The sequence below is a fragment of the Ciconia boyciana genome, chromosome 1, assembly GCF_034638445.1.
Source record: "Ciconia boyciana chromosome 1, ASM3463844v1, whole genome shotgun sequence".
NCBI lineage: Eukaryota > Metazoa > Chordata > Aves > Ciconiiformes > Ciconiidae > Ciconia > Ciconia boyciana.
This window is the reverse complement of record NC_132934.1, coordinates 145,599,590-145,887,947: the sequence shown is the minus strand read 5'-3', so window position 1 is coordinate 145,887,947 and position 288,358 is coordinate 145,599,590. Positions and strand designations below refer to the sequence as shown.

Sequence of the window (288,358 nt, the reverse complement as noted above, 5' to 3'; positions counted from 1 at the left end):
GCCATTTTTGCCCACAGATTCATGCTGCCCTTGAATTATTCCCACAGGGCTTCACATGCCACCACCTGCAAAGGCAAAAGATCTCAGAAGCTAGTTGGTTTCAGTCTGTCGTACAGCTCTCAGCGTACAGAGCAGGGAGAAAGGGTGGTGGGTAATTGCAGGCATTTCAGATACGAATGATCTCATTTAACTCTGTGGGCAACTGTATTACAGGCAGCTACAACTGAGCTATTCATCTAAGCTTCTGATATAGCCAGCAGAGAAAAACATTCTTATGCATGATCCAGACAACCTATTTTAGAATCTGCCTTCAGATGAGATTAATGTCATCCCAAAAATGTCTCTTTCTCTCTATCAGTTACAGTGGCAGTCTAAACAAGTAGCCCAGATGTAGGCATCTATGCTGTACATCCTAATAGTCAGGTGATTTGACTTTCATGTTTTCTTCTTCATCCAATGACAGGAGACACTTTACTTCACAGAACACGATGGAGAGTAACTACTTGAATCCAAACTGCTTCCCTGCTAAAAGATTTGGAAAGGCTGCAGCCTAGGAAATTTTGGTTTAAAAGAAGTCTAGACAGAGAAGCTGCTGAAAGAAGGTCATGGGACTGATAGGAAAATTCAGGTTGGAAGGCATCTTGGGACGTCAGCTAGTTTAAAATCCTGCCCAAAGCACAGTCAGCTATGAGATCAGACCAGGTTTCTCAGGGCTTTGCACAACTGGGTCTTGAAAAATTCCAAGGACGGACACCATTCAGCCTCTCTGGGCAACCTGCTCCGCTGCCTGACTGTTTATCCTCTCTTGTTTCAACTTGTGTCCGTTGTTGCCCACCTGCCATGCACCACTGCAAGGACCCTGGCTCCATCTCCTTGATGACCCCTCGTAGGTACTAGGGGAGCTGTTAGGTGTCCCCGAAAACATCCCTTCTCCAGGCTGAACAAGATCAGCTCCCTCAGCCTCTCCTCATGGGGCAAGCAGTCCAGTCCCATCACCTTTGGGGCCCTCCACTAAGCTTCCTCTAATTTGTCCGTGTCTTTCTTATTTTGGGGGCCCAAAACTGAACACAGTATCTAGATGTGGTGTTTGCATTTGTCCTTGTTGAATTTTATGAGGTTTCTGTCAGCACATTCCTCCAACCTGTCTAGGTCCCTCAGGATAGAAGCTCTACCCTTGAGCATATCAACTGTTCCCCCAACTTGGTGTCATCTGCAAACTTGACTAGAATGCACTCTGCCATCTCTGCCAAGCCATGATAAAGACGTTAAACAGGACATGTCCCAGGACAGACTTCTGCAGTACTCATCACAGGCATCCACGCAGGGCCTGACCCATTAACCACTGATAATCCAAACAGCTTTTTACCTGTGTAGTTACCCACCCATCCAGACCATTAAGTCCTAACCTGGATACAGATGACAATTGCTTCTTCATGTTCTCAGCTACAGGGGCATCATCTGACTGGGCAAGAAATAGCCTCATCTTAGAGTCCTGTTTGGATGTTAATTCTGTCATCAGAACATTTCCTCAGTGCTCTCCCCATGAGTGATGTGAAGGTTGCGTGGGACCAGTCTCTGGGTGAGTGGGCCAGGGACCATGTAATTGACTGCTCTGTATGGAAGGGGAGATTTAGCTGATCTACCTTCCATGGACCTACACAGTCTTGCTTCCAAAGCTGCTCTGCATACCAAAATGAGTTGCCAGGGGCTCCTCCTCAGGTTTGCAGAGAGGTTCAGCTCTCCCAGGATCAAGACTGCATGTGGTCTTTGGGAAGGTCTGGAAAAATCCTTTGCAGGCTTTCTGCCTCTACAAATTATCCTGGAAGGTGGAATACAAAGAGTCAATGCACATGTGGTATATGTATGTATGCAACCTGTCAATAAATGTTTCTGCTGTCTGCAGTTGGCTTCAGTGAAGATGAGGCTTTCTGGTTCCTGATCTCCTACGAGAAAGCAAAGGGGATCTTGCAAGATTGAGGAGTTAGAGGAGGTCAATACCTCATCGAAAACTGATGACTGTCTGTCTGCATCCTCACTTGTCAAGGAAGGATGGTAATATTTAACTTTAGCCTGACTGGAGAACTGTGAAGCAGGAGGTTGAGCACAAAAACTTTACAGTTATTTCACATGGTATCCCCCAGGATCCTGCTAGTTTGCAGGGAGGTATCAATTTCTTCTGTAGGTTTAAAATATAGGAGCAAAAGCTACTAACATGACAATTAAGATTCCCACAGAGGACTATGGCTTTGCTCAGGTGTACATCACAAATCATCCAGCACCTTCTGTGAATCAGCAAAGCAAGTAAAGCATCAGTTGTGCTGTTGAAGTAGTCACCTCCTCCAAGTAGATGACTAGTTTCTCCAGGGCTGATCCAAAGCCCATGGAATCACAGACAGAAGATTTAAATTAGTTTTATGACAGCTATTTTCAAGCTAGTTTGTGGCAGCCTCTTTCAGGAAATTCTGCAACATCCTTGTGCAGCAGAGAAAAATACAGAAAAAAAGAGCAATGCACAATAAACAGAATGAAAAAGAATGTACCAAAAACCACAATTTAGCAGAGCTGATGTTTAAATAAGTACTAAAAATAAATATTTTTCCTATTTTCCACTGATGTGAAAAACTACGACCACTTGAGATGCTCCTAATTATAAACAACTATTGGAAGCCATCCCAGGCTTCCCAAGACATTCAGCAAATTTCTCATGGAATAACAGAATGCTAGTATATACATCAGAAAAATAGGCTTCATATGCATGAACTGGAAACCCAAGCTCATCCAAACTAAAGGAAACATAGAGTTATGAACACGTTCACTAACCTGGGAAGCTTTTTTCCAGCTCCTGCTGGTATAAGGAAACAGACAAAATGTTGGTTCATACACAGTTCCTCAAACTCTTTATTCCCCAAGCTTTCTTGTAAAGGTTTTCTCTTTCAGAGTAAATCTATTGGTATAGCCACCATCTGACATGCAGAACACAGTATATAATGAGAAAGTTTTCATGAGAACACACATTCTCCAAAAAGGATGGAAGGATGGGATGTTTCCTTGTTTTGGGGGGATTGTAGGAACATTTATGTAGAAGATGCATGCATTTTGTTACATGGAGTGGTTACAAAAGAGGGAAGTTGTACATCACATAATAACTTTTCCCTAAATATAACCTTTTACAAGTGATTTTTTTTTCTGGGAAATGTTCTAATTTTCCCCCATTAAAAGTGAAAAAAATGTTTATATGTTTATATATTCATTAGAAAATGTTTGGATACTCACCAAAAAAATGCCAAAAACTCCACAGATTAAATGATGAGGGAAATCTTTAACTTCATGACTTGAATGACTTTGGTAGCATATCCGTAGTGTTTTTCTGTACGTAGAAAAGGTCAATCTCATATGCTTCTAGCTTTAGTGTAGGTTAAAGACATTGCTAGTATATATGAGAAATATCTTCTATTTAAAATTCTTCCTATGCATGAGTAGCATACATGAGTAGCATTACAGTATTTGGGACTTCTGTGCTATAAGTATTATTTCATCAGCATGTCACATGTTTATATCATATTTAGAGATGAAGGTTTCTTCAAGACCTATCTGCCTCTTTTCCTCTTCACTACTGTAATCAATAGATACAAATTTTGCCAATGCCTAATTTTACACTCCAGTTAAAACACTAATTGCTAGGAAAGAGCTAGACTCAAAACTCAAGCACCACATAATCCTTGGCACAGAAGGTAGGAAGTCACTCAAATTTTGGAGATTTTTAATATCCAAGCAAACTTCTAAAGAGTGAGTTCATTTCAAACTCTTTCTAACAGAGCTTCAGATGTCTATAACAAAATAAACTTTGCAGAGGTTTCTAACGTAGCACTGTCCTTTATTAAAACCAGAGGAGGCAGGGTTGCTTGTTTCACTTCAAATTTCCAAAAAAATAAAGAGTGGACTGGGGATTTTAAGATAATACTTAACAAAAAGTCATCTCTGTTAAAGTTTTTCTGCATTAAAAATGTTCTTACTGCACAGCATGTTGCTAAAATAGAATTACAAGCTGATGCACCTACTATATTTTAATATTAAACTCAATTAGAACAAAGCTTACTGTAAGTTAAATACAAAAGATTGTATTAATTTGATTCCATACAGATATTGCATCTCAGTGAATTACTCTATCGTCCGTTTATTGTCTGTGGAACTATTTCTGTGATTCACTTCACCTCATCCTAAACTAAGCACTTCCATTTGCCAAAATGACTTTTGCTCTAAAAGCACCCAGTGCCTGTCAAGAAGTCTACAGGGTGCTAGCTCAGGTGTCTACACTGGCAACATCTAAGATTCAGTGAAAGGAATCTCTATGAGATCAGCTGAGAAATATATATATCCTGTACATTAGGGTTCATTTGGATGTCCCAGAAACTCAGACTGGCTTGGTAAAGTCAGCCTACTACCAGCTTGTCTGTGTCTGATATCTATACTGCACCACAAAGAGTGCAAAACCTTTTTTTTTCCCCTAGATCTCAGAAAATAAAGTCTCAGGAAACAGAAATCCTTTTACATTTCCAGGTGTCCCATGGACACTGAGGTAAGGTGGCCTCTCGTTTGAGATGGGCTGTGGAACAGTTCATCATCCACACAAGCATAGCCTGTTGCACCTCTCTCTGAGATAAGGAAGCCTGAGGACTAACTAAGGAGGAAAAAGATAGGCACACATCATGGTGTCCTTCTGTACATGGGTTCTGGGTAAGGAGAGGTGGTAATTTGTTTTTTGGCAGTTCCTTGAGCTCAGTCCCCAGCTGGAGTGAAGTAAAACGCACTTCAATACTTTGGAGTGATGTAGAGCTGATTCACCCAGAGTGACTCACCCTGTTAAGGATGTTCCTTAGCTGTAGGCTGACCAGAAGTACCAGAGAATCTGCAAAGTTTGTGAGCAATGCAAATAACTGAAAAACAAACTGTTCAGAACTTACAAAGTTGTAACTTTGTCAAGAGATACCAGTCCTCAATTCTTCTGGCACAGCTGCTCTTGGGGTGCCCCACCACAGGCAAAATGATCCAGGATAGTTCAGGCACCTGAACGGTGCCCTAAGAGGGGCAGGGGGGAGAAGAGCAGATGCAGAGCACTTTGACAGGACAGTATTAGGGGGAACTGCCTGTATAACAAATATGTGGGAAATCTCAATTTTGTACATTCTGTCTAGTGGGAGGGGTGAAGAGGAATGCGGGATGCTGAGGGTGACAACCTTTTAATCTGGCTGGTTATCAGCAAGAAGACAGGCACCTGCGTACAGCTTTGCCAAAGCAAGCACACAGAGTACTCACCTTGCTGAGTGATTCATTCACAGAACAAGCATAACCTAGCACTAAAGGATGGCTTTATCATGCAATTATCTAATTTCCTTCAAGGTTAGATGTTTTGAGGTTTTTTTCCTCTTTCTTGTCATAGTTTTTACAACTTTTAAATTTCTCAATTAACTTTAATTAAACTCTCTTTAGACCTAACAGCTCAGAGAGCCCTTGAATTTGCTAATTCTGCAACTTGTATTTTTTTCTTGGAATTATCACTTCATTTTCAAAGTCTACAGTACAGAGATTGAGTGGATTTTTTTTACTATTCAAGTCATACTTTTTGTAGCTAAAACACTGTTCCACCTCTTCCCAGATCACAGACAGTTTTCTTTGGTAGGAGAGGATTTTTCCTTAAAATAACAAATCTTTTCCCTGCTCTGTAACACAAGCAGAACATTTAAGGTAGCAATACGCTGAAAGTTACTTCAATAATCCAGAAAATGAGGAGTGAACACCATAGTAATTTGGCTACAGATTTGATTTATAAAGTCAAAAATTGACCTTTTCACAAAAACAGTCCAGACCTAATGTTGGAAGTTCACCTTTTTTAAGTGTATAAAGAAAAAAAAAAGGAGGGAAAAGTCAAAAGAGAAAAAAAAATTAACAGCTGGCATAATCCAGTAATTTATTTATGTGTAAAAGGCTGGATGTGATTTTTGCTTTATAAGAACCACATTTGTTTTCTACTGGTAGCATATGTATTGTACAGTTTGCAGCGCCAATGACATTAACAAAATCTTGAAAGTCATAAAACTTCTGTTCTGCCTGCTGTTACTCGCCTATTGTTCTGTCAGAGAGAAGAATGTATTACCCGTTTCCCTGTGAAGGAACAGCAGTTGTTTGCACATGGAAGATTAGCGTTGCATGGGATGCTTCCCTGCTGGAGTGTAGAAGGTGTTAATAATCTAAGACTATGAACAGCTGTTATCTTTACAGTAATTAGCATAGTATTTCCTGATTGACTACACTATGCATTCTCTTTTTTTTTTTTTTTTTTAATTGAAACTGCTATCAGAGTAATCCATTTATTCATTTTCTGGGATTATTTCCAATTTATAGACTGAGAAAGTTCATAAAATGAATATAAAATCAGAAAATAGATGTAATGACTCACGAGTTCTGTTTTCTAAGGTTCTGTATGTGTCATCTTAGTTCAAACAGTGTGGACGATAGCATTAAAATACAAAGGACTACATCCACAGACCTCATGAAGGCATGAGAGCTGAAAAAAATCAATTTTTTGAGTTTCCCACTTACTTGTGGAAACCTAAATACCAAGTTTGAGAGCCCAGGTTCTCTAGACAGTACAAGAAGAGCATTGAGCAGCTTCCCAGATGCTCACATTACCTGGTAGAAAATACTGAAGAGACAAGTGGATTCAACATTAGACATCCCTGAGGTAGCTAGATGTCAAGTTTCAAGCCCAAGGGGCCCACTTTTGCAGCTCTTATTCTTACAATAAGTCCAGTTTATTAAAGTTCTCCATTGCCTCAAATAATGAATTTTAAAATAAGGGAGTAGGAAAAAAACTTACACTAAAAAGCCTTCTTTCCATTTTTTCTCATAAAAAGTGTTCATAAAAGTGTTCAAGTTGTCCAGGTTGGTTTTCCAGACCTTAATTAAGTGTTAGGTAGCTAAGGCTCATCTACACTAACATTTATTTTGGGCTGAGGGAGTGCTTTTGAAGAAAATCTGATTGCCTTGTGATTCAGCCAGAACCGTGTAACTGAGAAGGGGGGAAAGAAGATTACCACGGGTCTCATAGGGAAGAGCAAAATTATTATGGGTTATTTAAAGGCATGGTGGGAATACACAAAACTCCAGAAGGGCCAAAGGCAGGGAAAGGGGGGCATAAAGGCGGATCAGGGAGAAACAAGCATAAGAAAATGGAGAGGAGGGGGCATGAAAGGGGCCAGCTGCATGCAAGCAAGCTGCTGGTCAGCACAGTCACCTGGCAAACTCTGCCTCTGATCACTGCAGTCTGTCATGGCATCTTACAATATCCTGCTCCCAACTATTTGCTGCGTTACCCTGCTCTCCCTTCTGTGTGCATGTATTTGTGTGGTGCATGTGTAATTCCCTAGTGACCTTCAAGCTGGATAAGCTGTGAGTAAAAAATATTTTATTTGGATCAATGTCTATTTCCTTCTCCACCAAAAAGGAGTGTCTGGATTTGTTCCCTTAAAGTATTATTGAAGCATTATTATATTATTAAGACACTTACTCAGACATATGTATTTATAAACATATTTAAACATATCACAGTAAAGCAAATCCAGCCACTCCATTCTGGGGGATACAGAGATATAACCTGAAGTGAACGCAATGACCCAGACCACCCATAGGAAGGGTCTGGAGAAGACACTTAACTTCATAGCATTCCCAGAAACAATATCCATCATACCAGTCGTGATGGTAATACAATAACTGTGAGCTCTATCTTATCACTGCGGCCCACCGTAGTCATAATGGCATTTCGTCTGTCTGAACGTGTGTAGGCATGTTCGGCATTAATGTCTGTATCTGGGCAAGTCAGCTTAATTGTCCTTTATAGTTAGAATTTGAATAATTTCATCTGTGTTAAAACATCTGTAATGGACCACGTGAATGTTTTGGGTCAAATGAAACCCACAGCTGCTCTTTCTTCTCTGTTGATGAAAGAGGGAGCCTAGAGCAACCAGCTCAGGCTCCGATGCATCTGTATAGGAGGTATCTAACATGAGTGATAGTTTAATCTTCCCCTTTACCAATTAACTACCATGGTCAGGTATCCCCTGTGCAGTGCCTACAGGAACGGGCTTCCCAGCAACTTGAATCATGGCAAGCAGACCATTAGGTGCATGGAGACCGTCTGTGCAATGGATGGTCTGCTCCATTCAGGCTTCATCAGCCTGTAGGAGGGAAGCTGCAGTTGCAGAAGCTCTGCAAGGCGTGTTTGTCATAAAGCTGATCCTGTATTAATTGCTTCTTTAGGTGACTTTAACCTCTGCTTGTTTTCTTTAAGAGCTAGAAGGAAAAGATGAAATGGAGAATAACCAGAGATGCTGCGGTGAGTTCTTGCATTCTTCTCAGCTGGGGACAATGCCTAGTAAGTGGTGCCCATGGTGTCCTAGGACAGAAGGAAAACTAAGGGGACATTTTGTTCAGTAGCTATACATCATGAAAAGTGTCATCATCTTTCATATTTAAATAAATCTAACAAGATTCACCAAATTATCAAATATTATGTTTCTTGATTTACTTTTTTATATAAAAATGTTATCTTAATGTGCTTGACGCAAACATGCCCATAAATACAAACATGGCCTTATGAACAGATTACATGGAAAAAGAAGGAACAGTTCTATCCCCAAGAAAAAAAAAAAGAACCCAGAACTTACTCCCCAGATGGACAAATTAGGAAACCTGCTTGGATTATACCAGAGTTTCTGTGCAGCCTGCAGGCTCCGGTTTCCTTCTGTTAAGACTGAGACACATCAACTGGGGAGGACGTGTGGGAAAAGCTGGCTGATATTCATTGTACTGCAATACACTGATTACATTAGACATTTACTTTGTTATATGGCTGCAAGGTATCCAGAGTGTCCATCTGGATATCAGCCTAGCTAATATTGCCTTAATGCACCTTTGCACAAAGTATTTCCATCAAAATAGATACATTGGTTAAAACCTACTGATCTGTGTGTGTTTTGAGGGACACTTAAGAGGAAGGAATGGAGCCCACATTTTACAGTATGTGCTATAGAGTAGTTGACAATGTAATGCAGAAATAGTATGCATGCAGAAATTCTAGTGAATAAGTTATATTCCCCACTCCACATATCTTTTCTCAATGAATTAAAATTCAGTGCTGAATTACTATTGCATTGTTGCAATAGTTTGGAGGGTTGTAATCATTGCTTCTCCCCCAGTGATTCATGTTACTGTTCCTTATTCTAAATAACTAGATTTTAGATGGTAATTTGCAATGTTCTGTTTTTCTTCTAAGCAATCTTTGAGTCTTATTGTCCTGAAAATGTTTCCTTTTTAGTATCTTATTCAAGAAAGCACTAAACATCAGGTTAGGTTTGCAAACCTGAGAATAAATCCATTTAATCCAGCTGGAACTGATTGAACATACAGTGCGTATTTTCAGTGCAGTACTGCAAATGGCAAGGAGTAGTTTCTCTATTTAAAGATGAGCACATACTAACCATTTTTCTTATTTTTTCCCTTACTCATCAGCCATAATCTATCCCCACTCTGGTTGTTATTTTTATTCCAATTCATCTCTTTAATTTCACAAAAAATGAACTTGTTACTTAGCCTGCCCTCAGTTCACTCTATCTCCTCCCTCCATTTCTTGGTAGATGTGCCTTGAATTACACTAAGAAGCACGATAAATCTTGTCCTATCCATTGCATCCCCATCTGGCATCTTGCCCATAGCATCAATTTCACTTGAGAGGCTGAGCTTAGAGGAGCTAGTACAATTGCTTTGGTGATATTTTGGATTGCACAGCATGGAAGATGACAGCAGAACTCAGCACTTACGAATTAGCCAGCTCTAAAGTAACGAGAGAGGAAGATTTATTCTATTTCAGATACTCACAGGTATTACAAAGTCCAGTCTGCTCTCACTGAAGCCAACAGGAGCCTTTCCTTTGATTTCAATAGGAGCTGGATCAGTAGAGAGAATGAAAGGAGAGCTATAATTTCTCACAGTAATAACCTTCTTTCCCTTGCAAGGATAAACTATTCAGCTTTCAGACTCTCTCTGCACCCTTGTAGGTGTCAGCATTTTCACTAGCCTGGATGGCATCTATTTTCATTAAGTGTTGTATACAACGAAGGGCCATTTGGTTTTTCGTTACCACAGTGGTATCAATAATATAATTGCTCATATGAAAATATAACCAGACGGCACAGAATTCAGGCTGGTGGCAGGCAGGCGTACTAATGTAAAAAATTTATTGAATTAAAGAATCATTTATGTAGGGACAATCTGGAGACAAAATATATTAAAGTCTTAGCTTTAAGCTAATAAAAGGACATTTTCCAAATCATATATCTTATAATTGACATTAAAATACTTAATCTAATCTTGGAATTAACTTTACATTGGTATTTGCTTAGCTTCTTGCTGATTTATTTAGATTATCACATGTTTAACCTAGCTAAGAGTCATGTTTCCACTACAGCTTTGGAATAGATTTAAGCAAAGCCATCAATAATAGGAGTCACAGGATGTCTTCTTTACAGGCTAACTATGCAGTGCTGCAATACTTAAAAATCAGGAGAGACCGGAATAGAAAGTGTCAGAGGACAAATTGCCATGGTCCTTTCACTGACCCTTATGAAATGATGTATAATTTCAGATATAAAAAAGCATTTACCATACTTCACCATACTTCAGAGAAAAAATTATATTGCAGAAAACCAGGAAAAAAAAATAGGCTAATTTGCCCTGTACATAAAATTATTTTTTTTACAATTCTTGTTATTATTGATCTTAATATCTCAGCTGCACCGTAGCACATCACAGGAAAGAAATGAGGTAACTGGTTCTTGCAGGTTCTGTGTCTTCCCTTTGACCTCTTAATTCATAGGCTGTTTCCTCTACAGCCATCTATGACTTTGAAATGGACTAAATAATTTGTTTCAAACATCTCAGTCACTTACTGATAGACAAATATTAACCTGTATGGTTTTTAGACATATGGGAATACCCAGAAAATTTTGAAGGCCACGGTGATTCGAACATAATTAACAAAGACAACAGGCCATCAGAGCTCTCTTGCTGAGGTGTTGCTTTAATATGAGTATGACAATGGTGCAATTATTTTCTTAAATAACTGTTGGTTAATGTGGAAAGACTTTTAAAAATATATATATAAAAGGGAAGTGAAAAGCTACCCACAACAATTTATGTCAAGTCATAGTCTTTACAGCAAATTAAGCAAATATTTAAATCACCCCCTACACAAAAGTCCATACTCACCTCAGAAAAAGATTATAATTAAATGACCTTTCCACTTTAAGCGAGCTGTGTGTATTGATGTTGTACAACATTTGCCGTGATTCGGTGTCAGTCCATTCAGTAAGTACAGGACATGTATAGGACAGCTACAAATTCAGAGGACAGCAAATACTGACAGATTTTAGTTCCACAGAAGTCTCAGTTCAGTAAAGTGTTTAAAGATGAGATTAACTGTCAACATGCAAATAGACTGCCTCCAGATTTACAATCCCACATCCAAATGAAGGCATTTGCATCTGAAATAATGTAAATTATGCCACTGAAAATTTGATAGACTAAATTAAGAAATGTAATAAAAGAGCAGGGAATCCCAGGACTCTCCTGCTGCGATTTCGTTAGCCACATCACAGCATTTGATGGTCTTGAAGGCCTAGCTAAAAAATAATGATAGTATGGCTTACTGTAAGGGTGCTTCTATACAAGTCCTCATGACCATATGAACTCCAATCAGTAAAACATTAAGGTAACGCAGGCTCTTCTGCCTACGAGACGGATATGTTTATGTACACAGAGCCAACAGAAGCTCTGTATATGGATTCTGTCTCATCAAAGCCCTGTTTTGAAGAGCTGAGGGACTTCAAAAGTGCTAAGTCCTTGGCTGAATTAGGACAAATTTAACCCAGAATAAGAGTATACTGACAAATGGGATTATTCAAGAGTTCTGTAGATCTCTAAGGATTTAGCCCCAAGCCCATTGCCAAAATCAGATGTATGGATTATATTTACTTATTTTTTTCCTCAGGATAATTGTATCAGCCCAAATATATTAGTGATTGCATTTAGGTATTGGTAAGAGTTGTTCACATAGATGTAAATAAGAAGAAGCTTATTGGCTGAGGAAGAAAAACATTTAAAGTTATGCCTATGGTAATAAGTGAATCATACATATCTTCAGTTACCTTAATTTTGGCAGAAAGATCATAAGGCTAAAAATGAAAGAAATCGTTAAGTTCACTTTGTTAGTGTGTCCAGTGAAAGTCAAAAGATTCATTTTTCCATAGCAAAGGAAAAAGTAGAAAGGGTAGATATAGAAGTAGTGTTGAATATGTTAAAGGCTTTCAGCTGATTTTTTATTTCTTCAATAATTGAAAGCAATAGTCAATACATCAAATAAAAAATATAATCAAATCATAATCATCCACCATTTCATCATTTTTTGTAAATTAAAGAAATTATTCAAAGTGCATGGCCTATTTCATGTGGCCACACACAGTCCTAGCATGTACTTGCATTTCTCACAGATTCATAACATGTCGACACATATTAAATATAGCTGGGTTCTGTTTCCACTTTCTAGTTTCATCTCATTTGGTTAGCAAAACTTGTTGAGGTTTCATTTTTACATCATGACCTTGCCAAGATGAGTCTTGCATTTGTAGTCTGGAGAAATATTGGCCCAGTCCTGCGGCATTCTGTCGTTCCGTTATAACAAAATCCTTAAACCCATGCTTAGCCTTCATGTAATTCAGACAGTCTGGATCAAGGCTAAGTTCTTTTAAGATTTTTCTTGAGTTGGGATTTAGATGTATGGCTGAATTAAAGAACAAGCCCTTCATTATAATTATTGTTTTCCACTCAAGAACGGGGAATTGCAAAGGTTTTATATTTTATGTGTATTTCTGTTTTATCTCTAGTGAATACCCACAAGCCTTGAAACACTGGCAGCATTTAAATTCAGGTGTCTCATTTCAAGCTTCTCTCTCAACTTGCAGTAACAAACTGCCCACTGTGGGTTATTTACTGATCTGAGTACAAGCAACAGTATAAAAACAAAGTAAATTCACAGTCAACCATAACAATGTGTCTAAAAAAAAACCAGGCTGCCCAAGTCTTGTAGGACCGACCAGTTGCAGGCAAATTTGATTGTCCAAACCAATTTGTCCAAAGCAATCCAGCCATGGCATCAAGAAGTCACGCACATACAGGGTAAACCTGGCTGCTGCCGTGGCTGAAATCACTTTGAGTGCCCACATTAACTCATTGAAAGCAAGTCTGGCAATCTGTCCCAAGAAGCCATCCTCCTGCGTAGCTTTGGAGCGAAGCCTGAATTTCATGTCGCTCAGGAGCACGAAGGAGAGGCAAATAACCCCCTTCTTTTTGTGTCCTTTTTACCCCACCCTAATTCAAGACACCCTGTGAGTAAGTCCTAGTAAACTCAGTGTGACCTAAGGCTGTGCTCATCGATGAATAAAGATAGTGTGTTCAATCATATTTATGTGTACCCATGCAAGGGCTGACAGGCATAGGATAAACAAGTGATGTGGAAAAAACACACTGGAGTAAAATTGTGAACAAATGATATAGCAAAGCATATATTAATTCTCTGATGAGAAAATAAAGGAGGTGAGGGCTTTTTTTAGCCTTTCTCCCATAAGAAAACAAACTAAGGTCTCTCTATTCTTTACTTGAGTTCCTGTTTTCATAACTGCAGGAAACTCTTCCCATCTGTCAGCTTGAATGGATTTGATCCATAGTTCAAGAGTTGTCCAGATCGTACACAGACAGACACACACCATAATCTTGTAAGCCACATTTCCTTACAAAATGAGGCTAAAAATTTAAAAGGGAATTACAGAAGAGTTAGACATTATATTATCTAAACCAAGCAGAATTTCTGTTTTGAACAGCACCGCAGATCTCATTTTAGACCCATTCCTACTCTGAATGAAGTGAGTGCCAACATTTTCAGTATTTCAAATTTGTGTTGTAATTTCATTGATGCCACAAAAATACATCAATTTATGTGGTTTAGGAACTGGCTTCATTCCTGACTCTAAAGAACAGAATGTCTGTCTGAAACAACTGAAACCATGTTTTTTGTGATGAAGGCATGATGAGGTTATAGGCACCTCAGTGCAGTGGGACACAGTGACTGTGTCAACCCAGAATTTTTTTAGTTTTGACACTTCTCCTGACTTCCTATGGACTTAGCTGTTTCTCCCCCACTTAAATAGGGATATTAGTTCTGATTTACTTACATTATTAGGGTACTGCAATCAGTTTATATATATCAGTTGTACTGCTCAGACAACAAAGCAGTACAAAGAATTGTTATTAATTTTTCCTTATGAAGCCCTGAAGCCATTTCCCAGTTGTGTATGAAAGGGTTAAAGGTAAAACTCTATACTCAAACTGTTTTTCTTTCTGTTCTCCTATTTGTCCATAAAGATAGCTTTAATTAGTACTTGCCTGGAAACAATTTTTGTATGTATTAACTAAAAAGTGTAATCAGTATGAAGAGAAGCTGATGAATAGTTATAAAAATAGCATCCAAACATCAAAGTCCCTTTCATAAGAAAAATATTTTTAATCTTTTGTATGAGATAGTACAGAAGTGTTGCCATGTCGCTAGGAAGTGTTCTATCTGCATGTCACATTAACATGGCAACAGGAGCAGTGGTCACTTCATATTCAAGACACATTTTCAAGATGCACACAGGGCAATCAGAGCTAAACCTTATGTCTGAGTATGAAATTTCTCTCCATCTTAAATTTGTGAACTATTTCAATTATACTCACTCCCTAAGCAAAGAAAAAAAAATTAACAAGTAGTTACATTTGCTCAATACTTTAGCTACTTTGCCAGATTTCAAAACCTTATCATAATTTTTATGATAGTGGGCATTGTCTTGAAGTCCAGCTCCTACAACTAAGTGATCAAATGAGAATCTACTATTTTTTTTATTAGCACATTTCTTGCCTTTGGTTGGGAACATATTTGAATATGTGAAGTTCTATTTCAGAAAAAAAAAAAAAGGTAAAAAAAAAGAGTGTGTGTGTGTATGTAAAGAAAATCTGAAATGTATATAGGAATTTTGTGTGTGTGTGTTTAGCAATCTTATCTCCTGACTTTAAGCAGAATGGGGTGCTAATTGGGGGACTGGGAAAACGCATATGTCAACAAACACTAGTCTCGCAGTATTAAAACATCACCTAAGGCAACATCTAAGCCTACAGCCATTTCGTCTTCCCCACAAAAACCCTTTTTTAGTAAGTGGGAAGGTGTAGCAGACAACAGGGAGCGACAGGGAACAGGGAAGTGAACTATGACCATGGGAGGTGAGCAGAGAGGCTGAGCAGGAGGGAAATGGAAAGAAGTGAGAGCACAGAAAGAAACAGGAATGTGATGGGCTGGAAGGAGACAAGGAAAACTGTGTGTCCAGTTGGCGAAAGAAAGGAGAAAGGCAAAGTGGGAGCAACAAACAGGGAGCATTAAAAGACTCTGATAAGCACAGTGCTTGAAAGGGTCTGTGGCAAAATGTTTGGGCTACAAAACTGAGACTTGACGCAGGTAATCATAAGCAGCTGACAAGTGCCAGAGTGCCAAAGCAAGTCCCCTGACCCTCTCCACAAGATAAAGAGCTAAAATTCAAAGAGCTAATACCTTTTATCTCAGCTCATAAAATATTAAATACACAATACCCACTGAAAATAGTATATGAATTATTAGTACCTTCTTTGGGAGATGTGGAGAGGAAGTTACAGGAAAATGAAGTGGGTCCTAGAAGATCAAGATACCCTTGAATTACATCCTGCCTTTCTTCTGCTCAATGGGAATTCAGTACAAACTTGCATGGCCATGAAGATTAGGTGAAGAAAGGCACTCATAAAGAGCTATAAAACAACGATTTTAAGTTTCTTACTAGAATTCTGGCACTGATGAAGGGAAGCAGCATATGTAAGTCCTGTGGGGTAGAGACATTTGCCTCTTTCCACAGACGGTCTGGGTTCATTAATGGTACAAACTGTGCCCTAAGAAGATGGGAGGGACCAAAATGAGCTACCTCCAACTACCTACTGCTTTTCACAAAGGTAAGTCTTTAAAGGAGATGGAGTGAGGTGTGGTACTGGTTCTGGTCCAATAGCACATCACTGTGTTAATGTAGTGCTGCACTTGAACTAGTAGCCTGCAGAGAGGGTATATGGTTAAATCTTAACTCAGGTCCAAAGTTCAGCAGTGGATTTATATTCACAAGATGCTAAAACCAAGCTAGCAAGTAAGAGCTGATTCTGTGTAGAGCCAACTTGGGTGCTTATGCATCATGCTCCCCCAGTGCCTACTGGAGTACCTGTATTATCCAACAGTTGCAAACTGTAAGGAGAATTACATTCTTATCTTAAAATAGATGCCTAAAATGATATCCTGAAGAATGTCCATTCCTATACCCAGCTGCAGAGGATATCTGTGATAACAAGGTCAGATGCAAATTTGAGATGAAGCCCACTTTTCTCTACACTTAAAAATAAACAAACTGCTAACCTGCTTTGAAGGAAATACAGTCTCAACAAAGCCCCCATATGTTATTTGTTACTTGTAATCCTTCAGACTTTGCTAAAATTCAGTGTAAATATGATGAAAAATCATAGTCTCCCCAGCATTTGCCTGACCCATCTCTGTCATGTAGCTCTTGCATTAACAGATCTTAGACGTGTTATTCTGAACTCCCATATGAGAAGTCCCATATGAGAGTGGACTTTTTCTGATCAGCCTGTTCTTTAAGTTAATCACACTGAAATATTTCGTGTTCCTAAGGATAATGAGTAAACTTTTTTTCCTGGAGATCAGACACAGCTCAGGCCCAGGCACCAGTCATTCTCTCGTTTACTCTTAACTGTTTCACCCTTTTTAAGTTGTTGCTGATTACTAAGGAAGCCCAAGGACAGAAAGACTGTTGTAACATCCATACCAAAAACAGTTTTTATCTCCTTATAGATCACCTTATGCTGGCAATCTTTGACCCCCTGTGACTGACACTGTCTATGGGTAGACAATGTTTAGCATAGATGGTATGATCTCTCTGAGTTCAAACAAATGCTGTCTAACATATCTTTTACTGTATCTGCAAAACTTTCATCAGTTCCATTTTATCTGAGGAACTCAGTTCCCCATACAAATAAGTGTTTTTAAAGTGTTTCCTCTTGATGACCAGTAGACGCATCTGGCAGGGAGAAACCATGCTCAACCATGTTAGACTTATAACCTACTGACATGCACAATTTGTGCTATAACCAGACTGTGAAATTATTTTTAGTTATTTGGTTTGGTTTCTTTTTAGTTCAACTCTCAACATTAACCCTTTCAGTCGTCTCAAAATGCCTTTCTGCTCTTGCAGAACTGAACAGCTATCCAGCCTTTCACCTTGAACATACAAGATTCACATTGTTTAATATGTCATGCTTTTAATTTTTGGGGGTGAATTTCTTTCTACCAAGTGCATTATGGACTTTGAAGTCCTAGGGTACTTTAGGAAGCCTGCAGTGGTTGCTTCTTTTTCTTCTTCCTCAGCCTTGGCCATTCCCTGACAAGGTCTGTGACTATGGCTTCATTAGCAAGCAATGCAGGACCTGTAGAGATACAGTTGATACCGAGTACTTGACAACCCCACTATAACCATTTCAGAAGGGGCTCCTTCAGACTAGCTTAAACTGTTCCTCTGAGCTGAAGGCACATTAATAATTAGCAATTGGGCATCCTTTACTTTAGTTTTACTTGAAAGGAATCCAGTTTGAACACCTGCATTGTTCCAGGATATGAACTAAATCAAGGTAAATAGGAACAATCTAGAGATTTTCTTGAAAAGGACATTCTGATCCAAACAAAGTAATTAATATAAAACCTTCTTTCAACTTTTGCCCACTACAGAGATACCACAGGCAAACCCTACTGAGTCGTGCCCTTCTGAGCAAGTTAGGAGTAAAGACAGCATCATCCTATTTTTATACCTAGTTCTTTCTCTTTCCAGGTGTTCACTGTGTAGCTATAACAACACTACTGAAATTTTAAACTGAACATCTAGGTCTTTGTAGAGCATATTTTAATAGCTTTCCCCCCACAAGCTCATAACACATTAAAATAATAAAGTCATAATACATATCCTTCTCATCTCATATTGTCTCCTTTGGAGAAATCATTTTGTTTTGAATATGAATACTGGAGAGAAGCAGAATCATGGACAAAATTTCCTCTGGACACAGTATTGTATACTCAAACACAGGAAAAGTATAGTTTGCTTTTGAAACAGCTGATAAAAGGCACTGCAATGCAGAGTATATTAAGCATGATGAACCAATTGGATTACGCAACATAATCATGATTTGCATGCCAGCTGCTCTTCGGGAATAGCAATTTTGAATTTATCTTATACTTTTATTTTAACATAGCCATTGAGAACTAGTAAAAATTGAAAATAATTATAAGAAAGTATGTGAATGTGGTGATTTTCCTAAGTCCCAAACTAATCAAATTATACAGTCTCTTAAGCTGCTCCACAGATTCTCACCAGTGTAATTGGAACTCATTTTACAGCCATGTTTTAGGGGTGACAGACAAAGATTAAAATGAAACTGTTGCTTGTTTCAAAATTTTAAACAAGCTGGAACCTTAATCCAAAATGCAGAGCACCTCGGGGGTGGGAGTAACTTGGTTTTCCCTGCACAGGTCCATCTCTACTTAGTCCTTGAGATCAGACAAGCACTGGCTTCACACAGACGTATAAAACCATTTTAAGTTTTCTTAGCAAATGAACAGCGAGCAGCTAAAAACACTTCCTAATTACAGTTCATTTGATTTGGTGGGGAAGCTAGAAATAAGAATCAATGCATGCTACAGACTGTAATTTGTGATGTCCTAAGCAGACTTTGTCAAAACCAGCACATTGCTTGCATCAATAGCTTTTAACACTGTCAGCGCTGAACAGATCCTATGGCTTTTGGGAATATTTCCTACCCTTGCCTTGATGCTAACTATTCACAAACTGTTTGTACTCTCACCGCAGCTGAAGAATACATTGTGCTTCATTAAGGTGCTCATTATGTGTTTAATAAACATGAGTACAGTCTTTCCTAGTTTCTGAGCTGAGGAACTGCTTCAACCACCTTGCACAGGGCCATCTTGCACAGCTTCTTCATTGACAGTCAAATAAAACTGAGGCTGAACTTTGAATTCTTATTAATCTTTTGCAGTTTTCTCCCTTCTGCTTTTTTGTTTGTGAGCACTGGAGCACATATGCAGATCCATTTTAGAGGGGTGAGATTTCCAGTAGTTTTGTAGAACATCTTCTACTACGTCCTCTGATTCGCCATTGTCCTGAGGTTCAGTGACACTTCACTGGGATCCCAAGAGATACATTGCAGTAATCAGCTCCTAGTAGGCAGCTGCAGCATTTCCAGCCAGGCTACTTAGCTTTTCCCCCAAACACTGTCATATTTTCCAGTCTTTCTAAGATCTGTATCACTGGTTCCCAGTTCTTTCCCCACAAACCAAACCTTTAGATACACCAAAGGCTCTTGTTGTTTTGAAGCCTCAAATACTTATTCTTGTTAGCCAAGATTCTGCTTTGGTTTGCTGCACACTCTGCTGCCCTGAGGAGTTATCTGTACACAAGGTAATCTTTTTGGAAGGGTACCGGGGGGACACCCAGATTTCGTTGCCTTTTTTAATTTAAGGGGAACTTCCTCTGCAGTTTTTCCTCTTCTTTGGCAGTAAAAAAGCAGTTAGAACCTACTTTGCTGGCAGCTTCTTCATCCCAGCTCTGTAAGATGCAGCTCGTCATATAAGAAACCATTCAAATTGGATGCAATTTAATTACCCAGGCTTTTCAACTCTTGAGCATAATCATTACATTCATTCCAGAGGCAAAAGAAAGCTGTTTGCTTTTCTAAAGAGAAATGCTGCAAAATGCTACAAAACATACATGTAAATTGGTCTGCTTAGACTTGATTTATTCCAGACAGTTCTGCTTACTCTCCATGAACTGATGGATTTTGCTAATATGGAAAACTTATAGAGTTCTGTGTTCCTGTTTTCCCTTTTCATTAATGGATATCGCAAGGGAACCCCAAAGCTTGCAATAGGATGGAAACAGGCCACTCCACTTAAGAGGCAGAATGGAAAGTAGCTGATTAGTCAAATAAAAAACACCCTGCATCAGCTAACTTTGATGATCAATGAAAGTCAAAAGCACTCTTAAGGGGGCCAGTTTATAGATCAGAGTGAGGAGTCTAAAATACAGATTTTGTATTCTTTCTCTGAATTTACTATTTGGACTCAGTATACTCATGGCAGGTACCTGGAAAAGGTTGTTGTTTCCCAAAATTTTCTTTGCACCATAGCAGTGGGGTGCGGGACTTTTTCAAAGACAGAACATTTGATATAATTAACATGACAGAACAATTTTTATTTTTTTTAAAACTTCCTTTCTGGATTTAGCTAGAGCCATCTTAGTAAAATTTATCCCCATTTCCATCAACACATATTCTTATGAAGTACCATTTTTTCTAGATATAGGGGGAAAATCCCAACCTTTATTTTAGCTGTGAAGCCTTTGAGGTCAATGGCATTGAACTTGCTTGTTCCAAGATTCAGTCCAACCTGGGAAGTTGAATGGTATGGTGAATTTTTGTGCAGCTAACAGAGTATCATTAATAGAACAGCAAAAGCAGGGTCTGTGTTTTCTTCCTCTTGCTTCTTTGTTCTTCATTATCTATCTCTGATACATTCTCAAAAAGAGTGTTAGATTGAACAGAAACAGAGCTGTCAACAGGAAACTATGCTGAAAGAACATGAGTAGGTCTTCTAAAATAGGCACTCAGGTGTTAGGAAATGCCTGTCACTATCTCCAGCAGTCTTTTCAAATCCTCCTCTGTTTTGTTTTTCAAGCATAAGAGGGTATGATCTGTTGGGAACCCAAGAATTCTGAGTTATAATCCTGTTCCTCCCAGCCAATGTCCTCTGTTGCTGTCCTGGGTCACTGAATCTCTCTGCTCCGTTTCTCTCTGTGTGAATTATGCTAATAGTTACCTTTTGTGCTTTAAAAGGATGTCAGAGTCTTGATTAGAATAATATTTTTACAGCAGCATGAAGGGGAATGGTATCTGAGATCATCCCTGTTTTTATTGTCACTTTAGTTATGCATTATTTCCCTAAGTTTATTTGCTTTCTTTCCAACATTAGTTCTGTGTCTTATGATTTTTACTACTCCCTTGTGCCGAATGACAGGTTCCTGCATGTTCCTTCATGCTTGCTGCTCTCCAGTGTTTAATTCACATTTATTTCTTCACCACCTGGCAGACATTCCTGAACGTTAAACTGCAAAAGCTATGTTGTATCTCACATCTCTCTTCCAGCAAGTTCACATTGACAGCAACACTGTAGTATATCCATCAGAAGGAAGCTATGGAAATTCCTTTTCCCTCATCACTCCAACAGTTCCTCTTGCCTCTCTACGTATTCAACAGCAACCGTCCTGTAAAAGGTCTGTGATTTGCAGTATTGTCTATTAAAAATATCACAACATAGTGTTTATCTTGATCAGCAGCTTTGGCTTTTCAGTCTGTAGTGTTTTACTCTAGGAAGTTAGAATTACCTTTGCAGCCCAAGGAATGGCATTAATGCACCAGAGAAGCCAGGTATTTTTCTTACAGCCTGCAGAAGTGATTGTCCTGCTTACAGCTACTCCTGAGCAGCCCAGGCTGGAGAAGACAAAACTTGCTCTGATGCTGCCAAAGAGATACAAGAAAAAATAAGGAAAAGCAGATTTAGGAACAGAAGAAAACTGCTATTTTCTTTTTAATGAAAATAAACAAAAACTTAACTGCGAAAAAGATCCCTGTATTTAAAATTGAGATTTATGAAAGCCAAGTGAAAAAACCTACAGTACTTGGAAGAAGTAATTGGAGAAGACAGGTGAACTTTAAATGTATGTTTCAGTAAGATTAATCAACAGGAATTATGGTGAAGAAGGAGACTGTCTAGCTAGGTACACTGCATTTCCTGACAGTCAGCAGAACAGTGTATCTGCTGTTCATAGGTTATAACTGTTCATAAGCTGTAACTGGAAAGGAGCAGTTGCTTTTCATACTTCTAATGTTCAGTCAAGCCAATGACAATACACAGGGTCTCCAAAGATGTTTATTAAACTGGCATTTGCAAATGTCATATATTTTATTATCTCTACTGGGCACCCAAGTGTTTCATTAAAGCCATGAAGACAAGATAGGACAATGAGAAAAAACAGGAACATATAAATAAAATATAAAAGGGAGCTGTCCTCCCCAGGATGTTTCTAAACAAGATGCAGTGGCATTAATTAGGACTCAGGGTCCCATCCCAACTCAAAGAATGTGGTGCATATTATAAATCAGACTGAGAAGATATTTCAAATAAGTTGTAAGAGAATCAATCATATGCATCAGTCTTCTTTTCATGGCACAAAAAACAATTTCAAGAGATTTTTCTGTTCTTATTGGATGGAAGCTTTCTTAGAAATATTAATTTCACTGTCTCCTACATTAGCTGCATTTTAATGGTACCTCTCAACTTTTGGCACACAAACACTCCTTTGCCACCATTTTTCCCTTTTAGGACCCTGTTCCTGATTGGGATGTATCTGGAGTTTCCCTCACAGTTTGCTGTATGGGAAACAAAATGTGGTAATGATCTTCAGCTTATAATCAGAGAAGGTCATGAAAGTCCCCCATATACTTTAACAATTTCTGGCAGGGTAAAAATGTTCTGCTTAGTTTCACACATGAAAAGGGGTTAACCTCAGATTACTTTCTATAGGGCTCTGAAGAAGACTGACAGAACTGAAAAATGATTGTGGAAAGTCGCCTCCGCTCATACAGTTATGGCTGTGTTGTCCATATCTAAGGAAAAATTAGGGTGGTCAGTCACTGGAAGAGGCTCCCCAGGGAAGTGGTCATGGCACCAAGCCTGTCAGAGTTCAAGGAGCATCTGGACGATGCTCTTAGTCCTACGGTTTATTTTTAGGTAGTCCCGTGAGGAGCAGGGAGTTGGACTCGACGATCCTTGTGCATCCCTTCCAACTTGAGATATTCTATGATTCTATGACATTCAGGCAATACAATCCTTTCACACCTGGAAATCCTGCCATCTACTGTGTAAAAACACACTGCTTTACAGTTATTCACACCTCATGCCTCACTAATGATGCTTGCTTAAACATCATCACAGAAACAAACTTTAGATGAATGAGATGAGAAATAATTTTCACCTTTACCAACAGTGTAAGCAACACAGTGGATCAGAGAGCATGACATAACATCAGCATAAGAAATGTCACTCTATCTTAGGCTATCAAGCTTTATTAGCTCACTACTTTGGAGGTTATTGACCTCTCCAGTGCATATTTGGCACAACAGTAATATTTATATAGTCATGAAAACCATAGGTGACTCTTATGTTATCACCTCTTCAGACATCTTTATTCCACTTTACTAAAGCAAATAGATCTAGAGCTGCATACAAAAACATACTGTGCAGGTTCTTAGTCTGTGCTTTTCATGAACCAAACCCACTTACAAAACCTTCATGTGCAAGTATATCTAGTTTGAACAAGCTACAGGTGCTGATAATTGTTAAAAGAATACACTCTGTATGTTTATTTGTCTTAAGCGGTATTTCCTCAGAAAACAGAATGCAGATGCAACCTCACTTTCTAGTGGCAACCTTGCTTCACAGTTAAGATGAAACTAAGTGGGAAACTCCAGCCACGTTCATCTTGCCTTGCTTTTGACAATTAAAATATGCATGTCTACTTTTGAGCTATGCAGAACAGACATTTATATTGGGATAAGATATATCACACTTCTAGAGGGCCTATTTCCCTCTATAGACTATAAAAGAAGCATAGGGTGGCTAGCCTAAATATAGACACCTAGGATGTGATTCAGTTACCTAAACACAGGTGCCTTTTACCATTTTAAATGTACGGAGTTATCACACCTTGTTTCCAGACCTGTTCTTCTGTAGGTCCTGTATCAAACCTAACTGGCCTGTGCAGAAATCTCAGATAATACTGGGTGTCTGAAATGGCCCTAGACAGCTATGGTTGGCAACTGAAACCTGCTCCTACTCTTTGAGCCTCTGAAATTTGGTGAGACGAATCCCACCATTTGCTTTACAATTGCATTGGTTGGACGCTCAGAGAAAGGGTACCGGGGTATATGTGGAGCAAAGTACCAGGTGCCATGGAGACTTCTGGCTAAACAAAAATATCCAGCACCATTTTAAAAATCATGCAGTGTCCAAGATGTGTGGGTGAGGCTGACAGAAATGGCAGGGAAGTGAGTGTAGGGCTGTACCCTCCAGGAATGGCACCTAGCAGCCAGATGGACATCTCCAAAGAGCTGGAACAGGAGTAGGTACCGATGTTCAGACAACTGAAATATCACCTGTGGGGAGCATCAGGCCTAAGATTCAGGCATCATCAGGTGTCTATGACATAGATATCAGCCTGTACACTACAGTCTAAGTTCTCGTTATCGTCAGTGGTGATCTAGATCTTCACTTGATCACCTATAATTAGGCCACTGAACTGATCAGTAAAGACAGAGAAGCCTAAAGACGTATGTTCAGGTGATGAAACATTAGTGTCTGAGCCACCCCTGGAGGATGAGATGGATAACTCACTAGTGTACATCTCCTTTACTGGCTCCATCCCAGGAGCTTAGGCATCTGTCTCACATATGGACACCTACTGTACCTGGAATTCAGTGTCTCAATCCAGAGCTGATCCAACTGCCTGTTTTGGGGGTTTTCTGGGATCTCTTTCTAGTTTCATGCCTCTAGAAATGGGTAAGAGATCAACTTTCTACATCTAAACATTAGTGTCAGCTCTCCCAAATCTCTTCCAAATTTCTTGTGCAACCCGTGTTCTTCTAAAGCCAAGAAAATGTCTCTCTTCAAGATCTAGTAGAGTAAATGCATCATGTAGCCTTTTCTGGGAAATCTGCAAACCAGTATCTCTCACCCACAGAATGGCAGTATGGAAAGGCAGCAGAAGAATATAGTGTAGTCTTCCTTTCTGGGAATCCCTAAGAGATCTTTCTGTTGCACCTCTCAGCTCCATGTTTGAGCTTTCACCATGCAGAGCTCTACATTTTACTTCCCCAAGCAGCAGTGGGAAAGTCTTCGCCTTACACCCCTATTTTCCAGGGTATTAGGTGACTTCTCCCTAGTTTATGAATTCACATCCCTCATCCAGGGACTTCATTAGTTGATTTCTCTGGGTAAAACTGTGGAGGAGCAGGTCCTCTGGACTGCAGCTGGTGTCTTATGATGCTGATAAGAGGTCATCAGCTGTTCTTGTCTTTGCTTTGCTAACCACCTGTTGTCACTACTTTAAATCCTTTTCCAGCATGAGATACACGATAGAAAGATAACTGTGCTAGCACAGAACAATTTGGTGATTGCAAAATAACAGAATTTGTAATTTGGTGTTGATAAATCTATACAGAAACACTGGTGTGCTACATCTGATATACACACCTGCTCACACATTACAGTGATGGCCACAATAAATGGATCTTTGCGCTACAGAACAGGAATGCTCATACATTATTCAGTTACACAGAGAACAAGTCACCATGCAAAGTTCCAGCTCCTTTTTTCACTTGAACGGCTTGTCCCCTCCATTTCAACCCCATTGCTCTGCAAAATGAAAGAGAAGTCATTTTAATTTTAAGAATGCAAGGTAAGTGTTGCTTGGCAACACCATGGGTAATAGCTGGTCCCTGTCAGGCCTGGAGCATGCCTCTTCAGAAACACTTTATGTAGAGATATCCCTTTATTACCAAGGACAGTTACTGAGATATTTTGTCCCTGGCCATTTAATTGCGTAAGTGTTCTTTCAAAAGCCACACAATTAGAGGAATCCTTTTGCTTAATTCTAGGAAGTAAAGTGTTCGTACTTCACGTAGAACCAGTCAGGGGAAAAAATCGTAATCACTCCCCAATGCACAGTTATTAGCACAACCACTGCAGCATACAAAACTTCCCCAGTTAGGAACCTTTGCACTGTTACGTGCTCTGACTTCTAAAACTAATACGTATTTTTTCATGCATTACCACTAATTATTAATGCTATAGTTTCTGTACAAAGCAGAGGACCCACTGTGTCTTTTGACTCCACTGATAACAGGACCATTCTTCCATTGATCAACAATTTGTTAAAAAAAGAAAGTGGCCTAGGTGATATCTGTGAAAAAGTTGGCACATTTATTTCAGTTTTTAATGAAATGCTATTAAGTGTATGTGAATTCCAGACATATATTTTGTGAGATCATTTTTAAAATTATTAACCTTGCAGAATAGCTCAAGCTGAAAAAGATAATAGAGAATAGCTGGTCTAGAGCTCTAGAGAAAAGCTCTTGAGAAAATTGTTAACAAGAAGGTGCTTTCTTCCATGAATACCAAAGACATTTTAGATTTAATCTTGGGTAGGGAAGGTGAGTCCTCAGAGAGTGGATATTCACTTTACCTAATGTGGCATGTGTGCATATGCTAAGAAGCTGGTCTGGGATTTTGAGCCTCCCCTATTAATGTAGGAGTAGGTCTGCAGACCTACAGGAAATACCTTGAGAGGGAGAGATTGATATGTCTAAAAACTACTATCACTAAACTCACAAACAGTTACAATCACTCCGCCTAAACTACTGTGTTCAAGAAACAGGTACTTTGCAGCCTAAGTCCTTAACTTGTGAAGTATCTTCTCAACGTTAACCAGAGAACAACTTTTCCTTACTGAGTCTCTCCTTAGTCTATGAAGAAGCACTCTCAGAAAGTCCTATCTGAGTGAGGAAGTTACCAGAGCAGAGCACTTGGGCAAAGGTTGGAGGTACATTACCATAGGGTTTATAGTCTGAAGCCTCTTTCTTCTTCTTGAGTATCATCTCTCTAATTCCATATTTCAGTTCATCTCTTCTACTACAGGATCAGGTCTGAGTCTCCATCCTTTTTGCAGAAGATAAACTGGGCCTAGAAAAACTTTGTGGCATGCACTTTATTCTCATTAAAGTTTTACTAGACTTCTCAATTCACAGAAACAAAAAGAAACAGATCCACTCCTAGTGCAAAGTTCTATGTGCGTATTGATTCACCATTCAACAGAGATTACTTTTACTGGACTACAGTAATTTTTAAAAGTCCATTATGGAATACCTTTTGCTGAATGTAGTGGCAATAATGCATTCTCCAGCTCACAAACTACACACAGCTGGAAACTGTGGACTTTGAGTAAATTAGAATATCATTCTAAAGAAGAGGCTAGATTTAAATATCAGATTTGCACCAGTGTCTGTTGAAACATCCTTAATGTGTCTACCGGGCACAATAAACTGTAGTTATTCTACAGTTTTGAATAAAAAGCCATGACTATCAAAGCAAAATAATCTAATTGAAAGACAGATATACTTTTTCACTGTCCATCTATTTTACTCAGAACCTCAGATAATCTCCACATGGAAGTCAAACATAACATTACTTACAAGTGTAAGTCATAATATAACTAGTTACGGTGGCATTATTTTCCTTGTGCTACACACAATTAACAATTAACCAGACAAGAAAAAAATACGTAAAACTCCTCTGACAGAAAGATATTTTACTGGTTATCAAAGAATTCAAACATTACCCAGTAAAGCCCACTAAAATAGCAATGTAAGAAAATGCTGGGTTTCTTAGCTATTATGACATACAATGCATGGTGATTAACACAGAGGAATATGCACAGGGTCAATTAGCCAGTGGGATGAGTAACCAAAATTAGCAAGTGATCATTAAACCATTTTTACTGCATCCTCTTTTCCCCATTTTCCCCTGCAATTATTATTCAAGTTTCTTTAAAGTGTTTGTGAGATTTTTGGAAGCTATTAGGATGCATTTTTTTCAATAGATTTTTTATTACTTTTATCACCACAACTTTATAAGTATGTTTGCCAGGAAAATTATAAGCTGCAGTTCTCCTTAATCATTTATTCTTTTCTGTTTGCCAAGACAAATACTGCAAGACATAGGACAGTTTCACCTCTCCATCTCTCACAAAAAGATGGACTCTGTAGTAGGAAGGGAGCCAGGGGCAAAGATCTGGAAAGTCTAGTCACTGACACCATAATTATGTGCAATCAATGCAAGGTTACATATAATAAAGAGAAATGGTATCTTAAGATGTTTGAGGAGCCAGAGAAATATAAGTTCTATTGCAGTACTGGTTACACAATTTGTGAAAGACATACATTTCTTGTCAGCTATGATTAGAAAAGATAAACTGAATTTGGAAAAGGTGCAGAAGGAGATGCTAAGATAGTAGGAGAATGAAGATTATATTATCCGAGAGGAGATTAGAATGATTGATCTGATCTGATGAAGTCTAGGCCAGGAGGAATGATGGTGAAAGCTTACCAGAGAGGCAGAAGGACATGTAAGGAAGACAGAAGGACAATACTGGCACAAAGAAGAGATGGGTTTAAACTGACCATGAGCAGGGTGAGACTGTAAGTTGGGAGAATGATCCTAAATATAGGAACAGCAATACTCTGGGGCAAACTGTCAGGAGAGAAAGGTGGGGGGAAAGGCCCTGAATAAATTTCAGATTGAGCAGAATAACCTTATAAATGGGAGAAAATGGCATGGCTGTGTCTCCGGGCTCTGTATGGGAGAAGAGCCAGAAGGTGCCAGCCCTACTTCCCTCCCCTGCGTTTCGAGGTCGGCTGGGGGCACAGGCCAGCCACCGTGGCTCTCACAGAGTCACTGCGCTGTGCCCTTGCTAAGGGCAGGGCTATGATGCAACAGCAAAGGGTGGGAAGGGGGTCCCCAGGACTTGCTCCCCCATCTCACGGTGCCCCGCTCACAGCCAGCACAGGGGCATCTCGCTGGCTCTGCAGGGGCAGCGCCGTACGGGGTGGCACTTCTGAGGCTCACGGGAAGGAGTGAAGTAAGGTGAGGGATTTATGGGGTGGGGGCGTCCCACTGCAGCAGCAAATTGTGAGGGTTAGTCTTTTGTGGCCAAAATAGGAATTACTTTCAGTGCAGCTTTATATCAATTCGAAATTTTCTGCAAGTAAAAAAGGTGAGACAGTAATATATTTTCATTGGCATCACTGGGATGGGTGAAGTGAGTTTACACAAACCAGTGAGTATATTATTGTCACTTTAAAAAGAAAAAAGACTACTCTTCAGCTGACCTCACTCAAGTGGCAAGTTCAGCCATCCAGAATCAAACAGTTATTTAAACACAGAAAAGCTTTTTACAGCTGTAAATATGAAAATAATAGATGTATACCAAAAATGAACCAGAGATAATGTTGCACACTGCTATCAGTGCAGCTGTTTTCAGTGTCGTGGCCACATTCAATCCTGCTCAAAATGCTAATGTCATTAGAAAAACTCCCTGTATGAGTGACAAACTCCTGTTTGTCTTGAAAACCATGAATACAGGTGGGCACTGCACTCTAAATTGTACATTACATATTTCATCTAAATCCAGTTTGGAGTATAGTGTTCATCTGGATACAGTGCTTGCATAATAATTGCCCTAACGTACTTGTACAGTCCAAACAAATTTGAGCTGTTAATTCTTAGTTCACAGCATTAGATCTGATATGGATGGATGGGTTTTGTCTGTCTCCCCTTGATTAATCTCTTTGGTCAAAAGTCATGCTGAACATCTATGAATATGGAGGGCTTTTTTAATGAGAGGGTGCTAGGAGGGAGTAAGAGTCCATTGCAGAAGAACACCCACAGAGAAGAAGATTAAAACCTTGTATAAGGTGTCATACATGTTTTACTGGATAGTTAAATTAAAATATGCATTTAGCCTTAGCTACTAATATTACTCTTCCCCTAAGAACACAATTATCTATTTAGTTTTATAATCAAAGAAGCCTAACTTTACTTAGTTGAAATCAAGTTGCTAAAATTTATTGCTCAAAATTTATTTTTCAGATGCTTTCACAAAACTGTAGCTGTCCTCAGAGAAAATCCACCCTTTGGGGGCCAAAGGCCAGAACGAGGCCTGCATACTAGTTCAGATGTCCAAAGAAGGCTCACATTTCAGTTTAAGTGTCACATCACCATTTAGGGAGCTTTGGCATAGAAATAGAGCATGTCATCTCCTTGAGAAGTTAAAATAAAGAATGTAGTTATTTCTGTATTTGTAATTAATTCATGACAGCCTTTTATCGATTATTAACCTCAACACAAAACTGTCTAAGAGCCTCTAAGAGCTTCTCCTTGAAGTTTTCTGAAGTATGTGATCATTTTTGTGCATGATTGCTCCTCGTGTGCCTTGCAGACGCACTACATGATCTGTCAGAATCTGTCAGAATCTTTCTATAAAGAAAAATTCATCAAGATAAAATCAGTTTGCCATCACTATAAGGATTTTGAGAGGCATCCATTTTGCCTAAGCATCCATTTACGATCAAAAACATGGGTTTTGGTTCTTTTTGTTTATCATTCTTGTTTAGGTCTTCTTTAACTGTGATGTCCTAATATTGCCACTTCACAAGTCACCAGTGTAGTCTTCTCAAATATTTAACTTCCACACCGAAGTCCCCATTCTTTCAGGCTTTTTCTGAAAGACCTGATATATGATTTTAGAAAATCCTATTTTCCTAGTATAACTGATTGATAAATCTGAGTTAGAACTAATTTTATAGTTCTTATTACCATCTCCCACCATTACAAATCAGACACAAACAGGTTGTCCTAGCATGGCTCAAGATGCACAGAAATGCCAACATTCAGCACGTACTGTGCATCTTCTCAAGCCTATGCAAGCATGTCCAGGATAAAACTGAGGCATAAGCTCCTTACCTTTATCACATCTATCAATAGTTTCTGTAACAAGTTTTGCACAAGATATGCTAAGAAAATAGGCTTTTCTCATTCTTTAATGAATCAGTTTCTGAAATATGAGTCCATAAGTAGCATGTGTCTCCACAGACCCATTTGAAAATCCTGATGTATTACAGAATTTGTCAATGCAATAATAACCCAAAGAGAAGGTGTCAGCATGACTCATAGTAGCTTCCAGAAGTACATGAAAAAAATATATCATCAGTCCAGTGACACCACTTCTGTCCTCTATGTAACTGACCATAACGACCTAAGAGCAAAAAAAGAAAGAAATCATTGCTTTATTGATATAGCACACTTTTGTTCACTGGAAGTTTATAATTCCTTCAGTGAGTTCTTCAGAGACTTCACCTCTTTCCACTTTCTGTGAACAAGATTGAATGATTTGTTCATCTGTAACAGAGAATATATCAGGAGTCAGGTTCTCCGCTGCCTTCTATCTTCCATTGCAAAATAAATACAAACAACCTAATTTTTATTTAATAGCATTTTTTCTTTCTTCAAAGGGCATGAGCATCTTAAAAAGGTTCCAGGGAATCTAGTGCTATGTATTATTTATCTAGAGAGAGTTTTCGGTTCTCTGAGTTCCTATGTCACAAGCCAGAAATCAAGAGGCAAAGGTGTTAATTACACTCCTGTTTCAAGACTAGACTTTCTCTCCAAAGCTGAGCCAGAACTAATTTGAGCAGTTCACGGGAACACCTGACCTTCTAGAAATGTCATTGTGTCACTGCCCATGCTATAAGTTTTCCTTGACAGAGATGGGCCATAAAGCCTGAATTATTAACCGTTTTCCAAACTTCCACTGAGCATATCTTTGCCAGAAAAAAACTTTACATAGTTATTCCTATTTTTAAATGTTTGTAAGGTCATCACTATTGTAGTGATGGGGACAATATATCTAGAGAGGTGTTATAGTATATACTATGCTATAAAGCTAAAACATACAGGGAAATTCAATTAGCATGTCATTCACTGTTACTTCGTATGCTATTGTTTCACAGATTTCCTTTATTCAGCTGTGACCTGTTTTCCCTGTCTTTCTTCTATCCTTTTTATTTTTTTCTTGGCCCAGATGTCCACGAACACACAGCACAATGGCAACAAACAGAGGGAACAAGCAGAGCTCACTCAAGCGTGCAGAGAAAGGGTTAGAAGCACAAGCAGTGAGCACCGGCAACATTTCTCTGAGCTTGTTGCCCTGATTTCCAGTACTTTAATGAAGTAAAGCAAGTAAACCTTAGTCATTAAATAATTCTGGAAATAGCTGAAGCAAACATAATGGATGCAAGGACGTGCCTTTGACAATCTGTGGAGAGCTTTACACTATACCTTTGAAAAAATGGAAAATGTCCCTTTTCTGTGAGGTGCCAAATGCATTGTTCTTACGTGGATACTTCACTGTCAATGTTGTAGAAAGCTACGTTAGTCTTGCAAGATGGAAGGGGACTTAAAAATCTGTCTTGTATATTGTGATTTGTATCTCATTTTAATGACAGAACTCCAGTATTTGAAGAAAAAGAAGTGGGAACTTTTCTCTGTAGGGAAGATGACAAACCTAAGAAATCTGACATGGTCCCTGAGCATCCTCCAGCCACTGCAAACAGAGCCATTAGGAAGGAAGTAAGCAGATCTACAATGTCATCATTTTTAATACCTATGCAATCTTCCAAGGGTAGTATTTGATTTTGGCAACTTTCTCAAAGCTTATTTTGTGCACTTAAAACTTGTAGGATAGCCAATGCCCTTTTCCAGGTTTGTACTCTACAGTCTTTTAAACCAAAGAGAAAAAAAACTGGTTTTAGTCCTGTATCTTCCTTGTGGATTTGGGGTGGGGTTTTTTTGCTTTAACTCGTACAAAACTCATATAAGACAGACTTACAAGGGACCTCAAGAGGTCATTCAGTCTATCTGTTTCTCCCCACAGTTGGGCTTGCTAAACCTATGATGTTCCTAGCAGAGGTTCCTAAAGATCTGCAGTAAAAAGGATATTTGTTAACCCCTGAAGCAATCTCCTCCAGTGCTTACCTGCAAAAAGTACTCAACAGTGGGTTTAGTCCCTTAAAAAGGATACCTTGTAAGTGGTAGACTGACATCCTGAAAAAATGAACTTTCTGTTTTTATCACAGGAAAGTTTTAAAAATCCAAGTGATAAAGAATGTATTAAAACAACACAGATAGCTGGAATACAAAGGTTTCCTAATCTGCCTGTTATCCTATATCTCCTATTTTCACTTCAACACAGCACAAGAAACACAGGAAAAACAGGCCCCATGTCAAAATTACATCCTTCGTAAGGATAAAACACAAACACAGGGGGCAAAAGACCTTGTTACATACATAAGATCGCACAGCCTGGATGTCATTCTTAGGTTTCCTTGTTGATACTAGAGCTGGCCAAGGTCTGTCAACTCAAGCTCAACTCAGATCACCTGAATACCATAGCAGGTGTCATCTTCGGCACCACAGCAGGCACTCTGAGCACAGCCATAGGTGTTACAGACACCCAGGAGTTAAAACACCATTTGCAATAGATTGACAAATGTAATTTATTGGAGTGCAATAAGTATGCCCCGAAGGAATACAATCTGAATGAAAAATGTGAAGGGAGTAAAGTGCAGTCAGTTGGACCCTGCTTGCACAGATAATTAAAAAGAGCTCCCAGCATTCCCTGAGGATGTGACTCGTTCCATTATCAGGATATGGCTGTCATAAACCTGCCCCCCCCCGCCCAGTTTTTTAAAAAAATTGGTATCAAATCCTTTGAAACATGTGGCAAAAAAAACAAGTATGCTCTGAAGTGCTGGAAGACAATGATAAATGAACAATGTAACTGCAGAATTACTAGTGCCTTTTAGTAGCCAGCAGGGACATACTCAGTGAATCTCAGAAACGTGATTCTTGACACGCCATGGGCTTGCAAAAAAATGAAAGGTCTGTGTGAGTTTTTCCTGGATTTTAAGGGATTGTACTTCAGTCTTTTCCACTGTCTAATGAGTCTGGCTCAAAGCCCACAGAAAGAAATATGTTAGCCATTAAAATACATACGATAATTGCTACCACCTCTCTTAGCCTTTAAATTGGGGCTTAAAAATTACCTGTATGTGATCCCCACTTTTTGCAGAATGCAGGGGTTTATCTGGAAGGGATAAGGAGAAAGGCTAGAACTTTTGGTTGATCTTCCAGTTAAGACACATGGAGATGATTTTCAAGCAAAAATACAACAAAACTTTCTATTATTAAATAATTTTTGTCCATTTAAAAAGGTATGCTTGCTGTGCAACAGGCTACATCACTCCTTATTTAATGAAGTAGAACTGTTGGTAGCCAGGATAATTATATTTAAGATGCCTCTGGATGGTGTGAATTATTCAGCTGACAGGACTCTTCCTTCTGACTCAAGCTCAGGCTTATTATGCCATGGAAATCTGTAGCTGAGCTGGGGGTCTACACAGCAAGAATCTGCCCTGAAGAAGGATGGGTCCAGGCATGGTCCTCTGGGGCTGAGCTGCAGCACTGCTCCCCTGGCTGCCAGCTGCCTGTGAACGGCACTGAGCAGCGTTTGCAGAAGAGCTTGCTGAGTGTTTTGTGACTGAAACTCTGCTGACTTTCAGGAAGTTTGAGGCAGCTGAACACCCAGATGATTTTTAAAATGGAAACTGAATTCTAAGGAACATATGGTCTGTCCACACCATAAAATGAACGTGGCAGATTTAATCTAGATAGCAGGGGCAGCAACAAGGATGGGATAGTTTTAGTGTTAACATGTGCTGCTAGAAGGCCACATTCAGAGTCAGCTCCTGGAGAAAAGTTTGCACCTTGGCAGCTACCTCAGATAAAGCCTGAGATGACCTGTCTTCACTACTTTTCTTATGCCAGCTATCTAAACTAGCAAAACTGTATGTGCAAACAGTATGGATACATTTATACTAGTGAATTAAGCAGCGCAACTCTCTATATGGTTAAATAAGTGGACTTTGGGACTGTTCTGACCCAAACCAGTCGTGTCATACAAATGATTCCCAGGCATGTGCCGACTCGGCACATGGCAGGGACCATGCCCAACATGCATGCAGTTTTCAGGTAGGCAAACTGCTTAGGGAGCGTAAGACAGTTCCTTTGCAGAGATGCACACCACATGGTATCAAATGACATCAATGCCCAGGATTGTTCCTAGGCGCATTTTATTTACTACTATAAACATAGCCTTTGAACACAGCATTTTTATTTTGCTCTACGGGCATGCTAGACATTTCAGGCATTTCATAAAGCATTTACACCTTAGTGTTTGCACAGCTTTCTCACTTCATCTCTTGCTGCAACTTTGCTCTGCCCTGAAGAGACAGTTGTGACCAGCTTTCATCTGTCCCTATTTAATTGTTATTATGTACCTCCAGCTGCAAAGACAAGTCAGTAACTCACCTTATATACACACAGAGCAATGCTCTTCCACAGAAGGACTGCTAGTATGCTATGAAATTTGGGAGTGCTTTCCAGAGGTTAAAATTCCTTGATGTTCCCAGCAGTATATTAAAATGAGATCTATACACATGGCCCATGCAGGAACTACAGTGTATTCTTGCAAAGTGTCAGTCCAGATGAGCTGCAGATTGGAATTTCAGGTCTTGAAGCAATAAAACTAAAAAAGAGATCTAAGGGATGTACTTTATTCCTTTTTTTCTTTGGGGGCCAGAAGAGCTGTTTCTTGGTGTGGCCAAGTTTAGAGGGAAATTAGAACTACAACATATTAATCATCTTAAAGCTCCTAGAGACTCACGAAAGGCAAATTATACTGCCTGAAAATGTTAAAATCATCTCCTATTTTATATGAAAGCAGAGGCATAAAAATGGAAATAATCCCCTCAGGACACAATCCAGGGAGAAACAACAACATGACCCTGAGTTATAAACAGGAAGAGATTTTCAGTGTACTGCAGGGGATTTAGTGAAGGGATCCCCATTAATGTTAATAGGAGGCAGAGGAATGAATCCCACACACTGAAGTGGAAATTTAGCCCTTCATGTCAAATGTTCTGAAAACCAGGCAGCTTGGTACTGCCTGTGCATCCAGCCAGAAGCAGGGATGAAAACAGTTAATTGCTTTCTGATGTTTGAGGTGAACTGAGGACACAATGTATGCATAAGGCATTTGGAAATAATGCTCCTTTTAAGAAATCTGGGAGGTAAGTGCCTACTTCGCTGCACAGACATGGGATCCCTTGCTCTGCAGCTCTCTGGCAAAATCTAACGTGAGCATCATTTAGATTAGATGAGATTAACCTCAAACTTCATTGCCCATGCAAACAAGACAATCTAAGTGCACTAACATATATGCTAACCATTTTTATCAAAACATAAAAGCTTCTCTCTGCAGGGCTTTTAAGCAAATTACAAGCCAAAATGAACATAAAATGCAAAATGAGCTATTCTATTTTAAAGGTCTTGTGTTTTTTATATAATTTCTGAAGCTTTTTATGCTTTGTTATGTTTAGCAATGTAAACTATAAAACGTTCTGATGTATTTTTCATTCACTGCATTTTCTCAGCTGAAGTTTGTCTTTTATAACAGAAGAGCTGAAATATCAAAGGGAATGCTAGTCTACTGAAGTAAATGATAGAGTTCTCACTGTTTTGGAAGAAGTGTGGATTTCATTCACTTCCTTCTTGTGCATCCAAACGTGAGGGGAGACAAACAATGGAAAATAAAAGTTAAAGCCAGTGGAGGGACTAATGACAGTGCATAACAACGGGAGATCTGACCCTATACTTAGTCATGTGAATGCACAGTTGTAAAATATGCCACAAGCTCCAAGACTGCTTTTTCTCCCTTGGGATTAGGGAGTACTACCTACTCCAACTGACATCACTTGAGGAAAGGGAACAGGTTAAGTGCAACATTTATGCAAATTATTATGATTTACAAAGTGGGGGGGGTGGGTGAGTGGCTGATAAACTGGAGGGCAGGGCTGCCTTGACAGGCTGGAGAAATGGGCTGACAGTAACTTCAGCAACTTCAGTAACTTCATGATCGTCAGCAAAGACAAGCACAACGTCCTGTACCTGGGCTTGCATAATACCAATGCACCAGGACAGGCTGGGGGCCCACTGGCTAGAAAGTAGCTTTTCAGAGAAGGCCCAGTGGTCCTGGTGGACACCAAGTTGAGCATGGGTCAGCAACGTGCCCAGAGATGAAGACCAACTTCATCCTGGGCTGTATTAGCAGTATCACAGTCAGCAGGTCAAGGGATGTTATTCTGCTTGCTGATCATCTGTGGGGCCACTTCTGGGGCAGTGTGTCTAGTTTGGGCTCCCCAGTGCAAGAGAGATGTTGACAAACTTGAGAGTCCAGAGATGGATAAGTGAGGGGAACTGGAGCATACGGCATAAAATATGAAGTTAAAGGAGCTGGGCTTATTTAGCCTGAAAAAAACTACCATCTTCCACTATTTAAAAGGGCGTTGCAGAGGAGATGGGGCCAGACTCTTCTCAGGTACACTACAAAGAACGAAAGACAACAGGCACAAGTTGCCACAAAAATTCTGACTGAACACAAGGAAAACACTGTTCATGGTAAGGACTGTCAAACACTGGAATATCCTGCCAAGAGACTTTGTGTGATTGCCGTCCTTGCGGATTTTCAAAACTGGACTGGAGAAGGCTCTAAGCAACCTGATCTAGCTTTGAAGCCAGCACTGTTTTGAGCAGGGTGTGGGCTAGAGACCTCCAGAGCTCTCTTCTAACCTAAATTACTGTCTGATTTTATGTGAGGTTTCAAATATTGCTCAATTCCATAAACAATTCTGCAGAAGAAGAGACATTACTATAATCTTTATAAAGGTCTAGCCCAAGCCAGGAGATCACAAGAGGCCACTGTGTTTACAAACGGATAATATTCAGCCACAAAGAGGCTCAAACTCACATGCAGGGATCCTTCCTTATCTTTTTAATCACTTTGCACCTGTACTTCAGGATCACATTACTAGTGCAAAGTAATATGTGTAACACCAAACTATCCTATTTTGAAAGTGGTCAGGAAAAACTCAAAGCATTTACCTCAGAAGCTCTTTCAAATATCATTTAGAAGCTTTTCTAAAGTGAAATTTCAGCATATGGGAAAGTCTTTGCTATAGTTTCTATTCTTTGTTTCATTGACCTTTTGCTGGTGGGGAATATGAAAGGCAAGGTGGTATAGGTCTCCCTCACTGTACCCCTCTGTAACTTGTCCCAGGCATGCCAGGAATGGGAAGCCCCACACTGACATGGTCCTGCGGCATAACCTTGGCTCAGACTTCTGAAGTAATTGCTTAGTTTGAGAAAGAGCTGTGAAAAAGTCTGTAGAGCAGAGATAAGGAAGATAAAATTGCAGACAGGTAAGAATTCTGAGACACAGGATCATTAGTAGCTCAAGGATTCAAGAAGGAAAACACTGTCATGGAAGGGTATGAAATCCTAAAAAATAAAAAACAAAGGCGATGCTGAAGGATAGCAACTCAGCAACAGCATCTATGCCATGGAGCAAAGCAGTTCAATCCTTTTCTTCCTGACTAATGCCTGCCTGGCCTGCAAACAACACCCTTTGAGTGTCTTATTAGGGTGGGGATCATAACAAACCATGTGGCTTGTTAAATACAGGCTATCTTTTGTGTGTGTTGGCTAAGACATAATTGTCTTATCCTTTAAAGCTGTGTATTCCCTGATTGCAGGGTCTCTGCACAGGGCTAACATGCCGGAACAAGTGGCCCAAAGAGACAGCATCACAGGAGAACAATTTTGAGCTTTGCAGCAATATTTGGGTTTGTATTTTGGGGTTGGAAAAAAGAACCTTTTAATCTGTCATCTTATTAGTCAAGTTGAATTGATGCAAAAGCATGCAGGTTGTGTGGGAAAAGCCCTTAGGAGTATTCATGTTATTGTCACTGACAGCTTTTCTATGTGGTTACTCTGCCTGGGTATTTTGTAATTAATGTCATTCCCAAATAGGCAATTGAAGACTAGCATTTCTCAAGGGTTTTCAGTGCAGGGCCACTCTACTTTTTTACAAACTTTGAGCACTAAGCCATGAAACCAAGAGTAGCAACATGGTTTTAGGCAATTTATGCATAGCTGATTGCAGTTTTAAAATTATTACTCTTAAGCAAAATTGCCTGCACACTACCAGCGGCCACCACAGCCTGTGCCAGGGGCATCACGTCATCTTCCAGAAAAACCACTCTCCGTATCTTCAACCAAGTTCCTCTTATGCTGGAAATCTCTGCCAGGTGCTTGTCCTTTGTCAAAGAACACAGCATTACAAACAGACTCCTGGCTGTTAGCTCTTTTACTCTGTCTTAACTTTCCAGATTTTTGGCTTCCATACCCATTAGAGCTGTTGATGTTAAGCAACCAGACATGGAATTCTTTAGAGAAATTGGTTTCACAAAACTTGGACAGGTTAAGCAAGGATGCTCTGACTTGTTAAGAAATTCTCCTGGCAATACTTCCCTTCTTCAGTGTGTCCTCAGATGGTCAAAATGATGGCGGCTTCACAGGAGCTGGCCTGAGGTTAGTTACAGTCAAAGCCTTGGCTGACCAAGCAGCTGGGACCCTCACTTAGTGCAGGGAGACACCTTTGCATGACAGCAGATGATGGTCATGAAAGCATCACAGGCTCAGCAAGCCCTAAAAAGCACAGAATTATTCTGGTCCCACATCTTCTCAAAGAGGCTACACTTCCACATCCATCAACCATAGCTGTTGGCATATTTGCCATATACCTAATATTTCCCCCCTTTCCTGCAGCAGTATGTTGCCCATGGAGGGGATCTAAGCTGAAATCTAAATTCCTCAGTTGAAGTTGTCAAGCTGGCTTCTTAGCAGTGACTTATAGAGCCAGGTATCATTATTGCTCTAAAAGATGCAAAGGGAGGAAACTGAGCAATTAGGGGAGCTTGTAAAACCCTGTCAAGCTGCAGAGTGGTCTATTTATTTTCCTATTGATCTTGCCTTTCTTTCTTTGAGGAATAATGACTGTCTCATCAAATTCCTGAAGTTCCCCATGTCATACTGTGCCTTAACCTTTGTAATGCTAAAGATCTCAGATTTGCAATTCTGTAGTCTGTCTTTCACCCTGTAATCTTTCACCTAAACTGCTGTGGTGATATTTTTCCTGTGTTGTTCTCCTGCTGCTATCCTTGTGCTGTTATTCTCATGCCCTTGCACCTCTAAACTCAGATATCAGATTTCTCATAGGAGATGATTGCCCTGGAATGACAATTGCCCCTTCTTCCCTGCTTTTCCCTATACCATGTTGTTTAAATTTTAGTTTAGTTATATATCTGATAAGCATAATCCACTAATATACATGGACAGTGCTTAGCCAATGACTTACCCTTCTGTGAAGATGTCCCAGAAACAAGCCTGAAGTCAGTGTTCACATTATAGGCTACTAAATGAAAGCCGCTTTAAATTTATTTGACATATGTTGCTGGCATTCTTAATCTTTAATGAAGCTACAGGATATTGTGAAGCACTTGAGACAGGAATGGTGTTTTCCCATGAGCTAGTTCAACACCAAATGTCATGGGCACTGAATGTGACCGTAATCTTCTAACTGCCACCACAGAGCTAGGGTAACAATCTGAGCATCATTGACTATCTATTTATCTATTCATCTTAGGTTAAAAGTATTTTACTTTTATATCCTTGGGTTTACAAATACTGAAAAAGTTCAGAGCATTTGAAATCTGAAATCCTTTCTGCAGACATAATTTTTATCATAAATAGCACCATACTCTTTCCTCATGGGCTGGCTGAAGGACTCAGGCAACTGTGATGTTGCAGGTCACTCAGACATCATCCTGTCTCTGCTGCAAGAAATCACTGCACACACAAACCTCTGCTCTCCCAGGACAGCTGCACTCAGCCATATGGGGTACTTATTCCTACTATATACTTTGTGTATATACATCATTGGGATAAAAAAATGGACCCTGCTGAGGACATTTTGTCAGAGCTAACCTAGTTATTTATAGTCCCCAAAAATGTTCCAGGCCAGGTGTTGACATGAACAATGTCAGAGTGACCAGCTCCGCACTGCAGCATACAAAGCCCTGCCCCTAGGCTACTGGGCTTGAGCCAAATGCATTTGCAGGAAGCCTGTGGCTTACAGACCTGAAGGTGCAGAGAAGAGCCTGGCACAAACCGAAATGAGTCTCACTGGGAGTCAAAGAGTCATGGAGGAAGGTGGAGGGAGCTCAGGATGCCCATCTAGCCTTTCCGTAGATCAGCCGGAATGGTGTCATTCCTGACAAATACGTATTGAACACCATGGATCAAGCTTTGATACATTAGTACTTTCTAAACTTTTTTTATAATTTGGAAAGGAATGACTTAATTCCACCTCAGTAGATCCAATGGAACAAGGAGAAAGGGAAATCTGAGTATCGGTAGGTTATTTGTTTTTGCATTTGAAAAGGTCTCATAGATGGGTTAAAAATACTTGTCTGGCAGCATTTTAGATGACCTCAAGCCATGGCCTGATGCCAGACAGAAGGAAGTTTAAAGACCTAAATGCGAAAATATTTGAATCTAGATATAAAGGCAGTAAATAATTCTCCCCCTGCAAATAAAAAAAAACCCCAACAATGCATAATCTTTGATTTATGTTGATGTAAATGGTTCTGATTGACTTGCAAATATTTTTTCTGTGTAACCTCGGGGGCGCATATGTCTAAATGTAATTTTAAATATTAAATAAATAAATAAATAAATGTTTATCTTCTTTCAGTCTCAGACTTTTCTTAATTTGTTACTCAGTCGCCAGAATGAAATGTCTATTATTTGTCCAGTTAAATTTCTGAGTACAAAACTTATATTCTGGGAAAGGAAATCTAGCCCACAGTGGTCAGCTCTTCTTCTAAAATGATATCTGTGATGAAGAGAGTTTGTACCAGAAATCTTGTTTCCTTTCCTGAATTTTTTTGAGAATTGCAGCCTTATTTTTCTTACAGCCATCCCTGGGTCAAGACAGCTACACTACCATAACCAAGCTTTTTTGCAATTCTACATAATGAGCCAGAATAAAAACAAAAAACCTTCTTTCTCTTTGCATGCACACATATATTAAATGACAGATGCCCTGTTACAATATGCAGAATTATCACTCACTGCACAAAATGGGCCAGATTCTCTGATCTGGTATCATCGCTTTGCACTACATTGCAAACATAATCCAGAATAAAGCCTTGTTAGCTGACATGGTGAGGATTATCCCATTGCAAAGATAATCCTTTTGGACACAGACTAAGCCTTAGAGTTCCCCTGGGACTTCTTCCTTTGCCATAAGTATAGCAAGGAAAGAGGGGTGTTGCTAAACGACAAGAAAAAATAATTAGTGCCTTACCACATCACACCAGGCAAACCCTTATGACGGCTTGTAGCCTGCCTGTAATAGGATTGCCAGAAGGACTTCCCCCAAATCTAAACATGTGTGTGCAAGGAGGTGGAGAAGATTGAGCTAAATAGTGCAAGCCTTCTCAACTGACTCATTATTTTCACTGTCTGGGGGTATCATATTTAACCTGATTCTGAGTCTCGCCTGAGTCCTCACAGCCAATCTACAAGGTAACAGTACGGTAATACACTAAAAATGCAGTCTACAGAAAGGACTTCATATTTGAGACACTGGACTTTTTCAGTATTTGTAAACTCTAAGCAATAAGTATATATCATGGCATACTCAGAGATAAAATAAATAGAGATCTATCAAAAAGATTGTGAATTCAATAATCTCTAAAAGATTTTGCCAGCACATGTTCAGGACACTGTAACAGAGACCAAGAAATGGCAGCCAAAAATTATTAGGTACAATATATTGAACTAAGGAGGAAAAAAAAGGGTAATGAGATAATCCCCAAAACCCAAGGCAGAGTCCTGATACCCAGTCAGAAGACAGCCAAGCCTGGAAAGAGAGAAGGGGCAGTCCAGTCTCGGTTGGCACTGCCTCAGATCCTGCTCCCTGTCAGTGGGACTGGGCTGAGCTTATCACAAAAGCCCCTGGAAAACAGCCCCATCTCTTCTCAAAATGCAGGCAGCGTGCTGCCTCTGAGCTGCTAGCTGACATTAGTAGCAGGAAGATTAGAGGTCAATCCTATCTTTAGCTCTCTTACTATGCAAGATGATGCCAGGCTTGGAGAGCAGAGGATCATTAGCAGAGAAATGAACGAGTCAGATACGGAAATTGGATTCCTGGGTTGCAAATTGCTCTGAATTTTCTCTTTGGAGATGGATGAACTTGTGGATAGGAGACCAGAATGGTGTCGGAAGAGTCCAGCTCTCCCTATGGACTCCGTGTGAGCTCAAGCAAGTCACCCAGTCTCTCTGTTTGCCAGTTCTTTTATCTGTAACACAGCAAGAGTAATCCTTTGTTTCCCACATCCTGTGAGCATGCATTGTTCCATTTTCTGAAACAAAGACCATCCCAACTGTGAGCCACACTGAACACAATGACATTTTGTTTTTATTTCTTGACATCCAAATAAAAGCAATAACAACAACTGACTGGACACCCTGCGATGAGTTTTAAAGCAGATAAGGAGAGGCCACTTAAACCATTTTTCAGTTTAGATTGTAACATGGTGCCATCATAAACGGACACATCAGTTCTCCCTAGTGTGGAAGAAGAAAAATATAATCCAAAAGATATGCATAGTCAAGAGATCTTCCTAGGCCAAGGACTTCAGTAGTATGAAGAATTCTTTAGGTGTTAATAGCAACTGTAGTTTACAGAGAGCAGTTGACAGGTATGTCTGGGGCCTCCTTGACTATATGGAAAACCATGTCAACCTTTCTAATACATGGGATTTCTTCACACTTATATAAAACATGTGAGGTTGTTCTCTTAAAATATGATTGAATAATGTTCACATGGGTCTTGGCTTCCACTAGCGTTAAGCAAAGCTTTGCATTCAGTGACCCACATAACTACCACCTGAACACTAATGTCTGCTCTGGGCATATATCATTGCTAAACTCATTCTCCTATTTGGGGAGATCATAAAAGCAGTGTACATGAGTGTTGCTGCTCAGAGACAGCCCATGTAAAGGCAGCAGCAGTGCTCCCAGGCGTGTGGCATCTGAGCACACTGCCAGTGGACACTTCACCAGTGGAGTCTGTGCAGAGCCCTGCAAAAAAGACCTGTAAACAACCTGCCTGTTGTGTGGAAACCAGAATGCTCCCTATTGTAAGGGTAATTTCATTCATTAACTGAATTTTTAAGCATTAAAACTACAGACTGTCCCCCATTTTCTCATGTAACTACAGTTGAAAGTAGTTGAACTAAAAAGTAGTTTTAACTACAGTTGACAGTACCTCAGCCAGTATTTTCAGGGAGGCTGTGGCAATATGTCTGAGCTGCTGTATGCATTACAGCAAATGGCTGAGCTGAAAAAAAAAAAAAAGGAGGAATTGTTATATGAAGCCCATATACTACATGATCCGTGCTGACAGGCAAAATCCAGCTACCTTCTCAGATGTGATTTTGTGCCAACATCAAGTGCTTGTTTAGGAAAGCCCAGTGCAACGCACATTGCAAAAACTTTGCTGGTGCTGGATCACTCTGGTTGCCACAGAGATGCTTTTTTCCACTTACATGAGGAATTTGCTGCCCTGTGCTACCACCTCATTTTCTTTAGACACATATAGAGCTTCATAAGGTCAGCACGCCTGTGACATTTGAAGAATTTCTGCTCATGTGTTTATTTCCTAGAGAGGTATCTGCGAGTGAAACAGTGGACTGAAATACCTCTTTTGCTCTTTACCTCTACAGTAATGGTAGATCTTGGTAATTTTGTTCTTCATTTTCACATGAGTAAGTACCTGTTATCAGATAAAACAGGGAGATTACTGAGGAATGTAGTTTGTTTGATAAACATTCAGCTTTGGCCAAATAAGAAAAAAATAAAAATCAATATCTTGTTTTTGCATTTCTGAAACTAAGACTGAGGTTCCGTTGCCTTAGTGTAGGTGCCTAGAGTCATCTGAACACCCATTGCATACCCCACTTGGCCCCCACTGTAGAGCAGCCTGGGACTCATCTCCCAGCTCTGTGTAAATAGTTCAGCTATCCTAAGACAGATCAAATGGCATTAGACACTTATATTTACACATCTGCATCCCATCCTCAATGTTTTGCTTTTAAGGACCAGGACTTTGGCGCCATGCACAAAAATAATGGAAATGAGGTGTCATTGTCTCTTCTCCTTCCCCGACAGCCCCTGAATCCAGCTTGGTGAGTCAAGGCACTGGTCAGAGACATGAGAGATCCAGATTCAAACCCCCATTCTGCCTAATTCAGAGCAGGGATTGCAACCCTCCCCAGAGACACCTAAACTATCAGATAAGGGCAGAGTATCTCCTGTTATACTTTATGTAAAATGAATATTCATACAAACAGGGATTCAAACCTACATTTTGCAGCAAGGTCCTTAATTAAATTACCACCGAGATTTTCTTCCTCTTTCTAGCTTGAAGAATATTTAACAATGTGAGGTGTAACAGCTATAAGTGAAGAGCCTTATCCTGGAGGAGTTTATAAATGTTTGCAAATGTTTCACTTTAGTGGCCAAATCAGAAATTCAAACAGTTGTACAGCTCGGTTGTTATTGTTCTCTCAGTTTTATTGTGGTCTGCTAAGGAAAATGCAGTAGTGATGGCTGATTATGGAAAAGCCCGGCACATAATATATGCAAAATATTCAGTGTGGAGTTCTTCTGTGAGGAAGTGCACTCAGCACCCCCATAAAATTATGAGGGGTGTATTAGGAAGGAAAACAATTTTCTGTATCTAAATATTTATTCAGTTTTTAGTATTCTGTAGCAAAAGAAAAGTCAACAAACCCTTCTGTTCTTTTCTATGTCCTTTCCTGAATGAGACTTTTTGATTACCATTTTTTGGCACAGTTGGTCTTACTACCCACTGCCAATGGAAGATGTCACCCTGAGGAATTAACTTACTATATTCAACAGGATTAGCATAGTCTGCATTCATCTTTCAAAAAGCTAAATAGAGGGCCTGGGCTATCTAGAGAATGGATGTTCAAAGACTTGTGGACTATATTCAACACCCAGGTCACAGGTATCGACTTTTCCAGTCTAAGGTCTTCCAGGTTTCTCTGAGTGATTCTATATTGGTGTTTCACCAGAAGTACACTTTTGAAGCAGATTTCCCTGTTCTGCTTTGGTTCACATTGCTGAAGTATCATTAGAGTGCACAAACTAGATTACTCTTGGATTAAAGTAAACTAGAAGATATGTGCCAGGAGCACACCTAAAGCACTCCAGCTCCTAAGGCATGTAATCCAACAGAGCAAGCAAGACCTAGTCCAAAATAAACTCCCCTGAAAGGCCCCTCTCAGGTCTTCACAAACATCTGCTTTGGTCTGCAGACCTGCTCCTATTCATTTGTTACATGTACAGCGCAAACATAGCCTCTGCGTCTTACCTGTGAAACAGCACATCTTTACTCTGGAGGGAGCAGTTGCAGTGGTGAGGACAGGGAAGATGCATGTTTCAGCATAGGGCACTTGGTGTCACAGGGTGGGAAGAGGTGACAGCTCCCCAGGGCCCCTAGGAGGAATGGCGGGACCCCTTGTGCACAGGGTGAGTGCTTCCTTACCTGCCAAAACCTGCTGTGCATTCAAGAGACTTCCAGGCACAGCTGGGTCAGGAGCTGGCCACTCCTCACAGGACTCAAGGAAGCCCAAGAGAGTGGGGAAGCACTGCCTGCCTCACTGGGAGGGACGCAGAAGGTTCTGAGAGCAGTAGGAAATGCTGCTAGACATGGGGTGTGGGTCAGGATGCCGCTCCCTGTGCCAGCTCTGCACATTACAAGAGCTGGGTATGCCAGACTGGGCATCCTGAGGGGTTACATGGGTTGGGGATGGATGGGATGAATGGTTGCAGTGTTTGGTCAAAGGCTCTGCAAAGGCCCCTCAGAGCAGCATCAGCCCTTAAAGTTCTGGAAGACACAACTGGCTGTCTTGGAAGGGCCCTGCTGATGTCCTGCCTGGATGGCACGTCTCTCCTTCCCAGCCTTCCCACTGGCCTCCAGACCACCCAGCCAAGCAGCTCAGTGTCAGCCCTGTGCCTGTCAGCAGGCACCGCTCTTCTGAGCCCTCATCTAGCCCCTCACCCCCATGTCTAAGCACGGCACTACTTGTGAAATCTTGTGAAAGCTCAGGCCTATTGCTTACAGACAACGTAAGAGATGCAGGTATCCTGGTTTTTTGCAAGTTTCAATCCCCTTTTCTATTTCAAATTGCGCTTCAGCTTTGCAGAGTGTCGTTTTCTCTCTCAAGTTCCCACGGCTGTTGCCACGGGCAAGCCAAACACCTTCATGCTCTTACAAACCCAGTTTATCATCTTCTGCACTTCTACTTTCTCAATAACTGCAAATTCCGTAATTTGGGCCTAGATTGAAAGACTGTCTCTGCTTCCTTTTTTCTACATGAACCTATGGCAGCAGGTATGGACAGACTGCCAGCCACACCAGCTGAGGACAGCCCTCTCCGTCCATCCTGTGCCGTCCCTTCCATCACCACTGCCCATCACGGTGCTGTCACCCTGCAGGGTGCACCTCTGAGTGTAGTCAGGTACAGGTGCATCCAGCTGACGCTGAATTCAATTCTGACTTTTGGAGACGTACATGTACCCAGCAGTAAAACTAGTTTTTTAAAAGCAATCTGTTCTGCATACAGTCTCTTGCATAGGTTTCATGCTGAAGTAGGGGACAAACTCCCTTTAAAACACTTCCCCTATTTGCTGCCTTCTTTTGAGGGCAAAGGAGCGAAGCAGGAAAGCACTAACACGTGGCAAAATTAAACTACTTTTCTAGTTTTCCTCTTTGTTCCTCTATAAGTGGGGATGGTGTCTGCAGCTTCTCAGATAAGGAAAATCATGTATTTCATTTATTGTGTAGTATACATTAACTTTGAACAAGTGTCCTCATCTTTACTGGCACTGGAGAAAATCACATATCTTTATTGCTTCTGTTTATAAAGGCCTCTTTTATGAGCTGAAAGAAATACCCATCTACTATGCTTTTTTTTCTCCTCATGTTAGTTGTCTGCCAAATAGCAACTGCTCGTTGATAGGTAGATTTAGGTGTAGGAGAAATCTTTATTAGACATAGAGAAGCCTCAAAGTAGGATAGTAGATAACTGTCCAAATACTTTAGCTAAATAGAACACTTCTGAAATAGCAGGCATCCAATAGTTTAGCTGTTAGTGGGAATTCAGTAGGTTGGAAAATGTGTCCAGTAATAAATTTCTTCTATAAACTGAAGAGCAATCTTGCAGGGAGTTATTGCGGAATTGAAAAAAAGTTATGTCTAATCACATTTTTCTGCTCTTCTGGAAATTACAGCAGACACATAAGGAAAAACCTGCAAAAAGATATGTATCCTAATTACAGATTATTTCAACCCAAATCAGGAAAGTTCCGTGCATTTTTTTTTTTTATTTAATGTATACTTTAATTAATTAGCAAACAAAAGGAAAGGACTAAGCAGCAAAATCACTTGGCTCTTTCTAATCAGTCTCCAGCTGCACGGTGCCAATTGCGGGGTGTTAGCTGCAATCTGCCACTGACAGATGTATTCAGGTTTGGAAGCTGTTACTTAACCTAGAGGCAGTGACAGTGTTTGGATAATTCTGTTGTTATCCTGAGAGGATTAGGATACAAACACAAATTTAAAGTCTCTTCTCCAATGCGTATTTGAAGATGATGTACATTTGCAGGGGACCGGCTGTCACAAAACTAATTTGGCCTATGTTTTATTTGAACATATGTGGTTTCTCAAAGGAAGTGGATTGTAGGCAGAGATGAAAGCAATGCAGTGCCTCTGATCTCTGGGATGTCATTTCCAAATGAGACCACCTTCACTCCACATTTTCCTTTTCTGGAACCAATCTGGGGAAATTTAGAGAACTACAAACACACTCTCTTATTTTCAGAGTTTTAAAAAATTAGACTAGATACTCATTCATTGTTTTTCTTCAACATATAATGCATGTCATAGAAACACTTTGGGGCTTTGTTGTTTTCAGGGTAATGTAATTTCCTGAGAACTGAAGTAAATGGTATTGTCTGAAGACAGACACAATGATACCACCAAAAATCTTCTGTTTCCTCCTCAAATCTGCAACAACATAAAATGAAACTAGAAGCCTTTTGAACTTCTTTTAGTGTCCCCAAAGAAAAATAGAAATGCAAGGAAACTATACTTTAAGTAGTAAGAACATCATCACTTTTCAGAGGTCAAATGTAAAAGCTAGATTTGTATTTTTGTACACAGTACATCATTAAATCCTTATACACTGAACAGAGTGAATCTGAGATCAAGTTTTTCAACATCAGAAAAGTCAAAAGACCTACTGGTGCTCTTATTAGAGATACGACAAAATTGTCAGTTTCTATTTCATCTTCTATTTGTTGGTACATTTTAATAAGAAACACCACAGTAAGATCCACCTTTCAAACGACAAATTGAGATGGAAAATATCACCTCTGTTGCTATATTGGCATTTCAGTAGATATCCTAATTGTTAAGTGCTTGATTTCTTACATCCAGCAAATGTATTGTGATAGCTTCATGCATCTAATCTTCCCAGATCATTAAGGGGGAGGGGAGAAATGTACTTTTAAAAAGAAAATAAGGAAAAAAAGATATGGTATTAAACCTCTCTGATGGAGTTGCTTACCCCTGAGTGATTTGGCTTATAAAAATTAATGTCTATTACTTATAGACAATTAGCATGCTAAAACTGTTAAATAACACCAAGCATTTCCATACTTCCAGATCATGGACAAAAGTTTTAGAAAATAGGGAGCTTACTAGAATGGTAGTTTTTCCTGGTGTGATGCTTACAGACCCGTATGGTTTTCAATTTTATTTTTAGTAAGTTATTCGTTTTCCAAATAAAACAAAAAGACAGCATTTGTGACAAGCATTTGCTATAAAACACAGACTTGTTGAAAAGAAACGTATTAGCAAACAGCATCTAAGCTACATGCTATGCCTCCAAGTCAAGTCATCATTAGGCACCACATACCATTAGGGAAAAGAAAAAGATGTTCCTAAGGATTTGTAGAAACAGGAACAGCTTGAGTGTAAAGAGCTGTTTTGTATTTACTGAGCTTTGAAAATGCTCTGATTTTGCTACTCCATCTTCTGCCTTGAAATGTTATTTCTGTATGTTAGGCACAAATATAGATTATATAGTTCCACCAAGGACTGTAACTACAGAATGCCAACTGGAAGTGCGAGAGGATTTGGGGCTTAGGCTTACGTGTTCTTAAATGAATTATGAAAACAGCTACTTTTTTCCTTCCTCAGTACTCTCTCTTTATTTCCAGCTGAAATAAAGTGTTACTTTTGCATCTCATTGTAAGGTTGTTCTCATAGCTTTTGAATTACTTGTCCTTGGAGTCTGCTGCAATTTTTTAATAATAATTCACATTAAAAACTTGTTATATTGCCTCTCTACAACACTCTTGTGGCTATCCAGATGTCATGTATTATACCACAGAAAAACAATGGAAGAGTTGAGGTGAAAATAACAGTATCTTTTAAAAAATAATCTATATTTTTGTTCCTTTTATTCTTATTCAAGTTGCCATATTTCTAGGGTTGACATCTTCAAGTTTCTCTCTGCAATGATGAAAATTAAAAAATGAGAACCAAGATTCTGGGGCTTTGAGACAAAGACTAAATGTCAGGACAGTTAGCAACTTTGCTTACGAGGACACAAGAAGAGTTTCACATGGAGGACCTTTTGCTTTGTGCAGATGACCTCTGAATTTCTAGGGAATTTTTTAAGCCTGCAGAGAGCCCACTGAAGTTGATAGGGTCCTGATGAGACAGAAACCTTCAACCTTATAGGTTGTTTCCAGAATCAGATTTGTACTGTCAGGCTGAGTCTGTAGAAAACTGCAGGAAGAATATTTCTCCTGGTATACTGAGATTAAATCATGAACCAGAAAACACTTATTAAACTTCATTATTGTAATGCTGACTTTTAGAAAGTTTACCTTTATACTATTTAGCTAGTCTGTTGTAAATTTTGGTTCATGGCATTGCCTGAAGAGAAAGCCTACACTCTCAAAGAAGTCAGATTTGCAGAGGAGGAGGAGTTAGAAAGTTAAAGGTGGTACAGTAGTAGGAATATATTTATTGTTAGGTTATGTGATAAAAGCTTGTCTGCACACCCACAAAGGAGCACAGTAGGGAAGCCCACATAACACCCTGCTCCAGCTGCTCCCAGACCCATCACAGGAACCATCAGCCCATCAAAGGCCCATCTCCACAAGCCCAGAGGAGCACAGGGGCACAAAGGCGGGTGGAAACCCAAATTAAGGACTCGGAGAAAGGGACACTTTGTCCAGACCTTTCTCAGGGCTGGCCCAGGAGACCCTCAGCCCCTCGGCCCGGGTGTGGAGCTGAGGAGCCAACCTGGGCCTCAGCTCCTCATCAAGAGGAGCCAACCCCAAAGCACCATTTGGACTGAGGGAGGTTGCTCTCTAGGGGTGTAGGACACATTATGGGATGCAGGGGAAGAGCATTTTGGGATTGCACAAGACTTATTATGGAATGTTTAGGGAAGGAGCCAAAAGTGGAGGTAGTGATGGATTTAGGCTATTTGAGGAGGAACAAGTGTGGAAAAATAGAGGGATAAGAGATAAAAGAGGCTGGTCACCTTTAAGTAGCTGGTTGGTTGGTACCCTTGTCTGGCCATGCTCTGTGTGTGTATGGGGGTCTGAGTTCGGCAGCTGGAGTGAGTGTGGGTGCATGAGTAAGCATGTGATGGCTAGTGAGGATCAAGCTCAACTAGCCAGGAAGTAGAGTGCCTGAGAGCCAGAGCAAGATTGGGGGTGTGTTGGAGAGTGGGGACCAGGGGAGTCCCAGCCAGCTGCCAGAGGGACATCGGGGTCCCAGGATCTCTAGGGGTGAGTCTCACGTCCCTGTGTGTGTGCTCAAGGGTCTGTTCCAGCAACTGGAGGGTGGCTGTGGCGTGTGGACTCACATGTCCAGCCAGTAGCCAGCAACTGGGCAGACTGAATGTCTGAGCCTAGCTGCTGGAGAGATCTACATTGTCCAAGTGTATGTATTATTCCTACTAGTGGATCTCCATCCTGCTCAGCTAGAGAGGAGGGCAGGATGAGGCTGTTGGTGCTGTCTGTGCTCATGTGGGTGTTCTGTGTGTCTGTCTGTGATCTGCGTGGCTGGCCATGTATATGCATGTATATATCGTGGTGTATATATGTGCTATGTGTGCATGTGCCTATTGTGAATGCATCTTCAGCCTCACTACTGGTTGGACCTGGGGCACGGAGCTGCTGCAGCCTCACCTCTCTCAGACTGTCAGATCCAGTGCATTGTGTTTTTCTCCTAACATTTATGTACCACCTCATACAGGCACAAAAATCATGCCTATTCTGTTATTAAACAGACAAAAATTAGACTAATTCAAAAACAGACACTAAAACTTAATTTTCAATTGTGTTCTAAGCTATCCAAGGAACCTGTTGCATGACTAACTCCAGATGAAGTGTTTAAGGCTCCTATGTGAAAATTAAATATGTTACCATTAAAAGGAAATTAATTGCAAGGTTCTGGAAGGACACAATCAGTCTTCATAAAAATCATACCCAGAACCTCAGCGGCACATGTCAGGGCTGCCTACAGCCTCGGTGCAGCTCCTCCTGCTCCAGTATTCGCAGCTAGAATACTGGGTTCAGTTTTGGGCCCCTCACTAAAAGAGAGACATGGAGGTTCTGGAATATGTCTAAAGAAGAGCAACAAAACTGGTGAAGGGTCTAGAGCACAAGTCTGATGAGGAGCAGCTGAGGGAACTGGGGTTGTTTAGCCTGGAGAAAAGGAGGCTGAGGGGAGACCTTATCACTCTCTACAACTACCTGAAAGGAGGTTGTAGCGAGGTGGGTGTTGGTCTCTTATCCCAAGTAGCAAGTGATAGGACAAGAGGAAATGGCCTCAAGTTGCACCAGGAGAGGTTTAGATTGGATATTAGGAACAATTTCTTCACCAAAAAGGTTGTCAAGCATTGTCAAACTGCCCAGGGAAGTGGTTGAGTGACCATCCCTGGAGGTATTTAAAAGAGGTGTAAGCGTGGTGCTTAGGGACACTGTTTAGTGGTGGACTTGGCAGTGCTAGGTTAACCGTTGGACTTGATGATCTTAAAGGTCTTTTCCAACCTAAATGATTCTATGATTCTGTGATTCCCTCCTTGTGTATGTCTGCTGACAGGTGACCAGTTGCATCAGAAAGGTCCCTTGCTCACCGGCTGGGGCTCAGGAGTGCAAAACTCCCTGTACAGCCAGCACAATTTCTCAAGTCTTTTTCAGCTCAAGCCCTGCAAGTCTTTTCTGCCTTTTGTTAGCTCAGATCACGGCAGCAATCACGGCAGAAAAGGGAGAGACAGCAACTTCTGGTGGTAGGTGAAGGAGGTCTGTGTTACAGCAGAAGTTTCTCCCAGTACTAAATTCTCTCTTGAGAAACTCAGGAAAGACTCCATTTTCTCTATTCAAGAGCTAACAAAGGAGAAAGAAAACTTGCACAGAACTTCTCATTCATCTGTATAAAAATGTATTAAACATGGTAGTATACACCCTATTTTACAGATGCAGAAAGTGAGGCAGTAATTAGGTAGTTGCCCTGTAGCTGCAAATTGCTGTGAGCCAAACAGACAAAGGGAAGAGGAATAAAAGGAAATTCTACACATAGCATTAGTCACAGATAGTTGCCCAAAGGCCTTAGAGTCATTGCAGTGCAAAATATTTTTTTTTATTATTTTGATTCAGGCCAAATGCAGACCCTACCTGATTACATGTATTATTTCACTGTTACACATTCTTAACCACTTCTGATGTTTTGGATAGAAATGAAGGCAATTCATTTGTCTTTATTTCCGAGGCGAGCAGCTCCAGTGCTGACAGGATCCTCAGCGGAGCACTGAGGAGCACGGTGCACGGTGCACAGGGGGGTTTCCCAAACCGGGGAAACCTCCGTGAGAGACAAGAGAGCTGCCAGGACCCCACAGCTCGTGTGACAGTGGCTGATGAGACCGGCATGGGACCAGGAGCAAAGGTGGCCAAGCACCCCCACCTATAAAAGAAGCCCTCGGGGAGCGCTAGTGATCAGGAGCGCTGCCAACTGGGTGGGCAAACAAACAGGGCACGACGCGTCAGCAAGGGTGTTGTGCAGCAGTTTGCGCAGCAGTTTGCGCGGAAGGGCGTGCAGGAAGGGCGCTGAAGCTCTGCCGGCTCGACCAGGGAGCAATGGTATCCACCCAGCAGAAAGCCACGGCCTCTCTAGCTCTGCCCCAACCACAACTGACCCGGCTCCCCAGACAGAGCTCCGGCGGGAACACGCTGCCGCCCAGGTGTCGGGCTGCAGGGTGTGCCCTGCTCTTATGCCAGTACCGGCGGGCAGCAGTGAGCACACCTGTGGGAGGTGCGCCCAGGTAGAGGAACTCCTCCACTTAGTGACAGAGCTCCGGGAGGAGGTGAGTAGGTGGAGGAGTATCAGGGAGAGCAAGAGAGCAAGAGCAGTAGATAGACTACTGGAATCACACCCTACCTTCCCTGAGATGGGCCCAACAGGAGGACAGGACGCATGATACGGAGGATTCCCTGTCGTCTCTCTGCCTGGCTGAACACAGTGGCTTAAGGGATAGGCGGCAATGGCGACAAGTTCCTGCCCAGCACAGCAAGCATGTCTCCTCTGTGACTATCCCACCTTCCCAGGTGCCCTTGCATAACAGGTATGAGGCTCTGCAAGTGAAACCAAATAATGACGAGGACGATGGTTCACCTAGCTTGGAGGTGTCGCCGAGGTTAAATCGGCCTATGCCCTGCGTCAAAACTGCTTCCATAAAGAAAAAAGGATGGGTCATTGTCATAGGAGACTCCTTTCTGAAGGGAACAGAAGGTCCAATATGCAGACTGGACCCACTTCTTAGGGAAGTCTGCTGCCTGCCTGGGGCCCAGGTAAAAGATGTGAAAACTTCCTACCCTGGTACAGCCCTCAGATTACTATCCATCATTGATTTTTCAGGTAGGCAGCTGCAACTAGAAGTCTGAGAGCAATCAAGAGAGACTTCAGGGCCTTGGGACAACTGGTTAAGGGAGCAGGAGCAGAAGTAGTGTTCTCCTCTATCCTTCCAGTTGCAAGGAATGATAAGGGAAGAAACAGGAAGAGCCAGAAGATCAATACCTGGCTCTGAGCCTGGTGTCACCGGCAGGATTTGGGGTTTTTTGATCATGGGTCAGTCTACGTGACACCAGGCCTGCTGGCGACAGACAGGGTACATCTGCCTCAAAGGGGGAAAAGGATCTTTGCACAAGAGTTAGCAGGGCTCATTGAAAGAGCTTTAAATGAGATTTGAAGGGGGAAACGGATAAAACTAGGCTCACTAGAGATAAGCCTGGGGGCGGCATGCCAGCGTTTGAGGGACGGTGTGATAGCGAGGTCCTTCGGTCTGCCATCTCAGTGGAGGCAGGGGATGAAGATCCATGTGGCAGCAAAGACGCAAGGGTTATGGATGTGTTAGAAACCATGGAAGCACCTGAGAATGGTCATGTAGGAATTAGGACTTTCCCCCCCAAAAAGGTGGTGGGATCAATAGCCCAACTGAAATGCATCTACACCAATGCATGCAGCATGGGCCACGAACAGGAGGAGCTGGAAGCCATTGTGCAGCAGGAAAACTATGATATAGTTGCCATCACGGAAACATGCTGGGATAACTCGCACAATTGGAGTGCTGCAATGGATGGCTATAAAGTCTCCAGAAGGGATAGGCAAGGAAGGAGAGATGATGGGGTAGCCTTGTACGTTAGGAAGTGTTTTGATTGTCTAGAACTTAATGATGGTGATGATAGGGTTGAGTGTTTATGGGTAAGAATCAGGGGGAAGGTCAAGAAGGCAGATATTGTGGTGGGAGTCTGTTACAGACCACCCAACTAGGATGAAGAGGCAGACGAAATATTCTATAAGCAGCTGGGAGAAGTCTCACAATCGCTCCTCACAATCTCACAGTCCTCCTCATAGAGGACTTCAACTTACCAGCTGTCTGCTGGAAATACATTACAGCAGAGAGGAAATAGTCTAGGAGGTTCCTGGAGTGTGTGGAAGATAACTTCCTGACAGAGCTGGTGAGTGAGCCAACGAGGGAATGCGCCCCGCTGGACCTGTTGTTTGTGAACAGAGAAGGACTTGTGGGTGATGTGATGGTTGGAGGCTGTCTTGGGCATAGTGATCATGAAATGATAGAGTTTTCGATTCTTGGAGAAGTAAGGAGGGGGGTCAGCGGAACGACTACCTTGGACTTCTGGAGGGCAGACTTTGGCCTGTTTAGGAGCCTGGTTGACAGAGTCCCTTGGAAGGCAGTCCTGAAGGTCAAAGTAGTCCAGGAAGGCTGTACATTCTTCAAGAAGGAAATCTTAAAGGTGCATGAGCAGGCTGTCCCCATGTGCTGAAAGACGAGCCTGAGCTGGAAGACAGGGATGGGGAGCAGAATGAAGCCCCCATAAACCAAGGGGAAATGGAGCAACCTGCTACACCACTTAGACACACACAAGTCTATGGGGCAGGATGGGATCCACCCAAGAGTACTGAGGGAGCTGGCAGAAGTGCTCACCAAGCACTTTCAATCCTTTATCAGCAGTCCCGGCTAACCAGGGAGGTCCCAGTCAACTGGAAGTTAGCCAATGTGACGCCCATCTACAGGAAGGGCCAGAAGGAGGATCTGGGGAAATACAGGCCTGTCAGTCTGAACTCGGTGCCAGGGAAGGTTATGGAGCAGATCATTTTGAGTGCCATCACGTGGCACGTGCAGGACAACCAGGTGATCAGGCCCAGCCAGCATGGGTTTGTGAAAGGCAGGTCCTGCTTGAATAACCTGATCTCCTTCTATGACAAGTTGACCCACTTAGTGGATGAGGGAAAGGCTGTGGTTGTTGTCTACCTGGACTTTAGTAAAGCCTTTGACACTGTTTCCCACAGCATTCTCCAGGAGAAACTGGCTGCTCATGGCTTGGACTGGTTTACTCCTTGCTGGGTAAAAAACTGGCTGGCTGGCAGGGCCCAAAGAGTTGTGGTGAATGGAGTTAAATCCAGTTGGTGGCCGGTCACAAGTGGTGTTCCCCAGGGCTCTGTGTTGGGACCAGTTCTGTTTAATATCTTTATCAATGATCTGGAGGAGGGGGTCGAGTGCACCCTCAGTAAGTTTGCAGATGACACCAAGTTGGGTGGGAGTGTTGATCTGCTGGAGGGTAGGAAGGCTCTACAGAGGGATCTGGACAGGCTGAATTGATGGGCTGAGGCCAATTCTATGAGGTTCAACAAGGCCAAGTGCTGGGTCCTGCACTTGGGTCAGAACAGCCCCATGCAACGCTACAGGCTTGGGGAAAAGTGGCTGGAAAGCTGCCTGGTGGAAAAGGACCTGGGGGTGTTGGTTGACAGCCGGCTGAATACGAGCCAGCAGTGTGCCCAGGTGGCCAAGAAGGTCAATAGCATCCTGGCTTGTATCAGGAATAGTGTGGCCAGCAGGACTAGGGAAGTGATAGTGCCCCTGTACTTGGCACTGGTGAGGCCACACCTCGAATCCTGTGTTCAGTTTTGGGCCCCTCACTACAAAAGAGACATTGAGGTGCTGGAGCGTGTCCAGAGAAGGGCAACGAAGCTGGTGAAGGATCTGGAGCACAAGTCTGATGAGGAGCGGCTGAGGGAACTGGGGTTGTTTAGTCTGGAGAAAAGGAGGCTGAGGGGAGACCTTATTGCTCTCTACAACTACCTGAAAGGAGGTTGTAGCAAGGTGGGTGTTGGTCTCTTCTCCCAAATAACAAGCGATAGGATGAGAGGAAACAGCCTCAAGTTGTGCCAGGGGAGGTTTAGTTTGGATATTAGAAAAAAATTCTTCACCAAAATGGTTGTCAAGCATTGGAAAAGGCTGCCCAGGGAGGTGGTTGAGTCACCATCCCTGGAGGTATTTAAAAGAGGTGTAGATGTGGTGCTTAGGGACATGGTTTAGTGGTGGACTTGGCAGTGCTAGGTTAGTGGTTGGACTTGATGATCTTAAAGGTTTTTTCCAACCTAAACGAATCCATGATTCTATGATTAATAATAAGGGGTTTCATAACAATGCCTTTTAAATATTTTAATTAACATAGGATCATTTTATTATGAGATACCATACAACATGATGTAATATGGTAGCAACAGGCCAAGTTGTGGGAAAGATTGATGGGAAAGCAACAGTCCCAATATGTAATTACATTAATCTTCTTAATAAAGACAATAAAATGACATTTCTGTACAGTTGAGGGAAACTAGAAATGTCTGTGTGCAACTTAAAGAAGCTTGAATCAGAAGCACACAAAAGGCAAGTCCATCACACATTTCTTCCTGTCGTAAACATTCAGTCCAAACTTTATATAAAACCAAGTGGAGTTCTTAGATTCTGTATGCTCTTCCTTTTTGTTGAGTCACTGAGTTGAGTCACAGAAAGCCAACAAAACTCACTGCATTTGCAGAATGCCCATCCTTGAAATGTGGGATAGGAGGAGTCCTGTTTGTCTACAGAGCTGAACAACAGCTGGAAAAATACCAGTTTCAGAATTTTAGGCTCACAGTGGTAACACGCTGATGGCTTGGGGGAGCATCAGAACATGTGTACTTGAGATCTTAATGTACACCTTATCATTTGAATAATTCTTCAACAGATTCAGTGATTTTGTAACACTTTCAAAATTTTCACTGAGTTTGGCTCTGCTTTTAACCACCTGCTAGTGTGACAGAATCTGTTGTTTCATCTGCAACAGTGCATGCCATCTCCCAGAAGTCTGAGAAATACCACTTGTCATTTCAAATGCTGTGATTTCCAGCATGCATTTGTCTCCACTCTTTTTCAGCAACTTTGAAATATCAGGATCATAATCTGCTCAGAAATAAAAGCAGCTAAATAAATTTGCAACTAATCTTTCTAGTTATTTTGGGTTTATTTATTGTAATGGTCTTGTATTGAAACCCTGTTCAGCAAGATATCATCAGTTACTTAGCATTTACAATAGGATCAGGCTTCTTTCTTCAGGAGGTTATTGGAAATTTAGAATGCTATTTGTATTCTTTTGACGAAGATCAACTTCTTCAGATTTTGAGAGTGTTAGTTCCTGTCTCAAGCATTTTTTCAGTTAGGAAATCCAGACTGTATGGATCCAAACTTCCATATATCCCCAGTCATATGCAGCTTGTCCCTAAGTGCTATGCAACATTAAAACAGCTGATGTCAGTTGATGTCACTGATATCAGCATGATGGAGCCACCGAAATTGCTGAACCTGGATGAGCACATCCACTTTCTAAAGTGATTTACGTGGAAAGGCATGACATGCTTGGTGAAACAGTGAGAGACAGAAAAGTTAACTTACTTGCTGGAAACAAAGCTTTTTCAAAAATTATTTTACTTTCTTGTTCTTTGCCTTCTTTACAGTCAGGCATGATTTAAACTGTTTTGTTTTAACACCTTGGAATTCTTCATCTTCTTTACCCCCCACTCAATCACTACTCTGTCAGCAGAACTCGTGCAGGCTTGAAAGACAGAAACACAGCCGACACTGTCTGAAAAATGGAAATTTTTACCTGGCCTCTGGGTTTTGTACCATCCTTTTTTTTTTCTTTTTTTTTTTTTCTTTGAAGAACATAAAATTAAGGAATAGTCTAGGCTGCATCACTGGGAGGAGATGGAGCAGCATAAGCGTAATGCAGTGATAATTTGGGATAACTGCTATTTTCATGATTCTGCTAAGTAAAAATCCTCTGTCAAAAGATGTTCTAACAAAGAAATGATTGAAGTTTGACTAACAGGCATGACAGACAAGTCAGAGACATCCCAGGCTTCAGGTCTTCAACAGTGTCTGGCTTCTCTTTTTTAGGTGAAAGAACAGCCTGGAGTCAGATGGCAATGGGAGGAAGGAAGAGGGGATAAAAGTCAGTGAGGAGACTTGGAGACAGTCTCAGAGAAATGGCAAGGCAATCTCAGATGTTCTCTGATATGAGAGCACTGCCACACAGAGTGATGAAAACAAGTAGTAAAATTTATGAGAGAAGGAAAGAAAGTTTGCTATGTTTCAGAAAGCAGCGGGGCCAGGGGGAAGGGAACAGGCAGAGACAGAAAGAAATCCAAAACACAGACAAATGGGCTTCTTGGGGGGTGACTTTGCTGCCAGGGAAGGAAGGAAGCAGGTTCCCCTGCAGACCAGTCTTCAGCCCTGTCAGCAGCAGCTGGGTGGGCATCCATTCCTCTGAGCACCCCATAGGATGTCATTTCTTCTGCCAGAGTTAGAAAGTTTAAAAAGCTATTCCTTTTCACATCAGTCCTCCTGTTTCCCTAAAGTAGTAAAAAAAGGGAGGGAGGCTATGGTTCTTCTGCTACAGAGAGACATTCCCTTACAGCTGTTTCTTCTTTGTAACACAGGTGATCGTACTATATTACCTGCAAAATACCGCTCATGTCCATGCTAAAGATAATTTTATTGTGCTCATATGACTTCTGTTTTTAACTGCCTGTTGTTCCTTGCTTTCCTGAATTGCTTCAGTTTCCTGTAAGATTTTTGATAAGGCCTTTGAAAGGCCCAAATATTGATTTCCCCCATATGAATAAGAGATTTTTCCAGTTAGTGGGAGTGGAGTAAGGGGATCTGACTGCTAACTATACCTTTGGATACCATTACTCTTTCAGGTACCTGAATATCTAATCTTTCAGCATTGAGCAGTAATGACCTGAAGTGTAGAATGTTAAAAAAAAAAGGAGGGGAAAGGGGAAGGAAAAAAGAAGAAATCCACTGGTCTTTGAAAGATCTTACACACCATGGAAAGGAAGAGGCAAAAAGCCAGTTTTCTGCTTTCCAGTCCACCTTTAAAGTATTTCAGCTACACATTGTGCTTGATCTCCAGCTGCTCTCTTGACATGTCATGGAACGGTTACTTGTAATTCAACTGTCCTTAGAGGCAATCATGATTTTTTCCTGAAAATCATAGGCCTCCCTTGTGCACTGAATGCTTCTATAGCATTCCCTACTGTATGACAGGTCTGCAATTATCATTCTTGCAAATTATTATTTAAAAAGCTTCAGCTTGCTCCTGAAGCTGTTAAAGGGTATGAATTATAGGACCTGCAGCAAGAGTGCGCCAGAGAACATTTCTGTCAGTGTGCAGACAATTGTGAATCATGTTGCAGATCAATGGAAATGCTCATACATTGCACTGCAGTCAAATGATGTGCTTGTCTCTTGATTTACAATTTACTATTTAAGGTTTTTCTTTTCCAATCAGTTTTGCCTTTTAAAATGATGACCTAGCAGTACAAGAATTCAGGACAACAGAATAGGGAGAAATAACTTTGACTTTCTTTTTCTCTTGTGAGGAATACAGGAAGACACAAAGGAGAATGGCTCCAACCCATGAAAACTTGGTTCAAGGGAGATGTTGCAAAAAAAGAAGAGATTGTTCTTTGAGATGAAAAAGCAAGAAGTAATTTTCAGGTATGGAATAAATCTGTAAGATCCACTCTAGAACACAACTCTGCTGCTAACATAAAGAATTCTCTTGGGATAGCTCATGTTCTGCAGAAAAGAAAAACAGATGAGGCAAAGGTACAAAAGCAATTACTTGGCATGAAGAAATACAGAAAACAAGGAGAATACTGTAGAATGGTAATGTCAACAATGGCTTGGTGCAATAAAAAGTGAGAGCAAAGTCTTGAAGACTTGAAGAAGAGATAGAAGTCATCAGAAAGCAATCAGCACTTGAAGATATAATTCAGATTCAAAAGTCTGGGTTCCCCATCACCTCTGTTCTTTTTGTTCCCTCTACTAGACTTACGAACCACATTGTTGACTCAAAGGCCAAAGAATCTCCCCTTAGGAAATACACATGCTTCCTGTTGCCATCAAGTAGCTGCACCCTCGAGAAGCTCAAGGACTTAGATGCCCAAAGCCCTTGCTTGATCCTTTAGGACACATCTGGGATTGCTTCAGAAAGGCAGTGGAAAGCTTTATAAGTGAGTTTGCAGATGACCCCATAAACTTTCCTGCTCTTATCGCAAAATTATTCTTTAAAACTTATCTGAAAATAAGGTTGGAACAATGTATGACTAAAACATGCAGAAGGAAAATTACTTTTCCTCTTGTAATGCCCAGTTACACAAAGCATATGAATAACTAAAGAGCACTCAGGCAGATACATGGCTGTAAAATAGAAGCTGAAAAGATCTATTGACCCCATTTGACATGCTTTGCAAAGCACAACTCCAGCTGAGCGGAGTGGTGCCATTCAAAGGCGGCTGATAAGAGGTAGCACGGTGTCCTGAGGGGACCACACTTTGTGAACATAGACAGTGATTATGCTGAAATAATTAACACCTCTAATCAAGCAGAGAAGATCCAAGGTTCAAAACACTGATTTTGTTCCTTTTATTTAAGAGAAAGAAGCTGTTCTTTTATCCTAAACACTGTATCAGCCCTATGTTCACACTGCTACAAGTCACAAAGCTCTTATTTTCTACAATCCACTCTGAACACACCAAACTGCGCACAGCATGAACTGATAAAGCTTGACTTGAACATTTTTTTTTGAATGTAAATTGCTGTAGGCTTTAAAGGATTCCAGATCTCCCTGGGGTAGGTACAACTATTTTTAAAATGGATTTGATACGATGTCTGTTTTAAAAGTCAGTTTGAAACAGAATATGTCTGTGTGCTAATGGGACTAAATGGGATTGTGAAACATATGCTCCAGGCCTTTTTTTTTTAAAGGAATGCAAGAATGTAAACACACAAATAATAAAAATAATAGCAAGAGTAATTTACTGTGTATTCCAGTCGCTCTCCATACACATCCAAGTGCATTGACATCACTACAGAGACATACCAGGCAGCTGTCTGTAAGTCATGCAAACTGTAGCTGAATTCCACACTAAGAGCAGCTAGTGCATATCATTGGAAAACATGGGGGCAGAAGGGTTCCCTCATGGAAGAGGTTATAAAAACTATTCTATATGCAGATATACACATATATACATATATATGTACATACATATATGTACGTGCACACACTCTTTGGACAAGATTTCTACAGAAGATTTCAACTTCCTAGCAAAGTGTCAAAATACCAGCTGTAGCCCAATCACTGATATATTCCCATCTTGAAATGTCTCTTCTCTCATCTGAGCTCCCAGAGAGCATTAAGCATCCCCTGAGGCACACAGATGCCTCTAACAGTAAGGTAAGGCAGTACGTTAGGGAAGTTTCTCATCTCCAAGGGAGGCAGCAACTGTCTGAGGGAACCCACTACATATGGAGGACAGGAGTGCAAGACCCCCAGACTGTCAGTCCTAGGAGATTCTGTAGCAATGTCTATTTGAAAGAGAAATCTTTGGAAAAACACAAAAATTAAAAGAAAACAGACCTGTGCATTTTAAAATCTGGTGGCAAAACTTCCATTATTTGTAATGCAGCCAAGGATTTACCACCTTTAAAAAAGCAACATGTTTAAAGTATTCCCCCACTGAGTGTCTCAGCACAGCAGTGGATGAAAGAGCAAGCAGCAATCATCTCCCACCTGCATGACCTCTCTGCCCTTGTACAGGAACTGGGACGTGTGGAAATTGTAATTTCGGTTGGTGACTGCTGCTGGCTCCAATACCATCCATGCATCCTTTCTCTGCCAGCATCTGCAATCACAGTCTGCCAAACTCAATTCTCTCAAAAAAGAGAATAGTATTACCTTTTCTCAAAGAAAAAAAAGAAAAAAAGTAAAGAACAAGAAAAAAGAGAGAGGAAAAGGGAACTTTGGAATATCTTAGAGAATTAAATTGTCACATTTACTCTGAATCATTTATCTCATAGAAAATATTTATCTGTACTTTTGTTCTTTATCCTTTATGCCACTTCTACAAAACTATGCTACAAAACAGTGGGCTTAAAATGACTATTTCAGTCATGTTTTATGAAACTGCATGAAGCAGTCAGTCCACCTGGGTAAATCCCCATGACAAAAAAAAAAAAAAAAAAAGACACCATGCCACTTTCTTGGAAGAGAAAGCAAAACAAAGCTATAATTTTTTTTTCCCCTACTTAAGTGCTTTAAATGTCTGTGGTAGGGGTAGGATTAACATGTTGAAAACGTTATCTCTGTCCTTAGTGCTCTATTCTTGGTAGGTCTGTAGGTCCCACAACTCCTTAGGCACTTCCCAGCTTGGCTAGAAAATTCCCGGAGAGCTTATTTTGACTTGCTTATAATTTCTTAGAATTTCCCATTGTGCAGAGATGAGCATCTATCCCCTAGTCTAAACCTTCATTACAGTGTAGGCTGAGATGAATAGGGACCTGAATGCCATCTAGGTTTGTCACCAAAGCATTAGAAGTGATCAGAGCTACAGCTCTTGCAGTAGCAATGGCAGCATTTAAATGGTAATGGGAGCATTTAAGTAAGCAGCCAAAGTCTTCCTTTCTTCACCAACAGAGAATTTAAACCAAAACTGTGGTGCTAAAACTTCAGAAGTGCTAAAACTTCACTGAACAGACACTAAACAAGTCTGGGCTCCATCACAGAGCATCAGCAGCATGACAGTAAAAATTCTTCCACTTCTGAAGTGTAAGGGACTCAAGACTGGCAGCACCCTGAAATGCGGGCTAGTACCACAAGTTACCTCTTAGTGTCAATACAGGAGAATTATTAAAGAACCTGATCTCAAAAGAACAGACAAGTGCTTATGAAACCATATGGTAAAACAGAAAAATATCCCTGTAGGCAAAGCTGTCAAGGCTGCAAAAATCTGAAAGTAAAATTGGTATAAATAATTATCTAGAACCAATGAGGCAAGAAAGACAAATACTGTCAAGAGAGAATAAGGTACAATTTTAAAACCCAAGCTGCAGCAAGTGAGACACAAGAAAGCGAACCATTGCTATAAAGTACAAGATACGAGGAAGAGTGCTGAGGTGATTCTGTTCCAGTAGAAAAATGGTACTCTTAAAAACAGTTCATCAAACCCAGAATATTCATACATTGCTAGTTAATCTAACTTTACTTCTCAAGTGTTCTTGTTTTCCATTTTGAACACAACTGAAGAAGATGAATATGTAGATTAATCTAATCCTGGAATTAATTTTCATCATAACTGCTGAATATTTGTACACAAATGCCATATTGCTGAAATGCACCCTACACTTTTAATTTAATACCATGAATCCATGAATGCCTCTTTGGACTGAATTAGTGGAAACTTTTAAAAGGTTTATACTCTGACATCAAGAGCTACACATAAATGTTTCCAAAGGGAATGCAAGAACCACCAAAGTGAGGTTATCTGTGCTTCACATTCTTATTTTTGCTGGCTTACAAAACACTTGCCACAGCACAAGCCTTTGCCACCGTGGTTAACCTTTACCTGACAAGGCCCAACCTTTCCTACCTTCGTCCTTCCTGCCCCGGCAGGCTGAAGAAACATCCTGTCCCTTCCTCACAGACATGCTAGTCACTCAGGACAAATTTCCACACTCACCTTTTTTCTCCCCTCTCCCTCCTTCCTTCCCCTCCACCTGAGATGAAGCCTTTTTGCCTAACCCCTGAATCCTTGCACAGGTCCCACCTGGTTACTTCTGATGAGCCTCTTGGCCATCATGGGGCTCCTTCCCACCCCACTCCCAGCCTACCTTTCCCAGGTCTGAACCACAGACTGAGTGCAGTGACCACCACCTCCCCACAGCTGCTGACATCCCCAGGGGCCACCTCGTCCCTGTTCTCTCTCAACATTTGCTGTTCCTGGCTGGAAAGATTATAAGGCACATGGTCAGCTGAATGTCAAACAGTAATAAACTCTCAGATTCATTGCTATACTCAAAATTGCCCACACCAGCAACTACATAAAGGAGATATACTCATGGAGATGGGGACCGGGGCTTTTAACATCCATTCACATGAAATTCAGGAGTTACAGCAATGGAACAGAAAAAAATCTCTTCTTCCTTGCTGAGACCTCCCGGGAAGGGAAGGCAAACAATTAATATTTTCTCCTCCTTGTCCCTTTGCAAGATGTTGTTGAAGGCATTTGGCTTCTGAGAAGAATGAAGCTTAGAAGAGCAAGAAGTGCTGAAGGTCACAGAGATATTTCTCATATCCCTGAGGACAGCAGCTCTGCCAAGGAAGAGCAAATATCTCTCTCAGCTGGCAGGGCCAGTGCAACTTTGACACTGTACCTCCATGGTGCTTGTTTTGGCCTCAGCTTGGAGGCAGAGAAGCCATTTAGATCCCTCTCACAATATGCTACACTGCATTGCAACTAAATATGCATCCATACACAATTCAGTAGATCGCTGTGATGGGAATGTTTAGCAGACTGACAAACCAGGCCAGAGTTAAACTTTAAAACAAACCACTACCAAGTTTATTCATTAACAACTCCTACTAATGCTATTTTGCTTACAATTTGTTACAAGGATTTGCTTACATGTTTTCCCGTGCCTTCTGTCTGTAACTACAGAAGTTTTACTTTGTCCCTTAGTGGTCAAGTTGCTCACACACCTTTGTAAAATGCTTAAACATTGTGTCTTGCCATCACATTGTCACAAAATACTTATATGCTGTTGTAGATCACACTGTTTTAGAGAACTTATATTTGGGTTCAAAGCAAGCCAATAATAATTATATCCTAATTAGTGCATTTATAATTTATAGATGTCACAGACCTCTGCTGGGACTGCAGTTGCATATTCTCAAGATTGTTTTTTGCTGGCACTTCTTTGATTTTGTACTATTGTGAGACACAAAGGTTTTCTTATTTTAAGTGCCATTGGGATAATTTCCAGCTTATAGGGTACTGCTGCATGTGTTGTTTACACCATACATGTCCTGCCAAATAGATTTTCTATTTTTTAAGCCTCTCTTTGGAGGAAGGTGGCAGTCATATAAAAATAATGGTGTGAGAAATCCATTTTTATAGACAATGAGAGGATTGTGATTAATGGTTTTATAAACATACCTGCCGCCACTCAACAGTCAAAATGTGGCACACTGGTTTGTGAGAGGTAGCATCCTCATTTTTCTATCATCTGGGATTTCTTGGACAGAAATGTGTGCCATGCCTGTACCATGCAAAAAACGTAGAGTTGAACAGACTATACCAGACAAGTGGCCAAAATCTTCTTTTGTCTCAAAGTTAGGAGAGAAATAGAAAAAATGGCAGGGTGATAGATGACTTGTAAAAGTAGTAACAGCTTTTCCCTTCCCTCCCCCAAAAGGAAACAGAGGCATAAAATATGCATATCTTTTTACAAAATTAACCTTGAGTAGATACCTGAAACATTAAAAACAATAAGACAAGGAAAAAGCAAATAACAAAATGGGCCAATTCCACTCTCAAGAAGCCTGTAAATATATGGAAGAAGAGAAGAAGGGAAATAAATAACTGCCAGAAAGAGAATAGAGAGGCAGAAGTGAAGCAACAGATGGAAAAAGAATGGCAAGGAGCTAGATGAAGTTAAGCAAAAATAGAAGCCTAGGAGATAAAACGAGAGGGTGTGCTGGTTTTGGCTGGGATAGAGTTAATTTTCTCCATAGTATGTGGCTATGTTTTGGATTTGTGCTGAAAACAGTGTTGATAATGCAGAGATGTTTTCATTACTGCTGAGCAGTGCTTACACAGAGCCAAGGCCTTTTCTGCTCCTCACCCCACCCCACCAGCGAGGAGGCTGGGGGGCACAAGGAGTTGGGAGGGGACACAGCAGGGACAGCTGACCCCAGCTGACCAAAGGGCTATTCCATACCATATGGTGTCATGCTCAGCATATAAAGCTGGGGGAAGAAGAAGGAAGGGGGGGATGTTCAGAGTGATGGCGTTTTGTCTTCCCAAGTAAACATTATGAGTGATGGAGCCCTGCTTTCCTGGAGATGGCTGAACACCTGCCTGCCGATGGGAAACAGTGAATGAATTCCTTGTTTTCCTTTGCTTGTATGCGTGGCTTTTGCTTTACCTATTAAACTGTCTTTATCTCAACCCAGGAGTTTTTTCATTTTCAGTCTTCCGATTCTCTCCCCCATCCCACTGGGGGGAAGTGAGCGAGCGGCTGTGTGGTGCTTAGTTGCCAGCTGGGGTTAAACCAGAACAAAGGGAAAAAAATGGAAGGTAGAAATGGGAAATGTACACATCTTAGAAGGGAAAATTAAAAAAAAAAATAAATAAAAAGGAGGAAAAGTAGGAGAATTCTAGTGAGACTGAATGATCATGCATCTGAGGCAAAACAGTCTCAGAGAAAGAATAAGGACACAAAGTCATATTGCTTTAATTGTGCTACGTAGTTACACTATTAAAACCTCCTGAGCATAGACTCAGCATATAGATCTAAATGTGTTTGTATCAGTAGAGCATATTTGTAAAAGAAATGGAAAATCTGCAGGGCAAGAATACAGCTAACAGCAGAAAAGGCAAAGCAACGGCCAGGTTGGAAAAAAGAGATAAGGAGTTGCACATTCTACTCAGTAGTAACAATAGAGCCTCTTAAGTTTTATTGCAGAAAGGTTTCACTTCTGCAATCAAACAATAAATTCAGCTTTCAAACAAAGGGTTCCAAACCTCACATGGTTCCCTCTCATGCCAAGATACTTCAGATGCAGACTTAGACTGCACATTTTCTGGTATATTTACTTTGCAGACAATATTCTCATCAGCTTAGGCAATTGCATTTGCCCCTTGCACACATGGTTGAGGTTCTGGGGGAAGACTTAAAACTTTGGGCTTCTAACTTCAGTCCTCTTCACTGCATGTAAACTGAACCCTGAAGGTGATGGCAGGAATACCCATACACCACACAGGGATCCACTGCAGTCAATATGGGACTCTGGAGAGGTAACCTGATATTTATATATTTTGAACACATTTTCAAATTCAGTTATGAATCACATCAAAGAGAACAAGATTGTTGTACAAACTAATCCTCTTTTCTCTTGAGTTTCAGAGCAATTACACTGCATTTAAGGCACCGTGGATTTCAGCTGACTGAACCAGTGCCTGGGTGCCAAGGGCGTCTTAGTAGATCTGATAAGCCAGATAATTCATGCACAGATGAACAGCAGTTACTGCTATGCTCATCCCTTTCTACCATTAATATTTTTGCAGCTGGTTTGCTTTCTTAGATAGAGGATAATAAAGATTCACATGATACAGATCAGGGTCTCTATTATTAGTACGCAAAAGCAACCTTCATTAATGTCTACTGACAGCATGACTACTTAAGTGATTCAGTCTGGTGTCCTTTAGTCACAGCCTCTTGAGGGCTAAGGCTTTCTATATAGCAGCAGGGACCACTTCTGCACTAAACACTGATGTTCAGTTAATCCAAGTTCTAATTAATTGGTTTTCTTTTACTGTGTATTCATGTCTAAAAGGGATTTTTATATCAATTTATCACATTTAACAAAGCAGTACAAAGCAGAGTTAGAGCTGTTGTAATTATTGTATTCTTTTTCACACCAACCAAATACAGAGCATCCATTTTAATTCTAGTGTGAGCAGGTGCATCACCACAGAGCCTGTCTTGATGCAGGGATCTGGAGCAAGATCCTGGGTAGGTCAGTCTTAAAGGCAACAGGGCTCCACTTCACTACGTTATGTATTAATAAACCAGTCCAGCAGAGACAGACACATTCCTATATTACAGAAATTTCCATAATGAAGCATAATCAATGGAGTTGAACTCATTAATAACAGTGCTAAGTGTATGTTAACACAGTAACAGGTAAGCTAATAATTATTAGCAGAAAGATACCATTGGAGAGGCAGATTTGTGCCGCCATCAGACTACAAACCAGCTGTTGTCTGAGAGATATGGATAGAGGGAGTGTTACGTCTCATTCCCCTTCTCTCAAAAAGACAGGTTCTTTATAACAGAGGTACAATAGATTTGCCAGCCAGGGTTTCTCTGGGCAGAAAATACAGGCTGATCTACATTTTGAGTCTCAAAAGTGTTGCCATCAAGTGTGACAAAGCTAACCTCTAAGCAGACCTTTATGTGTCAGCTTTCTCCGACCCCTCTTGTGAGTTGCCTATAGATGTATGTGCAGACAGTCAGTTTATGTTAGTATATTGGCTTGCATATTTCATCAGAAGATCTCCTAGGTTTCCAGAAAAGAAACTAAATTTCAATTCCAGTTGATGGCTTAGGTTTCTAAGTATAATTTCATTTAACACTAGGCACAAATCTACAATATTTCCAAAGCTACTAGCTTACAGGATGAGATCGAGGTACCCATTTATACTGTAGAGGTGAGAAAGCTGCTGGAAGACTTGAGAGGGTTCCTCCTCCTTAGAAATAAACAAGAAGAATCAAAAAGCTCTTGCTACATGGAGAGAAAATGAGTATTTAGCAAAAATTTTCAACAGGACCACTTCAGGGCTTCAGATACTTAGCTGAGCCAGGTTTAAAAGGTCAGGACATAAAGTTATTTTGAAAAAACAACCCTCTAGTTTGATCAGAAGAGTTAGAATTAGAATTAATAGGGACCAAAACATCTCCTAAACAGACAGTGCCACTGAGGTATGGATTGCACTAAGCTCTGTGCGTGCTAAAGTACTGCCTCAAAGCTATTTACCCAACTCATAGTCATTTGTGCATATTATACTTGCTAGACTTATTTCCAGACATGAGATGGGCATAGGCTAAGAGCCATCCTTGTACCACAGGAATCTCTTTTTCCTTCACAGTTCCTTGGTTTTATTTACCATTTACACTGGTCCATCCCTAGATGCATGAACAGAAAGAGAGCCAATTCTGCACAAGATTTTATGGGTGACAAGGGAATTCATTGGCTTCTCTTCTGCTTTGTACAACCATTTACTCCCGCACAAAATCAGTATTAAAACCCACCTAACAGCATTTGCAATGACATAAACAACTATATAACTGTTAGGGTACCCTGCAGGCTTTTTGATGATGGCTCAGGTACCCTTTCCCTTCCGTATCAGTTGCGGCATTTGCCTTAAGACACACTATTGCTGGCAGTCGCTTACAGCCATGAAGCCTCATTCCACCCCCCACACCCTCTGCAACAGAGAGCAGATCCCTCCAGCAGGCCAGATGATTCAAATCATTTCTTTCTAGGAAGCAGAGAAAGCTGTGCAGCCAGAACTTTATCAGCGCTTCTTTTGCATCAGTCTTCTCCGGGGAGCTTTTTTTGAGTTTGCTGCTTTTTGCTTTCGGTCTGCAATGGCCCCCTTGGCTGTCCTGAGCAGATGTTTTGAGCTGTCGTTGGAGGCAATGACTAACTATAAAGTTCCAGCAAAATGGAACAACTCAGTGTGAAATGAAGCTGCTATCAGGAGCCACTGGGATCCGTGACCCTGAGGATGGTTTCGGGGAGGGGAGGGTATTTTCATGCTACCAATCAGAACTGGTTCCTGAGCAGCACACCGGTGGCAAAGTCCTACTTCTTGCTCCATTGCAGCCTGGAAGAATCCATTGCAGAGTCCTAAATCAGGTTTCCTGTGAAGGGCAGCCACAAAGCCCAACAAAATGCAGGTGCAAACACGTCTCACATCAGAATCAATGGCGCCATCCCAAAGGCTTAGTTTGGCTCGTGAGCGGGGCTGATGAAATCCTCTCTCCTTCCATTGCCTCCCTTGAGCTTTCTCATCCTTCAGTTACCAAAGCAAATATCACTGCTGTGCTGTTTGAAGCAGCTCTGATTAATTCATCTCCCTGATATAATGATGATAAAGCAAACAGAAGCTAAAAGCTCACAGCCACCTGCTAGGCACCAACTAACTAGAAAAGCAGAAAAGAGAGCAGGTCTGACTCTAACTGTCCTGTTAAATGGCATGGAGATTGCAAACTGAGCACACATTTCTTGTTTGCTGCATCAAACCTCTTGCCATCCCTTTCCTCTATCATCCTCTGAATTGTAATGAGACACAGTGTCTTCACTGCCGCTTACCTCCTGCAATTACAAGACATTTTCCTTTTAAGCACACTGAAGAGCTAAATGTGTATTTATGGTGTGCAAGCTACCTTGCTTAGCATTATAGAGGAGAAAACTGTATGAATCCCTTTATGTTCTATCGCTGGGATGTGTTTATCATTCCACAATCAAATGTAATGCAAGTTGGCATCAACTTTACTAAGAATAATAAGCCAAAACGTAATGTGAATGCATAAAAAGTGTTGTTGACAGCTTGTTTACAAAATCCAGGACTTTAATGCAGATTTTCTTTTAGCACAAAAACTATTAACATAATAAGAATACTGTCTGCTTCAGACAACCTGTTATCCTCAGACGCACTTTTTTGGAGAAGTCATACTTTCTCAGGCACCCTGAAACTTTGCTTACACACAGTCCTCACTGCCTCTAGTCCCATATATTTCCAAAGATTTTATGAAGGCTTCTCTACCAATAGATATGGCTGTTCTTCCCACTTCTCCGGACAGATGATAGGTTTATTTTATTAAATGCTTGTACTTTGGGGACACCTTATTTTGTAACCCTCCAAATTCAGATTTGCATGTACAAATAGGGTAATTAGATGCACATTTCAGTGTCTCAGCACATTTTCAGGGACAGACTCATTCCCTTTCTCCAAGTGCTGAGGGTCAAAGTAATAGTACCAAGATAAATAATCTTAAATATTCAATCTAAGCCCCAGCTCAGGAAAACAGTTAAGCAAGTGTTTCAACATTCAAGAAGAGCACAAATGTTTTTTTAAAAACAAAATATGCACTTAAATATTTCATAAATAAAAATGTTTTCCTGAATTAAGGACTTTCTCTGAAGAACATCTACTTAATACATCGGGTTAGGAGAAGCCACTTCACAAGAATCTACCTGAGCTTTTTTTAAAATCTGGTATCTTGATTAATCATTATAACAGAAAATATAAACCATACATTTGAAATCCAAGGAGGACTGCGGCAGGCAACACTACACAAAGAGAATAAATGCAGCCATCTATCACAAAGGTGGTGCACGGGGCTCTGTTTTAACGGTAAAACACAAAGGAACAAACCTAAGCTTGGGTGTATAACTTTTATTTTGGTGTTCTCCAGCTCCTCAGTGCTTGCCTTGCAAACTCCTTTAATGTTTGTGTATGCAACAAGCATATGCATTGTATGCATATATCCATCCCATGAACAGGAAAAAGCATAGATGGGTTGATTCTTAAATTTGTTCCAGTGTGGAGATGCCAAGTTTGATAAATTTTTTACAAAGGCAACAAAAAAAATCATGTCTAATATGGCCCATAGAAAAGTAATGTAAAATTTAATTATGTTAAGGGAAACTTACAGTAAAAGTTTAAAAACACTTATAACAAATGCTAAATCTAAAATATAAATATTTACAGATTTAAATACTTAAATATCTCCTGTCTGTTTATATGCAGAATATATAACATATGTTCTCTGGATTTTATTGTTACCTAAAGTTGTTTACAGTAATTGATAAACAAAAAATATTTGCAGTTTCTGTTGGTACTGTAGAATACTTATATTAATTTTGAGTCCTTATTTTGAAACAAATTTCCAAATCTAACCTGCATTGGAGAAAATCTGAAAATCTTACCACCACCTACTTATTTTCCAGTCTGACAGTGGAAATAAGATTACAGCAAGCATTTTACTGCACACAGGAACAAGAAAGAATTTGCGAAGGCTGTAGAGTCAAGAAATACCAAATTGAAAGTTTTACATTCAAGTTAAAGGCAGCTCCTTTGTTCATCTGCTTTATCACACGGTTTTCACTTTCATGATTACATAATTTTTTCATGAAAAAACACAGCCGTCTTTAGTCAACAAGTGCTAAGAATATCTGTTTGGCATATTGTTTTACATCAATTCATGATGTAGCCACACATTATTCATTGAATGTCATTCAAGCTTTTTTCTCAAATCAGAATTGCAGATTTCCTCACAGACATCCTTGTAGCGTTTCACAAACCTTACTCAACTTATTTTCACAGGAACCTTTCAGCAGGATAGATGAAGTGAGACAAAGAAAGTTTAAGAGTAAAACTTTGCTAGCTTGGAGTTTATAATTTGCAACTGTGACTAATCAGCACATCAGAAAATTCAGGTAGTAAATTCTCAGGTGAAAGCCTTACTCAGCCTCCAGCAGCTCCCAGATGCAGTATATGCACTGCAGATGCTGTCTTAAAGGTTTTAACTGCCAGCCTAAGCAGCAGGTAAGATTTTTCAAAGGCTTATGACAAGGTCAGCTTGCAGGATTTTTCTTATAGGACACCTGAAACTATGTCTATGACAGTACCTCAGTCTCTAACAAATTTCAAACCCTGAAATCTGTCTCTGAAACATGAGAGCATTAAAGCTCTTCAACAGAAAGGATTGTGTGATAATGTGTTTAGTATTCATCTTCCCTTAATCTTGTTCTTGACAAATAACTTGAACTGTCAAGTGGCCTTATTTACTGGCAACGCTGAAAACTATGCCTATAATGACAATAGTTATTATCTGGAATGTATCTTATCAAAATTTTGCTGGGACTCACCATGCATGTTGTGCATGTACACACTTTACATCATATGTCGTAGTTGAACAGAGGCCTTTGAGCTCAAGCAAATTGCATTGGGACCCTTCATTGACTTCAGCTGGTATGGTACAAAACCTCAGTGTGTTATTCATCTTCTTCTTCAGTCTCACACTAAAACTTCTTCCCATTTTCACACAGTCAAGACAGAAAAATATCTTCTTCACATACATTTTGGCCAGTTAAGTCATGCTGCTTGGGCCCAGAGCTGGTGGATCTACAGGCAAACGTTTTGCTCAGAGGTCAGAGTATATGCCCACATTAACCCCCAAAATTGTTTTTCCAACCAGCTCTTAAAAGTAAATATTCAGTCATGTGTTTCCTGAGATCATGGACTGATCTTTGCCTATGGAAATGCACATACCTTTAAGACAGAAAATGTATGAAATGGACTACATTACCCACAGCTTTAACCACCACTAAAAATCTGGATCAAAATGACATAACCTACAGGCTATGATCAAACTAGTAACACCAAGTTTGATATATTTCCACCTAGCAGGTAAGTTACTCCTTATTTATAAACCTAAAAAAAAAAAAGGATTACACTTCACAGGTTTCCTTTTCTCAGGCATTCTGGGAGCTTAATAAATGAATTCACTGGCTTTTATCTGTAGCCATCTGAGCTTAAAAGTGAATGCAGGAAAGACAATGAGATACAAAACATCCTGAAGCATTAACAGTCCTGAGTCAATTTGAGGGGAATCTTAAATTTTCAATTTATGTTCATGAGCGCCAGCACTGTGATATTTTACATCCAATTGCTGTGATATTTTACATCCAATCAGTGTCTGCAACTGTTTTCACAACCAATGCATGAAACACACACGAGAGGTTATAGGTTGAAAAGTGCAATAGGTGAATATATTAAATAGAAGGATGAAGAAAAAAAAGGAGACTGCCCTGCTAACCATGCACATCACTGACATTAGGAAATTCAGGAAAAAAATAACCCTTTTCCCTATTCTTCTTAACATTGTTTGTTAAGTAATAGGGTTTTTTTCCCCCCCTCTTACACTTTATTAAGGATAAGTAGGCACAGGCCATCTGGAGAAAGGGGCTGGAGACAAAACAAATGAGTTAGGGTTTTGTTTGGCAAATGGTGGACTGGAGGAACAGAATGTGAATGAACAAGGAATAAGGTTCAAAATAGCAGAAGTCTATAAAAAAGTATCTGGTGGACAATAAATTCGAGAGGGAAGGGGGAGACATGGGAGGAAGCGGGAAAAAGAGAAAAATCTGTAACCCCCCACTGATTGTGCCTCTTGTTTATAGCACTCTGCAGCTCCCTTCCTCCTATATTATCTTGTACAGTTAAGGCAGCTCATACATCATGGACAAACCGATGTGTGTTGATTTTCTTAAAAATAGCAGCAGGTCTTTTACTCCAGCCAGGATAATAGTAATGATGGCCAAGACCACATCTTGAGAGGGCTTTCTTTTCATTACTGATTCATTAGGCAAAGCACTAATTGAAACTACTGCTAATAAATCACTGCTGCCTATCAAAGTTGCAACAGCAGCCTGAAAAAAGAAAAAACAGCATGTGATCGACTTTAAACATAGTGCAAAACCCCTTTTGCTTCTTATTATTTTGAGTGGCACTAGGATATTGCTAATCCTATAATATTCTCCCTAATAAGAAATGTGTGAGAAAAGGTTTCTTCTCTCATCCTCTCCCTCTAGAGCACCTATGGAGGAAGACTTTAATCCTTCTCTCAATAAATCTCCAACACTTGTTGATTTCCTGTTGTCCTTAATAAATCACTCAGATTTTCATATACTGACTTCATCTGAGGTGGTTAGGACTTATTCTGAATTGCTAGGATTTCCTATTGTAAATTCACTTCAGAAATATTAATTTAATGCTTCAGCTATTTCATTATTTTTTCTGGCTTGGTTCCCAGTAATTTTCTTAACATCCCATTACAACAAACACAGAGGCTCATGCTTAGCATATTTATTTTCTCTCTATTTCAGGTGGTACTGATTTTCTGCCATTTGGAACTTATGAATTCTTTAATGGCAGTTAACGTAGGGAGTAACCATCTGATAGCTGTTGTGCTGAAGTTTCCACATTTTTTAATTAGTATCTTTAAAATAATAGATGGTGTTTGCATATAACCCTAGTTCCCTGCTATTTGATCAACAGTATGTATTTCTTTTACAAAGTCCAAAGCATCCCTATAGAAAATGTACCTTTTTAAAGCACTTTTAAAAGAAAGTTGGGTAAAATCAGGAAACAAATATATAAACAAATTCATTAACTATAAAAAGTTACACAGAAAGCTAGTGACACAGCAGGAAACAGAAGCCTTTTCTTTCTGAACCTATTCCCATATATTAAATATAAAATCATTCTGAGCCACTGGAGGAAGTCTGCAGTGCAAGTTGCCTGAAGACAGTTTTTTCAAATATTTCGCAAATAACATTTGACTTCTTAGATGAGACCTTCCTCTTTCTGGGTGGTCAAATTATTTTCATTTCTAACTGTACCTTTAAAATTTGGTTTCTTAGAAACAATACACTTTATTTTGATTTTTGTTAAGAAAACCAGAATTAATTCCTAGGAGTAGACTTAGTGTTAACCAAGACATGGTACAAGAAGCTTTAGTATGGTCTAAAATAAGATTTTATGAGTAGCTGTGGAACAATCCATTCAATTAGGTGAGTTTCCTTTTATAGATATGAACTGGAGTTAGCTTATTCCCCAAAGAATAAATCATCATATCTTTTTCAAGACAGTTGGGTGTTTCTAAATCCTACAGTTTAATTCAAATATTCTCATAGAAATTAGAAATATTTTTTCAGTCATGCCTCAGTAATATCTGCTAGCAAGGCGTTCATGAAGCTCACTGTGCAGTACAGGAAAACATTTCCAGTTTTTCAACTCATTTTGGTTTGTTCTGTAATTAAGATAGAGAGTAAATATATCCAGTTGAACAGCTCTTAAAGAAAATAAACTACCACAGGATAAGGGGTATGGACCTTCCATGAAGCTCTAGAGGGAGTCAGGCCGGCTCTGCGATGGTCAACATATTTTCAAATGGTCTAGATTTTGAAGTAAAAGGTTAAATGTGAAGTCTATGGTTTATTTGGGGTAGCAAAGACAACGGTTAATAGTAAATAATTACTGAAAACCCCTACAAGAGCAAGTGACTGGGAAAAATTGGCCTGTGACATTCACTGTGGACAGCTGTAAAGTAATGTAGGTGGAGGAGCAAAAATAACCTTAACTTTACATCCTAAACAATGTGAGCTAATAATTATCCTCAGGAGATACAGCTTGTTATTATAAGATGGTCTTCTATAAAAATAGATTCCTTAGCTTATTTGTCAATAACAGTTCAAGAACTGAATTGGATCTTAACAATTATTAGGAATAAAATGGAAAAGCAGAAGAAATCAGCAGGCTGCTGTGTAAATCCACTGTGTATTTGAGTCTTGGCTAGTGTTTATACTTCTCATCCTTTCAACTCAAAAAGGCTATGGTGAAACTTCAGAAGGTGAAAAAAGGGATGAGCAAAGATATGAGAGTATTTCCATATAACAAATGAGCAAATAGACTGTGATCTCCAAACTGGAAATAGGTCTATAAAATCATGATTTAGAAAAAGGATAGCTATTCATTATCCCTTCCCAACCAAAAGATTTGGGAAAGGTGTTAGGAGAGAGGTGTCATAGAAATTAAATTAGCAAAAGTTCAAAACAAACAGCTGGAATATTTTTCCCACAGTGTATAGTTTATCTGTGAAACTCCCTGTGACAAATGTTGAATGTACACAGGTTCAGCAAGGAGCTGGCTATACTTGTGGAAGGACAATCCATCAGGTGCAATGCAATATAAAGATACCATCTCACATTCAAGAAGTCTCTGGGTCACAGAAACCTCTGAAAGTTGGGACAATATTCTGGGAAAACATCATTTTATGTTTGCTCTACTCTTGTGTTCTTCACAGGCACCCACTATGCCCCATTGCCAGAGACAGATGCTGGGCTGGGCAGACCCTTGGCCACTCTCAGTGCTATTCTTCGCTAGATGATAGCTCAGTATTTGTGAAGTTCTAGTATGTCCCTGTTTCTTTCCTCGCTTTCAGTAATTGCCCTGCTTATCTACTGGAGACGGGTTCTTTTAATAGGCTTTGCTTACATTGCCCTGTAGTGCTATAATTCATATATTGCTGTCTTACTGCATTTTATACCATTCAGAAATGGTGAACAGATCTCAGAGTAGTCATATATTTATATTTACTCTATGGCTTAAAACAAACGTCACCAAATAGCTTAAAGGGATGTCAATGAAAATGAGAATCCCGTGCTCTGAGATCAGCCACGAGCATACTAAAGATGATACACTTTTACATAATTTATTACTTAACTAATATTTTGTTCAGCCTTTTAGAGAGAATTTCACTGCAAAAATAAATTCCACCCACTGTTCAAATTCACTCCATTTTTATGGGATCCTATACACTAGTTTTGTCAAGGATGTAGTCACTGTAACTTGTGCCTTTCTGATGTGCAGATTATGTTGATAACTATAATGGAAGTCAATGAAAAATATACTTCATTACCTTGAAATTATCTGAAGTACCTGGGTAATTTTCATTTTAGCAGATTGTCTGCTAATGTGAGAAACAACAGCAAGAGGCCAGAAAAACATGTTTATCACTGTTATTTCTCTGGTTATTGAACATTAGATTACACTCACGTAAAGCCATGTGCAAACAAACAACTTTATCTTCTTTTTACAATTTGCTTTGTCATAAGAGCTTTCACTGATCTCTTCTTGGCTGTGCAAATGAAGCAACAAGGTTGTTTAAGGAAGGAAAGCCACTTTATTTGAAGGAAATCCTCGTGAAAACAGTATATCATTAAAAAAAATTCCTAGAAGCAGAATGAATTTAGCCTTAAGTTTGGTTGCCTAAAAGCGTGATCAGTATGATTTTGTACTCCCTGTGCACTACTTGCCTTCTTTTGACAGGACAAGTAACATAAGAGAAAGAAAATCTCATTTGAGTCCTGTTGATGTATCACTTCTGTAGCCAGCGAGATCTCTCTGGCACCAAAGTGTTCCAGAGTATTTGCTAAGATGACTGAGTGGAAATGAATTGCTGCACTTCTATCTTCCTCCTTCCAGCAAACTGTAAATGCAGACATGCATTTTCATGTCAGCTAATGTGATCGCATTATTAGCATGAGTTTGCTTAGGGTTGGCAGGAGGTTTTAAAGGTCCCAGGAGCAGGATTAGGTTTTGTTTAGGTTTTCTACACCTTAAAAAGAACAATAAAAAAGAATTAGTAAGACATGTTGTGGGACCATAGTCTCATTTTTATACTCCTACACGCCAACAGTGTCTTAATGAAATAGAAAGAAAATAAAACCTTAAATCATGTGAGTGAAAAAAAAAAGGAAATAAAAAAGCAAACAATCCCCCCAAAACAGATAAAAACAAATGTGCTTTAGCAGAGCCTGATTTTGCATTCTCTAGGGCTTAATACAACAGTTCTTGCACAACCAGTGACCGCACCAAGATTGCTCCAATGTGAGAAATGTTGAGGGCTATAAAATATTTTGTGAATATTTTTAACCAGGGATCGATGTTAAGCTGATTAGCATAAATGTTTCTTTAATTGAAACTGAATTCTAGTTATTACAGAGCAAACTGCTCTTACAGAGAAAAAAGTGTCCACATTCAGAGTGAGACAGGACAAACTCAGTTTCAGACAAATTGTCTGCCAGAGTGACTTTTAGGCTCATCTGTTTGGTTTTTGTTTTGTTTTGAACCAGACTTTTTGCAGCGCTTTGGCTTTGGTGGATTTTTTTAATGTAAAAGGAAGTGGAGGTTATGCTAGTTCTTGGGAGAAGATCTTGTGATCTACAGCTAGTCGCTGTTAGAGCAGCCTTGAGGTTTCTCAACAGTGATGCAAAACTCAGCCCTGCTGCAGAAGACTTCACTGACCCAGGAGGCCCGAGCGTGGATGGGGCTGGAGGTCTTGGTGGGAGGTTTTGGGGCAATGGAGAGAGCTCTTCTCCTGCTCCACACATTTCCTCTGCTACCACTGAACCTACCAGGAGGGGTGGGAGCCAGCCTTGCTGTGACTCATTTCCATTAGTCCTTTAATATTATATTTCAGACTTAAAAAATACATCTAGATGAGGGATACAACCTGCATATGAGTAAAATGGGATGTATAATTAACCTCACACCCTCTGTGGGAGAGATACTGCTTCTCTCTCACCAGGTTATCTCAAGGACTAAGCACAGGTGAAAGCCACATTTGATCATTTCTACCAGCTCCCTGTAATTCAGCCTTGTTAACTTGGGTTGCACCCACCAGGTTGCCAATTTCTCTGACTCAAGGTAAAACGGACCCACCAGTAATTCAGATCAATCCCACAAAGGTATTGGAAGATGGGGATTGAGACCTTGAATGCCTCACAGGACTTAATATTCATAATGAAAGTTTGACCTGTTCTGGCAGCCAATTATACAAAACAATATATGTGGTTTAACACATTATTATCAGAGAGAAGGAAATCAAAGCCAAAGTATGATCTCATTCTTCCATATAGTGTATTAACCTATTGAAAGATTTAGGGTACTCCATCACGGAAGTGAATTAATAATTAAATGGAAGATGTCCGGTGCTTTATCACATTTTATGCCTGTACTTTGGTAAGAAGAGGGGCATTAGTATATTCTCAGAAAAAAAGCAGCTTAACGCTGATTAGGAGCTTTCAGATGAAAAACAAAGCCTCCATAGAATGCAATCCCGGTTCCAAAATAATAATTCCTTCCACAGCACATTTTCAGGAGATGTGTTTATTTTTAAATTTAGATAATGATACATCCTTCATAGTGTACAGACTTTCTGCTTAACTGTCTATTATTACAACTTGAATATTAGTTACTTTAATACAAATAGCTAAATACATTGACAAATTAAGCCCTAAAAAGAAATTACTGAACATCTGCTATTGTGATTGAGTTTTTCATCTGTGACTATACTTAGACTGTGTCAATACAAACTTTCAGGGACAACATATTCCCTTGTGATGGTGTCTTTTCATCTGCACAATAATTGTATTCATAATTAAATATATGGATTCTTTTAATTTTGATTGTCTAGTTTGCAAATTGTTCACAAAACAGAAGGTTAAGAATTACTAAACCTGATGCTGATGCTGACAATCATTTTGACTGATACCATATGTTGGGGTTTTACACATCTTTTTCCTTTTATATGTGTTCTTAGTGTTCTGATATATAAACTAAATGAAACAGAAAGCTTCTCTGAGTCTTGAAAGTATAAATTACTACGAGTTCCAACCTATTACGACATGAGCAACAAGAAGATAGCACATCCCGATGGTACAGGATACAATCATCATGGGGAAACCTAACCTGAAACAACAATAAAATAAAGGAAAGATCAATAAGGATATAATAGTTTGTTCTCCAAGCAATTTATGAAAAGAAAATTTAAGTTATCCTACACATTTCAAGCTTTGAATATGCTTATAGCAGTGGCAAAAACATGGATGTACTGCAAGTATGCCAATGTATAGGAGTCTAATATTCAAGTTCACATTTCTACTTCTGGCCTATTTAAGAGACAGGTGGTCAAAATTAGCATAATTTCATTGGTTTCAGGGCATCTCTTCCAATTTACTCTGTCTTGGAATCTGGCATGCCTTGTTGTTTGGTCTGGGGTTTTTTTCCCCAGACAATATGCAATTATACAGGTAAAATAGCAATTCTTACCAATTATGCAGCATTAGAATAGATTATCCAGTGTGTATCATTTCAGATTAGGTGTGTAACCCTGATATGGCACTTTATAAGTTAATCTATAGTTGAAATTCATTAAATTGTTTCCCTGTTGATCTGTAGCCACATACAGCTAGTATTCCTCTTCTGTACCTCTCACCAGGTTTAACAGACTTGAATGGACTGTTGGAAATAACTCCCACGTAGCTGTAAAGGTGCTAACACTTTGCTGTTCTATCAAAACAGCTATTTGTTTTTCACCACAGATTAAGCTTTTCAGACAACACTTAGATTTTACAGCTTTCTTCAGACTGACAAACACAGGCAGCAGAGACAGACAACTGGAAAGGATGTTGTGGAGTTGGCCAAGTCCTACTCTGCTAGATTTGTAGGTCTTCCATATGTGTGAAAAGAAGGGAGTTTTCTGAAACTTAAAAGCATTATTGTATGATACTGAGGGACTGTGAAGAACCACTGCTGTGATCACACTCATTTGTTTTATGTTACTAAAATCATAAGAACTGAGAGGAGAAATGATCATGCCACAAATGACCCTCCTTATGTACTTTCTTTTGTCAAGTTCAGCCAAGGATTTCCATAAACCTCATCAAAGCATGGCAATGTTCTCTGAAGTACAGCATTTCATTTTTTCTCTTCCTTGAAGTAAGACCTGCTTATTACATGTAGGTATATTAGTTGTGCCTTTTTGCCTCGCTTGTTAGGAGCCCTCAGGAAGGTTCCTCGAGCCTGTTTCCCTCTGCCATAGCTGATCAGACCACTGATGAGTAGATGTCCATTTAGTAGGTGACAGGAGGACACCATTCTCTGAGCTTGGGTGGATGAATAGCTCCTTTCTTTAGGAAGCTACAGCTAGAAGGGACCTCTTGGGACATTAAGTCTGGCCCCCACTTCCTTAAGGTATGGAACCACTTGCTTAAAATGAAAATTAAACTTCTCAATGGCTCACTGCAGTCTGCTTTTTCTACCTGCAGCTGCAGCATTACTCTAAACCTTGAGATCCTCAAGAGTCATGTTTCTTTCATTGCTGCTTTGTTGAGGGAAGCATAGATGTGACCAGCAAAACAGGTGCTTTTACCTTAACAGCCATTGGTTGAAGTTACTGACAAGGGAATTTTACCAGGAATGAGGGTCACTGCAAACACACAAAAATAAACAGCCCTGACCTGTAAAGTTTACAGAATAATTAGGAAACAAATAAAACCCAAAAACTCTAAAGAAAATATTGGAATTATTTTAGTGAAGAACAAGCTTGCCCATAATGCCTGCTTCGTGGCTGCTCTTGACCCATTATCAAAGTGAGCCCATCGCACATACCAATAGAAATAGAGGCAAACCAAGAACAAAAGAAAACCTTTGCAAGGCTGGAAATGTACAAAGGGCAAGACTGGCAGGGCTGACAGATCATCTCATTTCTGTCTCCTTGACATCCCCCTGAAGAAGGCAGCATGTCCCTGTGTCCATGACCAAATATTGCCTGTGAGATCTGCCCCAGAAGGACAGGTCCCATGCCCAGCTCCAGAGGCTTTCTCCTCCATCTTTCTGGGATTTAGGACCTGGTGTGCTGTCCTCTTCTGCCATTCTGGTAACAGGCATTATTATCGCTGTTCTGGCTTCAAAGGCATTAATGTTCAGCGGGTATTTGGAATTGAGAAAGGAGAAAGGAGAGGAGGAGAGAGAAGGACCAGGTATGTCCAAGTGGTAAAAGGTATGAAGATTTGTTAGAAAGGGTCATAGCATTGTCACAGCTTTCAAATATTTCCTGAAAAGTCTGAAGTGCATTTAGAAGATTTATTTTTCTTTTTTTTTTCATATGAACAGACATAAGTACACTGCAGATAAGTGTTATTTCTTTTCTATACTGACTGGTCAGATCCTTGCTTTTGAATGACTCATTACTTGAAAGAGCTGAATCATTATTTAGTCACTAAACTATGATCAGGCTGATAATATTGTAAAATAGCAGAGCTAAAGCATCTCTTAGAATTATTTTAGAATAACAAAATTAATTTGATGGCTAGCCAAACTGCTTCCCAGACCCTTTCCTTCCTTCTCCCAGCAAATCTGATCTCTGGACCTCCCTAATCTCACTTAGATAAAAGTGTCCAGATAGGAAAAAAAAGCAAACCCAGCAATGGCTGTAGGAATAAAATAGCATGGCTAAAAAGTCCTCCTACACCCTTCAGTATATATAATGAAAGCTCCCTGAAGCTGTATCCACATGACAGGCTGGTGAACCGGAGATTGCTACAACTCTCATAAGAAAACTGGCTGTTTGACAGAAAACAGAATTTTATTGACCTCACAGTTAGCAAACAATAAGCTGGTACCAGGAAGAGTGGGGACAGCAGAGATCTTAATCTGTACTAATGCAACCTAACAAACCTCCCTGGAGAACACCCAGCAGCTCAGCAGTGAATGGCCATATAACTCCTTCATGAAGACTGGCAAGGGGAGGGAAGGATCCAAAAAGATTCAATGGCTACTCGACCATTGAAAAGAGAACAGAAAAGCTAGCTCCAGCTTGGAGGAGGTCTGTGCAAGAAAATGGATGAATTATACAAGGCCACATAAAAACATGCAGGAATTGTAATCATATCCCCACTATCACAGTGCCAGTCAAATGTGTAGCTGGAGCCAGACACATCCAGTCTGAGGAGGAACCTCATTTCATTTAATGTGGATGCATGCATAGGGCACAACTATGAAGCCATGATTCTCATTTCATGGACAATTACTCCTCAACTTGAGGCCTGAATTTCAGGCCCACTGGCCTGAGCACTAATGTAATTGGATCAAATTCAATGTGGAATTTGTGTACCAGAGAGAGAGGAATCAGAATCAGAGAATCAGAGAAAGGTTTGGGTTGGAAGGGACCTTTAAAGGTCATCTAGTCCAACCCCCCCCTGCAACGAGCAGGGACATCTTCAATTAGATCAGGTTGCTCAGAGCCCTGTCCAACCTGACCTTGAATGTTTCCAGGGATGGGGCATCTTCCACCTCTCTGGGCCACCTGTTCCAGTGTTTCACCACCCTCATTGTAAAAAATTTCTTCCTTCTATCTAGTCTAAATCTACCCTCCTTTAGTTTAAAACCATTACCCCTTGTCCTATCGCTACAGGCCCTGCTAAAAAGTCTGTCCCCATCTTTCTTATAAGCCCCCTTTAAGTACTGAAAGGCGGCAATAAGGCGGCTTATTTCTCTCTCTGAAAAAGAGAAAGTTATTCAGCTTTCTCTTTTCCAGGCTGAATAACCCTAACTGTCTCTGCCTTTCTTCATAGGAGAGGTGTTCCATCCCTCTGATCATTTTTGTGGCCCTCTTCTGGACCTTCTCCAGCAGGTCCATGTCTTTCCTGTGCTGAGGACCCCAGAGCCAGACACCGTACTCTAGGAGATAAAGCTCAGTCAGTAAGTCTTAGTTACCGCAGAGTTAATCAATTACTTGAGTTGGTTCAATGCCCTATTATGCTGTTATACTACCCATTGCTCTCCCCCAAAAGAAAATACAGCTCCTGTCCCAGGCCACATACAACACAATGTTTAGTTACCTATGTTTTCTTTAGTTACATCAAATCTAAGAATGCATTTTAAATAATGTAAAAACTACTTCCAGCAACATTCATTTTCAGCATACTCCTTGGAGTCAAAAAGCAGGATGTAATTCAGATGCTCCTGCCCAGGAAAAAGGATCAGCAGAGTTTAGAAGTCATAAAAACCTTTCTTGCGCTTAAAACTTCCGATTCATAAGAAACACTGATTAGCATCTTTGGCATAAAAATACATTTTTACGTGATCTTGTAACAGCATCTGATGTGACATTTTTATACACAAACTAAGGGAACAGGGCAGATGGATCCTGCACTGGGCAGCCTTTTCTTCCCTCTCCGTCTCTGCAGACAGGCAGGGAGATACACACGTACTGCATGGTACAAAAGGTTCATCCCAACTCTCCACAGCCAGCTCAGGGAGTTTTCACTGCTGCAGAGGGGAAGCGGGGTCAGACACAAGCAAAGGATGGATGATAGAATCTGGCATTCACCCTACTCTTCCCTCCTCCTATTCATACTAGAAGCTTACACGTAAAACTGCGATCTAAATTAAATCTCAGAGCTTAAATATACACAACAAGCAGATGTTAGTTCAGTGAGAGATAGTGAGAGCATTTCAAGCGGGAGCCCCAGGGATTTGTCATGGACAAAGTTTTACTTATTAATAACTTCAGCGATCCAGTAGTGAAAAGCTTGCAAATTGCCCCAGCATGGGAGAGATGCCAGACTCTGTGGAGAACAGAATTCAGCATGTTCTTAACAAATTAAAATGAGAATTTGAAATGAACAAGATGAAACTTTGTGAAGGTAAGTGTGAAGTATGTATTAGAAGTCAAATGGGGGCACAAAATCAGCAAGGAAAGTGAAGCTTTTCACTCGTAATGACCTAGTTATTTCTGATCCTGCCTCGCTACAAGATTTCTGGCCCTGTATTGACTTAGAAGAAAAGGAAACACTTAGAAGAAAAGGAAACTGGTGCATGATTATTCTGGGAATAAATCCCATTTTTAATGAGTATCTACAGATGTGAATATTACAGTTTTCTTAGGTTATCAGTTTATCCAATATTATTTGCTAAACAATAATAGCAAAGCATCTGGGGTCTGAATTGCATTTTCCTGGACAAACTGATCTCTTACAGTACCTTGCTCTATTTTGTGATGCTTCAAGAGCCAGCAGGACCCAGGATGTACAAGACCCAGGTTCAGTGCCCTGTTTTGCCTAATTTGGGACATGACATACGAAAAGTTCCCACCCATAAAAATCACACCTACAGGCACTGCCTTCCTTGACAGCTCATAATGTGCATCCTTGGGGCGATCTGTAGAAGAACCATGCCTCCAAGGAGACAGGGAACCTTCAGTGGTTCCTCAGTGAAAAAGCAACAGCAGAATTCTCCCAAGACAAAACCACTGGCACTGAAAGAAGCCTGGTGATAGCCAGGGGTAAGAGTTAAAAATGAGTTAAAGCTAACTTCTACTCCCACTTGTATTTGCAATTTAATGTACAATTTAAACTCAACTGGTGGAGTTTGCATCAGACTTAAAATTTTGCTTTTCTTGCTTCATGTCAGTTTCATACTGCAAGCTCTGTAGAAAATACAACCTCAGCTTTGTAGAAGAGGACCTGGGGGTCCTGGTGGACGCCAAGTTGAACATAAGCCACCAATGTGCCCTTGCAGCAAAGAAGGCTAATGGTATCCTGGGCTGCATTAGGAGGATTATTGCCAGCAGGTCAAGGGAGGTGATCCTTCCCCTCTGCTCAGCTCTGGTGAGGCCATGCCTGGAGTGCTGGGTCCAGTCCTGGGTGCCCCAGTACAAGAGAGACATGGACATACTGGAGAGAGTCCAACAAAGGGCCACAAAGATGATTTAAGGGACTGGAGAATCTCTCCCATGAGGAAAGGCTGAGAGAGCTGGGACTGTTCAGCCTGGAGAAGAGAAGGCTCAGGGGGAAACTTGTCAATATGTATAAATGCCTGAAGGGAGGGTGTAAAGATGACAGAGCCAGGCCCTTCTCAGTGGTGCACAGTAACAGGACAAGAGACAATGGGCACAAACTGAAACACAGGAGGTTGCCTCTGAACATCAGGAAACATTTTTTTACTGTGAGGGTGACCAAGCATTGGCATATGTTGCCCAGGGAGATTGTGGAGTCTCCATCCTTGCAGATATTCAAAAGCCATCTGGACACAGTCTTGGGCAACAGGCTCTAAGTCGCCCTGCTTGAGGGGGACCTCCAGAGGTCCCTTCCAGCCCCAACAATTCTGTGATTCTCACACACCTGCTTGTTCCTCTGTTATTCAACACAGGATAAGAAAGTATCATCTGCACACCTGCAGATTAGCATGTCATCAGAAAATATTTAACAAAGGACAGATGAGAGATAATTCTTCTCATTCTTGGACAGTCTCTTATCATATGCAATGCTTTGCTCTGGAAGTTTGGTAATCACAAGCTCATTTTTAAAAGAATGTCTAAATGCCGACGAAAACAGCCTCAAAAAAGAGATCAGGTGTGGGTATACTTAGAAGATAAATAAAGTTATTTCTGAATGAAAGGAAAGTTACACCTTGTCATGGTTTAGCCCCAGTCAGCAACTAAGCACCACACGACCGCTTGCTCACCATCCCCCCCCTGATAGGATGGGGGAGAGAAAAGAGCAAAATGAAGAAAATTCATGGGTTGAGATAAGAACAGTTTCATAATAGGGAATAATAATAATAATAATAATAATAATAATAATAATAATAATAATAATTTGTAATGAAAAGGAAAACAACAGGAGAGAGAGAGGGGAACAAAACCCAGGGAAAAAAATAAGTGATGCAACCACTCACCACCTGCCGACCAACACCCAGCCAGTCCCCGAGCAGTGATCGCTACCCCCCAGCCAACTCCCCCCAGTTTCTATACTGAGCATGATGCCATATGGTATGAAATAGCCCTTTGGCCAGTTTGGATCAACTGTCCTGGCTGTGCCCCCTCCCAGCTTCTTGTGCACCTGGCAGAGCATGGGAAGCTGAAAAGTCCTTGACTAGTGTAACCATTACTTAGCAACAACTAAAACATCAGTGTATTATCAACATTATTCTTATACTAAATCCAAAACACAGCACTATACCAGCTACTAGGAAGAAAATTAACTCTATTCCAGCCGAAACCAGGACACATCTTTTAATGAAGTTTCATAACTCGATTTGCAAAGTAACTCATTTATATTTCTTTTCAACAAAAGGGTATAATCACAATATTCATGCATCTTAATGAGAAGAATATATCATAACCCTCATGAACTGAATTCAAGAAGGGTGGTTTTTTTAAATGGAAGATGGGACAATTTTACCTTGCTGAAGAACAGAACTCAACTAGTTAATAAAAGTTATATAGGTCTACATAAGTTATAGTCTCATGCAGTACAGCTCTGTGAGCAAGTTCTTTTTCTGTATCTCAGCTAGGATTACATAAGAGTGAAATCCTTTTTTGGGGAAAAAGGGGAGAGGACATAATTACCTTTATAAATGTAAGACTTGCTTGTGAATATTGTCATTTCTGAAGTTCTCCATATTTTTTCAGATTTATCCAAAACAATCTATAAATTATTTGTACTAGCATTCTTAGATACATAGCTCATTTTCATTGTGATTATTTGCTGCCAAATTCTCCTATGGGGAGATTTTCTCAAAAGTTTATTTTGACTTTTTATCCTAGTAGTTAAAAAAAGAAAACTTCAGAATTCCTTGGGGAAAAAAATAATCCATTTTTATTAGCTCTATTGATTAATTCCCTACCTTTTTTCTTTGGCTTTGGGAAGGAATGGAATCTGAAAGGAAAGATTTTTAAGTTGTTGTCTGCCTTGCTCTCAAAGCCACTAGGAATTTTCCTCTTGATCAGTTTCTCTGTTCTTATTATATCTGTCATCACTTTCCTGTCATCCTAGTTCTTCTCTCTCTTTCTTTCCATGCAGACTACCTTATGAGTCTCCTGTCATTTTGGTTGTGTCAAACTTTACATCATTCCAAGTCGTTGACATACTGATCCAGTTTATCCAAAAGGAAAGTACGGACTTTACTAACAGTTTAAAGAAAACAGATTCAAAATGTTTATCACATGCCCATGACCCCTTCAAATCCAGACACCTGTTGTAGCTCAGAAAACAGGTGGCTAAAACTGCAAGTGATCATTAATTCAACATTAAATTGCTGTGAATTTCATATAGTCTGGAATTACATAAAAATTACAGTGTGGTTACCTACTAGTTACCATACACAGGAGTTACTGTGTAATTTAAATCACAGAACAAACCCTATAATCCTATTTTCTTCTGATTGCTAAAATTATAATAATTTCCCATGATATTCTATCTGTTTTGAGTCTATGCCAAGATTTCCCATAGAGTTACTGCCAGGAGTGAACCTGAGATAGGGAAAATCAGATCCTGAGTGAGAAAATGTAAAGGTGTTAGGTTTTGCCTCACACAGTCTAGAACATCCTTCTGAAGGTGTTTTGCTGCAACCTCAACATTTTTATATGTGGAACGAGCAATGGGCCTTTCCTTGACCTTCCAAAATTCTGATTATCTAAAGAAAAAAGTGCAAACTTTCATTGTAAGAGAATAGTTGGTCTGCCAGCTCCACCTGGCAGATCCAAATGACTATTGATAGAATATTTGTTGCAGTATCTGTCTAGGTCTCTGTGGTACAACTGAGTTGAAATACAGGACTGTCAGAACAAGTGACTCTGATATGAACTACCTGAACTATCCAAAACCTACTCATACATGGTAAACTAGCAACCTGTATGAAATACCATGAGAAAAAAATGGAAACCCACATCAATTTTAGTAAAAAAATACTGTAATTGATTATTTAAAAAAACAGCAAGACACTAGTTATTAGATGACAACAGCATCTAACCTTTTTTTTAGAACTAAACATACAGCTCCAATGGGAAATGGTGAAATCCTGCAGACAGCAAGGAAAGAACAGAGCTCAAGCACAGAAACAAACCTGAAAACACAGATAGAACTAACGGTGACATTTTACTGGGGAAGAGCAACATAACACTGCAAAATTTGTGGAAGTTATTTTTCCCACTATCCTTGTGATTCTAATATCCCTTTAACTGAACAAATTTGTATTAATAATTTAGCAGTGTGCACAAGGTGTTCAAAACCTTGTATCTAGGTGACAAAGGGGGAAAAACCAGTAACTTTCCACATTTAGCCTTAAGGGCCCCATGGCCAACATAAACACTCAACATTTAAATGAGAAAGGGAATTACTTTAGTCAAGCTCATTGCTGTCACTGGATGTAAAAGAAGCTAGATTCAGACCTTTGCACATGTTGGGATGCATTTTACTAAATTTACATAGCATGCTCAAATCCAGATTACCTGGCTCTATAGAGTAGGTCTCGGTGGGATGTTATTATAGAGACATGCACAAGCCAATGGCCTGAAAAATGCCTTAAACTCAAATCACTTGTTTAAGCATAGGAATAATTGCATCCTAACTTAGAAAACACATTTAAGTGTTTTGCTGGATCAGGAGCCAAACGGACAAATCAAGTGACCCCAGATATCTCATCTGTAGTCTCTTTTGCAAGATATCCAAAGGCTGGAAAGTCAATATAATGATAAGACAGTATGATTCCCCTGTGTATCCATCTTTGCTTCACCCATAGAAGTTTTGGCTTTTCTCCATCTATCTGCCCTATGGCATGAAACACCTGTCAGAGTCTCCAACAGACAAGTTGCAGCTTCAAGTGAAAATGTAGTTACTCTTGACATGAATTATACAATTACCCAAAGCAACTCACAAGATTGCCCCAAGTTAACACCGCTTACTTTCTACCTGACTTCTGATATGTAGAGCGAACCAACCATGTTTGAACATGTCACGCACATCCTTTTCCCGAGAAGGCTTGGCCCAACCAACCTTCAGCCAAGGTGAGAGCCAGGAAAACAGAGAGCAGAGGAAGCTCTGCTCTGTATAGTCCATTTAACAGAGTATATTATCTTTCTTTTCCATCAACAGATACTCCCAAGAAACATACAGTATACAATGCTAAAGCTCCAAAGCAAGCTGTCAAAACTATAGAAGTTTATCATCAAAGCAATAATTCCATTCTTTGCCAGGCAGTGTTGTTATGACTATTTGAAAACAAGAGATCTTATATGAGATCTTAAACTAGAGAACTTATATGCTGTATGTTGGCAAAAAGGAATATGTCACAGACTGAATTTTAGCTCTGTCTTTAGTCAGATGATTTTTCTCGGTTTTGCAATGTAACATACTTGATTTTGTTTCTAACGTTTGTGCTCCAAAGAGACCAAAACATTGCAAACACAGTGTTTATTGTTAGTGCCAATGTGCAGCTAGACAAATTGTTTACCACTACATTTATCAGAGTTGAGATGAATTCTGCAAACTTAAATTTGCACACCTTCTAGCAAATTCTACTGGTAAATTTAGTTTAAATAGTTTCAATTCACATGAGTTTCTGGTCCATTAATGAAAAAAATTAATTTTTTGTATTGCCAAGACTATTTGAGTCCCCAGATAGTCCCTAACAATCCATTACTTAGTGCTTTAATATGAAAATCCTAGAGGCAGGGTAGACTTTCTATTCCTTATTAGGGGAACATGTTCTATATAGACAGGTAAATTCCCTTCCTGCCTACTGAAGAAGTAGGGCATGCCATGATAAAGTGTGGCATAAAGATTCAAGATGATCTGCTAGTGATTTTTTGAGGTTATCACAACTTCATGTCACCCTTGGATCTGTCATTGTATATTAGCAATATATTTGCTCTCCACATCCTTCAGGAAGACCCCAGAACAAGTTTAGTCCTCAATTTGTTGCTTCTGGGTTTGTTATGAAAGCTTCAAGCCATTCTAAAATCTAGGAAATGCAAACATATGAAATTGATTTAGGTCCTTGGGAAAGCCATACTTATTCCTCTCCCACACATCTGTGTAATGAGGTGTAGTTGTGAGTCTGAGCTTAAGAAGATTAAAATCATCATGGATGATGTGCTGGTTTTGGCTGGGACAGAGTTAATTTTCTTTATAGTAGCTAGTATGGGGCTATGTTTTGGATTTGTGCTGAAAACAGTGTTAATAATAAACTGATGTTTTAGTTGTTAAGTAATGTTTACACTAGTCAAGGACTTTTCAGCTTCCCATGCTCTACCAGGCGCACAAGAAGTTGGGAGGGGGCACAGTCAAACTGGCCAAAGGGCTATTCCATACCATATGATGTCACGCTCAGCATATAAAGCTGGGGGAAGAAGAAGGAAGCGGGGGGACATTCAGAGTGATGCCGTTTGTCTTCCCAAGTAACCATTATGCGTGATGGAGCCCTGCTTTCCTGGAGATGGCTGAACACCTGCCTGCCCATGGGAAGTAGTGAATGAATTCCTTGCTTTGCTTCGCTTGTGTGTGCGGCTTTTGCTTTACCTATTAAACTGTCTTTATCTCAACCCATGAGTTTTCTCACTTTTACTCTTCTGATTCTCTCCCCCACCCCACCGGGGGGGAGTGAGCGAGCGGCTGTGTGGTGCTTAGTTGCCGGCTGGGGTTAAACCACGACAGATGACTAGAAGAGAAAACCAGTGAAGTATGTCTTCTCTGACAGTACTTTAAGAGACTCATGTACTGATTGTGAGTATAAACCTCAGTATTCCTGGTAGTGAATTGTTCTCATTAATTGTTTCAAAGGTTCTGATACAAATATTCTACTAATGAGATAGATTTATACAAAACTAGTGAGATTTACTGTGAAAAAACAAATGCATTAGGACTGCTGAAATAAATAGGTTTTGCAATGTTTACTGTTAGTGTTTCTGTATTTTATGAAACATTTAACATATTGTAAACTCACTTTTGACAATTATATGCTTTTTGCAAAGCAAAAAGCTTTATAAGCTTTTCGAGGCTTAGCCACGCTTTTGTTAAAAAACCTTTATATAGCTCAAACCTCTTTGCTATAGAAATTTCTCATAAAATAAAGTGGAACAACTCATGAAACAAACTGTATCTACAAAAAATTTTTGGACTACATTATTTTCCTACGTAGTCTAAACAAACCAAAGATAACAGGTATGGCAGAAATTAACTGTGATTTATGTTAGTTCCAAACTGTTTCAAATTAAAGAACCTTTACTTACTCCGTATTATCTTGCTTTTTCTCAGTGAGGATTCAGGAATGGAAGTTGCCTGAATGTTATCTCCATGAATGTCCTTAATCCCAGTCCTCACAAATGGTATCTCAGGGCACTTTTTTTAGTTTCTTTTTTTTCCCCCCTCAATGTGCTCTTTTATTTTGATTAAAGCACAAGATAAAAGAAAAATGACATTTTACAGTAGAGGTTAATCAGTCAATTCTTTAATAATCTCAACAGAGCACTCTCAACTATTCTAAAAGCCTTGGACTTTGCTAAAAAGCCAGATGCTACATAAGAAAGAATATGTTCCACCCCATTTCCCTCTCCTCTTTCTCCCCGCTTTGAGACTCCCATTCATGTGCCATATAATGTGACGACAGAGAACTCACATACAGCAGTTTACCAGGACAAAGGAGCAATGTAATTGCATTTTGAAGTAAAAAATAGAAAGATGTTTCCTGTGCACTAATGATTATTTTTCATTATGAACTCAGCAGATGCCTCCTGATAAAAGGTTGTGGATGTTGTAAGGCCAGTGAACTTCCCACCACAAACCCTATGCTTTAGGCCACCCAGTATAAGACAAGAGCAGAGTGGAGATTTTCATTCCAGCAGGGTGCACTTGGAGACTTCTCTCCAGCCCACCATGAAATGCCAACCAAAGGCAAATAGGGGGGCAGCTGGAACCTCCCAAGCCCTCTCTGCCGTCATGTTGCACTGCAGTGTACAGGTCTTCCTACCCCAGAGAAGCCATAGATCTGAGCTCTTATGTGCTCACTACAAGGAAAGCTTTTATTAACCACAAGTCTAATTTTAAGTGCACTAGCAAAATAAGGTTAAATAAAGTGAATCCTATTCTAAGTGTATCAGTTCCTCAGCACATTAAAGATCCCATATACAAAGCATTAGACAAATAAATACTATACAAATATATCTCTCCAGACTGTCACAGTTATATACCAACATTTCTTATGAGATGAAAGAGGAGACCTAACAGACAAGATAGAAACGGTATAGTACAGAGAGGCAGATAAGTACCACTAGCAGGATGTTTTAACATGGGGTAGCTACATGACCAGTTCACAGATGTTGCAAGTCAATCAGAAGCATGAACTGGGTTCACTGTCTAATTGTTATAGATGGCAGATAACCCTTAAGGTGCTTCAAGTTGAAAGGTCAAAGCTTGAGAAACTCCAGTTCCTAAAAATGAAAAAGTTTTCAGAAGTTTCTTTGAGAAAGACCACATTCATCCCAGTGTTGTCATCTAACCCACACCACCATGAGCATTATGGAGGCCTGCATTGGCAATAAGGATTACAGAGTGACTGAAGTGAGAGGAAAACAGGTATAAAATAATTAGATTTTTTTAAATTATGAAGACATTCTATTATCTTCATATTTTCAACAAGTGGGTGAAAACTAAGCTGGTTGCTTCACAGACTTCTGCCTCCCTCCTCCCACCTCTATCTCTGCAGTGGAAGAGCTGGATTGCTGCTCCAGGAATGCAAGGGTGCACTAGCCACCGACCTGGGCATTGATTCATAGGCCTACCCTTAGCTCATAACATGACACAGGAGTGTCATGGAAGTTCCCCAGCAAGTGAGTTATGCAGGAGATCAGATGGTCTGGGACAACCATTTATACCAAGGCTACATGCACCCTAGTCTTCCTCCTTTATTGTTTTATTTGTTTCATTTTCTTTTGAACAGCTTGGACAGTCAAATGGTTGGTTTAAGGGTCGTCAAGTGATTCTGAACCATTCCTAAGTCCCACCACAGAATCACATTATTATCTTTCTGAAATATCAGGATCATTGTTTCAGAGAAGTTTATGACATTTTTCATTTTAATTTATTTCTCTGAATTTGGCCTTTTCAGCTAAGGTCAATAGACTTTTGAATTTTCTGTCTTAGAAACAGAAGGTACAGTGATGCATTCTGATGCATTTCAGCTGTCGCATTATGAAACAAAATGTTAAGCAAAAGCTTGGCATTAATATCCTTACAGTGCTAGAGATGGACTATGAATTTTTCTTGACTGTTTGGAATAATTTGGGGGGGGGATGTTTCCCATTTGCCTTTAGAAAGTCTATTCTTTAGATAATTTCCATGGTACTAGGAAAACAATTTACCTGTATGGATGCCATAGTTTTGAGCTTCTAACAGTTTTTGTTCAGCCTTCATTATCAGCAAGTAGTAAAGGCTTAATAATAAACTCAGGGGAAAAAAAAAGCCAAATGTTTTAAAAATTATTTAGTAACATATGTTACACAGTACTACAAAGGGAAAAAAAAACAAAAACATAATTCTTTTTCAAACTTTCCTAGGATGAATTCTTCCCTTTTTCTTTACTAGACTTTTTCAAGGCAAGTAGAATGAAATGGATCTGTAACAAAAAAAAAAAAAAAGAACCTGCAAAACCTTATCTGTTTTTCAGGAATAGGTTTTGTACCTTCTCCCAAAAAAGCAGCTCTTAGTCACTATCATTTTAAAACTAATGTCATTACATAACTATTACCATTTTAGCCTATTGAACTGCTACATATCTGCTTAAAACTTTAGAGTACTCCTATTTAAGTAACCCTCACTGAAGCTGAACAACTGCAAGTGTTGACCAGGAAGTTGTTATTCAAGTGGTTTACTAGTGCTGTTTAAATTAATGCAATACCCCTGAATGTAAATATAATCAGGAAGATAATAATTTTTAAAAGTTATCAAAAACCACTGCTAAGTCCAAGCAATGAAAAAGCAAAGAATATAGTAAATACTACCACATCTTTTGTGTGAGAAATAATATCTAGTTTACACAATAAAATAAAAATCTATTTACTATTCCATGAAAAACACTACTTCCTTTGAGCAGTTCTAATTTCAAATGCATTATAATGAAAATAACGTAAACATTAAATCCTCCTTTCTTCTGATCATGTTGGGAGACACCACGATAGTCTGTTTGACACATTATTTAGTAATAGGGGGGAAATCACCTTGCTAGTTCTATTAAAAATATGGAATTATTTGAGAAAATGAAATGCCATGTAAAACTATTATTCTGATGTAATTCCAAAAGTCTGTATGATGCTTTGGCAAGCAAACATGAAGCACGGGATAAAGCAGGCTCAAGCTGAGGAGAATTAATATACTCTCTTAAGAAGGCTTATTAGTCAGGGTTCATATGGCAAATGTATATAAGCTTCATACTGACAGCATTCTCTGAGTTTCCCAGACTTCATGTCCCTTCCTGCCATTTAAGTTACCTTTGTGTTTGGATCTCTTGCAAATTATTTTTCAAAACAATGTTTAGAGATACAGAATTGCTCCAAGCAAATATTCTCAATCCAGCACTTTCTGAATAATTCTGGTAATTGCTAAAGTACTGTATTTAATTAGAAAATTACTTTCTAATTTCAATAATCTTTGAATAAGACCCTTGTTCAGCAACTGTAGTGACTGTCTAATCAAACTGAGCATGTTGTAATTAACTGGAAACTTAGCACTTGATGTAATAACTGTATGAAGCTACAAAAAGTAGGATTTTTTTAAATAACAAAAACTATTTATACCAGCACATATGACATTACACATGTGAGAATTCAAATATGTCTTGCTCAATACAGACAACTGTATGTGAATTTTATATCAACTCCCAGGTGGAATACACAGAAACTGAGTTAAGACAGTTTGGCTTTTTATCTCTCCAAGTCAAATTACAAAAAGCATGGAAATGAGCAAGCACTTCACTAATTCTTCTCTACTTACAGTCATCTCTCCTTGGCTGAACTTGTTCCCTTCTCAAACTCCCCTTCCTCCCTTCTCCCACCAACTCACTTATCCCCAGCTTAAGACGCACAGTTTGTCAGAACAGGACGTACCTTCCACCCGTCTGTCTACAAGCTCAAACGCCGTTGTTCCTGGGTATACAGCGCATACTCTCTGCCCCTTACTGAAGGCAGTGGTGGCCTAACCCCTTCCCATAAAATACGTGATCTTCCAGTAATCAGAAAGGCCAGTGGTGGCAATAACCAGCCAAGACCTTCAAGAGGATCTGAAGAGTTGGTTCTCCAGCTAGGAAATGTCATCCAGACTGAAGTGAGAAAGGAGATTTTCAGTCCAGTCTCAAAATCATGAGTCACACCTGGGCTCCTATCACTGTGCTCTCATTTTGGGGAGTAGTAGGGTGACTGACCAGTTACTTGTTTCTTTAAACTCCAAAGACACGAATGATGAATTTATGTTTAACTCTAATTAACAATAAGCAGCTGAATAAAACACTCTAGCCAAATCATCATTACAATGGCATCAGTTTCTTTTTATAGAAGCTCTTGGCCACAGTCCCTCCATGTTAATCATTCCTCCCTGCATCTCCCTAAAGCTGAGTGCCACCTCTGCTTTGCTGCCTGCTATTCCCCAATTATTTTTGTTTTGCCTTTTGATGCTATCTCTAATAAAGACCACTCCACACCCTCTCCTGTCTGTTTCACCACAGCTATCCTTACAAAGGCAAATCATGTATATGTGAGAAAAGAATATATGCTGTGGGACACATCTGTACAAGTCTACATCTGAGCTACTGGCCTTTCTAGGACATAATTTGTTTGACTTTTATTAATTGTTTGTGTTAGGATGAAATGAATCACCTTCTAAAGGTTATTTCTCTCCATTGACTACAATGAGAGCTGGGTGTGGAAATAAAGATATCAATGCTGTAGAATAGAAAAATGAGGTGAGATGAATCTTTCCTTTACTGACAAGCAGTTCTATGAACACTGGAAAATAATGAAGCCTTATTTCCTACCAATTTGTGTCTTAAGTTTGATTGACTTTCTGTCTAAGTAGAAAGCTCCAGCTGAAGCTTTCTTCCATATCTTATAATGATTCTCACCTGCATGGATTTTTTCAGTGTGTAAAGTGTGGGCTCAGACTGCACTTTCCCTCAGTGGGAATACTCATAGGGTTTCTTTTCCTCTTCCCAGCCACTGACTTTCATGAAATTTCAGGGATTTTAATTATATCTGAGAAATCAAGCCCCCTTTCCCCACCATCCTCTCCCCTGTCAAAAGTGTTTGAAGTTGATAAGCACATTCAGCAGTTATTAGGTGGGAAACACAGAGACACATTCACAGCAGTATGATTGCACAGGAAACCAGATGAAAAGTTAGGCTTTGATGGAAAGAAAGGAACAAAAAGCTTTTCAAAAGCATTCTTTTTTTTTGAAACATACTTGTTACAGGTAGATAACTGATCTTGAGATGTGCCAAAGGCTTACCTTGATGTAACTCAAGAATGATTAGAGAAAGGGATCTAGCTTTGCATGTGCTTACATTATATAGTTCTAGTCTCCAACTTATTGTCAGAATGCTTGTAGGCGTGGGAAGGTAACGGGGAAGAGAAAGAAATGTGAAGTTAGAAGTCAGCATGAATTAGCATACATTTTGACTTGAAATCTCATACAATCCCTAAGGAATTGTTAAGTTAAATATAAAAACTAAAATTCAGTTATTAAGTTATAAAAAAGAAAAATTATTATCACAATTCAATTGTAAATTTCAAGGTGATCTTAACAAGTGTGCTGCTGTTGACATTCCCACAGTATATATCTCAGACTTCAATAAGAAATAGAAAAGTGAAGTTCCATTCACCGGAATATTTTAAAACTGCTGTATGACTTAATAAATTATCTCTAAAAAAGTTAAAATGAAAGGAGCATTTTAATCAGTTTACTACTCAGACATATACATACTGAACATTAAAACATTGCTGAAGTAGGGAATAATTTATCATTTTTGCTCAAAGTGACAATACTTCTGCATGCAGTTTGTATTCTGAATAGTTACATATTCTGAACACTGTTCAGAAATCTCACAAAACCAAAAATTAATATTCCAGCAGTGTACCTCATAACTGAAAAGTCAAATTATTCTTATGATGAAGAATAATATCTGCCACAATACAAAGAACAAGTGAGCTGCTTGTATGTCTTGGTTGAAATTATTAAACATGAAAAATGTATTTAAGGGTTTTTGGTAAATGCAACTACATCATTAGTTTGCACCAAATATACCGTGCTCTGGTAGTTACAATGGAAATAAACAACTTGCACAAGTGTCACTGAAGTAATTTATTTAATGATAAGCTTCAGCACATATTTAGTATTTCAAATTCTTCTATGCATTGACATACTAATTGCTAGCGCTTCAAAATATACACTGACTAAATATACGTTGTGTCAGAAGAATATACTCACTAGATTTTCTGTACAATATTCAAAACATGGGATAATCTTAGTAACCATTTAAGTGAGGAGATACTTATTCTGCAGTCTGACTAGTACAATGACAGAACATCAAAGTCCGTGTAAACATATGAAGCGATTGCAGATTTAACCAATGGCTTTTTGAATATCAGTGTACCAGACATAAAGCTTCTTTTCCTTGGTATGCATGTACATGAATTTATGGCAGGGAAAGGAAATTAGTTTACCCTGTAAGACAAAAAGCCCTGCAGGGGCAATGAGAAAGATATACATTGCCTGCTGCCTATTTCTCCATGTAAAGAGCATAAATCTTGTGCAATATTCACAGCATCTGGTGGCATCACCTCCACACTCTAATGCAGGTCATGTAGTTCTCCTCCATGTTAGTGTATATTTACAGGTATCAAAAAATAGGATTTTCCTCAACTAAGCTGTAAACTACTACAGTCAAGTGCAGATTTCATTTTGGGCCTCAGCTTGGCCCTCAACCTGTTTCTTTTTCTTTCTTCAGTTGGTGACAGAAACGTGCACATTTTTTCCAACTATACTTAGTAAGTCTGACAAAAGAGGTTATTTCTTTCTACAACCCTTGCGCTTGCTATGACCCCAAAACATGTAGCAAGGTCTCCCAAGAGTACCAGCACAAGATGACAAGAGAGGTCCCACACATATAAACACAAATCGCAAAAGGTCAATTATTCATGGCTGAAGGGAAGCCTCCTTCAGGGCCAGGCAGAATTGGTTTTAGGGCATAATAAAGAGAGCAAAGAAGATGTATCCAGTGTATGTAAACCACCATATGTATGGTTAAAATGCAAAGGAGGTAAGAAGTTGGTATTAAAAAAGCTGCAGCTCCAATACTAATGATAGCAAATGAAGAGCAGAAAGAAAATTTCTCCAGCACGGGATCCCCCACAACTGATCAATGCCACTACTTATCTGTAGCAGGTCGTTCCTCACCTTTGGTAGAGAAAGAGATCTGTTCTTCTGTTTGCCACTCACAAAGTTTTGCTGCCACATCTCCATAACCACTTGTAGCATATTATCTTTTACTATATAACTGGGCTAAATACATTACAATTCCAAGGAGATGTGTTTTCTGTTCCAACTTCCAATTTGATGCAGTTACTGATATTTTAGTGCTAAGCTAACATCCATGCAGATACAATATGACATCTATGATAATCTTCTGTTTATATTGACCGTGCAGGAGGTACAGGGCAGGTTAAACACCTCACTTCAGTAGCCTAAATTAGGTGAGATGAATCCTACTCTTTGTATTCATTACTACTGAACAATCTTTCTCAGATTACAAGTGGGCTGGACAGGTACCATGGTTTTGATCAGCCCTTTTGCAGCAGCTCGCCTTTTTACTGTGCTGGACCTAGGCAAGAACTTGGCTCTGTGGTAACAGCAGCTGCACAACTAACCTGGGTGGAGTAGGCAGCTCTGGGTTGAGAACATGCACATGAATGCAATCCTCATGAAACTGCCTGCACAATAACCTCACCTTGTACGAGCACAGCATATATCAGAAGCACAATATGTTTCTAAAGGAAGCCAAAAGAAGCGCTTACCAGAAGAAACACAGTGGTATCCACAAACTCAGTTGATATCAAAAGAACAATGAAATATTCTACAATACAGAAAGATTTTGCCTTGACTGTTTCAGTTCACAGTGCTGGCAATCAAGAGCAATTTAGTTACGAAACATTATGCTAGCCTCAGGAACTGATAGATAACTCCTACAGTCTCGGAAGTGAACTTCTGTTACATGAATTTATATACCTGCATCTTATTTGGTAATGTATCTTTCTGTGAATTACATTTAAATTAAACAAGCACTGAAAGAAAAAAATGGTGGTATCAGCAACGAACAGATGCAGATATTGCTAGATTAACCAGGTCATTTTGGTCTGAAAATTAGACAAATGGCCCAAGAGCCGTTTGCTGTTTTATAAGCAGCCTTGTAATCACCTATCAGCAAGGTACAGCTCCACCTGGCAGAAGACAATTTCTTGCATTAGATTTCTTGTATCACCTCCTGGCTTATGCCACATTACTGAACCATCTGATAAACTCTGTATATAATCCAACAGTGCCTACAGTAACAGCACACAGCCTAAATATTTGTATTAAGAAAAAAATGTATTCTTTCACAGGAAGAGATAAAACAAATGTACAAGAGATTCTGGAAATATCATTAAACCAGAAGGAAAATACTTTTTCTTGTTCAACACTATCATTAGCAGGACTCATGTTTGCTCCATAAATGCCTAACCCTTAAAGAGGCATGAGCAACAGCTGAGTTTTTCAAAAGGGCATGATCTGGCCTAGTTCTGCCCTCCCCCAAACTCACTGAAGAATGCCCATTAGCTTCAACTGAGATATATTAGACCACCAATGTATACTTTCAGCAATCACAGTCCTCACTGTTTTGTTTGTAAAAATGAGACAGGATCAGCCTTGGCAAAAACAACAACAAAACAAAACCAAAACCAATTCAGTCTCTGATTTTTCCATCTATCTCAGAAAAAAGGTTAAGAGCAATGGTGTGTGACATAGACTTCAGCACAACGAATGAAATGGAGCTCCCTCATCCAGAGCACATGTTTCATCTTCTCTGTTCTTCAGCCAGTACAGCTCATGGGCCCTAGTCCCCCTGATTCATCAGCACACTTAGAATCTGAGGCTTACTGGACAGTGGTAACAGCTGTTGCCATAAAATATTAAATCCAACCATCTCCCACACTGAGGCCTCCTGAAAAAACAGGTATCCTGCCAGTCTGAGGATTTTTTCCATTGTCTCTGAAGGTGCTTGTAGGGTGTGGAAACATTGCCAGTTTGGGTTTTCCAGTGTTTGGCTCCAGGGTGCTCGTCCCTGGATGTACACCAGTTGACACACGTGCCCTCATCTAAAATGAAAAACCATTCCTTTGGCATGAAAACACCACAGGGTTGTTAGTATTCCACGTTCTGCCATGGCTGCCATTAAAGGCTGGATTTTTTTTACAGCAAGACAGCTTTCTTGGTGTCTATGTCACCACAGTTACAGCAAAGATCATAGCACAATGTAGACAGGGTTGAGCTAGCGTTACATCTCAAACAGAGGTACCAGCAGCAGTCTAGTCCCAGCATCATGGAGCTCAGTGCATTCCGCTTCATTAGCCATGTAATTGTGATTATACTGCTACAGCTGATCAAGATCGGGAACATCTGCATTACACTGAAGTCACCTGACATGTCCTGGGCTGTGGGACTCGGCTCCAGATTCAGCCACCTAAACTCAGGTGCCTACTATGTAGACATCTACATGGGAGTCGGCTAAGTTCTCACTGCAGTCAGTGGAGACCCAGACAATACAGCAAATGGAAGCTGCAGAGGTGTCCATCTCATCCTGCTCTGCTACCTGTATTTTGTAAGATTAGGAGCTTATTACAGATAGCCTGAGGAAAAAAATATTTTCTTTTTTTTTAGTTATTTAAACAGACTGACAAAGTTAAACTTGGAGATATTTATGTCACCTTTCCCTATTTTTCTGTCGTTAAATCATGCCCTCCTTCCACTATGAGTTTGCATAAAGATGCATAAAGCAGAGGCTATCTCTTTGTAAAAAGCCACCTTTTATGGTAGTGAAATTGAAAGATAAGCCAGACCACTGCATTCTCTCCCACTGTCAACATATTAAAGTGCCCCTACTGTTATCTAAGATTTACTTGCAAAGCAATCCCATTCATCACTCACCCCTAGAGTAGTAAACAACCCTTTTAACCCTTTTAAACTTGGATATTTGGGCTTCTTTTAAAGCAAGGATGCCTTCATTTTGTAACTCTGTATTTCAGGGATTTTCTTGTGTTTACTGTGAACTACATACTTCCTGATTTTCTGTGATATACATATGGGGCACTGGAATTGCACGATGACCAAAGATTTTCTGGCAAATTTTCACTGGGATGCTGAATTAACTGTATCTTCATATAAAGTAGCAGGTTCTAGGCCAATTCAAGTAAGCATGCATATGTTAGTGCAGTTAGAAAAATCAGCTGTTAAATGGAAAGTTAGTTCCAATCTTAACCACTTTGGCATTACACTTCGTGCAGCAAATGTTTATGGAAAATAAAAATGAAATCTTTTTTTTGATAAATCCTGACCCATACTACTAAAAATATTTTTAAAATATGTATTAATTACTTGCCAGCAAAATAGTCCTTTTTTGTTTCTAGCTAATGAATTATAAATATGTCAAATAGACTGTGCTTTTAATTAGGTAAAATGTTTTAAGAAATGAGATGCCAAGCTGAAATAATAAAACAAAGTTGATCCATGGATATATTAATGTCTCCATTAGATTCTCTAAGTATACGCTTTCCTTCAAAGCTGGTCAAGTAAACAGAGGTTATTGTCAGAGATTCTAGAAAGAACAGATGTTTTCATTCCAGATTATCATTTTTATAACCCAAAATAGCACAGCATCTAGATAGCAAAACATACTTTGTGGACACTAGTATGTGGAAACCTTCCCAGCTGAAGTAAATTTTAAGGAAATTTTTAAGAAACAAAACTGGCTGAACTGGCAAACATCATAAATTATACATGTTAAACTGCAAATTCAAGATTTACTTTATTAAGAGTTGGCACTAGCAACTGCAACAATGATATAGAAGGAAACTACTACATGAGGGAAAAAAAATTCTCCTCTTAGTGACTAACAACTTCCTTGTTCTTGCTGAGCATTTTAGGAGGCTATCTGAGGAGGTCACAAAGCTAAAATACTACTGAAGGAATCATTAGACAATTTTTATGCAAAACCCACCAAACAAAATATTTCACTGATGTGGCTAGCACACTATGTAGGGAAAAACATTTTTAAAAACCCATGTATTTCCAATTTTATATTTTGGACCCCAGTCTAGCAAAGTACTTAAACCACCTGTACCCTTTTGATTTTAATGGACTATTCCCATGCTTAAAATTAGGCATATTAGTGGGCAACTATGGAATCTGGAACTTTTCTTATTTCTGTGCATCAGGATGAATTTGAGTTATGAAGACAAATGATGTCATGTAATCTATATGACTAAGCTCATGAGAACAGAACAAAAGATTAATTTCAGATTTACTTTTAACTTTCAGCAGAGCTTGTGTTGAGTGGACTTGCTCTTAATTTCAAATTCTTCAAACTTGTGCTTCAGTCATTGTTTTCATCAATTTTCAAAATCTTTTGGAAATATTTCTAGTTATCCTGGGTTTAATAAAAGCAATCTTCATTATACTCACAACCCAGAATGACTCTTGTGATCCTGAACTATCTGCAACAAGTCTTGGCAACTTGGTAAAAGTAAAGAAAGATTACAGTGTACGTCATGAAGACTCTGGGAAATAACCAGACAGTATTTGATTTACTGTTCTTGCACCAGAAGTTTTTGATAATTCTAATGTTAAATGTCAATTAAATCACTAACAGCTTTGCCATTGGAATACATAACTGTATGTGTATAAAGACAAAAAGTGTTCCCTTTTAATAAAAATCATGCTTCTATGAATTCTGTGATTTATGACAAGTATCAGCACATACATAGCAATGAGAGTACTTTCATTTCAAAATACTGTATCATTTTCAACAGGAATTTATTTCTGATAACAGAAAAATTTCAGCTGCTTTCAATGAAATAAGTTATACATAAGTAGTCATATTTAATAGTGAAATCTGCAAACACTAGGTTCATATCTGGGGTTTAACTGACTAGAAGATCCTCATCTAAGGAAAAATAATAGACCACTTATTTAGGAATTTAACAAGGGACATAGGAAGCCAGGCAAAGAACCATTAAAAAGGAAAGTCAGGGTAAAAGGTGTAAGATTATTATGAGCCTCACGGAGAAGAATTCTTCTGGGACCACAGGTGTCTCCATCAGCTATAAACATAAACAGCTAATCTTACATTTCTTGTGCAGCAAAAATTCCCACTAGCCAATAAAACTTTAAGATCCCCATTTTATGCATGATCAGACTTGAAAATTATACAGATTATGTCTATCAAGAATGCATGATTCTTACAAAAGTCATTCTCATCGAGTTTGAAATTTGCAGTAGGTATGCATCATGAGCTTTTTATTTTAATATATTCTGGTCTAACTCTGATAAATGCAGAACTTAAATAAAAATATGGTACATGACAACAGAAGCATGAAAATACATTCAAAATTTTCCTGGGGATGAGAATTTTAAAGTGAAGCAAACATAGCAAAAGGGTCATTTCCAGCTTACTAAATGGCTGACTGGTAAAGAATTGTAGGTTGTTAACTAAATATATTTTACATTTGGGAACACAAGAACAATTCGGTGTCCTTCCATTATTACCTCCTAAATACACTGGACAAATGATGCCTGCTTGCTGCACATATATTTTTTATGTACGGTGAAATGCAACGACTGTGACTGGCCACCTAAGCATCCGTGCACAATCTTCACCAAGACTGCACCAATAGGGCACAGTAGGAGCATCCCTTTCAAGTCCCCGTGTTCCCAAGGAATCAGACCTTTGCCAGCATATGGCTGCACTCCCCTATGAACTGCCCTTTTGTGGTCATTCCAGTGTTTGGGGGGAAGTGTACATGGAGAGGAAGTCAATACAAGAGAAGGAGAGACGCCCAGTCCTGCTGAAGCCGCGGTCCTGTCCCGGCCTCACCCTGCAGCACCACGGACAGCGCTTTCCCCCGTCCTCTCCGCTCACCACCAAACCAGGCCCAGCCACCCAGAGCCTTAAATGCAAAAATCATAGCAAGACCACCATCAGCCCTGAAACAGCAGGTGGCTGGCCAAAGAATGAGGTTACCACTTAAAGTCCCTTTCATTTATTTAGCCAGATGAAATATAGATTTGAACCCGGCTCAGCCAAATCCTGCTGAAAAGCCCTGACCATTGACCTACTAGCCACTCAGGAGCTTGGGAAGCACTAGGTCTTTCTCTCTGCCTTTCTCATCATTCTCACACATCTCTATGGGAGAGGAAAACAATAACTGCAACTGGGCAGGAAATAACAAGGGAAGAGATATGAATAGAGGGACAGTAAGGAACAAGAAGAAAGGGTAGAGAACAAAATGAACATAGATGAATGTGTTGCAGTATCTTAAATTGCGTTTCAGTGTATATATTTTTTCAGTGTACATAGTTTCTACAAAGATGTTTCTATCTTGGTTATTGTTTATTTTTCTCTTTTGCATTTCATTTGAAGAATTTTTGCACAATGTCAGTGTATGCATGATAAGAAACTTATGTTGGGATTCAGCTCCAGATTCAGGCATATGCAGATGGGAACTATATGTGAAAGGGGTTTTTTGTCTAAGTTCCCATGGTAGACAGTGGAAAATCTAGTCAACACAGTAAGCAGTGTGTAGAATATATGTGCCTACTGCAGGATGAGACAAATCGCACATTATGTCCCACTGAGTCTATTACGAGATGCTCAAATCCTTTGCCTAAACAAAGGCATGCAGTGCCATTGGAGATGTGAAGACTGTCCCACTCAGCTTCCAGCTGCCACTTGAGGATGGCATGGGTCCATGTGTCTTATGTCATATGTATCAGACCCATGAAGATGTCCTGGATACAGGACTAGATAAATATGTGTGTTTAGGCAATTGAATAGAGCCTTACATCCCCACTGGGAGCTCCACTGGGAGCTTGGACAATTAGCTTTTATCACATCAGGTGCTTTAATTGAAGATTAATCCCATCTTCAGGTAAACTATTCCATTGAGAATCAAGATACTTTTGTTACATGAAGATTAGCCAGAATAAAAATCATATTAAAATAGTGCATTCATTCACTTTTTTGTTCTACACTTTTCTGGAATAAAAATAACGCAGAAAATTTAGTGCTTGCATTGGTCAATAATATTTGAAGATTGCATTAGTATGGTTTGAAGCCTAAGTTATTTCAAAATTGATGTGGGTTTGATCTACCTGTTTTTCAATTGAAGTGTTAATTAAAAAATTGAAATATTAACTTTTAATTAAATACACTATATTAATGTAGAATTACTCTCAGTTACTATGCCTTTCATAGACATACCCACATTCATGCATAAATTCCACTAAAAATTGTCAAGATAAATTAATAGTTTTACCCTTTAGCTCTCATGAATCAGGAAGTAGTAAAAGTAATGTGTCATGTATCGGTATTTCTTTTGTGTATGTGCAGACTTTATCTAAGAGCTGCTAAAAATTAACTATATATATGGTTTACTTAAGGTACAGTTTGCATTATTTAGCTTTAAGACACAACAGTATAGGGTTATTTTTAGTCAGCTGAAAGAAAGGGACTTCAAGAAGGTAATTCTTCCCATCTCAGGATATCCCTTTAAGATGTCAGGACAAGTCTTCACTTTTCCTCTCCACTGACTGCAGAAGGAATATAAATGAATAGGCTGAATTAAATGGATGAACTCAGGTGTGATGAGTCACATTTCAAGTCAAGTATCCGATTTCTAACAGTTGTCTTGTTGTTTACAAGGAAAATGCAGAAAATTCTGGAGTAACAAAACCATAGGGAAAATCTGTAACTTTTGTGAGGTGAAGGTTCACCAAATAGGTGACCCGAAAAGTCACTAACCAGGCTAAACTTCTTTTAAAATAATATCATATAATTCATATTTATGAGTTTAGGTATGCAGTTTTTTGTGCTGTGTCTTACTACTCAATACACATAGACAGAACAGCCTGCAGACACTGCTCATGTTGGTAAATCATTTGATTTTCAATTACACTGCAAAGCTGCCGTGGCCCCAAGGGCACCCACAGACCACACTGTCCCTGCACAACCCCCCCAGAGCTCCCCTCTGCTCATGGCCCAGGACCCCCTTTCACCCCCCTCCGGGGCTCCTCCAACCAGATGTTCTTAATGTCAGAAAACCACGTTGTACATGAGACACCAGTGTGTATTAGCAAATGGTGGATTTTTTTAATAGTCATCTGCTTTCAAAAAGAAATGTAATCATTTTTCTATACTAAAATAGTTCAGAAATTAGCTGCTTTTCTGAAAAGTATTTTTGAAATTTCTACATAATCAGAAAACTTAAACATTTCAAAACCTGTAATGCTGCTCCACCTGCAACTGTAATTGTGACAAGCACTGGCTTATCACACTTTTCTTAATTATTTCAGTAATGATTGTTGATTGTATTTATTAATAGAGTCATATTCACTCTCTCAAAACTTATGGAAAAGCTGACCACTCATTTTTAATTTGTTTCTATCTCTTCCTATCTGAATAGTCATAGAAATTAATATTTTTATGGCAGTTTATTCTGTGCATACAAAAGTGTCAATTATTTTTAACCTCTAAACTAGGAGAAGGCACATTGTCACTGAACTTTTGAGTTTGACATCAATTAAAGTTCTCCCATTAAAAAGGATTTATTAGAGCAACACGAAGACTTACACAATCAATCTGTCAAAAAGATATTCCTGTAAAACCTTCAAAAAGAAAACCTTCCTTGTCAAACACAAAGAATTTGTAGGTGACAAGCTTTAACTTCAAAATTAAAGCCCAGAGATCCCAAAGACCCTACTTTTCTCCTGTGTCCATGACAGATAAGAGCAATTTTCATGTTTTTTTCAATATTACATTTAAGTAATAAAATGTGACAGACTATGTACTATACAGGAATACTACCATGTTTCTCATCATATTAGCCACTAGGCCAAATAAATAATCCATATAGTGATAGGTCTAAAAATGAGACATAATCTAAGCTGCCTTTATTCTCATACAGTTTATTTAACTGTATAATATAGAAAATATTATATTTTATTAATATGCTAATGATCACCTGCTGGTTGCAATAGTCAATGGAAATAGTGCATGGAAATTTTACTATCAACAACAATTCAAAGTCTTCTGAATGTAAATAAAAGAGACCACTGATTACAATGAGTTCTTACTGAAGCAGCAAAAGCAGAGGACTCCATAAGCAATAAACCTATATTTGACTCTTCTCCCAGCCACTGCAAATAGCCTTTACTATAAACAGCCTTCATCAATATGTTATATTTAAGAAACACAATATAATTTTTTAATATTTTATTTTGTTGGGTTTTGGCTTTTGCTCCTTTGGAATGGTCTCAATTTTGTTTTCTCTCTCCCTGGTTTGATTATTCATAGCTATACTGCTCACTGTCTTTCTTTTAACATTTCATTTATCACTATCACTACAGACAAACCTCCTGCTCTTGCTGAGAAGAGCACACTTTTCAGACTTACAAAGCTCCTCATTACACTGGGAGAAGTAAAAATGTAATTCAGTCTATTTCAAAGTGAATCCCCTTCAAGCCACATGAAGTCTCAGTCACGATGAAACAAATCAGTAAACAAGGTTCCTATGTATAGTGGGGACAGCATCTTAGCAGCAATTAAATTATTTTTTTCAAACAGTCTGGCCAGCACCTGGCTAAGGCAAATTTTCACAGCTATTTAACAAACTAAATAACTGTTTCAGTACAGCTTCTGCATTTGCTTTTCAAAAGGCAAGAATTTAGGCACAAGGCAGCAATTTAGAATCTCCCCAGAAGACACTGCAGGAATAAAACAAAAATGGTAAGACCAAGAGAAGCGGATGCAGTAGCCACTGTCTTTCTCACAGAGAAATTGGAAAAGAGATGAAAAAACCCTTAAACATAGAAAAGTCATGAAATACACATGGCTGTGAAACCAGCATAAAAAGACAAAAAACTTCCAGTAAGTCCTGTTCCATACACAAGTCTATACACAGAGAACTTGGAATATTTAGCAGGATTATTATTAACTCGCTTTTTCTTCTTTACAGGTGGGCTATTTGCACTGGCCTGAATGGCCATAACACACGGCAGGATCTGATCTGCCCACCTGAATGACAAAAAATACAGCTCTTACGCTTTGCACAAGTGAAAGAGCCTTGGGTTCAGCCATGCCAACCCCAAAGCTAACCTCAATATGATGAACTACTTTTGAACCAGGTGTCACTCAAGAGCAAGTAACAAGCCAGAAACAGTCAAATTATTTAGTTGTCTGTGAACTTATATTTTAACCTACAGGATAGTATCGACCATAAGGCCCCAACAAAGATGGGTTTCCTCCCAGAAAGTCAAAGAGAGAGGAAAGGGCTTTGTACTCACTGAAGCACTTATTTACTGTTGCATCAAGCTCAGGAGATGGATGACTTCTAGAATAACAAATACCTTGGAAGGAAAACAATTTGTACCCTAATTAAGGGAGTAGCAAGATTATCTCCTGCCTAAAGAGAGAATAGGACTTTCCAGTGAAAAATAAAGCCAGTCTGGACTAGTTGAACCCTGATGGTTGCAGGGAGAGGGGGAGGGGGCACAATAGCTGATGTGATTTCAGAAGTAATCGGCACATTTCAGAAAACTATACATGTAACAGCATGGACTTGCTCATTTTTTAAGGTTTCTGTTCCATTTCTTATCATATTTTACCACTGTAGTTTAAAATACACCAAAGGCTTCCCACACTTGTGACAAACATCTCCTTTTTATAAATATTTTCTAAACTAAAACTAAGATTAAGATCTTGCATTATCAGATTTTCTCCCCTTGTATAACATACAGCTCTTTTACCACTACACAGCACACAGATCAATTGGGCATCACACCTATCAAAAGCAGATCCTTTCCTTTTCCATGTGCTACATGAACTGAGATGGTAACAAGAAGAAATTCAACCCAGTTGTTAGCTCCAAGACATGGTGGGGGAAAGCAGCAAAGACTATTTCAGTCCTGCTTCTCTTCTTGCCAGAAATATTCCTCTAATCTTAGCTAGAAAACCAAGCTGGCAACATGAGGTGGGCATGATCATCAGTGAGTGGAGTCACTCAAAAGAGGCTGTAGACACTCTCTCCTCTCTTCTTACATGGACCTATTCATGGCTGGTAAGGCACTAGCAAATCTTTCATTTATTCGTCTGCAATGAAACAAGAGTGCTAGACCACAACAGCAGCAGAGACATGGACACACTAACTCTTGACACATGGCCCACATTCTCATTAGCACTACTGACATTGATGAATTATCTAGGAAAATAATGCACTGACCTCTTTTAACTATAGAAAATCTCTCTGATTTAATAGGCTCCACTTTTTTAAAAATTTTTAAATCACAATCATGACAAGCCTAACAGCATAATGGTACATATGACCTTCATTTTGTGCCTTTTAGCATTTAACAAAAGCATATTTACCTCAATGCAAAAGCAGAAAGGCTGCAAATTAACTCCTGCCTTGATGCTGTAGAAGTTTAATCAACTACAGAGCTTTCTTATTTTCACTCCAGATGCCCCTAAAACTGGATAACACCTATTTTAATTATATCTTATATCTAAACATGAAATTCTGTACATTTAGATACAGTTCCACTCAAACTAGTTTTAGAGGATCTGGTGGAAATAAACTCAGTGAAATGAAAAATGAGGTAATTTACTTGCCTTTTAAAAGCTTGCTAGAAAGGTGAATATTCTCAGCTGATTTCAGCCCATATTAGTAGTGGTAAAATATGAATCCTCATGGCCAGACATGTCAGCAAAGAAAGAGGTTTTATTTAAACTCAGTCACCTACCAGTGAAAAATTGTTCCCTGCAGATTTTTCTAGTAATTATTTTTTTAAGTTTTTACATGACTACTGTTTAAAGAGACACTGAAGAAGCACTACACTGTTCTTTGGAGCAGACATTCAGATTTTCAAATCCACTTTTCAGCACAAATCATAATCTGCTACTAAAATCCTAGGCTTTGGACATACTTCAAGAATCTTTTCATAAAAATATGATTCTGTTAATTTAAAAAAAAAGTATGGTGTGAAAGTTTCACAAAGCACTTCCCAAAACCTATCTATCTTACCCACCTAAATGTAGTAAGACTTTTGCTTCTCTTCAGCTTCCTTTACAGATTATTAGAAAAATAAATGAAAAAAACATTTGAGTAGTCTAAACAAAAACGTCTATAAATAAATAATATCTTTCTTACTGCAATATTCACTTATGTAACAACCATCATAGCTCTGTAACTTGAAAGAGAAATTAATTCAGAAAATTTGTACAGCCTTGCTCTATGCAAAAAGTCAGTTATGGAAACAACAGGATTAAACTAGAGTCTAAAGAAAGACAAGATTTTAAACCTTTCACAAATGCCAAGCCAAGGCAAGAATGAACTTCTTCACAGATATTGTTTAAATCCCCATTTTAGAAGAGATCATTTTTTATTTAGGACTGCTCTAATAAAAAGACAATACATGTGATTTCTTATGTATAAGTTAAAATACAAACCCCTGGAACAAGCTAACTGTGGGTTAGCTACAGGAATCATTCCATCCTGATGCACATCTGATTTAGTTCATGTGTTTCAATATTCATCTGTATGTCAAAATTCATTAAATTTAACAATTCAACACAATCATGGTAGAGAAGATGGCCAAGACCCATACGGGTGAAGAATAAGAAGCTAGGTGTTAATAGCAGTACAAGAAGCCTTGCTTCAAGAACATGAGCAGTGTGAGTCTCTAAACAGGCTATGTCCTAGCCATGTACCAGCTCCAACCTGAAATGAGGCCTGGGTGCACAACGGCCTCTCTCATCCTTCCTTCTCTCTCTTCATCTCTTCTCCCCCTACCCCTCTCCTCCCCCCTGGTTTCTATAGGAAGGAAATGCAAATAGGAATGCCAGATTGGAAATGCAGCACATTCCAAGCCATTTCTCAAACTGGAAGATTCAGGGACAAGGACCCAGGGGTGACGGACCATGTTAGCTCATATCTGCACCATGCACCTTTAAATCACTTCAAGTACAGTCAAGTTTTTCTCTAGAAATTTTCTCAAAAAATTACAGTTTTTTTCTTCTTCCTAGTTTTGCAGCTGGCCTATTATTTCAAAATATGAACCAGGCACTTATGAGGTGTTCTATGAACCCAGTTTAACATTTTTGTTTGCTACAAGCAGACACAAGCCAAAGTTCACGATAGGAACGCACCTTTTTCTATTTGCATGGATCCTGGTGACGGGTTCTGGTAATAGGAGTACCACAGAGTAGTGGAGAAGATAGACCAGGAAGAAAGTAGTCATTAACTGTGTGGGAAGTTAAAGGAAGCCTATACGTGTTTAAAAGTTGGTGATATTGGCCAGAGGTTAGCTAAACAGATGAATATATTGTTCTATTATTAAAAATGGGATATCATTTCTTCAAAATACTTTAGAAAAGTGTCTGTTATGAGAAGCCAAAAGACATTACTGTTTTGTCCTTGCTTTTTCCACTCTCAGGAAAAAAGGACTAGTATTTTCATGCTGGACTGCATGAAAGCTGTCCCTTCATGTTTCCAGAATGCCTCAACATAGCTCCTGGTTTCTTTAATCTAACTTTTCCCTTCCTGCTCTCTAGCTTCCCCTTGCTATCTGTACTGAACATGAAGTAAAATTAGAAAATGTTGGTTGGAATAGACAAGAAGAGGTTCATCTTTCCAGACTACCTGTGTAGGAGTTCCAGACTCGCTCTGTACTCAATACAGCTATAAGTATGTACACAGAGAAAAATCCATCCCAGGTATTTGAAATAGAAAGCTTGGAATGCAATGCTCTCCAGGTGTGCTCAGGCAAATTTGTTTAATGTAGATTAACACTGTAGAATACTGTAGATTAATATAAAGTCTTGAAAGATTACTCCTATCCCAACAGATTGTATCAGCCCAATGACATAACTAGTACAGATGCATTGGGTCAGAATTTTATGTCTTTTCTTCCATGAAGGAAGACACAATCCAAGTTATCTTCAAAACCTTTGCATAAAATAGTCTGTATAGGAGTAGAACTGTACAAACCCAGCAGGACATCTGCTTTCTGACACTTCCAAAAATATATAGAAATCATTACTCTCAACATTATTTTCATTCCAAGTGCTGTTGGGAAGTTATTAAGTATTAACTCAGTTGGTAGCCTGTATTTAGAAAGGTGACCAAGAATGGGTTACGGTAAATGTTACAGAAATACATTACAGTTACCATGCTCCTTACTGTTCATTGATGGGTTTTAAAGTGTTAAATTACTTTATACTGTTTGTGGCTTACGACATCCATTGCATGCAATTTCTAACAGAATACTCTATAAACATGATCACTCCTATAACCCGTACATCTAGTAGGAGCACTAGTGTGATCATAAATTCTCTAGTAACAAACTTAATTCTTCCATCCATACTGGATGCAACTATTATGTTTTTCAGAATAAACCAGGATCTGTACCCTGCATTTCAGCTAACAATAAAAATTAAATTCTCAGCTGGTGTTAGTGTGATCCAAAACAGTCTTTCTCTCTATACTCTATTTTTATATGTGTATTTGTTTTCCTTCCTTACTTGAGTGATATGTAATGTCAGTAAACTAAAAATATCCGCAAGAACTGGATGGATTACTTTATGCATATTATGTATACATATAATATTGCACAAGAGGAAAAAAGGTATACTGCAAATACACCAGAAATGTGAGGAGTCTACATCTATGTAACATTTAGGGAAGAGCTTTTAGAATTACATTCATTACTCATTTGCAATGAAAAAAAAAATGAGAAAACTGGCACAGGTTGAAACAAGAGAGGAGAAACATTTTTGCCACAGAGACAGCCAGGCAGTGGAGCAGGTTGCCCTAAGAGGCTGTGCTGTTTCTATGCAGCCCATAGCTGACCCTGCTTTGAGCCCAAGGCTGGATAAGAAACGTCCTAAGGTCCCTTCCAACCTGAATTTTTCTATGATTTTTCTATGATGCTATGATTAGATACTAATTCCATGAGCTTACCCCATAATATTAAAATTATGTGTATGTGTCTGGAGGATCGGTGCTTCCTATGGAGCTCAATGAAACACTGGATCGTTGCAATGGCGTTTTAAATGTCCCTTTTCAAAAACTTAGAGGACGAAACACACACATTTCATAGACTATAAAAGATAAAACCATAATAAAATTTTAATACCTGAATCACATAACCTTATTTTAAGATGAGTAAGATGATAAGTATTTAAATCCCATCTACCTGTACTGGAAACTAATTTGCTAATCCAAAAGACTTCACAGCAATAAGAGAAGAAGCAAGCAATACTTGTATGTCCACAGGCCAAACAATTCAAAGATATTGGCTCTACTTAGAAGACATAGGAGCATTTTAAGCTCCATTAAAAACTTCACATGATACAGATAAATGCTATTTCAAGTTGGAAAAGGAAATACCCTCATGTTTAAGGGTTCAAAATACTATTTTTCCCTCTTTTTCCTAAAAATAAACAACCTAAACCTACATTTGTTTACATTTTCACTTACAGTGTTTCTTGACCTTAAATAAAATAAAAAGAAACATTAAAAAATAACCCCAACCATAACTCAGGAATTATTCTTAAAATGGTTTGCACCACACTATTGCAGGAACACTTACTTTCATGGGGTTTGACACAAGCTATGCAACTGTTTAAAAAAAGCAGCATTCACTTTACTCAACTGTCACAGATGTCAATGTAACATTTGTTTGTTTGAGAGCAGTCGTTAGATCAACACTGACAATTTAAAATCTTGCAATGATTGTTCTTGGATAGCGGAAAGAAAACTGGCATTCTTCTTAACAAACCCAGCCTAGAACCTAATATTGAAAGATGAATACATGCTGAACTACCTTTCTACTTCATTGAGTGATCAACTGAAAATTAAGATGGTCTATAGTTTTGCCCTTCCTAGCATAACAGTGAATAGGATGTTAAAATCTAAATTACATTTGTTAAACTCAGTTCACTAAGTCTGATAGTAAATGGAGATTTTCATATGTAATTGGATTTGAAATTTGTGATTAAAATGAGCTATTTAAAAAAAAGCGCCTTCTAATATTTTGCTTACACACGTAAAGAAATAAAGATAAAGATTAAAACAAGCTGATGTAGTAAACCTAAAAGATCCAGATTCTTAAAGATAGAAATTTTATGAAGCAAAAGTTGTGAAAAGTTAAAACTTGCCCAAACTGGAATTGTGCACTAACACATTTGTTGAGAGGGCTTTGCTCAAATGTTGCATTTGCACTTATTTGAACAGAAGAAATCTGTTATCATGTCAAATATCAACATTTAACCCATGACCAATTACTCTCCCTTACTGATCAGAAGAGTAGTGGGAAATGAGATTGAGCTAATTTGTGTATCATAATCATTAAACCTTTACCCAAGAGTTCATTGAATCTTCGTTAGATACTTTGAACATCCCAAAGCACACAGGTGAATTGTGTTCAGGTGTTTGGATACCACATTGCTCAGCTGAAGTCTCCATCACCAAAATTCACACCAAAAATAGTAGGGCTGTTTTTATTCTGATCAGAATCAGCCTTAAAACAGCAACAGTGTTTGACATAGAGTGGTGTTAATAGCAAGAAAATAGGGAACAATGACACTAAATTAACAGGAATGAAAAGGACTATGGCTGTCTAACACATAATCAAGTAGAGACATTGATATGGCTTTACAGAGCCCAATGTTTTTTTAAAACAGTTATTTTCAGTAAGTTGTGTAAATAGGATACACAGGTGGTAGCAAAGAACATCACATTTGTCCTCCCACATGCATGAATGACAGTTCTCACGGGAAGCACTGTTTCACAGTCTTTATGGGTGAGTGCTCTCAAGCAGGGATAAATGGGATATCCTACTGTAAATATTTTTGCTGTGAAAATTTCCCAAGACAAATCCTATGACGAAAACAAATTATTTCCTAAGCTATTATCAGGAACCAATATTTTTTGACACTTCCAAATTATTGCTACTCCCAGAGAAGACATAGAATATTAATTCAGCTCTTCAGATGACATATAAAGGGAGAGCAATGACAGAAAAATGCAAAACCTGAAAATATGCACAATGCTTTCAGGATCATGCCCAGCTAACCTTACCACTGTAATCTAAATTAGGTCCTAAGGCTCATACCCTGTTCGTCTGGGCAGACTGATTTCCTCATGTATCAAATCTTCTCTCCCATATTCTTATCCCATTACATAGAGTTATCCAATCCATTCTTCTCTTACGTATATATCCCGCACCATGATATATTCACAGTCAGCCAAAATTTGATTGAAATAAAATTAGAGTATTCCCCATAATCACTTTATTTTTGCATCAAATAGGTTCAGTATTTATCTGTGATTATTTTTTTTTAATCACATCATGCATCACAGACACACAGGGGTGATTGATTGGTATTGAATTACAATAGGATGAAGGAACATGACTTATTTTATGTTTGAAATACTATGTATTTTTATAAGGTTATAAATGTTTCTCTTAAAAAGAAAATTAAAATCAAGCTGGAAGTTTTATTAGCAAGTGGAAACAGATAATTAAAGCCCCTACAGCAATAAGAACTTCTTATGCTGTGAAGCTGGAACCAAATTTTTCATTGGTAATGGAAAGATTTGTGTGGGTCGTTTTCATATTCCATAGGGTGGACTGACCTAGTGGAATGCTATATTGCAACAAACACACTCAGAGATACATTAGTAAAAATTTAAAAATTAACATGAGATGAAGCATCTAGATTAGAAGAGACATCTGCAATGCTATTTCTTTTATCTTATTCCTCAAGAAAAACAAAGCTCTCTTGATTATTCTACAGTCTTAATTAATATAAAATCACTTATCTGACCATTTGCCAAGAGAAATAGTACTGTCCTACATTTGGAGTTTTCTCTTTATTTTAAGCTTTTATTTATGAATTAATGTTTCTCTGATAACTAGACTAAAAATCATAATATCCATATTATCTTTCCCTGCCTTCTGCTTACTCATATATGCTGTCCCTGAGCAATTACCTTCATATTATTAACACATCTGGTGTTTTCTACAGGGTCAAGACTACCAAAAAAAGTGTTCTTCTCTCCAGAGGCATAATGCTCATTTGTTTGCTCTGATGTTTACCCTTGACCACGTACAGCAAATATCCCACTGCTCTCTATCTCCTTTTCCAAACCCCAGACTCACAATTATTTCTATTTTTACCACTTAAATATTTGTGTCCATCCTCCAATTCACTTACTAGATCACATAGCACACCAATTCCCTTTTATCTCTGCCCATTGATGATATGTTAATTAGAAACACAACGTAGGAAAAGTAGAACTTGGGGGCAGGGGGGAACAGATATACTCATGCTCAAGTAAGTAACATGAAAGCTGAAAGAGACTTGAATTTAACAGTGAACAGTAAATTAAACAGGAATTTGAAATGGCCTAGATTAACAACAAAAAGGCAAGTAGCTCTGTATTTTGTGTTTAATCTTATCTTTGTAAAATGGTAAAAAATAAGAGGACTGTGCCTGGAATATTGCGTTCAGCTCTGCTTTCTGAATTACTAGAATGATAATGAAAAATTAGGGTACATATAAGATTTTTTCAGGGGGAAAGATTAAAACACATAAATACAGTTTAATGAGGAAGTTTCCAAGGTGGAAAAGGAGTATAATTTGGCTGGACTGACTCCAAAAATGCAAGAGTATCTTTAAGCAAATTGCTGCTTCTGAGCTTGATCTTCCTAGGACTTTCAATTTTCTTTTGGTCTTAACATTGCTTCCTTTCCTTTGAATTTGAGGTAGTCCAAATGAATCATCCAGTGGCAGTTATTCATTTTTTGCCTTCAGATTTCTGGGGCTGGCTAAAAGCTGAATCCCAGAATGGTTGAGCTTGGAAGGCACCGCTGAGGATCACAAGCACCCTGGGGAACACCACTAGTGGCTGGCCTCCAGCTGGACTTTGTGCTGCTGATTACAGCACTGAGAACCTCTGCCTTCTCCATGTCCTTTGTCAGCAGGTAATTTCCCCATTCAGTGGCAGGCTCGCATGTCCCCTAATGTTCCTTTTGCTGCTGATATACTAGTAGAAGCCCCTTTTTGTTACCCTACCACCATGTATAACAGATTCAAAAGTAAAAATATTTTAATGGTGATAAAGTAAGTTTTTTACAGTATTTGTATATTCTAAGGGACATGGGAATCTTTTTATTTCAGTGGGACATAATGAAGTATCAAGAAAAGCTCACAAGGGCCAGAAACAGCAAGTTGAATTCGTAACAACCGAGGGATCTTTTCTCACAGGCAATCTTGCTCTTCCCCTTGTGAGCACTGTTCAGACAGAACTGGTTTCTACAAGTGTTGATGGGTAATGTGGGAGAAGGGAACAAGACCTGACCGTGTTCTGGGTAAGATACTTGGTGTCACTGGCCAGCACACTCGCAGCCAGGCATGTATGGTTGGGACCTGGTATCTCCTCAGCCAGCAGTGTACTCTGGACACCGGGCTGCTTTAAGGTGCTTCAACACAGGGAGGGAGGATCTATGCCTTTCTCCCTCCTTTCTCAGTATAATCTTTCCCACCTAAATGCCATCCTACTAGGACCTCCTTACAGGCACAGCACTTCCAGCACAGGGGCCTGTGTTGCTTGGATGGTGAGGATGGGACACCAGGGCTGGCTGTCTCCCCTTACATCCAGCCATGTCCAGCAGTCTGGAAGGAGATGAGTGCCCCCGGGTCCTTGGGGAGGTAGGACTCTTGATCCATGGAAGGAAGCAGTTAGATGTGGATCTGAAGGGGAACATTCCCCAGGATGCTAGATTTCTGACAGACTATAGCATTCGTGGTCATTCAGGCATGCACGCCCCTGGCACAGGATTTCTTCTGCTGAGGGCACTCCAGATAGTAGCACATCAAGGTGGTCAGACCACAGCATTCGAGGCAAGTTATCACACCTGGCCACCTCTGGCTCTGGCTGGACAGCAGAATAGCATTATACAACACACCAGCTGGGCTGCCACTGCTCCCCTTTTAAAAAAGAGAAGAGGAACCTCGAACCGCACCAAGTGCCACTGCGCAAAGACACACACAGGAAAGGTCATGAGCCCATCAGCCCTCTTACAAGACACAGAGCCTGGTTCTTGCCTTTTCCTTTCTCTCCCTGCACAGAAAGTCATCGTGATGCCTCTCACCACTAGGCACCCACAACCTCCAGAGCCTCTCCACCCCTGTTGTGTCAAGGTGTACTCACCAGACATGCCTAGCAACCCTGCCCAGAGTTCCTCCTCAGACACCATGTCAAGACATGGTTTGCAAAAATTCTGCTTCTAGCAAAGGCCCCCCTTAAACATAGTTGCATAATTTTGGTTTAGCATGCAGGTAGGGAGGAAGGATATGGGAAGTAGTGTACTGTGCTGTATGACCCCAGATGCCACCCAAGACAGACATGTCATGGGTTTCCTGCACAGAGACACTTGAGAAGGACAAAACGATACCAGCCCAGGTTGCACTGAAGACACACTAGCAAAAGTCAGGCAGCAGAGGGCCATCATCTCCCCATACATGGTATCCATGATTTTTCCCTGGTGACTCACAGGGGTTTGCAAGATGAGAGAGTAACAGTCTGTGTCTATACTGGTAGAAGCACCACAGAGGACCCTGAATAGGGATGTGAAATCTAATGAGTGATCCTGGGCAAACAGGGAAGAAATGAAGAAAAATCACTTCATGCTTTGAGACAACCTTCATAAATAAAAGTAAGCAAGATCCATATCCTCAAGGGATACATATAATACCTCTTAATGCCAGGAGAAGCCTCAGAAAATATTGAACTGGGGCACATTCGACTGAAACAAATATTTTCCTAAGACAAATTATAAAGAAGCTCATGATCTGCCTGCTTGGTGATTGAGAAGAAGCCAGCAAAAGTGGGCTTTTGTGTTCTTTCTGCTAATTAATATCTATTGCTATCTTCCTGTGACCACTCTGGATTCAGTTCTCACATCTTTGCTCACAATGTCTACAGCCTTCCCCAGTAATCATTTCCACTGAAAGCATATGTATAGAAGGTAATTTCAGAACATCCGTGTATTGTCTTCAATCTTTCCAAAGAATACATTCCAGTAAACGCTGCTGAAGAGACTAGTCAGGCTTTATATCCTTGTTTCTGGAAGCTTTAAGAACATTTCATTACAAAATATACATAGAAGATACATTGTTAATACTAAATACATGTTAAATCCCCAGATAACAAGCTGAACATCTGCGAAACTTGAACTGAACAATCCACAAGCCATCTTTTTTGTACAAAGGCTTGACTTCCAAGAAGTCCATTAGCTATCACTGTATACTACGTAAGACTGTACTGCAGTATCAAAGGTCCTGATAACCAAGACTTTGATATGATAGGCATTCCTTCTTTCTCAAACATACCATCAGAAGACTATGGGCGAAGAGATAAACTGTGCTGTGAGCAGCACATGCTCATATCAAGAATTTTAGCAAGAACAGTTCAGATAATTTTTCTTTTTAGGGTTATCATTGGCTCTGCTCCAGACACTCCCGTATGATTAATCATATTAATTACGCAGGTTTGAAGGCTTTGAGGTAAACAATATAAAGGAAAGCTGATAGAGCTGCGAAACAAAAAATGTAAAGAAAAAAAGAAAAAAGAGAAAAAAATATTGGTGTGAACTTAATAGTACTCTTTGCTCTAAATATGCAGAAAAATAAGCAAGGAATTATGTTTTACTTAAATCAACTACACTTTAAACTTTAACTTCATGTCTAGTCCTCTATTTGCCAGTTTCCGCTTACACCTTTCAACCACAGTCTCAAAAACTGGAGGTGTTTGGAAAATATTAAACTGTTGTATGCATTAAGTACATTAAGTACATTTTGTCTCTTAAAAACCTGCTGATGAATGACCTGCAGAGGAACTTCCATTATTAAACAACAATTATTATTTATTTATTAAACAATTATTAAACCACTTGAGCTGTTACTAGCTGCTCATCGCACTTTCACTCATAGCTGCTAAGCAGCTGGTCAAAAGAAGTAATTCCTTTTAGATAAATAGGTTTACTCATGGGATCATGGAGTGAAGTTCTACTCAGTCTAAACTGGGACATCCCACTTTGTCCTGGCGATGGAACGTCCGTGAAAATGTGCAGATGAGAAGCTACATTTACACTGTATTTAAAAACAAAGCAATAATTTAGTATCACTACAGAGCGGAGGATAACATTGAGGGTAATCAAAGCAGGAATTTCTGAGGCTTTGTTTCTCCTGGGCTTCCACTGTGCTCCCACTACCTTTATGCATTCTATCTGCAGTATGCAAAAAGATCTGCTTTGATCTGCAGTGATCTGCTCTCCACCCGCATTTCAGTTGCCAAAAACAAATTAGGAACACAGGTCTATTTTATAGACCCTTTCTCCAGATTTCTCCTTGGAAGATCCATTATTTGCCTAGAGAAAAAAAAATTACAGGTTTAAGGTGAGAAGTTTAAAACTGTACCTGAAAAACTCCATGAAAGAGAAGCCATAACCATGCTGTTCAGCAATTCCTGCACAAACAACGTTCGCGGATGCTCCAATCAATGTTCCATTACCTGCAGTTCAGAAAACAAATACCAGTTTATAATTGTGCTCTGTTCCTTACGCTTCCTCTGTTTATTCTGTGCTAAAGTCCTAAGATGTACTAGTTAGAAAAGAAAAATCAATTTCTGTTGCATAGGCTTGAAAAGAAACATACAGACAGTACCTCCACATCCTATAAATAGCTTCACACTTTGAAAGATAAGCCTGGTATCATTCTCTGAATCTACATAAGCCAGAAAAACAGGGAAGGAACATAACACCAATCTAGCGGTTGTCAAAATGACACCAGAGACTTTCATTCAGATAAACTTGCTGATTTTTGGTTTTACATACAAGAAGATGCCATCAGACGATCTGAAAACAAAGGATGAGATAGTTTGAGGGTGCTAAGAAAAATGGATGCCTTTTTTCCTTACACAAACCTGACATTGACAAATTAGTGACTTTTTTACAGAGAGGGTAACTAATTGCTAAGATTTTTTTTAACAGAAATTTAAAGTGGGACAATGGAAGGGAATGGATCTGTTTCACATCTCTCTGCTAAGGCAAAAAGATCACCACAGATACAAAGTTTGCTTACCAAACCACAATGGTTCTTTAATACATAAAAGAACATAACTTTATTGAGTGAATTTTACCAAATTATATTATACAGGTCCCCTTAAGAGAGGAACACACCAAAGGAAAATAATATGCCAGGTTTATAATGTGCATCTATCCCCTTAGAAGAACTACATGCTTCTCTTTTCTCCTATGCCTTTTCCAGTAACTAACTTATTCTTGTGTTTTCTCTAAACTTTCAACAATGTGGCAACGTAAAGGAGTCAGGTATTCAGAGCTCAGAAAGACCAACCCATTTTCTATAGCTTTCCCATGAGTCATACCTCAGACTTAAGAAATGTTGTGTACTTGACTTTAAAAAGCAGATGTCTTCAGCAAGTATTTCTGATCGTAAGCATGACTCAGGAAGTGACAGTGACTCCTACATTCTGTTCCTTAGCTGAAGTTTTGAACGAAAGAGGTAACAATCTAGGAGAAAATTTTTTTATACTATGGCAAGTAGTCTCTTTTGCCATACATCATTACATTAACAACCCATTATTCTAAGCACAAGTCTTCCTTTGCTCCCATTGGCATACAGTTACTCTTCTCATTTTGGCCCTGTTAAACAGTACTGCTCAGTGGAGACCAGTCTTCTGGTCTGACTTTGAGAGAAACAGATCAGAAGGCAATTAATGCTTCTGTTAATTGCTTTGAGTTAATAGATGCTTCAGGTCACCCAGAGATCAATTTACCAAATAATAGGTCAGAATAAAGGCAGAAGGATTATTCCCCTAAGTATTCACACATGGTACCCATATGGCCCTCTGCTCCTGGAAGTGCACACAAAATGAGCAGACTTCTAAAAATATACTTAAAAAAATAATAGAACACTCTTAAATTCAAATAAAATGAAGTGACAGAGTTCAGAAGTAAGGAAAAGGAGAGAAAAGATGTGTTGTGGAAACATTGGAGGAAGGAAGATCTTCCTCTTCCAATAAGAAAAAGGGAAGCAGAAAGAGCTTGATTATGATAATTTTGATCTTAGTTTGGATTCAAAGTCATACCAGAGTCAGTGGATACTGAAATACAGGTTTTTGACTGGTCATTCTAGGGACAGAGCAGCAACTTTGAGAAACAACTGAACACCAAAAAGTCACTCACGACTTTTTTTTAAAAAAGTTGATTTCATGAAAGCCAAAGCTTTCCAAGGAAAAGCCCTTGTGTGGCTAAGTTAAGATTTTCTAATTGAGTTCAAAGAGAAAGCATGATCCTTATTCACTCCAGGATGGTCAATTATCCTCAACAATAAGCAGCAAACTGAGATTTTCATCCTGGCATAGAGATCTGAACATGGATATCCATTGTCTCAGGTGAGTGCCCTAAACAACACCTATTAATAACGGGAGACTGGTTTTGTTTTCTCATCAGCAGCCTCAAACAGCTGTTGAGCTGATCCCACTATGGAACAAGAAAGAAGCTCAAATCTTGCAGACAATGTGAGATGAGAAAAAGATTCCCTCCCCTCCAATCCCAGATAGATATTTTATATCTTTAATTGTCCCATTATTTTTCTTTAATTCCTATTTTTTTCTGCTCTCCCAGGAGCTATGCTAGGTGAGCTGCTTCCTGCTTCTGTTTTTAAGGCTTTGACCTTGCAAAGGAGCTGAATCTGGGTGCAGAGGTCCTCTCTGTCTATGAGGAGCTCTGCTGATGTTAGTGGAACTGCACATCAATAGAAGGGTATATCCATACAGACTATAAAAGCATCGTGGAGCTTTCTTGTGAGACACCGAAGGCTCTTTGTGACCTAGGCTTCTTGTCATACACAGTGAATCAAGCACCTGCCCACATGTGCTTCAGGTGAGGAGAGAAAAGATGACTAACCTTACCAGAGGGTCAGAAACCTTTAAAAAATGGTGTTAAGGTAGCACTGGTCATTAGGAACTGCACAGCTCATTTTCCTTCCCCTGTCTTTGCCTCAATGCGTATTTTAGTTACTTTAATGCATGTTTAAAGATATGAAACTGAACTTGGAACATCAGCGTTCCTGGTAGGCTCTGGCATGAGAAAGCCAAGACACAAAACATGTGGCTTAATGCAAAAACAGAACACATGAATATAGCTGATGTTATTAGAGGAGTCAGGCAGGAACACTTAAGGAATTTTCAATTCCAAAACTAATCAGTAGTATACAGCCTCCAAACATTTCATAAGAGGTTTCTGCTCTACATGTAGCACCATCAGACATCACATTATTCAAAATAATATTACTGTAGACAAGGAATATAGCTCTGGCTTCAAATTAAAGAAACAGGACTGAAACTCCACTTGTCCCATGGCTGTGACTAGACACAGTCGAGATCTCCAAACAGCACGCGCTCTCCTATACTGTACATGGGCTATAGCAATGTCTTCACATAATGAAGTATTATGGAAAGAGTTTCTGCTTCAGCAGTGAATTGATTTCCCCAAGTAGATTTCACTTGAGGACAAATTGTCACCTTAAATGTTATCTGAAAGGAGCAGCATTTCTTTTTCATTTGTTCGGAGCCTGTGTGCAGTTTAATTAGGTATTGGCTCAGCAGGCTTCAAAGAACTACACTGAAATTAACAACAGAAGCAAAATTTTGTTTCTCCTCCCAGGAACATCTGTCTCTGCAGTAGATGTTTAACTCAATAGTGAAACAGCCACACTGTGACCTCTGAACCATGGAAAACCCAAGACTAGGTTAATGTACATGGAAACCTACACACGTTGAATTCATTCCAATTGATGGAAATGAAGAACAAGCATTTTCTAGGACTTCACCCCATCTTGACTTCATCTTCACATCATCTTCAATCTTAAAAATAATTAAGCTTAAAAAGCATAGCAAAACTCTTACTTGCTTGTTTATATGCTCAAAATGTAGTAACATAGGTGAACTGTATCAAAGAATAACATTGTAATAACCAATCCATTTTGATGACTCCTGTTGTAACTTTTTTTGATGACTCCTACTGCAACGCATCCTTTATCACAAGACAGATGGTTATTAAGAAACTGGATTTATTTCAATGAATTAAATATTATATTTGTAATATCAGTAGTGTGTGATATGTATGAGCTAAGCCATACATTTTATCCTGCATATCTATTCTGCCTTTTATTTTTGGAGGACTACAGGCATTATTGTCAATACTAACTACGCTTAATAATTCATAAGCATGAAATCAGAAAGACCTTTTTCTTTATGCAAAAAAAACCTCTCACTTGAAAGTGTGATCATAGAAAGATACAGACATGCCACTTAAAGAGCTGCTGCTGCCTAGGCTACAGAGAAGAAAATTACAGACGAATCTTCATGGATCATACTCATTTTTCCATGGACCTGCCCTGGCTTTGCACAATCATTGCAGAAGCACAGTAGAAGGTCTTCTACTGTTTCTGTCCAGAAAAGGTGACATAAAAGTATCTCTCCAATATTTCTCAAGACAATGACTTTGAATACCATTAGGGAATGGGAAGTCAACTCAAAGTATAAGAAAGTATTCAACAGTTTTAGTTAATAGGAATAAATCTATCAAGAAAGATCCAAAGGTGCCTTTGGATCTTTCTTGATATTAAAAGGTGCCTTTGCATCTCCACCTAACTTAGAGGTACAAGCAGAAGGATGTAGAGGTTTGTTAAGCCTGATTTGATACCTGCAGTATTCACCAGCCCTGTTTCTTCCAGCCTTCTGCTTCCATTCATAGCTACTTCTTCTCAACCCAGTGTTCAGTTATCACCCACTGCTGCATAACTCCTTCAGAGACTGCCAAATTCAAACCCAGAACCCACACACCACACATTATGCACCTCCCTTGGGCTCAGACAGCCTCACCCTCAGTAAACAGAATTTGCCCAGGTGACTATAATCTCCAATGCACTGAAAATCAATGTGAGGAGAACGGATTAAGCTTACTAAAGGAAGGGGCTGGGAAACTGGGGAAGAATCATAACAAGAAAAGGGAGAGAGTTTGCTTCACTAACATGTTTCCTCTCACTTTAAGCCTCCTTCTCAGCAGCTAATTTTTACTTGTCAGCAGCACATCTATTATATCTAAATACTATTAGTTCTCAGGTGTCTCTTTGGTATTGCCCTCTCAAGAGCAAGCCTAACCCTTGGGTTTGCTGCATTAATATATTTGCCTGAAGAATCACCTCAAAGTGCCTGGCAAGCTTAGTGTTTGTTACTCAAAGCACTGAGAAATCAAAGGGAAGGGATTTTCACTAATAAAGCTATTTGGCCTAGCATGAGCAGCCTTCATAAACAGTAACTTTCTCAAATATAAAGGAGATAGTACCTTGTGCAACAGCAAGCTTAAAAGTGGATTGCTTACAGAAAAGTCTTGCTTTGTTGTGAACATCACAGACCACTTCCCCTCCACGTGCTCTGATGCTGGATGACAAGCTACACCTATGCTTAACCGATAGACTTTCTGCATTTTCTCTTCCCTGTATCTCTGGCTAGCTAACGCAGAATCAGAAAGTCTACCCTGTTTTCATGTCAACACAAGCCCTAAAAACATCTTTTCCCTGACCTTGGACAAACATCTGTGCAAGGCCCAGTTTGACACAGGCACAGCTGTTTGCACCACTTTGTCCCAGAGAAAGGCTCTCACTCTGAAACCAGGAGTTTGCTACAGAATCATGAATAATTTTAGGGTGAGGATTCTCAGTCCAGCTTTTTGGTGTAATCAAACCACCCTATTATAGTGTTAAAGCAAAACTTATTGAAGGAAGCCAGCTCCTTGCTTCCCATCCATTTTCGAAAGAAAACTCTGTGCAGTCTCCCATACGCTTCACATGGTCAAATATAGGTAGACTGACATGTGCGGCTTCCTTTCCATAGCATATCTCATTTCTCTACTTAAAGCACAAACTGAGCAAATGTAACAAATCTGGCTGCAGAAGTGAACACTGAATAGTTATGGTTTTGATTAGCCTTACAGGAGACAGCCTTCATAGCTTTCAGAAATTTTCTGTTTCACACAAAACTAATCCAGATTTGCCTCATTAAACAAAGCCATTTATATTCATCTGTTAAATGTCTACAAGTCTTAAATATCTTTTAATAATTTTTATGTGTAAAAATCAACAAGTCCTGGATAATCAAAATTTGCAGCCAATAAAGAGCTACGGAATCAAGGCCAATTAAACCATTAACAGTCCCTAAAATAACAAGGAACCTCAAGTCATAGGCAGTAAGGGGGAGAAGGCATGCATGAACTCATTCAATATTGTTATATGTCATAGATTGCAGGCGTATTATATCAACATTTTTTAATTTTACCCATATGGAAACATTTTGAGTGTGATGTTTCTGCACAACTACATACACATGGACTTTATAGGAAAAAGAAAAAAAACAAAATAAATCAAAGTTTTGAGTTAACTTATCCAAAAAGTTGATTGAACTGCATTCAATTCAACACTTTTAATCAAGTGAACTTTACCATTTTTTATCACCACTACTATACCACCAGCAGGACAGTTACTCTAAGTATTGCGCTATTCAATGCTCATTGCTTTCTTTTTGCTATGAGAGGAAGAATTGAAATTTAAATTTGTTACTTTTCTACCAAAAGTGTGAAATAAATAAGGCAGGTTGATGAACATCCTGCACTTGTTACTTTAATGACATAAAGAAATCCATAAGCTTCTTTCAAATCCAAACATCTGTAAAAGAGACATAAAACCTGAGGTGATCACTACAGTCATCTCTCCCCTCAAAGTCAACTTACCCAGTAGAAGGGTAAAATAAACTAGTATAATGAGGGATAGTGTCAGCAGTGTACTCTGACACGCTGTTCCCTCATGCCCTGAAGCACGTATTCAGGTAGGTTCCATTTAAAGCCTTTAATGCTGCACGCAAGCCCCAGCTTACACATTTTTTTCTTTCTGATTTTTAGATTCAGAGGTTAAAACTATATCAGATCAATTTCACAGCTTCTCCACACATGGCACTATTAGGGACCAAATATTGAAAAATAGTTCCATGTATAGACACCTGGCATAAAAGTACATTATTCAACTTTATCATAACTTACTTTGAAGCTGAGCAGAACAAGATAATATTACTCAAAAAAAAAAGAAAAGTGTCCCTCCATTAAGTTATTTTAGAATTTCCAGCTACTTTAAATTCAGATTCCAACTTAACTCAAATTGACTTTCAATTGGAGCCTACCTGGTATGTTTTGCTATGGTTTAAGTGCCTTGTTTAAAACAGTTTCATAACTCCTGCTGGTGCCCCTCTTTGGTTTAGGTGTGCTAACTGCAACTGTGCTACATGTATTTATTCATATATGTACAAATAATCGCTAGGGCATGATTGTAACTTTCTTCAGCATCATACAGAGTGTCTGATTCATCAATATGAATCAATATGAATATTGCAGATTGAGAGATTTTTTTTCATCCTCTCTGCTGCACCATTCAAGGTACAGAAAAGGGGGGTATTATCTGGAAAGTGTCTGCAGAGGAAGGAAAGTAGATAAGCCAGTATTACCTTCTGCACCTAATCGTTTTGAAGCTTACTATAGCTTCCTTGTCTTGTTTTGTTTGATAGTCCAAATGCTACCTTCTAACTGAATGTACCTCTTTTGCTGACAGCTGTGCAGTCTGTATTCTTGTTTTGCAGCAACTCACCAATACAACATAATGAGTTTGAATATTCTATATTATTCTGAAAATAGAAGTGGCCAAGGATTCTAGAAAGAACCTTCTGTAATTTATGATAAACAAATGCACAAAGCAAGTAAATAAAATTAAACAAAACTCCACATATGCTTTGTAGGCATCTCCATTGTCATCTCTGATCATTATCCTATCTCTAATTTGCAGAACTTCGTAGCATGCAGTTGTTTTACACAGACTGAAAACCATTAATACAAGCATTTCAAATTCATCAGTAATGCAAGCATTATAATCAAGTGAGCTTGATGTTTGGTATAAATTCTTTTTCAAAATCAATGTAAAGTAGATTAGAATTCTACATATTACACATAGCTCTCTTCTTTTCCATTTTAAAATCTAAGATTTACCATCCAAACTATAAATCTTCATCAGTACAGTTGAAATGGCATCCTTTACCCCATATACTTCATATTTCACCCTTAATAACATACACATATCTATATATGCATGTCTGCCAAGATAACTCTTTTCAAGCTTAGAAAAATTGCTGAGAAAAATTGACTAGGTTCAATTGGGTTTTGTTTCCGTATTAACTCAGTGTCTTAAAGCCAAGCAGGCCTCTGATATTACCTTAATACAGACAAAGGTACGTCTGTCAAATGTACACACTCAGTTTTAGCTGTTTTTACATTTTACATTCACATCTTTCTTCTGTGTATCTTCCATGCCACAGAGGATTACCTTTGGTAATCTTAAATATTAGAGAATCCCTGTTCTCTGCAAGGACTCTGGTTATGAGCCTGGCTCTCACACCAAGGACTTTACAGCACTGCTGGACTTTAAGAACTTGATACTGAAAAAGCGTGAAGATGTCCCAGAGTTTGAATGTCATGAAAGAGCTAAGGAAAACAGCAGCTGGGTTTTTATAGACGGTTACAGATTCCGGCTGTTCCAGAAAAGAGCAAGAGGACAGTCTGGACACACACATATCAATAGAGAGAAAAGATTCCTTGTGCTTATATCTGATGATGCTGTTCTTTATGCTACAACAAAACCCGAAACTTTCAGTTAACACCTGAATGAGTTCTTCATTAAGAACAGGTAAGTAGCATTGCCATTTAATGGACAGCAATCACAGTTTTATGTCCATGTTACTCATCTCCATCATTGCAAACATCATAGAAACAATGCAAAGTATACTCAGAAAGTAAATTAGATATTAGTGTAAGACATACAAAATACCTGCTGTATTTTGCTTCTAGATCTGTACAATTTAGAGGGATAATACTGCTAAAGACTGAACTGAGGTCTTTAAAGAAAAACTGAGAGACTTTTCCAAAATTTCCTTACTTGTTTTACCTGCCTTTCAAGTCAAGAGGAGCACATCCTTTTCGTTTTGAAAGATCTGAAGTCACTCTCATTCCCTACAATACCACCCTTTGATTTGGATTATGAGTTTCATGTCCATAGACAAAACACTTATCTAAATCAGGGCTGTCTCACCCACAAGACAGAAAACTAAGCCCCAGGATTTCTCATCATTAAAAGACTCCTTTAGAAACAATAGGAACTTTCAATATCAGTGTCCTGGTTAAAATTAAGCATGGCATAAAATTAAAGGTAGGCTTATTGTCTCCACTAAAAAATTTTCCTACAGTTTCAATTACACATTGTATACAACAATTAAGTTCAAAAACAAAGCTGAATAGTGCTCCTCTTAAATAACTTCTATATTTTTATGCCATATATTTGGTTCTTGATAGACTTTTTGAATCTTTCAAATTGAAAAGTGCTATACAGATTGATCTATTGTAACTATAAAAGAACTTCAAAAGATCTACAGTTGTGCTTGTTTCATAATATTAATTATTATATATTTTAATAAACTTTATGTTTTATTGCAGGCTATCACTTTTCCCTTATACTGCAAACAAGGAGGGTTAGTTTAGGAATATAAACAATATTGCTAGGTTTATACTTTCAGTGTGTCTGAAGCTTTAAAACTAGTTTAGGACTTTATTGAGCAGAATCAGCAGGAATAATAAATCAGTGATACTCCACTGTGCAAGGCCCCATCGGCATCAGGGACCAAAGCAGGGGTGCCAAGAGGCAGAATAGCTATAGCACTGGCCCACTGAGAGAAATCCTACTGTTTAGCTACACTGTGGGTTGCACTCCTTCAATAGCTGTAATTAGCACAATGTCCTGTGGATAATGGATTTTATTCACACCTGGGTTTTGACCTTGTAAGGTTAGAAGAAAAGTGCCAGCAGCACCCTCCTCCTACCTCCTTTCTTGAAGTAGAGCCTACAGCTGAGATTGTGTGGCCAGAATAACACAGCTGTATGCATCCTAGAGATTGCCTCTTTCTGCAGAATTATGACAATGATGACTTTCAGGTGTTGTTCTCCAGGAAAATATACAGTGAAGAAAAATAGTGCAAAACTATAAACTGCAGAAAATGTTCCCTTTGGACCACAGCAATAGTTACTGCAGCAGAGAGATACTTTTCGCATTTTTCTATGCTAGCAACTGAGAACTCAAAAGGTAGGGACTTCCAAATATGAATTCAGTCATTTTTTAACTCAAGCCTTTTTTCTCTTTTCTCCAAAAACATTCTTTTTATAAACCTTGAAAAAAGAAAGAGATAAAAAGACAAATAAATGCCAGCTCTTTAAATGTAAAATGTACAAAAATGCTTCAAATTCTATCTTAGCTATAACCTCTTCAGCTCAGTAAAGAATCTATCTCTACACAATTGAACAGTCTTAACAGGTGGATTTCTGACTGTGCACTTACTCAAATTGAGTTGAATCCGTGTTTCATGCTATTTTAAAACGTATGAGCCAATAGAAGCAGGGCAATTAAAACTCCTCTTGTTCTGAAATTGCTGGAGCTAGCAATTTTCATTTGTCCTCCAAAATTTCAATGCAGCATTCCCTAGATACTATTGGAAGGTCTATATACAACTCAGTCTCAAGAGGTACCATAATTTCATCATGTACTAGAATAGGAAGCATTAATGAATAACACTTTATTCAATGTCCTCTTCTGCAAAAGAAATATGGCTGCAGATTCGTCAGAACACCACAGAAAACAAGAGAAGTTACTTCCTTGTTTGTTTCCTTTAGTTCCTTTTAAATTTCCTGTTTTCTTTGCCTTCATGGTCAAAACATAATTGAAATACTGGCAGATAGTATACAAAAAAACCCTGAGCAAAACAATTTTTCCAGCTACTACTTAGTCAGCCTGACCATTAATGCCCAGACATGCAAGAACTAATAGGGTTGTCCAGCATTCAGAAGAACTGACAACCCAAAAGGCCCCAAGGTCTGAATTCATTTGACCTGTCTTTGGGGACCCCTCTCAGCTACTGAAGTTCTGCGCATTAGGGGCTACAATGTGCTCTGCAGAGAGTGTCTGGTATTTTCAGCGGATGAATAAACACCTGCCTCCTGGACATGCCGCTCTCCCCATCACCAAACAGAGAGCCTGGGGCACACAGACTCCTGACTTACAACTTACTTTAAGTTCTTAAAGATAGCTGGGACAAATATAAACCTAAATTTCCAGAACCAGATCCCCTGAAAAATTACCATGTTTATTTCTTAACTGTGTAAGATTGACCTGACCTGAGAAAGAAAACTGTCAGAATAGAACTGGCAAACTCTGACGAAGACCCAAAGATTTCAAAATAGTGACCATCTCACCAGGAACTGCCCATGGTCATCACTGTCCTTGGCTTCCTTGATTAAGAGACAGGATTCTTCATCCTTTCTCACTTTCAGAGACACATTTTACAGAGCAAAGAGCATCTACACAATATTCAGTTACTCCTTATGTCTGAGCCCCATGCCGTGAAAGACAGAAATTTAATAGCAGCAGCTCTCTCTTTTGGGAGACACTGCTGAAGATGACAACAATGTGGCAGTTATACTGGTAAAGGTCTCTTCATCTTGCTTGAGACTGACTCAATCTTTCTTTCATTTCCAGGGCAACGGCTAAAGCAATGAAGGAAAATTACTGTCTTTTCTCATCCTATCATCTTCCAACCCCATAGCTGCCTGTGCACTTTGTGACAGTAGAAAAAAGTAATTGCACCCACTGGAAATTTTTCAGGACAAAATGTTGCATGGCATTTTCCAAGACAGGCACAAATGCTGACACTCCCTTCACAGACACATAAGCATACAGCAGTGTTTACCCTGAACCCCAGAAATACTATCAAATTACCAGAATTGAAGCTCTGCATTATGTAGTAAACAATTAACCCTAAAATATGTAGTTATAATGTATTATTTCATCACTCTTCTACAAAATGTCTTGTTTGCCAGGTTCCTTTCATTGCATGAGCAGTGACAAGATCCAATCTTTTGCCTTAAGCACCAGGCAGTAATGATATAATTGTCATTTACCCCTTCCACAATGGGATTAGCCTACCTTGAGGATTCCTTCACACCACTTCAGTGCGGATAAGACTTTTCTTTTGGAAATAATTTTTAAAGGCCATCAACACTTTCTTTTTAAAAAAAAGAAAAGCCCTTTTCCCCTCACTTTTGAGGGGCTATGAGATCTTTTAAAACAAAAACTTTTCCACACTTTTTATTCTCTAACAATAAGCTTTTAGTTTTGACATGGGAAAGTCAGAAACATATTAATTTTCAGGTTAACACTCCTATGAGATCTTTGCCAATATAACTTAGCATATGCTCAGCTTTATCCTAATGGAGCACAGTCCAGAGAGTTTAAGCTTTTGCTAATAATGATCTAATTTTTTATCCAAATATTTGCATGGAGCCTATCTGAATACCTGGGCACGTCCTGTGGATCTCTAGTGATTTTAATTGAAATAATTCCCATGGTACTGTTTATATGTTTACTTTTGTCTCATACTGCATACACATAGAATTCTCTCTTAAAATCCCAGCAGCCCTTCAACAAATCAAATTAAAGGAATTTGGGTTAAGATGATAACTGATACTTCAGGAAAATCAGCTGAGATTTGTAAAGGCTCCAAGGCTGGTGAAGTGCCTCCCACTCAGAATATGTCAGCATAATCTGGCTAACTTTATATTCCTTATGGTTTTGGGGGTTTTTTTAATCTGAAAGTTTAATGAAATCAGAGTATGTTAGGTGATCAGAGAATTGTGAAGAAAGATAATATTTTTATGGCAAACATCTATATAAAGATATGCTGATTATCCAAATCACTGGTTTTAAAGAGGAACAGATTAAAGTCACAATATAATGATGAGTAATGATGAGTACAAAAAGATATTTCTCAAATGAATAACTGTTGTTTGGTATAAATTGTCCTGCCTTTGCAACATGCTCTTAAAATTCAATCTATAAATTACATCATTGTAATCTTTATTAGGTATTAAAGCCATTTGTACTACCAATCACTTAGCTAAATAAACAAACCAGAACTTGTATTACACACAAAACAGGTTTTAGTTTTAATCTCTGTAAAGTCAAGGAAACTATTTGGAGTGGCATGGAGGGGGAGAAGGGGTGGATTCATTGCAGAATACCATTTTATCATTTTAACTTTATTTAACCTAACTGCCTAAATATTCAGGGATCAAAACACAGCCCAATGCAATGTAATTAGCATTAAAATTCTCAGTAGTAAAAAAATAATACTAACTTTATTTATTATTAAAAACTTACACATTTTAATTGCACTTAGTACACTTGCTATTTGGAAACGTTATGTTGTAACACCTTCATAAGCCATCTGCAGAATGTAGAAAAAATAGTAATCAAGTATAAACATTAATTTAAAAACTACCGGATGGCTATTCTCCTTTATTGTTATAATAAATAGAGAGGAAATCCTGGGCCTACAACACATACATGGTACATTTTCAATTTAAAAAAAAAAAAGTAATGAAACCATCTGCTTGTTTTGTGCTAATGCACTGACAATACAAGAAATCCCAGTTAATACCAAGATGGACACTAGGAAAATGGCTATTAGCTTTCATTATTAGAGGTACATTTCCCAAAGTCTTCAAAAAGTCATTCCTTAGAGTGAGAAGTGCTAAATAGGTCAGCAAATGGATACTCAAACCATTTCTGTGAGCCAGCCAGAAAACCTCCCAGTGACTTCAGTAGACTGGGAGCCTTCAGATCTCAGCTATTATACATTTTCTGCATCTTTTCAATGAGCAATGATGGGTCTCTGTTCTGAAAGCTAAATGTATCTTTGTATTTTCTCTCACAAAAGATCAGAACCCCGTAAGTACCATCTGGACTGCTTCTTTGTGCGTCTGTACTTTATGCAGATATGGTCTTCAAACACGGACTGCAAAAATCCTATTGTAGCAGCAGACTGGGATCTTCATCCAGGAGTCCTTTGAAGTCAAAAGGAGTTGGATCAGGCCCTCCCTATGCTTTGCATAATAAAATCATTGAACCTATTGTGCCAGTTTATATATGCCATAATTGCATAGCTATTACCTTATATGAGCTTTCTCACATAAACTCTTACCTCCAAGGCATGCACCCATGGCCAACGAGAAGATTAATGGTTTCATAGGCAAGTTAACATCAGGATCTTTACTAAGGTTGAGAAGCACAGGAATCTGGGGTTTAAGAAGAAAAGAGAGAGATTCAGGAGACTTTAGCCAACCATCAGCACGATATAAATAAAATTCATTCAAGTAAACAACTTAAAACACCAGCAAGTCCGAGGAATAACTTGGGTTATTTTTCTTTTTTTTTCTTTTAATTAGTATCTTTGTATCATATGCTTGTTCTGTGCTCACCTTTCCCTAGCGACTGTGTTAGTCCCACAAGCCAAAGAGAAGGTATCATCGGCAGCATTAGGCCAAGCCTGATACAGGTACTGATGACAAAACTGAGGATCACTAAGGTTATGAGGGCCTCCCATTAGATCCTTCTAGTTCACAGGGAACTGACAGTGACTATAAATCAATTCCCTCTCCATTTTTTGAAACCTAAAGGACAGAGCTATATCCCCTCTTCTTGCTGGAAACAGCTGTAAGAGATGCCCAGACCTTCACAGTCAAGATGGCTGTAGATCCTGTGTCAGTAACTAAAAAATTCCTGAATCCTTGTTATAATCAAAATTGTCTGATCTGTTAGGGAAAAATTGATAAAGATCAGTGTGGCAGGCTTCTGAATTCATAAACAGAGCTGCGTTATTTTACTTCTTATTCTAACATATTTACCAGATAATGTAGATTTAGTTCACTGGGAAATATTTGCAAGATTTATGAATTTCATTTAATCATTTTAGCAAATAAAATAAAATAAAACAAAACCCCTGAAAAGTCAAACAAGGCTTGTAGGAATATATAATAGAATTCATTAGGGAATTGGTATAGAGCCCAAAAATACAGCAGGCAGGCTTTCTAGCAGCACTAGATCTCAGTCAGTAACACCCTTCAAAGCTAAAAAACTTTTGCTTTAGTTGGGAAAAACTGGTCTGAGTTCAACTGAATTGTGTAACCACTTGGTTTGAAAGAAAGGTGTAATCAGTACCTGTAGAGAGAAGGTCATTAGCAAGGGGAGAGGTGATAATGTTATTAACCTGTTTTTAATGTGCACAGAGGTTTATGGGACCAAAAGGGAGAGAGAAAGAATAAGCAAACGTGGAACAGCAAGAGATCAAGCAGGAAGGGATTTGTGGAAATAACTGTGATATGCCTTAAAATTAATGCTTTCTCAGAGTCCAGGATTTTCAATAGTGAATAGTTATGACTTTAATGCTCCAATTTGTCATCTGAATGTATTTCACTGGTCTCCCTCAAGGGGTATGATCTCAGAGATGGAGCAGCTGCTTCCTGAAAAATGTTTTCACTTTGATGGCAGAGTGATGCTCACCTTTACAGACTGTGTGTGTTCTTTTGGTATGGAGCAATATATAGGCTTTATGAAGAATTACAACCCTTTCCCCCTTCCTCATGCCAGTGGTGCTAATCATCCCTCTTAAATCCTCTAACTGATTAACGTACATAAGTTAATGTCTAAACAATTATTCTTGAATTGTGCAGTGCCTGAAGATGTCTACTTCTATTTTAAGGCCTAAAGAAGAGTCAGCATGCCCAACATCTTGTCCTTTTTTTTCATGAAACAGACACAAAACATTTCATTTCTCCCCACAAACTTTGTTTCTCTCAAACCATCACTGCCAGAACATGATATGCAATTCAAATTGGAGAAAAGGAGGCCCAGGGGAGACCTTATCACTCTCTACAACCACCTGAAAGGAGGCTGTAGCGAGGTGGGTGTTGGTCTCTTCTCCCAAGTAACAACCAATAGGACAAGAGGAAATGGCCTCAAGTTGCACCAGGGGAGGTTTAGATTGGATATTAGGAACAATTTCTTCACCAAAAGGGTTGTCAAGCATTGGAACAGGCTGCCCGGGGAAGTGGTTGAGTGACCATCCCTGGGGGTATTTAAAAGAGGTGTAGATGTGGTGCTTAGGGACATGGTTTAGTGGTGGACTCGATGATCTTAAAGGTCTTTTCCAACCTAAATTATTCCATGGTTCTATGATTCTATGGTCTGCAATTAGCCCACCCCTGATGTCAAAACTACAGCAAGCACTAACATATGCAGGAAAAGAAACAACTTGTGCATCTAAAAGGATGTTTTGGAAGCAGGATCTCTAAAAAGTAAGTAGCAAAGATCCACTGATAATGGTGATTACTGTAGTTATTTTCATGAGCCTGGATCTTCCCAGGCAATTTAAGTGTACATGGGGTGCTTAGGGACATGGTTTAGTGGTGGACTTGGTAGTGTTAGATTTGTTGTTGGACTCAATGATCTTAAAGGTCTTTCTTTTCCAACCTAAATGATTCTAGGATTCTAGGATTCTATTCTATATTTATTTCAAAACAATATGTTGTGTTTCAACATAAAACAAAATTTAAACACAAATACTGAAATCACAGGATAAGCCATCTTGCTCAACCTAAATAAAGCATTTTTTCCTACTATATAATTTTGACCAGAGAACCAAAACCAATTATTTAGTTCCTCAGAGTTATTTGCAAGTATCCTGATGTACTACAGTAACTCGCTTGTTGCAGGACACAATCCTGAACTATGCGGACTAGCAACCCCTTTTTATATTAGCATCTTCCTTGTGCGTGCCCTGCCCAGCACAGAGAAGGTGGGTAGGTAGAGCGCATTAAAATGATTATCCTATTTTCTTGCTGTTGAGGTCAGTCTTAAAGCTGGGAGCTGCCAGGCAGCTCCCAAGTGCAGAGCAAGTAATGCCTTTTTCACACCCTACTGTCGGGAACCATGTGGAAATCAGAGTCCTACGGCCCTCCAGGAGCCCCCTCCCTAATTACGGCACTGTGAAGGACAGGGGAAGCAAGAAGCAAAACAGAGATCCCAGACAGAAGGTCCGTGAGGTAACTCTCTGCTAGGTGTTTGCAGCCACATACACATAATACTCCCTTCAGAAAATTTGGTTCTCTGTTTAGTGAAGGAGCTCAGCGTCAGGAGCTCTCAGTGTCCTGTAAATCTCTATTGACTGAAGACACAGAAACCCTCCAGAAGAAAGTCACTGAACAAAGCTTTCAACTCACTGTGTCTTCTTTTAAACACAAAGATACATTGCAATGTATCAAGAGAAGGTGCAATTGTGTAATGTGCTTGAATCTCCATTTCTTAATTATTTAAACCCAACAAAGTCTTTTAGGAGCCCAAATATGCACTTGACCCCACTGGTGTTATTGTTGTCTCTTTGACATAACATTGCTTTTCTTCCACTTAGAAATACTGTGAATTCTTTTTAAAAGGATTCATAATAATTAATTATCTATGTTAAAATTATGATCAGTGATGTCATGCTCCTAAGTGCATTAACAGGCAGCAGCGCTAGATCAGGAATCTCCGCTCCCATAAATACCTGGTTTTGCAGCAAGGGACAAACATTGAAACATGCCTTAGCAATACATATTTGTGTATACTTAAATGTGGGTGTTTTTCCTATTTAAAGGAATTCATCTCTGCCAAAGAATGATGGTTATAAGTCAGAAAGGGGATGGAAGTCCTATGGACCTCTGACACATGCTTGATGTTAGATTTAACATGCTTATATCCCTTGTAAAGAAGAGGTATTTCTAACAAGGAATGCTGCACCATAAGTTTCAGTTTTTAATAACCACATGAAAGATGAATGCAAAACATTCAGTTAAATTTCTAGTGTTTCAGATGATATAAATATTTAGTTGATCCATAAACTACACCAAATTTTTTGCAAACGTTATGGGCTATCCTGTGTGGCAACTGCATGCCACGGAGTCTCCAAAAGTCACTAGCATCTAATTCTTTTGATCTAAAAGTAGGCATAAGACAAACAGATTGTTCTAATTTCCATCCTAAGAACTTTCCTGCTCCAAAACCAATGAAGAATTAAGAAACTTGATCATCAGCAAGAACTCTTGAAGAGATGTTGCCAATCAGTTAAAGCCAATGCACATTTCTCATTGCTTGAGTGTTTGAGCTTTAAATAGATAAGGATCATGCACAGGGTCAGTTACAAAGGAACCTGCCTCTCTGTTTTCCCCCAAAATCACCTTTAACAGTTTTTGCCACACTCATTCATGCACTTATGCGTGAGGCAACATTTTTGCACTATGAACACCTCAAACCTCAGCTTTATCCACTGTTATAGTTAACTTGAGCACTAAAAACAGAAATGCAAAATAAAAGGATTAGAAGGAAACTTTTCATTGTAGTTTTCAATGTTTTTGAAAAACTGAATTGGTTCTACAACTCTTTCTGATTCAAGCCATAGGCATTTACAATAGCATCAAAAGCACTGCAAGATAGGATACTTTGCAAACTGAGATACAGCTGTCTGCAATACATATTGTACAAATACCTTTTTCATATTGATTTAACATATTTGGAATGCAGATTTTTTCATAGTTTTATGAAGTGCTGCCCCTCAAAAGAGAAAAAAGCAAAAGTTAAAGTTATGAAGCCTCATGTTTCCTTCATTATTCCCTCTTCAGATTATGTGAACAGCACCCTTATCAATATTAGAAGGAGCATAATAATGCCTTATCAGGAAAATAGCTTTCATTTCTTATACCATTTATTTCAATAATCTTACCAGGATAAATGTCTGTTTGACTAGCTTCTAGAAAACTTGCTAATTTTGCGGGAAAGTTCAATATTGAACCACCCCACATTGCTGCTTGATTGGCAGGATTCGGATAAAATGAGTGATGTAGCCCAACAGAGCAAAGACAAATCCCTCTCACCTACCGCCATTGTATCCGCCTCCAGTAAAACAGAAAAACACAACTGTAGGAAATAATGATTGTAGCTGGAAAAAGGAGAATGTCCTCAAAGACTTGATACAGAAAGGAGCTAGTCATTAATCTTGATTCTATATAGGATGTTATGTGAATTATATATACAGGATGTAAGCTGATGCACAAAGAACAATGCAAGTGTCTACAGATGTTGGCACATTTGTCTATCCTATAACTATCCTAATCAAAATCAGTCCTTGTGAAGAAAACATTTGTTTATACCATATACTGTGGAAGTACATAAGATGTGTTACAAATATAAAAAGAACAAAAATTGAAATGTATATATTTTCATCTTTCACACTGCTTTTAATCTTGAATCAGTTTTGAAAGCTTTTAAAAATTGAATAGGATTTTATTACTGTTATAAATTATCCACCTTCCCTAGAAAACATCTTCTATTAACAATTAATATTATAAGAAATTAATTCAGATTCAAAAAAAATGATTCTGCAGGACAGCATATTTCTTCTTATCCCTCTCAGCTCACCAACATCCTCAAAATTTAAGCCAAATGAAACAATCAAAAAGAAAGGAAGCTCAATTTTTAGTTTAAATGAAGACTTTGAAAAAGAGAAAACAGATTTTAGACTAGAATTATATACACCAATTACTACTAAGCTAAATCGCATAAAATTCTGTTAGTTTTCTCACAACAATCCTTGCATTTACATTGTGGTATGCAGTCCCTTTTTTTTAAAAGAGACTGGTGATGTTGTCTGCACATCTCAGTTGTGTTGTCTACTTGACAGAGGGGGTCTACTTGACACCTCCCAAGCCTTGTTCCTTCTAGTCCTGTGTCCTGGTTTCAGGTGAGATAGAGTTAATTTTCTTTATAGTGGCTGGTATGGGGCTATGTTTTGGATTTGTGCTGAAAACAGTGTTGATAATACAGAGATGTTTTAGTTGCTGCTGCACTAGTCAAGGACTTTTCAGCTTCCCATGCTCTGCCAGGTGCAGAAGAAGTTGGGAGGGGACACAGCCAGGATAGTTGATCCAAACTGGCCATTCCATACCATATGATGTCATGCTGAGCACATAAAGCTGGGGAAGAAGAAGGAAGGGAGGGACATTCGGAGTGATGGCGTTTGTCTTCCCAAGTAACCATTACGTGTGATGGACCCCTGCTTTCCTGGAGATGGCTGAACACCTGCCTGCCCATGGGAAGAAGTGAATGAATTCCTTGTTTTGCTTTGCTTGCATGCACGGCTTTTGCTTTACCTATTAAACTGTCTTTATCTCAACCCATGAGTTTTCTCACTTTTACTCTTCCAATTCTCTCCCCCATCCTATTGTGGGGGGAGTGAGCAAGCTGCTGGGTGGTGCTTAGTTCCCAGCTGGGGTTAAACCACGACATCCTGTTTGTACGAAAGTGGAATGGAGAGCCGTGAACATTTTCCTTTCACATGTATTTATTTTATTTTATATACATAGACTGCATGATTTGTAAGCAAAACCATGACCAAAGAGTTAACATTTTCACATCTTGCTGTCATAGCCTCTTTTCCAAGACTCCAAATTACCCAAGAACAAGTTGAATCAAGACCTTTATCCTATTCACCTATTTTTACAACAAAACCTTCTCATGAGCATGGCATTCCACCAGTCAAGGAGATGAAGAAGGAAGATCTCTTTTGAAACTATGAAGACCTTCTTCTGAAATATAAGCCGAAATGATGGTTTAGCTTTACTAGCTGGACCCTGGATATGCAGAGAGGAGACCAAAGAGGAGGGGCACTGGTCCTGCTCTGTCAGTGGGCGCCTCCTCCTGGCATTGCAGGAGACTCATAAGAAACAGCAGGGTGAAGCCCTCTCAGCTACTTCTGCTTCCCAAAGATAACACTTGTACAAGTAATCACACACTCCCATTGTCCAAGAAGGGTAACTTAGACAAGTTTATCCTATACCTATGCAGCACAGTAGAAGGCATGAGGTCATATTGCCCATTTCGTCTATTTGTGCAAAATGAAAATGAAACAGCAATTCATGTCTTTATTTTAGGGATTCATTGCTGCTCTACCCCATGGGATTTCACGGCACACACTTTGCTAAGAACTGCATGTGGTAAAGTTGGCTTTTGTGAAAAGTGCAGAGAATATGCATTAATAGAAAACACCTGTTTGTAGTTTCCCAAGTTGTTGATGATTGGTCTGTCTCTGCAGACAGCTATGGCCCAGTCTTACACATTTATCAAGTGCTGAAATGCAGGGCTGTTGTGGTTTAGCCCCAGTCAGCAACTAAGCACCACACAGCTGCTTGCTCACCCTCCCCCTGCAGTGGGATGGGGGAGAGAATCAGAAGAGCAAAAGTAAGAAAACGCGTGGGTGAGATAAGAACAGTTTAATAATTGGAACAACAAAAAAAAAATTGTAATGAGAAGGGAAACAACAAGAGAGCGAGAGAGGAAAAAAACCCGGGGGGGGCGGGAAAAACAGTGATACAGCCGCTCACCACCTGCCAACCGACGCCCAGCCAGTCCCCGAGCAGCGATCGCTGCCCCCTGGCCAACTCCCCCCAGTTTCTATACTGAGCATGACGCCATATGGTGTGGAATAGCCCTTTGGCCAGTTTGGATCAGCTGTCCTGGCTGTGCCCCCTCCCAGCTTCTTGTGCACCCGGCAGAGCTTGGGAAGCTGAAAAGTCCTTGACTGGTGTAAGCATTACTTAGCAACAACTAAAACATCAGTGTGTTAGCAATATCATTCTCATACTAAAATCCAAAACACAGCACTATACCAGCTACTAGGAAGAAAATTAACTCTATCCCAGCCAAAACCGGGACAAGGGCATAGAAAACTTTGATAGGGCAGAAGGCAAAAAAGATCCAAAAATAAAACTGGCACTAAGAACATGAGATACACACAAAATATTCAGTACTGCAAATGAAAAGCCTCTGATAGCTTTAGAGGCAATAAATAGTGGGCCAAAAATTATCTGGTTTCTAACAAAGACCTGTCAGAGACTAAGTCACCTTGCCAGCCAGGTGGTTAATGGAAATTGTTACGCTATACTGAGGAAATAGTATTTAAACTCAGCTAAAATGAGGATTTACTATGGCTATATTTTTAGTTCTGGTAATAAAAGAAAAATATAAACAGATGGCTTCAGCATATGTGGCTGATAAAACATGTCAATTAAACTAAAGCGCATACTGGTAATAAAATCATGTCACCTGACATTCTAAGGGCAGAAATCCGTGGCTCTTTAAATGACAATACTAGGAAAATACAGGCCTTAAAAACGAATAAGTCTGCCTGTCAAGGAATGTCATTGTGAGTTTAGCCTGTTGAAAAAAGAGGAAAAATATCAGAGGATTAATAGAATGACATATAGAGCATCACTACATGATTCACCACATTTATTCTTCAGACAAAGCAAGCTGGATATCCAACATGAAAAAAAACCCTTGCCATTCAAGAATTAAAGTGTGTGAGACTTAATAACTAAACTCCTGATTTATTATTTTTTTATGCACAGAACATTTTGTGGGTGTTTTTTAAGCAGCTCCCAGATATATCTATATATATTAGATTTGCTGCTGGCAACATAGTTTTTTGCATACAGTCAGAGTTCATGGAGTTTCCCACAAAGTATATCTCAAACTCAAAATATTTTGCTATAATATATTTTTTACATGTTGGCAAAAAATGATTGATTTTCCTATCACAATTGTCAGGCATGTTTATGCAATGAAGTGCAATAAACAGTCAGTCATATAAACATCTATTTAATTAGGGAGCTGGATCTTTGCTCTCCAATGCTTAAAGAGAAGGGAAAAGTCTTGGGATTACAGTTCATCAAGCAAGTTGCAATCTCATCTTGTTTTGGGGCAGTTCATGATCTTTGTATTCAGGACAAATTATGTGAAACAAGCAATTGGAAGATACTCTGAAGACTGTTTTGTCTTTGTGCAGCTCCAATGCTTTATTTTAGTTTAACACAAACAGAACTTCATCAAGACAGAAACAGTAAAAGTAATCAACCTATGATGAGCTAAGTGCCCTCAGAAACTCATTCCACTGTTTCATGTACGCAATTATCTTTCTACAGCATCCTCTGTAGCATAAAATACTTCCTGTGTTCTGAGCTCTTTGCAGAGATTTCAGTTTAGTGACATCTGTACATGAATTCCATACAGTACTGACATTTTTGATGGTGGGGTTATACCAGACTTACTCTTGTCTAGAGCAAAGAAGAATTTGACCAACAACGGTGTTGCACTGAAAGGTATTTTCAGGGTAAGATGCTTCAAATACTAAACTAATCTGATTTCTGTAATTTCAGAATTTTTTAGTAAGGGAGAATTCTTCTCCATGATACTGGTGCTGAAGGCTGCTGAAAAGCGTCAATGTGTTCAAAATGTTTAAACACATGAATATTTTGCACCTTAAAACATTTCTATCTTAAAATAACTGAAAATATTTAAGTCTTGTTTTTAAACTGCAGATAATGTGTTGTGTTTATATTTTAGGATAAGCAAGAATCCTAACTTGTCTACATAGATACTTAGCAATTCTGGAAAATGCTTAGCTTTTCTTCTAGGAAACCATTTTCCTTATCTGTTTTCATTACATCAATTCATAAACCAGTATGTTTCCTAGAATTCTTTGTAATGCTGGCTCAGATATATTCATATTCTAATCACCTTTTTTAAATATTGATCTATAGCTTCCACTTTTACAACCTGTTAAGGTAAGAATCAGGCAGCTATAAATTTTAATGCTTTCAAATCTGAAATTTAAAATGGACCAGACAACTTTATCCAAATACAGATAAAGTGAAATTTTTAGTCTCAAGATCCATTAATTAGGCATTCACATTTTCTTCATTTTTATTTTTTCTATACACAAAGCAAGTCATTATGAATCTGATTATCCCACTAGTACAAACAAAGAAGCTGAAATGAAAATTTGGACAACCATCCTTCAACTTGATGTTTTTTTAAAGGAAACACAGTACCACAGTTACAGAGCTATCTGCAGTTTTTTTTCTTTTTCTTCCCTCCAGCTATGCACCTCATAAGTCACGCCTCAGGCCTTCTTACATGCTTTAGTGGAATTCCATATTTCTTCCATTTCTCAGGCAGGTCCTGGGTCAAAATACTTTATATATCAATTATATGGGCTACTTCTACACTAGCAAGTAACATGGTGTAACAGGAGATTGAAAGAGTGGGGTCTTCTTACCTACAGTGCCTCCAGTCCAGGGGGATCAGTCACCTCACATTGGAGACCCTTACTTCTGTCCACTCTCATGCCACTTCTGACTTACTACACTGAGTGCGTGTAGCCCATCCCATCTCCTTGCTCCAAGTCTGGACAACACACACTGCACAGTGTTGTAGGGAATGAATGGAAGACCTTATCCAGCAACACAGAGGCAGTGTTGGGGACATTCCATGAATGAACTGATGCTTGTCTTCTTGCACCTTCCCACCCCTGAAGGAATGGAGCAATATGACTTTCTAGGCACCCTTGCCATCACAGTAGTTTTGCCCACAGTCAGCTGGAGGCTTAAAACCAGAAGAGTTGAGACTGGTAGGACTGTCTCATCCCTGGAATATGGGACAAAAAGCACTGGATACTCACCTTCCTAATGCAGAAGAGACTCCATTGGTACCCTTGACTATAAGCTGCCACCAAGCCTTTCACCATCTTTGCATGATATTTCAGGAATCCCTATCCATCTACAAGTCAAATAGACTGTCACCCTGTGCGCCTGGTTTCCCCTAACTCCTACTGGTCAGTGGCTCACCACTTTGGGGTGAGCAAATCCACTATTGGCAGAGGTCTCTGACGCCGTTCCCCAAACACTCTTTGCTCAGTCAGAGCATACAGCTGATATCTACGAAACCACCCCGATTTTTTGTATCTGTAGGTTCAAAAAATGGGAGGAACTCGATGGGTCCCATAGCCCTACCTAGTACTTGGTCCATCAAGACTATGACTGCAAAAATCACAAGAGCTATTGTCCCATTGTCATACAGACATTTGTTCACCACTGAAGGAGACTTATGAACCTCTCAGAGGACTTCACTGGAGGGATTCAGTACGCCTGGATCTTCCACAATTATGAGTGCAGGCTTAGCTGTGAAGCTGGCACCTTTTGGCAAGAAAGGACAGGATCATTCATGGCTAGACTATAGCAGGTGCCCTATACTTCATTATCACTAATACATATGAAACCAAGCTCATACATAGAAGCATGTCAGCTGGGTAACTGCATAAATGTGTGAGTGAACTATGTGGTTGAATGTCCTGGTTTCAGCTGGAATAGAGTTAATTTTCTTCCTAGTAGCTGGTATAGTGCTGTGGTTTGGATTTTAGTATGAGAATAATGTTGATAACACACTGATGTTTTAGTTGTTGCTAAGTAATGCTTACACTGGTCAAGGACTTTTCAGCTTCCCATGCTCTGCCAGGTGCACAAGAAGCTGAGAGGGGGCACAGCCAAGATAGTTGATCCAAACTGGCCAAAGGGCTGTTCCATACCATATGGCATCATGCTCAGTATATAAACTGGGGGGAGTTGGCTGGGGGGTAGTGATCGCTGCTCGGGGACTGGCTGGGTGTTGGTCGGCGGGTGGTGAGCAGTTGGTATCACTGGGGTTTTTTTCCTGAGTTTTGTTCCTCTCTCACTCTTTTGTTGTTTTCCTTCTCATTACAATTTTTATTATTATTAGTAGTAGTAGTAGTATCAGTATTATTATTATTATGTTCCAATTATTAAACTGTTCTTATTGCTACCCACGAGTTTTCTTACTTTTGCTCCTCCGATTCTCTCCCCAATCCCACTGCAGGGGGAGGGTGAGCGAGTGGCTGTGTGGTACTCAATTGCTGACTGTGGCTAAACCATAACACTGAATAAGTGAATTTGCTGTGTGGATGGTTTTCTGCTATTAATAATTACAGCTTGATTCTGTAAACAGCAATTCAATAAATAAACAGAGATCTTAGAAATACCTGTTGCACTGTGTGTTTATTAGATGCACATGCACTCAGTCCCCAATTAGCGAAAAGCTATTCTACAAAAGAACTGGGTTCAATATATGTAATAACCCTCATCAGGAGTTCATAACTTTGACATATATAGTGATAAATAGCCTTCCAAAACCAAATATTGCTTGTTTCAACAGTAGGAACCCAGTGCCAAAGAAACAAAAAGTATTTTACATTAAAGTTTATACAATCTTACATAAAAACTTGGGACTTAGCTACTTAGGAATTTTCTGTAAATATTTTCTAACGTAGAATGACAAAGATCAAAGTCCAAGCCCATTCATTGAGCTAGATGATGCTAGGTCTCCACTTTAGTCTGCCGTATAGTACATTAATGTCTTAACACCTCAGCTAAGGACTGCTCTTGCACAGGTGAGAATATGCCTGCATTTTTCTTTCTTCCTCCCTCCTCTCTTCACCTATTTTTAAAGAAAAAAACATGTAGCAGCCTCTTAGGTTCAGCCCAGAACAGGATGAAAAAGATACACATTTGAAATGTCTAAAATCTTGGCAGAAATCCTTTCCTGTCCATCTGTATTTCACTCCCTCAAAGACACAAAAGAAGTGGTCTTCAGGCATCCCAAAAGATTCCTGTGTTTCAGTCCCATTCCCCAAAACATAATCCTTTAAAAGAGGGTTCCTTTCAAATCCTGTAAAAGACCCTTTGGTCGATGTGCATGCAGCTGTCTTGGTGTTGCTCGAAACCAATTTTCATAGCCTAGCTGGATGTGAGGCAAAACCTTTGAAGCTAAGATTTCTGCATTATTGCTTAATAGTCCTCAAGTGTTTGCTGCGAGGTGACTCATCCTGAACCAATCCTTCCCTTCATGCCTATTGCTTGCAGTCTGTTGTTGTTAATTCAATATAATTCCACAGGAAACACCATGGTAATCAAACCAAAATACCATATTAACATATAATTATAGAGCAGTTGCAAATCTGTCCAACCTATCATATGCCCTATAAGAGTGTCTTAAACCTTGACACAGGTTAAGGGTGGACATGACCACCCAATAACAATGGAAGAAAAAATTATACTTAGCTGAGAACAAGCTGTAACAATTAATCATTCCTACGGTATAATGAAGGGATTATTGCACTTTAAACAGAGAACTTGATTGAATAAACCTACCTGATCATGCCCTAATTTGTTATAATTTGATACTTTTCTGATATTACAACTCAGCTGCTGATAAGCATGTGTTATGATTAACATTATTTGCTGTTTTTTAAACTAATTACATAAGTAAGGTAGCAATAACAGGTTCAGGTGTTAAAAAAGCATTAGCATAACTACACAGTGCATAGAGGGAAAATATTGATAGCAGTGGATGGTTAGTGACAGTTTCCATCAAAAGGGCAATTTTACTTTTGTCCTGGTTTCGGCTGGGATAGAGTTAATTTTCTTCCTAGTAGCTGGTATAGCACTGTGTTTTGGATTTAGTATGAGAATAATGTTGATAACACACTGATGGTTTAGTTGTTGCTAAGTAGTGCTTACACTGGTCAAGGACTTTTCAGCTTCCCATGCTCTGCCAGGTGCACAAGAAGCTGAGAGGGGACACAGCCAAGATAGTTGATCCAAACTGGCCAAAGGGCTATTCCATACCATATGATGTCATGTTCAGTATAGAAACTGGGGGAAGTTGGCCGGGGGGTAGTGACCACTGCTCGGGGATGGGCTGGGTGTCAGTCGGTGGGTGGTGAGCAGTTGCATCACTGTTTTTTTTTCTTGGGTTTTGTTCCTTTCTCTCTCTTTCTCACTGTTTTCCTTTTCATTATGATTTTTTTATTATTATTTTTATTATTATTTTTATTTTTTTTTTTATTGTATGTCAGTTATTAAACTTTTCTTATCTCAGTCCATGAGTCTTCTTACTTTTGCTCTTCAGATACTTTCCCCCATCCCACCAGGGGCGGGGGTGAGTAAGCGGCTCTGTTGCCAACTAAGGCTAAACTACGACAACTTTTCAGCTACAGATCTGGATGTAACAGGGAAAATGCAAAAATACAGCTAAAACAGTGGATCTAGTTCTACAGCAAACTGCAACTGCTGGCAGCAATGGCCAGCTAAATGCCTAAACAGTATGAATAAGCTTGTAATAATGATTCAACCTTAGGGGATAAAGTAAACTACAACACAGCAGAGGTGAAAAAAAAAAAAAGCAAATCATAATCAGCAAGCTCAGCTCCCTTGCCAGCACCAGGAGGAAGATGTGCAAGTGCTGCGCAGACCCCTACCATTGTAGCCGTGAATGGGATATTGTCGATCACAGAGGAGGCCAAAGCAGACACCCAGAGCACTAAAATGATGGCCACCGCCAAGCGCTGGTCCTCAGGAACCACCTGGAATTGAGGGAGGTCAAATTACAACTTCGATGAGATCAGTGTTGCTCTGTCCCCCTGATGGCATAAGTGCATGTTCCCCACAGTTTTAATTTATCATCATTTATTATTCCTTCAGGCTCTGAGATAGGGAAAGCATCTTAAAGAAAATAGCCCGACATTTAATAACACAATATTGTTCTCTTTCCAAGAAAATTTGAACAAATAGAAATACAAAGACTGGTACTTCTAATAGTCATACTTACATTTCACACAAGAAACAAACTATGCAACTCTAAATTTTCCCCTTTTACTCTTTGTATTTTCTTGGGTTTTTTAGACTACAGAAAAGGCTTCCCTTTTGCATTTATGGCTGTGGACAGATATATACGTATTAAATATCACCCACACCAAAGTATAACATGCTTTCTTGATATTGCTGATGCAGGAATGCAATCATTAACATGAAATTCAAAATAAAGTACTATTCATTATTCTATTGGACTAAAGCTATTTTCCTTACCTGTTAAAAAACTGTAAATATTTTAAACATACCTTTATTAACAAAGCTGTCTGCTCTCCTATATAGTCTATTAAGTGCAGATGAGCCAAAGCCTAAAAAAAAAAGACATTGATATTAACTACTGACGTACCTGGTGCAGTTACTTTTTTTTCAGTGGATGTAAGCAAATACAATTCCTTCCTATTCAGAAGATATTGATATTCATCTCATGTAGCTTCTACAGCAGCTTTGCAATAGGTAGAAAGAAAAGACACGGCAAGAATTGGTAGCTGTATTTGCAGAAGTGGGTTGATTGTGCTGGAACGACTGGAGGGATTCCTTAGGAGTGCGGGGCACAGGCATCAGAGAATGGTTGAAATTTAAAGATGACACTCTTCAGTGGTTACATGTTTTCTGAATACCTGAACACAACTGATTTTAAACATACTTCCCCAAAACCACCATATAGGTAGATATATATCATGTGTTTAAAAGGTCAGATGAAATCAGGCATCTTGTGCTCAGTCCCAGATGAAGAAAAGAGAAAGAAAAATACATATTTCTGTTAAACAGCTTTCTCAGACTCAAAAAAACCCAGCAATACCCATCTGCTAAAACCAGGCCGGAGATCTTGGGTGAACAGAAATTGGCACAGAGGCAGCAGCACCTGAAAGGCAGGAAAACCAGCTCTCCGATCCCCATGTCAGGCACCCGAACTGAGGCAGTGAGCCCTGTAAGCATTGGGCCCGGGGCAGCCTGGACCGGAGTGCTCTGTCCTCCCTGTGAGAGCCATTCCCATTTGTACAGGATACTCAGATAGAATCCCGTACAACCATGGTTACTACCATGGATGAAAAGACATAGCAAGACTCCAGCCTAGGGGTGATGGCTCTGATTTCTCCTTGGGCAGACAGGAGAATATAAACTGAGTATTCACACCCCGGGAGAATGATCTATTCCCTCAAACTACAAGGTAAAAGGGGAATTTTAACTCATGAGAGCTACTTTTTAATACACTTTGGTTTTGTTTTCTTTTCTTACAAGTGTCCAGAATGAGGTACTATTTTCAGGTTGAATGGGCTATATCTATTTCATGACTTTTCAGTTTCTTGGGGAAGAAAAATCACCATTTTTGGTTCAGCCTGGACCAAGCTGGTTGGCTTTCTTCCATTTTTTCTGTCATGACAAAGAATCAATCAGCTGCGATGCCTCACTGACTGACCCCATTCCCACACAGAGCCGCAAAAGTCAGCATTCACACAACACAACTCCATATAACCTGCACACCTGGCAGTCAGACAGAGTCCTTCAGACACATCAGCGGAAAAATAACATTCAACTCGCACGCTGTCAAATTCCATCACAGAGATGGCCAAAGATCCTAATAGGCACCGAGTGGTGTGGTATAAGACACGGTAATGTCAGAGTGACAAAGGGGCTGTCATTCAGACCAGCAATTCCTGTACCTGCAGCTCATGCAGGCAGCAGCTGAATGCTAGTGGTTTGGGTATCACCACATACTAAATTTGTCCCAGAAACTATATTTCCTTTTAACAATGCATTGCACAAGAAAAGGTATATCTACATGTAAAAACACAGCATGCAGAAAACAAGTGATAAGACTTTTAAATACATACACATACCCCTTACATTAAAAAAAAAAGGTCGTTTTTTCATGACTTTAACTTCCCAGAAGGAAGTTTCCTAAGAAATGAATTCTTGTTGGTAATTTTAAGTTACCATTTTCATTCTAAGCTATCTGCATTGCTTCGTCAACTCAAAGGTTATGAAAGGAACTTTTTAAATGTATGTAAAAGCAGTATTATTAATGAATTGTAATATTTTTTCTGCAATTGCTTTGCGTTCACACTTTAATACAAACTTTTTAACACATAGCTGTCAGCAACCAGAGCTCAGTTACATTCAGTTAACACTGCTGCCTTATTACTTAATCATCTGTTAACACAACATATTACTTTTCAGTAACACGCGAAATTTGTTCTGGAATCCAGTCATGGTACTACAAAAGAGATATTCGGGAAAGAGGGAAGGGAGTGAAGCACACGCACGTCACTCCTGCAAGACAGTCAGTCTGCAGGTAGCCCATCACGTTAGGGATGATGACAGTACTAATCACATAACCAACTTGAGGATGTCTCTACGATATCCAGGCCAATCGCCCGCAAGCACCTAAGTGAAAGTCAGCAATTAGCACCCTGCCACTGGCCTCCCCTGGGTGTAAACTCCACAGAGGGTCTACTGGATCTTCCTGTGTTTTCTAAGAGGAATAAGTATTACTGCACTAATTGGTGCCTTCAAGCATACTAGCTCCTGTCTGACAGCTCAAAATAGAGTTTTACTGCAGAAAAAATCATGTACTATTTTAGATCAAAGTTTGATTTATGTACGAAAATTTGCATGAAACCCTCTTATGGACAGCATGCCATGATGACTGTTGTAAATAAACTCTGCTTGAAGGGATTAAGGTAAAATGTTAATTTTGACTATAAAATTGATCAAAATACTGTATCCCTGAGAGGCACAGGAACTTATGTCACAAAAAGACAGAAGAGCAGAAAGATTTTATAGCCTGTAACAGCCAGTTCTGAACAAGGACTAAAAAGACAGTTGTAAAGATTGATTACCCGAAGGACACAATAGAAAACAAGAGAGCTCCAAAGGATTTCCAACTTTTTCATTGCAAAAGATCTGCCAGACTGGACCAATAAGCACCCAAAGGCAGAACCTCCAGGAGTTCCCCCATGGCTCTGGAACTTCATGCACATTTTCCAAAATGACATGCAGCCTAAGTCCCACCCAGGTTTTTAAATGTGCCTTGTAATAGGAAAGACAATATTTATAGCAGTAGAAAATAGCTTCAGACTGGGAACCCTCTAAGATGAAGGATCACCAAGGGTGATCCACAAGAATATGAGCTGACAACTGCTGAGTGTCTAGCTCATGGCAAGATTTCTCATACTTCAATGCATATCTTTGTTTTGACTTGTTTCTTCTTGACATTGTTAACCTAAAGGAAAGAAAAATGCCTTGGCAAGGACTGTCATCTGCTAATCCAAAGGGTAATTGATTCAGATCAAAATTAGCAGTGATGATACTTAGAACATTTTTCTCATTCATTTATGGGGAAGAATTTAGCGTCTCTCACTTTTTTCCTTGATTATGTGTACAAGTTGCTTTCATGACCTTAAACTGTTGTTATTCTACAGAGCCAGGAAAAATATTCTTTCGTTAATGAACTATTCACTGGTGACCTGAGAAACCATAAAAATGAAGTTCAGTGAATTACAACAGTCGTATCCGAAGTTTGGCAGTAAATGGCAAATAACTTCCTGAGTGTTTTACTATGTTATTGTGCAGTCACACAGCACTCAAATCAAAACCACTCAATCCAAGCTAAAACAATAAATACATCAGGGCATGCAACCAATAAATTGTTACAGCAGCAGCAGACAAAATAAACGTGGCTTCAATATGGATTCCCTATAAAAGCTAGAAAATGCAAGGATATATAGAGCCTGATAACGCAGAGAACTAAAAATTGCCTGTACTAATGGATGTACAATAAATCAACATTTCCTGATGAATTTTAGACCTACTAGCTGGCAAACAAGCCTCCTAATGATAATCAGAGTTTCCATTCATCTTCTCAGAGGTTACCAGATTTTGACTTCCAGTTTGGCATTAATTAGAGTTAGTTGAATTATTAGCTGTTTGTATTTGCTTCATATTTTGTCCCTTTTCCTGCTGGAGATTTTTTTTTATAGATCGCAGTTTACAAATTCTTGGGCTCTTTGCAGTTACTGGGGGGGAGGGTGGAGGAAGGAGGCTGTGTGAGCAAATTTGTTATTACAGGCTTTTCCCAGGCTGCTCAGTCAGACAATTCACTAGCCATGGCAGTGCCATTGGTCACTTGGGTTTTGTCAGTCATGTTTCTACAACATTTAAACCCAACAAATGACAACTGAAAAATACCAAGCATCCTAGGGAATGCACAGAAGCCTGATTGCCTAGTAAATGTGAATATTCCTACGAAGAATTATCCAAACATTTGGGGTAAAAATAAATCTTCTCAGGCTATGAAACAGTAAATAAAATGGGATACAAACATGACAGGACTGTTTCTAATAGTCAAGCAGACAAACACAAAGAAACTACACAGCAAGATACCCAGGCATTTCAAGTATTGAATATCTTTTAAAATTACAATTGCAAACTGAAATTCAGTGATATTATCCTTTCAAATCATACTCCCATGAAATCTCTTAGGCCATTTAGTAGCCAGCATGTAGCAGACAGCATTAGGAGCATTTTTCAACTCTGGTTTATTCTTCTTTTTTATTTTTCCTATCACTTGTCAAAATAATTGCAAAACAAACACATAAATACATATAAATATCTGCATACATAGACCAACGACAAACCTGGAAACTAAAATCCCACTTATATGAAAATGATTGTGTCAGATACATTCAGGAAATGCAGCAGAAAGAGAGAGCATGAGACCAAGCTTACAGTGAAAAATTAAATCTCAAAGAGGTCCAGCCAGCTTCCACCACCCTCAATTTCTCTCTGTGCTACCATGACTACACTCAGTTTTCAATATTCTAGCAGGATTGAATCTGCAGGAGGACTCTGCCCAGGAACATAATTCACATTTTAAGTCAGTTTTAACTCTTCAGGCTTTAGAAATCAGAGAATCTTACCTCCATGAGAACAAACAATGCTGCAAAGAAAAGGAGGGTTGCCCACTCAACTCTGTTCAATATCATTTCAAAATCATGGATGTCTGCTAGCACTAGCAGCCAAATGGCTCCCAACATGGCAATCCAGCCTGCATTAGAAAAAGAGAGAACAAAACTTTATACTTCACAGACTTGTTATGTGCCACCAAAGTAAAAGTTACAGTATTGTGTTTTTCAGGGCCTTGAAGACTCACTGGCTATGTGCTCTAGAAGATAAACAGAGGAAGGGAAAAGCTCTTTAAAACAGAAGAGGGAGTGACTTTAAATAGCAAAACAAGGTCTTTCCAGACAGGATCCCTCTATACATCCTGAAGTGTTTTAAGACGTGTATTTTGGTAACTGATTGAGAGAAAATGCAAATCAAATGCACAAGCAGCCAGAGAATGTAATCAGCGAATCTCCTGTCCGAGCAAGGCTCACTTTCTCTCTGCACAGTTAAAATGCTTTCTGGAGCTGTTTGATTCTTCTGACACATTTATGTTAAACAATGGAATGGGATTTCAGACATGAAACAAAAGGGGGTTGGGTGTTTTTTTCCTCAGAATGATGCTCCTCTTTCTTTCTTCTCTATTTTTTTCCTAAACAGCAGATGATTTTTTTTTAAATGCAAAAAACTAAGATACATAATTTAAGATTTTTTTAATGGCATGGAAATAAAGCATCCCAGCTCTTCAAGTTATTTTTCTCTTTGCTGTGACTATTTCATACAATTTATGCTATCTCATATATTCACAGTCGGAGAGTGATGGATTCACAAAATTGCAGAAAAAGTGAGGAAGAAAGAAGAATAACAATCTTTGCTGGAAAACAACTTTAAGTCACAAACTTATAATCAAATAACAAGTGTAACTTAGGGAGAATAGGCCCCTGCTACAAAGCAGATAGATGAATAAAGTGAGCCCTCTCCAAAAGTCTTCAAGAACTGTAGTTATAAGAAAATTCAAAGATAGAAGACTGATTCATAAAAGTTTAGGCCATTCAATTTACAGCTTGTGTGTAAGTGTTTTTCTGGTAGGTTAAAAGAAGAAAGAGATCCAAAAACACCCAACAGTTTAAAATCAAGCTATAACCCATTTAAATCCTATTTAAATATAAAAGAAATAAAAAGACTAAAGGTTCTCCCTGTTCATGAAGCTGTAAATATACAGTGTCACATATATAATATACACATATATAATGTCACATATATAATATACAGTGTCACATAAATATTCCCTAATCAAAGAATGCATTTTGCTCTCTCAAATACATTTTAGGAGCTTTCAGTGACATACTGTACTCCTTAAATGAGAATTTCAGGTTAACTCTGATCAGTAAGGAACATCTGCTGAAAATATTGCATTGGGGCAATCAATCAGGCCTGCCCAAAAGCCAAAACCACCAGCTCAGGAGTTACTCTGGCTGGTCTGTTTTGTAAGGAGAGCTAAACCAGCGAGCTTGACACTAGCTCCAGCTTTCATGTTTTGAGGTGGGTTTATTTTCTGCTATCGTATTTGTGCAGCAGTGAAATCATACTTCTTGCATTTTTTGGTTCCAAAAACAAAACACTCTCTGTAACACCAACTCTTCAGCCAATGACCTATTTCTTTCCTCTCAAGCATCTCCAAGTGCCATCTCCCTGATTCAGCTCTATTCTTGATGCCCCTAACCTGGCTTCTGTCCTCTCCACTTGGCTGAAAACATGTTTTTCCAGCACTACAAATGACTTCTCCCTTCCCCAGGCCTCTCCTCATGATCCTTCTTCTTGAAAAGCTCTGACACAGCTGATCACTTTGGTTTTGCTGTTTCCTTGATAAGCGGCTCTCACAAGACTTTTTCTTTAGCCTGGTGCAAAAATAATCTACAGGGAGATGCAGGGAAATCCTTGTAAGGAAACAGGTATGAAGGGCTAGGAAATTTAATGGTTTGTCAGCAAAAATACCACCATATAGGTGGAAACAAAGCCAAAGCTAAGCAGAGAGCTGAAAACTGAAGGAATTTTGTATCCCAAATTTCATAGCTTCAGCTCCTACATTATTCCCCATACAGATTTTGATTAAAATCTGATCTGAGTGCCTCAGTGGATCCAAAAACCATGTGTCACAGCCAGCTCTGCTCACGTCCAAAGACAGAAAAGCTGCCATGCTGCAAGCTGAGCAAGTCTATCCCCTGCTTTGGTCACAGTGATCTAATCAGAGTGTGTGGTCAAAAATAGCTTCTGCATGAGCATCATACTGCAAGGGAGGAGGAGAGCAAAAACAACCACAAAAGAGAGCAGGGTGGGAATAGCTGGTCCCAACTTTTCTTGTGAAGAATGACATTTTTACCACCCACTGCAAAGAGACTCCAGGACTGATCTAAGAGTGGTAATACTCTGTACTGCTCAGGATAAATGCTGGATTCTGGCATAAACCAAAAACATATGAAATTTTTTTGTGCACCAGACTCTGGGTATGTGTATAGACTTTGCAAAAACAGTTACAAACCACAGGGACAGGAAAGCGAGGGGAGTACTGTCAGTTCCTGTCTACCATGCCTTTGTGCTAGCATAGTTGATTTACTGTCTTTCCAAAAACAAAGTGAATCTGTCCATGCAAATTAAATAGTTCATTTCTCTGAACACAAAGAAAGGGGTTATGGAAATGCACTGCCTAATTTTCTCCTGACTGTCATCTTGGCTGTTCTCTGAATTCCAGTAAAGAACAGTGGGCCCAACTCCACCTTAAATAAATAAAGATGATGGCAATTCCTGTTAGAGGAATACTGCAAGGGGACGTAGATGTGTGCAGATCAGGAGCTTAGTAGCAGAATTTTACTGCTATTTTGTACAAATATAAGTGACAACATTACATTTTGTCACATACATTTTCTATGTAAGTACAACAAAGTGAAGAATTAAAGAACAGCAATTTCTCAATAGTTCTGGAACGATCTGTGATAATATCTCGGCATTATTTCTACCCTCCTGCCTCCAACAAAAATAAATCAACTTGAACATGCTGTATGGAGATAACAATTATTCGCTAAAGCTAATGAAATATAATTGAATTGCACATGAGGTGGATACAGTCAGGCATTTTCTAGCACCATGAGTGTTATCAGCATGCATTAGCTCCACGCATGCAGCTTTGCCTGAAAGAACAGTGCCCTGCCTTACAATATTGTTCCCTGGGAATATGGATGGGCAAGGGATGTGTCTTCCTGCAGTGCTCCAGCAAGTACAGCTCTCCGGAGGCTCAAACACATCAGCTGCCAGTTCTGGCTGCACAGAGCTTATTTCAGTCTACACACAGAGTCTGTTCAGAGTATATTTGCTTTCCTTGCTATGCCTGCGAAGAGGAGATACAGCTACCCATCTCTCAGAGGAAGGGCACAGTAAGGGAGCGCAGAGAAGGGCAGAGGAAGAAGGAAGTCTCTCCAGGAATTTGGGGGACTTCATGCAAGGTTTCCAGTCACGATGCCTTTCAGTACCGTGGTTTGACTTCAAGCACTCTGCAGCTGGATGAGAGTAATGTCTTCTTCTGAAGCCTGAAGGCCACGGTAGTTAGAGTATCCCATAACTGCGTGACTGACTGTTCTCTGCTGAGAGCAAAGTTAACTGCAAAGTTAGCTATAACGTTGTCAAAGTTAACTACAAAGTTAACAAACACTTGGCAGCCTGCCTTTCTAAGTGGGCAGGTTTTCTAAGGCTTTTCCAAGGCCTTTCTGAGTACGTTCATGACTGTGAACATACTATATCAGCGTTTTATATATTTGGGTAGCTTTACATTTGCCCTGGCTTCAATTTGAAGCTATTCCTTCCTTTTTGAAGAATTGAAAGTACTAGGATACATTAAAGACTGGCTTCTCTGTTCATTTATTTGCTAGCTTACTGGGTGTTGTGGTTTAACCCCAGCCAGCAACTAAGTAGCTCTATCCCAGCCGAAACCAGGACACTGGGCCACGAAAGATGGCCAGGAGGAAGAGAAATAGAAATAATTTCAAAAAATAACTTCGCATTACTATACTGAAAGCAAAGCCCATTTATAATTCCACAGAGCACTTCCTTTAATACCCTTTAGTGCCTCTGTTTCACATCAGTTGATGTTCTGGAAATATAACATGGAGAGAAACTGAATCTAAATTCCCTTTCTGCACTGATATGGTACCTGTTGAAGACAGTGACAGTTTCTATTTATTTTAGGAAAAATAAAATGAAATTTTATTATAAAATGCACCTTGCAAATTTATAATGCATTCTTCATAGAAAAGATTCCCATGTCTTCTGCTTGGGACCAGAAAAAAGGTGCAGTAGAAATAGCTTGAGTGCTTTGCTTTTCTCATATACTTTACCCAGTAGGGAAAATCACCTTCGGAACAATAAATAGCTCGTGATGAGCAGAATACAATTGCAATCCTACTCAAAAAAAACCCTTATTTTGAAATAATCAAGCAGAAGAACTTGAAAATAGAAAACAATCTAATAGAATCAAATAGAAGTCTAGAATACGTGGGAGGAAGGTAGGTGAAAGAGAAAGAAACGGAAGAAAAAAATTACTGTGTAATCTGTAGGCCTTTCAAATGTTCATTAAGAAAAATTTGTATTCCTTAGTAAAAGTAACTTTGTCTGACCTACTACCCGCTGAAAAGCATAATAAGCTTCTTCCTAGCAATGTGAACATGTAGACACTGTATGTTCACTTTACGTGCACAGAATTTGAAGTAATGTATTTATGAATACTGAGGGTACACAGAAATTTCACTTTTGTGGAAACTGAAATGGCACTTGAGACATTTACACTGAAAACCAAAGCCAGGATAACATTGCACGATCCCAATGCTGGCCTGGGCAAAACAGCATGCTGGGGTACTACATTTAGGTAGGAAGAGGTAAAACTGCACAAATCTAGGGTGGGAAGCAACTGGATGCCTAACAGTCCTGCAGAAAAGACTAAAGAAATACAGTGGATCACAACTGAACCTAATGGCCCACTGAAATACAGAACGAGGACTATAAATGGTAAATCCTGTGAAGCAACCTCTGCTTTCCATATCCCTGGTAAACCCTGAGAAGATATACTTTAAGTAAGATTGTACCCTTTAGGAAATCCAAGGCAGAGAAGTAAGCACAATCAACAGTCTGAAAAGTTTACTTTTGAGGAAAAAATTAAAGAATCCAGGATATTTAGCTCAAAGATAAGAAGATTAAAGGGGTCCTGGCAAGTCTTTGGGTATGTACCAGGCTGCTCCAGAGGGCAGAGAGCAACCTGTTTGTGGCAGCAGTAGCGGGTAGGACAAGAGGGAGTGAGGAGGAGGTGTAATAGCAGTGAGGAAGATTCAGGCTACACAATATTCAGGGTCACATATTTATAGTGGTTGTGAAATAAGTAGAGGGTTTTTTAAAATCAGCTAGACCAGCTTCTGCCAGATGAAAACATAATCCTCCTATCTGCAGACAATGGGATGGACACACTGACTTTTTAGGCATTTGTCACTGAGCAAAGTATGATATCCTTTTTCTGTGATCTTAACAATTCTCCATTTGTCAAAATGGGCACAGCAACTTTTTGTGAACTGCAGAAATCCTTTTAGCCCACAATGTCCCTTACAGGTTTACCAGCGAAAACATATTTGGCACTCACCTCTGAATAATTTTTTACCCAACATATTATTGAATATATGAGGAAGTAAAGTCCATCACTGTGTTCCAACAGCTTAATCAGAAGTCTGATTAACAACCCCTCAAAATTTAGCCTAAGGATGTATGCCAGTCTTTCGTATACTATGTAGCTGTAATGTTATGTAAAGCATACACTCAATTATACTCTTATATGAGCATATAGAACTATTGGGGTGAAAAAGTTAAATCAAAGACATATTTCCAGTAGTGCTTGCTCTACTCATGGAAAATGTTTCATAAGTAGTCCTGAATGTGAATGAAAATGTCCTGTATTGTGGTTTCTGTAATTTTTTGTTTTATTTTATCAGGCATCCCTGAAAATATACCTTCTGAAGTCATGCTGAATGTTTATAAGTAATACTTGCTGTCAACTAATAAGCACTGTTTTATCTTTAATATTCTTTTTTTATAAAGTTGCCTTCTTACAAAACAACTTGCTGGTCTTTTGAGCAGTCTCTTTTCATAGACTTAGCTTCATAGAAATCATTTTCAATTGTTCTGTGCTATTTGTAGCACCACAGTTTAAGGCTACTCCTTGGGAACAGAACTGTGATGGTGACAGTCCAGGACAGCTTGCACCGCAACAGGAAATGCTTGGAACAATACAAGAGGATTAAAAGAACATGAAAAAAATTGGTGGAAAGTGTAACCCCACACAAGGCAAAAGAAACAGAAACCTATGCTGATAGAAGGTAATTGCGTCGTTAAAAACCAGAAGTGTAGCATAAAACAAGGAGGCAGAGGACTAGCTGCTCTGTAATCACAGATCAGCACGTGTGCATTAAGAAAGGATGGGCTGGAAATTTTTGCGCAGCTGTAATACCATGAGGTCAGAATGCAGAAATCACATTCACCATTGTATTGCAATGTCAACACCTAACTTTGTTAATTCTCCAAATGCAATTTCACAGATGAGATAGGATGGCATTCAAGATAGAACACTTTAAGAAAGAAACCCTGGTTAGAGATTGCTATAGCTAGGCACTGCATATACAGGGAAGATGTGTTGGCAGATATATAGCTGTGTATATTGCACCAATCCATAAGTCTAAAAAATTTACAGAGTTATCTCAGTAAAGGTCACTGCAAAAAAACACAGTCTATTGCTATAGCCTCATTGACTCTTGTGAGCCAAAAAAAATTTGAGAAGATGCAAAAATCAAGACAGAGGAAAGGTCAACTTTTCTAGAAGTATGCAATAAAGCACAAAAGCTGCACTAGCAGATACAGCTGTTACTGGTTCTTGTTTTTTTTCTTGTCAAGTGTACGGGCAGCTGCAAGCACAGACGATATTTTCCATGCTTACTTACATGTTTGTAAAGATGACTGTGCAATTTCAACAGCAGAATTTTTTGAAAACTATCCTAAAAGAAGTTAAGACTGCAAGGATCATGGAAAGCAGGTTTCTTTTATTATCAGGAGCAAAGTGTTATGCTGAGAAGGAGCAATAACTAAGATCTGGACAAGACTTTCTGAGTCTGAGTCAATGCTGACAGCATCAGTTTAGTTCCATTCCAACATTCTTATTATTACAAAATAATTGTCAAATTTATTTTTAACTCATATTCATATATACTGTACCAGGAATTTTTTCAACATCACTATGAATCAAAGATGTACTAAGTCTCTTAAATACAGTTATGTCCATTCTCACTTTAAAACAACAATTCATATCTTCAAGGTGAAATCACATCTCCATACTACATACTCAGAGGCCAGCAGGTCAGTCCCATGCAGTGTTCTTCTTGACCTCAGTGTAAAAGTACTAGACAACTTAAACCACCACTACTGCATGCCAGAACAGATAAAACAGTAGATGAATGAAGCAAGAGCAGGGAGGCAAAGAGCACTAACTGAGGTCAAATATACCAAACTCCACTGACAGTTGTAGCTGATACCTCCTGGGGAAAAGGGCTGCAGATCAGCCCCTGCAAGCACAACTGCAAGGACCCGGAAGGGTCTCCAGAAAGGGCTGAAGACTTTCAAAGACGAGTGCCTAACCATGGCTCTAATCTTACTATATCTTACTACATTAGGCTGGACACTCTTGTCAGATGCTACAATTGTTGCTCTGTTTACGATTACCAGGTCAGGAACTAAAGAAACCACTTTAGTCACAGAAAGCAGTGCTACAGCTTCATGTAGGTGGAGCATTAATGGAAAACAGTAACAGAAGAAAGAAGTTGCCACAGACAAGAGTGCACAGAATGAGTAATTGCAGCTAAAAAGGGATGCATAGGATGATACCAAAGGCCCCAGATTTATCAGCAACTCAACAGTGGTTAGTTATAGATGATAGAGCAAACTTAGGAGATGGTCAAAACCCATTTTAGGGGTAACAAAAAGCACAAGAAACAAGTATGTAACATACATACAACATACCGCATATGATACAATTGGGTATAATGCAGAGCTGAAGACCAAATTTGAAAAAGCAAAGTCTAAAGCTTTAGAAAATGTATAAAAATGGGGTCAAGAGGACACAAGCACAGGGAGGAGGAAACCATCAACATGAACACTATTCACCTCCTGGTAAAGAGGAGGAAGACACCCCTATCATGTTCATCCCAGCAAAAGCCCGAAGATATCAACACTTTGTTGTGACTCCCCCCAACCTAGATCTGTGAACCTTAGCACCCTGCAGAGCATCAAAGGGTGACCCTAACAGCAGAATATAAGGAGATAGTGGGAGTATTTTGATTTTTTGGTTTTTGTCAGGTTTTTTATACAACAGTTTTAACTGTATGTTAATGAGTTTTGTTTTGTATTAATTAGATAATTTGGACTGTGTTAGTATTATTGCAAGAGGACTAACAGTAACTGGGTTTTGTGTTTTGCTTATACTGATACAACTTTTAATTAGACTAACAATAAATTCTTAGCTCCAGGTATAAGGAATGTTCCCCTTTTTGCCCACAATATCACAAGCATAACATCACCACCAATACTTTGAAAGCAGGAGCCTACTGCCATAGACAGATAGGGCATCCCTAATCCAAATTTTTGGGGGACCAAAACCATCTACTTTACTGACATGTGTGAAAGAGTTTCCAGGCAACCACAGATTATTTAAGCTGATATTTTTAGCTGTATAGAAAAGGTCCATAAATGTTGCTTCCCAGGCTTTGCATCTGGTTCCTTAATTTATCAAACTATGTTGGAAAGCTTTACAAATAAAAAAAAAAAGGGGGGGGGGGAGACAAGGAAAAGAAAATACTTGTTGTGACAACTTTCAATACAGTTGATAATTCTGTATCATTTGAGCAGATACTTAGCAGTCAATACCTACAAGCTCTCCTCAGCTAAAACTGATTAATATCACAGACCCTAGATTATCTGGAGATAAATGTTAGATTCAGTGACAAATTAAAGAGCAAATGTGCACTTTTTACACTGAGGATATAGTGATATAAGATGTGAAATATAAGATGTGCTAAACTTAACAATGTGGCTTTTGACATTAAGCCTATGCTTTCTTAAATCTATGTCATTCACCATTTTTTATAACTTAATAGCTGTCTGTCTCACCAGGATTTTCTTTTTTCTTAAGCACTAAACAATTATACACTAGCTTATTAAATTGATCTGTTTTTTCAAACATTTTATAAAATAACTCCTCAGTAACATTGAGTAGCTCTATGATGAACCTTTCATTTTAACTATTGCACAAATTCACTTGAAATCAAACATTTTCAAAATATGAACACTTTCTCTTTTCTTCCCTCTCTATGGGTACAAACACTTAAATTTTGAGAGCCAAGTTTGTTTGTTTCTGCACATATCATTTTATTGTTTGTAAACAGTGACAGATTTGCACAACTCCACCATCACACAGGATAGTAGCATAACATGGTTTAATCTATTGATCACTGATAGCAGATGAGAAAAAAGTTCCAGAATAACAATTGAAAGTGTAAAAATAAGAGCCTTATGGATACTTTGACGTTAACACCCCTTTCAGACTGATGGGATCTGTTCACACCTTTCTCAGCCCTGTGCTCCTTCTCCATGACCATTTATAAATCTTTTAGACCTGACAAGTTCTGCAGCACACAGTGAGGCAGGATCTTCCTCATGGAGCTACGGGGCAGTGGTTCAAGTTCAAAAAGATTTTCACCATTCTAAAGAAACTTCTTAGCACAAGTTCAAATGCATATACATACCTTGTCCCAGGGCCCAGATAAAAGCTGGGAGAAAAAGCTTAATAGCGTTCTTCTTAGGCAGCTTCCTAGGCTGCACATTCAGAACAAAACTACACAGACTACATTTATTCCACTTGTGCAATATTAGTTCTTTTTTAGCTTATAGCATTAAATAATTTATTCAAAGATCTCTAAGTTTAAGGATTCTGTGATTGGTTACAGCACTGCTAACTCTCGTGCGAGCTGTTACGCATACTGATCCTGCCAATCTGTCTCAAAGTTGTTAGGGAAGAATCATTGCTGCAGTGAATTCCTTGTTGAAAATGTTGCAGAAAAGAAAATGGATGAAGTTAAGTTGTTAAAATCTTAGTAGGCTGCAGTAATGGAGAACTAGCTTCAGTGTTTCTAAGCCAAGTAAATATCAATAGGGAACTTCTGACATTCTGTGATTCAATAGCAAATTTAAGCAAGTTTGTGAAGCTCTGTAGGGCAATGCAGCCCTTTCTTCATCACTAAGCAAGCTACCAGACAAGTGCCACTCAGCCCCAACTCTATTATAATTATTGGTTCACCTAGGTAAATTACGGTGTAAGCTGAAAATCATGCATGTCCACTTCAACAAAAGCAGGATGAAAATCAAGAAAATTACATGGGAGAAATTCAGATCCAGTCCACTCTCCTGAATTTGAGGTGTCACTCCGCTCTGCAGGTTAAGACAAAATTTTTGCTATAATTTGCATAACATCCCCTGTAGACATAATTTGGGGGTTTTTGTTCTGCTGAAGTCCTTTCCAATTACGGTATTTAATTTCTCCTGTGAATTTCAACAAATTTTCAGTAAATTATGGAAATGAGTCAGAAAATATGACAACTGGTATCCAAAGGAGTGACACTATGACAGGAGCCTTTTGTATCTACCGCAGCTGAACACATTTCTCCTTTAATGCACTGACAATAAAATAAAAGGGAGCTCTGCACAACATAGACTACCAAACAAACAGAAGTCAATTCAAACTAAATGAAAACAATTCTTTCCCTACTTTTCCACTATTTCAGTCACAGTTTTAAAATGTTTCAATGATGCAAGATACAACTAGTTAAGATAAATTGCAGAAAGAGAGTTTCAAATCCTCAAAAGTATCTGCAGCAGAATTTGCTGACCAAGCCCACAGTCAGAAGTTAAACCACAGAGAATATAGAAGACAAGAGAGAGTATTCCAAGAGAAACTAGATTTAACTACATAAATGAGCTCTCACCGAACAAGATAACCTTTGCCTGTAAATATTGAGGGATTTTAGCCTTAGAGAAAGGATGACGGGGATAATTTAGACCTAGGATGTTTGCCTAACAGAAGTGACATGGAGTGCTGATTTATAGAACTTGTCCTACTATCCAGAAAGGTCATAGTGATCACGTTAGTTAGTTAAAAGAATAAAACCTTAAATTTTTTAAAAGTTCATAAGTTTGGGGTTTTTGCTAACACTGCTTTGGTTAATAATACCAAAGTGGATTTTAGTTAGAAGTGAAATCCCCAAATAATCAATTATCAAGCCAAATGTCCATCTAGCTGTTGTGGTTTTTAAGTATCTATGACTAAAACTTGGTATAGCTTGAGAAGATGTCCTCTGGCATATAAAGAGTGAAGTGACGTAGGGTAAGGTGAATCATTTCATGAATTAGACCTTTAAAGTAGGTCAGATGAATCACAGCTGTTGATCACCTCCACTGATTATTGACCTCCTCCAGAGATTATTTTAAGGGCAGCTGAAGCCCTTAACAGGGCTGAAGCCCTTTTAAAGGGTTTAAGCTTTAAAATGTTTAAGCTTTAAAGAGTTTAAGCTTTAATTTTTTTCTATACAGCTGAAGCCCTTAGCTTAAACATTGATGTCTGAAGGATCATAGACATCCACAGCACCAAAAGAACTAGAATGGGATCAGGCAATAGTGTGAAGACATAACCCTTTTGCAGAAGCAAAAAAACCAAGATAGCTCCCTCAGAGTTCATTATCTGAAACTCAGTCTTCTGTTGGGGCTGGAGCAAATAGCAGTCCTAAATTATGGAAGAATTCAGCAAGTCCAAAAATCTCTCTCTGTCCCCTTACATAAATAATTAACTCATGAAAGGAAGATGAGAACAGCCGTAGATGGTAATACCAAAGATTCACCTGGGCAAGAGTCCTGTGTCCAACAGGGACAGTAGTGGCAATAACGTGGGAATGAATATACAAGGCAAACATACAATCGTATTTATGCTGGCATAACTTTCCAGCTTCCAGCGGTCTGCAGCCAATACAGAGACAGTACCTCTGCTCTGAAACAGGCAACATCTCTTTTGTTTGCTCTTGGGTTTCCACCTTGTTTCTTGAAGATGAAAGCAGCAGAGTCTGTTGCAACCCTCTAAAAGGAGGAGAGGACCTTCCCCTGCCTCAGAAACTACTGAGCCTGGCCCTGGGAAAGAGCTGGAAGGGAGCAAGAGTGAGGGGGTCTGCAAGGAGCAGGGCACTTGCATTGCATGCAGAGACCACTGAGAGGGGCAGACAAAAGCAGGGCCGCACAGGTGATGGGTCCCTTTGCATGGATACTGGAAGGAACTGCACAGCGTTCACAGCAGCTCAAACCAAACGGAAGAGGAAGGACCTGCCCCACAGAAGGGGAAGGAAGTAATTTATAAATTGATTTTGTCTATTCTTTCTGACCCAGCCACTTTGAGCATCCTCTATTAAAAATAAAATCTAGTTTATATTTCAACAAAAGGTTGCTTTATTTTACTTGAAAAATCTTTTGTCTCTTTTGGGGGATCTCATTATAGTCCAAAGCTCTAGACATGCCTGCCTAAAAGTTAAAGTCAAAAGAGGAGCCAGGTACAATCCTCAAAGTGGCTTTACTTTCATCCTCTTTTCTCAGATGCTTTATCAATGCTTTATCAATAAAGTAAAATCCCATCGGGCAGAATGAAAGCACTGTAGAAGTCTTAAAGTTTGCCGTATCTGTTTATTTAAAGTCTCAGTACTAGCCTTTCATTAACATAGATATTTCACAGAATTAGACTAAATAAATTGATGAACAGGTACAAGAAAACTGAATAGGAAAGTGTTCTGCATTTTAAAAGGCAGCTAAGTATGCAAATTTTATTATTTAAATTAAAATGTCAGTTCCTCCAAATTATATTAATGATTCCAAGTTCATAATGGAAAAATTGTGTCAAGGCTGGGGACTGATAAAGAATTCTATAATCTTTCTAATTCACTCTACCAAATGCAATTAAAAGTTATTAGATTTCTAACACTTCAGCCTCTGTATAAAACATTATTCTGGTAGAAAATTAAACACTGAACTACAATCTGCTTTCATTTTTATGAGAAAAACATATTGAACAAATTTACCCAAATCATCAGAGTACAAGATGGCCTGTATTTTAGGAAATTCATTTCCGTGCACTGGAGGACTAAAATCCATAGAGACTCATGCAGCACTACTTCAGTAATGATAAATAAGTGACAGCTATCATCAAGATAGTGGAATTCAGGAGTCACCAATGAGATCTCAGTATAAGTTTGCAGGTTCCATTAATTGTTAATTGAAATTATGCATATGCTTTAATAGCATTTATTCATTAATCTGGCAGGTTTGCCTTCAATACAGAACACGGAGAAATTATACAGAACGCATACAGCCCCTACTTACTTTCCGGGTTGCAGTTGAAGATCAGCTGGTGAATAACAGACACTTGCACTGCCAACCATGCCATTTTTTAACTTATTTTACTGACATAAAGTAGGATAAAAAACAATCATCAGTTATTAAGTTTCTTCTAGTATTGAATCCAACTATTTTGCAGTTTTGAAAGAATATCTTACCAGGGACATATGCAACCAGTGCTATATGGTCTTTAGTGACCGCCCACGGTTTTTCAAAAACACTTATAGATGTTGGGTTTAATTCAAGAAATCCTACATGGTTCAGTGCCTACTTATGTGAGACAGAAAAGAGTGAAAATTGATTTCTTAAATTGCTGATGTGAACGCCTGCCTTATGTTCTTAGCCACGGTGACTTAAAATGCCTTCAAGTGTCTTCAATTTCTGCAGCTCTCTACACCTTAGTAATATAGCACTTTTGCGGTTCTAATGTGTCAGTAGACTTTTTTAACTTCTTAATAGCCAATAATCTTTATTGGCTGAAATTGCCCATTTCCATGGCAAATACACTGGGAAGCTGCCACAGCAGCTGTGGCACTGGCTAAAATGCTGAAGAAGCCTGGCTGACATGTCCCCTTTCCTAACTTCATACTGCTCCAGCACACCAGGGCTTCTACCGCATGCCAACAAGGTCTTGTTGAGTGTATCAACACTGTTAGATAATTACTTAGCCCAAGTCCACAGCAACGTTCAGGTCCTCAGGAGGCCCCCTTGTGTAAGTGTTGCTTTGCTCTCAGACTCTTTTGCAGCAAACCAGCCTGTTTCATCTGAGATAAAAATAAACCAAGGTGCAGTTCTAGAGACAATTCATTTCAGGGATCACACCTGAACAGCAGCATGGGTGAGTCTGAATCAGGTTTGGGTCTCTCTGCTCTCTACAGTTACTCCAACATTATCCCAGGTGACTTTACGCACTCAAACTCCATCACATGTACCAGATAATGCAACATATGCCCTCAGCCTCATAATCTTAAAACACGGCTCTGCTAGGCTACAAAACTGCCCTTGCTGCAAACCTAAAAATTAATTAACCCATGCATACAATGTCAAGAGGAAACACAGGGCCAATTGCTGTGCTGTGAAGATACGGCCAGTCTGCTCTGAAGGGACAATATCTGAGCAGTGTGGATACAAGCCATCTTGCAGCTCTCAGGCCTGAAGCCTGGGGATCAGTCCCTGGAACAAATGCATTTAGCATCAAAGCTGTGCCTATTAAAACACGTTGCTCTGGACACAGTAGCCCATATTCTCCCATTGGTACTGGCAATACGTAACACTGGTGTTTCCCTAAGTCCCAGCAGAGAGGACAGCCTTCTGCTACTAGTACCTTTCTAAGCCAGTCAATACACCAGCAGTGGCAGCAGCAGATATGGAAGGTCTTGTTTGCAACTTGATCACCACTGTACAGCTACAACTAGCTCTATATGGTGCATAACAAAAATGGATTTCAATGCAATATATATGATGATTTAATCAATGATTTATTGATTATGACTTATTCCTCTTTGAGACTGTTGCATCTTTCAGCCACTGGGATGGATGTACACAGTGGGGGAATTCAGATTGGATGAAAAAAACATAAATCTGAAATTCCATAACTTTCAAGTGCTCAACAGCCAAATAAATATTTTTAGCTTTTTGTAGGGCAATGCACAGATAGGTTTTATGACTGTCCTTCAGTTAAATGTGAGCTTTAATTTGGTTCTGTTTTTAGGATATGCAGAGCCTGCCCTCATACAGATATACAACTTTCTATATAAAAATCTGCACTTATAGGTATATACATAGAAAGTATGCATACAGCTACTTTCATTTCACACATATACAGTGTCTTCCTGATTTTATTTTGGGAAATGATTTATTCTAGTGATAAAGTAATGGAGACTGGAAGTTATACAAAGAGTTATCTATACTTAAGAAATAATGCCAGACTACTTTTTTATTCTTCCATGGAGTTATTTTCTGATCTCCATAATGCACCTTGGTCATTCACTCAAACCTACAGTGCAATGATGCCAAGGTCAAATTTGCTTATTCTGTAATGTTTAGCCAGCTCATTAGTATGGGAAGTCAGAAAAATGAAGTCATGAGCACCCTCTGTTATTCCTCCTGGGGTGACTGGGACATGACAGAAAACCTATTCTGAGAAACTGCTGTTCTGATTAACCTGGTGGAATTGCAGGGCCAGAGACATATGGGAAAGGGCTTTCTGAAAAGATTCAGGCTCAGAAAAATACTACTTTTTTTTTCAGGGGGTGGGGGATGTTTGTTTTACTTAGATAGAACAAAACTATGAAACTTACCAAGATCTAGGTAGATGCCTGGAACAAATGAGTTGAGAAAAAACATAAGAATAACACATCCCAGCACACTCAGGCATTTGATGAGAAGAATTTTGTCTGTTATTCTGTGCTGTAGACAGGAAGAAAAAGAATTAACTGTATTAAAGGAGTCATCTATTATGCACAGAGTTCACAAAAGCATGTGCGAAGCACAAACTTCTGTTCCTGTACTGTATATTCCTCTTCAGCATAAAAGACAGAAATATTTAAATTGAACATGAATATAAAAAACATTAATATGTGGCCCAATGTGATCTAAAAGATACAAGTAGCTAGCACCTGCTGCATATATTCACCTGTATTCAGCTACCCGCATCACAACTTCATTTCAGTAGAAGTAGGGTTGAAATGCAATTCCCACTACAGAGGGCACTCTGGGCACTCTCTGGTTTCATGGCCCTGGACAAAATCACCCTTTTTTGCACATATGCTTTGAAAACCTATAACCTATCCTAGAGGTCAGATCTTTCATGCCTCCTGTACAACTCTCATGGACATGCCAAACCCATAATGCCTATGCAGCTTCTCCATCCCCGTGCCCAGCTCCCGCATCCCTGTGCTGAGCTCCTCATGTTCTCACCCTCAAACCCAGCACTTTCCATCGCGACTCTGCTTCTCTGCTCTGATCTCACTTTCGCCACCAACCCAGGGAATCACCTTCCCCCAGCCTGAGTCCCTCTCTCGTTTCCAGTCTCTTCCACATAGTTTAAAGCTCTACTAAAGCACAAGCAAATCTCTGTTCTTTAAAAAGGTTGTCTTTTATGCAATACCTTGAAAAAGGTGTAAAACCTAATAAGAAATCCATTGGTTTTGTTCTGTTTTGGTGTGACATGTAGAATGGTGATGTCCCAGTCAAGGACTTGAGCTCCCAAACACAGGCCTGGATTCGTTAGTGATGCCAGTGAGGTGGAGAGGATATGACATTTAGACAATTAAATTTAGGTGAAATTAATTCCACTACAGAGTTTACATCTCATCAGACCCAGCTTCAGCATAAAGACTTAGGCAGTGTTAATGTGTGCACAGCAAAGAGAACAGGATTTATCCAAGTGGTTTATCCCTACTTGAATAATAAAGCAGGCATGTTACAGACAGTGTAGTAAATTAGAGTTGGTATTCAGTACATCAGCAGGAGTGTACTCTATCATCATGCATCACGGTTATAAACAACCTATTGACACCTTCCAAGTCTTTCTGGCCATGTATTAAAAATTTAAGAAAACACTGCTGAATCATTTATTGATCTTTTAAATGATATTTTTCTAAGGAACAAAAGTATAAAACCTCACAAAAACTCACAACGTGGTTCACTAACCCCATCCCACTGATAAGCCAGCCTGCCTGCCTGCCAGCTTTTCTGCTGTCATGAGAGTTATTAAATTTGCATTACATTCAAAGCACTCTCTCTGTATAAAGGCATAGGTCCACTTACTAGATACTGAGAAAAGTTCCATCTACTTACTTTTTTCTGGAGTTCCTGAATATTTGTTTCCCAGTTTTTATCTTCTTGTGAAATTTGCCTGAAAGAAAATGACACCTGCTTTTTTCCAGAGTGAAATTAGAGCTCTGCCAAGAGTGTTGGAATAAATCCTTCTCATTACAAATAGATCACCCTTACCCCCATACGGAGTAACTCATACCACAAAGGAGTCGTGGCCTTCTTACAGCCAGCAGCAAAATTCCCATGAGCGTTCACTTAAGACTCCACTTTTGTAACACGTTCCACTTATACACAAACCCTTCAGTTCATGAACAGTGGCACAGGCTTAGAAGGAGCTAGCCTCCAGAGTATGGACCCCAGTATAGGATCTGGCTATATCCAATATGTAGTCCCCTTAATAGTTTCAGGAGTTGATGTATGCCCTGTTGCGATAAAATGAGGGTCGTGTGCTAACATCAAGTCAGAACACATATATTTTACATTTGCATTTTATAATGAAGTTTTTAAGATCCGAATGACTTCATCATGTTATCAGCATAGTCAGCCCTTCAGCAAAAAGCCTTGGGGTTTGCAGTTCAGGAGTGCTGTTGTTAATGCTAATGAATTTTTACATTGCTGTAAATGTACTCTGCTGGAGGAATCCTGATTTTCAAGATTAAATATACAATTTTTATTTATACTTCAGAAGTGTCTTCTTTAGGGTGTCATAAAGTCTAACAATCTGCTATAACATTTTAAAAAGGAGGTCATTTTAACAGCCTTTTTTGTCTTTAAGTAATAACACGGTCACTCCATTCAAAGTGCACAATATCAGCAAAAATTATATAAACAAAAATAATCTTATTACTAGAAGAGTTTAAGAAATCATATATTTACATGTCCTTGTCCATACTGCCTATTTAACATGTCTATTAGTAAAAATTAATTATTTCAGTTTCACTTTAGTTTAGTCAATTCACTTTCAGAGTATTTATCACTGCTGTTCTCAGTCATCAAATTCCACAGCGTAACAGTTGTTTTTGCCAGAACATAAACAAAATAAGGTTAGCATTTTTGTTAGTCCTAGTTTATAAAAACTTCTCTTTTTCTATACATAAACAGTTAATTATGCCTACAGTCAGGTTCACACTGAAGATTTCATTATGAAATAATTTTCAAATGCAGCAATTCACTGGTGACATATTTTTCAAACTCAACAGTTCACTGAAGAACATTTGAATTTTTCAGTAAAAAAAAAATTATAGCATTTTTCTATGCTGAAGCCACTATTGCAAGAAAAAATCTAATGATGTACTTGTGATCTTTTTAAACCAAAAACTACTTGAAATTTTTAGGCCTTGAAATTTGGGTCATATTGACATATATTTTCCAGGCCTTACACATTGGTTTTGTCCTAAAATACTTTGTGTTTTACTGAGGCTGAGGGTGGTTCTTCATATCTGCCCCAACACCCATCTGATCAAGAAACAACTAAGAATACAGGTCTCATCCCAGAGAAGATCCCTGAAAGCCTTCACTTTCAGCTCTGCCTGAAATTACTAGAGGTGAGCCCTTGGCTCGCTGACCAAACAGAAATATTACCCCGACGTTACCAAAGCCACACTATCATTCCTGCCTGTAGACTGAGATGCACAGGAGCTCCCTGCCAGTCCAACAAACTGCCTGTGCCTGCAGCGTGTCCCAGCCGAGGGTCGGAGCAGGGGAGGTGGGACACGCTGGCCCCCGCCCACCTGTGAAATGTCCTCAGCTTCTTCCTCAGGAGCATCTCCAGAGTCAACACCTTCTGCATCAAGAGGCATTTCACAGCAGTCTCCTCTCTGCTGGCCGGGTTAATGCGCTGCGCAGTCAGTCTCCAAACATAGATCTCATGTTTCAGCTCTAAAAAGAAGCAAAATCACTTATCTTAAAGCAGGTGTAATGCATATGAAACCAGAGACACACAAAATACGTGTAACGTGCCCTGGACTCAAAGCTGTTAAAATGATTGGAATGGTTTCCCCACAACTTTGCACCTAGGAAGCTGCTTTTACCATTCATTTTGCAGAGCTGAAGGGAATGAAAAATAAATAGAAACTTTTCAAAATTTTAAATAAATTAATCTCAAAGTCCTATCCCAAAGAAGAAGTACTGTCTTCAAATGCTTGCGAGTGCCTTCCACAAGCTTTAGTGCTCAAATCGTATCACATTCATTTTTCATCAGAAAATAAACTGCCAATATACATTATTATACTGCTAACAAGATACTAGTCTGGGAATTACAGCAAATGCTCCTTCACTGTATTCAGAATGGACAACATGTTTCCATTCTGTGTTCATACAAGCAATTTTATCAATGTAAGACAAAACTGAAATTTAGCACTGTCTTATGGAATATCGTTTAATAACATTTTAAAGGTTTCCTAAGAGGACTTAATTCTTAGGCACTGAAAATATCTATAAACACAGCTACCATCACCTGCGTGCAGACCTGAATGATATTCGATCCTGTGTAAGTTCAGACAGACTGATTAACACTTGAAATCAGTCTCCAAAATCTTTTCAGGATCTTCAAGAGTTTTTGATTTTTTTTTTTCCAGTATTGTCAAGGCCTGGGAGAATGACTGAAAGGTGTTTGCTCCTGTTCAGGAAGGACCTTACACTGGACATGCCAAAAAAAAGCTTTGGATTTTCCAGGAAATCACTGAAGAAATAAAAGCAGAATATTCATTCAGAATCTGTCTGCACAAATACTTCCTGATGAAGCAACAGGATGTTTCCTCACCCTTCTTTCTGTTCCCCTCAAATTTCATGTTGTTGAAGATAACTTGTCAAGAATTCAAGGCTTTATATCTTAAGATCCCTGTTCAATCAGCAAATTGTTCTTATCCTAAGAAATGGATGTGGAAGTCTTTGCACCATGTATACAAACTATATGCATTATTTATAAAAAATGAATTATGTAATAACATAAGAAATATTTAAACACACTTTGATGTAGGCAGTGATATTAACATTTGCTGCTGCAAATCCCTGTGGTTCATGGTATCTACTATCAAAAAGAGTACTAAACGTGTTTAATTCCCCCCTTTCCTTTGTGACCAAGTATTTATAATAATACAGAGTGAATCATGTAAAGATTGACCATAAGAGGCAATTAGACTTGACAGAACTCAAACATTTAAGAGCAAAAGTAAGCACGTCCAGAGCCTGCACAGTTGACACAAAAAAGGGATCTGAACAGCAATTGACTCACATTTTGTATGGTTCATGTCTATAGATGAGCACACATCCATCAAAATGGTAATCTTTGCCTGAGCTTTACAGTGCAAGACCAGAAATGTAAATTCACACTATCTAAAGCCCAAAGACTGTCCCAGTTATTAAACAACTAGTGCTCAGCTAAAGTTTTTCTTCCAAGAAGAGATTCATACCTGAACACCAGATACCAAAGAGGTGCAGAACATACAACTTGGTAATATATTTGGTGATTCTTGCCGGGATCATAATCTGACACTAAATTATATTAAAACATGGATAGGTCATGCTTATCAAAGGATTCACATGACTTTGTGCAGATATATCCTGGCCACCATTTACTTTTCCATCAACATTTGTGACACACACAACTGTATCAGCAGTGATTTTCCATTCTCTTCCAGAACATAAACAAGAAAGTGACAGAGCTTTAGGCCACAGCTGATTTGCTGTTCCCCACAGAAAAAAAAAAACCTCTTTTTGAGGATTAGAGTGGATGGAAGCTGTTAAAAAAACCCTTATTTTAAACCTCAGAAACGGTGGCATTTTTTCTTTAATAAGATGGCAAGATTAAATTTTAAGTCTCTGAATTTGTAAGCACTGTAAATAGTAATTTTTGAAAGAAACTAGTGACCACATGTTTGGGGCCTGCTTCAGTTTCACAGTTTCTGGTCAATGGGGCAACAAGCTATTTCAGTTGGCAACTTCCTCCTCATAACATCCACCTTGAAACTGGTGTGAAATTGTGACCTGGGAAGTTGTTCCTTCCCATATAGATGAGCAAGACTAGATGGAGAAACGCTGGAACATGGCTTTCTTGCACACTCTCCTGTGCAACTTCCCAGGCAAAATTTTTTTCTTTGAAAAAGTTTCCTGAGCCCTTTGGGGTGAAAGAAATATTTCTATGATCCTACATGCTGCCCTAGCCTGAACGAGATAGAAGTTTTTGTATGTAACTGAAGCAGGCGAAGGGGGAGAACCCCCTCAGCAGGTGAACCGTCCTTTCTGTACTGCTCTCTCATGCAATTTTCAAGTCAATTGGACTGTAGCTTTGAAAGTGTCTCTCATCAACAGTCCAAGAGAAAGTGTGTGGTTTTGTCTTTTTCTCTGGCAAATGCTCAAGAAGCATGATTATCCAGTTTGTTATGCTGCTTTCCAATAGCTTGTCTTTGCTGCAACACCTTTTTTTATCATGTCTGTTCATCCTGCCGTAGCATTTCCCCCCATCCTTTCCAAGTGAAATTTCACCAAGGGTTTTGCTGATGGAGGAAAGTTGAATCTTTCGTCATCTAACCGAGATGCAAATCTCCAGCAGGTATTTTCCTACAAAGAATCTTCATCTTCTCTCTTTCAGAAAGGGGCAGCTAGCATCACTGTATCTGTGCCACAAACAAACCCGCAGAGCAGAAAGCAGCATGACTTGTGTGGCACATACCTGTTCTATGTCTGAAGTGCCGTGGGGCTAATCTCCCGGTTCAGCAATATTGGCCTGGTGCTTTCTGGTCTATGTTAAAAAATATACGCGTTTTCACATGGCTTTTATCTTGCCTTTATGTACAGCAAGTGCATGCTTGATTGTTCAGTCATTAGTTTTCTAAACATCCCAAGGATGTGAACATTCAACCTGCTGTGGAATTTACTTCAGAGCAAAATGTCCTTTGAAAATTAGAACAGTCAATACATCTTTTATACTGTGACTCCTGCCTCAGTAATAATTTGTGAAGAGGTTTTCTAGGTCATCCCACAGAATGTTTCTCCTATTTCTCTTTCATGCACACTCTTATTGTAATAGCCCATTATGGCATCAGGTGATACATATGTATTAGCATATGGTTTTGCTTTGAAGGAAATATAATGCAGGACCCTCAAGGTCAGCGAGAATACTGAACCTGGTCAAAAACCTTTGGGCCTTTCTATACTTCTCCCATTTCAGGTCTGAAAACCCATTTAGGCAGCAACCCCTAGAGTTTGGGAACATCTTATATTTTATGACATACTATGTTACACATTATGGACAATGTCTTAATGCACCTGCAGGGTCTTATCAATCACTTTGAAACTATGGCTAAGGCAGCATAAGGGCAGCATTTGGCTGTCCCTGAATGGAAGGTCTCGGACCCTGTTTCTCTGTGTCCATAAGTTCCTGTCCCCTCCTCAGAGGGGATCTAATGGTCATGATACACCAGGGCGAGCTCACTCCACTCACTCGTCCAACAAAACCCAATCTGCAGGGTTTTCACAGGGTTAGCTTTATGGTGGATCAGCCTACTACCCGATGTATCCTACCATTGCTAGGTCTATTGCTTATAATTGAAATTATATGTGTGTGTAGCATGTACCTTTCATGGCAGTTTATCATTAAAGCAGGTAAATTAACATTTAACTGAAACTGTAGTAGCAGTAGTTGAAGTGATATAAGCAAGGCAAAGTTAGTAGTGTGCAGTGATCTGAAGTAAAAGAAGACAGGAGAGCTGCAGCTCAGTCAGGAAATTCAGCCCATTATGATACTAAAATCTTTGTGAACATGGTAGATTCATAAAGCCCACAAGGCACCACAGCAATATACCTAGCATTATTATTTCACAAAAATTTTCTTTTTTTCTTTTTCTTTCTTTTTTGTTTTCCCCAGAAAGTCCATTTCCAACAAGGAAAGAGTAATTTTTGGCTTTGTCCTAGGATCAAATAAAGGATCAGCAAACACGTAAACCCTATGCTGCTAATCTGTTCTGGTTTTGTCATTTATCATATTTTACCATGGAGACCACAGATATGACATCCTGGACCCATTGAATTTAAGGGAGTTTCAGCTACTGACCTGAACTGTGACATTTTCGAAAACATTTTCTGCATTTTAGAAAACATTAAGTTTCATTTTAAAATGCATATTCTTTCTGCATTCTGACAATTAATAGTCAGATTGATTTTCACTTAGAGTAATCACACATTCCCTCCTACCTGACTGCCAATAACAAATAAGACATCCTCAAAAACTGAGTGTAATTAATTCCCAGTCTCAGCATCTGAAAAGGCCAGTCTTGTTAATTGAAGATACTCAGGAGAGCATGACCAACCTTGATGAGATGATAAGAATTATCATAAAATGGCAATTTTTAACTTGCAAGTGCACTAAATACATTAACTACCTCTTTGCAAGCAACACAAGTTTGCACTGCTGGGTTGTGACTAACGACATGCAAAGTATGTTACTCTGAATGTGGAGGGGGGGTTTCTCCACATGCTATTGTAGCTTAACTTTTCAGTAAAGCAATTATTTTTCTTAGCTAACTTCTCAGAACAATAATACTTCTGTTTAAATGTTAACTGAAAAGCAAATTAAGTATCATGAATTATAGCTTAATCTAGTAATAGTGATATCTATAAGTTTTTTAGTAATTTTTTTAATCCTTGATATCATGTAATTAATCCTCTAGGCATTATTAGACAGTAAGTGTGATCTCCATTTTAAAAGCACAGAAACTAAGTCAGAAATGTGAAACCCAAGTGTAGAAAGAATTCACCTTGAGGGATATTCCAGCTCAACAATTCATGCCTCTCCTAGAGGCACCACCCCTCAACAGGACACAAGCATAAGGCTGTAATTCTGAAAAAAATTGCCTGAAATGTCCTTGTCTTTATTCCTTTGAGTAGTCCAGTTTATTAATCATGGATAAAGATAAGCAGCGGCATAAATATTGCAGGGTCTTCAAAACTGCAACAAAACACACTTTGCCTTATTCAGCTAAATACTTGCAAAGGAATGCAAGAAATCTGCACAATGCTGCATAAAGCAATACAGAGCATTTTTATAAGCTTTTTGATTCAAAGTCCAACAGCTGGGGCCCCATTTGGTCACTGAGGCACCTAATGCCAGTTCAGTTGCCCAGCATGGGATTGCATCCATGGCACGGGACTTACAGGACATCCTCATCCCTGCAGCAAAGCAGCTGGAGCCCGGGCAGAAAACTACAAAGCTCAGATGGTGCCACACACCGAAGTTACCTCCCAGGAGTTTTCTTCTGGGCAAGCTGGGGCAGGCTGCAGCAGCCCCAGGAGTTAGGCTGTTCAAGAAACCTGCAAAACTGCAAGTATCCTTCTCCTTAAAAATGTAACTGGAATTTTTCCTCACTGTGCTTTGGGTTTTCCCCTGTATTTTTAGCTACTGAAAGAATCTACAACACTACAAGCCTACCCTGCATTTTATAAAGGAATAGTCAATTTAATACTTCTATGATGGTCACATAAGACTCAGATGGAGTAATCTGCAGATATTAAAGAGAGTTAGATCTCTCATAACATTTCAGGATGGTGGATAAAGACATACATTACTCTTCAGTTGGTTTGTCCATGAACGAGGGATGGGATCTCCCTCAGGTGATATGGGCTCTGTTCTCATCCCTGGGTAAGTCAGACTTGGAGCCACAAAGTTATTTCAGTCCTTGTGGTTTTGCCCCTTAGTTTCCTCTCCTGCAGTTCCCCATCTTTTAAAAGCAGGAATCTGAGTATGTTTAGGTTTCATGCGTGCTCACTAGCACTTGCCTAATGCGATCACAATACTCTGTTCTGTTACACTGAGAATGGCACAGGGTCATGGGAAGTAGAGAGTCAAGTATTTTGAGCATTCATTTACCTAAAATTCCAGTGTAGTTTGCTTCAGAAAGTTTTCATCAGGTTTGATATCTAGAAAAATAATTCCGGTTTACTCATAATCAAAAAATTTTAACTCAGACTGCCAGACTTAACCAATGAAAACCAATTTAGCCAATGTTTTCCATTAAAGTCTCACAATTAAAAAGATTTTGGTTCAATTCACTATCCTCTGCTCAAAAGTGAATAGATAGATTCGAATCATAAAACATTTTGCACCAAACATAACTACTACTGAGGTCCTTTCAATACCAGGAAAAAAGAAAGGAAAAAAAAAAAAAAAGGGGGCAGCCATATAAAGATGGTATTCCCAAAGTCCTATTAAAGAAAAAAGAATCATAAAAAGATACAGCCTCAAGAGGACAATTCCCATAATCCAAAAGACAATGCCTCATCTAATGCTTTTAATGGCAAAATGAAGAGCAAATAATGAAGCACACTTCAGACTCACCATATCTTTTAGCAACTGGTTTAAATGGAAAAATGGTGACCAATAAGTTCAGCTCATTTTGATAAATAAAAATGGCAGGAATAATTTAAAAATCTGTCAAGGTTATAATTTATTTGAAATATCATCACAGTGAAAGCTCTCTGCAGCAAACAGATACAGAGCACATGTTAAATTAACCTAAATGGTTCTCTTAAGCTCTGTACATCAGGAAGATCTTATGAGCTTCAGAGCCATCAGAGTAAAATGAAAAATTTTGTCATAGCTTCACCAAAACACTGTTAATGATAAGGCCAGGTCTTGCCACCCAGTGTATATCTGTATAATCATTCCACAGTTGTGCTACGCATACAAAAATCCAGTGCGACAAGTGCTGCAGAGGAAACAGGAGGTATCACTTCCTAAGTTTTTATCTCCCATCAGTGATTTTTCTGTAGATTCCTTCCATGAAAAATGTGTATAATAAAATTGTGAAGTGCTGCTCTATTGATTCAAAATGCCACTGTACTATACTTTCTTTCTGCATAAGACAGGTAAAGTAATATTACAGCTGCCTTCTTGTGATGGTTACATTATCAATGCACTAAGCAAATAACGGGAGATTGTCATATTTCCCTTATTCTGCAATGTCAGAATACTATTTTTATCATCTGAAAACAAGAAAAGACAGATCAACATTTTCCTCTTTCCAAGGGGAATACTCCATCAACTCTAAAGCAGTACAAAGGACATATACAGGATTTTAAACATAAAATGATCTAAAATGTTTAAAAATCTAAAAATCTTGAATCTGTGTAAAGTAAATAACTACACTTATTTTCATTCGTGATCATTAGAAGAGCTATTGAAGGTGCAAATAATAAAAGACAGATTTTTTTTTTTTTTACATTTTCAAACATAAAACCATGACTCCCATGGATCCTGATATGTTATCCAAAAAGGAATGCACACAAAGTCTGCAGGGACCATAAGACTACCTAGTTCCCTGGAGACTGAAAGTCTAAAGGAACTCAAAGATTGAGGGAAAAAGACACAATATGTACCAGAAAGATATGATCTTAGATCCCAAGATAATTCATAAGAAAGCTGCATCTTTTAGTTTAGCATGCTATCATCCACAGTAGGAGAGTTAAAATGTTAACTATTCATTGTTAATATATACAGCTGGATTGCAGAGAAGAGGAAAAAAAACCAAACCCAAACATTTTCCTGTTCTACATTGTTCTTCAGGATTTAAAAATGCTTCCCATATATTCCCATGAATTTAGCATCTTGGGTGAGGACAGTAGAGTGCAATGCCTATTGCAAAACTGCCATCCAGATTGAGCTTGGAGTTGAATGCTTGAAAATATTTTGAAATATCCCTTTCTTTGGACATTATTCTCTGCATAATCTGCCTGCTGGTTTTCTCACCTGAACCAATTTTCAAGTGAGGACAGCCCACTACTTTCAAGTTACATTAAAATACCAATAGTGCTTTACTGGCAGTTAGTGAAGTACCTACACAGGTACAGGCGCACCTCAGGGTTGAGATTTATCGATGTACTAAATCCAGCTGCGTACTTGATGTACCTCTCACTGATTCTAGCAAGAAATGGTTCCTATGGTTACAAATATGTTACTAACTAAAATAGGGCTAAGGACTGTTCTCTGACCCTGAGCAGCACACGTAGCTGTACTGATGCTACATAACACCTTACCCTGGGTCCCCTCTGTGCCCCTGTAGTGTCCTTGTGTCCCTGGACATTATTATTATTTTATGTGGGCTTTTTTTATGGGCAGCATTGGGGTTGTCTTGCAAGTCATCACAGATCAGAGTAGTTCTTCCCCAGCATTAAACCGGAAGGCTGTACATCACACTGCAGGGCATGGCATGAGGGCACGCACCACTGCTAGAGGATGCAGAGGCCACCCCTGGCCATCCCATGCCCTGAGAAAACAACAAAGCTGTTGACCCTTTAACCATGGCCACCTCTCCAGGAGAACATTCCCCCAGGCAGGCATCTCAGAGCTGGGACAGGCAAGGGGGTTCACATGGACAAAATGATAATGACAGCACTGAGCTGTACGTTGTGCTCAGCTACAATTACAATTGGCGATGCCTGTGCTTGGTCAATCATGTGCAGCATAAAGTACTATAGCAGACATTTGTAGTCACCATGGGACACAGAGGGGGAAACTCACCAGACATTAAGTGCTAAATGAGTTTTTCAGTTTTACCTTGTTTTCTCTCTTGACCTTCATCTTAACTGTGTCATCCCTTGGACATTTTCATGCAAAATGAGGCCCAATGAGAGCAGTACTTGCTCTAAGTCCAGGAACAATGCCTGGACATCTTGGGTCTGCAGCCAGCACAGTCCTATTGGTCGCACATGTCTGACAACCCTCAGTTATCGCTCCCCTACTTCCTTCCTCTTCTAGACTTTCTACCTTTTCACTTTCAGTTTTGTACCTCTTTTTCCCCTCCTCCTCTCCTATTTCTTCTCTTAGAGAAGCAGCTGTAAAACTCCACATGGAAGAAAGAAACAGATTTGCTCACTCATCTGGTTACCACATTTCACATGGTGGGAAACAGCACCGTGTTTTTCACACATTAAGCACTTTACACATGAGTATGATTAATTAGAAAATTCCTTCTGTTGGAGGCTTTACATACTGACTATCATACTACCATAGAAATATTTTCCCAGCTGCTGCAGAGAGTGAGCTACACCAGAGGGAATAACGTGATCCCCCCTCTCCTGGCATCACCACTCCTGCTTCAAAGGTGGGTCTCTCTTTCAGCCAGCGAAACAATCAGAAACTGGAGCAAGCAACACAGGAGAAATGGGGAGCTGGTGCCAAATCAGTTGTTGTGCTGAGAGAAAGCTCTTCCTTTTTGGTAAAAATGGCAATACTTGTCACTAGACCACGTGCCACCCACTGTCCTGGGGATAGCGACCTTCCCAAACACTGAGGTCCACATCGCCACAGTTTGATAGCTGAGACATAACAGTGTATTATCACGCTTCCCAGGGACTAAATAATGTATTGTTAACCCTTAAGGGAAGTAAAAACTTTGGTTTCAAGTTTTGGGGTGACAGGAGGAACCAGCAAGTTTAATTCCTCTTAGACTCATATATTATTATTTCCCCTTACATCTTTTTTTCAGAAAGTACATATACTTTTTAAGCCTTCTCAGCTTACTACCCTAATTCTGCCATCTTTTTCTACATCACACAGAACAAGGCACAAGTTTATCAGCTGAAAGTCACACTCAAAAAAGTCTTCAAAATATCCCTTCATTTTTAAAAAGAATTTTATTTTCTCTCTCATAGCTGAGTTCTTCAGATTCTTTTTTCTTTTGTAACATGCCCCACTTCAAGCTACTGCAGGTAGATAGTGGCTCCTGGGGAAGGAATATGCATTTTTTCTGCTGCACAGGTGCTACAGCTTAGTCTGAAGGCCAACAATTTAAAGACACTGGTAACACACAGCATTGGAATTAATCTGCCGCCAATGTAGCATCAGAATAATAGCACTGTCTGTTCTTAAAATTAGTGCTTATCCATTCTCAATAATCTGTGTAGCCCAAAGCAACAGAAAAAAGCTTAAAGCACGTGGCATACAGCGAAAAAATTCTGGGGAGAATAATATACCAATTAAGTCTCACATATCTTGTTTAATTGCTAATTGGGGGCAGGCTGAGGGAAGGCCTCAGCCTTTTAGTTGATTAAAACAGCTGCTTCAAACAAGCTATTTGAAGTTATCACAGGATCATTGCAACCTGAGATGGAAGGACCCATGAAAGCACCGTGGAGCACATTCTGCAAATCCAAATCACGACAGCTACCTCCTAAATGGAGCTGTGTTTGTCGCTTTCTCTTCCCCTTTCATAGAAACTTTCAATAGAACGAGTAGCTCTTCAGCATTCGATCTAATTGAACAGCTACTGATTAGCTTCACACCAATGGAGGAGCAGCTGATTATAAGAACACATAGTGTACTGACTGGGAGACTGCTATATCTGAACATACTAAGCTGCAAGTAACAAAGATTACCGAGAGATGAATTGAGGGAAATATGCTAGCCTCTTAGAAGTGTACAGTGTTTCACTGGCAAAAATATTATGTCAGTGAATAAACTGTACTATTCAAATTAATCAAAAAATTGTTATGCATACTTGATTTCTTAAAAATCAAAAACATATGCTTTAAAAGTTTATAGATGAAAGAAAAAAATCACAATTCTATTTTCTAAAATGTATATTCACAAAATAATGCTATTATGTCAGGATCAAAATTGCTCACAGTTGGCAGAATCTATTTTCTGACTGTTTAGATATTACTTATCTCAAGACACCTAGCAGGCTGGCACTGTTAAAGATAATTTAAGTATATAATAGTTATTCATGGAAATGTCCATGAAGCTATGACTCTTATTAGAAAATAAGAAATTAATAAAAGCAAATTAATTCTTTTTAAATAAGAAAGTTGGGAAGTTACAAAAAAATGCTGAATACTAAAGATTTAATAATATACTTCCAGGCAACAAAGAAAAGTAATAATTTTTTATAATGATGCATAATTACGAAGGGTTTTATCTGAGAGGTTGCAATGGTTCCTTTCCTCCCCAACAAAAAGATAATTCCTTTCCCAGAGATGATCTCTTCCACAAAGGATTCTCATTCTTGAGCCCTGTGTAGAACAGGTAGGAACTCGCTCTATATTTAACATTTTGATACAGAATCATAGAATGGTTTAGGTTGGAAGGGACCTTTAAAGGTCATCTACTCCAACCCCCCTGCAATGAGCAGGGACATCTTCAATTAGATCAGGTTGCTCAGAGCCCTGTCCAGCCTGACCTTGAATGTTTCCAGGGATGGGGTATCTACCACCTCTCTGGGCCACCTGTTCTAGTGTTTCACCACCCTCATTGTAAAAAATTTCTTCCTTATATCTAGTCTAAATCTACCCTCTTTTAGTTTAAAACCATTACCCCTTGTCCTATCGCAGCAGGCCCTGCTAGAAAGTCTGTCCCCATCTTTCTTACAAGCCCCGTTTAAGTACTGAAAGGCTGCAATAAGGTCTCCCTGGAGCCTTCTCTTTTCCAGGCTGAACAACCCCAACTGTCTCTGCCTGTCTTCATAGGAGAAGTGTTCCAGCCCTCTGATCACCTTTGTGGCCCTCCTCTGGACTCGCTCCAACAGGTCCCTGTCTTTCCTGTGCTGAGGACCCCAGGGCTGGACACAGCACTGCAGGTGGGGTCTCACCAGAGCACAGTAGAGGGGCAGAATCACCTCCCTCGACCTGCTGGCCACAATTCTTTGGATGCTGCCCAGGATATGGTTGGCTTTCTGGGCTGCAAGTGCACATTGCCAGCTCATGTCCAGCTTTTCATCCACCAGTACAAAGAAAAAGAGCAATAGGAACATGAGCCGACTTCCCACCTGTTCAGATTATGCATTTCAGTAGTCTGTTGGGACAACTTGGGAGCAGATATTGTCTATCTCATATCTTTTTCACTTCTCTTCAAAGTACTAACTTTGACCAGACAAGTAGGAAGATCACTCACCCATGATACACAGTTCGCAATGCTTATTATTAAGTTTTTTATGGATATTTATTTTAGGCAATGATGACTTCCCACAAGACAAAACTCAACATTAATTTTTTAAAATTGACAAATTTAAGGCACATCTATGGCTAGGAGAGGAGAACATCCTTTTCTGCATGTTAGCACTGCCAATAGTGACTTACTTTCTCTAAAGGCCTTACCTGAGATAAAATTCTATCTATCTGAATGGAAGCTGACGTAGTATAAACTGAGGTGAGCAAAAAGTGTCCTACCTTTTTTGTCTATTGGTAAATAAGGTCTTTTTTCTCTTTGACCCAGAAGTATATAGTCAATAGATTTATTTACCAGATAAGAAAGACCTCTTGCAGCACCTTCCCTGGTACAAGAAGGTAGGAAAAGAAGGTTCTTGATGGTTTTCTGAGAAATCTTACTTTGTAGTGTCAAAGGGAAATATCTAGGCATTTTAGGGACTGAGTTCATTGCTTTATTTCTCTTGCTCTCAGGATCAAATCTCTAAGGGTGCAGAAAGCCTCAGCTGTTGTACAATGGCACAGTAATGAAAATACATATCCCATACCAACCAAATATATAGAAGGAAAATTATCCTTAATTTTCTTAGAAAACAGTTAGGTAGCATCACCCCTAGAACAGCTCAAAAATGCTTTAGTTCTTAATACTGGGAAAGACTTTGGCCCCTAGAGCTGTGAGCAGGTAGGCTGAGCATGCCTTGTGCCGAATGGGCACTGAAGTCCCTTAAAACCAAAAGTCTGCCCAAGAGGCAATTTCCTAAGCAGTGAAGTCTCTTCTCTGACCTTTCTATCAAATGGTATTGAAGAGACATGGTACAATCCACTTAGGAGATGACTGTCAATTCTCTTTTTAATAAAATCCTACTCCTAAAGCTAATTTTCCCTGGAACAAGGCAAATTACTACAAGTAGTACTCATCTTGCCCAAATTAGGTACCTATCATGAAGATCTCTACCACTGACTTAGTCACCTTGGACTCCCCTTATAGTCAAAAGAGAGAAGTAAACTTTTGGGTGATGCAATATATCTGTTCTATTTCAGACAGCTACATTAGTCTTTAGAAGGGTTAATCTCTCTCCACGGATTACAAATGGAGCCAAGTTATATTAACCATATCAGAAGTTGTCCTCCCCATGCTAAACAGGTACCACGCACACAGGTTCAGAGATGCCATACAGCACATTAAAACATCTGTTGCATAGTCAGTGGAAGCCTGGATCCTAAGTCTTCTGCAGCCAAAAGTGAAAAAAACATCAGTCCCAGGGAAGAAACAGTTATACTCAACTATCTTTGTACAATGCTTGCTAAGAGATTATACTTAGTGAATTATTTCTTACCTCGTAAAGAAATTGTGAACATTTGGGGGTTATTATTAAGTTTCACCATTCAAACAGAAGCCTGAGAACAACGAAGAAAACATCAAAACGACTGAATAGAAAGGCATAAAAGCATGAAGACAAAATGGGACCAACATACTCAACAGCCATTGAAACAGCTTTACCAAGACTTCTAGAGACTACTGAGGTGAGCAACCTAAAAGAGACATAGATTTAGTCCTACTGAATTACAGAAATTATCCACCAGGGAAATTTAGGGTTGCAAGAGCCACAGAGGCAAGCTGGAAAGAACTTGGAAAGTTCTTCTACTGTTGATGAAATGTCCTTCACTGTCCACAGACCAGGAAAAGATTGCTGAAAAAATCCAGTGGAAGAAAACCAGCAGTGAGGGAATACATCAGTGCACTATGCATATCATAAGGGAAACCTGGGATATTTCTAAAACTAGGTTATGAACTCAGCACCTTGAGCAGATGTTATCTGTTGCAATACAGAACACCCTGGTATTCAAGCCTATGGCTATAAATGATGCAAAATATCCCTATAAATTTTGAAAGATATTTAATAATTCATGTCAACACCTCAACCTTAGCACCAGAAAAATTTCTAAAAGTCACAAAATATCATGACTAAAAATAAAATCTAAATTATTAGTTAAAAAATTAATGTTCAGAGACTGAAGGAGAGTGGGCACTTCCATCTGAGGACAACATTGTAGTAAGCACTATTCCGTTTCTATGTAGTACATATTCAATGTAGTGATAGTAAAATTTTTTCACACCCACACTTACCAACAATTTCACTCGGCTCCTTATTGTAAAGTTTTTTGTTCCAGTAAAGAAGTCTGAGAAAAGGAAAGGAGACCAGAACAACAAGGCAGATGCCAACAAACATATGCCCCGTAAAGGCTGCAAAATCCAATCCCTGGAAATAAAAATGAAAACCTAAATTAAAAATCAATTATTTTCCTATATTACCTACAGGAAAAAGTATTCAACTATATGTACTTTAGCAATCAATAATAAATATAAAGCAATAAAGTAAGTTCCAAGTACAGTATATGCTGTATTTTGTCTGTTTCAAGGAGATAAGCCACCTTAAAATTTAGTTCAGAGAACTAAAAAATAACATTACAAGTTATTCTGAAATATATTTAGTGTTCCTGACACGGATAGGAAAAAAAAACCAAACAAACTGAATCATTAACTTTCACTTTCATCACCTAAATCACTGTAAATTCATTTTAAATCACACTGAATCACCGAAATAATTAAATTTTAATGACCAGCTTTTATTTTAAACTGATGACAACAGGGATTTTTACAGTAATTCTATCTGAACCAGGATTTCATCTAAATTCATAAATATTCTTCTACAATAAAAATATTATATGTCAATATTCTGTTTATTTTTCTACCTGCTTAATAAACGGACACATTTCTCTACATTTTGCATCATGAAACCCTTTAATGAAGGGGTTCTCAAAAAGGTTAGGCAGAATACATTTGTGAATATTGTGAATACATACAAAAGCTACTGGTTTAAGCAATAAGAATGAAGAGTGACAACCCGCCCTAAAACTTTGAAGTTAGCCATGCTTTGCGTAGGACGTCGGACTGGATGACCTCCAGGGCCTCTTTCAAGTGAATTATTCCATGACTCCATATTACACACACTGTAGTCAATCCGGGTTAACCTTTGGGCTGGGATTTTCTGAAGTAGTCCTGACTAGCCTATCCAAAAGAAGTCGTCCATGAAGCTCCAAGGGAGATCACATCCAAGTACTCTGGTAGCAAGAAACTGTCTTATATTCACAGAGCAGAGGTTGTCTGAACTTGTCATCCCAGCAGAACAGCTCTGTGACACTCGGAAGAAAGCATGGTCCAAGCCCTAGATAGCTCAGGTTGTCCAAACTGAATTTTTAGAGTATCCACTGATTTCCCAGAGACTCTAGAAAGTCAAGGGATCTCCCTGTGCCACACCTCTCTGTCTCTACAAGGACGATAGTGACTTGCCTTTTACCAAATACCTGTGTGCTACCTATAGACCCTTCTGTCATGCCAAGACAAATTAAAAACAGCTATATTGCCTCCTAGTAAAATAATTTATGTGGAAATGTCCCAGCCAAAATGTCTCTGGTTCAAAAAAGGAAAAAAAGTTTCTCCATTGCACCACAGGGCATAATAAAAAACACACGACACAAGAAACTGATTAAAGTCATAAAGAACTTTCGTAGACAGATAAAGATTAGTGCTCTTTTGCAAAAAATCCATAGTTTGCAGACAGTTAAATTAATCTCAAACATAAATATGCAGACCTGGGATTAGAATTTGATCCTATGGAAAATACAAGTTTCAGCTTCATGAGCTAAAGAAAATCATCATTAGTTGCTATTTAATGGTAGATTCCTTACCTCTTCTACTCTCCAGCCACTAAAAGGTCAAACTATATACCTGTTCTTTCGCTGGCCTTTCATTATAACTCAGCTACTGCCTTTTCTTTTATGAAAGTAGAAAGAAGACTCTTCAGGAATTGGAATAAGATTATTTTAAGAATCGGATAGAAAAACATGATACCACAAAGGCAAATAATATACATTCATTCAGTTTGCCTACATAATAGGTCAGCCAGTCAAATGTCTGACATGTCTGCAAGACAGACTTTACAAGTCAATTTTTATAAATACTCAGAAAGATTGGCCTCTGGGCATCAAGTCAAGATTCAGAGCTACAGGAGACATTTCTATGAAGGATGAAATCAACATTCATAACTCTAGGAAATTTACAAATAGCAATGAGAAAAAAAATAATTCAAATTCTGCAAAGGCTCAATGTTTGTAAGACCTGACCCCAACATATATAAAGTCCATATCCCCCATGTATATTTCCTTAATTACATTTAAAATTGACAATAAATCTAATTTATATGTGGGTTGCCTCTAAGATTATAACCAAAAAGAAAAATCAGAAAATTGTGGCCAGAAAAATCAGAATCCTTAAAAGCACAGTGAACTGGCCTTGGTTTGGAAATTGCTCAAGTATTGACAAAGATGTGCCACTAAACAGTTCAGGAAGTATGGAAAATAAGTATTCATTTTTGTATGGTCTCTAAAATGACCTAAGGAGAGGTAGAAAGCTGAAAGGAATTAAGCTGTAAAAACACTGAAGCTACACCAGCTAAAGTAGCAATACCTAAATCTCACTGGAAAAAATTTTATCCTCTGAAAAACGAAATGACTGGGAAACAGCTAGTTGAGGAGCAATAAAGTAATTAGAGGTGGTCAGAATATACTCAATCCTGAATTACCAGAACCAGGAAAATTACTTTTGCATTCAACCTAACCTTAAAAAGAGCAGTGGACGCTAAGCTTTTCTTAGGCTGGCAGCAATGTGCCCACGTCACGAAGAAGGATGCCAGCTACCAGGCAGAGCGTATCAGCAGAAATTCTCTGCAGAGATACTCAGGCATAAAGCTAATTGCTAATGTAGGAAATAAAAAAGAGAAACAGCAACCCAAAGAATCCTTGGAAATGCTCAACTTTAAACATGTGATGTCTCCATCATATGTTAATAGAACTTGAATTTAAGGAAGTGGCTTATTGCAAACAAGTGCAAAGATTTACTAAGTCACTTGCTTCTAGCTTTTGAATATCACACCAATTTCAGAGCAAAACAATTGTGCTTTGGTACTGAAACGCCACAATGCAGAAGCTTCTCAAACAGAAAAAAACAGCACAAGAAATGTGCCACTTGAAACTTACTAAACTAATTTCTCTATGAAAAGGAAAATCACATCAACCTAGAAGGCAAACTAAAATGCTGAGGTTAAGAAGGAGGTCTCAGGTCTGACTGATAGTTGAAAGGAATTTAAATGAGATGGAGATCACAATACTCTTTAAAAAAAATCAGGATTAACACAGTTTCATGACATAAGAGCTGACATAGATGAGCCTTAAAAGTGATTTGGAGACACCATCAGAAAAGAAAAAAATTGTCTACCAGATTTTTTGGCATCCTATCCAGGAGCATACCCAAACTTTTCAAAGAGAGTAGCTGGGCTGAGATTCAGGATTTTGTTAAACTTCGTAATATCACCCCATTGATCTTTCTTATCTCTGAGATCCCTGGGGAAAAAGAAAACATGCTGCTTTGCTGTGACTGCAGAACAGCTTTCCAGTTCAGCTGAAACAAATTGTTTTCTAACATGGAGCGTGTTTACTTCAGGTAAGAGCTTGCATGACAGTATTGCCTGTGATAGTGCAAGGCTGGATTCAATTCTCTTCCCATCCCTCGCTCCCGGCTTTCCACCCTGTTTCCTCCTTGCATTGATCCACAAGAGCCAACGAGTGAAAATGAATCCTGATGATCGCTAACCTTGGACAACTTGTACCCTGTAGCCATGAGGAGGCTGAGGACTACCAAGTGCGCTCCTTTTTATGGCTGATATCAGATGAGCTCACGGAGAGAAACAGTTCACTGCCCACGCTGATGCTTTGGGCTGGGTGCTTAGCACCGGCCTCTCTGCAGCACACAGAATATGCTTCCAGGGAAGAAGCAGGCAGATTTCACACCTGACACTATGGACTAGCAGTCAACTGGCAGCCTCTGGAGAACTTTAAGAGACTAAAGGATTTACATTGTACCAAAGATATGAACGACACAGGAGAGGATACCAAGGTGGTGGCACAGTTACTTCATCAGTTCCTCCTGCTCCCTTTCCCACACTCTAGAAAGGGCATGCAACATCTCCACAGAGCCTACATTCATGCCTGTGTGGCTGTGGATAACACATTTTATACCTCCTGAGTCCTCTGCGCTGCTGGCATTGTAAAAACACATTAAAGTGCTCCACATGTCTGCTGCATACAACAAAATGTCATTTTCATAAAGATTTTCTTTTTCCTGCACAATAGACTGAAATAAAATTGATATGCACAATAGGCAAGAAATACTTTTCTTCCAGGAGATTTCAATCCATCAGATAAATACAATACATGCTTCAAATGTCCCTTACTTGAGGCTATGCTGATTGTGTTAAATTTCTCCCATTCCCCAGTCGACAGAACATCTAAAGATTTTGTTTTAGCAAACAGCCTAAAGGTTCCACTGCCTACAGATTCAGCGCTGAAACAGAGTGGGCATCTTTCCTTGGTTTATAGTTTTAAATGCAAAGTTAAATATATCCATTTCATATTAGGACAAAGTATCATACAGTTTTCCTAAAATACTAATTTTCTGTCATCCTGATTTTTTTTTTTTTTTACTGCTTTTGGAGGTGTGAAGTTAACTTCCAGTAGTTCAGATCTTTCCAGAGGAAATCTGCCTTTTTAGAGCAAAGAGAAAGCAAAAATTATAGCTAGGTGCAGCAATTCCGGGAGCAGCAAATACTGTGCTTCTAGACAGAATGCCTTTACTTAATATTTTAAAATTAATAAAATGAGGAAGAGCAAGAGGGATTTATTATTTCTACACTGATTTAAACATCCCTTCTGTCTGAGTGACTCAGATCTACGTTGTCTCAGGAGGAACTGCTCATGACGTCGCTGAGCCAGAAATCACTGATGGTCTAACACAGTTACATGAAAATAATGCTTATCTGAGACACTAACAAACCTACTTTTTTGTCTTGCACTATACTCTTTAATGATTAGTACATGCAAAGATGGGAAAAAATCTGAAATCAGCCATAAACCCATAAATTTTATTTCATTACCTTACCTAGGATTTCATTTTTTTCTTGAGAAAAGGAATCGATGAAACATTGACAGAAAGGGCAGGGGTTTTACAAATTTATCAAAAGTTTTAACAACCTTGTATCCAGCAAACTCAACAAAAATAGCCTAGTAAACTATGGGAATCCATTTCACAATCTGCCAGTGCTTGAAATACCTTTACAGAGTCATGTATAGGATTTTCTCTCTTCCATTTTTCAGAATTATCTACTTCTATTCATAAATTTTTGGTACCACAATTTTTCATGAAATATAACCAACTTATATCGCATCATGCTAAATTTCAGCATGAAGGCTGAAAGTCTCCAAAAGACAGAACAGGAGGACCTGATGGCAGTCCATTTTCCAGGGAATTCCTGTTAAATGGCAGGAATAACTCTGAGTGGGATGCTGAAAACCCCAAATCCTCAGCAAACATCAGATTAACAGTACAAGCCTTATCACATACTGACAAAGACAGTAAATAAGAGGATATAATCCAGTGGCTAGCACATGCTAAAACTGCCTTTGCTCTTATCATTACCTCTTAGACAGATTAAAGCTAGATACACTCATGCACACTGTGTTCACACCATCATTTTGCTCTGGAGACCTATTCACCATCCATTCTCTAAAGATCTTGTAATCACAGCCTAAGCTTAGACCACAAGCAACTTCTGATTTCAAAGGCGTGACTGTAGATACTTGTGAAGTTCCCAAATATAGAGGACTTAACATTCAACCTTTCTGAAAGCAATGATCATTTCAAACCGGTTCATGCCCTATTGTACACATAAAAATGGAGTTCCCGAAGTCCAAAGCACATATCTCTTCAAGATAAAAATATAATTTTGCTAACAATGGCCACTCAGTAGCAGTACTCTGAAGGTAATAAAAGATTAAAAAAAGTTTTGTATTCACTGAATGAGTTTTCCATTTGCTTTTAATGAAAACTCTTATTTTCCTTGCCTAATATCACAACATAAATGCTATTTTGTGAGACTTCTTCCAACTCCAACTAAGAACAAGCAAGAGTACAACAAATCTTCCTCCTCTATTATGCAAATGTTCCACTGATTCCAGACATGATGGTAGGGAAAATGTCAGTATTATAAATTAACCACTGCTACAGAGAAAAATTCCTTTTGGCTTCCATTTGCATCTCAAAACAAATAAACAGACTTATCCCTACATTTTAATGAATAAACTGTAACAAAAAGTTTATTTCATCAAACATACTTTAAATAAAATATTCTTAAGATGGCATGAGTTTTCCTCAGAACCTAGGGAGAAAAATCTCTCCAGCACTACAGTAAACAAAAAGTAAAGCATTTCTAATGCAATAACAGCACCCAAAGTAACAAGGCTGCACTTCATTTTGTATTGATTTAAAATCCAAGGTTCCTAAGAAAGTGTAAACTTGCATAATATCTTACTAGGCTGCTTTTAGAGGTTGATGTACAACAGTAAAAGTTCAGGAAGATTGGTAAAATTCTCCTCCTGATGGCACCTAATGAAATAGGAAAAACAATCATCTACATATGCAACATACTATTCAGCCTCCTACAGGGGCATTTGTCCAAGTAATCCTGTACTTACTATGCAAAAATAACACTGAAAAAGAAGTGCAAGGGGATGAAAAGGGGAATTTCAATGACAATATCAAGGATAAAAAATTCCTACAATGGCAAAAACATGGCCATAATGCTAAAAAGAAGTAAAAACCAGGTATTTTCTTTAGAAAACATCATAATAGACACTATAAAAATACAGCATGAATTCCCGTCCAAAATGCCATTACTGCATTCAAGAACTTTTACCTCCGAAACACTTTTAAAAGAAAAAGAATCAGTTTTACTTGGTACAAATATAGCAGACATCCCATGGATTTGAGAGGCAGATTTAGGGTTGATCATATAACCCTTCCTCACAGCAGCCTTTGCTAGAAGTAGTTTCAGAAAGAAGGTAACAAGGTCTATGTTTCTTCTCCTGAATAAAAGAGAGCATGCTAGAGCAGGTGGACAAAATTAGGAATCGAGCTATTAGTTCAACAGCACAGACTGTGAGAGGCCAGATGGTCCAGCTCCCTCCCCGCCCTCACTCTTGGCTTTATCCAGTTACTCCTGCCAGTGCTCTCCCAGGCAAATCTCCTTTACAGGGGGTGACCCCTAAGCAGTGAGGACATAAGCCAGTGCATGCCACTCAGCCTCAGAGCCAAGGATCAGTCTTTAACACTCTTTTATTTATACATATATAGATAGATATAACAGATGAGAATACAGGAAAGAAGAAGCACAAGTCCCATGGTCCTGTGTTGAATCTGATCCATTTTATTATGTCCTTATTTCTGTGATGCAACAACAGATCAGAAAACAATCCAGAGTGAAAACATTTGGAAAGTTTCTGTGCTTGTTTCAAATACAGAATTTGCTATAATGTCACATTTGCTAGGGTATTTATACATCTGAGTCCTCCTAAAATTATCAATATCTCATTCAAGAGAAATGTAAAATTGTTTCCTTTCAATGTGATTGCTTAATTGCTTCCCATGTTTATAGCCACTTCTAAAGGTTCTACAGAGATGATGAGTTTCTGAGTATTTAGGAAAATTATCTGCATGGCAGGTGCTAATTATTCTCTTTTAGAAAAGAAGTTTTAAATAGTTGCACAGATTTCATATTTAAAATGTAAAATTTAGCTATCAACTCCTCAGCCAGGAATATTACGGAGTCTCCAAAGTAATCATCCAAACAAACTAATTGCAGCACATTTCAAATATTTTGAAGGTAAACACTCAATTTATTAAATACTATGAACTTTCAAAGACATTTTCCAACCTGGACAGTACTTAATTAATTTGAGTGTATTCAGTTAATTAGAAGAGATCCTTTTTTGGTACAGCAATAGAAACATAATTGACTCCAAATAAAAAACCTAGAATTTCATAATACAATTCCCTCATCCCACTTGCCCAGGTATTTTCATACTAGCCCATACACTACACTGAATTCCTTCAAATTTATTTATTTTGGGGTTTATGATACCTGACCAAAACAGAAAACACATGCCTGGTGTCCCTACAGACGTGCCAGTCATGGTACTGCCCTTCCATCTTGCTGCCTGCTGGTGGTGGTGCAGGGGCAGAAGGAGAGCTGCCCCATCCCAGGAGGGGCCGCCCCTTGCATCCTGAGCAGACTGCCTCCCTGCTGCCCCCAGCGAACCAGAGACAGGTGATGCACCAAGGGATACCAGGGAGCAGACTGTCAGAGGCAGAAGTGGGACTTGATGCCCTCCTGTTCAGGGGTGACAGGGATAGCTGAAAGCATGGAATACTCATGCAAATGCCAGCTCCTTGCAGAAGCTGAAGGCTGCAAACGTGAACACCCACCAGCAGTGGCTCTGCCTGTCCACAGGGCAGAGAGGGCCATGTGGGTAGGAGGAGATGGTGGGACCAGGAAGGTCCCGCTGGCAGGTGTCTGGAGTTGTGCAGTCCCACCCAGCACCAGCCACCATAGCCTTCCCTTTGGCACCAGCCACCCAGCAAAATGAAACAATAGAAGAGCCAAGTGCTGGAAGTTAAAATCTGTCACTGCAGCCTGGGGATACCAAAAAGTTGGCAGGAGGTGGGAGCCAGCTGCAGCCCGTGCTGCATGGTAGAAGCCCCCACTCTCCTCTCACCCCCCACAACCCCTTGGGCTGCAGCTGAAGGACAAAGTCTCTGCCTGCAGTGGAGTCGTGTATGACATGGGTCTATGGGGTCAATGCAGCCTCTCATGTTGTGGGTTTTTGCATATGGACAATTATTTCTGGTTTGAAATTTCTGAAAAGGAATCAAATTGTCTCAATATATTTAACTTTTGAGAGAAAGCCTATTCTGAAAAAAAAAGTTTGGATTTTCATCTTCATTTTCACATTTATTTTTTTTTCTAAATTGCTGTCTTCTCTTTACAGCCCTCCATTGTTTTGCTTCCTTCTTCACTTTGCCGTTGACAAGGAAATCCTCCCCACTACCACCAGAAAAAAAAAGGAAACTGGTATTCTCAGTCCGTATCAAAAATTCTATTCTTCATCACAATTTTGTCCCCAAAAGATCGCTCTGTTCTATCTGATCGTCCTACTAAGAAAGAAATAGCATGGCAGAAAAAGTGTATTATGTTCTGTTTATATGGCTGTCTGGGGGAAGAGAAGGTTCAACACTGCATAAGTCAACAGCAGTACTTAATTTTAGTAGCCAAACAGCTTGCAGTACATACCTGGTTTCTCATCTCCTGCTTTGAAACAATAATCACATTTGGAGGATCCCCAACAGCTGTGGCAGCTCCCCCAATATTTGTGAAGATTACTTCTGCAATCAGGACATGCCTAGGATCAAGATTAAGTACTTCGCAGAGCCTGCAGTATAAAGAGAATGAAATTAACCTCTTACGCTATGACTAAATTACCTTAAATCTTAAAATTTATAAAATTAACAAAATACAGTCATTTCACTGAAAAATTGCAGGATTTTAAACATAATATTTTTGTGTGTGTGTATTGTTAAAGTTTTAATTGTGCTATATTATATGTGCTACAGTAATTATAGCAAGATAAATGCAAAAATGATAGCTTTTTTACATTTATAATGCAATAATTAATGGTTAAAAAACTGATGCATTTTAAAAAGCATTTCATGAAAAGTAATCAACCATTACAAGAGTTGGACTACACAGAAAATTGCATTTCAAATTTTCCGCGTCATACAACTTTTTAAACCATGGTCCCCAGGCTACACTGACCTATGGAAAACTATTCTGGGCAACCACAGGCTCTGCACTCAGCATCAGTTGTTAACTTTCTTGTGGGGACCAGTGGTAGAGGATTGTGCAGGCAACCTATTAGCCATGAATCATCTATTAGAGACCTCAGCTTTCAGCCTAGGTTTATCCAGTTTATTCTGTTCCTATTTTTCCCCTTCTCTAAAGCTTGACCATGAGTATTTCTATTTGTAATGCAACAAGAGTAGAAAATACATGTTCCTCATTATTAAAAAATCTCAAAATGTTTTTAGCAGTTAAAAAATATTTAATGCTTCTTTCGTAAGATGCTTCTTTAATAAGAAAAAGTAAAATGCTTCTTTAATAAGAAGCATCTTAAAGTGCTCTGGCAAGTACAGGGATTGACTCAGTAACCTCCTGATCCATTTCAACTCAGAGCCCACTTACACACCGTAATCTTCACACAGACTACTTCAACTTGCACAAATTACATTTACGCACAGATCCGTACAATCTGCTCATTTCTGGAGTATGCATTTGACTTTAAACTTGGGCTGTGGTATTAAAGGCTGAAAGTTAAGGTCACACCTAAGCACTTTGGAATACGGAATGACTGCTTTCCTGCTCACAGCTTATCAAAACGTTGCCCCAGTGTGTAAAGAGGGAGGCCACACTTAAATTATTGCCCCCTCTACCTAATACGGGATGGGGGGAAGAGTGGGCAGCAAGAATGCCTTCTCAGGATTGCTTTTGCTGTACTGCTGTCACACATTTCCGTGAAGGAAGAGTTGAGCTTTAATGTTCAGTCTAAGTCTGTATTATTAAAACCTATATTTCAAAGAGAAAAGAGTGTATTACACAAAAACCTAAATTGATACACTGACGCTGTCACCAAGTGTGTCAATTTAAAACTCAGAAAAAACCCTGTCAGATGACACACATGTCAGCGCATAAAAACTCCAGAACAAAATAACTGTGCAAAAATAAACTATTTCCCCAACAGCACAAAATTATGCAGTTAAAGGCTACTTTTGTAGTACAACTGGCCCAATTGTATCAACTGTGGTACAAGACCACAATTGTACTTGCAATTTTAACTTCATCACTCCTTGATTTCCGAATGTTTCAAAATATACCCTTAACTTTTCTTCAGTGATTCTTTCTTTTTGATGGGCCCAGTGATAGCTTGAAGAAAGAACCTCTGACGTACGCCAAGAAAGGCCAAGCACGAAGTCTAAAACCACCAGAATGAGTTAGCTGTATGGTAGGATCAAACTTCTTCAGTTTACTTACCCTGGTTATATAATTCCCCATGTGAACAAGCATTAGCCTTTTCTAGTTCCCAATAACAAAGTATCTTGAAAATAAACTATAGCTAAAAAGGGGTAGTTATTAATTTTTTTATCAGCTTACTACAAAATGCAGAGTGAAACAAGTATCATGTTTTATGCCTTATTAATGGAAATATAAATCCTTATATTCATAGAGTCAGTAGGATTTTCTGCAAGCTTTATCTCCATGGCAATGACAGCGCAGTGCAACATAGTGAAGTGCAGCACAACACAGTGAATCTGTAGACAAGGGCTGCAGACAATGGCAGTAAGATAAAAACAAAAAATGACCCCCAGCATGAAGCTTTTAGAAACAGGCAGTTATTTGGTTTTACTAGGCGAGGTAAAATTTTCTTTTAGCTTTGATAGTGATTAAAATACAAATGTTTACCGCATACTGATTTTTCCCTTCTTCAGTGATACAAACTCATTTAGTATAAAACTAAAGTACTTATATACATTTAGTATAAAACTCCAGTACTTAAAGGGTGGCTACAAAGACAGAGGCTGTCTCTTCACGAGGAGCCACATGGAGAAGACAAGGGGCAATAAGTACAAGTTGCACTGGGAGAGATTTCATCTCAACATAAGAAAAGATTTTTTTATGGTGAGAACAATTAACCACTGGAACAACCTCCCTAGGGACATGGTGGAGTGTCCATCGCTGGAGGTTTTCAAGATGTGACTGAACAGGGTCTAGATAATCTCATCTAGGCTCCCTTTCCTGTGAAAGTTTGGACCAGATGGTCTTTCGAGGTCCTTTCCAACCTGGGCTATTCTATCATTCTTTGAAAATGGAATAAATGCTACAGTAGCTCTGCCTGTGAACAGTAGTTCATGATGCATTGACATCTGGATTTCAATCCATTCCCAATTACAGTTAATTCAAAATATTCTGCAACACAGCTAAAGTAAACTTGGTGTTTAATAGTTCCAGTGTTGCTTACTGCTAGAGGTGAAATTATTTATTGGAGTAAGGCAAAGTGATCTTTTTAAAATATAATCGGACAGAAGACAAATGGAGCTTTCATTCACCAGCTGTTTCCCAGTCTAGAATAAATTCCACTTGCAAAATTGGTTTTTACTGCTTTACACTACGTTTTAAAGTGGGAGCATATCTTAATAGAATTTTGTGTGCTTTAATGTGATAATGACTGCAAGCATTACATCACTCAGGATCATTTTAAAACCACACTAGATCTTTCCAAAACTGAACTGGATTAACCAGATTTGCCTAGCCAGACACAAGTTAAATTCAGGTTAAACAGTAATTTATAATCACACATTGATTAAATGTAGTTGCAAATCACATTATTAATTTACAGAAATCTGAAGTAATTAAATTAACTGTTCCCTATTAAAAGTTCCAAATATCTAATCTCAAATTGTGGAATTAACCAGTGGCTGTACCAATGTCATGATCACCAGCAGGAAGAAAATTGAGAGTCTCATATTCCAAAACAAAGCTTTTAGTTGAAATCTGGAGATTTTTTAAATTTCTTTCTCACTAGTATTAGAAGGGATAACAACTTCACTAAAACATAAATTACTATCTAAAATTGTATACAGATATTAGCCAGTAAAGGACAAGAGAGCTTTAATTAAAAAATTCTCCCTGCTTACAGGAAAAAAAATTCATCTACTAGGGAGCATTTGGTGCAATGTACTATTGCAGTTCAGATATGGAGACAAACCAGAATAGTTAGCTGCCAAAGCAGTATAACAGGGTTCAGATATGTGCTCACTATTAACACAAAGGGAAAAGGCAAGCAATCCCTTTGAAAATGTTAGCTCTTTACCTTACTACAATAGGAGTATTTGAAGTTTTGATTTCCATTTAGATGATCAAAAAAAGTCCAAACAAGCATTTTGCACACGTCTACTACTGATTGCTGGCTATAAAAGACCAAGTACAAAACCATAACAATAAAGTACCTTATGGTTACTGGAGTAAACAGCAGCATAGTGGTAACGTTGTCCAAAAATGCAGAAAGAATTGCTGCAATGAGGCACAGAAATGTAATCATGGCCCACACCTTGCCTCTAGAGAGTCGATAAGCCTAACAAAACCAAACAAATAGAAACAAAATTAAGGGACTAGATCACTCCAGCTCAGTTTTCAAAAAACGGCAGATAAAACAACTTCACCAAAGATGAGGCAACAGTGAGCTCAGAGCATTTACTACTCCATGCACCTCCAACAGCACCCTCTCCAATATTAATTAATTTAGCAAGAAAACATTTCGTGGAAGTGGGCAAACATTTCCATTATGCAGAGGAAGAAACAAGTCTGAAGACACATCATGCTCCACTGCCAGGCAGGAATGGAGTCTGGGCAGAAGCAGGGCTGAGCCCCCTTCTTCTGCCTGCATGCCCGGGTAGACTACCGTGGTTCAGACCTCCCACTCCCTCCACATGCTGGGACACCTTCCCCATCCTCAGAGCACACTGCTGGGGCTACACAGTCTGGGCATCTATGTAGGCAGGGGTTGTGTCCATCCATGTTTTGTTTAGGGGTTCTGTGCTCAAAGCAGTCCTCCTTGTCACTTTTGTTTTCTTTCTTTCCACCCTTGCAGCAGGTGAAGGAGTGCCTCACCATGGGTAATACTTGCTTTACAATCAGTCCATCAGAATTACCCTTTTCTTGTAATCTTTGGTTCTGCTACTGTGCAAAGGTCTGTGGCCATTTTTCATGTGTGATCATAAAGCTAATGATAGTTCCCGCATTTCCCCTCTCCCGCTGCCAAGCATAAATACAGATTTCAGTTACAGCGGAACTGCAGTCCTGGGGAAGTCAGTGGAATAAGTCAGCTTTATATTGTCCATATGCTTGTGTACCCTACTGGAGGCCTTTACCTTTCTCCTGTAGAAACAGAATTGCCTTAAGAGCTTCCTTTCATCCCTAAGAGATTCTTCAAAATTACAAGTTGACCACTGTCATTTCTAATGTGATAAGTATACACTGCCCTAAGAAAGATTCTTCAAAGATAGTGCTTGGTGTAACAGATCTGATTAAATATTAACTTGATTAATCCAGTAATAATTAAGAGTACCAAAACAAGCCTACCTTTACCGCACAGTAGTCAAAGAATCCAGTCTCTGAAAATATGGCCACCAAAATCATCTACCAAAAGATGAAGAACAAAAGAATACCTTGCAACTGAATTATTACACAAAACCAAAGTGATGTAGTTTGTGATTCTGACAAAAGCCCTTCTTATCTGACACAGGTCTGAGAATCTGATCACCTTCATATTAGGATATCCACTACAGCTACCAGATATCTCTTGTTAATACATCATATGGTGAAATGTAGTTCTCAACATAAACGGTCTGTAAATGTCTTACTAGTCTGGTTGAATTTTATTTGCAGTGACTAAGTCGGCATCATACATTAAGTACTCAATGTATCTCCCTTATATCATTAATCAAGAAAAGCCAATAAGCGTGTTTGCTTTCTGCAGTAATGCTCTACAGAGTGCAGAAGGTAGCGGCTCCAAGAATTGCTTGCATTTTCCCACATTTCTGGGAGGTTTCCTGTCCTTCCATCTTTGCTCCCAACAGATTTTTTTTTCTTTCTTTTTCTATGGGGAAGGCAGGGAGCAGGGAGCAGTGTCAGGAAATAACAAAAGCTCAGAATGGCAACAGATAATTGTAATTTTGTCTCTGTATATTGTGTATTTTGTGTTAGAGTTTAATAGCACTTGGACAACTCTTTTTACCATAAATATCTCTGGGCAAAGTGATTAAAATAATATATGATTATAATCTAATCAGATATTTATCCTCCATTTCTGGTTTGCTTTTTTTTGGCTCCAAACATAGGACTAAGACAAAGAAAACCACTTTTCCAGCAGAGTGTGTTTGAGGAAGGTTTTGAGTAAACAAAATTAACAAAGATAAATGAGAGTGCTAATACTTGGTACTTAAACAGGTCTTTCCACTTATAGACCTCAAGGATGTTTTTAGTATGTTATCAACACAATTTTACAGATTTAAAAAAAAATAGAAAAGGATCAATGTTTTCAAAAGGCTCCTTCAGTGGTCTGACCATCCTCCTTTTTGATAAATCCCTTAAGGCATAAATTTTCATCATAACATGTCTCAGGAAAGTACAATTACCAAAATGTTTAAAAAGGAAACATCTCTATATTGAATGTGATCGTTTCACATTTATAACATTTTCACATTTAGAACATTTAGAGCAAAAGATAGGTTTTAGTTACCATTCCAAACAGCAGCGCCAGCGTCTCATAATCAATCCACTCCACCACTTGGACCATACTTGGCCTCTGCAATCAAAAAATACAATTACCAGTGAATGCCACGAAACACCTAACTTGTGATTAGCTATGAAATATAAACTCCACTTAATTGATGAACCATTTAAATAAGCTGTGATGGAAATTAATAAGTGTTCCTACAAGGTACACAAAAAGGACTCTCTATTATTACCATTATTACTATTATTATTACTACTACTACTACTATTATTATTACTAATTTAAAGTACTGCTGGCATCCTAAGTGGGTCATTATCAGAAGCCTACATTAGGCTATTGGTTTATCTAGTTGTTCCTTATGTAGCATTACAGAAATAAAAGGTAACCAAATTATATGGTACACCCCAGTTTCCATTTTGGTAAGAGAACAAAAGCATACAGCTTCACCTGTGAATAAACTGGAGGGAATTTAAGGGAACATAGCAATGATGTGGTGACTAGTTATGAGAAAAACAGAGAAAATCAATCAGAGGTTTCACTAAATATCAACTAAGAGTCAGCAGGGGGGAAACAAAAGGATTGGAAGGTGTAAGCATGAGGTGTAATTATTTAGGGTAGTATAAGGCAATGTATTTCCATTTAGGTTTGCTTAGTAACCTAACATTACTGAAAATAACAGTGTTAAAGTAACTCTGAATTAAGCTGAAAATGGTTGTACTCAGCTTCCTGCAAATCAGAACAAAATAGCATCAACTGACTTGTTTCTACTCTTCTTGTCTATACCCTAGGCTGACTTGTTTCCCCGAAGATGCTTCCCCATCCCAATATGCGCCCTACCATCTCTCTCTCTTAACAAACACTGCTCTACCATGTGCCCAATCACAACAGAGCAAACATGGAAATTTATGATATTGTACCCAGAAGCAAAGTGAGCAGTTACAGTTTGATTAACTTACCTCCCCAACAGTAGCTAAGGCAGCTAAAGCTGCCAAAGAGCCCAGCATCGCTGCAAGGGTCCTGTGAACAATCTGCAACAAAGGGTAAGAATTGACCAGAGAGTCCTCTAAACATCTCCTTACTATTAAAAAGGAGGAGGGCAAAGGATAAAAATTCCTGTAGTTGATTCTTTTCTCGATTTGTCTGGGTTTTTTTTTTTTCCTTATTCCACCCCACCCCCCTTCAAAAAGACCTGACTAGAGAATGGCTGATTACTCTGCCTCACTATAGGATGTTGTTAAAAAAAAAAAAAAAAAGCCATGCCTGTGAGAAACCGTGCTAGGAAGTCTCAGCTCTGATCTCAAGGCAGGGAGGGGACTTCAGCACCAGTTTCTTATATTTGCCAACAAGTGACCCAAGAAGGAAAGGAATTCATCTTCCCTAACTTAAGGATCAAAAAGCCTAGTCCTGTTGGCTTCCCTTCACAGCCCATGGGAAGAAGACACATTCCCAGGTGGGAATGAGGAGAACACATTCCCAGGCGGTCCACCTCATTCTTTATAGGTGCTTGTTCATGTCCAATGTCTACAAAGCAATTCCCAAGCAAATAGCTCAGATCTGGGGCAGATGCATCCTACATATACACAGACATGCTAGACTTTGAGTCTCCAGGTCCAGTTTGTGGTCTGGGGCACAGATAGATCTGTCAAGCCTGTGCACCTGCTTTCTGTCTCACACACACAGAGTTTTCTTCCTTCATAAAGTGTTTTTTTACATCAGTATTTTCTCTACAAAGTGTTTCAGCTTCAAGAAAGCCATATACTTCAGCTAAAATCTGCTGGACACCTTTGCCACAGTCTCCTCAGTTCCTCAAAAGCTGCTTTCATCAGTGTATAGACTAACCCAGCCTTGAACAGTGCTTCTCCTCCATCTCTAATGTTTCTCTAGCATACAAGCAATGCACCTGAAAACAGCATCCAAAGCTCTGACCACAACACAGACATTCATTTAATACTGCCACAATTACTAGAGTATATGGACATTTGTCCACATCTATGTATCTAATGAATAAATTGCACTTAAAATTCTCAAGGAGAAAGTATAAAAGCAAGCATGCCCTGAAAACATTCTCTTTCCTCCAAGTGCTCATTTGTAGTTATTTAATCCACCATGTCTGGAAGATCACAGATTGTGTAAAATAACTCAGTTAAAGAAATAATGTAATTAATGAAAATCACACTACAAAAGACCAAATCTAATCAATAGCATTTACTATTAATGTGTATAAATATTATTCAGACACAAGTCAGAATTATTTCTGAGAAAGAAATAAGGCAGTCTAGAAATATTTCATTTGCTACTAATTTCGTAAGAAATATTTTGCTGATAAGAAACAATAGGATGTGGACATCTCAAGGCCCTCCTGCCTGCTTCTAAAGGAAAAGAAAAAAGGAAAGATTTGGCTTTGATTTTTTCTCCTTGAACATAAATTTTTAACAGTAATGGTAAACAACTAAGCAATTTACCAGACTACTAGAAAAATAAATATATAAATGACTAATTTAGGAGTCAAAAGAAAAATCTGTCTCATTCTCCTATGTTTTTCTTCAAAATGCACTGGAGAATAACCTATCCATAGTGATAAAGCAGGAGATCAGACCAAGGTTCTATGTCCTAATGACCTAAAAGTACATAGCGCAGATTACAGCTCCCACCAGCTCCCACAGAAATGTGTGAGATAAGTCACTGTTTCATCTTTGATTTCCAGTTTCAGAGCATTGATATGAATGCACACGTATGGCCCTTCTGATTCTGCAAAGGTGGGGAGCATTCGATAATGTTCGATAGTTCTTGTGGCTGACAACAGGGTGCAGCAATTAGGCCCTACAGTTCTCTTCAATAAAAGACATGAAGCAGAGACGTCAGTTAGGGAAGGAGATCGGCTTCGTACTAAGGCAAAGTAAGTCCAAGGGTAAGCTACTGGGGAATCCTCAGCCATCCTCAGACTGGAGGCTTTCTCCTCACCTAATCACCAGCCATGTTAGATAGCTCTGTTTTAGTTCTTAGAAAGATATCATGGGTTTTCTGAGATTTGATTTGCTTTAGATTTTTTGCATATTTCCACATAAGCATTTTCGCTGTCACCATTGTACGCTTAATTGCATATGCTGGGTTGACTGCATTTTCATTTTCCAAGAGTTTGCTGTCACCTATGGGTGAAATTTGCTTTAATTTCTGCAGAAAGGTGAGAAAAATTGCTGTACAAATGGAGTCATCTGTCAGTTCCTTCATCCTGGTGATTCTTCAAGAAGGATATACAAAAGTATATCCTGAAGAATGAACAAAGACTATTCCGGTGCAAAGCTCTATTACAAAAAACTTGTCAAATGTACAACTCTTAATTCCAGCAAACTACCAAGTGGAAGTTATACAGTAACACAAAGCCTAGAAAGCACACTTACATAAACTCTGAGACATGTAAATATTCAAAAGTTGAGATTTGGGGAGGTTTAGGAAAGAATGGATTACTCTTTAATTTTCTTTTCACATAAAGCAAACCCCAAACAAATAATATATTTGCAAAGGCATTTTTAAAAGCTTACAAATGGAGAAATTAAAAGATACAGGTTGTAAGCTGTGACACTCTTTGAACCACAGATCCATCTAATGCACATTTGGAGGGCATTATATTAGGTAAAATTCTATTATTATTGTTTTGGAAAATAGTACGGACCTGATCTAAACCCTTTCGAAGCCTGGAAGGAGGATGAAAATCATTTCAGGATGAATCTCAGAGTGTATCCATAAACAAAAGCTCAGGTACAGAATTGAAAGAGCTCAGAAATAAATTAACACAGAGATTGAACCCCAGGAAAGCTGAGAGAATTGGTGGACTTTTAACTCTAAAGACATTTTGAAAGATGAAGTGAGAAATCATCTGTACTCATCTGATCCTTCTCGTGCTTGAGAAACTGCCTACCTTTGTGCATTCTCTAGTAAGCAAGACAAGTACAACGAAAGAACCCCGATTCATAACGAGTTTCTCTTTCAAATAGGAATTGCCTATAAGGTCATAAATTTGGGTTGGCTGTATCAGCCTGACTGGGTAGAGTTTTCATTTTACAAGCTAGGAACGGAAGCAGAAGGAAATGATGGGCCAAAGGTTACTTCAGTAGCAAGGGTGACCAAACTCAGATAGTAAGTCCAGGGCTACAGCCCTAAGTGCTGGTCAATCCGGCCAGCGTGAGTAGACTTCTGGTGTCAGAGACAAACAGTTATGGCATCCTGAAGCACCTCAGAGATTTAATTCTGTTTCCACTCTCTTGCACATAAATACCTCCTCATGTACTCCCATCCTCTCTGGCCCTTATTCTGTCAGTCACATGCCAGAGTGACCTCTTATTTTCTTCTCACTCATTTCTTCCATCCCACAATTGGATCCTCACATTTCAATGATTCAGTTTTAACTGAATCTGAATCTCTGTAAAATGCACTTATTATAAAAGTTCCTTGCCTCATTTGCTGGAAAGGTTTCTTAAAAAAACAAGCAATGGCCATTGAGACAGAAAAGGCAGAACAGACAAGGAAGGTACAAAGGTTTTAGTCTATCAGTTTGCGTGCTAGAGCTCCCCACCTCCCAGCCCAACTACAATCCTTATAATCTCTTCACAGAAGGGGCATCTTCACCGTCAACATCATCTTTATTTTTGTCTGAAGAATGCCTAGCAGTGCTGACTTAATGAAACAGCAAAGGATGGTGCTTGCCTTTTACAAAGGGACAGTTATCTCAACACAAACTGAAAACAATGCAGCCCAGATTTCACTCTTTACAATGCACGACTCGGTCGTAGAGCTCACTAACACAGGATATCACTACGCTGAGAGCTGAAAAGATTTCAAAAAAGGGAATGGATATTTACCGAATTTTGTATAAGTAATGAAAACACCCAAAGCTGCAACAATGGAGGCTACTCAAAATAACATCAACAATGTAGATGTGGTGATAGCAACATCATAGGGTCATCCTATAGGGTCAATTCAGAATGGGCAAAGATTAGGAAAAACTTCTATAGCGATTTTGTTTCATAATTATCTGTAGAAAGTTTGTCTCATGATTGCCTGCTCTGTGATAAACACAATGTGCTGAATGCTGGTTCTGTATGATAGCTTCCATACTCTTAATTCAGGAGTTAATTTTAAGGTAAGAAATGAAAGCAACCCAAATCATTTATGCCACAAGTTTTTGTGCTTGATATTAATTAAAAATAGACATTTCCAGAGCTATAATGCAAACTGGATTTAGACAACCTAGACCTTCTCCAGATTTAAATTTATCTATCTGAAAGTGCTTTGGAATGTTTGCACAGAGTTCATCCAATCTTTTGGTAGACTGCAACAGCATCATTATAAAAATGATTCAAAATTCCAAACACTTTATCTTGTACAGTGCTCCAGGAGGTAAAAGAAAATTATTTAGAAGCCAATCGAATAGTGACATGTATGCTATTTCAGAGCATACATTTCCCAGCTGAAATACAGGGCATGCGTATTTCCAAAATGTGCTTCTGAAGATATTTGATAAATGATACATCATACCAAATATTTTATTTCCACAAATCCTTCTTTATATGTGATAAATGGCAGTCGAAAGATAACTGTCAGTGACTTTAATGTAAAGCTTCAAATGCACCCTCAATTCATTTCTTATCCATTTTTTCTTCAGTGAAGCTGGTTGCATTAAACTACTTCTTTTACTGAGAAATTAATTTTCATTTTATGGAGTGGCAGCATTGCTGCATTTCAACAGGAGGCAGTTATTCCCAAGCCTATATCCACATATGGTTTTTATGCATTTTCCACCTGCCTCCAGAGTAGCTGAGACCTTCCCTATAAAATCAGCAGCCAAATCCTTCTTAGACTTTATGAAGTCTCTAGTTCAATTCTTTATTCTCAGGGGACAGGGAGGGAGAGAAGGGGAGTAAAATTTGCTCTAGGATAGCTTTTTTTCTGACTTTATGTTTTATATCTATTCCTTTTTAAGTTTTAATAAGGGTTTATTGGGCTAAAAGAAGATATCCTCAGCAGTGGAAGGGGTTTTTTTCAAAGACAAAGAGTTTGTTTTTCCTAAAGATAATCAAGACAGTATTAGCCTGACTGCCTCTGGAAATGTGTTCCTCAGTCAGATCCCTCGATGGAGATTATCTTATCGTTTGCTGTCACATACTTTATAAATTTTGGTGGTCTGTGTTGCCCTGGACTATTCCAGCTGTTTTAGCAGGATACAGACAAAACTTCAGTCTTTCATGTTACACATATTTGATCCACTTACGGTTTGGAAAATTAATGCTGAAGCCTGAAACTGGCATCAGAAGCTGAAATCAAAACTGAAATTTGCAGAAAAACAACGGTAATTTAGCTAACTAATTTAGGTATTTTTTCCTAACTCTGTCAAGCAACATAAATGAAAATTTGGGCTTATGTTAGAAAACAATAAGGGTCAAAAAAAGCCTTGCAATACTTTGAACTCTGTCCTGCAGTAGATCCACTTCAAAGCTGAATGGCATCAATTTCTCAATTCATGAGAATTTGCTTTACTTCTGGCAAATTGCACAGTTTGGACAGAATATAAACCAACAGACTAGAAATACAGGATAGAGTCAGGTACAGATGAGATCAGAGCAGCAGAAAAGGTCGGTCAGTGCAGCCAGCCGTATTTACTTGATTTTCTTCATTCTCACCTATGTTAAAGAGACCGCCTAACCAGTACCAGTTAGTGAAGGCATAGCCACATACCTCCTCTTCAGCTGGTGATGACAGCTAATGCTTTACCTCCTCGCCCTCCTCCCCTTGGTTTACTCCCTACACGAGCTCTGCAGAAGCAGTTCTGCAGCTTCTTCAGCTGCAGGGCACTCTTCCCAGCACATGGGAACCCCTTACAGGGCATGCGTCTCAACAGCTAGTGCAAAATGAATGATAACAGAAAATTAATTGCCTTAGAATTACTTAGTTAAGCAATAGCAAGTAAGTTCTGTAGGGATTTTAATGAAGCAAAAGAGAGTTGCTTGACACAGTTTAGAAAGTACGACTTACACTGATACAGTATTCAGGGATGGACTAAAGCAGCTCTTGAGGCAAGCACGTAGGGTACAGCAGCTGAAAGATGATGCGCATTAAGGATCCCAAAGTGACTACAGGCATCACAAAAATCAGTGACAGCAAGAACAGCTATTTATATCTTCGTCTGCAGATTGGGACACTATCTATACGTATTCTGTACATGCAGACATGCGAATCATAAAATAAGACTTTACACTAGGTTAAATTTTTAGAAAATTTTCTTATTAATCTCATTTGTGTAAGTCAAAATATGTCAAAACCACATCACTGTACATAAGTATGCCTTGCTTGAAAAAAAACCAAAAACCTCAACCAACAGCTTACTCGTTTTTACAAGAATTCAGTGGTGATTCAGTATAATAGTACCATCAGATGCATGAAATATGTGCCTAAGACCAGTTAAGAGCACAGACTGGAGAGGTCTGTGGACTTGGAAACATTAGCTGCATATTTTAGTACTAACATGCATTCTTATTAATTGCACAATAAATGTCTGATCCCTGTAACTCTGTGAGAATAACATTCCATATACATTCAATAAGCTCTTTTTACAGACAAATTCCCAACTCTAAAAGACTTGCCTTTTTTAAACAGAAACATTAGATTCTGTGTAACTCCTGAAGAACTGTGTAACTCCTGTGTAACTCCTGAAGAACATCTACACAACCCCAAGGTAAGAAAGCACCCATCTATGACATTCTGCTATAACATCCATTTTCTCTCAGATAGTGTGCCAAATTACTTGCTCTGATTCAATGTCAGTGGAGAAAGTCATGGTATAAACAATCCTGCCTTAGGGCAAGGCACAGAAGGCAGCAATTTGCCACTTCCTAATGTAATGTTTCAAAATATAAGATGGCACTACACAAGATTATTATCTTAAATAGAAGGTGATTAAAAGTAATACTATATGGTATCCAAGACAAGTTAACATCTGTGTTAGTTCACTTTTATTCCTATGGTATGTTGACTGAACAGGCTAAGAAATACAACGTAGGGATATCTTGGGAGTTTTGTCTAGGAAAGATAGACCTGAAATTCTATGATCAAGTAATGACATTAAGTTTCACCAGCTGACATCAATTCTTTCTATATGTAAAACACAATGCTTAGAAGGAGAGGGAGAGACTTAAAGAGATCAAATTATTTTCTGTGAATAAATTATGTGATTAATTAATTCCCCTCTTCTATCTATAAGCTGATTGTAGATCCTGCAAAGGTATTTGTTACTCCATAGCTTTACCAAAGGCTTTGAATGAACAATGTGCACAATTTGCAATCTTTTCACTGTCTATGAGCTTTCTTTCTCAGCGATACCACTGCTTGCTGTTTGTAGAGGAAACTGGATGGGCTAAAGCTTCATGCCGATATGGAACATTGAATTAACTGGTTCAAAGTAGCCCTCGAATGATGCAAGGATAAACATATCCTTACTGCATGAGATGAACCAGACTATTGAAACCCTTATATTTTCATGCCTTAGAAACTCGGGGGAAAAACAAAGCTGGAGAAAAGAGTGTAGAGCCAGGGAAACAGCATTTGTACAGATGTTGGTCAGAGGATCCAGAAGAGGGTTTATTCCTATATGATGAGGGTTGAAATGACTGCTTGACTTCTAAGTTTAGTCTGGTTTTAAAATAACCTCCCACCTCAGAATATTGCTAATGAGAACCAGGGATAAAAAGGTATAGCATCATACCTAGTAAATATTTCTATCAAATTCATACAAAAAAAGAGAAGTCTGCCATATCTATATCATTACAGCCACAGGTGAATGTTTTCCAGCCTCTACCTGTTGGGATGGCTCTGATGTAAGAAAATTATTGTTATACACCTCCAGGAAACACCAGAAGGGGAATATCCAGTAACATCTGATAGTTTGACAGCCCCTCAGAGTCAAATTTTAAAAGTGAATCTTTTTATTTGCTATGAATTTGGGGGTTTTGTCTTAATGTGAAATTGGACAGAGGCACACACAGATGAATGAGCTGATGTTCTGTAAATCAGGGCCTTGAGTCAGGTCAGATTAATAAAAAGCTGAGCCCTATGGAAAGGGGTGATCATTCTTATGTGCCAAGGCACCTCACTCCTGTAATGTTTTAGCTACAAAAAACATTTGTTATATGACTGAAGTAGAGAGATCTGGTCATGAGCCAGTAAAGGACTAATGTTGCTACGTAGAAGATGATAAACCAGACTGCTACTGTGGGCTGACGTGACCAAAGCTGTTGTATATCGACAGGCTGGCCTGGCAACAAGCTTTCAGTGTTGCAAAACCCTTTTGCAAGGATCAATCCAGTCCTCCAGCACCTATTTCAGCAGGCTTTGCTGCCTCCATCCACTCCACGTGCCTTGATATCATTCCCAATGCACACCCTCGTTTTTGTATCCTAAAAGTGTTATTCATGGGGACTGCAAGACCATCAATATATTTGCAGTTTCAGAACATTTTCTGAAACTGAAGAAGATGCCACCATCTGTATTTCCCCAGTTAGTTCAGCATCCTCAAGAGTAATGAGATTGTGAATTTCTAGTAAAGAAATTACATGGAGCAATCACAAAAGTGAGGGGCAAACCTATTTTACTTTCCCTATGTGAATCTTTGTCAGCTTTCTTTTAATATTAGGGTAATATGACCATACAGAATTACAGCCATGCACTATGAACAACAGTAGGGCAAACTACAGCCCTCGCATTATCTTTACAGGGAGCTTTCTGCTGTATCCAGCAGCTCCTCTGGAGAGTCTTTCATCCCTGGCATCTTCTCTCTTTCTCATTCCAGTTTTCTTCTCTGGATTTTTTTTCCTCTTTAGATCATGCCATTGCATCTCCCTCCAAGCCTGCCCCCTACACTCTCTCATGTTTGTTCATTCACTTTTGCCCTTGCTCTTGCTGAAGGAAGACATCATTTGAGGCCCCAAAAGAAGCTGAGCAGTTCTCGTCCCTGTTTGTGTGCATTAGAAGTGCATGTGTGTTCTAACACCTTGTTAAAATTTTAAGACTTCATGGCTCTCTACCCCTCTGGTTGCCATAGGCAGGGTAGAAGCTGAACAGCAGCATTCAATTAAGCTAATTTAATGTTCTATTGCTTGTCTCAAACAGAAAGGAAAAAAAACAACCCACAACACACATAGTATGCAAGGCAGGGCAACACATTTGTGCTTGACAGTGTTTCACAAATTGAACAAAATACAGTTCAAAATTAGTTTTAAAAGGCAATAGAAAATAGAAAATGGAAATTTGGAAATTAGTTTTTACACGTAGTGTTGAAAATATGACTCCTATTATTTCAAAAAAATAGCATTCTGAGAAAAGTGGAGCCTGGATGACAGCATCTTTTAAAGCAGACAATCCTATTGAGTCCTTAGAATAGCAAGCAGCACCATCCAGTGGCAATTTTTTTGTATTAAGTTCTTAATTAAGGCCAATTTACATACTACAGAAGTACCATAGCACCCAAAAGAAGATATTTTTCCTTAAAGCACACATATTCAGAGCAGAGCCAGACTTCTACCAAGATATATCTAACAATTAGACAGGCAATAGTCAGTGTAAAATCAATATTCATATTGGATTAATAATACAAAACCGTTGTTATAACATATCAAGCTGGGAGCCAGCTGAGCATTTTGCTTGGTGTTATACTGTATTTTTGTTTGAATTTAAACTTACCCTGTCCTTGTCTTACAGCACTCTGCTTCCTTTACACTTCCTTTGTAGCAGTTATGGCAGGTAAAAATGACTGTAGTTTATCTAACTGGTGCTGGCTCTGTCCTTTTGGAGCCTCCACATTGGTGGCAGTGGCTCTGCTCTACCCAAGCAATAGAAATCCCGGCACCTCAGGGGTACTGATCCAACGCTCCTCATAAAAAGCAATTTGTAATGCTCCTGTGCAGCTGCTTTAAAGTCATTTTGAGCCTCTCAAAATGCACAGAGGTCAAAATGCACAGAGGTCACACCCTCCTCCTAAATCAGAGAAAGGCAGAGAATGACTGTAAGCCTTGATAGTCCATACTGCTTAATTGCTAGCTCCGTCACAGGCTGTTCTCTCTGGGAGAACACCTAGGGTACCGTTTGGTGAATATTTCACTCTAGGGGACAGGACAGATGGATCTGCCCCATGTCTGGATCCTCTTGTTCAATCCAGTCCTCCAGCACCTATCTCAGCAGGCTTTGCTGCCTCCATCTGCTCCACATGCCTTGATACCATTTGCAATGCACACGCTCAGTTTATGTCCTAAAAGCATTATTCATGGGGACTGCAAGACTGCCCTCATTATATTGCACATTTTCAGCTGGGAAAAAAAAGAAAAAAAGAGTAGATTTTTGAATGGTAATGGTGCTTTAGGACTATGGGCACTTCAAACCAGACCCACAACCACATGCTGCCCAGGAAGGACGCAGCTAGCCTGCTCCAGACGGAGCTAGATTTTTCTTCAATTTAAGTTTTTCTACTGGTTTTTATGGTTTAGGTTTCACTACATTGGATTCAGGTTCCATGCAACCCCCAGAGTCACAACATTTAGGATTTCTGCCTTGGACTTGGAAGTTCACTCTCCAGGCCCTACCTCTTGGCTCTATTTCTAACTCACTGTAAAACCCTGCAGATAATAAAGACAATATCAAGGCAGGCTTCTCTCTCCCCTGGTAAGGACCAGTAGCCTCTCAAGGAAGGAAAAGTGTGCAGGAGAGCATCCTTGCCCTGCTGGAAGCTGGCCAGCACACCCAGAGGCACTGGCTCTCCCACTCTGCCCGACCTTGAGCTTTTTTTCTCCCTCCCACCCGCAGACAGGAGGGCAGATGAGGGCAAACTTTTATTCTTGCCCAGTGAGGTATGGCTTGGACTCTTCACCAAAGAGGATAGATGGTTTGTTCTGATAATCTGCCCCTAATTTTCTGCCAGCTCCTACAGCAGTGTTTTAATTGCTCTTCACAATTTTTCCATCCTAGCACAAATGAAAGCAATAGCAGCAGGAATACATTCTCTCCCACAAAGGCCAGGGAGAACAGCAGCTATGATTTTCTTTTTTACTCCATCTTTTCCAATAAAGGCTATAGATTTTCTTCTGTCTCTTTGCTACCAATCTTTTGGTGGGATATATGTGGAGGTGGGAACACTCTAATCCACAATCTTCTCTGTCTATATTTGAAGACAGATCAATATGAGAATGGATGGGAAGTGAGAAACCATGCTGAGTAAGCTGATCACTAGTTTCTGTGACTTTCCTCATCAGAAAAATTCTCCTTTAAGATTAGCCTATTGCCATCACTTAGTATTATATTTTGTATACCAGTGAATATTTCTTCTGTTTTCCTTTTCCCTCTGTGAAGCATAATTTTCCATGTGCAAATAAATAGCCTCATTACTGGAAATAAGCAAAAACTGGACTGTGTGAGCGTAGACAGCAGTAATAACAAACATCTTATTTCATTTGTAAAAATGCTTCCTGCGAGGAAACACTGGTTCAACCAGCCCACAACGCTAGAAAAATGGTCAGACTGAACCACATAAAAGTTTTGCTGTCTGCAGCTAATTTCTGCTGGTTAGATGCTATTAAAAATCACTCTGCTTTGAGTTAAAGAAATTAAGCTTAGGGTATGTTTATTCATAATTTAAGCTAGTTAATAATAGAAAAGTAATATGGAGAGAAACTGACATTCTCCATTTCCATTAAAGTAACAAAAATTGTGATTATAAACCCATACTTCATGCTAGTAAGAAGCTAGAGCTTTTAAGGCCAGATCTTGCACTTTCAAGTATTTGCAGTTTAAGGAGAAATACAGACATGTAAATGTTATGCAAGATGTCGGATCATTAAAAAGCCATTTGAAGGATCCTGGCAAGATCTTTCTTAGGGTTACCTACAAGACAGGATATGAAACTAAATGATAACTCCTGTGATAAAAAAAAGCCCTGTGGAGGCTCTCTCAGAATTTCTGATACTTGCTGGTATCACTTTTCTGCCATTTGATGTGCTATTGGTATCTCTTTTTTTAATTTATTTTAATAAAATTAATGTTATTCTGCCTTTTCTCCTGACTAAATAAAATGTTTTATAAAATAGCTTTAAAAAGGCCATTACTTTCATATTTGTTTCTGCTGGCTCATTTAAGTATCATAAACAGCTAACACTCCATTTTAACCCACAACACAAAACAAATATACTATTAAAGGAAAATATTGGACAAGTGTACACAATAATTCATTCAAATTAATGAGCTCTGTCCTTTAATAATAAATGTTTAACATTCCTCCTTACATATTTGTAATTAATGCAGCTCCAACATAGCCGCAAATATGCAGTTAGTAAATACTAATAAGAGCTTTATAAACTCAAGAAACTTTTCTAAATACCCATAAAACTTCATAATATTAACAGATATTTTAAGATATAGATAGGCAGACAGATTTCAGGGTAATCGGTGTATTATCCCATTCTCTGTGTATACAAATACAGGCAAAAGGGGAGAAATCAAAGATATCTTACTGTATTGCAAAGAGGAAACAATGAGATTTTATCCACACTACTTTTCCTTGACTATGGTGTACCACCAGAAACAACCATATGCCACTGCTTATTGAATCTGAGTGAATGGGGTGTAAATAGTCACTTTAGTTATACACTTAGAAAAAGGTTTTGCTGGAAAAAGAGTGGAAATCAAATAAGGCAAAAGACAAAATGCACTCTAAGCTGAAAGAACAAAGATGGGAGCAGAAGAGTGTAAAAATTTTTTAAGATTTTTTGGTTTTAATTTTTTTAAAGTTCTCAATCAAAAGAGGCTACACATTTTGAGGATGAAAACTAGAAAGAGCCTATCTTGAAATACATTGTGAACTAATTAAGAACAGCAACATCAGCGTAGAACTCTGTAGATCAGCACTTTACACCAGATGTCCCAGCAGACCAATGTGAAAACAGCCCATCTTACATATGTTCCTCAGTAATCCTGAAGGGTTAAACAGTAGAGCAGAGATCAACAAAGGTAAACCTGGCACACTTTTTTTTTTTTAACATACACTTCTTTTAATTTCCTGTGCTGTGTAGGTTTCCAAGAACAAAATGAAATACTTCATTGTTTTCAACAAGTCTATAAAATAGTATAGATTAGATTACTTCAAAAATACCACAAGAAGCAGAATTTTTTTCTCCTTTCTCCTCTGAGAGAAGGGGAGGGAATAGAATACTGAAATGCTGAAAAGAGGGAACTGATCGATATTTGAAGAAAAATCAATTTCAAGAGAATGTATGCCCAGTTACTGAAGGAAAGGATGATTACATGGGGAAAAAAAGAAAAAGCCCCACAGATTTCAAACAGTTAATGTAACTAAGAGGTGTCCATCTAAAGAGAGTTAAAAGCAATATACCAAAATTTCAAGGAGCAGAGTAGGATTGTGAAGTAGGAAAATATTCATATTTGTGGTAAGTATAAAAAAAGAAATCATTAGAAATTACAGAGGAAAAAGAGGCATCTTCTTTTACCAGAAACATATTTGTATGTATATGTGTATGTACATATGTATCTGTAACACACAATCAATTTCAAAATAAACAACACTTAAAATAAATGTCTGAAGAAACGAAGTTCAACAGCTTAACGTGTTTTCTGAAGAACAACACACCCTGAGACAGTAAGACTTCTCCACTGACAAAGACTGGTACTTGACATACATTGACCTCCTAGAAATTTGATGCCAACATAGAGGCAAACAGCTGCCTCAAAGCAGAATTTACCCTGTGTCTTTACAGTGGTGCAAGTTTGGAGAAGATGACAGATTACAGTAAATTTTTCATTTTCCAGCTGGATCCTCTTACTTCATCAGCTTTTCCCATCATCTGTATCTGCAGGAGGCAGAAGCTCTTGCAGCCTGTTTTCCTGCATGGTCTCTGGTGACTAAGGTAGCAAAGGGCAAGGGGAGAAGGGGAAGGAAGGATTAAAAGATGAGGACAGTGAGGTTGAGGAAGTTGTGGGCGCAAGATCTATGATTCATGTTTGGGGAAAAGGGCTGCAGGAGGAGTAAGAGGCACGCTTTCAGGTGGCTTTTGTGAGTTGTAACAGATACAACGCTTCCTCTTTCTTCATTGTTATAAGAAAATATGTGAAAATATAGCTCTAAAACTTGTTTGGGTCCCCACACTGTCTGAAGTTGAACCTGTATTGCCAGTGATAATGAATAAAACACAGGAAACTAATAAAGACTGATAAAAGATAGGGAGCAGCAACACTGAAAATGAAAATCCATGAGAAATCACTCCTGCAGCAACACCAATTGATTTCTCTAACAGTGATAACTGCTAATGGAATAGAGAGTGCAATGTGTTGAAAAAGCAGGACTTCAGGCTCTAAAGTTACAAATACGGAATATAAGATAAGCCACTATTACATATTCTAACAATATTAACATCCGTCTCTTGCAAGAGATCCATGAGGGAACCAACAACAGTCAAGTTTTGTTTCTATGATAGTTATTTCCAGCTGATATAGTTTAAAATTTACTCTGGTTATAGCATTTGTCATTCCTACAGATGTTATGGAGAAAACAGCTAACATCATGATGCAATAGGTGACTTTCCACATTTTAAAATTCAAACAAGTTTACTTATAAGTATCTATTTCTACCTTTGAATTTGCAGAAATAAAACAACAGAAAATTTTCCTTGATCTTTTCACAGAAACAATAAGCTAATGAGTTGTTTTAAAGTTTTTTCTTAGAAACAACAGGAAAATGCATGCTTTCCTTGGCTTTCCTTTTCAGTTTCAAGCCTTTATTTCCTTTTACACATGAATTGTTCCAAAGCAGCTTTCTAGGATGCAAACATGAAACCACCCTTTACATACCTTAAAAACCTGATGTTTTTGCAATTGCTAAAGGGTTGCATAGTTGAGGTTTTTTGAAAATAAAAGCTGCATTTAGAAGTATTAAGATTATTTTGGTGCTGTGCTGCATGCCTACGTATATTTATAGTAAAATCTAGTCCAATCCCCCTCCACACTTAATATTATATCTCTTTGCTCATTTACAAAGTACATAGAGGCATTTTTAGCTTCATAAATAAATACTTCATAAATAAACCATTGCTGAATGACATAAGCTAAATGTCTAAAGCATCTGTCATGTTGTGTGCACCCATTATTGATATTTGATTAGAAGGTGTTCAACTATCTTAGCATTTCAATGGGTAATAGGATTAAAAGCTTAAAATATGCAAGGGATGTGGAAGACAAATGAGCATGCTAGATATATTTACTATGGAGCGCCTTGTAGACTTGATTTGATTCACTTCTCTGTTTCATACTAGTGTAAATCAGGTGTGATGCAACATAGAGAATTAATTGACAGTGTGGATGCTCACATGAATTAAAAAAAAAAATGTCATCCCCCCCATATCTGTTCTTTATTTCAAGTTAATCAGACAGTAAGTGTTTTCAGTTCAAAGAAGTCAGTTGGAGCCCAGTGCTGTTTCTGACATGTTTTCCATCCTTAGTGCTGATACAATGCATCTTCATTGGGTTTGGTACCTCAAGGCTTTGGAATGATGTTGCAATGTATGTTCAAAGTTCCCTGTCCCTTGACTTCATGTTAATTCAGACTCCATTTCCTCTTTAAATAATACAGTAAAAGAATTTCTAAATGTCACTCATTAAAAAGTGTGCTCAGTTTAACATTTTAAAAGTACACTAAATTCATAGTTTGAGGTGCGTTAGAGAAGGGAATAACCAAAGCTTTTTTTTCTTTTACCTTATCTTAAAAAATAATTAACTTAAAAACAGATTTTCTGCACCTTGTATAACCCAGACTTATTTTCACTCTCACAGCCAAACTATAATCCTGTTAAAATATTAAAACACTAATAGGTCCTAATAGAAAAATACATAAGATCACTGTAACGTTAATATAACTTGCCAAAATCAGTACAACTCAGAACAACTTCCTTGCACATATCTTATTCATGCCATTAGCAACACTGATGGTACAGCAAGGATTCATATACACATTTTAAAAGCATATTAAAGCCCAAGAATGAAACCCTTCCTTGTGCTCCATTTACAATGTAGGGGGGAAATAAAATCAAAGTACAAAACTGGCTTACTTCCAGTATGATCAGCACGTAGACACCTACTAAGATGATGGACGCAATTGTTACTTGTGCCTCTATATTTGCATGAAGGTATTGATGCTTCATGGAGAGAGGAACACTTCCAGGCTCCTGTAGGAAAGCTTGAATGTTTATGAAGATGGGCCCTCTGGTGAAAGAAAGAGAAGGTTTGCTTATTTCTGGAATGAAATACCATTAGTTTTGTTTATGCATTAATTTTATATTGAGTACCTATGGATATATGTATATGTGTTATATCTTTACAATTGCAAGCAACTTTTCGAACATTTTCATTCTATCCCTCTAAATAGCATTGTTTGGAAAGTAACTCAAGTACAAACCAGCCTTGTAAATCCATTTAAAAAGCAACAAGAAGTCATCCTTTCCTACCCCTCAGAAACAGGCAGTGATAGGTTATTTTTAAAACATTATCTATTCCTTCATAGTCAAGTCTACTATTTCAATGGATCATTTCTCAGTCTCTTACCAACCTGTTTGGTATCTGAAAGGTTCTACTTGTGATGATTTGCTGATTTCTTCTTGAACTTAAGGGTAGAGACCAGTTGTATACCACCTGCAAGAGAGTCACATTTGGCAATATTAATAAAAGTCAGTGAAGTGATAAGTCTCTGATCTAGGGTTTTATTCCTCTTTGTTCTCTCTCCTGTCCATTTAGGACATTTTTTTTGTGGACAGGGTTTAACACACACCAGCCTAAATTAATTCCACCTGATTAGGTATGTTACAGGCGCTCAGTTTGGAGCAAACTCATCCTCATTCCCTCACTCAATCATTGAAGTGAGACACACCTCCAGGAGGTGCTCCAGAGAGGGGATGCCAAATCACACTTTGCATTGACTATAAGAAGCATCTAGGGCAGCTAGGCTCAGAGACAACAATGTAGTTCACTCCCAAAGACTGCCTGGGAAGAAGACTAACATACATGAGCTACAGACAATGAAAGGCCCAGGAGCAACATCATACCCCCAGCCATTATGAAGAGGACATGGTAGAATTTCAAAAAACAAAATTCCGGTTTGCTGATCTTCCAGCAAAAAGAAACAAAAAATCTTCAGAAAATAAACACTTTCTGAAACTTTGCCCATTACTACACACTGATATTCACGCAAGTTTAGCCAAATACACTCTGTAAATGTAGATACAGATATTCTCTCTTTTTTAAAGAAGAGGAACTCAAAAAAACTTCAAATTTGGTTAATTGTAGCCTAAATCCTAAGCCTGTCCTGACCCTGTATGCTACACGGTGCAGAAAAAAAAACAACCCACAGCTTAATCAACCAGCTTGGAACATCTGACACAGAGAAATGCCTGAGAAGCATGCAGGCAGGGAAGGTTAATTTGGCTACCTACTCCTTTGGTCATGTCAGGAGCATGGCTGGTGTGCCAGCAGAGATGGGCTGCTGCATCCAACTGTGCATCAGCTGTCCCATAGCAGCGTGAAGGCTGCTTGGGGATCACTGCCAGCAGCACAGGTTACAGCAGCCTCCTCATCACAGAGGTGGATGGTTTAAGAGAGTAATTGCTGTTATGCTATTGTTCGCCATGCTGAGGTAGTGGGACTAATCTTTTGCTGTAGACTGTGAGATTGGGTGTAAGCAGGAATACTGATGGCATTGTTGAGCTGTGCTGTCACTGGTAGAGGCAGGCCATCCTGTCACATATACAGAATGAGAGGCAGTTGTTTGTATGTCAATGCTATTTATTAAATGATGAAGCTTATTTTATTTTTCAGTGATCTTCAACGACAGGCTGTAAAAGATCCTCCTTCACCGAGTTCTCTGGGAGAGAGCAGCAGGAACTTGTTACAAACAACATCAACAATGAGAAAGCTTTAAGAGAAATAAAGCTAATAAATGTGACACATGTTTGAGAAAATAATTTGCAACAAAATGTGAAAATGTATTTCAGTGAGTGCAAAAAGGCACTTTGCACTTGTTTCTTCCTTCTAAGGCAACTTTTGAAACTTTGCCAATTTTAAACACAAGAACTTCCATGCTAAGTGTCAGTCAAGGGGCCTAAGTTTTACAAAATTTTAATATAGGAAGCTAAAGAAAGTCTTATAAAGACAAAAGAAAATGTAACTTTACCCTTATTAGAATAAGTTTTCTAATGCTGATGTTGACACACTTCACAGCAGGGAAACGCACAACTACTTAATCCACAGAATGGTGATGGAAATATAAGTGATAAAACACATCTCGGAAGCAGTGAAAGAAAATTTAAAGACCATCACCTGCTGCTGGCGTCTCTTCCTTGATCCAGCATCTTCAGTCTGGCTGATTTGTACTACAATGTATTCCTCTGTTTGCTGATCAACTACATCTGCTACAAATGGGCCTCCTATGTCTAACTTCAACAGAGCAGAATCATGAAAATCGGTCAGATTCATAGCTGTTAATAAAGTTGTTAAGGTGTAATTTCCAGTAAAAATGAGTATAGGCTGTACAAATTCCAGAAAAAAATATAGATTAGTCAACTTATATTGAAAAACACATTCTTCAGCTAAAATGCTTAAGTAACTATGAAAATAAAAATAGATGTCTACTTCCTCACCAAGTAGCACTGTTTTGGCCGGGTTTCCTAAGGAAACAGGAGTTACTTGTTCAGAACAAATACATCTCTCCTTTCCTAGTGACTTTTGAGATCACCGGTGCTTTCAGCTGACACCGTAGATGTACCAAAGCTCCACAGAGAGACAGAGAAGTAAGGCTCTTTAAGTGCTTGTACTAGATGAAAGGCTGCATCATTAGCTCAGCAATTTAAACAACACAAAATCTGTACTGGGAAAAACACTGTGGAAGTTCCAACCACAGGGAAAACTAAATCAGAATCAATGTCCTATTCATGCCAGAGGATTTGCTTTTTGGTCAAAATTTTACTCACAATTTTTCAAACATCTGAAAGACATTTTCAAGCTCCTCTCGGCTGGACTACTCACAGACTCTTTCTCCTCCAGCTCCCTTGTCTACTTTTCCTTTTTTTCTCTCTTGGATATCTAGCATGAGGTGTGGTCAAACTACATTCCTAGTCTAATATAATTGAGAAATCAGCCAACCATGATCCGCAAATCCATTGGAAGTCTGGCTCTATTAGTTCCAATACATCTAGAACTATTTAAACTTAGTATTGTGATAGTCCACTTCTGGCATGGTTGAGAAAGAAGCATCCTTGTGGGTTTGGGGAAGAGGGAAAGCCTGAGCTTTTTAAACTCTTCACAGTCTGTTTGTTGCTATAGTAGAGTGATATTGTAATTGTTTTGCTCCTATTTGTGATCAGATAGAAAGCTAAGGCATCACCACCAACAAAAAAAAAAAACCTAAGAGGTGAAGAGACTTGATTTTACACATATATGTTCTGTTGAAATCATGCGACTTAATCACATGCTTGAGTATCTTTACAGTTTTAACATCTGACATTTAATTGAGCATACTACAAAGAGTGAACCCATTGCAAAAAAGATCATATACCCACCAGAAAGATTTTCCCAGAAAGACATTTTGTTGCCCACAGAACTCAGAGATTTTAACAGGAGAAGAAAAAACACAGTATAGTTAGAGGGGACTCCGGGCAGTGCTTCCCAGTGAGCCCCGGTAAGGCCATCCATGGGAGACCAGTCTCTAATGGGCAAGCTTTGTGACATTATGCAGAGGTCCTTCATCTTTAAAAGAGTTGTTGCATCTGTCCACATTCCCAGCAGGAGAACTGGATCTAGAGAAGAGATGTCTCTCACACTAACCCAAAAAAGACCCTAGCAGATCTAGTGGCAGGTGAGCAGCCAATGCGTTGCAAATTAATATAAATGTCACCCTGCTTTGCACAGAGCAGAGCAATCACCGCTAGTGTCACCCACATGCTGTTCATTAAGAATGAACCTCCCAAGCATCTATTTGCTTAAAGGAATCACACAGAAAAGGATAAAAAAATAACCTCAGATGCAACAAATCAGGAGACCAACTCCAGTCAGGAGAATTTACACACACAGCCCTTAGCACGCATAAATACAAATTACAACAGTTCTCTTCTGGTTCTGAATGTTTTAAGTGTGATTTGGCATCACAGTTTTTCTGTGTCTTAATTAATACATAATATTAGTCTCAACTGGAACTATAGCTATACCTTTAACTAGAAACATTAATTATACCTTCTAAAAGGCCTGCTGACCTGAAGTCATTAACCCAATGATTTGGGACACCTCTTGACAGTCTGCCTTTTATTAGGAGTATAGCCAGTAATTTATGTCTTGAAAAGCTTCAGGTGCATATAATTATGGCAGCTTCCTTTTAAGCAATACTTTTAAAATAAATCCTGTAATTACCTAGATGATACATTCAGGAGCTATTATAAAGGATGCTTAAAATTAAAGGGGGAAAAAAATTAAACCTTATTTTCAAGAAGAGTGGTTCTTTCCTTCTTTTCCTATAAAGATGAGGATACTTAAGCAAGTTTTTCCATTCCTTTCTGTGCATTTATAAAACCATCAGAAAGAGCCCTAGCAAAACACATTCTCCTTTGACTGCAAGTGGAACTGAACATCATTCACCAGTCTGCATTGAGGCTCTGAAATCTCATCAGAGTTATCTTTCTCCAAACAATATTTAGAGACTGTCATAATTCCATTGTTAGCTGCAGCAGATCACAGCCTTTATGAAAGGTGGAATCAAAATAAACCAGGAGAAAACTTCAGCCACGCTTATATGTATCAAAATGTGATTTTTTTTATCAAGCTTCTCTTCAGAATATTTTTGTTCTGCCTTATCTTGGTTTTATATTTCCCTTAAATTGCCAGAATGTGATTTCCTCTATATTTTAATCATTCCGATGTGACTAACTTTTGGGAAAACTATCTTTTTACTTCTAATATCCCCTTTTATTCTGCAGTTTAACCATGCTGGGACTTTTTGTCTTTTCTGAACTTTTTTTGTAATGTGGCCTCCCGTGTGTGCCTTTAAAGCAAAAAATCTCCCTGACAAGATTTACAGCCAGAACTGTTATTTTTGATTTCACTTCAGCTAAGCTGCCTCATTTTTATGTAGTTCCATTCTTGAAATTGTATTATTGCTGTGAATTATCCTGTCAAGGGATTTGGGTTTGTGTATGTTTTGTGCACCATTACACAATGGCTGTCTGTATTTACATCTGGCACCAGATTGGGTCCACTGCTCAGAGCTAAACCAAGAGCTGCCTTTTCTGATCGCAGTTTTCTGACTAGCTGCTCCTAGAAGGTACTGAAGGGTGTGCAAGAGTCACCTCATGTCACTTTACTTTTTTGTAGCTTGTGTAGACAACATGATGGAATGGGATGCAGTGGCTAAACATTTACATTGGCATTCATTCACCACAGTTTATACTTCTGTACTGTGGACATCTGCATCTGAGTTGGTTACTCCCTTAAAATCAGTGAAAAGAGGATGCTTTTAAGATAGAATTCATTGCTTCATTTTAGACCACCACACAAAGATGAGAGGAATCGCTCATGAGAACTTCTATTAACTATAAAGAGAGCCTAGGTTGACTAACTCAGGTGTAGCTGAGATGAGTCACTCCCTAAATACTGAGTCCCTACTCTACCCTCCATCATGCCATGAATTCAGTATGTACACAGCCAGTTGAAAAGCCATGACTGACAGAGATGCTCTGTTTTATATTTGCATGCAGATGGCTGGCTTTATGCTTTCTTTAACATCTACTTGTATCACCTACTCTGCCTACTGTAAAACATACCTTGATAATACTATGTCTATCGATTATTTTTCACCAAGTTTCTGAGGTGCTTATATACCATTGATCTTGATTTATGACTAGGTCACTATATTTCTCTAGCATATTACCATTTTAAAGAAGGCATTTTGCCTGGATCTTAGCATCTATTTTTACATGTTGTCCTTAACTGGGGTTATTTCTCCATCACTCTTTGCAGTTTTCTCTTTTGATATCCTGTTCCTGTTTGTAGCTTATGAGGTTGTTTTTACATCATCCCTTCACAATATACCAAGTTGAACCACATGCTTTTCTATACCTATTGGTTTCCCTATCTGAAGAATGCTCCGTAACTTTTGTCTCCTTTTTGGAGTGTCAGCAATCTGGTTCAATTTTTGCCTACATTGGATCCGTCCTTTCTCTCTGTGCTCCATCAGTTCTAGAAGTTTTGTGAGTGCTTAATAAACTCTCTTTTCTACAGCATTTTCTCAATGATGCCTTGAGATTCCGCTTCTTTGCCTGCCTCTGCACATGGTCCTGGTCTTCATCCATCTACGTAGCAGCTTGAACACTGCCTGCAGGCCAAAATGCTTAGTGTGTTTCTAACAGCATCAACAAACATAAATGATTTTTAAATGTGTTCTGCAAGGAAAAATGATGGAGGAGTGTCTGATGGTAGAGAACTAGAGTTACAAAATTAGGGGAAGAACAACTAAAGGTATTAGAGAGGTAGTTTCATTCATTAAGTTAATTTATGCTCCCTGGGAGAAGAACCCATTTTTAGGACATCCATGGAAGCTGAAAAGTCTGCTAAAATCTGACTATATTCTTTGCCTCACAGCCTTTGCTTCTATATATACCTCTGGTTCAGGGAGTGGGAAAGGTGATTTTCAGTGTCACTAATGGTCATGGCATGATTACAAGTTTTCCTAGTGACCTCTTCTTGCTCCATGATTAACACAGTTGCACCAATCGTTCAAACTCATGCAACTTCAGCAAGGAATTTGATAATAAGGTCAGCACATTTACCCATTTTATGTCTGCTTGGTCTAGAGCCTCCCCATCAACTTCCATATGTGGAATTGTTCTAAATAGTCCCACCGAATCCAAATTAAATAAGAAATCTAGCCTATGATGTAAATTTCAACATATTACTGCTATTGAAATACATCTTCTACTTTCTGAATTTGAGATCTTAATCCTGGACTGTTTGTGACAAAATCTCCTAGAGCTACTGAGGAGGGAGGTAAGTCAGTGAAAATGGACACTGACTAGTCAATTTGATATCTCTGGTTTTGTCTGAGTTGGACTGACCAGAGACCCGTTCAGCTATGACTTAAGCTGCTGTATTTTCATTAAGTTTTGTTTTGCACATAAAGAGCAAGTGAGTGAGGAACCCTTCACACTGGGTGCTGTGCAAATATATACCTTGCAAAATGTCAGCCCTTGCTCCAAAAATTTTACTGAGAAGATATCAAACATTTAAAGCAAACAATCAGATCAGGACTGAAAGGCTTTAAAATATATTTATAAAAATGCAAGACCCTTGGCCAGATTCAAATCCACTCCCCAGATATTATCAGGTTTCAGGTCCAAGAGAAGGAAGTTCTGACAATCAGTCTGAAAAAGGAAAATGAAATTGCTTCACCTTGACTGATCTAACTTTCCCTCACCTATAACAGGAAGTGGCACAACTACAGAGGTTGAGAGGGAAGCAAACAAGATTGTTACTGAAACACTTGTCAGGGACAGAGTAAAGATGCAAATTCACAGCTCAGCGAGGTAGGTGTGAGACCATTGCACAGAAATGCACTGGAGAAAGATTTACCTTTTCATGTAAAAAGAAAATATTTCTACTATTGAGAAGTGTAGAAATAGCAATAATTGTATCAAGTACAGTGAAAGAAAAGAAGGCACTGTATCTGGGAGACAGACACTTCTTTAAATGACAGGTAGCGTCCAGTTTGATTGCATAATTCCTTAATAGCACCCATGAATCCCCATTACTTTTTAATTTCATAAAGACTAGTTCAATTCAAAAAGTTAATGCACAGTTCTGCTCCAGCCGTCTGTTCCCTATTGCTGAAGAAAAATCTAAAATTTTGCTTAGATCAGGGCAGAAGTTATTAAAGACAAAGGAATGAACATGGAGTATATTTAGCATTTCAGAAGATTCTTCAAGTGTGAAAACCTATGTAAGTTGTGGAGAAGAACAAGAATATTTCTCATTCACTCTTTGGTCAACCAGTTAATGGAGAGAAGTTACCTGAAGGTTTGAATGGCCAACCAATTACAGAAAATAAACATGTTCATGTTTGAGAATAGGTACACGTAACTAAATTAAGAAATGCTGGAATTTATTCAGACTCTATATCTCTTCTTCTATTTTTATAATCCGCTTTCCAAAGGCACATCATCTTATTAATTATTGATGCTCCCCACTTAACATATAGCCTTTGAGCAAAAGATCTGAAAATGCTTCACACATCAATAGGGGTATTGAATCTTGCTTCCTGCAGAAAAGGGTCCTCTAGCCAGGCTTCAGTATAAACTTACTTCTTTCTGGTATTAGAGAGCTGACTGTTAGAATTTATAAGCTAATAAATCCCAAGTGTTGTCAAAAAGGAACAATATTACCACTATTTTCAAAAACTGTACTAAATCCACTGAATTTGTACCTGGTGCCAATAGGGAAATCAGTATTAAAAAAAACCCCAACCCTTACAGACTCAAAAAGCTTCTATTCACAGGAGGCAAGACGTTGTTTTCAGAAACTGCAGCCAACACACCTCAGTGCTACATGCCAGGTTTGTACCCATGACAATGGGCAAAGCAAAGGGAGATACAAGTGGGCTAATAAAAAAGAAGTTAATGGGAAGAAAACCGGCTAGAGTAAATCCAAACAACAGATAATGGTATAGAAACATAAACAAATGGGAACTAGAGCAAGTGGAAAAGTACTAAAGAGATGTCATATGAAAGCAGGTCACCCCCATGCGAGCTGATGCAGGTCTCTCCCAGCACCAGAGACAGAAAGTCCTGCCACTGAGCAAGCCTGAGATCTAATGGGCATGACAGAAAAACCACAAATATCTAAGTGACGCCAATATGACAAAGGATATGAAGTCCAAGGGGGATCACTCGATTTGGTTTTTAAAAATATTTCAAACTTTGTTTTTATTTTTCTAGTGGATGCAGACACATTGTGTGCATGAGCACACATCCATAACACACTCATCAATGTGCATGGGCATTTCTGGAAAGAAATAGAAATGAGAGGAAGGAATTTAAAAAAAAGAAAAAAGTATATAGTGGTTAGTACCCATTCAACACTTCTTAACAGCTTTTGAGGCATAAGCAAGAGGTAAAGAGTGAAAATTTGCATGATTTGGCATCATATGAGCTAAGAGACTTATTTTCCACCCAAAGCAGTCTCATATAATAACCTCTAAGGGTTTTGTGACAAGGACTACAGCAGCACACCTGCCAGCCTACCATGAAATTCTTGTAGACATTCAGAGAGCAGCGCCTAACGTCCACTGGGAATACCACAGTCTGTCAGCCAGCATAAATCACATCTTCAGCACTGCTGTGTGAATGGTTAACATTACCCAAGCCTAGACAAAAAGGTGAATACTTTTTTCACTATGCAACAAAGTGGAGGACAACCACGTGAGCTTGTTCTGCACAAAGGAAGACTGGCAGCAACGGTGAGAATTCCGAATTGCTTGTGCCTTTTCCAAAGTTCATTTAGAAATGCAATCTTTCTCCTTGACCCTTCTGCTTGAATTACCATGTCACCTTGAAAACAAAGCATGGCTTTGCTGGATTGCTTGCCTCCCACATATTTTTCCCCAGCTCAGTGACCTCAGGTAGGAATGCAGTGACAGAATGTCCAATTTTCAACACACATGACACAAACTAAGAAGCTTCAGCTCCAGGTTTGTCAAGTAAGAAAGGGGAATGCTATATTCTGACTGTCTGACAGCTATTTGGCTCAAAGTATCCTGACATGATAGGTAAAATGTGAAATATGGGAACACTTGTTTGTACTCAAATACCAGTCCCACCAGCACTTCCCTGAAACAAGCAAAAGGAACAACTGGTTGCAGAGTCAATGTGTACAATGCAGCAGCTATGGTTCCAACCCAAAATCTGTGGAAAGAGAGCAAATCTTCAAGTTATGCTATGACAGTTGACTAAAACTTGAACTCAAAGACTTGCTGCCAATACACCCTCCTTTGGCAGACTGGGTCATGACTGCCCTGGTGCTGTTTGAGACCACACATATATAGGAGCTTTCAACAACAGTTTCAAGGAGGACAAAAATATTGATGTGAACAGGATACTGATGGGCGTTTACAGTTGAAATTGTCACTGGTCCTACTAAATGTTCACTTGCTTTCCTCCAAAAAGCAATCTCAACTTTTAATTATAAATGGTCCTCAAGCACTAACCTTTTCTTCCTCATTTACCCTACTAATTGTTGTTTTATATTGTGTCATTACTGGCAACAGTAAGAATACTAATAATCAAATCTATTTAAAATGGACTCTCCCTGATCAAAGCTATGGAACTGCCCAGTTAAACAGAAAAAAAATCAGCATTTCAAAAATTAAATCCTTCTGTACCTTTTCAAAACAAGACACCTGCCAGGGGCTTGGGAAATATATCTATAGGTGAATTGTCTTCTAACACTAGTGAAATAAGAGCCAAGCAGATTGTGGACCAGACCGATTAAATTAAAAATATAGTGGGAACAAGAGATGTAATTTATTTACAAAAGTTTTTGTTTGTTTACTAACTGAATGCTCATTCCTCAAAGACTTTTCAGTCTTTCAGGTCTGCATTCACCTGCGATGAATCATTTTTATGTTTGGTTATTCTATTGCTTGTTCTTTTGAACAGTTTCTTGGCAATCTGTGGACTTAAACTCACTATTGAGCAATTCTGCATGGAAAATTTGTAAAGTACTCTGCACCTCCACTGAAAAATATCTACAGATGCACAAAGCCATACATACAGCTGGGCTAAGCTGTTCTGGAAACATATCCATGAACCATCTCATTTCCTGCTTTTGAAGGAGTTCACTGGGTAGCATCATGGTCCAAGGATGCACTACAAATACGTTAGAGATGACAGTATACGTCTGGCCTGGGGTGCAGTTGCTGCAGCCAGGTCCATGTTCTAGCCATGGTCCCAACTATTTGCTGGGCCTTGATCCCACTGTCTCTGCAACCCACTTCCACACTCTTGGTTTCATGCAGAGACTAGACACAAGGACTGGATAGACACCACAAGGTGCCCCAGACAGGTGCCATTCAGTATGACTTGGCTAGGGAGCACGACTGTGGCCTGCATCAAAGGACATGTCTACATGGAACCCAGGCTCTGAGGACACTCAATCCTTTCAGGGTGTAACACAGAAAACACCCACCCATTCAACCAGTTTATCAATGAAACTTCAGTTCCATTTCTTTTTCAGTGAAGGAAGGATACAGAAGCTTTCCAGAGGGGACACAGCCAACATCTGCCAGGACACACCTTGATCTGGATAAATGCTAAATAAAATCTAGGGCAAGGATAAAAACCAAACATTCATTAATAACACAAAAACTGAAAAGTACCTGCTAAGCCTATCTCAAATACTTAAATAAGACTCTTTCAAACTGTACATTAAATTGTAAGATTGTTTTCAGTATTTTCAAGTATGTTTCCAACACAGCTGAAAAGCAGCCCTGGGATACTTAACAAGGATGGCTAATATTCCCTCCGTAAACTTACTGCCAAAGTCACATATTTGATGTATTTTATCCAAGTGTCTCTTAGGACAAAGTTGTAATCTTAAGGATCTATCTGGAAAGCAACAGCCACATCTGAGGAAATACAGTATCACCTATTTTGTCTCTGATACAGAAGCCCCACTAGCCAAAAAAGGGTTCATCACAGCAGCAAAAAGGATGAACTCCAACTTTTTGAAATGTTTCTCAAGTTTTGCAGTCTAAGATTTTGCTGATTTGGAAGATTTTGGTAGCAGAGGGCAGCACTCTGGCAGCCCCGGTAGGGAGCTGCCTACCTCCTCATGGCCTTCTGCCTTTCACACCATGGAGCACTGTGATTGCTGGTGCATCATCCCCAGCACAGTTTTTCCTATGAACATTCCCCAGGTGTTAGCCAGTATCTAAAGACTCATCCTAAATTCCACAAGCAACCATTAAGAACATACAAATTTGAGTTTAAGCTGCCTCCTGAAACTCAACTGTCTGCCCTACCACATTGTCCAGGGTGGTGGCTAGTGCACCAAACAGTGGTCTGATTAGGCATAAGGCCCCGCACAGTATTTTCACTTTTTGCTGTCTTGTCCCCACCCTTGAGACATTTTTTTATTAGCTAAGACCAAATATCACACCTCATTTTGAACCAATTCTAAGGAATTGGGGCGGCAGGGAGAGTTGCTAATTCAATACTTACAGAGCAGACAACTACAAAGATAAAAAGGCCTGAAACTTTTAGGAATTTTAGACAGCATCTGAAACATAAGAAACATGTATTTACTATGTGACTAGTTTAAAACAAATCTTTTCTATTCTCTTAATAGCTCTGACATTTCAGAAGCATCATAGTGAGCACTTATGGGTGATAATATACCGCGTCAGAGTATGGACACTGCTATGCGGGGTCAGCAGGGGCTTTGGAAGCCTCAGTGACTATAAGGGCCTCCTGCCCCAGGTCTGCTGCCAGCCAGGTCGCATTGCACGGGAAGGAGGTTTTACCCCTCGGGCTGCAGCATGAGCTGGTCCTGGGACCTGGAGCCACTTCTCTACTGCTACTGCCAGCCCCCGAAAGACCCAGAGCCCCATCAGCTTGCCCTGGTCTCTCCCAGGGAGGAAAAGGAGCATTACCACCGCAGGGAGGTGGCATGGCCGAGCAGAAACACAGCTTGTTGCATAGAGGGGTGCTGTCATGAATGAATTCCTCAAAACTGGACTTCTGATATACATCCTGAAAGGTGTTGGGAAAAGACAGTTTGAAGATGAGAACAAGCTTTAAGAATCTCCTGGTTTTAATAGTGTCTCTTTAAACCAAATATACTTCATAAGCATCTCCGGATAAACCAACTAGCAAAATTAGATTTATTTTTTTTTCTATAGCACATCTGCACCCTTTGAAGGAATGCCCAGTTCTGGAGATCTGATGCCATCAAATTTTCTGAAGTGTCAGAGCTTACTACTGAGTGGGTTAAGCAAGTATAACTCTAAATTAAAATGTGGATGTTGAAAATGCATGCTCTTGAGTAAGAAATCTTAATATTTAGCACTTTTAAATTACCAGGTTTTTATCCTACCATAAAAGGCAACTCTTAACTAATTATTTTCTTGCTGCCCATCAGTATGTTACACAGATGTCTTAATTTATGAAACTCTTTTTGGTGATTTGCCCTTATTACATCTTTTCATTAATTGAAGGCATTGATGTTCTTATTCAATTTTTTCAAAAGTAAACATTCAAACATCGCTTTTCTGACAGAATGACGAATGTAAAGTTTGATTTAAGCCTGATGACAAGCAAGAAGGAAAACATTTCAAGTTACTTGGATAATTAGTTGAGAAGGGAGCAGTGCAATAAATAGCTGCATTGACAGGTGCTATAGAACAAATTATTAAAGCAGAGCAGTCTGAAAAGAGTCAGAAATAATTTTTAATCACATTGGAAATAAGTCCCTAAATCAAGTTCATTGACTGAAAACAGCATGAGTGACTGGAGACCAATTTTTTAGAAACATTGTTTTCTAAAGATTCCTTCCTAAAGATTCCTCTTTAGAATTCTCCAAACAGGCAGAAAAAAAACCAGTAGCTAATAAAAATATGTTGCCACAGACAAACTGGTACAAAGGGGCTACAATATCCTATGAAATACAAGTGGTAGCGACTTTACACAAACTTTGCCCAGTATAAAAATCTAGAGAAGGGAGAGGAAGAAGGGAAGCCAGCTAGGTGGCTTCTTCCGGAAATGCCAGGTAGGCCTGCTGTAATGAAAAACAAGGTGGCAGAGAGGGGGAAGACGATAATAAAGGCTTGAAAAGAAAGGAATGACAACAAAAGCCATTATCAGCTCCTCACAACTGATAACTTCTTTTGCTGTTGTGTGATTTATGGAAAATACCTAGTGCCAGCTTAGTCATGCATCCTCTATCCTATTTGTCTGTTCTCCCCATCTCTACATTACAGTTCTATTTCAGTATTTTTGAGAATTTGTTATGTTATGAATTATTAAACCCCAGTCCAGATTGGTTTAGTTTTAACGTACTCGATATTTTCTGTTTGCACTTCCAAATTATCTTTTCTAATAATAATAATAATTCAAATTATTATTGAAACAAGAAACAGCAATAACTTGATTTTAAGACATAAGAGAAATAAAAAAGCATTAATTAAGCCTTTATAAATTCATAACCACTTGTCTGTAAATAACAGAAACTCATCTAAAGGAGCTGGCAAGATATAATAAAAAAGTTTTTGGAAATGGTTATTTTATTAAAAGTAGAATTTAGAAGGCTCTTTTCCTCCCGTCTGTTTGTTTTCATGGCATTTTGTATTAGGGAAGCAGCACTTTTAACAGCTTACAGTTGAGAAGTGATCAGCCTTTGACTCTCCCATGGTTTACAATCTGTCTCTTCCTACAGCACTAATCTGGCACAGCAATGCAAGTACAAACCCTGTGCCAAAACCTGTGCTGATATATGCCTCCGGCACAATCCTATTTGACTTCAGTTGGAAATGCATGAAGTATAAATCTATGAAGGATTTCACCCCCTGTTCTAAACCAAATGATTTTTAGTCTGATCTGCCTGTGGTGTCAGGCAGTTTAGCTCCATTTATTATCTCAGCGGAGTTATGCTGATTTACGACAGCCAAGGAGCTGGCCTCATATGTACAACCTACACTATAGCAATGAAAATATTTCACGGGAAGTTCTGCCAGAGAAATGCGCTACTCCCCAGATTATAAACCTACACTGTACTGGAAACAATGGACTCTCCACTCCCGCTCAATGCCTTTGTTCCATCAAATACCATCTACCGCAAGCATAAAGAAAGACGCCTGCCAAACTTCTTCACATCTGCTCATATTGCATTAATTGTAGCCATTGAAATTCTCCTGCTCCATTTGTTCAGCAGCAGTGCAGGAGAGTGGCACTCCACACAATACCGTATGCACGATGAAAGGAGGAAAACAATTGTGAACTGATGAGCTAAGACAATGTACAGATTGGGAAAAGATGCACACAAATCTCATTGGAAAGGCTCCACAGATCAACATGGAGTTGTGGACATGCAGATTTGCATGGGCTCCATGCAAATCCGCAGAACAGAGGACAAACCAAACTAGTAAAAAGTAGTATAAATTAGTATCCAAGATTAAAGGGTTTGCTAGTTAAATCCCAGGTAAAAATATCCTGAGAAAATTTGAACTTAAGCTCTTATCACATTGGTATCTTTTAATATATTAACAGATTCAACTTCCTCCATGCCTAAATGAGGTGAAAGACTACTTTGAAGTAAAGAGTGAAATATATTAATGTACTTAAAGAAAGAAAAATGCTGTTAGATTTTGCATTGTGTATATGTGAAAAGCTACTATAATGACGACAGAAACACTATGTTAGATACATATTTTAATTAAAGTGAAGTATTTCATAAAAGCAACAAAACACTGAAGAATAAAGCTGTGGAATCAACCAAGAAATGTTAAAAGCAATATAGATGGTATTTATTAACAAAATTAGAATAGGTGCTATGATTGATGCTTGTAAGAACAAGGGGGTATTTATTGATCATTAGGTAGAGGCTGTAATAAATTTCACCAAGGTTTATTTATAAACTATCAATGGCAAGATATGGCCTAAATATGGAGTGTTATTTTATTCATTTGCAGAAAATAAATCATTTTCTAGACATTTATACTTAAAAATTAATCCCTACAGAAATTAAAAAAAAAAAAAAAGGAATGGAAAAAGAAATAAATGAATGGTTGAATTCACACCTCATCTTTGATAAATTGAGCTTGACATGAAGGTTGTCCAAGATTTCATATTTCTCAGCAGAAGCAGATCTGGACAAACTTGTCATTTCACTTCCCAGTTGAAACCTTTGCTCAAATTCTGCAGAGCTGTTGTCCCATGAATCATCATCTGTGGTAAAATCTGGATTATGAAGAGCCATGCATGGCAACCTGTCACACATTTTCAGTAAACATAATAAAACAAAACAGTGGTTTATTTCAACAGACAATAGATGCAACTGACCTTGCATATCCTTAGGTTCACTGACAGAGATTCTAATGGAAAAATTCATAGAAAGATATTTATTCAGTACAGACTGAGCTCCCCTTGGTGACACAGCTGGGTAGAATGCGGAGCAAAAACAAAGACCCCATGGCATTTAGGCACACCTGGGAGAACCAGCTCTCTGATGCACCAGGCAGATGTACTCGGGATTTGGTGTGTAAAGCCCCTATAAGAACCCTGCCTATAGCTCTGCTATGTCTTCCAGTGCACCTGAGGTGCACCATATGGAGTAAATGAGAGCACACGACCTGCAGTTGCCTATCCTTAGGGCTCTCTAATCACCCTGACCTCAGACCTTACATCTTTCCCTTCCCCATTTACAGCCCTTCTTTCCACTCAAGCTCCTCCAGAGTAATTCTCTGCTCGCAACCCCTGCCATTCACTTTATTTCCCAGCAGGTTTGGTGCCAGGATATAAAAAAGAGCCATATACAATTAAAAAGAAGAGAGCTTAGAAAAAAAATATTTTGAGTAAAATGAAAATAACTCACCCATTTTCCTCTGAGGAAACTTTCAGTAGTGGTGTCTTCTCTGTAAAGCCAGTGTTTTTTGACCTTGAGCTGAACAATTTGGAAAAATTGAAGTGATATCTTCGGAGAGAAAAAAAAAAGAAAAAAAAAAACAGTAAGTCTGCAGTACAATGATTCACTACAGTTCTACAAAATATTTTGCTACAAGTGCATCTAACTAGTTAAATATTCTTTAAGAATGATGTTCACCTAAATTCAGGTTTTCATTAAGTTTGAACTACTCATAGTAGTTACTTCCTCATAGTCATGGGGGACTCTACTGCATAAAATAAGATAAATTTATCTTATCCTAAAAGTGGCATCTAAAATACACAATTAAATTCCCTCTGAATGCCAGAAGAGCAATAAACACCTAACTCACACTCACATGCTTATATTTTAGATGCCTAAATTTACAGTGCAACAACTGCACTGTAATATTAATGAGACAAAATTCTTAAGGTAAATAATTACATATATTCATATAAGTTCAAATTAATATACTTCATAAAACATAAAATAATAGGATAATTTCTGTCCCATAAATGTCATTTGAGATATGGATCACCAGAAATCTACTAATCTCTACAAAAAACTGAGCACCCTTCATATTAGGGAAGAAAGCTTTATCTGAAGCACAAGTACTTCATTCCTGCAGCACAATGCCTTCCAAACAGTTTCTGTCAAGTCTTGGTCCTGGTGCTGCAGATAATTAACAGAGAGTAAGCTACCCCTTGCCATATTGCAGCTTAGCATTGTTAAGAAGCCTTTTGCTAAAATAGAAATACCAAAGCTTAAGAAACAGCTGAAGAGAATCAAGCACAATCACAGGGGTCTAGCTTTGGGGCAGGCTTCTTGGAGAGATTAAACAGTTAAGCCATTTTAAAGTATTCTCTAAGACCTGGCTCTTCCAGAGACATTTCCCATAAAAACCACCATTATTCAGACATGGTCAGATTTATTCCATTCAAAACTGCAGCCATCCACCACCAGAAAGTCCCAAAGTCTGCTAGACATACTGTCAATATGCAGATCTCATTACTCCCAGAGACACTTAGAGGAAACCTAAAATGTCTTATGCTATTGCTGGACTGTGAGGGGAAATAAATTGTAAAATCATAGACAACTAAATAAATATACAAAGGTGACTGGTAATTCAATCTTCTAAATATAAGGCTAGGCCAAAAAGAAGGATCTGTCTATTTAACTTTATAACACAATGGAAGACAGTGGAATTCCTTGCAATTTGTAAAGGTATGCGTGAACTTAGACTTTGCAAAATTAAAATCTCTGGTTAACGCTTCAGCTTGCTTGTTTAGTAGCATTATCATTCAGAAGCCATACTAGGTGTGGAGCAACTGGATATGGTTATTTGAGCCTTGAGTGGCCACAACGCTCATTCAAACTCTGCTGTTAGCACCGTATTTGCAGTCTCAACAGAAGAGAATGAGTTAGAGAGACTGAATTCTCCAGTACCTCGGGTCAAATGTTGGGCAGATTACAATTCACATACTACCTTGCACTGACAGTTCATCTGTGAACAGATGATTGCATACTCTGAAGCTATCAAAGTGCTTCCTTTTTTAAATAGGAGAATATCATTCACACAACAAGTTTAACTGGAGAAATTCTGGTATTTTGAAGCAAGTACTATTCTAATCTTATCACACCCTTAGATGTAAAAGATTACCTTTTACAAAATGGAATCCATAAGGATAGCAAAAACACTATCAGGACTTTAAATGTGTGCTCACTGAGCACTACTGATATGCTCCTGGCTAATCCTGGCATCCCACTACATTCAAAGTTTGCATCCAAAGGTGACAATTTTAATAAAAATTCTGATGGTGGACCTTGAACTTGTACATTCAGAAATTTAACTCACGCAAAGGCCAATTAACTGTTTCTACTGTTAAAGAAAATGATGCCACTTGTTCAACAAAAAAGGCTCCACATAATATATACTATATGCTGTTCTGATCTAACCTCACATTGTGTACCCCATTAACCTTTCCATACTTACTTTTCTTCTTTTACTCCTAGGACATGTGCAAAATCAGAGATTAGTAACCAGAAAACTTCCTACAAAAACTTCCATTTTCTTCTAATTTTTAGAGGTTGATACCAACACTGCTTTGTGTTATGTAGGCATACACATATCTACTGACACTTTCCCACCTCAGCAAGTCTTCACCACTACTGTGAGTGACCAGTCTGCAAAGAGTGCTGAAGGGCAAAGCAACCACAGCAATGGCAACCAGACAGAGAGGATAAAGGTTTGGTGGAAGGTGGTTTAAATGACAGAACCTGAAGTGAAAGATCCAGAAGGGTAGTTAAAGACATCATCTTTGCTTTCTTTTCGCACATTTGTTATCCTCACTTGCTGCTATAGGTCTTGCCACTTTTAAATGGCACTGTAGAGCTTCACAGATTGCCAAGAATGGCCAATGCAGTAAAAATGGAAAAGGTCTTCAGATAAAGTGAAAACAATTAGTACATGACAACATCAATTTGCAGAGAGTAAAAACACATGGACAAGAATAAGCAGCAGGAAACAGCCAGGCTTGACAAAACAAAAATAATTAGAGAAAAAGCAGAAGAGCCTCAACTCCCCTGTGATGTGATTACTCTAATTAGAGAATGAAAGTAATATAAACAATAAAGCTAATTAGGGCATAAAAGAATCTTGAAGGCTGAAAGCTCTAGAAATAAAAGTTGAAAAAACATCATGAAAAAATAGCATCGATTATAAAGTGAAAGTCATCCCTGAATGGAGAGCCTAATGAAAGCCCCTCTGTGCCTCTCATACTTCTGCAGAGACACTATTGGTGTGATTTGGTCATCCGCTTCATCAAAAGATAACAGAGATCATCTGCAAGCAAAACCTAGGAAGACCCAAAGACCCCCTGTTATTAGAGGAACAAGTCTGCAGTGCTCAAAAACCCTCTCAGCATCATTCTTGGTGCTCCTCAGCCCTGCAAGTGGCTGGCAATTATGACACCGTGTAAATAAAGGAAATATATCAGTGTGACACATTTCAAAACCTAGGATCAGTTTACACTTTGAATGTTTCTTCACAATCAAAAGAGCTAGGAACTTTGGTTATACCTACATGCTAGAATGGAGTGCAATCTCTCTCTGCTGAGCAGTTCAGCAACATTACTAAGGAGCTAATCACCAGGTCAGCTCATTAGCCCACTGTGGATAGACCCATTCATAGGATCAGAAAAATTGGTCTGAATTTATACTATGTGAGGAGCTGGTAAGCTGTACACCGGTTGTGTCCAGTTTTCTTCTCTCATGATTCAGACTCAAAAATCATTAGCATTTTATACATTAAATATGAGCAGAGGCATGAAATAATTGCCTTTACATATGTATACATTTATATGTAGATATGCACATAGATCTTCCCACAACAAATTAACATTCTCATTTCCCTTTCATTCATAAGTGATGGGAGAAAATTTAAACCAAAAGCTACGGAAAGAAGTATTTGACAAGGACTTCTTCAAAGACTCACAAAGCACCACTCATACGGAAAGATCCACGTAGAACTGACATCAGAAAAAGAAGAGCATGTCCTGCGTCCTGTACAACCACAGCTGTGGCCACATTCATTCTCACATTTGCTACAGCTGGGCATGTTTTTTTTAATTAAGAGAAATCTTTCAAACAGAAGATTGTGTTCTTAACCACTTGGCTACTGCTGTGACAGTTGTATATACAGATTTCAGCTCTCTCTGCAGGAGTATAGGTTTGTTCTGAGGAAGCGTGTTTTCTGAGCTGGTTACTTGCAGTCAAAGTCATACTTTCCCCTTGCTAATCTTTCAAGCAATTACAATTTCTGACTGTCTCCATAGTAACACAGAAGAGGAATCAGCGTTGTAGGAGGGCTGTCCACACACCAGATGATACAGCAGGTTCTGCCAAGTCATGGAGGCGTCCATAGATGAAGCTCCAGCTGCCTGACAGCAGCTGGAGAAGGATCTCACCCACAGCATTAAAAAATACAAGGGTCTAAATGCAAGCTCTGGGCATCTATTGCAGAAGCCCCCACAATCTGTGGCTGTGCTACCACGCCCACGCATGAGCATGGTTCACATTCTTTTGGTGGCAATTTGTACTTCTCTACAGCTGTACAGCAGAGACATGACCTTCAATCTCCTACACTCATTTGGGCAGTTTAAGAAGAAGCAGGTTTCTCCTGCCCTCCTGGCCACGTGGAGAGGTACAGAGAGAGCAAGAGAGAAAAGGAAGAGATGTGGGAGACTCCAGTTGCTCCCACTGATGGGCTGATGACTCCTCGGATGTTATTCAGAGTTGGTGGCTGAAGACTGCTGCAAGTTCCACCTACAACAGGCCGCTATCTTCCATTACCTGCAGGTGATAACTTCTGAAGTCTTCAGGGGACTTTGGATGAAGTCCAAAGAGAGAACACAATTTCTGCCATTGAGCACCAAACCTGCCCCCTGACCACATTTTCAGGCATTTCCTAATGTGTTTACACATGCCACTTCAAACAAAAGGAAAAGGAAGACTTTGTGGTAGGAACTGTTGTTCAGCAATACGCAGCCTTTCAATCTCAAATACACTACAGCAGAGGGCACCAAAAGAAGCAAGCATCCTATAGGAACCTGGGGAAGAAAAAGACCATACTCATCCTAGTTAGCTGGCAAACACTTAAAATAATCACTAGGTTTGGTGGAACCTATTATTTAGCCTTATATTGAAAAGATTAATCATGCCACACAATGCATTAAGTTTTCACTCCCTATAATAAAAAGCACACATTTTAAACATCAGCTAATATAATGCTTCATCTGCCATATGCTAAGTCGTGCATGCAACTATCAGTAAAAGAGCTATTTCTATGACAACAGAAAGCAGTAATTCTCACTTCTACAGAAAGGATTTGGTCAGAATTGAAGAAGAGGTGAATATGGAAGCATACGTATTGTGTAAGAACATCAACAGTTTTGAAAATAACTTATTGGAAATTTCACTATATAAACATTAAAAGCAGAATCTCTTCAGGAAAAAGAAAAGTTAGCATTCTTCCCTGAATTAGTAATCACTAAAACCATTATAAGTGTGAGGTTGTCTCTTAAACAAATGTCCAGGAATACTACCGAGCCAAGAGATTATAACAAATACAATAAAAATTTAAGCAAATTTTCTTAGCGGAAAAGAAGGCATGAGTAAGAATATGAGAGATAATTAATCATGCAGGAGACTAATAACAACTGTAAGACTTTAATTTATTATATCTACATTGTTATAGGATAAAGCCTAATTTCAGAAGCACCATCTTCCCTGAATAGAGAACATTTATACAAATCATATGTACTGAACTAATTACTCTTATCATAACTGTAAACAAGCACAATGCAGAAATAAATTGAAAAACAGGAGGTTTTTACAACCCCCCCCCCCAAAAAAAAAACCCAACAAAAACCAACACACACAAAGAAAACCCCACACCAGTTTTTGACTGCACTTGAAACACATTCTTACACCAGATTTGGTATTTGTCAGTTACAAATACCAGATTTGGTATTTGTCAGTAAGTCCACTTTTGGACAATGGTTACATGGTACAAATTGTGCTGATCAACATCATAGCATTCAGCTATTAAACATTTACTGTGTACTAAGCAGCTGTATACATACATCCATCAACACCACGATATATATGTGCCCACGCAGAGACACAATCCGCCGTCATGTTTTTCTCCTCAGTGGTAGCACGTCATGGGGGAACTGTTATGACTACCCATCACAAATGAAGTATGGTCAACTGATACACTAAGAGTCAAGGGAAGGATCAAAGACTCCAGAGCTCACATCTTTAACAGGCTCCAGACGTTTTCTGACGACTGCTTTATGTAGCTTCAACTAAATCAGCAAATAACCTCTAGACCCTTTAAAAGCGTGCACCATTAAAATGTCAGAAAAATTTAGCAATGAAAGCATTACTTAATACAGACTTATTTTCTCTTTGACTTTCCTAATTTTCTGTTAGTCAGGACTGTACAGGATTCCCCAGAGGACTGCGGCGCTGGCACTACCTGACAGCAAGACACTGCAAGAGGCACAGCCAACTGGCAGGTCCCATATTGAGAAGCATCTGCCATGCCAAGACCCTAGGCAAATAAATAACATGCTTAAGAAAGATGTAGTGAAGTGTGTGCCAAGCTTTTCCAAGACAGAAATGGTCCCTTATATAGGACATACACAATGTGCTTGCTTTATTCACTTCTGCTGGATTTGGAGAGTGAACGTGTCCTGCAAGAGCATGTGGCAGTGGTCTCTTCTCCTTCATTTGTGCAATATTCTGCTATTTTAAGAAGCAGGGCAATTTTAAGTTCAGAAATAGCTTGAAAAATAGAGTGCTTCCTGTATTTCTTTTTTTAAATCAAATCAGGCTTTGTAGGGTTATTGTACTTCCCTGAAAAATGAAATTTTCAGATACCTCCAGGACTGGGTAGCGCCTTTTCCTCAAGAGTTTTTGCTTGCCTCTCTCAGGGGATGTGTCCATCAAGAAGACATCAGGACATGGTTAACAATTTAGACACACCAGGACCCCACTGCAGTGGGTGAAGGTAAAAGAAGGTACTTAATCCTTAAGCTGCCCTGAAGCTCCTCTGACTCTACCTAAGAGGACTAAGCTGTTCTCCACACATTTTTCATTCCTGTGTCAGGGCGCCATGAGGGCTGGCTACCCAACGGGAGGGAGCCAGGAGCAAAGGGTGGTCGTGGGTCTGGTAGGGCCATGCCCTCCTCGACCAGGGCCCATCTCACAGCACCTAGCGAGGGAGCAGGGATGGGACGGGGACGGGGACAGGGACGGGGACTGGGGCCAGCCCAGAGCCTCACGAGTACCCAGCAGGGCCACAGTGATGGGGCAAGTCCAAAAAAGCCTACCCTTTGAAAGACTGAGAAGTTGCACTAATACTGTTTCCTCCTCTCTATTTTCTGCTTCAGCAAAGAAAATTGGAAAGCTACAGGAGAGAGCATGCAAAAACTGCAGAAAGTCTGAAGTCCTGAAATACATTTCAGGAGCAGGTGCTGCCAAAACAGTTTAGCTGTTGGCGACTGCCAGCAAGCTGCAAATTTGAAATAGGCAGCAGTAGCCGGTATTGGTAGTGGTCCAAATTCCAAAGCCCCAGTTTCTCTATGCATTACACAGATAACCTGTTAAGAGGTATTATTCTCAAATGCTGCAGGGCATACTGAAAAATGAATCTGCTATAGGGAGACAATTTATCAGCAACACTTTAAGCACGGCTGCACTTGTAATACTTCAGCATATTCTGCAAGCCTGGCTTTTAAATGCCAGCATTTCTCTTTGGCATTCACGATGGGCTTTTAGCTTAACCAACTCTGATGCTAACTGAATTTATGACAAATAAAGCGGGGGTCACAATTTTTTTGTAGTCTGTGAGGCAATTCCAAGAATCTCAAAAGTTAAGGAAGTGGTGACAACTTAACATTTTAGCTTTATATCTGACCAGACTCTTTTAAAGATGCAACATGGGGCACTGGGATGTCAGGAACATGAACAGAAAGATAGGTCTGAGAAACAACTGGATGATGTGACCATCTCTAGGGAAGGTTATTCTTCAAGCATTGCAGTGATATGTTGCTGTAGTCTCAAAGGTTTGGTGGAATATATGTTGAAGTATGAAGATTCACTTTCAGACTAGCTGAATTTAAGGATGATACAAGAAACGGAAGCACTATTAAAAGAAGACCATTGACCACTTCCCAGATGAGGGAACGATTTCCTACACAATGATGAGACAGGATTATTTTGATACAATTTTCCTTAATCCGAGAGATGTACTGACAGACTGTCACACATAATTATGCTCCTGGCCTTGCATAGTCCTATAATGTACTCTTATGCCACTCACCCCAGGTCTGGAGATTGAAAAGAGTAATTAGTGAGCTATACTTAAAGACGAAATCATGAAGAAGCTATTTTTCTTCTTTTTTAAACATTTATTTTAAAGTTCCATATGTCTCATTCCAAGAATTTGGAGGTAACATTTTTCATACCTGCAACTTTTAGAGAAAAAAAGTCACTTCGTCACTAAAAACAACATGTCTCCATTGCTTAGAGTTAAAAAAAAAAAAACAGACAGACATACTAAAAAGCTCATTAACAACATGAAAAAATGTGACTGGCTTCTGTGCCTGGAGAGTTGTTAGAGAGAGCAAGGTGTTAGAGAGAGGCAAGCAGCAGGCCACCGCAGGGCTTAAAACGTTCAAGTTGTCATCAAATTAAGCTTTGTTTTAAAAAAGCACATGACAGATCCCAACTATTTTAAGCTTGCTGGGACTTGTATTTTGTTCTTTAGTCATAATAAAATGAAACAACGCAAGCTCAAGAACCCTCATATCCGGTAAATAGTTGGTTCTCATAAGGTATTACAATATAACTAGAACAACTTATATGGCCTTTATATAGATCCTGATCTCAGTGGACTGGACCCAGCAAAAATGCTAAAATTCTCTCCAAAGCTAGGGCATGAGACATAGTACTCAGAGCAGGCAGAGAAGAAACAGCAGTAAAACTTTAAGATAAATAATTTGTAGGGGGAGATATAGCTATCATACATTGAAATAACACTATTAAGTTGATAAAATAATGGGTACTTTTTCACTATAATGGAAGTCCTTCCATTATATTTAATTTTTTCATTATATTAATTATAATGGAGGCACTAAGATTTCCTTTTCAGGTTCTGGCTGAGCATAAGACACTGAGGTTATTCATACAACTTTTGCTATCTAAAAGTCTGGTCTAGGATAGTTACAGTCACTGTCAAGAGAGAGACCTCTTCAAATGATTTTCATTCTCCCCATCTCTCACGTTGACTAAACAAGGAACCTGGAGAATTATCTTTGAGATAAGAGAAAGAGTTCTTCACTAAATAACGTATAAGCCTCACACAAACAATGTCTATATTACAGTGTACCTAAAAGTACTTTTTTCATGTACTTTTTATTTGCTCTTAGACAGAATCTCTTTTTAGTACAGAAGACTTTTCACCAAAGAAGTTATTCGGTGTTGATTAGGAATAAAAATAACTATGAACAAATCCTTCCAAACATGATTTGTTCATAACTTCCTAACAAGGAACTTCCAAGACAGAGTAAATCCACACCACTGGTCATTGCATTCTGCCTCGAGTTGTATCAAAGACAAAAATATTTTAAAGCACTGAAAACCCCAGAGGAACAAATTAAAGAAACCAAACAGAATAAAAAGGTAGCTGATAATACAATATTTGCTCTCAAATTTGGAGAATATTCAGTGAAACCATTCACATATCATTGCAGTTTTATCTCACAAAGATGATGCTCTTCCCTGCAACAGCCCTTTACTAAGATCACTGTAACATGTTAACATATGCAGTTTCCAAGCCTCAGGAAACTCACTCCACAGTGTTGGGTTCTGTTTTGCTACCAGACATCTTTTTTTCTGCCTTGAGAGGCCTCAGATATCTATAGGTACCTGAAGGCTACAATGTCAGAGAAGGAGCTATCTGATTTATGTTAACAAGCAGCTTTAAACCACAGATTTTTGATTCAGTGCCGATGGGAGATTAATTTGAAACAAAAGATCTGAGTCTATAAACACATTCAACTTAGATTCTCAAAGAAAAAAAAGGGAAGAAAAAAAAACAAAAATCCAAGGATTATAAATAATGCATTCCAAAGAAACTCTGAGAATTTCCTTGTCTCATGCAGAGTAGCATGCAAATTATATTCGGCAAGTCTCCCCCCAAGTGGGGAAACTGCTCACAAAACCAAAGAATAATGATGCCATTTCAGCTTCCCTTCCTCCTGATTTAAACTGTAATCCTTCTCCAGGTAAGAACATACGCCTGTACACTGAAAAGTCAACAAAACAAAATCATGCCTCTCAGTGTTTAGAAGGAAATTCCTTTTCCTACATGGCAGGTGGCTTTGTTCCGGCAACACAGTTTAACTATACATCATATTTCTTGATAACAGTGATGCACATCTTCCCTCCCAGTCACACAGATGCCAGACTCTCTTCTCTCAGACACTATGTTCCCTTTGGCCCTACATATAGTGACACATTGGTTACTCCATAGTCTCACAGAGTTGATTTCCTTCGATCTTGCTCCTGACATAGCATATTCTTGATGAGAAATGCCATAATATTTGCCATGCATGTTCTAAAAATCAGCACGACCCCAAAGCTAAATAAATCCTGGACAGTGATCACCAAAAAAAAGGTAGTATTCTGCTCAGTAGCCATATGGTTAATAAGTCTTTGCACAGGCATGAAAATTTCTGGCCATCCAGACATGAGGTTACATAAATAAAACCTCATTCTGTGCTCCCAAAGAAAAATAAAAGAGAAAAGGAAAAGTGTCAGTGCTGCTGACTTCAAAAAAATAATTTTCCAGCAAGATATTCTCTGCAGAAAAGGGGAAACCCCATGCTGACATAGCTCCCCATTGTCATCAGCTTCTTTCGGTCTTCTTCCCCTCATTAAGGCAGAAGGCTCCAAGCTGCTATACAAAGAGACAGATGAAAAAAATCAGCAGGTACTTACAAATGAACCCCATTAAAGAAGCAAGACAGATATGACTGACTCCAAAAGCAGAAGAATTGAGATGAAGGATCTCTGTTACTGGTCCCACTCTGGCAGAGATGCCATGGAGCACAGATAATTTAGACAGTTAAAGACAGAAGAAAGTTTACAAATGTTTTGTTTTGTCAGGCAGATATAGCACCTGAATAATATATTAATTTTCAATCAAAAACACTTGTTAGCATTTTAAAAAGCATTAAAAAATGGGCTTTTCATGAAAAAAAAAGCAAAGCTTGTCCTTTGCTATGTGTTGGATTAGGCAGTTATGCAGCTATTTGATTATAAACTGAAACGGATCAAAAAGGTTTAGTGCTCTTGAATCAACAGCACCTCCGAAAAAAGAGAAGCCTGAAACACACATCAGATGCCTGAAAGTTGGATAAAGCATAGTACTAACAAAGCACAGCTTCTCACATATACCTTTTGAAAAAAACAACTCCAGAAACTGTTGCCAAGATAAACAGCCACTGCACTAACAAATGTCTTTTTAATAAAGTCTGCACAGGCAGTTTGCAAAAAGAAATTATCAGTAGAGCATGACATAGGCGGAAAACTGAAGGATACTCTGACAACAAGGAAAGGCAAAGGAAAAAGAAAGGTAAGTGGATACTCTAGGCAGCGGAGCAATAAACAAAGTAACAAAAAAGAGAGAAAGACAAGAGAGAGAGAGACACTAAAATGACCATAACCAGACATTGTTCTTAAAAGTTAACGTATAGGTAGCTCTTCTGCACCTCAAGAATCAACACAGAATAGTTGTTCCTCTACACAAAAATAACAGCTTTAAAGCCCAAAAAATGTAATCACATTTGAGTCATGGCACTTAAAAAAGTAGGTTACAATTGCAAAGAAATGTTTTAAAAACAAACAAACAAACAAAATGTCTATGAGAAGCAGAAGTCCATAGCACATTGTCACACAGAAAAAAATCATTTTGTACTATTTTAAGGTTATGTAATGTGAAAGTTAATCAGAATAGTGGAAGAATTAAAGCTACAGGAATTATCTCCTCTAGAACCATTAGGAAAAAGCGTGGGCTGGAGAGAAAAAATATCATGACACATGGCAAAGCTAAAAGAACAGATTTTAACTTAAGACAAAAGCATATAGACATATTAAATTTTAAAAAGGCCATTGATTTAGAAAGGAAGGATTGACTCCATCAACATTTGTTCTTCATTGCAAGAGGTATGGTTAGAGTCTCAGCTCTGCAGTGTTGTTCCAGTTTATATATTAATTTACCTTAGTCAGTAACCAAACACTGCAACCTCAATAGGACAAGGTATGCTCCTACTTGCACCTTTCTTGTTAATGAAGACTAAATGCGATGTAGGCCATGATACCATGAAGATCTCGTCCCTGAAGAGATATATATGCAGCACAGGTAGGATCCTGATGACTAATTCTGCATACAAGTAAATAAATTCCGTTGAAATATAAGGAAGCTGGTATCAATACTTAATTTTGATGATCTCAAGCATTATATGTATGATCTAAATCTCTTTAGATTCATAGAGTGTTTCACAAGTATGAAGAGCCAGAATTCCCTTTTCTCCATCCTGTCTGCTTGAGCCTAAAATATTTGTTGGATTGACACATCAAGAAAATTAAATGATCAGTCCTACTCCAATTTGTAAATAAATAGGTACATTTGTTGCCTGCTTTTAATGTGGTGCTCCTGTGTGTTCTGCCTCACAAACATCAGATTTCCAGCTGAAGGAAAGCATGACAAGTCTCATGACAACAATGGAGCTTTTTCAACTTTTGGTGACAGACCTATAGGTTCAAAATTGTGATTAGCACAATACCCACACATACAAATCCTTCTGACAATCTATCATTCTTTTTTGCCAAGGATAGTCTGTCTTCTCTCAAAATAGGCTAGTAGGAATATTTCTGGCCATATAATCCTCTTCAATACTGTTATACTACTATGAACAGATTTGTAATGGGTAATTGTTGCCATTTTATTTGTGTGGTTAAAAACAATAGTTTTCCACATGCTGATGTTCAAAATTTTTACTCTGAAACATTACTATTCCTTACAGTTCTGGCTTAGCTCATTTTTGGGTACAGTCTACAATATGCCAAGTAGACATGAGCTGAAAACATTGTCTAAAATGCACAAATTCCATTGTGCCACTTCTGCGTAGAGCATTTACTCTTGTTGGCCTGCTCTGGAAAGCACTGGGAGGCACTCCATACAGTACACAGAGCATCTTGGCAAAGAAGCCACGTGCTGTCAATGGATGCAACAAAACTGTGCATTTATACAATATTACAACATAGCCCTGCTGGTTTAGCTTACACAACTAAAGACACATCAGAGAAAACCAAAATTCAAAATCAAAGTGCATTCCTTGTTACCCTCCATTCTGGGTTTACCATTCCTTTTATCAGACAGATTCACTAAATTCATGTTCATGCTTTTCACTCTAAGAGGTTTACATGATGAACCAGCTGTCAATAGACTCCTAAAGAGGATTGGAGCTCACATGTCATTGACGTGGCTGAGGAGGTAGAGTTGCTCCTATCAGTCCTAGAAAGATTAGAGACAAAGGAATATTTGAAGCTGCTTTTCCTTTTGTATTTTCTAAGCAGCAGAGAAAATAAATTACATAAGACCACAAGAGTGGGTGGAGAAGTCACTGTGAAATATTTACCTACCCTATTCAAGGAAGTATTGCATTAATCCAGGATTAGACTTCCTACAATAAATTCATCAATAGCATAGCACTTCCTCCTCAAACAGCAAGTGCAATGCCCTGCCAGACATACCCGTTCAATATAACTGCCAGCATGGCCTTCTGAGAGACGTGCTTTCATACTCTACCTTTGCCAGAGCTCCACTTCAGGCAAGGGAGTCCTTACAAAAACTCTGCCCAAGGATACCAGGGAATGAATGGCAGATGGACTTTGTCTACTGTCCTTACCAACTAGCACGGAAAAGGGAGTACTTCAGAAAGTGTGAGCAAAATCTTCAGCCTTTCACAGCTGCTTCTGAATGATGCTAATTCACAGGCAGTACTGAGTCAGTATCTTCTGCTGCACTTCTGAAAACTGTGAGTTGCTGTAACTGCCAATCTGTTTTCTATCTCACCCTGCCCAAAAGAAATAATATAAAACATGTGCAAAGGAAAAAAAAAAAGAAACCCAAGTGCATAAATTCTGAACCTACTCAGTTCTGACAGACCTGGTTCCAGCTCACTGTGCTGTCCTTGACTTAGCTCCGACCTGCTGTGGACAGAGCTCTGCATGGTCTCTGACTTCTGCTGGTCCATTAGCACAATTATTGCAGGTTGCCCCTGCAGTCCCATTAGTACCTATCAAGCAGAGAATTGCTTGCTTGGTCACTGTCTGTAAGCATTTTGGTGACTCATTTATCAGCTTTTGCTGTATTTCAGAGAGTAAATCACTTGAGCTCCTTATGAATAGCAGGTTTTAAAAAAAGCCATATGATTTGCCAGACTACAGACTGTGACCCTATTTTTTTTTAATTCACTGGCTAATTTATTCCATCTGCATTAATCTATTTTTCCATCAACTACATTCAATTTAACATGAACTTTAGTTCTTAAATGTATGACTACCACTATCCTGGAAATTTTTGCTGTGGCTGAGGTATGATTTCCAGTGCTTCTAACACAAGAGGACAAACCACTCTGATGCTAATTAATTCTAATGGGAGACACTTTTAAAGTGTTAGGCAGACTGAAACACATCTCTATCACCAAGCAGAACTATGCTCTAAAACATCTGCTCCTAACAGTAAGCTATTAAAAAAAAAAGAAAGAAAGGAAGGAAAGGTTTCTTTCTGTACCCCTTGCAGGGTGGGATTTTTTTTTGAGGCATCATGGCCTTCCATGTTTTTATCTTGTTAACATGTCTTATTTTGTTTGGAAGATCAAGCTGTAAGTATTCACTAGTGCAAGGCATTCAGTGTTAGCAAGGAGTGCCACTAACTCGGCTGGCTTGCTTCAAGGTTTGGGACTGACAGTTTCATATTCTTTTGTTAACTGCAGCTTTGGGTGGAGTTATGATTTTTTTAATCATAACTGAGGACTGATTGCATCAGAGCCTGGCTTACAACCACAGCTTTAATACACTCCATAGCTCACTACACCCTGCTCTCACTCTGTACTTCACGCTGTATTTCAGCTTCACCCAGTGTCCCTCTGTAGCCGCATGGAAGGGTTTCCATTCATCCTTCTCACTATTCCTACTGTCTCAGCATTTTATTGATAGCTCTCCTTCCAGATGCTTCTCCTTCCACCTCTGTCTGAGAGTCCTCTCTCCTCCCTCCATGCTTGGCAGCAGCTCTCCAGTAGCCTGGGCAGAGGCTGAGGCAGTATTTTTGGGAAAATGCTCAGTATGAACTAAGCTACCCAAGCTCTCACCTGACTACCCTGACTACTAGGAAAGACAGTAGCCTGCAAACCCTTCCTCTCCTCTTCCTTCAGGCCCTTATATTTTCAACAAAATAATAGTCACTGGAAGAAGAAGCAAGAGGAGGAGATAAACAAAACAATGCTGATTATGAAGAAATTTACTTAGAAAACAGAATACCTGAGTTATAGTTGTTTCAATATTGTATTGTTGTATCAGTTGTATACTGCTGTTTCAATTGATGTTTCATTATTTATTTAGAGTGATAAATTGAAAAAGGAAAAAAAAAAAAAAAAAGAGTGTCTTGGAGGCTGGTGGCCCATACACTTACTCAAGAATTAGGAGGTGTGTGTTTACTATCCCCCAGGGCAGAGTGGAGATTGTACATCCACCTCCTACAGGACATCTACAGTAAGGGAGCCCCACTGGCATCAATTCTTTTTTGATTGGACCATGAAACCAAGCTGCCTTTGTCCTGGGCTCTCTCCTCCTATGCTCTGCAAAGTTCATCGGTTCCTGCCCTACCTCAGGCTCACTGAGATTCAAGCCTTAGAGCTAAATGGTCCAAACTTACTGTCAAACATCAGATTCCTCTCCATGACTCCCCTTCTCAACTATTTTTGGCTAGACTTTCAGGTTTTGTCTTGCTCTATCCGTCAAATGCAGGGCCTGGGCCCACAGAAAATTTGCCATGTTATCATGCGGACCATTTACTGCCCAACAGCAGCACTGCAATGGCTGCCTATCCACATGTCCACCTGATGCAGCAATACATGTAAGGGCTGTGGATTTCCAATGCTTTGTTTTCCTTCTCCCCAGTCACTGTCAGCAAAGGTTCAGTTGTTCTTCCCCACGTAAAGCTTTTGCATACCTACATGGCAGAAAATTGGGGACAAAACTGAATTCTTATTAATTAGTATAATTTGACCACCTGCTAGTGCAAAGTTCTGATTCCCACAAATTGTTTAGTATGTCAGAGCTGCCACCCACACATAGGCGCATCGGCCAGGAATGAAGCACACAGAACAGTTTTTCAAGAAAAAGCTTCATTGAGGGATACTGAGTGACTGAGTTATTTGCTTCACCTTACATTGACAGCTACTCCTCACATCAGCTATTTAAGCCCCATGCATGCCCTCCTGCTCAACTGTGACTGCCTCTGTGCAACACATTTCTTTTCGAAGTCTGGCTGTCTGGTTGGCTTAACCCTTCAACCTTATAATGTAAAAAAATCCTTGCTGACATTAAAAGCCTTCCCCCATTTAAAGAGAGGTTTACATGAGGAAATAGCTGTCCAAACCCAAAGAGGATTGAAGCTTGTATTTTACTGGCATCTTTCCACAATTGGCCTAAGAGGTCTAACGAAGACAAACCCCACATAACCATATTATTAACCATTAGGAAGAGAGCAGCGGCTTGCAAAATTCAACAGTTTTGTGCAATGTCACAGCAAGTCAATTGAAACATTTGATCTCTGGAGGTTGGTACACTGCAAATTTTTCACTGAGTGCCGAGTTCAGTTTTTAGCCTGACAGTGGGAAAAGTGTGAAGCACTTAATTAGTACCCCCTAATTCTTTCAACAGAACACTTAGAAACAGAAATGAATAGTGGTGGAATTCTGTTTACCAAAATGTCCTGTCAGAATCAAAAAGCATTTGAGTGGCTACATGGGAGTACTATGGTTTTAGCCTGCCGATGACAGAACAGAAATTGGAGTACATAACCAATCTGAGATATTGTGAATAATTATAAGAAATAAGCTCTGAGATGATGAATAGTACACAGCAACAGAGAAATTAAACAGCTCTGAACACAGGGAAATTTATCATGAGTGAGGTCTGTGTCTGTATGTTTCATTAACAGCAAAAACTAAGTTAAAATCAGTCTTTTGTTGACCACATATCTTTTGCTGAAATGAAGCCAAACACTCTCCTTAAGTTATGCCATACAACCACATTTCTGTCTTCCTTCTGTTACCACTCCAAGATGCTTTTTTCCAGGAAATGGAGAACAGCAAGTTAGAAGGGGGCAGCAGAACTTTCCAATAACTTATTTGCCTATTGTGCATAATGTTGTCTTTCTATTATACTTCTTACCATTCAAGCAACAAGTTTGCTAGAGCTGCTTATTGCTTCTTTTGAGTTTTTCAGATTTTGAATGGTATTTTGTGATGTAGTAGGGGCAACAACAGGGAGCTGTAATCTGAGCTAAGAGAGTCTCAGCAGTCCCATGCCCCTACACAGTTTGGTCATTACAAGGTGTGTTGTGGCCACACGCCTCCATGTTAGCAACAAATGCTTGAGAGAGTATATTCAAACCCAAATGAACCAAATTAAATCAATTAGTAAAGTCGTGACTTTAAAACTTATTTAATATTATTTGTTCACTGCAGTGTCATAGCATTGGAACAAGCTGCCCAGGGAAGTGGTTGAGTCACCATCCCTGGAGGTATTTAAAAGACGTTTGGATGAGGTGCTTAGGGACATGGTGTAGTGGTGGTCTTGGTAGTGTTAGGATTACGGTTGGACTTGATGATCTTAAAGGTCTTTTCCAACCTATACGATTCTGTGATTCTGTGATTTAAAGATCCTCTTGGGGAACCAAGAGTCAGAAACATTCACTACAGATAAGAAATGGAAAGAAAGCCAGAAGTGTCACCATTCAGGCAGCAAGCAAGATTACCAGAAGCCACATGAGAATGATGAATGTGGCGGTTTGCTGTGAAGTCATCTATTTGTCCTGGACTCTTCTCTAATGTTTGTGTGATTGACATGAAAAATCAGAATGGTTCCTACACAAAAATGCAATTATGATGAGAAAATGACCACTTTCCCTGTTTGACTGTTGAACAGAAGATGATCCCATTTTATTCTAATAGCCAAAGATGAAAATTAGTCTTAGGGCACACAAAAAAATGTGTTTTGAATGTTTTTGAGTTCTTTTTTTCCTCAGTCTTTCTCCCCTGTCTGAAGAAGCTTTTAAATTGTCACATAAATTTTACTTATTTAGACAGTAACCATGTCTTCTTGACATCTAATTCTAAGTCTTATAAATGTCCTTTAAAAGTAGCAATACATCAACATAATTAAAAATCAAAATTGAGATTTATAATCACTCACTGCTAAAGGCATAATTTCACTTTCATATTGACTTCTTACTATACAATAGCTTATCCTCTCCCAGCTTCTCCAACTAACAGGAAATACAATTGCAATCTTTCCGTTGTATTGCTGCAAACCAAGAACTCAATAGACATTTTTAACTCACTGACCTTCTCATTGCAAACCAATCTCCCTACTGATCCTGGGACCACAGATTCAGGGCAAAGGAAGAGCTGGATGTGGTTGATTGTTTTTACTTTTTCTTACATAAGTGAGCATTACATAAGTGAAACTGAGAGACAAGAGAAATGCTGAGATAGTTTTACTTGATGAAACACAAATTCAAGCAGATCCAAAAAAGATGATGTTTTTTGTTATCTCAGAGAGGAATCTTCTTAATGAGGCACAAAGATTCAAATAAAAAACTTTCAAGGACTATCATATTAAATGACCAGCAAATTCCAGGGCCAAATTCATCCAACTATAACTTCAGTGCAGTAACGCTAGGGCTTGGTTTCATCAGCTTCCTTTCACAGTCTAATTTCTCATGAAAAGTTCATGACATAATGAATGCACAACTGCCAACCTGTTTTTTTTCCTAAGAAGATAATGTTATTATCTGACCACCTAAAGGAGGAACAGCCAACAATTACATCAAAGAAAGAAAGGGACCAAAAGGCAATATGAAATTAATGCCACAAGGTCTAGTTACTCTATTACCCCTCTCTTCCACCACCTTCCACCACTTTTCTATCCCAATGAGTTCCCTTCTTTTTTGAGTAACATAGTTTTAAATAGCAACAAAAAGTAATTGGTTACATGGGATTAAGAATTACTATTCATCTCATTTCTATAGATGGCCTTTGAGGCTCACTAACTTCTAAGTAGAAGACAGCTGACTTCACCCCTTTCCTGTGGATCACACAGGAGAATTTCAGATTTGGTTGATATAAAGCCATGCCATTAGGCTTTTCCCATGGAAGGAGCACTGATGTTGATGAGACCAAGGCAACCCAGGGGCCTTTTCTGTGGCCACATCCTGTACATGCAGAGACATGATGGAAGGAAGTAGCCTGTGCTTTTGGAGATGTCAGGGCTGACTCAAGGAGCATTGCTCATGCAGCCAGAGAGCAGTGCGAAATCTTCCTGCAAGGTAAGGGGCTCAGGAAGGTGGCTTGGACCAATGTCTATTGACTGTAAAAGCCACTTTCATGTAACTATAATGAAAAAGACCCTGTTCAATCCATTGTTTCAAGGCTGAGGAGAATGAGAGAAGTGCAAAATCAAAATCCAGACTTCACTGTCATTTTGCACTAGTTTAAAACCTATATTTCCGATAGACCAAACTACACTGCATAATGCAGTTCAGTGTAGACGGACACCTAGGCCACATGCATTCCCACTGAACGCCACTGGAGCTCATTCATAGTCCCTTTTAGATACACACGCCTGCATTTCCCACAGCAAGCAGGATTGAAGGAAGTATTTTGCTCACGAGAAGGCTGTCAGGCTTATTTCAGGGGGAAGGATGCTCTGGAAAGACAAAGTCATTGGAGTGACAATTGTGGATGGTCCAGACTTCCTCACACAGAGCCCAGGGAGCCCAAGGCAATGGAGTAAAAGCTGGAGTCAGAAGGTACTGTTCTTCAATACGCAAGGTAAATGAGAAGGCATTTTGACAAGCAGGCAGCCCAAGACAATCCGTGCACCAACCACAAAAAACCTGCAGGATTGAGCTGCAGTCAAATGGAAATGTTCAGTCCAGAACAGGGTGGACATCCATCTCCCTGGGAAAAGGGCCCCAGTTAACTCAAGAACATTTTCTTAAAGGTAATTTTAGCAACTGAGATAAATCCCCTGTTCTGTTAAATAGATTATTTGGAAAGTCTTGTCTCAGTGTACATTTGAACAATTTAGAGAATCTGGGAATCTTATCCCTGAAAGATAATTCAGCAATTTAAATTAAGTAGATGCATTAAAACAAACCGTACAGACATGCCAATTTAGTGAACCTCTTTACAGAAAAAAAAAAAAGGATTTGCTCTCCTCTTTTTTTAATCGTTAGTATTTTTCTTTGCAAGCAAAAGAACAATTTACATTAAAAGCTAATTCTCATTCTAATGAAACTAATCAAACAACTTGTGAGTCTGCAAAGGTTTATCCATGTTTTTATCTGCATTCTGTTGAGTAGTCCCAATGATTTAATGGTAATTACTCATACTAGAGGGGTCACACAGATCACATCAGTATTTTAACTGCACTTAATGTACATTGGCTAAAATACATGCTACAAAGAGCCAGATAAGATTCATCTCCACATGAAAAAAATCAATATTGGAGGAGCAAGACAGGTAAAGATCAACAAGGAGAAATTTCAGGAGATCCTTTCCTGAGCCCTAATATATTACTATAGAAGATTAGATATACATTGGGAATCTATGTCTCTATGATTCTATGATTCTACATTTGTCTGTAAGGGAGCATGGGGATGGCTCTTCAATTGTACATCTATTCCTAAATCACACACAGCAACTACAGTTTTCTCAACAGGAAAACGGTGATATCAAAAGACCTGGAGCTACTGCCTGCACTTGCAGGAAGGCGGGCTCACCCATGATTTAGTATTTTTCATCTCTGGCACCTGTGACCATGATTTCCAAACTGTGGTTCATAGGTTCACAGTAAGTTGTGTAGCACCAGTACACAAATTCCTCTCACCCATTGGAAAATATCAGGAAGACGTTTAGCCAGAAGGGTGAGACCTGGTCCATAAGAACACAATCATGGGTTTTGTTCCTGTACCAGGATCATTAACAGGACAGTAAATAGCACTGGTAAACACACCTGTAGCAAGACATATATGTGAATTTGCAAAAGAAAAACCTTATCTCCAGATGGACTCAGTCCTTCCCTTCCCCTGCCTGTCTCTCATCCTCACATATACGTTGTACTTACCGTGCTCTTTCAAAACAAGATGACATTAACTCACCCCCGCCACATGCTGAACTGAAGATTTACAAGATTTGATTCTGTCAGTAAAACTCTTAGTCAACACAACAAATCCTCAAATACTCCAAAAATCATTTCTAAAGGATTTATATGGCTCTCATGGTCAAGCTGTCAATTTGATTATTTTTTTAATATTTGGAAAGCATAGCTATAATGATTTCCAGTTCTCACTCTGACGGAAATACTTTCAGATGCACATAAAACCTTGACTTGGTTTGCTGTAGACTTATAGGACACACTTACAGAGTAGGTAAGTAAGGGGTGCAGCAAAGTTCATCCAACTAGCCTGGCTCCCCCTTGCCCAGATCAGGGAACTTACCAAAATGCCCCAAAAATCCTTTGCTCCCAGTATAAGCAGGTTTCCTTCTGAATGAGATGTAGGGGCAGAAGGCAGACCTCAGCCCTGTCCAGCAATTCAGGGATGTGGCCACATGCCCAGAACTGTGGGGAGCCCCCAGGACTGCACCTCCCACCCTGCCCGAACAGCCATGGAAAACCACAAAAAGAGGAAGGAGGGAGAGAAATAAAAAGAAAATTCTGCCCTTTGGATGAAGAGTCTAGCTGACTACAGCTAAGACTTACCCAGGATTCTGATCTGCATTGCACTTCTGATCCACTTTAATTAAGTAATTAAATAAATTGTATTTTTATGCTTATTTAATTTTAATTAATTTTTTAAAATAACCTGATTTAAACATTAAACTGCTCTAAAATCTACCATGGGGTTTTTTTCTGACTTGTAGCAGCACAAGAAGAGTCTCCAGCATCAGATTCTGGAAATTGTGCTAGCACTCTACTTCACCACTGCAGTCTAAGCCATTTTGCTCGATGCAGACTTACCCAGGCAGCATTTCAAGGCCTGTGCTCTGCAGGAGCTCAGATTAGGTACAGCATTGCTCTCACTTTAGGCTCAGTCAAGTCACCTCTACAAATTCTCAAAACTACCCGAAAAGGTTGACAGTCCACCCTGGCTGCCTTCACATGCTGTGGTTGCTGCTGGTGCAAAACTTGCTCCATCCCTCTACCAAAGGGGTTTAACAAAGTGAATGTGTGAACAAGGAAGGTTTAAAAAGCCACCTGCAATATTTTGGGGTCTATAAAATATTTCTAAACACCTACAAATAGAATTGCTGATGTTGTATCTGTCACAACAGGAAAGACTAGAACCCCCGCCCCCAAACCTGCACCTTTCCTGATGCAGGAGAGTATACACAAGGAGCACACACTCCTTCTACACTTGATATGTGGTGTGTCAACTATCACAGTTGTGTTATTTGTGCCATTTTAGTTTTCCTAGTCTTAGCCATAGTGATTCAGTTTACGGCCTTACGATGCATTTTTTCTGAAAGTGGTGAGGGGTGGAACATGAAAACTGCTTTATCTCTGTGTTTTATGACACTTGGTGACACCAAGTAGGGAAGAAAAGCCACGTGTCTGATCTTGAAAACACAGCAAAATTGGCCCATGGCTGCTATTAAAGCTGAGATTAGTTCAGAAATCCAGTGACCCACGACCCCCCCATGGCAATTAAGACTGCTCTGATGTCCCATTAAGCTTCTTGTTCTCTATGTGGGAGAAACAACATTCACTTAATGAATATATGTATCTGCTCTGCAAAGAAATAAAAATTAATTTGGATTAGGAGAAAAAATATTCTGTTTGTCCTTATTCTTTACCTTCCTTGCATGGGGACAGAAGTGAAATCCTTCCCCAGAGGAACGCAGCCATCCTCCCCTATTGCTGGTTTTTCACATGGGGTCTGTGGCTGTCCAAGACTCGCTACCATGCCATGATACTCTCTCAATAGCCACAGCTCATTGCAACTTTTGGTCACTGGTTTGGCTGCCACCTTTGCAGATAAATTGGTTTGATGTAAAGATGTCTGATTCAGCTCCATCTCTTGTTGTCTAGAAATTGTACTGTCATCTTTGTTATCCAAGTACATCTGTCCCTGGGGGGTGTTCTCCTAAAGAAAGTGAAAACAAATGTATTAGGACTAAATTGAATTGACTCAATGTTTACTTCAGTACAAGCGTGTTAAAAATGCCAAGCAGAAGATTTTTTTGTGCACCTTTGGATATTTCTCTTGTTGGTTTATTTCCACTAGGATTAAATCCAATGTTTTAAACCTCCCTGCAGCTTCAAAATTAGCCATTATAAAAACCATTGAAATACATAAAGAGATGGCTCTCCTACTTTTTCTGTGTCTACCATGATTTTCTCCCATAAATTTCCCAGAAACTTGCACTGGCCTATCCCACAGAATAAGCCAAAATCATTTCCACATCAGAGGTGCAAGAGCCACTGGTGCAGAACACCCTCCCGGCTTATAACAGCACTGTTTCACCACCAAGACATGACTTTTCTCCAGCAGCTGTGGTGGCGGCAGCTCCACCAAAGCCACCACTCTCCTCCCAGCCCACGGGCTCCCTCAGAAAGCCACAGTCACCCTGAAGCTCTGCCACACCTGATGGCCCCTCGTTAAGCACAACAGGTACTTGAGTTTTATGAAGACAACGTGCCATTTCAGCAGTTGCCAGCAGCATTTACGAAATGTGAATCAAGCCTTGATGAAAATTAGGTTCTATTATATGATTATTAATGGTGATTATAATAAAACTTAGTGCATAACAGTCAAAAAGCTTTTATACTCTCATCATTAAAATTCAGCGTGAAAAGTTATAAAAAACACTTCAGAATCCCACAAAGTGCACAAATCAGACACGAAGACTGAGTTAAAGATCAGCCTGTCTTAAATGCATGCTGTGGAGTCTAATCACGGGAATATTTCAGCGTAAAGTGCCGAAGCCACCGCAGAGGACAGCACAAGCTCAGGAAACAGGCCCGTCAGCCTCCAACGTCCCCACAGCAGGGGAGAGAAGCCTTTTTGGAGCACATATCTGCTCCTCCCTGCAGAGACCTCAGCACAGGACATGCCGGTAGACCTGCAGGGCTGTGGGGCAAAAATAGCACAGTAATAGGAAATAGGCTCTACTTCGGTCCCAGCAGGAGAAATCACTAGAAACAGAAATGAAAAAAAGCTAATGATGATTTTTGTGCAGCTTTGTGGTCTCATGGCCTTGCAGGCTAGAAGGGAACAGATACTCCTGAAAGAAAAGACTGAACATACAAGTCACCACAAATGCAGATCTTGGCTCCAAGCAAAGGCAGGCCTGCTAGCCAAATCTAAATCAGAATTTCCCCAGGTGGCATTTCCTTCTCCAGTCCTGCATTTATTTTTCTGTCTAGTCCCGATGTCCTTAGTTCTCATATCCTAATCTTCACCTGTCCTTACAAGTAGATTGACTAACTTGATTCTTCCCGTCATTACACAGTAGCTGGAGTACTGTGTCTGGTCCTGGTGCCCACAATTCAAAAAAGATGCAGACAGACTGGAGGGAGTCCAAAGGAGGGCCACGGAGATGATGAAAGGGTTGGAAAACCTGCCCTGTGAGGAAAGACTGAAGGAGTTGGGTCTTTTCTTCCTGGAGGGGAGGCTCAAGGATGACCTCATCACGGTATCCAGGTACTTAAAGGAGGCCTACAGAGAGGATGGAGGCTCTCTCTTCACAAGGAGCCACGTGGAGAAGACAAGGGACAATGGGTACAAATTGCACTGGGAGAGGTTTCATCTCAATATAAGAAAGAAATTTTTTATAGTGAGAACAATCACTCACTGGAACAACCTCCTCAGGAATGTGGTAGAGTCCCCACCGCTGGAGGTTTTCAAGATGTGACTGAACAGGGTGATAGATAATCTCATCTAGGCTCCCTTTCCCATGAAGGGTTGGACCAGATCGTCTTTCGAGGTCCCTTCCAACCTGAGCTGCTCTATGAGTCTATGATTAGCAGCCTGGAAAACATCAGCATAAATAAGCCTTTGCTTACTTGTTCTTTCTTGGTTTTCTTGAAAGGGAGAAAAAAGAAAAGGAAGGTAGGGAGAGTGTGGTGAATTACTGAAAGAAAGAAGGTTGCAGCTATTGGCTTCACAGGGCTCCCATTTTTTAACATGGCTGGCATACATCAAGCAACAGTGAAGATACTTCAATTTTCAATGGATAATACCTCTCCCTCAGATATTTTCCTGAAGGGACAAGCCCCGTCATCACCTGGTGTAAGGAGCACAGGCATGGCTGATGTAATACCAAACACACTGTCACTGAGCTGGTCTAGGGCTTCTTCATAGCCTGGAAAGCCCTGAACTTTGGTGATCCAAGGCAAAATCCTGAGTGAGACTCCTGGAAAGCCAGGCTTGCTGCTCCTGCACCATGGGATCTGAGGCTGGAGGTGTTGGGAGGGCCAACGCACACCACACAGGGGCCACCACTGCCCCACCAACACTTTCTTGTCACCTCTGATAGCCTGCTGCCCTACCAGGCAGCCAGTTTTGCCTGTGCTAAAATCCCAGCCTGCCTTCCCTCCTAATAGATAACTTTGAAATGCAAATACTTCCAACTCCAAATGGAAAAGATAATTGCTCTTGTCTTCAATCTCACTTTATATGTTTATATATTGGTTTTATTAAGACACACTGTAAATCATAATTGAGATATCTTCCCACTTATTCCATTTTTCATAACATTTGGTTTGTCTGAGCACCTGCTGTGAAAATACACAGGATTTTAAATGATGTCAGGCTGCGGAAACATGAGCAGTAAACCTACAGCAACTCAGGCTGTAGTGTTTTTTAAACGATGAGAACCTGAACATGACCTCTAAAACTGGTCCTGTCTCACCCCAGAAGTGGGAATTTTTTATCTTGAGGTGAGTAAGGACTAAATTAGTCAGGCTTTCATATGTACAAAGCCTTAGCATGAAAGACATTTCTTTTCAGAATTAAAACCAGTGAAAATATAAAAGAATGCCAAGGACAAGAGGCTTGAGAGAAAACCTGATGCCTAGATACAAAACCATAAACCACATTATTGCACATTCACAAAAGCTTTGCAAAAAAAATAAAATAATATAGCATCATTTTGCCACAAGAGCCAGGTTTGATTGTGATTACCTACGTAGCTAAAACATTGCTAAGGCAACTGTCACCATGGTATCTAAGCTTCTAAGACATCGGTGCATTTACCATTCAAGAAATTCTCAAATTATCACATTTCTCTGTAGTTACAGAACTTTTCTTCACTTTTATTTCTTCTTCCTTTTTCTTATCTTGCAATGCTTCCGTCAGCAATGAGACATAAGTGAGATGTTATCATCTGAAGATGAGGAGAGATTTTAGCCAAGGAAAGTTCGTTTTGGGTTCATCTCTCTGGCGCCATGCACCAGCAAGGGTTTTTTAGCCACAGACAGAAATTGATCCAGCAACCACCCATCTGGAGTTTGCCTATAAAAGGGCTAATACAGTATTTAAGCCATATTTGTTATCCCTTTTCATCCCTTTCATCCCAGTCCAAGAAGCTGAACATCCACTTTTAAAGTAGTAGTACAGAATTCATTTTTTCTCCAACCTTTCAGGTGCTAATGAGATTAACTGGCTAAGTTATTTTATTTAAGAGGCTTTGTGTAGCCTGCTTTTTGGTTGCAAAACAAAATGCTGGAGGCAAATGATGTATCTGGTAATACATCATCACTTAAAACATTATTTTCCTGACTATCAATAAGCACAGCATAGCATTTTTGCAATCAAAAATGAAGCAGATTTTAATCTTAGAGGCCATGAGGCTACAAAATATCACATCTGCTCCAGGTAGTACCCATAAATAGCATGTTTCCTGTCTTGTGCATCTTATTATCCATCAAAGCCTTTCTCCTACCAAGACTGGAAAAAGCATTACCTCTCCACTGTCACCTTCCCATTATGAGGCAGAAACCCAAATTCTAAAAAATAACTAGCTGAAGAGGGAGGGTGCGGTGCTGCTGGGGGAAGGAGAACATGGCTCTTGAAGCAACACTCATGCTCAGCCCCCAGAGCTTGCGTCTGCCAGGAAGCCACTCTCCAAAGGAAATTTCGAGCCAAATCTCGCCTGCCTGGGAAGTCTCTCTATAACATCTGAGACTAAATAAACTTATCTCCTGCTCCGACTCCTCTCTCAGTGTGACCCTGTGCCAGGAGCACTGCAGAGGCCATGCGTATGAGCTGGCCGCAGCCTCGCACTGACAGAGTATGCCAAGGCAGACGTGCCACCACGGCACCTTTCTATATATGCATCTCCCTCCAGACATGCATATCCTGACAGCTTCCCCACAAGTCAGACAGGTGATGTTGTACTAGCCTCCTGTGGCAAAGACACCTTAAAATGGTCTCAGCAGCAGGGAGGAGAGTAATTTTTCTTAGCCTGTGGCCTGGGGAAACAGAGCAGGGCTTCAGCACTACATCTCAGAAATCCTCCCATCGCAGGCTTGTCCTTGCATGGCCGTTGCTGCCTGTATCCTGACCCTACCATCCTGGGGACAGTGGAGAACCATTCCCAGGACTGGTAGATGAAAACTCAGCTGAAAACCTACCCCTAGAGCCGCAATCTAAAAACAAGACACCACACGCATACACATGCTCCCACACTACCAAAACACACTTATTTATATTTATTTATTTTGAGTAAAGGAAGGGTGCTGCAGTGCCTAATGATGTGCAAGCAAGAATTCTCAGTATTTCTTAATTGGTGTGTTTTCTCTTATAAATAGAAAGTGTTTCTAGTCGTAGGAAGGAGGTAAGACTGGTTTGGGCATATAGGGTGTAACAAATTACTTTGACATCCAGGATTTCACAGTATGTTCCAGTGCAGCTTTTTTCCACAAAAACCCTGCCTATCCTATAGCATCCCCATTATCCCATAGGGTGGTGGTAGGGATTGCACAGAATAATGCCGCGCAGAGCAGCCCTCCCTTGCATGACTGAGTGGGAAGACAACAGAGCATGGTGTGCACAGTGGGCTTGCAGGGCAGGCCACAGCAGATTGTCACTACTGACTCTTCCATGGTTTTGGGTCATCTTTTCTTGCCACCCATCAGTGGCAAGAGGAATGATGTGGATAAACCTTTATCATTATGCACCAGCCTTACAAATAAGACTGCCTGAGGCTCCTGTCTAAGGTGAGTAAGACTCCTTACTTACGTTCCCCATGAATTCTTTGCCCAGGGCTGCAGGGAGGGCTATTTGGCAGGTGGAAGCAGGGTGATGAGCTATAAGAAGCTTTGTCTCCACTGGCCTGCCCAAGAAGAAATTGCTTCAAATTGTTCCCACGAGAGCTGTTCCCAGGTGGTGGCTCCCAGACACAACAAACCATTAAAGCCCAGGTACCTTATATTCCCTCTCGTCAGGTTGTAAACTGTTTAAAATACCACAGTTATGAACTGGCAGAACTTAACAGCTTCCAGCAAGTTGCTGCATGTCCTTAGTCAAGAGGAGGGAGAGTGTTGCCTGAGAGCAACGTGCTTTCCTAAGCCACATACTACATGGCCAGATCTGCTGGAGGTGCAGCAGCATGGAGCAGTTTGCCACAGCCTCATGTTTTGTATTGTCAATCTGGGATGGGCACCCATGTCCAGGAAAGTGAGGAAGGGCTGCAGCACCTTGCAGGAATTTAGCAGAAGCCCCTAAACTGCGGGGCAAGATGGTCTCTGCTGCCCCTTCAGTGGCTTCCTGCAGCCAGGAGGCAGCCCGTGCTGGAGCACAGCTATTAATGACTTCCCAGCTCAGCAAGAGCTCTGACACCTTGCTGCCCTGATCCTGCTCCTTGGACCCTCCTGCTCAGACCTTGCAGCTGTATTAAGGCAGCAGCCCCTGGTGTGCACACAAGACCTTGACTTTGTTAGTGCCCGGGCTGTTTTTATCCCCCACTGCTCACAGAGCTCAACAGGACTGATGGGGATCCAGCACCATAGCTTCACCTGAGGACTCCAAGCTTAACAGGACACATGAAAAACCCTGCTGCGCTGAGTCGAAACCTGGCCTCTGCAAACGGTGGTCCCCAGTCTCCCCTGTGCTCAGCTGGTGCTGCTGCAATCCAGCAGCTGCTGTGCCTGGAGACATGGCCTTGCCTCCTGGGAACTGGCGTTCACTAGACACCCACAGAGTTCAGAGGAGATAGGGAAGTGGAGGCCTTGCAGGGCAGAGGACCCTCACTGCAGTGAGGTGGTGGCTGGGCTAGAAAGTCCTCAGTCAGGAAGGGAAGGGGCAAATTGGGCTGGAGAGTCAGAATGAGTAAGTGGGAGGTCTGCGCTGGGGGAGTGGTGAGGGAAGCTGTGAGGGGTTTGGGCATAGAATCATAGAATGGTTTGGGTTGGAAGGGACCTTAAAGATCATCTAGTTCCAATCCCCCTGCCATGGGCATGGATACCTTCCACTACATCAGGCTGTCAAAACCTAAAAGAACCTGTCCTTGAACACTTCCAGGGAGGGGGCATCCACAACTTCTCTGGGCAACCTGTTCCAGTGTCTCACCACCCTCACAGTAAAGAATTTGTTCCTAATATCTACCCTAAATCTACCCTCTTTCCGTTTGAAACTGTTACCCCTTAACCTATCACTACACTCCCTGGTAAAGAGTCTGTCCCCATCTTTCCTGTAGGCACCCTTTAAGTACTGGCAGGCTGCTATAAGGTGTCCCTGGAGCCGTCTCTTCTCTAGGCTAAACAACCCCAGCTCTCTCAGACTGTCCTCATAGGGGAGGTGCTCCAGCCCCCGAGCATCTTCATGGGCCTCCTCTGGACCCACTTGAGCAGGTCCATGTCCTTCTTATGCTGGAGGCCCCAGAGCTGAATGCTGTACTCACAAGAGCAGAGCAGAGGGGGAGAATCACCTCCCTTGACCTGCTGGCCAAGCTGCTTTTGATGGAGCCCAGGATACAGTTGGCTTTCCGGGCTGCCAGCGCACATTGCCGGCTCATATTCAGTTTTTCATCCACCAGTACCCCCAAGTCCTTCTCCACAGGGCTGCTCTCAATCCACTCATTGCCCAGCCTGTATCTGTGTCAGGGATTGCCCCGACACAGGTGCAGGACCTTACAGCTGGCATGGCTGGTGACAGGGTGCATGAAGTTCAGGGGCTGGTCACGATGACCATGGTCATGACAGGGAGGGCTGCTGAGGGGACAAGCTTATTGTACAGACCTGATTCAAAAAGCTTAATAGGAGAGACCATTTATAGGCCATGAGACAAAAGAAAAGTAATGTGGAGAAACCACCTCCAGGCCACTGGCAAAAGAAAAAAACCTTTGTGTTATTTTCCTTTTTAAAGTGCAGCACCACAGATGGTTGCATCAGTGCAACTCTCTGGGCAGCAAACCACAGCACAGGAGCAAAAGCAAGCAGCCCAGGTGGGACCTCCTTGCAGAAAGACAAAGTACTGTTTAATCGCATCCTAAGAAAGCAAAAAAATGTCAGGCTGCACTGAGAAAGAAAAGGAGCCAAGAAGTGAGTATGGCAAGCAAGCACGCCGGCACAGATGTTAACAGAGAGAGAAAGTAGTGTTGACACAGTGTGGCAACACTTTTAAAAACCATCCTGCCGGCAAAACATCGAAGGAAGAGGGTGTCTGCCTGGGTCGCACCTCAGCGCCCGTGTCCGGCAGGAAAGGCTTCCTGCGTGAAAGGCTTCGCGCAGAGCTGTGCCAGCAGGACTGTGCCTTTCCTGGGACGCTTTCGGAGTAGTTCTGCGGGGCAGCACTAAACAGCAGCAAAAGAGTTTCGGTGCCGCAGACAGCCTCGGGTAGTCACCCAAAGCGGCCGCAGCCTGTACTCACCGGCCCCGGCGCCCCGGCCCCGGCCGCCGCCGCGGCGGCAGCGCGGCCCATAGGCGGGCAGAGGCTGACCCCTGCTGGCAGCCTGACCGCCGGCCAGAAACGGGTTTTCCCCGGAAAAAACACTTAGAGGCGAACCCATTTTTCCAGCCGGGTGTCCCACGCGGGTCCGCGGCCCCGGGCCGCCCCAGCCGCGCAGGGGGCAAGCGCCTACCCCGTGCGGTAAAGGCGCGCTGGTTAGCTGCCGGGAGGAGGAGCTGGCCATCGCCGGGTCTCCCCCTCTCTCTCCTGCTGCAGCGTTCACCCGATTCTACGGGGGCAAAACCATCTGTGATCAGTCAGCAGAAACGTTTCTGCCTACGTGGGAATGGTCTGATAGGGCAGTCCTACACGGCTGAGGTAGGAAGTGGTTTGTATGTATCTTAAGGTAATCAATAGCAGTGGGTCATGCACAGGCTACGGTGGTCGGGCCAGCTGGATTTTTAAGAATTTGCCAAAAAAAAAAACAGTTTAGGGAGGCTCATCCAGTTCAACTGAAGATGGCATTGACACAGAGACTCCCATCGTAATCGAGGCAGTAAGTGATCATCCTGTTCGGGAGAGCCGGCTCCTCCTGTAAGCATTACCCTATGCAAAAGATCCCCATAAATTAGCTTTTTTTTTTTTAAAGAGAACACTGTCCCTGAATGTCTGTGTGCCAGCTCCCTGCTCTTGCTCACTGCCCAGTCTAAAGAGGTTTGGGGAGCCTTTTAGAAGGAACATTTGCTGAAGGAAGAATGTAAGTGAAGAGCTATCAGCTTGGTCATTAGGAGCAGGGATCACTGCAGGCATAATGATAATCAAACAGGCCAGCTATCAAAAAAAAAAAAATCCAGATAAAACAGTAATTTTCTTTTTCCTTTCTTATTGCATCTGTCAAAGAGGTCAATCCAAAGCCCATTCAAATGAATAGGCAGACTTTCAAAGTGTCTAATCAGATTCAGATAACGAACTTGCCATACATTGTAAGGTTAGCCCCACCACCACCACCACCACCTTCTTTACGTCCTAGGTCCCCACAGAGCCCATGGAAAGAGAGAGGCACTGACCACCAGGCCCACAGTGGACCGCTCATGCTACAGTGGACCCCCGAGAGAGGCTCAATGTATCATGCTCTGGAAGTGCCTGTACCTCCCCCTGACTACCAAGGGACCTCGGACTGAGGGAGATGTGTACTGTAAAGATGTCTCAGCTCCAGTGAGCTAATTTCCAGCAAATGTCACTAGCTTAGCATCAGGGACTGGAGTCCCTGGGAACGTGAAACCTGTAGCACCAAGTAATGCTGTACAGTTACTGGGACCAACTCTGGGGCTTGGCCATTTGAAGACTTACTTAATGCTGTCACATCACTGAACCAGTGCATACAGTGAATCAGATTTTTTGAAGGTAAGCTGAGCAAGTAAAGGGGAGGGAGGGTGAGCGTCAATATTAACAAGCCACTGAACAACTTATTCAGCCAACACTACTCAAGCGTGATAGTTGCATCGTCTGTGCACAGGGCTTGTGAGGCACCCTCACTGGAACCAAAATGGTGCCCACATCTTAGACAAACAGGAGATAAAAGCAGCTAAGTACTAAATGGCTAAATACTACCTAAGTTTATGAGCCCAGAGATTCAGGGGACTGTGTTAGAAGTAGGCTGTATCAGAAGGAAAATGGCATAACTTTGAAATAGACTTTTTTGGATTTAGGTCTTACTTTGGGGAAAAAAAGAAAGAGACCCTAAAAGAGACTTGCAAAATATAGCTGGGGACCATTCAGCATATGCAGCTTGCTCTGCTTAAGAGATGCTGAGAAACCAGGCAGGTTTGAAAGGAAAAACAGCCTCCTTCCTGTCATGACCCAAGTCTAAACCCAGAGAGGTTTTTCTTCTCTCCTTAAGCTATGCGAGTTGCTTTTTATGCCATAAAGTTAATGTTTCTGCATTCTCTTAAAAATGAGATCAACAGCAAATACCATGTCTCAAGAAAGCTAAATGGCCTGCTGAGATGCCCAAGGCCTTTCATGGCATCTCTGTGCAAGAACGTGAAATGATTCATGCTGATAAGTAAAACTCCAGCACTATAGCCTGGCTAGAGGACCAGAGAGCAGGTACTTCTCTATTGTACTTTCATAATCCATCATTACATGGTCATGGGAAAGCAATGAGATTTCACGTTCTCCGATCACGTTGAAGAGCTTCTGTGGGTAACTGCTGAGGTCTCAAGGTAGAGACAGGCAAGAAACACCCAGCCCTGCAGCTCCTGTGAGGGACTTGGGTCTCCCCAGCTTCTGCAAAGTGAAGGCAGCACAGGATGACAACAACCCAGGCAGGAAGGAGAGTATTCTGAACTCTTTAATGTCTTCCAATGGGTTTTTATTGATTATTACAGATTGGTGGTGGTGTTATTTTTATTTTGGGTTCTTTATCATTCAGACTTATCAGACTAAATATATAGTGGTGCTCTATTCTGTTATTTGGTGCATATAAAGGTCTTTATATCTTCCTTTTTTAGTAACGAGCAAGACAGTAGGAAGGGGTTGATTAATTGACAATATATTTTGAAATCATTAAAATAAGCCTGGCTAGTTTCAGCTCTGCTTCAGAAAAAAAGAAAATTCAGGTTGCCAAGTGGAAAAGGAACACCAATATCAGAGGTTGGTTTTTTATTAGTTTTATGCCCATACTCTACTAATAAATGTTACAAGTTCTTAACAGATTATTCTACAGACTTTGAAGGTGAACACCAAGCTCCCTAAAACAAAGTGCAGAAAAAATGTGTTATTGCCCCCCGAATGACATATCTAGATGATTGTTATTCCCACGGTGTCAATCGTTCTTATGTCTAACTTGATAAACTGCAGGTGCTTGAAATTGCTGCAGCAGGTAGAGTACTGATACGCAATATGCGTCCATGTGACATATTTCCTGTCCGCTGTTAGCCTAAATTTACTTCATAGAAAAGATGATGATAAGGAGTCTCTTTGCACAAAGGAACTAGAGCTTCCATATGCCTTGGCAGCTGTTCCATGGAAAAAGATAATACCAACAGGTGCAGCAGAGCAGAGTTCACAGTATTGCTGGTTTCTTCTTTATTCCAAGCATGCAGCAAAGCAGAATAGAACAGATCTTTTTCCTACAGGACCCAAGCACGAATCGAGGTAGCAGTGAGATAGACTTGCAGTTTTTAGCTGGTCTCTTTGTCCTAGTATTATCAGACAGCAGTTTGGTTTGTGAAATGCCCTTTGGTGCAGCAATTATTTCAACTGGCAAACAAAGCAGCGTACTACATGATTATACTTTTCAAAATGAATGTACATTTTTCATAGCCTGCTAATATGGCTGGAGTTTTTACTTCACTGCAGGTAAAAATAACCACTACATGATTTGTTGACAGTGGCCTTAATACATCCAAGACAATTAAACCAAAGAGGAGACATCAAGGGAGCTAGTTAAGTATTTTGTATAGATCCATTTCCATATTCAATGCTCAGAAAAGTTGGAGGTTTTGTTTACTTTTAAAAAATTATTTTTGTTTTTTTAAACAATTGTTTCCTTCCTGTACTAAATGCTTTAATGGCTATATTCAGAAATTAATCATCACCACAGGACAAAACTACTTCCTGTTTTACAAAGCAATGAATGCAAAAATAATACTCTTCTGAGACAGTCATGGCAAACAGCAAGGCATTCCAGGAGCCAGACAGTGACCCTGTAAATGGACGTAGCTGTACTAATTTCAGGCATCATTACAACTTATTCTTCTTTCCAAACAGCCGAAGGGATTTGGTTCTGTTCCTATCGAAGTTTTGCTTTGATTTTAGCTGGGACAGGGTCAGACCTGATTGAGCTAATAAGCCTCAGTTTGGATTAGAAATTTCAGTGCTATTCTAATAACCTGCTCTGGTATGAATTAAAAACTGACCGAGCCTACACTGAGCAAGCAAGGGTGAAAATGAAAACAGACATATTTAGAACTTTCTTTTCTGGATTTGGGCACTCCATTAGCACCTTACTGCTGTACACAGCTTTTTACGTGCCTCACGTTGCAAATGAGCCTGCTTTTACGCACATTCATACTTCTTAGATGCAAATGATCATGCACTAGAAGGAAACACAGCACCTTCAATGAAAACTGGTGTTTCCGTGCTGTTGATGCCACCGGTTTGTGTTATAGTCCTGACAAATTCATTAACTTCTCTCTCAGCTTTAAAGCATTCTTACAAAACCAAGAGGCTGAAAGCACACAGTGTGGGATGTAGATTTGTGAAGCTGGCAGCTTTCTGCAGTGTTAAAGCTTACGAAAATCCAAATCCAAGCTAAAATGTATGGAATGTAAGCCTTGCCTCAGGGCTTTATCCAAAATGCACCGAGGCTAGTGAGAGTCCTTCCACTGACTTCACTCGGCTTTGGACCAAGCCCTTCAAAGATGTAAAACAGGCTTGAAATGCTTAGCTTGTGAGAGAGATTTGGTTACAAATAGAAGTTGCCCAAATCTGTGACTCCAAGGGGAAGGCTGAACTATGCAACCTCAGGGCCAGAAGGTCAAAATCACACAGAGAGACTGCAACCATCACGCTGTCAAGTTGGCCCCACGGGCATGGGCAGAGGAAAGGCAGGAAGGGAAGGACGCCAGACCAGCCCTGATCCACAGCAGAAGAGGAGGTCTATGAATAGCAATGCTGCGGCTGATGCATTTCCATTTTCTGGCACTGATCCCTGGAGACCACAGTGTTTCCTCCTCCCTCACCCATGGCAGACACTCTTTTCATGTTGGTGGGAATGTAATTATGAATAATTTTATTTAGGTATCCCTGGGAAGAAGATATTTCAAATATAGCACAGAAACAGAGCTTTCCTACCACAATAAAAAGGAAGAGCAAGAAAATCTACAAAGTGATTAAGCAATGTAAATGTTCCAGCAACTGGGGATCACTTTAAGCATTTAAGAGGAGGCAGTGAAGCCACAGCCTAGCAGCTGCCACCAAGAGACAGGATTTCTGTTCCCTGATTTACTACCTGTTTAAGCTTGTCTCGGGGCTCAGGCGTGCCTTGTCTGCTAAATAACATTTGTCCAGTAGGCTTCATTCAGCAAAGCTGTACGTTATTTTGAGGAAGCACATTATAGTAATAACAGTAACCACCTTTGCTCATCAAAATGTTTTGACTATGCCTGAGAGTACACCTGAGCATGTTTCCCTGAAAGGGGGACCAAGGGTGGCCTCTCTGTTCAGATTTTCTTAAACAAACCGCCCCTGATGAGTGATTACGTTCGTTGGCACTCGCGGAAGACAGTGCCTTCCTGGGTAGAAAGTTCACTGCACAGAAGAGTCATTAGCGAGCCCTTCTGTGAATCCCTTCAAGTCTCCAGAATGTCTGCAGCAAGAATGCATTTCTGAAGCAGCTGCTTAAAGATCTGAGGGGAACTTGGCTGGAAGAATAGCCACATGATCCTCCAGTCCCTGGAGTATTTTTGGCTTTCACATGCTAAGTCCAACGTGACATGACAGCCGTATAAAATCAAAAACTCACCATTGACTAACAGAGCAGTGAGACATTGTGATAGTTAAACAGAGGGGGGGAGGGAGATGTGCACCCACCTTTCCCTTTCTTTCTTTATTCTCATTCAAAGGTTTTTAGCCTCTGACAGCTCAGATGGAAGTGAAAACTTCCCTCAGTGACTCTGGCTGTCGTGCCGGGCAGCACACTGGCTGCAAGCAAGTTGCCCTGAGCACGTGTGAGCATCATGCTCACCTTGTGTCAAGGCAGACCCGTGGACACAGCCAGCTCTGAGCTTTTGAAAAGTTTGGATGAGTTTGTTTCACCTCTAGCTCTAGCCCTCCCTCGTCATACTATCCCTTTAGAAATCCCTACTGAAAAATAGCCCCTGAAAAATACAATTTGCAGGTCACAGAGCTCAACAGAAGGCTGGAAGAAACTATCACCTTGTTGTGTGACAATTGGCTCCACTCTGCTCTTGGTCCCTATCCTTATATTCTGGAGATGACACCCTATTCCCACTGTGGGACATAGGTACAAATAAGAAGGGGAAAGGAGACAGACTTGTTGGGCCTGACACTCACACTAATGACTCTTCTCCCTACCATAAAGCTAGAGCAAGATACATTTGCACTTACTCTAAATCCTCTTTTCACAGTCAAAGCAGTGTAAATGAATGCTAGAGTTGGTGGGAATAAGGACTATTATCTTCAGAGAGATAATGTGACCTATCTAAACTTCGCAGCAATTTCGCTGGAATACAGAATTTTCTTTACCCCGATACAATTTGGAAATCTCACCCTAGCAGTCATAAGAAAGTGGAAGACAATGACTAGATAATTTCATGCATCCCAAAGTCTTTAATTTAATCATGCATCGTACTTCAGGAGACATATTATTCAAAGAAACGTATGAATTTCACATCAAACTGCAGACATTTGTTTCTTTTACTTCATACAAGATAATTGCTAGATTATGGATAATTGTTAGATAAAATAGTCTTCTTTTCATTTATCAAAGTTCACAAAAGTTACCTCACAGCAGAAATAGTTCTGAGTTAACAGAGCAACAAAAAATTCTAAATTATTAACTTTCTCTGACATCCAAGTAGTCTGTATTTTAAAGCTAAATATCAGTTATTTGCAAGTAAATCAAGTCTCTCTGATGCTCAGAGTTGTAGCTCAACTAATTTATTGCTTAGTGAAGTCCAAAAAGAGTTATGTTTATTCCGTTCAACTTTTTTGCAAGTGTTCATGAAATGTGTTGCATTCAATATGTTAAATATTTTTTCTGATTTATGGTACTTCAAAGCAGTCTGTGGGTAGAGGCAGAATAATCTGTTTACCAAAAAAAAAAAAATTAGTTTCTCCTCTGTTTCAATAAAGCCAAAAAGTTGGACCTCTGGGTTGATTTCTAGAGAAGAGACTAAGTGGCTGAACAAAACCAATTCACATGAAGAGGGAAAAAGGTGTCTATAATCTGTGAATAAACATATGTAAAGCATTTGTAAAAGAATGCATAACTTTGTTCCTTTCAAAATGTAAGGAAAAACAGTAAGAGCTGCTTAGCCCAAGTATTGCTGGAACCGGTGTGAGAAGTTTCCTTTGAAAATACAGACACCATTAGCTCAGGGTTATATGCCCCATAATTACTGAGATACCTTTTGCTTAATGGACAGCATTGCCATTTGAATTTTTTATGATTATAAACTTCTTTTAAGGCAGTCATCTGGGCCTGTTCAGAGCAAGCATCTCTGCAAACAGACCGATACAAATAATAGGTCTAGGAACAAGGAATGCAGCCTATTTACAGAAAATGAAGCTATATAGCAAGGAGCCGTAGCCCTGCAAAGTGCTCTAGCATTTAACAGACAAAGAAAGCCTACAACCTCCTGCACCATGTAGCAAAAAGGACAAATGTAATCCTTGAAGGTGTAAGTCCAAATAGCAGGTAGGAATTGAGATTTGTTGTTTTCCCTCCATGTAAGAATTTGTTACCCACCAAGTGCTGGGTACAGTGCTGGGGCTCCCCTTTTGGAAAGGAATTTGGAAGAAGGGAGGCAGTGCAGAAAAAATCACAATGAAAATAATTTAAGGGGTGGAGAAATGTCTTACTGCAAGAAACACCAAAGGTATTCAATCTGTCCCATGTTTCAAAAAAAAGATGGAGCAATGACTCAGTTACTAGGCCACCTTCATAGAGGGAAAATACCTGGTATTAAAAGGCTCTTGAACTTTGTGGACAAGGCATGACACAAACTGATGGCTGGAAGCTGAAACCAGATAAATTCAAACAGGAAATACAGCACAATTTTTATGACTTTTTTTTTTAAGTTGTCACATTGATTAACAAACTACTGAGGACCGCATCCTGGCAATGTCTTCTCGACTAGAGTTATCACTGGGACATCTGCTTAGACAAGGCACGCAGCTTAGTCCAGCACTTGGAAAACTGGCTGAGATGTGCAAATGTGCGATAAAAGCGTGAGAGTTGGAGTCGAGAGATCCCCTTGAGCCCCAAATGCTGTGAAAGTCTGGCTGTACAAATTTCCTTTCAGTCCATGATCTCAAAATCATTTGGGATTAATTTTCCAGCTCAGGAAATAAATCAGTGTCAGTATCAACAGAAATTTGGGGTTTAGATCTTGGCTTTGCGGATCTTTGATAACAACCAGGGAAAATAGAAATGGTTATCACAGTAGAAAAAGTTGTTTCAAAAATCCTTACAGTAATCTGCTCCTTTTGGACCTATAAAACCTTTAGCAGGCTTAGGAAAAAAAAAAAAAAGCATCTTGTTATTGAGATTTTTTTTGTACATTTTCATGCTTAAAAAGCAATGCTTCTGCCAGCAATTTTCATTGAACACTGTTATTTATAGAGCCACTTCAGCAATGAAATAGGAAGCTGTAATCACACTCTACATGCTTTGGCAGCCCTTGACACGGGCAGAATGTCTGAGAGGTACTGTATTCAGACTTTTTTTCCTTTCTTAATAATAATAAAAAAGATAATAAAAATCTGTCTTCAGAGCTTCCATATGAAAGGGGAGAACTCATTAGCTGAGAGACACACAAAATGCAAAGAGTTCATTATGCTTTTGCAATGAAGATACCAAGTTTAGCCAGACATTGCATTTTAATTGGATTTTCCAGCAGTAAGAGCAAAAGACTCTTAAAACGAATGCTCTGAGGGAGAAGAAGGAGTGACTCTGCTTTCCCTTTGAGCCCCTGTAGCCAACAGGACATCTCCACGTCTTTGCTCCTTGTGACTCCAGCCCTGGTGGAGCAGATCCCACCCACCCTGCAGAGGAGGAAGCTGCCAACAATGAGTACTGGTGCCTGCAGCCTCCCCTCCCAGCCCCAAGCTGCTGAACCTGCAGAAATGCCTTCCAATAGGCCATGCCAGAGAAGGGCTTAGTTATGTGCTCCTCTCATCAGCCCAACTTTTGTTTCAAACCTGAAATACCTCAGCCCCTGCTTCTCCTTGGGAAGCTACTAAAACGGATCCTTGTGCCCAAGGGGTGCTCAGCGGGGTCAGTGGGACCCACAAGCACTAGCCTGGTGCAGTTACACTGCCAGGAAGGCAGCCTCGCTTGTCCAGGTGGGCTCCTGCCCCTCAGCACCCACGCGTGCACATGTGCTCTCCTGCAGCACAAGCAGGGTCTGTCCAACAGCCTTGCAGAACATGTCACTGACTCATGCTGTTGTTTTAATTCACTGCGTGGCTTACTAAGGGATTCTGGAAAATTAACATAGAGTGGCTTTGCTTCCTTTTAGTACAAAGCTCACAACAGGCTGCTTTCTCACATAACTACATGATACACAACATAAAATAATTCAGGTTGGAAGAGACCTGTCTTCCAACTAGAGACTAGAGTCTTCTAGTCCAAACCCTGCCTAAGCAAGGCTAATGCCAAACTGAGTCCAGGTTGCTCAGGGCCTTGTCCAGCCAAGTTTTGAATATTTCCCAGGGTGAAGATCCCTCAGCCTCTCTCTGCCTGTTGCAGTGCTAACCCACTGTCAGCGTGAGAAAAAATTCCTTATACGCAAGCAGAATTTTTTTTATTTCAGCTTGTGTCTGTCACGTCTTGCCTTTTACCATGCACCTCTGAGAAGAGCCTGGCTCCGTCTCCTCTATAACTGCCTTCGATTGTTGAAGACAACAATAAGATCTCCTCAAAACCTTCTCTTTGCCAGGCTCTCTCAAGAGAGAGAGAGACCATAAACTCAAAAGCCTGCACATCACACATTTTGTATCCCTGATACCTGTGTGAGAAGTGAGTGTTGACTGGCACGTGCAGCCTGAGGAAGCAAGGACAGGGGGTTAAAATGGAGCCCTACCAGCCAGAACATGTCACCTCTCGTCAGTGCCACTAACATCTTGGGTAGCCCCAAGAAAACCTTTTAAAACCTCTGGCTCAGATCTCCTACATCTAAACATTGCATCAATAAACTTTATCTCATCAGACGTTTGAAATTTGTAGTCATTTGAGATTGAAACGGTCTTAAGCCATAGCAGTATTGCAAGTCCATCAGCAGCAACATTGTCTGTGGTCACCCAGGCAAAGAATAAAATATTCTGTTGTAAATTGAAAGTGCATCCCAAGTACACTTAGTCCTGTTTGCACCAAGCACATAAGGCAGAGACAGAACTGCCAGTCCAGCAGCAGCCCCGTACCTGCCTGCTCTGAGCCCAAGGGATTTTGTACAAGGTAAAGGGCTTCAAAGCCCAAGAGATTTTGTACAAGGCTTCATGCTGTCAGAGGGTTTTGTAGGACTCAGACCTTGTTTTGCAGCTTATCAGAGAAAGAAGCTACAGGAAAATGGCTTACTGGGGGCAATATCAGACTCCTTGTGCTATCCATGAGAAGTGAAGCATTTCCAGAAACATTTGCCTAAGAATTGGAGCACAAAATCACTGCCATCACAACAACTACCAGGTAAGGGCTGCCTCCTGACCAGCTAGCACCTGATGCTAGCAAAGGAGAAATCCCAAGCTGCGTGATGACAGTCTTTGGATGGGAACATACAAACACGTTTTCACTGCAAACCTGGGAGCATGGTCACTGTGCACTGGCTCTCCCCACAGCACTGCACTTCTGACCATCCTCACTGGGACCTCTGCATCAGTCCTGGAGATGGGTAATGACAGGGGCACCTACTGCAAAACACCAGACACATGCAGTGTCACACGGTACCTCTTCCTCCAATAACTTCTTTGGGTATTCATATCCCAAAGCCACTTTAGAAAAATGCTTTGGATGAAACCTTCATTTCCTTGAACTGAGAAGGAATTTGTCCTTATTGAAGTCAGTGGCAAATGTTTCTTTCTTTGTACCTCTGGCAAAACCATTTCTATATACATATTTTTCTATATACACTTTTGAAATCAAGAGGAAGCTGTCTGTGGCTTCATAGTTTCATCCAGGCTGCAATGACTTAGCTTCATTGTGGTTCCTACGTGCATGCAAATGAACTGGTTTACTATTCTTTAATTTGGAGCATTTAAGTTAGTGAAGCTGAAGCATGTGTTGTGACAGAGTTGGGACTTAAGCCCACTTAAGCCATAAACAATAAGATAAGAAAGAGATGCAAAAAAGTACTATGAGGAACAATGAGAAGGAATGGACAAAACAGAGTCACTGCTGACATCCTCAGTCATAAAATCTTCAGGACATGCAGGAGTTTCATCAGGATCTTGGACATGTCACCTAGGATGATTTCCTTACAGAGACTTACCCAAATACATTGGGTTCTCACGCTCGAACAGCGTGTATGTCCAAGACAAGAAAAGGGTCATGTAATTAAATCTGATGCACAGAAAACGTTAGCAGAAAATGGTATTCTCAGGGCATTATGACCACGCAGAATTTATAAAGATATACACTCTGAAGTTACAACCTTCCATATATTTGGCACATATGGGTGCTAGAGTGTGTGTGCACAACACCAAAGGTGTCCCACGCTGGCCAAAGACAAGTGATCAAGTGATGCACTGCATAAATTAGTACTTACCTGCTGAGAAATTCCTTGAAAACAGAAAAAGGAGTGTATGAGGAGTGTTTCCTGATACATCAGGTCCCTGCTTAACCCCAGACCAAGTTACATGTGACTGTAGGTAAAGTTGCTCTAGTTTTTTGATACCCAGTTACCATTTAGATTATTGAGAAAGAGATTTTCTGGCCTCTAGTTAAAGCATCCAGTGCTCCTGCAAAGCATAGTTTGCCTGGTGAGGAGTTTCAGAGACTTTGCTTTTGTGTTAGGAGTTGAAATATCAACTGCATTTGAGTGCATCACACAGAGCCAGTCCAAAAGGGAAGCAAAAGCAGCTGTCAACATGGCCAAAGAGAGATATTAGAGAACTGACCTAATAAAGAGAGAAGCCCAATGTTTGTCCTGGGCTGGAAAAATGCCAGGAGAAGGCAGGAACAGAAGCACATTATGGTACCTCATACACTGCCCTGCACTGATTCTGTTGCCCCAAATAGTAATAAAACAAGACAAAAGCACTCCCCAAGCTGTCTGTGGCTACATCTGTGTTAGTAAGTAGTGTGGCACAATATGAATGAATCTGTAGGGCTAAGGATTGATGCTGAGGACCTAAAGTCCACACTATCCACATCCCAGAAAGTTTTAGTGTGGACTAGCCCTAGTCTGGTCCTTTGGACTGAATGCCCATCAGCAGTGACAGTGCATCTCTTGGTTTAATTTCAGCCAAAAGTAATCCAGTTTGTGCACTCTGAGACTGCTCCACCACACAAAGCAAAGCAAAGCACACACAGATGGTGGGGAGATTCGGTTCAGATATGCACTTCTGATCCACATTAAAATGCCCCCAGTAAGACTGGAATGGGCATCTGCAGGTATTCACATAAAATGGAGGAAAGGAAAATGTGTGCAAAAATGAGCACACACATCCCAAAGAGAAAAACTACAAAGACAAACTTACAGCTGTAACCATCATTTGTTAAGAATACCTGAACAACTGTCTTCAAGGACAGACTGAGGCAAGGCATCCCCTCCACCAGGGCAGATCCAGATAAAACTGTAATGGATGGCATGAAAAAGTTCACTGCTTAATGGGTCTTGGGAGCTAACAAGGATGATGCACAGAAAATGTCAAGAAGAAGAAAATTCATTACCACACAGTGCTTAAAAAAAAGCCATTAGATTATTCATTGATATCAAAGACCATATTGTTCACTGAAACTACTCAGCTTCCCTCTTCAGGAGAAAAATGTTACAGCATTGTACAATGCTTGGGAGGGAAGGAGTGTTTCCTAACAGCCCGACAGTCCCTCTCTATGAAATGCTAACGCATCAGGGGTCACTGAGGATACAGACACAGAGCAATAGCCCTTAAATTCTTAAATCAAATAAAAGTTCTAATTGTAAGTGGTTATGTGTGTGTGCCTGTTATATCTACTTTTCAGATAAGATGCTTCTTTCAGTCTAAATTCACATTTACTTGTTTTAAACTCCTTTTGTTTCCTGTTTTTCAGCTTTACTCAGCTAGGAACATTGCTCAGAGGCAGGCACAAGCACGATGCTCTAGCTGCTGCCCAAACTTACATATGCAATGAAAAGTCTGTAGCCTAACAAAACAGTAAATACACAATGACACAAGAAACTCTCCTTTCATTCCCATCCTCAGTTGAAGGCACGGATATAGAAGTGTGTGCAAAAACATTTCTCCTGTAGGTTGTAAGACTGTCATTAGGATACATGATCAGTTAGGATGTGGTCTGTGGAGGAAGAACCACAGCGCTGCTGCTGAAATGCAGCAAGATTAAGGTTAAGGTACAGCTCAGCGAATCTGTTCAGACAGCCAAGGCCATGCTTACAGGCCAGCCATCCCAGGGTAGCTCAGAGCTACCCTCCTTCGCCCTGAGTCCTGTGTCCTGCGTTCCCCAGTCTCCAAGGATTTGCAGCTCCTGAGCAGGTGATGGTAGCTTTGTTCTCCACAGCCCTTGTTGGACTTCTATGGCATGAGCTTGTCCAGACACCAAGTATTCACAAATCGCTGTTGCAAAGAGCTCCTGGCCCGTGACACTACATTGCAAGTGATATTTTATTAGAAGGTTTTTCCTGGACAGCTGCAGACATTTTGGTTAAAACCAGACTGAAAGAGGGACCCTAAAGCATCAAAAAGACCAAGGGCTCACTAGGAATACAGGGGAGCTGGATTAAAATCTCTGGTCCAAAACTAGATTTGCATCTGAATGTCCCACCAGCCCAGCATTTGACCTGACTTTGGGTATTCTGCTGCTGATAGCTACTGGTACAAGCTGTTGGAGCTATATCAGTTTCTCACACTGGTCGACTATACCAGTTTCTGCGTATCTCTTGGGTCAGGGAAAAGGAGACTTGGCAGCCTGTGGTCAGGGCATTCATTTCCTGTGGGTAAGATGCAGCTTGAAGTTTCTTTCTTCCCTGGAAGATCTGAAGCCACCCAAAGACCCACTGCAAAGGAGGACACAGAATCAAGAACAGGCCAGGTTGGGAGGGTCCTCTGGAGATTGCCTAGTCCAGCCTCTGCTCAAACCAGGCCTGGCTTCAAAGCTAGGTAAGGCAGATAATAGACCAAGGTACTATCAGCTGGGGTAGCCAAAGCAGCCCAGCGTTTGGGCCAGGCACTCCCTGAGTACATGAACCCAATGTAAGAAGGGAATGGGCTCCAGGTAGCTGGTAGGTTACGACTCCTGGGAGACACAGGCATGGAGTTTGTGTCTCCTGCAGCCAAGCTCATCAGCACATCCACTAAGCTGTCTTTCGGGGAGTCTTCATCTGCCTCTTATTCCCAAATTCTTTATTTCATCTAAACCCCAATGGTAAGTGTTTTGAAGTGTCATAGTTTCTGCATAGTTTCTGCCTGCCTAGAAGAATGTTTGCTTAAAACAAGTTGGTGACGCCTGTAGCAAACCATACCAGGCGAGGGCCAGACCCCAGCGCACATGACAGCAGTGAGAGCGTTTGGCTGACACTTGCCTCTCAGCTGACCGGCCTGACCGTTATGTAAAATTCCTCAAAGGGCGATGAGGCATTCCCGGTTAGACACAGACAGTCTGAGGAGCAGCTGGATGCAAAACCCACTGCGGGAGGAGGCAGGGATTTACGAAGAGACCCTGCATTTCCCTGCACGCTTACAGCAACCCACCCTGATTTCCTGCTCTGCCAGAGCCTCCCTCGAGCTGTCACATGAAGGGTCATCCATGGGCAGTCAAGCTCCAGTTCAGATCAAAAAAGATGACTGTCCACTACTGGCTATAGTTAAGCACTTTTCCTCCTGTGTTTCTGAGCTTCTTAGTGTAATGCACCAGGAAAAATAATTTCAACAGGAAATTGTATCTGCGGGGTGAAAAACCAGTTTATAAATTAAATTAGCCCTATTTGATGCACTATGAAATTTTAAAGCAAATCAAGCAAGGGCATACAAGCACAAGACTGTCAATTTTGAAAAAATGTATTAGCAGTTTTGAAAGCAAGTATAAAACACTAGCACAAAAAACTAAGGGGCTCTTGCTTTCAATGGATTGTAACAGATTGAGTTTATTGTTGAAAAAGTCAGGGCCTTGACTGAAGTTTAAGCCATGTTTGAGGGTATTTAAGGCTCTCCCAATAAGTTTTCTTGTGCCTATTAGTGAGTGAGTGTGTTCAGCTGCCTCATTTCCTAGAGAAGTGCTGCTGAAGTGTCTCTTCCTCTCCCTCCCTCGCCAATTTTCAGGAGCTTTAGCTTTGAGGCACACAGCTGTCTCATCCACGTATATCCCAAGGCTTACTTTGGTTTTTTTCCAATTTTTCCAGGGATATTTGTATTCAAGGCCCTGTAATTAGCCCACTGCCCTTCACGACTGCCGAGTAAAATTCTCCCTGCTACTGATGGAGAATGCTACTGAGCAAGAATATTTAATTACCTAATCAGGAAATTAGAAGATAATTAACAGAGATTTATGAAGGTGCATTGTGTCTTTGAAAAGGTAAAAGAAAACATATTGCCAGAGCTACCAAACAGGTAGAAACTATTCTTGCTTTAAACAGCCCACTTAACCAGAAATCTTCCTGCATACATTCCTAAATACAAATGGCAAATATTCAAAAGCGCTTTACCGTAGGAACATTACTGAGGATAAATGATATCACTTTGACAAAAATATTTCTGCCTACAGAACTATGGTTAGCTTGATTAAAACAAATTTCTAAATTACCCATCTATTATGACATCTCCACAGTGTTGTGAAATTTGCAGTGGTTTCTATAGCATGAATTCTACTAGGAACTAAAATTAAGTGTCCTTGCAAAAAGCCACAATGACCAAAATTAACAGACACGGTTTGTAAAGATCAATCACTAGGGACAGATGTGCAAACACTGAAATGGCTCCTTCATAATCATACACTTATTGGATGATGTCTCTACAGATGAAGAGATATTGCCTCAACTATGCATATGCCTGTAGGTTATGACTAATGTTTGACATAGGAGAGGCTGTAGTTTAAGAGCAGTAGTAGTTTAAGAGTAGTTTGTAGTGCTAGATCCTGAACAGCTGCAACATCTCTCCAATTTGTACTTAGTGTATCTTTTGGCATTTTTCACCTTGAACACTGACCTGTTCCCAAGAAAATGGAAAAAATCTTAAATATTTATGGTGTTTGTGTTATGATTCAAATATAGGTTTCACTAAGCATTTTAACCAATGTTCTGTTAACCAGAGCTGTTCTGCTCAAAAACCAAATTACAAACTTATAAACCTACAAACCCATAACAAAAAATTATTTCTAGGACAAACAATTACAAAGTGCTGTGTTTCATTACTTCTCTGAAAGAGAACCTCTTTCAGAGGGAAAATCACCCATACATGCCCTTTGGGGGTGTTCAAGGAACAGGGACTAGTGCCAAATGTCACACTTATATTTCTGCTTTGATTTAGTTTCAAACAAACTCCCTTCCAGCAAACTTCCCAGCATCTCCAGTGAAGCAGCTCCCACACTGGGCAGCTGGAAGAGCAACTTCGCTGTGCTCATCCTGCTGCTGCTCCTCTCAGAGCACAAAATACACCCCAGCTGTGCCTTGTGCCTCATGGGACAGCTGCTTCCCTGCACAGTAATTAACAAATCCATGCTAATCACAAATCCACAAATCCAAAAGAAGTCATGTAACCATATTGGTTTTCTGCTGCTGGACCGGGAGGAAAATATGTGCTTCAAGTTCTCCTGGTATGACAACAGCTAAAAAAATGAGATTTTAACAATGATACCATGAACAATGGAAAAGAAAATACTACACAGTCCAGTGCAAGCCCTGAGACCAGAGCAAGCCTCTGGCTTTGGGGCAGGCCCAGAGTACCCCAGCATGAGCAAGTCTCTCCCCATTATATTTGACTAAACATTTCTCAGGGGTCATTATTTCAGTCAGGGAAAAGTGATGGCACCAACTCTAATCCTGCTGGAGAAGAGCTCCAGTCTCTGGGAGGCTGCTGAGAACTGCAGCCCAGCTGTGCCAGTAGCTGAATAAGGCACTACCTCATACCCCAAATCCAAACATCTGGTGGCTGAGCTGCAAGCTGCAACACCACAGCAATATTAGCAGAAAGCAGTTTTGTTGGGGCTGAGCAGAATTCAATAGCTGGGAACTAGTGCAAAAAAAACCAAAAAACAATGAAACAAACAAAAATCCCTGCTGTCCCTTTGTGTGAAGCAACCAGAGAGATCATAGTCCAGTCTATTGAAAAAGAATAATCAATTCTGTTGTCAATTTTGAAATTACAAGTTATAAGGCTCATCATGCCAAGATGCTTTATTTAATTAAAACAGAAATGTAGCAGATCAATTTTCCACGTTAAATTAAACTAATAATTGTGATGATACATGTAAAAGAGGTGAAGTTCTCTGCTACAACCAGTTCATGTCAGAGAAGAGAAATGGTTAGAGGAGACCTCAAGCGTAGCATCCACAGGGTGTGCTGGTAGTTTCATAGATCAAATAAATGCAACAATAATTAGCCCTCCCAAGAGAGTAAAAGAAGTCTGTGTTTATGCAAACTAGTAAAAAGCAATGAGCATCAAACAAGACCTCTACAGTGTTGAGCCAGCTGACACTGCAAGCCTCTGAAGTGACATATGACCATGGAAGAAGATAAGGGTATCTGCTGTCCATGGGGGGGAGGCTGGCAAATGGCAAGCAGACTAAAAAAACCTGTGGAGGACAGATGCCTCCATACCCTTGTCCTGTGCCACATAGATAATGAGTGTCCTTTATGAGACTTCAATAGCTGCTGGATCAGGTACCTTTTGCACTTACTGAAGCTCCATTTTAAAAGCCAGCTTCTCTGAGAGAGAAGTCCAAAGCCCCAGAAATCCCCGCTGTGGCTGATGTTACCAATTATCAAAGTCCCCTCTTTGGTACTTGTTTTACTCTTTTTTACAGGCTCCTGAAATACTGCAGACCTGGTACCTAAACCCATTGAATGCTGCAGAAGGATTTCTGCCAGCCTAAGTCTTCTCTCAATAGGTGTCATGAAGATGGCTTCAAAACAAGGAAATGCATGCAAGAAAAAGTCATCAATCAACCAGAAGATGCTGTACCCTGCATAGAAGCAGGCTGATCCATTCATTTGCTGAACAGGAATGCAACTTCTATTTCATTCTAGGCTATCACTTTTCCTCTAAAAAGACACCCCCTTTTCTGCTCTTTTTGCTAGGAAAATGCTGGGTGCAGTTATATTCCTGCAGAGATCAAGAATTTCAATATTTTCAACAAGATCACAGGTCTAGGATCACAGCTAAAGCATAGAAATGCAAGGAACACAAAAGCCCGAATGCT

The 288,358-nt window shown here is 39.5% G+C and overlaps 1 protein-coding gene across 1 annotated transcript; it reads right to left on the bottom strand.

Annotated features, from left to right (window-relative positions):
- Positions 1-81,973: 81,973 nt before the first annotated feature.
- On the bottom strand, positions 81,974-262,278 carry OCA2 (OCA2 melanosomal transmembrane protein). Its single transcript, XM_072853227.1, has 23 exons — positions 262,010-262,278; positions 239,181-239,279; positions 238,387-238,575; positions 234,815-234,872; positions 233,843-233,915; positions 224,880-225,037; positions 223,117-223,199; positions 222,620-222,773; positions 206,432-206,503; positions 205,479-205,544; positions 204,320-204,376; positions 203,188-203,312; positions 199,421-199,559; positions 190,249-190,381; positions 175,940-176,087; positions 174,231-174,288; positions 172,730-172,838; positions 156,911-157,038; positions 152,240-152,299; positions 151,601-151,705; positions 137,546-137,639; positions 123,766-123,859; positions 81,974-82,061 (listed from the first exon to the last, which is right to left on the bottom strand). Exons 1-23 carry the CDS (start codon positions 262,276-262,278, stop codon positions 81,974-81,976), a joined length of 2,559 nt encoding a protein of 852 aa, XP_072709328.1.
- Between the last annotated feature and the right edge of the window lie 26,080 nt (positions 262,279-288,358).

What these genes read in the sequence shown, in the direction of transcription:
- OCA2 (XM_072853227.1), bottom strand. Translation starts at nt 262,278, where the DNA reads ATGTACTTGGATAACAAAGATGACAGTACAATTTCTAGACAACAAGAG. An exon ending in TTTACTCCAGTAACCATAAG is followed by an intron (nt 199,560 to 203,187) that starts GTACTTTATTGT and finishes TTTATACTGCAG; the next exon opens with GCTCTGCGAAGTACTTAATC. An exon ending in TTCAGGAACTCCAGAAAAAA is followed by an intron (nt 172,839 to 174,230) that starts GTAAGTAGATGG and finishes TCCTGTCTACAG; the next exon opens with CACAGAATAACAGACAAAAT.